Source organism: Chiroxiphia lanceolata, chromosome Z (assembly GCF_009829145.1).
Source record: "Chiroxiphia lanceolata isolate bChiLan1 chromosome Z, bChiLan1.pri, whole genome shotgun sequence".
Classification (NCBI taxonomy): Eukaryota; Metazoa; Chordata; class Aves; order Passeriformes; family Pipridae; genus Chiroxiphia; species Chiroxiphia lanceolata.
Window position 1 is genome coordinate 18,852,699 of NC_045671.1, and position 288,358 is coordinate 19,141,056.

The 288,358-nt window shown below is 38.2% G+C and overlaps 3 protein-coding genes and 1 long non-coding RNA gene across 13 annotated transcripts; 2 read left to right on the plus strand and 2 right to left on the minus strand.

The window, feature by feature from the left end:
- Positions 1 to 24,813: 24,813 nt before the first annotated feature.
- ERBIN (erbb2 interacting protein) lies at positions 24,814 to 132,843 on the plus strand. Of its 6 annotated transcripts, XM_032675483.1 has the most exons (28): positions 24,814 to 24,865; positions 25,249 to 25,334; positions 64,068 to 64,127; positions 74,957 to 75,154; positions 78,010 to 78,127; positions 90,937 to 91,015; positions 91,785 to 91,874; positions 95,598 to 95,654; positions 99,716 to 99,779; positions 101,528 to 101,602; positions 103,206 to 103,350; positions 103,839 to 103,911; positions 104,885 to 105,014; positions 105,369 to 105,484; positions 106,506 to 106,575; positions 107,604 to 107,703; positions 108,942 to 109,063; positions 109,662 to 109,832; positions 110,640 to 110,822; positions 112,842 to 112,959; positions 114,672 to 114,855; positions 115,671 to 117,192; positions 122,522 to 122,665; positions 123,445 to 123,576; positions 125,244 to 125,453; positions 126,528 to 126,620; positions 127,243 to 127,317; positions 129,629 to 132,843. In XM_032675483.1, the coding sequence occupies exons 4-28, from the start codon at positions 74,966 to 74,968 to the stop codon at positions 129,734 to 129,736; spliced, it is 4,368 nt and encodes a 1,455-aa protein (XP_032531374.1). In that variant the 5' UTR covers positions 24,814 to 24,865; positions 25,249 to 25,334; positions 64,068 to 64,127; positions 74,957 to 74,965; the 3' UTR covers positions 129,737 to 132,843. The 6 variants fall into 6 exon arrangements, with proteins under 6 accessions (XP_032531374.1, XP_032531368.1, XP_032531369.1 ...); XM_032675477.1 differs by lacking the exon at positions 24,814 to 24,865 and having other exon boundaries at positions 25,285 to 25,334; positions 112,845 to 112,959; XM_032675478.1 differs by lacking the exons at positions 24,814 to 24,865; positions 122,522 to 122,665 and having other exon boundaries at positions 25,285 to 25,334.
- On the minus strand, positions 127,419 to 141,308 carry LOC116780462. Its single transcript, XR_004354485.1, has 3 exons — positions 140,282 to 141,308; positions 138,988 to 139,103; positions 127,419 to 127,545 (listed from the first exon to the last, which is right to left on the minus strand). It is a non-coding gene; the product is annotated as an uncharacterized LOC116780462 (long non-coding RNA).
- Positions 141,309 to 141,471: 163 nt separating this feature from the next.
- SREK1 (splicing regulatory glutamic acid and lysine rich protein 1) lies at positions 141,472 to 180,303 on the plus strand. 5 transcript variants are annotated; one of them, XM_032675496.1, is made up of 13 exons: positions 141,631 to 141,830; positions 147,354 to 147,487; positions 150,164 to 151,422; positions 154,572 to 154,695; positions 154,986 to 155,101; positions 156,404 to 156,568; positions 157,934 to 158,112; positions 158,714 to 158,844; positions 160,275 to 160,389; positions 164,488 to 164,607; positions 166,810 to 167,343; positions 172,238 to 172,934; positions 174,002 to 180,303. In XM_032675496.1, the coding sequence occupies exons 5-12, from the start codon at positions 155,039 to 155,041 to the stop codon at positions 172,341 to 172,343; spliced, it is 1,413 nt and encodes a 470-aa protein (XP_032531387.1). In that variant the 5' UTR covers positions 141,631 to 141,830; positions 147,354 to 147,487; positions 150,164 to 151,422; positions 154,572 to 154,695; positions 154,986 to 155,038; the 3' UTR covers positions 172,344 to 172,934; positions 174,002 to 180,303. The 5 variants fall into 5 exon arrangements, with proteins under 5 accessions (XP_032531385.1, XP_032531387.1, XP_032531388.1 ...); XM_032675497.1 differs by having other exon boundaries at positions 150,164 to 151,309; XM_032675495.1 differs by having other exon boundaries at positions 150,164 to 154,695.
- Positions 180,304 to 188,688: 8,385 nt separating this feature from the next.
- On the minus strand, positions 188,689 to 217,547 carry LOC116780452 (leukemia inhibitory factor receptor-like). The gene is made up of 15 exons (XM_032675490.1): positions 217,505 to 217,547; positions 217,250 to 217,300; positions 214,414 to 214,525; positions 210,701 to 210,867; positions 209,524 to 209,663; positions 206,243 to 206,384; positions 205,999 to 206,081; positions 204,762 to 204,972; positions 202,939 to 203,097; positions 201,818 to 201,940; positions 201,074 to 201,226; positions 198,053 to 198,196; positions 195,212 to 195,305; positions 192,305 to 192,368; positions 188,689 to 189,613 (listed from the first exon to the last, which is right to left on the minus strand). The coding sequence occupies exons 1-15, from the start codon at positions 217,545 to 217,547 to the stop codon at positions 189,131 to 189,133; spliced, it is 2,169 nt and encodes a 722-aa protein (XP_032531381.1). The 3' UTR covers positions 188,689 to 189,130.
- Between the last annotated feature and the right edge of the window lie 70,811 nt (positions 217,548 to 288,358).

The window sequence follows — 288,358 nt, forward strand, 5'->3', positions numbered from 1 at the left end:
CTCCTCTTTTGCATATTTGTCTGATAGACACATATTTTGAATTTCTGTTGCAGTTCTTCCTATTTCACAGTATAGATAGTTATACTACTAATTAAACCAAAGTAAGGTCTTCATATACTTCACTCAGTGCATGTAATCTTGAATTTTCAAGTATACTCTGTGATTTAGTTGTCTGGTTTTAAATTATAAGGAGAAATATAGTTTAATGGTATCTTTTTAAAAATCAGATTTAGGTTAGCCTGTCATTTGGGACTGTGTTTTAGTACCACCAGTATAGTTGCTATATAGATTATTTATTTCAGACAGGGAGCCTAAAATTATGAATAGTTACACTTCGTATTGCCTTGCATTAGTTATTTCAAAAGTATCACTGAAACTATGATTCTACCATGCTTCAAAAGTATGGGGATGTTAATAAGCAGCAATTACAAAAGATTACTATTAGCTACTCACAGTATAAATATTTCTTTATTATGCTGACATGTGAGTGCCTGTAAAAGATGAGTGCTCCACTCTGCATTTCAGAATGCACACAAAAAGATTTCCCACTTCTTTCTCACTGAAGAGACGACTCACTTTTTCAGTGTAAGCAATAGTAGTAGCCTACCAGTCTGTCATGCCATGTGCACGTATTTGTGCTTTGATTTGAGAAATTGCTCTTGCAGTTTTTCCTGTTGGTTTGGCTGAACTGAACAATGCTCTGTTGGGAGTAATGCATGATAGTGGGTGCCAGAGGCATGATCCTGATCCCATTTTAGTCGGTAAGAATTTTACTACAGAAACTGAGGCTGGATAAGGCCTTTTGTGTGAATAAGTTCAGTCCCAGTAAGTAGTTTCTTATCCTATAGTTAAAAAAGCAGCTCATAAAGATGCTGCTATCACCAGATATTTATAAATACAGGATTTAATAATATGGAAGCCAGACATGCAAATTTGAATTTTTTTGCAAATCTGTATGAGAACATTCTAGATTGTGAGCTCAGACTTCTTATGCCTCAGACATCTCTATTGCGAGCCTAACTTCACAAGAAGGTAGATTGTCCTGAACAGAATGCAATGCAAAGGCACTTCCCAGTGTGCTAAATGGCAATTTGGGCAGTCCTGCTGTGCTGTGCCCTGTAGACTGTCCTGACATAGGCATGGATCCCATAGGGAAAAGAAGAAAAGAGGTGGTCATGTAATTGAAGACTATATCATAAAGCAAAGTAACCAGTGGGTGTAATTATGGTTGAACATAATTATGCATCTCCTAACCTTATATACTTTAATTATAGCACCTCCTAACTCTTTGTGTGCTTGCCTTGGAACTCAGTCTGGTGTAGCTGTGCTGGCCTACAAAACACACCATGGTTGTGTGAGCTGTGACCATCTTACAGCTGAAGACAGTTACTTGGTTAATGCAAGCATCAGCGGGTTGTCTCTAAGCATTTAACTTTTTAAAGCTAGTTAGTAAAGAAATTTGGCAGCAGACTGTGAAGAAAGTAAAGCTCTTACTGAGGGCTTTGGCTGTCTTATTTTTCTGGGGAATGAAAGCTATTCAGGAGGGCTCTGTATACCAGCTGGGGAGCCCAGGAATCTTGGAAGCTTCCTGGAGCGTCTGGAGCAGACAACATCATTTTGGAAATTGTCCAAACTGTGTGTTGGAGCAAAACACAGTGCCTAGCAGCCACAGTACCTCCTGACAGAGTCAGGTGGCATGACAGGTTCCCTCCAGCAGTCTCTACATGGGTGATCTTCACCACTCTTGCTCCTACATATCTGTCCTTGCAGGAAATACTCTTAGTCTTCTCTGAAACAAGCCATGATAAAATGTGTGTCTTTCATGTGCACAAGTGTCTCAGGGGTGCTATCTTGTAAGGAAGCTGTCCAGCCAAGGGGAAAGCAGAGAAGTGTTCCACCCACAGCAGTGTTTTGCCCTTAATGGAAGAATTTGGCCTAACCCTCACACTCATTTGAAAGCATTTAACAGCAGTAGGCAGGGAGACAGACTACGACAAATGCATCTGGATGATATAATCTTCTGTCTCAGTCATATTTTGTTGAATAACAGTATCTTTGGATCTCTGTGTCTTTACAAAAAAAACCTGCACTGAATAAATAGGAGAAAATTGCTTGATATCTTAAAGGGTCCTGAAAATCCAGATGCATGAGAAATAGCTGTACAACAACACATAGCTTAAAGCAACTTCCCCCTTCGCCCCCCCTTATCTAACAAGGTGAAAGATCACTGTGCTACCTCAGATCACTGTTGATGGGGACAGGAGGTACAAAGATGCTTTATTTGCTCTGCTGTGCAATGACTGGACTGTGTGATAATGCTTAAGTAATAAGACACTCCAAAGAGAACAGGTTGGGGGCTATAGATGCACCACAAGCAGGACTGGCACAAAAGACATCCCCAGGGACACAGCTTCATTTCAGATGGTTCTGTCTGGAGCTTGGCTCTGCTGCCCAGCCCTGTCCAAAGGCAGCCTAAGAGAATATTATGAGATGAATAGAGGTAATTGATATCTTTTTTTTTAAATTACAGTATGTGTTTAGAGATTGTAAAGATCCACTAGTAAGCCAAGAAATCTTCTACAAAATTTTACTTACTATCTTGCCCTAACTTTCTTCAGAGCATTCACCAGTTTCTTATGAAAGCGCATCTTTTCCTGCCAGATAATCACAGCCAAAACCTTTCAGGCAGTATCCAGCCAAATGTTAATGTTGTTAGAAACAGTAATAATTATGCAAGCAGTCACTTCACTGGTCACTGAAGGTGAGTTCTGTATTGAACTTGAATACAAGCAGGCTATTGTGGTTTTAGTGAAGAAGGGTGAAATTGTACAAAATTCCAAAATTCCCTTCTGACCTCTGTAGTTAAAAAGGAGATGATGGTGGAAAAACAGAGATCCTTGAAGGCTTTTGCCATGTTGTAGAAACGGGTGCAGATCACAGTGTACTAACTGATGCACTCGCTGCCTGGATGAAAGGTTTGTGCATAGGGGGTGGGTAATGCCACTCTGAGGAGCGTTTCTTTGTCTGACGCACCTCATTCAGACAGTGCCAGTGTAATAAGAAACACTGCTACTTAGATTTCCCCATGAGGTTTCTTCCTCTCTATGATCTCAAACTTTGTTGCTATAATGACTTCTTTCCCCTCCTTCTCTTCTGCAAACTTCATTGAGCCATCATTGGGAGCTTCTCTTCACGTAAGTGCCCTTTCTCTTGACTCTGAATTAATTAAGGATGAAACTGGAACACTGACTCACAGCAAAGGAGCCGAATTCCTTTTTAGTAATAGGCAAAGAAGGCCACAGGAACCCACTGCTTCCCTGCTGCAACAATGCCTTCCTTTTGTGTGTCATTCCCACATTGATCATATTAACTAATGCCTCTTTAGACACTAATTGCTGTATTGATGAGTCTGAATTGGATGGGTTTACTATCTGGGGGCTTTTGGGGAGCCAATCTCCAGAAAGGTGAAAGTGCTAATTATATTTGCAATTACTTTAAAGCTCTTATCCTCCTTTTGCCAGCATCCATTCCCATGGTAACAGGAGCAGGTACAGCAGCATGCAGCCGAGCAGCGCTCAGAGCTCTTGGCTACGTCAGCAGTGGCTGAGGTTGGAAAGATACTGTACAAACTGTGCATACAGATTTTCCAAGATTCCATAGGTTTCTTCACCACAAATCTAAGTTAAAATACCAAAAAATGGTATCCTAAAAATGAGTTTCCTTCTTTATGAGCTGTATTGCCTTTTTTAAGCTTTGATTTTACCCTTAGGTGAGCTGGCAGGTCTTCTAAAGGCTAGTCTGCAGCCAGAGTGTCCAGGGGATATTCTGTCTGACTCAGCAACTGTCTTTTTTCCTGCAGCCCTCTGGGCTGAGAACAATAGCTTTGCCACTACCTGACTCTTGGGCCTAGTCTGCTAGGCAAATTTCAAAAAGGAGATTCCCACCAGCACTTCAAGTGTGTCTGAAATTGAAAACAGACTGTATTTGGAATGGTTTATGTCACTGACTTCCAGTCAGCATTAAACTTACTTAGGCTGCCATCAGTTGCAGGAACTTCCTATATACTGAGGCTTTTAGCATGTAATTATGATATTTCCCTCCACATTGTAAATGCGAATCACTGATGTTTTCTTTATGAAGCAGCACAGATTCCAGGCTATGCTGAGCAAAGGCAAGCATGACATTTCTGTGCCCTGAAGTGAAGGTTCTAAAGTGATCTCAGTGGAGTTGGAGCAAGAGAAAATCTCAAGGTATGCTGCTTTCTGTCTCAGTGAGCTTCACAGCTCAAAACCAGCTCCAACAAGAACACTTCAACAGTGCTTATCAACAACTCACTTCTATAGAGAGTGTTAGGCTTTACATAAAGGTTCCTCTATAGGGTGTTTTTAATTACATCATAATTCAGTAAGGATCATAAGGATTCTGTAGTATAAATTCCTTCTGGAAATATTAACAGCTAGGAATATTTTTTTTCTGTGAGTAGCACAGATACATTTTAAAAGAAAGTTCTTTCTTGGCTCACACCTTTTTTTATTTAATCTAAAGAAAGTTTATTCAATCCTGCAGTTGATACTAAATTTCACTTTTGAGCAAGTCTGCTCTCTACAGCGATATTATACCTATCCTGTTTACTTAAAAGAAATAAGAACAATAGGGAAATCATAAATAATATATGGTGCCTTACAATCTAAGGAGGAACTAGATGATTCTCAGCTTTGAGGATCAGGGCACACACTTTATTTACTGATGTCAAATGTAGTACCTTAAATATTTGCATGGTCTATCAGGCAAGGGAAGTGAAGGGAAGGGAAGGAGAAGGAAAGGGGAAGGGGAAGAAAAGGGAAGCAAAGGAAAGGAAAAGAGTTTTTGATGGCCAGCAAACTTGGGGGTAGGGGAAAGATAAAGAGTTGTTGATAATGACAGTGCTGCTGTTAATTTACTAACAAGTGACATGGTTACTAACCACAAGTAGTTCCTGTATTGGAGTGGTGGACATGGTGGTTGCTGGGTTAACAGTTGGACTTGTTGATCTTAGAGGTCTTTTCAAACCTTAAGGATTCTATGATTTCCTTGGATACTTCCAGTTACAAAACCAAACCATGTTATTGATTATCAGAGTTCAATAGAGTGTTTATGCAAAGACAACAGTGTGAGACTAAGACATCTTGTGCCATCCTCTTTTCCTCATTTGGCTTATTATTATTTTACTGATGTCCTTATACCTTTATACCTGGAGTTAAAGGCCCATCATGTTTCTCCTGTGTTTTTTATTTGTCATGTGGGACATGTCTGTCTGAAAAGTATTCCAGCCCAATAGGGGTTGGAATAAAGCAGAGGCTGGATACTGCCTGAAAGTAGAAAAGATGCCTGAAAGCAGAAAAAGATGCGCTTTCATAAGAAACTGGTGAATGCTCTGAAGAAAGTTAGGGCAAGGTAGTAAGTAAAATTCTCTCTGTCATAATGCTTTAAAGACATCTTCTGGGAAGAGAAACATGGGAAAACCAATTCTTATAAATCTCCTCTGCATCTGAGCAGACCTGCTACTCAGCCTGATGTCCCATCTCCCAAAAAACTCAGAGAGTTCTCTGCAGATGATGCAGGCTAAATGAGAGCATATAACGTTTTACATCCTGGCAGTGAGATGGCTGTCATCCAAATTTTCCTCAGGGAGAAATCTGGCAGAACTTCTTGACCCATCACCTAGGGTAAACCAGGGATAGCATACTCGTAAATGTCTACAAAAAGAAAGAGCACAGTTAAGGATGTTTACTTTAATCAGGTTACACAGAAATAACAATGATCTGAAAAACAGAAAGAAAAGCTGTTCTGAACATACAATAGCATACTCTGCTCATCTTCAATTGCGTTCTGCAGGCTGGGCAAACAACTGGCATCTGGAGATGGGGAATCTAAGAACACAGCAGGCCTGCAGACTGATGGGTCAGAGAAAAGGACTGTCCAGCTGGTCTGTGGGACACTTGAAATTTACACGCAGAATGTCTAATAATTTGACTGACTTCATTCTAAATGTCTGTATTTGAAAGCAGAACTCTTCTGAAGCAGAACTAGAGGAGACAGAAGGAAAAAGGTGGTAAAGCAGGAGGGAGAGCAGAGAGAATTGTGTGAACAGCGAATATGAACGTGCTTTAGTGAATAGGAAAAGCTTATGGGCAGGTTGGGAGAAGCTAGGACTATTCCTAGCACATGATGCAAATGGTTCAGATTGATACTTTGTAGAACCATTTCCATATATTGGCACTCATGTTTAAGTCCACTTTGCAGAAACAAAATTATTAATGCTCTCTCTAATAGCGTGTTCCAATCACACTGCAGCTTATATCTCACTGAAATGCACTTCCCATGTTTGGACTTGCCTTCATTTGTACCTTCAGTAATGAGGCCCTGGAGCTGTGCTCTGCTGACAACAAAACCATTCACCTGGGCTGCTTCTGCCCTTGAGTTTGTCCCCACATACTTCTATTTATACCCTTCATGTGTCCTTGGCTGGATGGCTTTTTGCACTTTTTAGAGGAAGCTGTGCAACCACCTGTTCTTATTGACAGGCTAAATTGGCAAAATGTTTCTCGTAGGCCTGAGGCTGACTTAACAGGGAAGAAAACAGCAAAACACAAGCATATCATGCCCTTCACCACCCCTGAGCAATGAAGCACAGCACCGCAGGCTTTTGTAAGGCAGGTGGCACAGCCAAAGTCCACACAGGGGCTGTGCCGGCCCTGGGAGTTCTGAATGGCTAAAGAAAACATGTATGATCACTTTTGCTGCTCTCCTGGTAAGCTATTACCATAATGTTTAGATGCCATGAGCTTGCAAGTGTAGAAACTTATCCGGTTTATCAAGCTGAACTGTCTTTTAAATTGATTTCTCTCTTCTTGTTTCCCTGCCAGGTATAAGCAGTTCGTGGTTTGCCTGGGGCCTTCAGCAGTGAGGAGAGGGGCAGCATGGCAGCTCTGCTGCTGGCCAGCAGTTCTGAGCGACTCGCTCCTCAGGTCCCAGAAGCTGAATGTATGGCTATTTCAGACCCCCTGCTGCCGGTCACACTCTGCTTGTCACATTACAGGGGCCACCAGACAGCCCTGCTCACTGGAGCGGCAGCTGGACTGGTGCTGCTGCAGCCCAGCCCTGTGCTGGGTAACCGAGCTGCATTTGTCAGGCGCATTTCCTACGGCGGTTCAGCAGATATTGACACACAACCAAGAAGAGTTCAATGACTTTGTTAGGTTCTTCCCACACTGCAGCAGCTATGATTTGTATTACAATGGCATACCAAATACTGCAAATACTAAATAAGGGAGGTTCCCTCTCCTGGGTTGTCTACCATCCAAAACTAGAGGGACTACAGTACCCCTGCTACCTGTGGTCTGTGGCAGACCGGGATACAGAGTTCAGAGCTTCTAAATCCTAGATCAGTGAATTAACAAGATTATCCTTTCACTCTGAAAACAAGATTGAGAGAGACTTTGATAACAACAGGCCACCAAAAACCTAAGTTACATTAAATTGCCTGGAATTGTAAAACATTTAGATTTTATACTTAGTTTAAACAAAACCCCACAACTTTGGTGGCAAAATGTAAAAGTGCCACCTTAATCTTATAGATACATGTGTCAGTTGTGAGGCTGTTTGAAAGTTATACTACTGACATGTCTTTTATTTTGAATAGCTCCCATGACATTATGGATGCTTTCATAATGAAAATAATTTGTTCCGTGAAAGAGCAGATGTCCTAGTACTTAAATACACACTGCCACCGTGCTGTGTGTAAGTGCTGTAAGTCTTCTGCTTAATGGCATTAGAAGCAGCAGTTTGTCCTGATCAACAGCTCTGCTTACATCCTAGATGCCACTGAAGGGCAGAGCAGGTGGGTCTTCCACAAACAAGAGTTTTTATGGGCCAAGTGCTGGGTGCATGCAGTTCTGCAAAGCAACTCCTAGCCTTGGGCTCTCAGGCTCCTCTCTGCCCTTCTATTATAAACTTTTTCCTGACATTTATAATATGTCTGTAGGAAGGATTGCGTTATGCCAAAGTAATATAGCTGATGCCAGGCCAAAATAACGAATTGTCTCAGGGAAAGGAAAAATCATAGACAAATGTTAAATTTAAACTACATCTTTGGCAAAGAAGTCAATAATCCAAAGGTGCCTTCAGCTGATCTCACAAAAATCCAACCACACGCTTTCCCTAGCTTCTCTTGCAGCAGAGGCGGACCCCTGCTATTCTTTCCCCTTCACCATCTTTTCCAACAGACCCATTCCTTTCTTTCTTAGAATATTGCCACCTGCAGCCTCTGTGTTTTTTAGGGACTGATGGTGATGCAACAACAGAGTGGCCCCTCTGTGACCAGGTTCTTGTAGGTGGAACAACATTGCAGCCTGTGCATGTCTTTGAGTAGTGTAAGGATGCCCACAGGCCAAGTCGGTTAGTGCCTTGAGCAACCTGATGCAGTGGGTGGCATCTCTGTCTACAGCAGGGGGTATCAGAACTAGATAATCTTTAAGATCCCTTCCAATCCAGGCCATTCTATGACAGGGCCTGGTCTCCATCTGGCTCCTTCCCACTCATTTTGCTCAAACTATGGCAGCACTTCAGTGTGATGACAGAGCTGTCAGGGCACCCAGACTGCTCCTCTCCTCAGCCCAGCACATGATGGATAGGGCACTGTTAGCATCACACAGCAGTGTGCCTTCCTGGTTGTCTGGTGTGTGTGTGTGGGGGACTCATATATGTCCACCATGTGAGTACTTGTGTAGTAGACAACTTTTGGCTTTTGTGTAGCCAGAAGTAACTGTCCCGTCACATGGCTGGATGTGCACTCAGCATGCGGTGGAGATTATGAAGAGTTTGATCATGTCAGCTTTAAATTCAGTACATGCCATGGAAGGAGCTTTGTCCATGGGTACCTCCAGTGTCCCCTTAAAAGGTTCTGTTGTGCAGACCTGGTCTCAGGACATTTCATCTCTGCTCCAGACAGCAGTTTCTGAGTACAACACAGGCTGTGCCCAGAAGCTGCCAGGACTGCATAGCATGGCCTCGAGGAGAGAGGAGAGAAAAGATCACCTAATTGTAGATGAGTTTGCTTGAAATTTCTGTGTTAAAAATATAAGCAGTGAGAAAACTACCATTAACATATTTGCAGATCTGTGCTCCCATCAGTATTTGTCACATTGAGAAAGCATATCCATGCTATCCAGTAAAATTAAATAATAATAATAACAATCCATTTTAGGCCAGTTCCATGGACTGCATTGCTTTATCATTTAGCTTATTAGTGTGACTTGCATTTTCAGCAAAACTCAGGCAGACCATGATAATGAGGGAAAGCAGAGCCATACTGATGACTAGTGGCCATGTCCCAGTGTTACCATATTTCCAAAGTAAGGAACTCCCACTTTTTCACTGAAATCCATTTTTAGATGTTTAAATTCACATTTTTATTTTATTATTCCATTAATTTTTCCTGATGTTTATGATTTGTCTGTATGAAATCCACTGTATGATGCCTTAAGCCCCTAATGTTTTTTATTTTTCTAATATTGGTAAGCCTTATAAGTTTTATAAGTAGATTCTAAAAGCAGCAACCCTCCCTCCTTTGTCCCTTGTCCCTTATCCCTTTCCCTCTAGCACCCTTGTTTACACATTCCTTAACCCTCTTACCCCATTCTGTGCTCCCCATATCAATCCTACTTCTGAATACAGTAGAAATGTTTAGTCTTTTGTCAAGGCAAGGCCTAGGTTGTTGGCAGAACAGCATGTCAGGGCCTAAACCACAGAATGAAGTCAAGAATTAGGTAACTATGTACCCTTTGTGCTCTGATGATGGTGAAGATGGGATGAATAGCGGGTCCCGAAACACACCCCAGACCCATTTTAAGGGGGTGGACCCGGGGCGGACCAGAGTAAAGGTCACAGGGTGGACACATCTGGGATTGGATGAATGGTATTATAAAATGTAACCTCTCAGGCACGGCCAGCACGCGTCGTATACCATCTACTGCCTTGGCAAATAAACCCTTTCTTATCTCACCCCTAATTAACTGCTCTGGAGATTTTTTTTCAGCACCTAAATCCCACGGCAACAGTAGACTGAAATCAGAAGTACACAACATCTAGACTGCCTTAAGAATGTCCATGCTCCAGGAAGGGATTTTATAGATTTGCAGATCATCCTACTGCCCTCAGCATGTTGCTGCACAGGCCACAGGATCGGGGGAGCCACAGCAGAGCAGCTGCCAAACACTTGGGGCTGTTTCACGCCTCTGCCACTGCCCGTTGGCTCACAACAACAGGAGTAAATCCAACTTGTGTGCTGTGCTGCAGCCCATGTCAGGGACAAAGTGCAAAGCTCCCTGGGAGCAGGCAGAAAATGCCTGTTTTCCTTACCCTGTGAGGCCAGAGGCCCTGACTATGTGGCAGGACCCTTCTGTCTGCTCCATCCCAGGAACACAGTTTACCCAGGGTACCAATGGCAGTGACAGCTGTCTTCCTCCAGGTCCAGGATCGAGATGCTCCTCTTGCCATTACAATGCCCTGCACATTCAGCGTACCTGTACTGGACGATTGGAAAAGTTTCCTTTTTTTCCCCCAGGGTGTTTTGGCTTTCAAAACTGAATTTACAGAGAACGGTATGCAGATTCTGCTACTGTAGCCAAGTCTTTGTGCCAGATTTTGTGATATAGCATATATACCTTTAAAGTCTCACCTCATTTTGCTCATTATAGAATTAGTTACACAGGGAGACTTTGATTCTGCATGACTGGATAAATTTCTTTCCTTCTTTTCCAAACTACTGTTATACATGGTGTTACCCTGAATCTTAAATTACCTTACATAGTCATCTGACAATTATGTATTGTGTTTTGGTCCAAGTATGCCTCAATGTCACTCTTTTTCTTTTTTTTGCTTTCAGTTCAATTGTTAAATTCTTTTGCCTAGAAAATGACACATGAACACTGGAGAGAAGCACCTTAGTGATTTTAAAGATAAAAGTGATTTAAAATGGAAGACTTTTAGAGCTGAGCACATATGCCAGGACCAAAGTTCAGTGGGAATTTCATAAGACACTATTTTTAACTATCAAATTAAAATAAGATACGTTTCTGAAGTTGCTAGCAACATGGATATAGAGTCAAGATTCCCAATAAAGATTACTGAGTAACTAAAGTTAATAAGAAACAAGGTGAAAGTACTAGAAATAGGCAGAGCCTTAAAATATATATTTACCAGATTGACTTTGAAAGATTTTCATCCTCCTGAGTATTTTAGGGAAATAAAACATCAGCGGGCCTAAGAGTTTCATGAATTCAACAAAATTCTTACAGCCCCTTCACTTCTGCCCCGTTTAATTTTATATTTAGACTATTCTCCTTATCTGATTTGCTGTTTGCTTATTGAATGCTCATTTTTAGTGCACGCCTTCCACAAGGTCTTTTATTCCTCAAAAGCAACAAAGTAGTGGCATATGTAATATGGTTAGAACAGAGTTAATAGTCCTGGGTGTTTATCATTGTCTTTTGCTGGATTTCTGTGGCCTCTACAAAAGTCTGCTGGTTTTTTTTGGAGGCTAAGTGCAGTATCATTGGTGGAGGTAATGGTGGAAAACAATACCATCCCACTTAGCAGATAATCAAGCAGAAAAATGGTTTCAAAAAAACCCCCAATTATCAGTGTTCCGAGACAGAGGAGTAATAAAAGTAATGGTGATGTATCTATCTTAGTGCTACAGTCCTTCTTGAACTCAAGGCCAAGAGAAGTAGTAAACAATTGGTATATATTTTTCCAGCAAATAAATATTAGAATTTATTTGTAGGTGAGGTTTCAGTATTCTAATGAAGCTGAATGATCCAGAAAAAGATTATAGTACCTCTTTTAAATCTGCAATAATGCCACAGCATAAGAATGCTATTCCCTAAAGCATTTTCCAAAAGTGATGTGTGGAATGAATACTGTACAGGCATCAGATTTGAAACAGAACTGTGGCTGTTAATTGCCATCATAAAACCTGCTTTCCTGATTCCTAAATAGTTTTTTATAAATCAACCAAGAAATCAGATTACTTATAATTACAAAAAAACCCAAACAAAACCCTCCCCCAAGCCCCCCCAAACCCACAAAAACAAACCACAAAATAAAGCCAAACCCAAAACCAACCAAACGAAAAAATCCCATGCTTGTTCTGCTTTCTTTCTTTTGCTGACCAAAAAATGAATTTTTGTTCTTAACATATTACCTAAGCTGCATTAACATAGATTGGGTAAAACTAGCTTAGCCAATGTGAAAGAATTATGATTTAATTTCTTCCAATAAAACATTGTTTCAATGGTATATACATCCAGAAAAATATTTTACTGGAAAAAATACTATTGGATCTTTGGTAAAAAATACCAACAAATTTAATGGAATGAATTAATTAATTGCCTCTGCTTCTTTTAGTATATCAATTAGCACCCCTAACTTCTGAATGAGCCTGTTTTTTACAGTCAAATGCATGACACAAAAGAACTCTAAGCAAATGTAATTATACTTTCACCGTATTATGCTTAGCATTATTATGTTAAAACCCCACATTCCTTCTCCATCCAGCATAAAGAAAATCAGTGCCTTGCCTTACAATCTAAGCATCCATTTTCAGTGAGAGATCTAAATGAGTTTATCGTTTTCCAGCTGGTAATAGAACTAATTTTGTTCATCTGTAAATACACATATAGGAGAGAAACAGCAAAGTATTTCTGTGAGTTATTACTCCCAAAACAGCATAAGGAATCAATTTTAACTTAGGTTTGTGTTATGTAAATTGCCATCAATGGAAATGGGAAACTTATAAGACAACTGTAGACTGTTCCATGTAATTTTTTAATTCCAGTGTAACTTGTCCACTCTTTTAATATTTCTATCAGCAAAGTTTAACAAGTAGTAGTGAATGTGAAAGCAGAGTATTCATAGAAGATGTATTTTACAATGGTGTTGGCTATGTAGCATTAGCAGCCTTCTTCAAAAAGATAGTGTTCTTTAAAAAAGGCAAAATAGTCTGCTTCAACATATATGAAAATGTTCCTTAAAAACCAAACCAGAAAATGTTCCTTAAAAAACACAAACAAAAAGGAGTATTTACACAGGATTTTTGTTTTGGTTTGATTTTTGATTTTTTTTAAACCTGTGAATGAATATCGGTTTATATATATATATATAAAAATTTATTTGCTCTGTTTAAAATTTATGTAATTTAGACAGCAAAGGTCACATGAACTGAAACTCCATATTTTATTATTCAGTAGTCAAGTAAAGAGAAATAAAAAAATTGTACAAAATATAAAAAAATTACAAGTATATACATATACTTACAAAATGTTTAGTACTTCGGTTATATAAAAGGCTGTAAGTTACATAAAAACACAGTTGTGTGCTTTATGATTCATGATGCCTCAGCAAACAAAAATTATATTTAACACTTGACTAATTAATTTCAAGCATTACAGTGTGAAGGACCAGGAATCAGAATGAAGAAAATCTCAGAAGTGGAAAAAGATGTACAGTGATTGAAAGGACTTTATGATACAGACTTTACAGTTGTTATGTATATACACATTTTGTGCTTCCCCAGAATTTGTATTTCCCGGCCATGTTCAGGCTTGTCCGCTCCCCTGCTTTCCTGCGGACTGGCTGGAGAAGCTGCAGAGAGGGGACAGCCTCCATTCGCCCCTTCTCTCCCCGGTTCCTCCCACGTTCCTCCCTCTTTTGCCCGTGTCCCTATCCTGGTTTGTCCCCCCGCTTGTCTGTCTCATGCTCCACCCTATGTTCTGGCCCTTTCCCCTCCCGAGCTAATAAAGCACCGCTTGCACGCTGGAATAAAGCATTCTACTTGCATCCCACCTTTGTGTCCCGGATCTGTGCAGTGCCACTGTCTCTTCCCCCCCCTCCCTTTTCGGACCGCTGCACTACAGAACAATTAAAATATATCCCAGTTTAATTCTTTAAACTGGGCACTGGATTAACAGTATGTCTGAGTATATCTTACGAAGTACAGCAGAATATCATTAATTTAGATGGGTTGTGTTTGCTGCACTATTGTATGCAACAGTTGATTTTTTCTGCATCTGTGATGAGAACTGTCAAGTGGCATAAATTAGCAGAGTCCTAGGACCTGCATTGTAACTGTCCTTTCTGTGAGTAAGAAATTCAGGTCATATCAGAGGAACCTTACTTCTCCTAAAATAAATGGAATTCAATGCCAAAATACATTTATTGACTCTAGGTTCTAGCCTTTTATTCAAAAGTCTCTAATTCATTTCAGTTTTTAATCCTCAAGTGGCTGTAAACAACCAGAAGAATATGATACAGCAGTGTAAGGCTCAAAATGGAAGGTACTGAAATCCTATTTAAATCTTTTGCCAGAAGTTCCAGAGACTTGATGTTGATTTCATTAAATGGAGTAATTCTGGTAGGGCTGTGGTTTTGGAGTGCTGTGCTGGGCTAAAAGTGGGTATTTTTATTACGTCTCCATTTCTTCTGTCCTCTCCTTACCCTTCCCTTCTCTCTACCCCTCCATTTGCTAATCACCCTCTACTTTGTAGTCATCTTTACGCATAGATTTAATGACTTCTCCCAATCCTTTGTTTCTCTTTACATCATGTTCCATCAGACCATCACTTCTGCTCTTCAATAAAGTCCTAAGAGAAAAAAGCAAATTACCCTGAAGAGAGAGATGGAGCAGTTGATGAAGGAGTGGTGTGACTATTGCCACTGCAGTAAAAAAACACTGACGTGGCAGCTTTCTGCCTAGCATGATGTTTGCCCTGACTGCATTTCCCTGCTTGCTGCTGAATGATTTAGCAGAGTGCCTGTATTTTCTCAGACACGTGACGATGTTATTTTTGAAAATTAGTTTGCTTTCTTTAATTTCATTTTTCATCTACTTCTCTGTTCTTCCAAGGCTTTGAAAAGACCACTGAATATTCTTCTGCTCTATTTGACAATATTTATTTTCAGTTATATCCTTCATTTCTTCACAGTTGTACACTAATTTGAGAGTACTTACTAACTGCTCACATCCATTTCCTCTGTATAATACCAACAGTATTATTCCTCATGGTTTCTGAATGTCAGCAGCTCCTCCCTATACTTCTTAATCAAATCTTTATTTAGCATTTCTTTCCTAATGGATCACTCCTGCAGTTTAAAGAGACCCGATTCTTCCTTTACAAGAAAACTAGCATCTGCTTTTTATTTCTTCATTTCAAGAAGCCTGTATATGCAGGCAGCATGACTGGAATTTGCCCAGACTTTTATCTACATCACACAGAAAAAAATAAAGCAACTGTTGGGATACCTTCATGATATTTGGATATGGTAAAACTGGCCTTTTCTCTACTCACTACACAGTAGTCTGCCTGGACTGACTTACCTCTTCCCAAGGCAGCATTCTTCTTCAACTGGGACCAAAACACCTCTGTTTATCTTTTTTTTTTCACGCTTCAAAGGCCGGTCACTCTCTGAATGTCAGCTGAACTATTTCATTGAGCTCCCCAAAGGTCTTCAGTATTCAGCAGCAGCTAAATATTCACCTTTTTATTGCAGTCCCTTAAATATGAGAAAGAATTCGGCACTGGCTCCAGATGATTTCCCTCTTCATGCAATCACTATAGGAAGAAAGAATTCATAGGATGTTTCCTATATGTAGCAGAACAGAAGCAGTCTAATCTCCTTTGGAAGCATAGTCACTGCTTTCAGTGACTATGGAATAGGGAATAAGGAATAAGTCAGCTATACAATAATAATTTTGGCATCTTAAATTCAGTTTTTATTCCTCTATGAAATGCTTTGTTTCCAGTGAAGATTGGTTATTCGAAATTTCATTAGCTAGCAGTGTCTCGTGCTTCTTCTTTTATTGGTGAGGGGTGATGGCAGAGAACTTTGACACATTTGCTACAACACAGATTTTCAGGACTTCTCCCTTCTAAGCTCAAGTTGAGGGGGAGAGGAGGAAAAAGAAAATGCGTATTGTGGGGAGGAGAGCAAGGGAAAGAGAGGAGTGTTTTCCACTGAACATCTGAGAGGGAGTAAACTATTATATTTACTGAGACATCATTATTTTTAACTAGGTCTCGAAACTGCCTGGAACAAACAAATGAAGGCAACTGAACTGAGCAGTTAGGGAAAGAAGAGACAGTTGGTTTCTTAGGAGCCAAGATATGTTAAATGCCCACAAACAACACTGCAAGTCATACTCCTACCTCTTGTGCAACTTTTCAAATTAATGGCATATTAACCAGGCAAAAGAAGATTACTGGCTGATGTTTCTTTCTCAGGATTGCCAGCATGAGTAGTCCATAAGATGGGCAAATTGAACACCTGTCCTGTTAGCCTGGGATGTATCCAGCAAAGACTCTCTTGGTCAGGCACTCAGGCAAAATGGTCCTGGCTTTTATGGAAGCCTTGTTGACAATAGTGTGTGTCAGCCTCAGAGTCCTCACTAGCATAAACTGCCTACAGCAAAGTGACTTCAATATGTCTTTCCATGACAAAGTCCAGTCAGGCTTTTCCTAACAACTGCAGGTAAAATGAGAATTGCTGGTAATCTACTTTTTGTTCTCCTGCAGTGGATTATGATGCCTTATGGTATGGCAAGAGAGCAGGAGGAGAAGTGTGGTGAGTTGCCTATGGCAGCCAGAGACAGACATCATCCTCATTTCAGCAAGATCTAAGCTGCTTCCACGTTGCACTGTATGAGGGGTGTGTTTGTCACGAGGGTCTGTAAGTACTCTCTCAAGCTCTGTATCTGATTTCTCTAGAACAAGGAGATGAAAAAAGCTTGCTCTGCTGTGTTGTGACCCTGCAACGTTGAAATGAGGAAGCAGAGTTCAGGGGCACATAGAGGCTTTCTTACCTTCCTAATCACTCCAGGATATTCTCAGCTCTGGAAAAGCAGGAAGGCAGTAGCTCAGTAAAACATTATGCATGCCTCATTTAATAAGCTTCAAATGGGTATATGGGCTTTACGTTAACAGTGAGCGCGTACTAAAACTATTACATGGAATTAAGGTGCCTCAGTGTACATAGATTTCGTGTACTTTTCTGATTCAGTGTAAACAAGCCCTTAGGTCACAAGATCTAGAGACAGGTGCAGCACTCCTATTTCTATTTGCAATATCAGTGAAGGCAATAAGTTTACTCATATGAAAAATATCTCTGTTGGAAGTATCCAAGATGAAGAAGAAAAGTTCCTCGAATGGAAACAAGGACTGCAAGACAGCTTAACTGAGGCTTGTTAAGAAGAAAATATGCTGTGAATGGACTCAATACATTATTACCTGAACTGAGATTGTTTTGGCTGAAAGAGTTAGCCAATGTTAATGCATGTTTAAATTTGTTGTACCCCCATGGTTTTATTCAATTCTATAATATTTTTCCCCTCAAGTTTATCTACTATTTTCCTATTGGTTGGATTCTGCTGCAGTGCAGAATCCCCATATTTGGTCATGTCCTTCCCCTTTTCTCCATATACGGGTAAAACTCCTCCCATGCCTCTCCCTTTTAAGGCTTGCATCCGCTTTCTCTTCCTTTATTTGGGAAGTCTCCACCCTCTATTCCAGAACCTTCCTTCTCCCCCCTATAAATAGGGGGAGCCATTTTGAATAAACTCAGACCTACATCCTTCCTCAAACCCTGTAGCTTGTCATGTGTTTCTTTACAAACTGTGACATATCTCTGCATTTGAAAGAGCAGATCTTTATATTTTAAAGCCCTGTGACACCAGCATGCCTGTTAAATTACATGTCTTTCTAGGACATCACTCATTTTTCCCAGACTTGTGTTTGATTCACATAGCTTTTGTGTCCATATATCTTTATTGACATTTGTCTGTCTTAAAGAGTAATCGAATTTATGCCATAGGAATTTATATAATACATAGATATTTTAAAATGTGTTCCTCATACCAGTAATGGCAGCATCTTCATGAACTACTCATGGGAAGGTGTTTTAGAGAACTGTGCCACAAAACCTACTCTGTATTTAAAAGATACACATCTTTATTACCTGAGCTTCTCCACAAATTTCTGCTGTCCAGTTAAGCATTTACTGCCCTTTTGGTACTAGAAGATAAACATCACCTTTCTAGATAACATGGCTGACAAAAAGTGACAATACAAATTATCTTGTAGAGGAATTCATAAATCAACAAACTCTTTAGAAAATTAGCCACCATGCGAAACACTAGAAAAAAAGTCTTCAAAGTGCCTTGCAAGGAGCAGGCTTTGTGTTCAAATTAACCACCCAAATATCATCTATTAATCTAATAATGCAATATGGAAACCCTCACTGACAATATCTTTCTGTCTATCATGTACTGCTCAATGCTGTATATATACAAAAGAATTGTTAGATAACTACAGCACCTGCTAAAACACTTCCTTGAGGAGTTCTTCCTGAAGCCCTTTCCCACGTCTCTTTTCAAAAACAGTTCCAGTATTAAACTCACAATCCAAAGCAGGCTTCCTCTGTACTAACAAACACTCATTAGAACCAAACCTTGCTGGCACAGAAAAAGCAAAATTCACGAATACCTATGTATTTAACATAACTGATATCAGTGCCAAAAAGAACTATTAATTTCCATGTGTTTCTTCATACATTTTTTAAGTTGTGATTATATTACACTGGACATATCACATATCCTCATGAGAATTATGTGCATAAAACTAATCAACCATTATTCATTACCATGAACTGACACAGATGACAGATCACGGACAAAACATAGCAAAAGGTAGGAGAATATATTTTTCATAAAGAAAGTAGTCCATCTCTTGCACAGTCCAGAGGCTAACAGGGAACCTACAAATCATGTTTAAAAAATAATTTGGGGAACTAAATTCTTTAGAGTAGATAAACAAATTCTGGAGACAATAGCTACATTATTTTTAAAGCTTACAGTTTTCTTGCTGATTCATCCCTGTACATTTATGTTAGCAGTTTTCTTACCAGTGGTTTAATTGATTAAAATAATTTTACTATACTGAAAACAATCACATTCCACTTGTATTTAGTTTGGATTTTGCTACTTGTCAGATCTCATTAATGGATGTCAGTCAAGCCTTAAACTTTGTTTTCTCTAGTTCTATCAGTTGATCTAATTAAAGGTATCACCTCTCCTACAAAAACCCTGTCTAATTTATATGACCACTATATAAAGGCTGGAGAGCAGTGCCCTGAAGGCCTCATAACAGCAAGTGTATTCGACACTACATGTTTTTGCGTTGATAGTTTTATGTGTCACCTGCATTAAGATTTAAGTGGATTTATTTTACCAACAGTAAAGAGCAAGGCTCTGGGTTTTTTTCTGAGAAATCTTTTCTATCAAAATTCAGTGGGGTCTTTCTCACCTGGGCTGTATGTCTTTTTAATCTGAATATATAACGTCTAGTCACAGAACTTAGAAATATGTTCATGGAAATGTGTTGAATTGATGCTGTCATGATGCTCAGATGGAAACTCTACTACGTTGCTAATAGCGTGGTTAATCAGAATCCATGCATTTGCACCTTAGTTTAATAAAGTAAAATATTTAAAATATTTTATTTCTAGAAATCATAATAAAGCATAATTACACCTCTAGACTGAAGTGCACTCCTCAAAGTACTTAGCAAAGCCAAGGTTTTTGTTGAGAGTTTTTGCTTGTTTGCAGGCATGGAAATGAGTTTATAGACAACTTTTTCACTTTTGTGTCCTGGAAAGTCACTCTTTCCTTACTGATGTAGCATAATACTCATACTTGCCATGTAAAGCTTGTATAACAATATTCCTCCTACTGGAGGAAACTAGTAGATGAAACCTGTGAATTAAAACATTAAAAATATTACTTTAATTTTATTGTTTGCATCTACCATGGCTTAGAAATTAGGACACATACAACTGAAAAAATATCTACTTTGGATTTTTAAAAGCACTCTTAAAACAGTGTTATCAAAGGAAAAGTTTTCCCCAAACTAAAATAATCTGTGAACCATATTTTGCAGATAGAGAACAATGAAAAGGATTGTTTTTTGAACTCTCCTAAAACAACTCTCCAAGATAGCTCTTCTACAAATCAAAAATTCTTTACTTAAGGTACAGTCTGTCTGTTTAACAGGTCTAGAGACAGGATAAGTCATCTCACTGGATTGTCTGCATCTCCTTGTTTCAAAAGCATTTAACTTGTTGTTCCAAACTTGGTAATCCATAAGAAATTCAGCTTGAAATATAATTGAGCCAACACTGAAGCCAAGAATTCTCATATTGTTAGTATTTTTACATGATTGACATTATTCACAGAAAATGAAAAGGAAAAAGTAAAGAATTTGTTGTGTGCGCATGTACAACAACATCACTAAAAACTAAGAGATTTGTATTGTCAGCATTAGCCCTTTCTAAGAAAAATTAATCATCAGAGTAGAGATAAGCCATAAAATGTAAAGTAAATGCAATTCATCCTACAGTTAGAAAAATCTCAACAGCATTAATCGTTACCCTTTTAGGATCCAAGAACTTACCAAAGGCAGTCCAAAACCATCATTGGTGCATAGGCAAAATACCGAGCATATGTCTTATTTTAGGCAACTTCACAGTTGTCTCTTTCTGCCAACTTCATGTTTAACTCTTTGTCTTAACCTTGTGAGCAAGGATTTGTGGTTTTGATACACAGATGTCAGTATCCTCACATGGCATGGCCGCATTTTGATTCCTTTCTGTTTGTTTTCACCAGCACAAGATTTATGTGCTGGCATCAGCTGTCAAAACAGACTCATTAGGCTAAGAGGCTGCAGCATAGCTTAAAGTCAGTGTTAAGAAGACTGTCCAGAAGCAAAGCAGTCCAAATCAGGCAAGAGTAAAGGTATCTTAACAACACCTTCTCGTCTTCTCTCCTCCATGTGAAACAGTGTGCCAAGCATTCCTCAGAATTCGTCACCTCTCCCATGGTAACCAAGGAAGAGAAATACAAACAAAAAGTCACAATAAAATGTTTAAAAATAACTCTAAAACATTCCTAACCATTTCTAGAACACAACATATACAAAATAGGTTGTGGTGTTACAAAGTTTTTCTATCGGTATTTGCATAATATTCCAAAACTTAGTTACACAATACATTTATGTTTATCGCTTTGTTTGATTTTACTGTTTGAAAAACAATGCAACCAAATACAGAGAAAACTTATTTGTATGGTGTATGTAACCAGTGCAAATTTGGGATTTTATTGATAGTAAACTGAACAGAGATTATTTACTTAGCTTCTCTTTAGATATAGTAGATACGCATTATGCATTTAGAAATTACAGCAACACACTTCTAAGACTTATTATACCAGTCTTCTGTTGATTTCACCAGCATAAATGTGGTATGATCCAATTGTAAATCATATATATTCAGAAAATATTACAGTAAGACATTTTGAATGGACCATGGGCAAATTTAAATCATGGAGTATTTAAAATAAACTTCAATATATACTTGTTAAAAAAAAGGTTACTTATTTCCTCTTTATGTCTTTCAGGTGGTTATTGCTTCCACTAATTATTATTTAATGTTTATATTGCAATGATGTTCAGAAGTCCCAATTCAAATCAATTTGAAATTCACCATTGAACTTACTACCTGGGCACTTAATAAGCAGAAGTGCTTACCCCAGAGGCCTTTCTATCTATTTCCTGGAAAAGTGGAAACACATGATCGTAATGAACAACAGTGGTAAGTAAGAACAGAAAAAAGCAACAATTAAACCCTGTTACTCCAAAAAGCTATGTATGCATTGTTCAGACCATGAACTCTTGAAAGGGACAAACACAGAAGTGGCTGTTTCACCAAATGTTCTTTTGGTTTAGCTACATGTTCCTGTAGTATTTACTAGTGTTCCTGTTCAAATACAGAAATAGAAATTAAAATGAAAGGAGTTTGAACTTGATGTCCAGCATGAAATGGCGATAAAGGATTTGTTTAAACATTCAGTGGGATCAGTTGCATAGTCTCACTTGAAAGACTCATTATGTAACTCTCTAGTTTGTACTTTGTGCACTTAATCTGTAATTATTTGGTAACTGGGATACTAACTCTGGGAATTAATGTTGCTGGGGACTCTGCTGAAGCTGTAATCTAAATACTGTCTTGATATTTATAGCAGTTTTAGATCCCTGGGATAACTTCTGGTATTTTCTTAATTTGTATAGATATATCATGTCTGTATAAAATGTCTTCAGGAGCTGTGCTCTAGCTAGCTAGAGTTTCATCAGACTTTGGCTAGGCTTTTATTTTGGATGGCTAAAACTGTAAGTGAAACAGTATTTTACTTTGAAACTAACATTAACAACTATGGGAGATTCACCATCTGAGCAACAGCTACTATAAATTTCCCACACCCATCTCTTACTGTGCTGCATTAATAAATGCATTGGGCAATTTGCAGTAAACATTGCTAAAGAACATTTTCACATTAAAAATGTTAGGATAATTCACGCATAAAAGAGCCTTGGAGAGTTCATGATGGAGGACATCAGTTATAGAGAGCTATTCACATTAATTATAAGGATACACTATTGGGTATTGGACAGAAATGATCAATCGTTTGCAAGAGATTGAAAAAATCAGTAATTTTATTATAGCACCACTGTAGTGCATTGTAGTGAGATATTCGAAATCTGTTGTGAGTTGGGGTGAAGTTCTCTTGCTTGGCCTTAGTCCAAAGCTGATTAATTTGAAGAAAATAGCTAGCTTATCTGAACAAGAAGAAATGGAAGTGATTTAATGTTTTGGGAAAAAGATACATATACACACACATATACTTCTATTTTTTACAGACCCTGATGTCTGTATTTAATTTAGTTTAATTATTTAAATCTAGGCATAGATGTAGTCTCCAAAGCAGGGCAGTATGCTCTGTGATGATGGAGAGAGGATTTGTAGAAAAGTAAAGGAATAGTGACTATTATTATGACCCTAGTAGAAATACATCCTTATTTTCTGCATCTGGATCCAAATAGGATACTTGAACATAAAATTCTCAAACACAGGTGAGAAGTTTCAAATAAATAACAGTATTGTTAAACACAGTGGACTTCTACAAAAATATGATCAACTGTATGTTTTGTTGCTAAAGATTAACCCTTCTTCATGTAAAGCCCTGGAAGAAACTGGATGAAGCAACCAATGATCTTGAACAGGAAATACCAATTGGAGTTACTTTCAGGGACTGGTGGGGGTGTAAAGGACTTCCCACACCTAGTTGTATGCCAAAATCAGGGGTAGGTTAATACTAACATGACATACGATTTTCTTTGCTGTTCAATGTCTCAACTAAAATGGCATTTTTTTGGCATTTTGTCAATTTCTCAGTAAACAGATTAACATAATAAAACCCTATTCCAGCTCATTTGGTGGCAGTCTCAGTAGAGAAGCCAGGGATTAAATGAGCGTGAAAACAAAACTACCTCTGTCCTTAGATGTGGTCTCTGCAGAGCACAATTAAGGAGCATAAGGTAAGCAGCACGTACAAATCCACCCTGCTGTCAGCTTTGAGTGTTGTGTGGTGGCTGAGCAGAACTCCGGGTTCCAGGACTGTTAAGATGGCATATTGCACACACAGTAGGTTATCAAATACCCATTTCAAACAATCCAGGAAATTAAACAGAAACCCACTTCCATCAATGCACTGTTGTGATCCAAACCACACCAATACCGAACCTGTGTGACCCCGGTGCACACACCGGCTGCTTTTCAAACATATGTGTGCGTAACTCTATCAACATGCGTTTTCAGTACCATTGTGTTGCATTAGTAGTGTTGAAATACTTGGAAAACACGCGGCAGAGTTCCAAAGTTTATGTGAAACAGTGTGCCTATTACACGCGGCATTAATCGTTGTTGTTTGCATCCAAGTTCACTGTGGCATATCCAAACACCCCAGCGTGGGTGGAGGCCGTCAGTTTTTCCCTTGGGTGTGTTCGTTCCCCCAGACCTTGGTGACTCCAAGTCAGGCAGTACGAAGTGTGATGAAGCAGGGGTGGCATGGCCACGACGATGTGCGTGAGCCATTGCCTTAGCGGTTTGCACAGAGGGTGTGCAACCATTACATTCGGAAGATGAGCTGCTTACGAGAAAACTTTTATCATTCAGGATTGAATTTGCAAGCGCCCCTTCTGAAGACAAATTAGGACAGGCCCATGGCGGTGCCCCCGCAGGCCCCAGGCCGGGCAGCGCGGGAGAAGCCATTCCATGCGGCGGGACACGGCCCTTCACGGTGCCGCTCCCGCCCCCCGCCAACCCCGCGCCAGCGCCCCCCGCCCAGCCCCATTGGCCGCGCGGCCTGTCCCTCACGGCCCCCCGGCTCGTGACTGGCTGCGAGGCGGCCCCACGCGCTCGGCCCCGCGGCGGTGCAGGCGGGGTGGGGGAGCGGGAGCGCAGTGGGACCCGGTGTGGCCGCCAGTCCCCTCCTCCCGCCCAGTACAGCTAGTGCGGACGCGCTCGCCGCGCCTGCCCGATCCCGCGCCCGCCTGCGCCGCCGCCAGGTCCCAGCCCGGGCTCCGCTCCCGCCCCTGCCCCCGCCCCGCTCTCGTCCCCCCCCGCCGCCGCTGCAGTGCCTCCCCCGGCCTGGCAGGCGGTGCGCGGCGCCTGCAGCAGCAGGGGCGCGGCGGCTTCGCCCGCGGCCACCTCCCCTTCCCCCCGCCGCGTGTCTGCCCCGGGGCGCTCATTTCCCCTCCCCACAGCTCCGCCGCCTCCCCGCGCCCCCCGCTGCCTCGGCCGGGGAGGGGGGCGGGAGGCTGAAGAGGCGGGAGAAGGGGGCGGTGTGCGAGAGGAGGCGGGGAGCGAGGGTGGCGGCGGCGGGCAGGTGAGGCAGGCGGCCATCCCGTTCCCCTTCCGCCCTCGGCCGCGGCGGCGGGCGCGGGTGTGCGGGGCGGCGGCCGCGCTCGGGCAGCGGAACCGGGTGGAGCGGCAGTGCCCGTCGGGCCGGGGGGGCGGGCGGGGGGCGGTGGAGCCGGGCCGGGCCGCTCTGGGGGCGGGGGGCACTGCGGTGTTGCAGCCGGGCGGTTTCGGGGCCGGGCGGGGCCGGCGCGACGCGGCGCCGCCCGCGGGGCAGACCCCGGCGGGGGCCGGGACGAGCCCGGCTATGCTGCCGCCTTCGCACACGCTCCGCGAACTCCCTCGTCCTCGCCGAAAGCCGTAACATTCCTTCCTCCCCCCCCCCCCGCCCCATTCCTCCTTTATGTGAAGAAAACTCGATTGGATGTAATGCATTTCCGTGGGTTCGGAAGAAAGTCCTGCCTGCTGGATCTGGTTTAGACGCCCCGACAGAAAAGGTAAATTAAATAGGGAAGGCTCGGGGAGCAGCAGCAACAAAAACGACAGAAAAATCCTTCCTCTGCGAAGGGGGTGGGGAAAAAGGAAGGAGTTCACGCCTCATTTTGATATCCTGTTTTTGGCCTTTATTTTTCTCTGTTTTCCGCCTTGCATAGTTTAGCTGCCCTTTGTGTTTCTCCCCCTCTCGTCGAAGCGCTGCCTTTGTGAACGTAGTCGCTGGTTTCATGGAGGCTTAGGAAGGAGTTTGGGGAAACCGAAAGTTTTTAATCTCCTAGGACACAGAAGTTTCTTTGTTTGGTCCGAGAAGGTACTGAGCTGAAACTGCTGGACTCCGTGATTGCTGCTTCAGCTCCTTCCCTTCCAAAACGTTTGGTAACCCTGCAAATGTAATTAAGTTACCGGGAAATGAGAAAGTCCTAAAGCAGGAGGTGATATTTTTTATTTAATCGAATGATCTTCAGCCTTCTCGCTCCCTGTGTCTGCCTTCTTTTCTGGAATATCTCTGAATGTCTGGCCGGACTTCAAGATTGCTGTTAAGTTTCTTTATAAAAATATGCCCCCCTGGTCCTCTATAAATGTCGCAGTTTTCCCCCTCGACTGCTGCCACCACTTCTTCCTCTTTGCCCCCTCTCTGTTCTCAAGGTGAGGAGTTGGACTGCATATTTTTTCAACCTGTCTAGCAGAAGTCTGTACTGCATTTTGATCCTTGAAAAGTGTATCATAAGAACCTTAGTTTAAAACAAAATACAAAACAAAACCAAAACAGCTAGCTAGTTGTCTGACTTCTTAGTACACGCAATTGAACTTGCAAGTTAATGTAGCCTTGTTTGGTTTTGATGACCACTTTCCCCTTCATAATTCTTGAAAGGACTTCATTTTGAAGCTGTTGAAGGGGAAACTAAATATGAAGTTTTGGTGTAGGGTGCTGATGCTTTTTATGCCGACTAACTAGTTGCATTTAGTGAAGGCAGTATTGCCTTCACTAAATGGGTTTATTTCCCATGCCTCAAAGAGGCAATTATCGGTTAGTTTTCATGAAGGCAAAGAATTTCTCGTATTGTGAATGTTCAAAATGAGCTAGTAAGCCATAGCTCTATGTTAGCTTGCTTGAATGTTTGTTCTTGTTTGAAGAAAAAATTTGTAATCCAGCTCCATCTGTTTGATATACTGTGAGGAAAAATATTAATTGCCGAAAGTGGTTTCAATGGCTGATAGCAAATAAATAATTTGACTTCCAATTTATAGACTTACCTTTCCAGCAGTAAGGGTTCCTAGGCTTCAGAAAGGTTTGCACAAAATAAATGGTAGGGAACTTTGATTTCCTTATATGGCTGATGCTTGGCAGAAAAGCAATGCAGTCTAAATAGAGTAATCCTTTTACAAAGAATGATCCCTTTCCAGAGCAGGGTTTCAGTCCCAATAATGACTTGAGATTCTTGAGGGGAGGGTGAGAAATTGTAGCAGTGCATGACAAATTTAGTTGTAAACCACTACGTTAGTAATGAAGGCAATTTTGTATCTTTTCAGACCTTTTGTGTTTCTCATGATGCACTCGATATTTTTCAGTGCCATGGAGAAGAATAGTTCCTTGTAATGGAGGCACAACTTTTTATGCTAGTGTTTTGTCATGATGGTAGCTATGGATAAGGCCCTTTTTAATGTTGAAAATGTAATTCAGTACTGCTTACAGCTAATAGTTATATCATAGAATGCCATCATGTCATTAACATAGTTTAGAAGTTATGAAAGGACGTATTCTTTCTTGAGATCAACGATCTCAACTAAAAATCAGTCTGACATTGATAGTCATCTTACGAACAAAATTATTTAAGTTTACACATGGTAGCTCGTGCTTGAAACAGCACTTTTATGGCTACGTTTCGATGACTTGGGGAGATGTTCTTTTGACATGGTGGTTCTTGCTCGTGAATTAAATTAAGCTCAACCAAACATTGCTAATTTTAAGAAGGTGTGCTTGCAATCATAGAGCTGGAAGTTACTGCATGTGGTATACCATGGAATGTGATTATCATTAGGATGATTATCATATTAGTAAAAATATGAATAGGACTGTCTTATGGATAAGCTGTGCAATAGGTAATGTTGAGTGTAAATGTAGAGCTCTGTGGGGTATCAATTTGCACATCATATTCATATAGAGTTGATGAGGGTGCTCCATGGAGAAAATATTAATGATTGATAGTTGCTTAGTGTATTAAGCGGTGGTCTAAGAAAACACTGTTATGATTCTCGGTGGAGTTTGTTCAGAGGCATAAAGAGCCACACTTGGAAGATCAAAGCTAAGGAAAGGCGTGATCATATGTATATACGTAGCGTTTTAGCAGTAGATTCTGGAAGTAGAAAGGAATGGGAGCAAATTCCTCAGCTTGGCTTTCCTGTAGCGCTGTAATGAATCATTGTCTGTCTGCTTTGCATTCTTGTTTTGTTTTTGTCTTTCCTGCTCCCAAGCAAAAAGGAAAATCTTTTAGGGAGAATGTTATGTAAAGATCAGATGGTGGATATGTCACATCTTCAGCAGATTCTCCCCATGGAGTAACCTGATCTGCTGAAGGTGTACCTGACATTTAGTCCACATGGAGGAATTAGAAATCTAACCTTTTCCGTATGAGTAACTAGTTGAGTTGACGGAAGAGCTACTCTTATGGATATGAAAGTAATAGACTATATTTCTATGTGAGCATGCGGATGTTGATGGTGATAGTTGATACATGAAGATTTATAAACATTGCTGTTTTACCTTGTCAGTTTCTAAGTAAGTAAAACAATGTGTCAGACAGTGTTTTTTTCATATCAGAATGAAAACATTGAGGGTAACATATATCAGTTTGAGTAGTAAATAGTCCATAGATAACCATATATATGGGGGTTTTTTTAAGGATTTTTTTGTTGTAAAAAGATTACTGAAATACAGCTTTCATGTTGAACTAGGAATACAATGTTCAGGTATTGCGAGTAAAATGTTAAGATTAGAAAGTAAGGATACTGATTTAGGGGAGATTTATATATCTCATCTTCCACCTAATTAAAAATGGAAAAAAATTATTATTGCTAAGCTGGAATCAATAGTATTTTTCTTACATGATAATCTCAGGATAACTAGGCTTTTTTGCTGTTCACCATCATTAGTTACCAGTGCTTTTTAAGATACTTGTTTCTCTGATGCTTAAATTTCAGTAGAGGTATTTGAATTATTACTCTCTGCACATTCCCTAGAGGCAATACAGAAGCATGATATTTCAACACTAGGTTGCACCTTCTACCCTTAAAAATACATTGTGACTTTCCATAATTGGGAAAAATAAAGCCCAGCAAATCTCTTAATTTGGTTTAAATGAAACCAAACTGAAGTGTACTTAATGTGGGAGAACATCAGCATTGCAACTGTCTTCCCTAGGGTAGTTTAAATTGAAAAGTAGATTAGTTCTTTCTGTAACTGGAACTAATTTGTAGATACTTGATACTAAACGATCATTATATGTAGAAACAAGCAGTGATGATTAAGTGGAATCTGAGGACAATGTGAACAATTCTGACAGCTATGTCTGTCCTGGTAGTTGTAATGATATCAGAAGGTAACCAAGCCTTTGAAGTCTCAATCTTGTTAGATAAGATGTTTTGTACTCTCCTTCCATCTTTATCCACTTCAGTAGGTAGTGAATGGGATGACCACATTCTTCTCTTGTGTTTTTGGCATGGCCAAGAAAACATAAGGTAACAAGTCTCTTACACAGCTTTGATTAAGGAGGAATGCCTTATGCTGTCCTCTGGTATCTAGTCAATGATTAGGCACAGACTAAAGATTATTTATGACAGTAGGGACAACTGCTGTCCCTAGAAGAGCACAGCTACTGGAAAGATGGTCGTTCCAAAATGTACGACTTTTTTTCATAGTTGCTCAATCTTAAATATCCAATATTAAACAGTGTCGCATCTTTTGTAAATAGACTATGGTTTCTCAAACTTTTATATCATTTTTTTGTATGATTTAAGTCTACAAGCGTAAGGCTATATTATATGTACAAAGTAAAACAACTGCTGAAAGTACATGTTCTTTAATGTTTCCTTACTTAGATGCACATTGTAAGAATAACAACTGGAAGAAACCGTAGATCAGTATTTCCATAGTAGTCAGTTTGGAATTCACTGGATACATAAGCTTCTTTACAAACAAAGTCTTCTAAGCACACTGAAGTCTCCGGATTTGTGTAGTTCAGTATGTACAGTGCTGTGATTCATGTCTTGTAGGCCCTGTCTTGAAGTTGGCCGGGGTGAAATGAACAGATATATATAGACATGGTCCAAGTAGTGAATACGTTGTCTGTTCTGGACTATCACATGCTTTCAGTGGGAGAGACTGCAGCTGTTTTGAGTAGAATTTCCTTTCTAGGAAGAAACAGGTAAGACAGAAATAGTTGTTTTAGGAGTGCTGAGTTCTCTTGAGCTTAAAATTACACTTCTGAAATAGATGGCTGGAGTATAATTGTCTTGCTGGGAGCTCCTAATGCTCAATGGCTGCTTCTTGTGTCAATTGTCTGGGGCTAGCTTTAGGAATAGAAGAAGCTCTGAGGTGGTTTGAAGTGTTCGTCAAAGATACAAACACTTGAAAAGCTTAGAATTTAAGTCTGAATTTGGAATGGATGGTATTTTCCTGTGAAGTGGCCAAGGCCCTATTCTCTTTACTGGGGAAAGCTCCAGTGCTACTAAATAAAGTACTTGAAGTTCTGTTAGTATATTAAAGGTAACTGCAGAAGGATGGTCTTGGTTTTTAAAAGTACTGTGCTTTGAGTTTTACTGCTGCCTTTGAAGCCTTCTCACTAGTTTTTCAACTCTGGTTGGCATGAGAAGTTCCTGTAGCAGCTGCATAAGAGGCTTCATCTTCCCAGACAGTTCTGGAAGAGAAGTTTCATGTTCTTCCTTAGTCTTCTCTCACATGATGTAAGGTCTGTGATTTGTAGAATTTATTTCTTCAGTCTTCTTTGCCCTTCTTAATCTTGGAAATTTTCACCACATATCTTCCAAAACTTCCAAGTTTTAAGGAGGAGAGGGCATAGATGCTTTGAGCTACATCAGTGCTCTAGACAAACATCTGAAATGCAATACCAGATGCCTGTGAATGTCAGTCCCAGGCATCCAATGACTATGGATGTCATTTTAAGTGTTTGAATGGTGGAAAGTGTTTCCAAGCTTGTCTGGAAGACTTCTGGTAGACTGCTAAATTTTGAGAGCTGCTGCTTTTTCCCCAATATGTGATTGTGGTCTTTCTGGCATTACTCTCTCAGAGGGGAGGAATGATAGTTTAGAAGATTAACTGTATTGTCAACAATTTTGTCAAATTACTGCAGGTCTCCTCTACTTACAGGTAACCCGGAAGATAGGATGGATTTTTATATTTGAAACTGGATATTGGAGAACATTTACTAATGCAAATTGCAGTTTTGTTTTGGTTTTCTTTTTTTCCACTGTGGAAACATTATGCTTAATAGTCTGTACGTGCTTATGCACACTCACGGTTAAAACAACAGTAGTATTTACAAGGTTGAGGCCTGTATTTTCAATGAAACTAAACTGAAAAGTGTGTCAGCGTAGCAGCCTAAATGTTTTGTGACTTAAATGCTTTGTAAATGTTCACTTTCCATGCTCATGCTATGGAGTATAATATGTGTTGAATTTACTTAGTTTCCGCTTTGGCCTGTGAGGTAGGTGTACCTGGAAGAGGAGGTCCACGTGCATATAGCAGATAATGTTCACTAATGCCCTGCTGCTGGTATGTTTGCTTGCTGTGGCATGTTAGTCTGTGGTGACCTGGAATGTGAGCTTGGTAGTTAGCTCCTTTTAGGAGAACATACTCATTTTGGGTTTCTTCTGGTTACATAATTCTGAGGTGCTATATATTTGTGGGGGATTGGCAATAAAACTTGACACTGAGGGAGAAAATTGAAAAGTTCACATCTTCCTGTTTCATTGCTATTCAGTCTTTATAAAATTTATTTCTGTTGTGCTTTAGTAAACATACACAAGGTCATTTATTTTAAGTAATTACTTAGTTATTTAGTAGATTTTCTTGGAGTTACAGACAGAGGGAATTGTATGTAGAGTGCTAGAAAATGATGTTTGGAACAAACCTACAGTTTTACTTGTGACTTCTCTCCGGTCACTTTTGTTGGTTCACATATAGGTTTTGGGAAACTATTAAAAACAAGGTAACAAATATTAGGGATTCAACTCTTAAGTAAGAGGAGGTGAGATTAAACATGTCTGTTTCCATCCTTTCTCTTAATGTGACAGGAAGGGAAAATCAAATGGAATTTATAATTTGTCAATCCATCTGGCTGCGATCCGGGTGGATAAGATTAGAAACATTAATATGAAGGAAGGAAAAACGCCCAGAGCTTTATTATTTTACTATACTATTGTTTCACTATAGTGCATCTTAGGAGAGATTTTTTTTCCTGAACAATATTTTGTGAGGGAGTGAGCTTTCTGTGGCTGTTAGACAATCCTGTTCTTCCAGTGTGTTATCCTTAAACTGCATGTTGAGGCCTTGGGTCTGGTACAAGAAATTTCATCCAACTAGATGAAAATATAAACAATACAAGTACTAGAAAAGCAAGATATACTTAAAATGGATTTTAGTGGACTTAGATGAGAATAATTTATTCTTTTACTTGGGTGAGTTTGTCAGTTTTTCAGGGAGCATTTATTTTGTCTTGCTTTACTAAAACAAAGCAAAAGAAATGCTGAGGATCAGGGCATTACTGTGTGCTTTTGCAATGCTGCTCTTACTAGAGAAAGACTGTAGAGCAGACATACATATCTGTGGAATTTTCCTGTGGGAAATCTGTGGGATCTGTGGGAGAGGTGTTGTAAAGATTTCAAATGTCCTGTAACCTTTCGTGACATCAGTGTTACTGAATTGGTTTTGCAGCTGCAGATGGTGACACATTGAGGGAAAGGTTACGGCCTTGTCAATGGAGCAGGTTAGAAGAAAATGTTACGGGATGGGAGAGAAATATGTCTTTAATCAATATTTTTTTTCCTCATCCTCTCTCTTACTTTGCTTCTCCCTTTACATAAACCAACCAATGAAGAACCAACAAATTATTTCTTTAACTTTTAAACACAGTGCTTTCTTTCATCTGTGGAGCGAGTCCCTGCTTATTTCCACAAACTTAAATATATATGTCTCATTTTAGGTCCATAGTTCACCCATCATTCCACTGGTGTTAAGTTTTGACCAAGCTTTAAGTTTCAGCTTCAGAGTATGAAATATCTACAGAGGAGTAACCTTCCCTCAAAATCAGAATGGTCCTCATTTTCCCCAATCTTGTATTAACTTGATTTTGATCTTTGAGAAGTCTGAAGAGAAGTACACGCTGGGCAATTCACATTATTTGAAATAACTGCTGTGAAATTCTCTGAAGTTCCTACATTGTGCTCTTCAGTCACTTTTTCCTGTTCTGAGAAAAAGAGGGTGACATGTTAATAGCAAATCAGCATGGCACTGTCCCACTTTTTACTTCAGTAGTGTCAAAGAGTATTGTACCTCTATTTTTTTCTCTTGCTGGAGAGCACAGGATGTCAGAAGTTAAGTAACACTTTGAGTTATTATTAAATCAACTTTGAATGCAGTTTTGAGGCTGTAATTAGCATTGTGATGAGAAGGAAGACTCTTAGTTCTACTTAAACCTCCTGTCAGGTGAAAAACTTTTTTCTGACTTCAGATAGGTAATTATTATCTTGAACTATGTTGAAAGCAGCACTTTTAGAGAAAATGTATTTAAATATAATTATCTAACTTTCAAGTTATTCTTAAAATTTTTATTGTAAGCAGTAAACTATTGTTCTTCCCTTTCTAAAGATGCAAAAATACTTTGGAAACCATTCAAGAATAGCCTTCTGTTAGTTTGGTTTTATCAGTTGCTTATCTGATCTCCAGAATTCCTGATGTAGTAAAATAAAAATAGCAGCTCTTTTTTCTTTAATCATCATCCATTGACTTAGAGGAACGCAACACCAAGTAAAGAGAAAAATAATTTAGTACAAAAATACTAGCTTAAATGTTTCATCACTGTGTTGGGAGTAAAAAGAGGTTATTAATTGGCCAAAATCAAATGTGCATTGTGAGAGAAAAGCTGAGTAAATAGAGGACAAGAATAACGGTGCTTAGCCACATGGAAATATGAAGAGTGGTGTAGTTCGAACCACAGCCAATGCAGAGAGGAGTAAATCACAGTTATGAGCAACTAATTGGAGTGTATCAGGATCTGTGTATCAGTTGTAAAATTAATGCAGAGAAAAAACAAGAGGCAGAGGTACAGTTCAGGGGTTTCTTTATCTCTCCAGGACAGGAAGTCCTAAAACTGCTGAGAATAATGTGTAAACAAAAACCAAACTGGCTTAAGGTGAATGACACTTAGTAGACAGAGATGTAAGTGTTTAATTATAGATGGAAGACTTATAAAGTAAAATGGAAGTCTGGTTCTATATACTATTTCTCTAAAGTAGTAACTTCCATTAGAGCACTGCATAGTCTTTTAAGTGTCAGGGTGTGTATTTATGTGGTTTTGGTAGGATATATTTTTTTGCAATCTGTCAAATTCAAAACAGGGAATATACATATCTGCATGTACTTCTCTTTTGCACTCTGATCTATGAATGTGTTTCCATGCGTGTTCCTGTTACCACAGAGTCTGTGTAACCAGTCTGGATTTGGTGCAATAGCATTTCTAATTTTGGTCACTAGAGGGTTTTGAGTGTGGTTCCTTCTTCCCCTCCCATGTACTCAACATCTGCTTACTTTGTGTCTTCAGGTATTATATTGTTTGGGGCCTGCTGTGTTCTTCTGACCTCTGTTGTTTGATCCATCCTAGCTTTAGGTAGGAATTCTGGCAATTACTTTTTGGGGGGAAGTGCATGTAAAGCAGGGCATCAGGGGCTGTTTTGTTTTTGTATGTAGACTACACAGTTTAGCAAGCAAAACAGAAAATTAAGTAACGGGAGATTTTATGATAAGAAGTGGTCTCCTTTTTTATTATGATTTTTTTCCCTTTTCTGTTTTCATTTGTGCTGAACAATAGTTCAACAAATAACTTCAGTTTGTCTGAAGTTATCTGCAGGCACTTATGTGGAGGGTTTAGTTAATAGATGAGAACTTTTCTTGTGTATTGAAATAATGCATATGTACAGCAGTGCAGCTTGCTTATCAAAAAGTTTGATGTCTGCTGCAGATGTCTGCATAGTCTTAAGGAGTGGCTTCCTGGCTGCATTGTACATGAAGTGCCAAACACTGAGAGGAGTTTTGTTCTGGAATGCCAAATTACTGAAATCCATTCAGGAAGCAACATATGTCAAAGGAATAAAAATATCATACTCATGTGAAACAGAATATGGTAGTTATGTTTTTCAAACCTATTTTATTTCCTGAATTAAGGAGTTAAAAAGGACTTCTTGTATTGAGGATAGTATTAAATAGTAACTGCTGACTTTCAGCATTTTTGCTGCTGTTTGTTTCCCCATCCCCTATTTTTACTTTTGATTAACATATACTATAGATGGAAACTGAAACAAGCAGTCTATCAGTAGGGTTGCTCTATAGGAAAAAGAGAATTATGTATTCCTCCTTGGATATCTAGGCCTGTGCACAGCATAGAGTTTTGGTGGGTGGTTTGGGGTTTTTTTGGTTGGTTGAAGAGGGTTTGTTTTGGTGTGGGGGTTTTTTTTTCCTTAGGGCACTGTGAGAGATGTATGTAATTGCTTGATACTGCAGGTAGAAACCAGGGTTGATGAAAATAAAAAATGATCAGTAAAGAATTTTTCTTCTCTCCAATACCTAATTCCCACAAGTTCTCAAGACAGGTGGTAAGAACATTTACAACTAATAGCTGCAAATATTGCAGGATTTTATTATTATAAAGAAACAAGCCCAAGGCCAGGCATTTTGTTGCATATTATTCCTTGTTTGCCAAGGAGGTGGCAGTCACATCGATTTCTCCTGTTTGGAAGGCAAAGATATTAAAAATTGCATTGACAGAAAAATACGTGTCTCTCTAGAAGCTGTAATTCATCCGACCAGTTTCTAACTAGTATTTTGTGTACATTTTTCTTATCTGAAGTAATTTTATAGCCTTTATTTTATAGCTGTCTTAAACCCACAGGAACGAAGTACGTATCTTTTTAAAGCAATTTTGCATGTCCTTTCTGAATGTTTTCTCTTGTTTGTTCTTTCTTTTCAATCACTATGATTAGGCATAGAGTTAAAAATTAACTTCAGTGAATTAACTTGCATCATGTCCTTATTCTTGTTCTGTCTTGTGTAAGAAGTGAGAGGTCCCTGAAAGGGAGAGAGTGAGGGCAAGTGTTTTATTTCCATAGCTGTGGAAGGCATGGATTTATTTAAATAAAGCATTTAACAATAAAGTAGCTTCATGTGAAGCAGAGACCATAATTACTATAATTTTTGTACTTTTTCTTGGTGATTTTAAGAGCTCAGTTGTGAACCATGATTGGAAGCTTGATATGCTCCTGTTTCCTAGATTGAAAGGGGAGATGCTGGTGGGGATTTTTTTAATTTTAAATTCTACTCCCTGAGATTTTTGGCTGTCCCATGGTGATGGTAGCACCACTTAGAGACGTGCTCGTCTGCTGAGAGATGAGGCAACTTCTGGATTACCTCTCTGTGTCTAGATCTGAGTCAGCTGGATTATCATAGGCTTTTGTATTTGGTTCTGGGAGTCCACCAGTCCTCCCTCATTATGGTGTGTGTTAGTTTGACTGGTGTCAACCTTCTTTGGGGTAGTTATGAGAAAATCTATAGGAACATGTTCAGGTATACAAGAAATTTCTTCCTCCTCAACCTTCATTCTCCTGCGAAGTGTGGTGTTTATCTTCATTGTAGTCACCAAGTTTTGCGTTTCATGAAGGAGTAGTGGTCCTGCTAACCAAAGAGAGGCCTGACCTGGTCAAGCACAATTAATTCCAGTGTTTCTGCTTGTCTCCCAGGTGTCAATGGCTACAGCAGTGCTCTGTAGCTATTGAATTGTAGGAAGTACCAGGAGTAGTAGCACAAAGAAATGTGCCAGGCCTATGTTTTCCTTCTGTCCTTTTGTGTGTCAGAAATGTACTTCCAGTGTACCATGGCAAGCACTTGTGGGTGTCACCATCCTCCCCACACCTTAGAGCTGTCTGTTATTTCTGTTGTGTCTGGCCTGGTTTACTGACTTTTTCAGTATGAAATATCAAGTCAAAACCTTACTTGCACTCCAGCCCTTGTCATCATTAGTAACTGGAATTAATTTTCAAATGGATTTGGAAATTAGTTCATGCATCTGTGTTCAAGTTGCACTTGATACTATCTTAATGTTAATGCAATTCCACAAAGCCTAATCTTAACACAAATTTGGGTTTTGCTGTTTGGAACCTGTAAATGTCGCAAATTGCTGTATATTTGCAACTGTTATGATATGTTGTCTTTTCTCTCTCTTTGACCAACCTAAACTCTCGTCAAAGCACTTGTCATTTCTAGTTTTAATAGACAAGTATCTAGAGTTTTTTTACTTCCTTGGCACTTGTTCCGATTTCTTTCCCTAAGATCTGCTTTCCCTAAGATCTTACATGTTGATGGCATTGTAAATATCTCTTTTATACCTCTCCATTAAGCAGTTGTGTTGTTTTATTTTATTTTTGATTAGTGTTATTTTAAAGTACTTTTAAATTTAATTTTACTGTGATTTAATTAACCATGACATATAATTGTTGTGACTTTTAAAAGCATATTGACTGTTAGACTTTGTTTCATCCTTTCTTGATTTCTTCCTTCTCTTTAGGCTCTCCAAGACCTTGATAATGTTGACTTGGGAGCAGACTAAAAGACAACATCCTGGAAGAATGATTATTTTTTTTAAAATTAATTTAATTTTTTTAGATTAATTTTTTTAATTAAAAAGATGCTGTTTCTGTATCTTCCTATCAGGATTTACTGTTGAGCACGTTTTTCAGGTGTGTGACTTGTAGTTAATGAATTAGTAGCAGAGGCTGCAGAAGAGGAATTTGGATGAGAAACTTGGCTGCCCTGTAGAGGCTGATTTCATCCATAGCAATTAATAGTCTTGCTTTAAATCCAAACACATAAAGGTTAACAGAAACTGTCTTATTTCATGGATTTCTTATAGGAAAAATCACCTTTACCGTTAAGATTGGAAGTAGGCTGCATTCTGCTGTAGGTAATGGCATCTTCTGCTATAAAGTGGCAGTTTCTGATGCTCTAAGAAGCTTGAGGTGCATTTTGTGCATCTTCACTTAGATTTTAAGAGCAGTGGGACAGATGCATCTAGAGCAGTGGCACTGTTTTGTATATAAATATAATTTTTTTTTTTTATAAATCTATTCAATATATCTATTAATGGTTTGAATTACAGGTTGATATTCATTGAATATTTTTCTAAATGTTTTTTAATCTTAATATTACAATCAGGTCAAAGTGAACAACTGACACTTTTTATCATTATTACTTCTTGACAGGGCACCTTCTTATATTGGTCACTTTGGAATTTAGAAGGTTTTTTTTTTTATTAAAGTAAGGTTTTTTTGGAAAGTAAGTGCATGTAGGCTTTTAACTTACTGTGTTGGGAATGGTGGTCTGTATACTTTTGTGCACTTCAGTCTCATTCTGTCAAGCCTTTTATAAATTCAAAGCATTACTGTGTAGAAAAGTGATTGACTTTTTATTGCAAAAACACGCACAGCACTTTCCGAGCAAGGTTGTCTTGCAGTTTAGACCACATCCTGTAAATATTTTTTTCAGTTCTGTAGAAGACAACCTGTTGATACAGTCGCTGTCTGGACCATAACTGTTTACTGAATTGACTTACCATCTTTGCTTCTTCTTGGTTACCTGTAGATATTTAGCGTGGTTAATCTTGTTTGTTTGTTTGTTTTAATTACTGGTCCTTGTAACCTCCACCAAAACTGTCAAGCTGATCTAAATAGAAGAAGGTTCTCCCCTGATGTCTTGCAAGGTTAGGATTTTTGAATCAGTTACTAGTTGGACCTGTGGTGGGATTGTGCAAACTCTAGATTTAATAAAAGGCAGGTGTGAAGGGAAAGCAGGGAGTACTCTTTCTTCAGCAGGCTCTAGTTTGAATTTAGCAAGATTGACTTGCCTTTTGACTTCCAACAGTTGCTGGTTTGGAATAGTCTTTCACTTAGTCACGGTAAATGTAAATGTTGCTGTTCATCATCAATGATTTGATCCTTGATAATACGTCCATAAAAGTCAAAAGTGCAGTTAAACCTGGGATACTTAGCTGTATCTCTTTTTGGGCAGATTTAAAGTGTACCACATCCCCTCTTTCCTACTTTTTCTTACCATAGGCATGTTGACTTTGAGACTTGAGGCAGTAGGCTGGGAATTTCATGTCTATCTGTAAAATGTTTTTTAGTTGCTACAAGAATGGGAAATAACTAACCATTGTAAGAACTCAAGTTGGATAAGGAGAAGAAACAGTGAATTCATTTTGCCTTAAAAGCTCTTTTGCAGAGCACTTGCTTTTGAGACTTATGTACCGAGTTTCTTTAGTTCCTAGGGATTTCTGGTGGCTTTGTATTTTTAATTGTCTAGAGGGATCTTTTGATTGAAATGTGTAGGTCAGCTGAGTTTGAATGTGGCATGCTCTGGCTTCAGATTAGACCTTAAGGCTGGCATAAATGGTGAACTAGCAGTTGGTATGGTTAGTAAACAAGTTATGTATTATCATAAGTAGAATGATGGACTCACAAATGTCTGTCACAGTGTGGGGTGCCATTGCAGTATTTTACTATTTCATTTCAGATCGACGGTGTAGAATCACCTTCATTCATGGAGGGAATAAAAGTGCATTGTAATTTAGGGGCAAGGAATTAAAAACTAAAAGACATTTAGCTTCGCCATTCTAAAATCTTCTGGGAAATTTGCCATTTGGGCGTGGAGGTGCTCTGTGGCTCTATTGTGGGGCCATGCATGGTAGCCTCACTTGGCTGGACTGCACTCATAAAGTGCAGATGGCAAAACTTCTGATCTTCCCCTCCGCTCTCCAGAAAGGCCAAGCCCATACAGTGCGGACGAGTTGACGCTGATGAGGTAAACAGCAGCAGCTGGTGCCTGTGGTGTTACCCATTTTTTAAGACTCTCTGACACTGTGCTTATCTCTGCTTCTCTGAAGAGACTAGAGTGCAGTGATCTATAAAAGCACTAGTGAGTTTAAAATTTATTTCTTGTTAGCTGAGTTTAATTGCTCCATGCAATGCATTTCTTAGAGCCATTACATGAGAAACCTTTAAATTGAGTTGTGTAGTTTTTTTCCTTCTTCAGGCACACCAGTGTTTTAGCATCAGTTACTTCTGCAGGAGAGCTTAGCTGGACATTGCCTGCTTACTGGAATGGTAAGGTGTCAAATGGATAGTTCTGAACACATTCTTAAGCATTTACACTATTTCTCATGACAGTAGTTGTCTGTTTGTATGTTCTGCTCTTTAATCTGCAAAATAACTGCTTATCATCTTGTTGACTGATAAGTATTTGATGTAGCACATAAGGGGAAACAGTGATTGCTGGAAGATAATTTCTCTTCCTAGGATTCAAAGATGGAAAAAAAGCTCAGCAGAGTATATTATGTCCTAAATTATCTTGAATATTGTATTTGAGAGGATAACTTGTGTATTAGGCTTTTTCTTTCAAATTACGTAGTACAAGGATTAAGCTATGCAGGATTTAGAGATAGTGAATTCTTACCTAAAGGTAGTTTCCAAGTTATGATCTTCTGCATACTTGAGAGGAACTACTGTAATGATATGAAGTTCTATGGGACTGAAATTTTGAAAATGTGCAGAGGATTTGTTTTCCTTCCTCCAACCCCAGACCGAAAATATACTATAATTTTTTCTTGAATGCATTCACAGTCTTGTTAAGAACTAAAAAACTAGAAGTGTCTGTTCACCTTGCAAATGAGCATGAAACAGTTGCACATTTTTTCATATTCCCATCATTTACCTACTTCATTTGGGAGAGTCTATCTGTAATAAGAATCTGGAATGTGGTAATTTGGAATGGACTTTGAACCTGAGAGCAAGTGTATCTTTTGGTACAATTTCATATTTTTACTAATCCCTCCCCCTCCAAATGAATATGTGACTGAAATATTACCAACTGTATTCACTGTTTCTGTTTTTTAAGTTATCTTTCTGCTGGATTTTTCATCTTAAAACACTAAGTTTTTGAAGGGTTTTTTGATGCTGTAGTTTTGGGGTCTTGGGTGAGGAGTCAGAGACTCTGAGGGACTGGAGTCTAGTTTCAGTGCAGCTGCTGTGTCTTAAAATGCTGGGCAGAAAAGGCCTGTGAAAGATAACTGTGTATATATATATATCTATGTTTATTCTGCTGAGTGATTAGAATATAAATTGGACACTGCCTTTTAGGTGTATGTGCATATATTTGTATCATGGTGTCTTGAAATAAGAGGGGAAAATAGGTGTTTTAAGATCCAAAATAAAATTGACTTCCTCTCCTAAGATCATGCATTTTCTGGTATCAGTCCTGATACTTGGATATGAACTATGAATCTTGTATGCTGGAGTAATAGCCAGTAGTGAAGCAGAGCTTAGTGAGATTAACACATACTGCTGAAGAGGGTTCCTTTCCTCTCTTCCCCTTGAGTCATTCATCTGGAGAAGAATTTAGGATCCAATGTCAAATTCATTGTTTAGATTGTGTACAAATTAGTCCAGCTACTCGTCATCAAGTACTTAAACTCACAAAGTACCTGTAAGTTGATGCCATCTCCTGCCAATCACCTAGCTTCCAATAACCACATGATCTGTTAACACTTTGAGCAAGTAGCCAAGTTTGTTTAAGCACTTATTACTGGTTTTTTAACAGCAGAATAAATATCTATTGAAACAACTTCTTGTAATATAGGCTAATTATTTTTGTGTGTTATCTGTAATAATATGCATCTTCTGTCCCACTTAATGGAAAAGAATCAGATGTACAAAATATTTACTTGCTTTTAGAAAGTAATTGTGGAGAGCATTTAATTTTTTTATTGTTCGCACCCTACATTATTCTGCATTAATATAGCTGCTAAATTATTGATTTTGTATGCGCACTCCTAGTAATTATGCTCATTAATTCATAGGTTCTTATGTTTCTCTTATTTGAGACTTTGGATTCAGCTAAACTGTGCTCGAAAAAAGGCTAAATAACGTTTTTTGCTTTGTCCTGGTAGATGAAGAAAATGGAAAGAGAAGAATCCTGTAGTACTAAATGATTTTTTTCATGTTTATTGTGAAAGCAAAATGTTAGATTTTATGCATAGATCTACTGATGCAATAGAACTGGCTAACATATATCTTAAATAGTCTTTTTGACATTATTAGAACTTGGTTAATAAAATTTTTCTAAATTAATTTTACTGCTCTAACTGATCTTTTCCATTGCTCACTGCTAGCAATGTAAGTACAACTACTGATAAGATAGTGGTGTGATGATGCTTCTTGGCTCTGGGTGGAAGTGGGAGTAGCATCCATTGCAATGTTCCATCTGGCACCTTTCTCCAGTAAGCCTAGTCAAAGTGATAGATGGCCTAGGTTTATAATGTGATATTACTGTCATTTAAGCATGGGCTCTGGGACATGTTCTTTCAGAGTCTGAAGTGCTTGATAGCAGTACTAACCAAACCTAATTTTTCACAATACTGAAACTAAATTTCCTGTAGCTAAGCAGACCCTGATCTTTCATATTGTAGAGCTATTGAAAAAAATTCAGTAACACTAACACAGGACTAGAAACAGTACAATGGAAAAAAAATCAGTCTCTCTTTTTAATTCATAACTTTTTCTGAAATGCAGCATGGTTTTCACAAGTGCAGTAATGGAGTAAAATCCAAGCTGATTATTCTCTGTCTTTGCAGCCACAAAAGCTGTAAGACATTGTCTGCATGGGATGATTTTGTATATTCAAGATCAAAAATCCATCTAGTTCTGAAAAGTCCTGGTTGTTCATAACTCTTTTGAAATAAGTTTATAACTCAAATGTACTGTGGGTGCTTTTTTATATAGTGACCTGCCCATCAGGGGTTTGAGTTGGAATGGATTGTTGGTATTAATTAGGCAGTGTGTTTTAATTAAAAATTACGGGTCTGTGATAATGAAAAAACTAGAAGTAGACTGTAGCCTTAGTTCTACTTACTTTCTAAGTTATCAGGTTGTGGGAAAGAAAGTGTCAGAGAAAAAGGTCTGTCTTCTACAGGTGTGTAAAATTCTTACTTTCCTACCACACCTCAGCCCTTAGCTTACGGGATCTAGGTTACCACTGAGCACTTGTATCATGGATGCCAGATAGTCACAAACTTGAACAGGTGATCTGGAAGAGTCATCATGTTTGACAGTCCACTGTGTATGCGATTTATATCTTGCATTGAACTGGAATTTTAACCTTCTGTGGAAGATTGCAAGACGGGACAGGAAAGTTAGTCCAGCTCTCTTTAGTTAAGAGGTAAGAAAGCTGTTCCAGGCTTTACATCATAGACCAGCAGTATGTATATGAAGGGAGACGCTGCCTAGATATAAACTTGAGTTAATAGGATACTTATGTTAGTATTTTCAGTCATCCAAAAATTTGGCTGTAGGTGGAAAAGTACTAGGAAAATTTTAGAAGGTAATTTCCATAGCTATAAGGGACGACCCAATTTTTTTTATTCCTGGGCAAGCTAGGAAAGTAGTAGTACGGTCATCAACTCTGCCATCCTTCATACTTTCTAGCTGTGCTGGCCATGGCACCATGGGGAGCTGATACCAGCAGTGTTTGGAAAAGGTAGCTAAGATGTGTTAAACAGTTCTATTAGTATGGAGGGTTTAGGGCTTGTTAAATCTCAGAGTGTTCTGGAAGTGGCAGAAGCAGTTATTTTAATGACAATTCTGTTGCTCCCGTTTTTCTTAAAAACTTTAAGAATCACAAATTTCCAGGAATCATGAAACTCATTTTTACTGCTGTATATTGAATGCTAATCAGGATCTGATCTCCTGAAGAATAGTTTCTTTCAGCAAAGATTCCATTTATCAACTTGGAAACGTAGATTTATTAGACCTTTTTTCTTTTGGGTGGGATGTATTGGCTGTTTTAAAAACAGATGACAAAACTATTCTGTAATTTATCATCCTCTCTTCTGTATTTTGGAACTTTATTTGAACTGGCTTCAGAACGTCATCAAGATGAGGCTATGGGTGCATTCTGCATGCATCTTAGAATTACTGCATTATTCCGATGTACTAGCCAGGACCACATTTTAAAATGTATCTTCAACATACAGAGTGTATGGCAGTGCTCCACAAAAGCTCACTAGGCAGACTAAGCTTCTCAGAAATAGATCCCACTACTTATAAGCAACCGTCTCCACTCTTGCCAATGGCTGTGGCTCCAAGCTTTCAAGAAAACCTTAGGTTAAACTAAGTGAAAGACAGCTGTCAGGTCCAATTAAAATAATTGCAGCTATTTTTAAAAGCTCATCTGTTGCAAGGAGTTGTATTTCCCTGTGAGGGCTGTGGGAGTATCTATGTCAGTGTGTGTGGTATAGATTTTCTTTCAGAGAATGTGCTTGAGAGTCACCAGAACAGTAGTGCTTTAAGATGAAGTAATTCAGTTGAGGTCCTGAACGTAACTTCTTGCTGGTTTTGGTCACGTTTCGTTAACCTGATAATTCAATTAGAACTCCGTTCATACAAGTGGCAGAAAGGGAGCTGTTTTGACCTCTAGCTTGCTAGCAATGCATATGTTTCAGTTTTGGCTGCCATAGGAGATGATAATAATTTCTACCTTTTCTGTGTTTTGGCACACCGCTTTCTCTGTTTGCATTACCTTCAGATTTGACAAAAGACAAGAATGAATGTTGATAGGATGGTGGTTGTGGTGGTAGGTTACACATTAACACTTCTTTGTTGTCTTGTGTTTAGTTCTGGTGTAGGTAAATACATGGATTTGAAACTGTCTTGGTTTTTATGCAAGGCCCCTTACACCATCATCTTGAAAAAACTTCTTAATTCTCTTTCACAGATCCATGTGGATGGTTTAATAAACTGTTTGAAGTCCTGGTGAATCTGTGGTCGCAGATGAGAAACTGATTCAGGCTCCTATGGTGTAGATTGGCAGTGTTAGAGTGATTTGGGGAGGTGACTGTCCAGATGCGTTGAAGGAGATAAGGGAAAAGAAATGTTTTGGGCACACTGACTGTTTCAGTTACACTGTAAGGGTGCTAATATGATCTTGTCTTGCCTTCTTATGTAAGAATGACAAACTTTTAACTGCTGAATTTGCATTACAGTAGCTTGTAGGGCCAGTGTGAAAGAACTGTGAATTGTGATTGCTTTCTCTCAAGACACACACTGGGGGTATTCACTGCAGTGGCACAGTCTACTGCACTTGGGACACAGAACGTGGTCTGTGTGTCTACATTTTAAAGTTGATGTGGCTCTGTGAGAGCACTTGTGTAGAGGCAACCTGACTTCCATTGCTTCTGGTATATTTTTCTGCATTATTTGTTTACCTTGAATGCAACATAATATATACAAGTTAATAATTCGTTTGGTAATTGAGTAGCTATGTGCAAAAAATAAAAGCAGTTTCAAGCAAATATTTCTGCCCTGGATCAGCTAATTTAGATACTATTGTTCTATCTAGAGTAAGGATTTGGGTTGGTTTTGTTTTGGAGGGAAATCGGCTTTTTTTTTTTTTTTTCCCCAGTTGCATGCATATACTGTTTTGGTTCTGTATACTTGTTACATTGTTAGTAATGTAACAAGGGGATTTTTTTAAAACTTTTTTTTCATCCCATAGTTCGATAGCGGATACATGTAGCTTCTCAGAAAGCGGACATGGGGAACAGGGACAAAACAGCTTGAATAATGTGGCTTTTCTTTTTAGTGTGTATACTTAATTGAAGTGCCACAAAAATCTTCAGTAGATCACAGTATATTCTGATCACGGTATACTGGAGCAGGATAATATACTGTCCTAGTCTGAATAAGTTCCATTGAGCAAACACATTTTTTATTCTGTTCTTGCCATCTCTTGCTCTGATTCAAGAATGTAGTTAGAATACACCCACAAAGCAGCCACAGAAAACGTTTGACTTTTAGAGGGGACATATTTTAATGGCAAAAATACTTTTTAAAATGCTTAGTAGTATTGTAGAAATGGTGTACTTGGAAATGCAAGAGTCTTATGATATTTAAATTGGGAAAAATTATGAAAGGATAGTACAAGTTGGAACTTTTGCTTGAAAAGAGGTTTGTGGGGAAAGAGTGTGTTTTAATAAAAAAGGTTAGAAATAAAGGCAAGAATTTTTATCTTGAGGAGCATATTCTTTTTTGAGAGGAAAATCCTAATTATATCTCTTAAAAGCACTTGATATATTGTGTGAGGGCTTTGGAATTATTGTTTCTGTAGATCCTTGTTTACAGAGAATTGGATAAAGAGCCATCTTTTTCTGTTAAACTTCTGAGGTTTCTTTCACAGTTCACTAGCAAGTGATGCTGTGAAAAAACTGTCACAAAAGAGAAACAATTTTATCAGTTAGATAGGCTGAGGCTTCTAACAAGCTATTACTGTCCAATTTACTGCCTAGCTAACAATAACAAAGTAGAGAGAACAGGCAGCCGTGTACAGCTTGGATTTAGAGGAGGTTCTTTCCTTTGCTATGCTACTAATATTGTTCAATAACATTGAATATGTATAAGATAATATGCAAATATTTAAATGTTACTAATAATTTTATGCTAAATTAGAATATTGTTTTATAATCCAAGTCTCATTATACATCTGCTTGTTTTCACTTTGAAACACTTAAGTCCTATTGGGGTAATTCAAATGGTAGTTAATCTAGAGTTTATTTCTTTTTACTTTGCATAGTTTCCTCTTAAATATAGTCCCTTTTTCACTCCTAACAGAGTTGATTCATTAGCAGACTTGATTAATGAGGCTTTATGAGGGGAAGAAAATGTCTACTGGGTAAAAAGAACAGGATTGGGAAGCAATCCTTTGCAATAGGCTTGTGGCTGCACACATATCTTTAATAGTTGAATTGTGAAGCATGTTGTTATGAAAAATGAAAAATCTGTGGGCATTACAAGAGACCTCGTAAGTGTTCCAGATGTTTTGTGATCATCTTGGATAGAGGCTTCTTAATGCCAGTTGAGTTCGTGTTCTCCAGCTTCTCAAAGTTTTTTATAATGAATAGGTTTCTGGGAAAGTTGCTATAATTTGTTAAGCTGCTAAATTCACAGTGAGCACAATGCTAAATGCTTAGGTCCAATATGAAGGTAATGTATCAATGTGTATTTACAGTACAGACCATAAGTGAGTTTCTATCTGTGTATAGCCGAAGTGCAGGAAAGAAACTTAAGACCAAACATCAAAACCTAAAATCTGTCAGAGTGGTAGTTTTGTTTGTTTGTTTGTTTTTGTTTTGGATTTTTGTTTGTTTCTTTTTTGGTTTTTTACTTTCTGTAATCTGTACCCTGCCTGCTGCCTGATAGGTAAATTTGACAAGACCCTGAAATCTTCCCTTGTACAGACTATATTTGATCTTCTGACAATGCTTTATGTAAGGACGCAGTTTTGAAGCTATAAGGAATTACAGTCAAGAAAAACCTTATTTCATTGTCTCACCATCAAGACTTCCACCTGTATAAAGAAAACAATATTGACTAAAGAAGACCCCCTGTATCCACAGTATTCTTGTGGATTCTTTTTTTCATTAGGTTTTGGACATGCTCCAAGATTCTTATGTAAACTCTGGTTTGCATATTTAATCTATAAACCTTCCTGACTTGCTGATTCATTTTTCCTTGGAGCAATAAATGCTGCCCCAAACTGCCCCCTCTGGTTCTATTTGATGATTTCTGGCATGAATCACCTACTAAAACATATCTCAGGTGGTTCAGCTATGAAGGTTAATCCAGTTAGCATGAGATGTATTTTATCTTGGCAGTGCACTTGGGGAACTCATTGTTCTGTCAGCCTGCTGTTCCCTGTAGTGCAGAAGAGGTATGGACAAGCTGTTTCAATAGGTAAAATAATTCTTGGGCCCATGGCATTTCGACATTAACATATTTTACACTGCTTTGTTGAATGGTATTTTAGTTTAAGGACTCATGAAGCATAGGTAGTTAGTTTGTCCCTTAAAATGTGTGCATTGCTAACAGCGTCTAAACAAGTTTAGGTTATCAGAGAGTTGGCTTGTGTAATAAGCTGTCACATGACCAGAAATGGGTATTCTAAGGAAAACAACCTGTCTCCATCTAGGGAAATTTGTTTAATTGTATGCAAAGCCTAGATGTTGAGAAGTTCATGCTTAGATTACGTAAACAGTTCTTGAATCTTATTTGTCAATTAGCAAATAAAACCTCCATATACAATGCCATAAACGTGTGTGGTGATGTCAGACGAAAAATATGCATAGACTTGTTCTAACGTACTTAAATAGCATGGCACATTCTGTCTTCCTGTTCCCTCTCTCCTTGTATAGCTACATTGTTCTGTGGAGATAGAATCAAGTGCTAGCTAATATATGCAAGTAAACTTCCTTTTGACGGTTGTCTTTGAATGTCAGTGTCTATTTCTTCAGTTAAGATATGGCTGTATGGCTTCTGTGCCATTTACAAACCTTTACTGACAAGTTTCTTCTGACCCTTTGGTTTCTTGCTTCCCCCGGGCTCCTGTTGGTTTTTTTTTCCTTAATGGTGCAATTGTATCTGTGACAATATGAAAGTATATATTCCTGCTAGTGGGAAGAAATGATGGTGAGACAGAAATGCCTCATAAAATACTTTACTTTCAGTGTTCTCTTAAGCAGTTCTGTGGAGCTGTAACGGATGTGCTGTAGTTTGCTTTTCTGACAAAATACTTTCTTTTATATGAAGTACGAATTGAAAGTGTTTACAAATTTATTTGCAGAAGTATACATCCTGTAGCGCTGCTATATCTGGAGGATCATACAACAATGGTGTGGAGAGCTGTACAGATTGATATGCTAAAAGACTCCCCATCAGTATGAGAAATATGGAATTTGGCTGTCACTAAATAAGAACAGAAATGGACCACAGAATTTTGAAGCTACTTAATTTGCATCAAATTCAGTCCGAAGAAGCCTTGTATGTAGAAAGCAAAAAGAATGAGTTGCTTTTGATTTGTAGAGAAGGAAGTAGCATGGGAAGTGCTGTGTATTTTGAAATGCCCTATTACCATGAAGTTGTTTTACTGCAGCTTTCATGTCCTTAAAGATTTTTAGCCATCCAGACTTGGACAAAAGGCAGGTGCATAGTGTTTCTGGAGGTCCAGGTGATCTTCTGACATTTCTCTTGCTGAAGAGCCAAAAAGGACACAGGCAGATGATGATAAAAGTGAGCTAGCTGATAGGTAAGTAGTGCAAAAGGAGCGAGTTTTCCTGTTATGAAGCAGTAGCTTGGTTTTAGGGTAAAGAGAGATGATAGTTTTTCCCCAAAAAGGAATGACTTGAAGTGAACATCAGTTACAGGGAAGAGGAAAATAAAATATCTATTAAAAAATGTGCAGAAAGAAAAAACACAGCTTTATTCTAATACAAAATGAAGATATTGGAAATACTGCTCACTAAGGACTGAAGAATAATTCTAAGAGTCTTTATAAAGAAAGAAGTGTTGGGTACTCAGTGTGGAGGAAAAAGAGAAAGCTTATGGTTGATCTGTGTAATTGGTAGCCCTTGATAGGAAGAGTATGCTTGATGGTTAAACCAGCTACCTGGAAATGACAAAGTAAGGGAAAAGGACTGTGCTGTTTTGATTGTTAGCTTTACCTCTTTTTGACTTTTGAGAACTGAAAAAAGCAATAAACCACTGTGGTAAGCAGAATAGCTTGCTATGGACCATCAAATTGCAGTTATGTACAGGATGACTCCCTAAGAAACTTAATTTTTATGTGCAGGTGGTCTTGTACTACTAATACTAACATGTTGGTAAAAAAGATGATGGATGCAATACTCTTAGAAGTCATTATAGAAGGATTTGTAGTCAGACCTATCATTGAAAGGAGACAGGTAACAATTACGTATTTAAAACCTTGTTTTTGATAAATTATAAATTACTATGAATTGATTTTGATTGTACGTAACAAATACAAAGTTTAATCACCAACATTTATTTGTTCCTTTTCATAAAGAGCGCTTTCAGCCAAATCGTCTGTATATAAACTCCTTTTCTACTCAGTTTTAAAGGGAAATCAGTTAAAGGATGTTTTAGTCATCATCATGGCTAGGCTTCGCGAATGAAGATTCGGGATATTTTAGTAGATGCTTAGAAAACATCAAATCTAAGAAGGGCTAATATCATAGTAGTGAGAAGTGTTCATCTGTTAATTAAATGAAGAGAAAAAAGCTATAGCAATGAATTTTGGATATGAAGCTGAAGACTTCAGAAAGTGAAGGATGAAGGGAGTCCACCTAAAATAAATGGGATGCTAATGTTAGGACCACTAAAGTGAGAATGAGTTAAAATATACCAATGTGTATAAATGTAACAAATATGTTTCATTTGCTTGGCAAACTAGGAGACTTTTGTAATTGAGAAAACTGAGAAGAACTTGATGATCAATCTGATTCCTTGTTAGGCTTGTTCAACAGACAAATGGTTCACTTTTTAAATTTTTTGATCAGTCAGAAAATTATTGTAGTCCTATAATTAATTTTGTTCAATGTGGTTTTAGGTTAGAGGATTCATATTTTCCCCAGTATACCATGTGAAATAATGTTTTACTCTTGTGTTCCGTTTCTCTCCCCCTTGAACTAGTTTGCATAAATGAGAACAGAACACTGCTTACCTTTTGCATGTAAATACTGCTGTTTGAGGATACAAAACTGTATGATTTGCCTGTGACTCTTGGCTAGATGTAGAAGCCTATGTGGTCTTCTTTGAGCTATGTAGAACTCAAGCAAGAGAATGCTCATGCTCAGTTTAGATGCTTATATGGCTGCTGCTGATCCTTCGATCCTTCCTTACCCTTTGCATTAAAAATGCAGACTTCAAGTAAAAAGTATTCCAGACCTACTCTAAATCTCTATTCCCAGTCACACACACTGAAATACCTCCTGTCTAATCCAGAGAAAGAACTTTCTGCAAGTTGGTACCTGTTGTAGTAGGTCCACAGGAGAGCCGTGAAAATGGCTGGAGGACTGGAGCACCTCTTCTGTGAAGAAAAGCTGAGAGTCGGTGGTGTTCAGCCTGGAGAACAGAATGCTCTGGGAAGGGCTTACGGCACCTTCCAGTACCTAAAGGGAGCCTACTAGAAAGACACAGAGGGACTTTTTACAAGGGCATGTAATGAAAGGACAAGAGGGAATGGCTTTAAGCTGAAAGAGGGAAGGTTTAGATTGCATATTATGAAGAAGTTTTTTACTGTGAGGGTTGTGACGCACTGAAAAAGGTTGCCCAGGGAGGCTGGGAATGCTCCATCCGAGAATGGACTGGGCTTTGAGCAACCTTATCTAGTGGAAGGTGCGCCTGCCCACAGCAGCAGCATTAGAGCTGGATGATCTTTAAGGTTGCTTTCAACCTGAACCATTTCATGAGGGTGGTTTCTACAGCTGTAGCTAGCTAACTGGACCACAAGGGGAAAAAAACCCACCTTCTTTCAGATATTAAGGAAATTGCTTGACTGCTGCCTGTCAAGGTAGAATTATGTATTTTTTTCTCTTGAATTATTTTTAAACTTCATTTGTATTTTTGCTTGTTACTATTTGGGACAGTAAAGAAACAGCCCAGGCAGATATGTCAGCTTTTAAGTTTTCTTCTTAGAAAGCCTAAATGCTTATACCAGCGTAGCTGCTCCTTTTGGTTTTTATGCTTATGTTTTTATATGTGTAACATGTGGTGCATTTTCATGCAGAGTGGTTAAAATCCATTCTTTTCCTAAGCATTATGGTCACCCTCTGTGTAACCTATAGGAGTTTTAGTAAGCAAACTGGAGTTGCCTGTCGTAATTCAACACAAATGTAGAATAGACAACAGGTTGTATGTCCTTCAGGACAGGGTAGAGTGACTTAGCTGGATAGAGGAGCACATGATGTGAGGGGTGGTGGTGACAAACACTGGTTAGTGTGATGAGCAGCAGTATTTGCACAACAGTAGCCTGGTAACTGTCAGGATTTTATTTTTAAGTGTTGTGAATGTGAGAGAGAAGGAAAACAAGAAAGAAAACAGGGGGAATTCATTTTGTGTATCTGTGTGCGGATGCTGTCAGATGTTGCTCTGAAGAATCGATCAAGGTGATAGAAGCTCACTTTATTGACTAAGAAGGAGTCTTCCTTTTGATTTTGAATGAGAAAATAGTTTGAAAAAATAAGTGAAAATAAACTGTTTATCTCTTTAATGGAAAAGGGGGAGAATAGAGGTACTTCAACAACCGTTACAGTCAAGCGGTGTCCTAGAAATGATTTTGGTAATAAATAGTGCGAGTTTGTAGGCATAAGATTTTGTTTTGGGTGTTTGGGGCAGGGGACAAGTGTGACTGCAGGGACTCAAGGGATAAAGAAACGAGGATCATTGTGGGTCAGTAATCAAAGGTAATCAAAGCATGTGATAAGAACATTTTTGCTTGTGGTTGAGATTATGTTCTGGTTTTTATGCATTGAATTAAAGTAGGCAATCCCAGACAGGCTCACGATCTGGAGCATTCCTCTGAGATGGGAACGTGTCAGGGACACTGAGTGGCAGGGGAAGGAACTTGGGGTGTGAAAAAAAACTTGGGTGTAAAAAAAAAATGCTGAAAAAGAAGAAACAGTACAGTAGTGGAGAGGAATGGGCTAACCAACAAGAAATCACAATGGCGTAGATGAGGAAGCAAGAGAGATGACTCTTCAGGGACTCTCACATTATTGAGGACTTTGTTGTTGCAAGGATCACCTGTAGATTGTACTAGGTCTATGAGAAACCTTGGACTGATACAAGATGTTAGCAACCAAACCAAGTTTTTCTTGTTTCTATATTTTGATATTTCCCTTTTTCTTGTTTTCCTTTTTATTCCCATACCTTGTAAAGAGTCAAATTTTGACTAAGAGTCTAGACTCCTCTTTTAAATTTCCCTGATTTTGAAGCATGTCAACTGTAGTTTTCTTTACATGTGCATTTAAAGCAAACAATAACTGATAGAAGATAAAAATGTGGTTTCTGTAGGGAGCGATTACCCGGGCATTTTTACCTGTAGCAAGATCTAAGTTTAAGACTCATGAGACTTAAACTAGTGAGTGGGTGTTAGATAAATTGGTTAAGCTCTGTCTCAGTGTTTGCTATTTCGGGTTTGGATACTGGCCTGCCAATCTAATCACAGCTGTTGAGAACGTTTCTTTCATTTTAAATGGGTTGCTAATAGCACTACGGCATGCACTCATTCTGGTCTCTGTTTTTATATGTCATGGTGTTAGCATTTATTCTCAGCCCAGTCTCCTACTGATGTAAACACCAGACAACTGTTAACTTCAAAGGTATTTTTTAGATTTGTGTAGTTTTATGGGAAAGATGGACTATGTGTGTTTCAGAGAGCACATACATTAAAACTGTGTTGAATGATTTTATCCATCATTTTAAATCTGTCTTAGTTCTGAGCCCTTAATGGTATTAAAATGAAAGCTGGTATCTAGAATGGATTTAGTCCATTCATCTCACTAATGATCTTTACTACTGAGATTTTTTCCATACTAGAAAAAATTTCTAGTGCTTTTTCACTGTTTAACAAAGATGACTGGCATGTTAATAATAAACATATTGGAAAAGGTTGATTTTATTTTGGTTTTTAGTTAGTGTCTTAGACAGAATATTGCACAGAGGTGTCATCTAACACAGTTTTTTTCTCTAAGAAAGTAGAATCCAGTAATCTGCAGGTAAACAAGTGACTTGCTTTATTGCTATAAAAGCTTTAAATACAGATTTAATTGTTTTGTCTAGATCTTTTATTAGCTTATTGGAGAAGATATGAAAGATCCAGAAAAAATGATTTTTTTTTTTTTTTTTTTTTAAATTAGATCAAACAGATGTCAGGTTGTTTTTAGAGCTAATGTCTAATTGTGTTTGTCTTTACTCAGGAGTGAGAATGGAGCTGTATCCAGAAACCCCTATAAACCTCTTATTTGGCTTTCAAATCTAATATGCAGTTCAGTTATTACTGGAAGACACTTTGAACTGTAATGGCAACTACAAAAAACCAGGTTGTTAGAAGATGCATGGATATATCTTCAAAATGCGTATTAGAGCATGCAGTTTTGTAGTGCTTCTGTCAGTATGTGAAGGGCACATTCCTCCAGGCCATATCTCTTTCCAAGATGACCCTTCAAAGAGTGAGAAATGGGGAATAAGGAGAAACCTACTGGTGATTTGCAGACCACACAAACAGCCACTACTGTATATTACACTGTGTCGGTTTAGATGAAGTTTAGTAAAAAGCCATTAAGAATTGAGGTAAAACAACCCTCACTGTAACCTCATTGTCAGTGGGAACATAACAAACTCATATCCTGTTCTTTTCTAGATACTGCCATCTACACAGAATTTTAAATAACAACTGTGGTTTTGTTTGGTTTATATTCAGAAGCTATCTCTCCATTGGTTACTGCAAGTTTAATCAGCAGAGGGGTTTTTTTTTTTTAGACAGGAAAAACCCTAAAATTATTTTCCAATAAGTTGAATTTAACATATTAATTTCCTAAAATTTTCTTGTGAGCTGGGGATTAATTACCTTGCAGCTCTGTAATTTCAAATGATGGAAATTCTTTACTACCTTAATAAGCTGTTTGTGTTTTAATTCAGGTGGCTTGTGGTCCTGGGTTGTTATGTGTGTTAGAGGAGGATTGTTATGCTGTTACATAGTAAAAGTCTGGGGGGAATTTATAGCTCCTTTTCATCCACAAAACAAATCACTTCTAGAGTAGTATTTGTAGAATATAAATTAGCTTGCAACACGAGGTTTGGGTGGCTTTAAATTATATGGTAAAAAGTGACAGTTGTGTTCCATCATTGATTCTCAGGCAGGTAATGAGATCTGACAGCAAACCAAGGCTTAGTGTTTAGAAATTGGCTCAAACCATGAGATTAAGCAGCATTAGTCTTTTCAAGAGTAATGTGATAGTGTTACAGAGTAACAGATCATACCTTGGTGACAGATGGTGCATGCCTGTGTGAAGTGTAGTAGGGTAAAAATACTTTTTGGTTAGATGTTTTATATGTTTAGTCACAGCCAGTAGCTGTTGCAGTTAGTTACGAATTTAATATTAATTCAAATAGGAAACATCACCTTCCAGTCAGACACGTGTTCAGTTGTCCACAACTTACAAAAGAAGTTCTAACAGCAGACATATAATTGCCTTGGGGATATACCCTTCTTGAGATCAGTGTGTTTTAAAAAATCCATATCTCTAATTCTGCATTGTTCCAACTCCACCGTCTAATTCCTGTTTTGAACACAGAAGTGTGTCATTCCTTCTGGTGTCTTCCTTTGCTACTGTTTATAGAGAACAGTGATATTCAAGAATTGCTTTTCATAGTGTGTGTGTGTAGGGTGAGTTAATGATACATTGTCATGACAGTGAATTGGTGTGCACAATAATTGACAGTTGAAGCTATAACAAGTATCTGATAGTTCTTTTTTTGTTTAAAACTGAGTTTTTTTGTAAAACTCAGACAAGTAATAACACCCAAGTATTTTTTTATCACTTTGTATGTTAAGATCACAGCTGGGGTTAATTTCTGTTGTGGCTATGAATATTTAACAATTTTGAAAGCAGGTTCTCAGATTGCAAATTGTATTTGTAATCAAACTGGTCAGCAATGTCTCCTAATTCAATTTTGTAAAGCAATAAGGAACAAAATAAATGCAGAAGGAAGTAAATGGTTCATAATAGCAATTGTTAATTGGAAAGTTATGCTTCTACACATATGGGGGGGGAAATGATGTCTAAAAATAGATTTAAGTGTTGCTTGACTAGCGCTGTTCACCTCTGCCCTGGAAGGAAAGAGAACTCAGGAATTTACATACCCTAACAATGACTTGGCTGGTCATTGTTAATAACTGAGATCCGTTCTTAAGTATACAATTATAGCAACTGTTTGCTGATAGTTTCTTCTCTTTTTGAAACAATTTAAATTTGAAATATCCCTTATGCTATAAAATTGTGTTTCTGAAATAAGTGAAATGTAGAAGATTCATCCAGTTCCTATAGATATAGGGATAGTACCTGTTTTATAACATATTTCAGACAACTGGTAGGTGATTATTGGTTCTAACATTTTAGTATTTAATTCATAATTGATAAATTCAAATATAAAGCCTCAGCTGATTAAGAGCCCAAACTATGTTGCAGAATCTTCTGGACTAGCCACTAGCAAGAAAAGGCCACAGGCACAAGATGAATTCATACATTTAGGGCCACAAACATTCACAGAATTGGTAAAATTTGTAAGCCGAATTCTACCACAGCCTTTTGTGTTTTGATGTTCTGAAACAGCTCCAGGGTCCGATTTTGTGTCGTGGTACACAAAGCTGTGGTGTAACTGGCAAAGTATCTGCCTGATCCATCAGGTGTATTGAGAGTATGTCTGCTGGCCTATGTTTTACATGAGAGAAATATACCACCTTTACTAGTCTTCTTATTGATGTGTAAGCAATAGACTGTTCAGCTGGGGTATTGGACACCTGTACTTAAATATTGTCCAAGAGGACTTGAACCTTAGATCACTTGTGGTTTAACGTAGGAATGCACAGTCTGTGACAATCTTGGGGTCATGCAGATGAATGACTCCTCCTGGGATTTGTTTAAGTTTCACATGCTATTGGAGAATTTAGTAGACAGTTAAATATTGTACCTAAAATCATTGCCAAAAGTTCTTATTTCATGTGCTTTCTCTCGTGCTTGGTAGTCATACCAATTTGAGTTTCTAAATTCTCTTTTCCTCATACTGAGTAGTTAACATGTTATCTACTAGTGAATCATCATCTACTTAATGCAATGTTTAGACAAGCACTCCTTGCACAGAGGAGTGTGGGTGTTGGCTGCCACCAGTATTTTATATATGCCCAGTACTTTATATATTGTTATAAGACATGGTGCCATATTTCTGAAGTACTGCACAAATAAAGTATTTAAATATCTGATAAAGGATGTGGTCTTGATGAAGTAGAGTAGGTAAAAGGATTTATCTGATGAATGACAGTAGGCAAAAAGAAATAAGGGTCATGATAATAGGTGGTTAAACTTGTATTATGCTATTTAATTTAGATCAAATGTGTCCTTTCTAGAAACAGTGATGTACATTCTAGTGTTGTTTAGTGTGTGTGTTTGACTCAGTTTCATGTTTTTAGTTATTAATCTTTCTACTGATTCTGTTGGTATATTCTGTCTCTTAAGTATTCTTACTCTCTTTGTTATTGGTTTTCTGAATTTTCCACATTCCTCTGGTTTCTCATCATCAGTCTCTCTTGTGCTACTGTGAAAGAAGGCTGAGGTCTGAGCACATTTTCTACAGCTAACAAGTAGGACTGAAAGAGTCCTGACCTTTTGGTGTAGTCACTGTCTGGGTTCGATGTGCTGATGGGAAACTAGAAAATTGAGGGGGGAAAGGGTGAAGAAGGTCACATAGAAGCAAAGGGTGAGTGCACCAGATCTAAATAGTTTTCTCTTGGATTTGTAGTGTCTCTTGTTATCCTGAGTTCTCATGTCACCTTGTTTGTGGTGCTAATTGGCCTCCTCATGTGACAAAGGTATGTTCAGTTCTCCCAAAAGTTGTTGTCAGTTCTGTAGCAGCAGTGGAAATCTTTGGAATGGCTGATACTTGAATGAAAGTTGTCATAACTTACAAAGGATGGATCGTTTTGGTTTTTGTTTTTTTTTTTTTTTTACTTTTTAATTTGTAGATTGAATCCAGTTGGATTCTCTGTGTAACCACTAACAACAAAGTTTCCTCAGGGTTAACCAGACCTTGGTGTGTATCTTGATGCGGCTGCTCACTTTTAGTTAGTGAGTTAGCACAAGTGTCACTTGGAGAAAAATAGCTTGGCAAAGAGCTGTGATAGCGCAAGGGGTACAGACTGCTGCTGTTCTGAAATGTGTTGGTTTGGTGGTCCCTAAAAATGGTCTGTAAGGCCAAGATAAGTGGTCTAGCAAGCCATGTCTTCTTGACTGAAGACCCTAAATAGTTTTCTCTTGTGCTTGTCTTTTGTTTCTTGTCTTTTATTATGTTCAGGTGTGGCTGTATTGTGTAGTTTAAAGACAAGAATCAAGTTGTTGTGAAAAGAGATCACTAAACCTGCTTATTTTTGTGTTGTAAAAAGTGTATATTAAATGAACACAACATTTAAGGATGCCAGGAATATTAATATTTTAAAGCCTTCCTAAAATTCTTGATTTATAGCATTAATTTGGATTGGAAAATCAGTATTGTGACTCTCTTTTTATTCCTTGCTTAGTTTCTGGTTATTTGAGCTAATGCAATGGCATCAGAGTAACAGAGACAGTAAAGCCTTAAACAGGATGATTAGCAACAGAATACAGCTACAAATTAATCCCCTTCACATCTACCATTCTGGAAAGCAACCCTGGTTTATAGAATTTAATAAATTGCAAGTGTGTGAACTCTGAATCTACTTTGGTGAATATGTGTTATTTTCTGTAAAGTAGACTATATTGAGAAAAGCCATCTTGGTTCTGTAAAGAGATTTTTCTGATACCTTTAATGTGAGATGGAACATTATATGTTATGAATTAATAAATTATTGAATAAATGTGTCTTTATTCTATTGCTTTTTTGTACTTGGAAAATGAGTACCTAAGAATAATTAGATGGACTAGACAATTTTGTTAGAGGGGAGACACATAAACATGTATCTCCATGGTTCACAAAAATCACCGAATCTCAACTTTCTCCTCTGGAAATGTTTCCAAATAAGCCAACTGATCTTCTTCATCTGACAAGCTGACATTGACCTTAAGGGGAAAGTAGAGTTTTACTTTGTTGCATTTAATGTTGAAGTTTGCCCTAATGTGGTAGTGGTGGTGGTGGGTTGGACAGTATGACCTGGAGGGGTCCCTAACAACCTCCGTCATTCTGTTCAGAATACTCGAGGAAACGAAGCAAAATAGTGCTGTATCTTACTGGTTTTACAGAGTATGGGGTTTAAAGGTAATTAAAAGTCACAGTGGGATTCTTATCTGTAACAGCTAGGCCTTCTGATGGTATTGTAGATATAATTGTTTATGCTTAATAGCAACATGGTATTTTGTTCTTACAGAATAATTTTTCAGAGCGTATGTGCTGAAGCTTATGCTTTGGGAAACAGGCATCCTGATTCATAAATGATTCCTTGCAGTTTGAATTCTGAAACTCTTCCAATGTGGTGCATGTGCATTGTAGCAGTGTTTCACTGTGAGATCAAATGCAGACATATTGGTCACTTCTGCACTAGTTCCACTACTGTAAAATGAAGGTTTGAATCTCAAAAAGTTTTTCTCAGTCTAGGTGTGTCTGTTTTGTTGCAAAATCACAATTTGCTCTCCGAATGCTTAGACAGGAAGAGTTTTTGAAGATATATCCACACAGATTAGATAAATAATTTGGAAATACCTTCTAAAAAAAAATTGAGGTCACAGATGCAGTCTTCCTTTATGCCTTGGAAGCCAGACCCTTCTTTGACCAGCTTCCACAAGGGAAAGTAATTAACCATAAAATCCAGCAGATCTCTTTTATCTGTATATGTGCAAATATGAATGTGTTTCCTTAACTGTCTTGTACAAAAGTGTTGTTATGGTATTGTAAATAACAAAGCTTCATTTTGTCACACTCAAGGCATTGCATTCAATTTTAAGATACTTAAAAATATCTGTAATGGAACTGTAGATAATTTGGCAGAACAATGTAACTCTTAATATTAAAATATAATTCATATAGGACAGCTAGTCCAAGAACCTATCAAAGTGCCTTTTCCATTCCATGTCAGTAAGCATACCCTTGGCAGAACACTTCTCAACTGCATGTCCTCTGCAGTATACCAGCAGGTTACTTTGGGGCATGCTGGAAGCAAATGTGGATTTTAATGTGCTTGCTTAGAATGCACCATCAGCTGTCCTATTCCTGCATTAAGGGATTCTGGATGGTCAGCAGCTGTGACAGCATTGGTCCTAGGAGGTAATAAATCCTCAAGTCTCATGCCACTTAAATAATGTTTCATTATTAACATCTTAGATTTGTCCACCCAAGATCAGTAAAAAGATAGTGCTGCTCCTGAAACTTGTCAGATTTTTTTGTCAATGAGACATTGTTTCTTTGCTTCACTCTAAGCGTCTGGCTTTGGTTCAGACACCAGAAACAGTGAGACGTGATGACAGCATCTGCTTCCAGGAAAAGCAAGATTAATTTTTTCTTGAGAATCCTTTGTGACTCCTTGATCCTCCCCTCTTACTCCTCCCTGTTCCACAGTTGGGGAATCCGAGATTAACTAAACCATCTGTGGTCTGTAGACCTTTCTACTTTGTGCAAAATATCTGTTTCATTTCAAAAGGTATAGAGATAAATATTTTCCCAGCTGTGTTTATCTTTTGTTTCCTCAGTCAAAATCATGTTATTTTGTTTGCTCAAATCTAGCTCACTGTAAGGCACACATTTCTCACCAGTGTCGCAGGTTGTGGTTGAATCAGAATCTTGCCAGTAACCACTGACAGTAAAACTTATTTCTTAGCATTGTGTATGAAATGATTATGCACATCTGTGTATACTCCCCTGATACTTAATACAAAATTCTGATTATTGGTATCTTTGTGCAGGCAAATCCTGCTTCATGAGAACAGTGATACTGATTGTGCATGCAGTTGCACTTCCTCAGTTGGCTTCGGAACCCCTCCTCTTCCTGATCCCAGCTCCAAAAGGAAAAATTATAACTGGTTTCCTTGCCCTAAAATTGTTCTTGGTTTAGGGGATAGATTTTAGTAGTGCAGTGTGGGATCCATTTCTGCTTAATGTGAGTCTCTAGTATGGATAATCTTGATTGATCTAAAGTCTTTTTAGCTAAACATACTTTCTTACTGAATATGAATGGATGTTTAAGGACAAGCACAGATAATCTGGATTCTGCAATACTCTTCTGGAATTAGTTAAAGAAGTAATTTACAGTTTTCACTGTTTTCAATATTCAGAATGGAGGATGGTTGTCATGGGCTGAAGGCTGCCTGAAATGTCTCTGAAACAAGGAATGTTTAAGATACTTATTTCCAACCCTTCCTGACATGAAGAGCTCCTTGTGGTTTACCTGCCCTCCTTTTTTTTTTTCCTTGGTTTTTTTTTCCTTAAACAGGTGGGAGAAAGTAAAAACTGCTTGGATGTTACTCACTGTCAGTCAGTATGCTGAAGTGTAACCCTACTTCCTGATCTGTTGTGTAAAAGTTTGCCACTAATGTTCTGGGTGGGGGCCGCACCGCCGCGGCCCGGGTTCGATTCCCGGTCAGAGAAAAAGTCCCCCGGGTAGATGGAGCTCGTTAGCCCTGTAAGGCCATCCATCTAAGAGAAGGTCACTCTATACAAACCTACGTCCTGAGGACCTCACTACCACCGTCCAAGCTTGCTCGGCCCCGGCAGATGAACCTTAGGATTAAAGGGTGGGCTCAGCTCAGCGCACACTGTGTCTCACCTAAAAAATCCACTGCGCAGGCTCGAAGGGTAAAGACCCTTCCCAAATCTTCGTTCGCGAAGACTGGCCATACCATACCAATGTTCTGGGTACAGGAATATGCATTCAGAGTCCTCCAGAAACAATTGGAAGAATGAGGAGGAGGTGAAATGTAACCGCATTGTGGAACTCCACCAAATTTCTCAGGGATGATTTGCACTTAATGAAGCCATGTTGGCTATCGCAAATCATCTCCTTACTTTCTGTGCGTCTTAGCATTGCTTCAAAAGGATCTGCTGCATGCTTTGCTGAGCATTGAGGTGCAACTGATTGACCCATAATTCCTGGGTCTTCATTTCCCTTTTTAGAAATGGTGGTTGTATCCCTTTTCTAATCACTGGGAACTTCCACAGCTTCTCAAGTATGACAGGTGGTGGCTTAGCTATTTCCTTTGCCGCTTCCCTCAGGACCTCATCAGATCCTGTGGACTTTGGCACCTTCAGGTTCCTTGGATGGTCTCTAATATGATTTCTGCCTACAGCTGGTAGTTCTTCATTGTCTCAGCCTTCTCAGTGTCCCAGGTAACCTGGTCTCCCATTTCCTCTGGAGAGGGCCCACATATTCTCTGGTCTTGCTTTTATCACCCACGTACCTATAGAAAGGGGACCCCTGGTGGTCCAGTGGTTAGGATGCAGCACTCTCACTGCCATGGCCCGGGTTTGATTCCCGGTCAGGGAAACTCTCCCGGGCAGACGGAGCTCATCAGCCCTGTAAGGCCATCCATCTAAGAGAAGGTCACTCTAAACAAACCTACGTCCTGAGGACCTCACTGCCACCGTCCAAGCTCGCTCAGCCCTGGCACATGAACCTTAGGATTAAAGGGTGGGCTCAGCTCAGCGCACACTATGTCTCACCTAAAAAATCCACTGCGCAGGCTCGAAGGGTAAAGACCTTTCCCAAATCTTCATTCGTGAAGACTGGCCATACAATATACCTGTAGAAATCATAGAAGTTATAGAAAGACTTGGGCTAGAAGGGACCCTGAAGATCATCAAATTCCGATCCCCTTCCATGGATGGGGATGCCAGGCACTAGTTCAGGTGGCGCAGGGCCGCATCCAGCCAGGCCTTGAACACTTCCAGGGATTGGGCATCCACAGCTTCTCTGGGCAACCTGTTCTAGTGCTTCATCGCCCTCATAGTAAAGAATTTCTTCTTGTTCTGGATGCAGTACTATTGGTGGAGTGGCACAAGGGCAGAGAAGAGAGGCAGACTCACCTCCCTTGACGTGCTGACCATGTTTCTTCAGATATAGCTCAGGATGCCTTTGGCTTTGTGGGCTCTAAGTGCACACTCTTGGCTCATGTCCAGCTTTTATTCACAAGAACCTCCAAGTCCTTCTCGACAAGGCTGCTCTCAATGAGTTCTCCTCCCAGTCTGGGATTACACTAGGTGCAGCACCTTGCACTTGGCCTTTTTGAACTTCATGAAGTTCACATGGACCCACTTCTCAAGTTTGTCCAGCTCCCTACAGGTGGCAAAGAAGCCATCTTATAGAAGCTTTTCTTGTTGCCCTTGATGCCCCAGCCAGATTTCATTTTATCAGTGTTTTAACTTTCCTAACCTGATCCTTGTCTGCTTGGACAATCTCTGTTTCTCCCAGGCTACCTGTCCTTGCTTCCACCCTCCACAGGCTAAAGCCAGTGGTAAGTTGGAACTGAAATACGTAGATGGAACAAGAAATGTTTGTTCATGTAGATGTGAGCAACCCTTGGGGTACAGGGATTGGAACAGCTGTGCTCGGACAATCCAGCAGCCCATCTGGTAAGCATTTTCTAGCAGCAGTTGGGTTATACTTAAAAAATGGTAAAAACAGGAGGAACACGTGATAGTTCCTCCAAGTACTCTCCCCATCCTTTAAGCTGAGTGCTAGGGCTTTTCTGCTGTGCCTTTTTGGTTGGAGAAACCTGACAGATACTGGGACTTGGTCTGATGTGGGTGATAACATGTGCTAGAGCACAGTTCAGTAGGATTTCCTTAGGTGTTGTTACCTTGAGAGTAACTTGTCACTGGTCATCCAAAGTACCTGTACTACTTCTGCAAAACAAGTAGGAAGGTGATGATCTGAACTAGTTGAGGTCCCTCCTACTCTTATGACGATTTCGTGGTGGGCTTATTCTGCTTTTATTGGAAAGGCATGAAATACAGTTCCATTTACAGGTAAATCCTTTGAATGAAGCTACTACCTGTGATCCCCACAATTTAAATTATTTTCTGTGTACTGCAAATTTGAAAAATTATACTCTGCCTGACTTAGCTTCTTAGCTGTTCTACATGACTTTGTGCTCAGTTAGATAATCTGTCTGACCACAATGACATTTAATCCCTCTGAAGATATGTTCTGCTTCTGTCTTTGTTAGAGGCAAAATTTATCCTTTCCATAGGTCCAGCTGCTAATATTGAATGTGTTTGGTCAAATGCACTGGATGTTTTTGTTTGTTTATAGTTGCCCTACTTCAGTGAAGCTAGTGTCGGAGATCTGTTACGCTTTATGTGTTGCAACTTCCTAAAAAATTCCTGAAGTTAATAATACAAAAATGTGCTCTTTTTATGTTTGGTTAATTTTTGATGCATTTTTTCTTAGTTTTCTTCAGAATTGTGTACAAGAAAAATCTGTGTGATATTTAATATTTTAAAACAGTAATTATAAAAGGAGTAAAAATGAAACAACTTTATAGACAGAATGCTTTAAAATAACAGTAGGATAAAAAGCAATGTTTTGTACATAAAAGAATTATTTCCTTCAAAAATATATGTGCAGTTTTACTATCTTGGAAAGTCTTTCAAGTACTCTGAAATATTCAAGTTCTTGTTCACACACATGTACAGCTTTTCTTTTTAACAAAACCAAAACTTTGAAAGCAAAATACATATCCAATACATATCCAATATAACATCACTTTGTTCTTATCTAGTAGTGATAGGGTTGACTAAAATTTTTGTAACTTTCTCTCAAACAGAATGTTGACTTTGAAAGCTCAGGGAAGAAGCAGCAGCAGGGAGAAAAAAGTAACACAGTGGTAAGTACTTTATTTTTATTTTCTCTGGACCAACTACACAATATCTTGAAATAGAAATCCTCTTATTTATTCCTATTTTGTTATAATCACCTTCAGAGCACTTGAATTTTATTCTGCATCATCTCTCATGTTATTTCAAAGATATCTGTTGAAAACCCAAGTGAATTATATCCATTTCCATATGTTTGTGTGTATATATAGAAAGGGGAATATATGGAAAAGGAAAATAATTCCGTTTTAAAACTCATTGGACATTATTAAGTATTTTGGCTTGAGAACTTTAATTTTTTTTTTTTTAGTTCTTAGAAAAGATAAGCAATTTTTCAAAAACTTGGATGAAAGATGCTTGAAAAAATGCTTAAAATGCCTGTTGGACCTCTTACTTTACTTTCTGGTTTGCTGATCTAAAGTCTAGGCATACATCAAATCATGTCAATTCTTTCTTATTGGTGGGTTAACATTTTTTAGCTAGAGAGCATGCATAAGAACATGAAAAGTATTAACAATTATACAAGACAAAGTTCAGTTTGCTGTTCAAAGCTCTATGAAAAAGCAACGCATGTTCAGAATCAGCTTTTTTCTTTATTAAATTATGCCAGTGCAGATGGTACTAAGTTGTTTTTGCCTTATATTGTAAGGATTTGTAGAGGCAAGTATTTTTCATGAATAAAAAGAATGCCCAATAGAATATTTTGTCTTTAGAATCTCTCTATGAATTCCTGTGGAGGAATCATTATTGCCTGGTATTCCTCCTACCCCAGAAGAAAACCACCAACAACATATGAGAGCAGCCTCCATCTGCTCTGATTTTATTAATAGTGCTGCTCAGATTGTAGAAATGCTAATAAATATTGACTCTTCAATGACTGTAATTTTGAGACTATAAAATATCAGTTTAAAGGATACAAAATCTTCTGCATATTTTATTTGGCATTGCTACAAACAGTGTATGCTTCAGTAGATAGAAGCATGTAGCACATGCTTGTGTTTTCCAGCCTTTTGTGTAGCCTACAACGCTGTAGGCTTTGTGTGCTTTGGCATTCTCCCCTGTGCTAATAATCCATGCTGTTGATGGATTGCCTCAGCTGTGGTTACTACTCTGTAAGGTTTGTTGCTTCCTATGGGCAAATGACTAGCAATACCTCTTCACTTCCCCTATGCTGGCTCATCTCTTTTGACTGTGTTAACTGGAGGAGTTAGGACATTCTCTTCCTTTCTGTTTGAATAGGTGTGGACAGTGTGATACACAGTATTTACTTGTACAGTAGATACAGATGTAATGCCTCAAAGGACTAAACCTGAAACATAAGTGGTTTAATATGGTTTTGTAGCTCTTTCAGACGCTTACCATCACTTAGTCTGCTTGCTCTGTGTATTTAGTCTCCATTGTTTTCTTTGTACAGAAAGTCAGGAACTTGTCCTGTTTGTTTCCATGGATCTTTTTTCACAGTAACAGTAACAGAAAATGGATTTATTTTATATAGAAATTAGTGGATTCTGAAAGCAAAGCAGTTCTGAAGTAGCTTGGTTACAGCTAGCTGTACCAAATAGCTGTGATTACTAGCTATACAGTAGCTGTGATTATTTCTACTGCCTATTTAAAAAAAAAAGGGATATGGGGGCTAGCGGGAGTGGAGTGCACTTCAGTATCCTGTTAGGATAAATATTTCGTGTTCCTGGCTATGTATTAAGTTAAAAATGAGAAACATTAAGTCCGAACCTTGTCAGTTCCATAATGTAAAGGAATTCCTTAGCCATTTGAAAACATCAGGGTTGAAATACTGAAATATCAATGTCACAGCTTTTAAAAAAGCTTGGGTTTTTTTTATGTTCCATGAGGGTTTGTGGGACTCCTGCAGTTTCCTTCAAACTTCAGTTTGCCCTAGTAAAAATCCTTGCATTTCTATGGTGTTTGGTTTTTTTTGTTGTTTTTAGTCTGTGGAGAAGTGAATGAGACTCAAGCACAGTGGTTTTAAAAATCAGTTTATTCCTCTTAAAATTTTTGTTAGTAACACAACAAATATACACCCAAAGAATATTCAATCAAGTCAAACATCAAAAATGAAGCTCAGATCTAATGCTAATCACATCATTGTTAATGATATCCAATTAGAAACCATTCTTCAGAGGAAACGTTATAGTGGCACGTACTTGGATAGACTGACTGTCCAGATGGAAGTTAGTTTCTAAAACTGTCTCAGGAAAAGACCAAACGAAAATGTGTGAGAACATACTTGCAACTATCTGGGCTGCAATTGTGTTGTGACAGTGTGCGTGTATTACAGTGCAGTACAGTGTAGTTTTAATATGAAAAGTCAATATAAATATTTTAAAAAGGTTAAAATTACAATTGCTTGGGTATCTCAACATTTTAAAATTTAGTTTTTACTGTAAACTTACTCTGTAGTTTTTCTCATATTTTTTTGATTTTTGCTAAGGATGTTTCTGTAATATGTCTTGCCTTAAAGCCCTGCCATTTTGTCTCTCTAAGAAATATCAGGATGGTTGAATTACAGACCTGTACTCTCATATACCTGTGTCTTATTGATGTGTTGGTCTAGGCTTACAAGGATATTGAATAATTGCTGTATTTCAGTTAAAGGCTGCCCTTGAAATAGAATGTTTTGTTATGTTGGTTTTGTTATGTAGGCCAGAGGATTTTTTTTTTCCTGTTCTCAGTTTAAAAATAATAATTTTGTTCTGTTCGATGGTCATTCTGGTTTTGCCGTTGTTAAGCTTTTGCCATGATAAGGCCAAGTACTGACTTATTGTTGCTTTGTTACAATTGCAGAAAATAAATAGAAATTATTAAAGAGTTCTTTTGATATATTTAGGGTCAAAATTATACTCTTATACTTGTCAAAATTAACTCTTTAGGTTTGTTTTAGCCTAGGCAGTTTAGATAAATTTTTCAGCTGAAAAATAACTGTTGCAACAAATACTTGTTTAGAGATCCTCTAGGTTCAATAAAGCAAGAGAACGCTCTTGTTGAAGCAAGACAATGTTATCAATACAAGTTACACCATTGCAACTAAGTAAAGAGGTTTCGTAAAATAGTTTGATGAAAAAGAAATTCATATTCTCATTGTGTAAAGGATTTCTGAATATTTTAAAGAAAACAAGATAGAAATAATAAATTGAAATCTAGTTAGAATTTACTTTATAGAATACATGAAAGAGATAATTTAAGCAAATATTTCCAGAATTGATGCCTGACGTTGCTTTTCTGGGAGTTACCTGAAATTATCTTACCCTTGGAGGTGGGTGGATGTTTTTGGTTTGTTTGTTTTAATATATAGAGGTATTGAGAACTTGAAAAGCAGTTAGCCCCAAGAAAAGCTTTAAGCTTGGTACTTCAGGAAGCTAAGAGTAGAGTATGGCTGGTTTTGGTTATTTTCTGGTATGCTGAATCAGTAAAAACCCCCTGATTTCTGCCCTCTCTGTTCCCTTAGTGTTCTCAAAAAAGGCAACAAATATCCTTAATATTTTTGCATTTAACAATTGGCTATTATTTACTCTATTTACTAACATGTTCTTCCTCCTGTTGTTACCATTCACTATTGTTGTTTCAAGAGTAATGCCTTCTATTTCTTTTTCTCTGAACACTGTGTGTGAGCAAGCATACTGTGTTTTTTGGTGTTCCTTGTCTGCATGAGGACATGCGGTTGAGCATTTTTTTCATACCAGAAGTGGGGAAGCTTCATATCAAAATGGTGACATGGTTCCAAAATCCATTTTATTTCCAATTGTGTGTTCTCCCACCAGAGTACAGCACTGTGGTTCATTCATTTGTACTGACCTGAGTTTTTGCCTATCTCAGTCAAATGAAAGACATAACCAATCCAGTTTGGGGACTTTTTTTTCCTAGAAGAGACACAAAGAAAGGCTTGAATGAGAAGGGAGAAAGAGATAAAAATACCTTAAACTGACAGTCATCAAATAAGGCTTTGCCACCTCAACCAGAAAATGCCAGTGCTGCTCACAGAGAGAGAGTTTCTTCACAGTACAGGCTATCTTTTCATGTTTCAGGTCCTTATCAGTAGCTACCAGGTTTGAGCCATCCTTTCCTCTCCCAAAGAGAATAAGAAAAAGGATTGCAGAGAAACACATTTTCAAGCAAGGATTTGCAAGATGGTGGTTGCAGTCTGTTAACTTAAGACTTCACCATTCCTGTCCAAGAGGACTGGACTGATTTCAGAGGAAGCCTTGTACCAAATCTTAGCGCCTTCTACTTCCCTCTCCCCTTTTTTTAATTTTGCTGATGAGTGAGAGATGCCAAGTCTTTCCTGAGTTCAAAGAAAGAATAATTGTGTGCTTCATTTACTGTAAAAACTGAGGATGTTTTGTGTTCTTTCTAGAAGTACTAAGATACTTACTTTTTTCCCAAATTCATGAGTATTAGTGTTGTCCTTAGCTGGAATAGGTTCACGGAGATTGTACTGCGACTTTTCACAATATAGCATCTCAGATTAGCAAGATAAATAGCTGTGTCTTAGTGTCTTCTGTGGTGCTTGAAGCTGCTTTAGACAGAGAAAAAACCCTTAATGCCTCTAAAGATAGAATGGTTCTTGTTTTTATGTCCAGTGTTGACTTTTTTTTTGATGTAGAAGAAGTAAGTAGTCAATTCTTTTTTTGGTGTATGATTCATTTTTTAGTGGATTAGGTAAGTTTCTTAATAAATAATTTTTTTTCATAGTTCTTTGTTTTGACAGGAGTATATTTGGGCTTTTGTCAGTTGGCCAATTGAGCTTTCTTACATTTGTCGGTCAGCATGTTAGGTTACATACTCACCAACACAATTTTTCCCTTTCCTTTGTCTACACATAGCTCCATAATTCTGAACTAGTTTGTAGATAGTGGACTGGGCTAAGAACCTGCCTGTGTATTTTTGTGCCTAGTTCGTCTTGCCTTAATGTATAAACATATGATAGCTGGTTTCATTTTCAGCTCTGCTGCTGATGTAACGCCTTTTTAAAAGGCTTGAGAGGGGGGAGCAGGGCTATTACATCAGACAAGAAATTTAAGGGACTAATGGTACAGTGAAAGTGTTGCTTTTAGAACAAATTAACAGAGATTGGGAACAAAATTATTGTGTACTTAAATTCTACTTGTAACAAGCCTGAGTTCAGAATTTTTAGACTGTGATAACCGGAGGCTGTGCGTGGGTTTTTGGTTGGTGGTTTTTTTGTTTGTTTTTGTTGTTTTTGTTTGGGTTTTTGTTTGTTTGTTAGTTTTGTTTTGATGTGCTGTTGGGCTGCTAATTTCTTGGCTGATGGGGTGTACAGGGAATCATCAAAGAGTTCCGGGGAAGAATGATGCTTCACTGAATGATGGTGTCTCCTCTGGATTAAAATTTAGTGTGTATTCAATCTTACTGTGTATCTTTTTTTCTTTCATTAGTCTTCACACCAATGCTTTTCTGCTTCACTGATTTTAGTCTATTCAGTTTCACTGTTTATAGTTTGTATTGGGTGTAGGTGGCAAGGTTTTAGTAGTGGGAGTGTGGCATCCCACCCTTAAGGGGGAGGGAGCACCCAAGATTTGTAGATGCTTGCGGCCAAAAGAAATGACTAAAGTCAGAAGGTCCACAAAAGCTTATGAAGTTTTATTAGCAAATTACACCTGGCGTGGAAAATGGTATGTATGTCCCTGACCTTCTAGTATAAGTACATGGCAGTCAGTTTGGGATGAAGAGGTAGAGTGAAAGGGAAGAGAGAGTTGAATTAAAGATGGAGAGAGAGAGAGAGAGAGGAAGGGAGAGAGATCACCAGTCCTGGTTCCAGCATTGATCCAGCAGATGGGGTGTCCAGGGTCCTGTGGGCGCCCACACACCTGGGCTTGGTGGTGGTACGTTTTTATAGATAAGTTTTCCCTGCCCTGGAGATAAGTGTCACACTTTCTATGCTAATTAGTTATCATGCACAGTGTGTTCTTCTAGACCTTTCTGGGAATGTGTCAGAGGGCTTTGGGGGTCTTTGGTGGTGTTGATTTTCCCCCTACAGTCCATGCCCACTTCTTCACCTCATTTCTTTGCCTGTGCTGTATGGTTTTGTGCTTCCTTCCAGGAACTAGAACAAGGAGATTTGTCCCAGAAAAGCTCTGTCCTGCCTCCAAATGGCGCTCTTCTCCAGCCACATCTTGTTCTTTCTCACAGCGTGTTACTGCCAACAGTCCTTGGCTGTTCTTACCAACAGTCCTTGGTTGGCTCCATGGCTATCCTGCTACTGGTGTTTGAGACAAACACATTAGCCTCTTATCTGCTAGGCTTCTACAAGGCGGCTGCAGGTGTGACTGCACCACATGCAGAAGCTTCCTAAAGCTGCTGCCATGGTGGATGTAACTAATTCCAGCTGGCTCCAAGATGGACGCACTACTGGCCAAAGTGGAGTCAGTCAACTATCTTAGTAGTCCCTCTATGATAACGTATTTAAGGAACCATAAAAGCTGCACAACAGCGAGGATAGAAAAGTGACAATATGCGTGAGATAACCCTGCAGTCACCAAGGTCAGTGAAGGACAGGGAAAAGGTGCTCCAGGCACCAGAGCAGAGATTCCTCTGCAGACGATGGAGAACCCCATGCTGGAGCAGGTAGATGTTCAAAGGAGGCTGTGACTGTGTGGGAAGCTTGTGCTAGAGTAGGCCCCTGGTAGGACCTGTGGCCCCGTGGAGAGAGGAGCCTATGCTGGAACAGGTTTGCTGGCAGGAGTTGTGACTCCATGGGGGACCCCCCCTGGAGCAGCCTGTGCCTGAAGGGCTGCACCCAGTGGGAGGGACCCACACTGGAGCAGTTTGTAAAGAACTGCAGCCTGTGTGAAGGGCTCACTTCAGAGAAGTCCATGATGGACAGTCTAATGTGGGAAAGACCCCACACTGGAGAAGGGGAAGAATGAGAGGAGGAAGGAGCAGCGGAGACAACATGTGATGAACTTCCTGGAACTGCCATTCCCTGCCCCTCTGCACTACTGAAATCAGGAGCTAGAGAGGCTTGGCAGGCACCTGGCAGCCAGTCAAGGTCAACCCACCACAAAGATACAGTCCACTGTTTTTACAGTAGATCTGATAGTATTATAGTATTTGTCTTGCCACATTCTGTTTCAAGGGCAGCCTTTAACTGAAATACAGCAATTATTCAATATCCTTGTAAGCCTAGACCAACACATCAATAAGACACAGGTATATGAGAGTACAGGTCTGTAATTCAACCATCCTGATATTTCTTAGAGAGACAAAATGGCAGGGCTTTAAGGCAAGACATATTACAGAAACATCCTTAGCAAAAATCAAAAAAATATGAGAAAAACTACAGAGTAAGTTTACAGTAAAAACTAAATTTTAAAATGTTGAGATACCCAAGCAATTGTAATTTTAACCTTTTTAAAATATTTATATTGACTTTTCATATTAAAACTACACTGTACTGCACTGTAATACACGCACACTGTCACAACACAATTGCAGCCCAGATAGTTGCAAGTATGTTCTCACACATTTTCGTTTGGTCTTTTCCTGAGACAGTTTTAGAAACTAACTTCCATCTGGACAGTCAATCTATCCAAGTACGTGCCACTATAACGTTTCCTCTGAAGAATGGTTTCTAATTGGAAGAAAAAAATGCTATATTTGTGTTCCCTTCTGTATTTACCCAAACTATCCATGGAGAAGTTAATATTTGGAGCAGTGTAAGTAAAGCACACATTCTGTGTGAAATGACATTTTCCTACCTTCTGTACTTCTACCAGTGGATTCTCTTTTGTAGTTCGTGATCCTTTGCATCTATTACAGTTTTTCTGCTTGAGCAACTGACCATAGGTAGACAGAGACAGATAGGGAGAGGGTATATGTCTGACTGTTGGTTTATAAAATATATATTGCAGAAGAGTGGTGGTCTGGAGTACTTCCTGTGACTATCCTGACATGCCGATTTCATAGTGTTGTCAGCTATCTGCTGTAGAACGTAAATGCTAAACAATTCTTCATGTATGTGAAGTAAAATATGAACAAACATAAATTTGAAGTAAATCAATTACATAGTTTCCTGCATTTACTGAGATACAGCTTTCTTGCTCATTCTGGGTTTTGAAGAGTTATAATTAGATATATCCTCAGGTTGGTCAAATCAGTGCTTTGGGGAGACCGTTGTTTAATTGATACTTAAATATGAGTTTTTTGGCTATTTTAGTTTAAGATGTGAGTTGTGAGTTTAGGTACTTTAACTGATTGGAGATGACCCAACGCTCTGATATTGTACAAAAACTGGAATTTGTTTACAAATTCATGTTTATATTGCTGTGGATGCATGTGATCTTTAAAAAAATCCTTCCTTCCCAACCCTACCAAAAGCTCAAGATTTCTCTTAGAAAAGAAAGGATTAAGTTAGAAAACCTAGGTATGTGTGTTTTGCATTGTTAGGCCGTATGAATTTTGTTGATTCAGAAACTTTTGAGACATGGGCAAGTAGAATTACGTGTGAAGAGAGCAGCCACTGAAGAAGAGAGGGCAAACAGTGTAATGTATGCTCATTTTGAGGGATTTGAATGAAAAATAGTGTCTTATTTTGTTATTTTTATGAACCAGGTAGTAAACTTCCTAATATTCTGTTTCCAAAACATAATTCTTAGAAATCAAAATAACTGGACAAAGTGAACTTGTAGACGGCTGCAGCTGATCTGATACAGGTGTGCCTTCCCCTGCCAGATTCTGGTAATAGATTCATAAATTCACAATTTCTGCTTCCAGTACTTGTTTCCAGTCGTATATTCTCCTGTTTATACTCCTCTTTAAAGAGGCTGCTGTTGATGCTTCTTTCAAAAGTGTTATGTTTTTCCAAAGTGTTGTGTTTTCCAAAGCTTTGCAGATCTCTGAACTAATAGGAAAATGAGAAAATTTCTCTTTTTTGTTCAAGGCTTTTGGGTTTGTAAATGTTGGGCAGGGAATTCAACTTGTGTCTTCATGTATGGCATCAGAGGCTTGGAGAAGGCATGGATATCTTTGACTAAGTGAGCACACAAGCTTCCATAGCATTATTGGCATCTGTCTGTGGGTGGCTGGAGGATGTCATACTTGAGCCTCTGGAAGAAGCAGGAGAAGGTTATGCTCTCTCTTTTGCTGACTTTCCTATTCTGTGGACATCTCTCCTGTGGTATTTGCAGTCTCCAAACTCTTTGTGTAGCAATATGGTTATATATTTTTCCTTTTAGATCACTTTTTATTTAAATAACATGGTGGGAATTATATGGGAAGTGTTGTCTTCTGATGATAATCAACACTTTAATTAAATCCTAGCAACACTGAAGCATTGTTAAAAAAAGAAGTTTTGATATCCCACTATTCTAACGAAGAGTTCTCTTCCATCTTTTTGATGGATGGATGTAGAATCTGACTGTTCACAGCCCGAGTGATAAGTTCTAATGAAAACACTAAAGTATAGCAGTCTGTTGATCTGTTGTCATATGAATTATACATACTGTGAAGTACTTGGCAAGCTAAGCTGCATGTAGAGGAAAATCCAAGTGCATTACTTTTTTGGTGTCTTAGTAAGAAAAGAGGGCTTGCAGCCTTTGACTTTACATAGTGCAGTGGTCATGGTACTTTATTTTCTCACAGTGTTACTAACGTGCCGTCTGAATGTTGAAGTGCAATCTGCTAAATGTGTCTGAAAGACTTTTTTGACACTTGGAGAAGAAAGTTTCCTGTCACCAGTTCAGAAGTTGAAATATAATTTCCAATTCCCTCAAAAAAATGGAGATTAAAAAAGCACATTTTCATTTGGAGTGTTGGCAGTTGATTGAGAAAATAAGTACTCAATGCCATTTTGGAGAAGTATGTATTTTTAGGCCAATTTCCTGAGGAAATGAAGCTTACATGATCATATTGTTGGTCTGCGTATGTTGGTCCTTCCTTAAAAATTGAGCCTGTCGTCTGATTTCAAGACAGACTTGAAGCTTAAGGGGTGACATTCTGAAGATTTTGTGAAAATCCATTGCTAATTGGAGAAAGAGACCTAAACTTGGGATCTTGTTGAGGAGAAAAGAGGCAGGAGCACAGCTGATGTGTGCTGTCAGTCATCAGCTAGTCAGCACCATTTAGGTTTGCCACCTCGCGGGAGTAGAAGGTACTGTTGTAACAACGACTGAGTTTCAAGGAAGAAAGATACATTTCCATAGCAAGGTGAAGTTTCCTTAGTTCCGCTGTGCACGTTTTCAAAAGTGAATGAAATTGCAAAAGAGGTTGCTTTGTTGTCTGTGCACTTGGAAACCTTCCCTTTAAGCTGTAGGTAGAACAATTGGTAGTGGCCGTGCTGGTTCTTTTTATTCTGTTGTGTTGTTAAATGAGAGATTTGAAATTAAGGTACATGAGTTTACATGCAGAAATAAAACCATTAGATTTCCTACAGCTATATTTTAATTATCTGTAGGGGGTGGATTTTATTATACTGAACAAAAATATCCCATTGACCTTTGTAAAGGTAGAGATAAGCTATGTTGCAAAGACAAAACTGAGAGTTCAGAAATGCTGCCTCAAAGTTCTCTGATTCTCTGCAACGGAAGGCTGTATTAGAAGGTGAGAAGTCACAGGCTAAATTTTGACTTCATCTTCTGGTATTAAATGTGTTTAATCCCATTTAACGTCATTACTAATCTGTTGTATTTAAAAGAAAATAACTCTCCTCACTGTCTCTCATGCATATACAAACATATGCATATACACACACACACAAAACTTCCTTTTTTTTAAAGTATTTAGCAGCCAGTTGAAGTCTGAGAAGCTGCATATGTGGGTATTTTTGAGGTTGTCTCGGTTTTTAAATCGACCAATTTCTGTTTTACAGTGCCTGAAAATGACAACGAAGAGGAATTTGTTTTTGCGGCTGGTGCCATGCCGCTGTCTTCGTGGAGAGGAGGAAACTGTGACTACCCTTGATTATTCTCACTGCAGCCTGGAACAGGTGCCTAAGGAGATTTTTACTTTTGAAAAGACCTTGGAAGAACTGTATTTAGATGCTAATCAGATTGAAGAGCTTCCAAAGGTATGTTGGGTGGTTTTCCTTATAGATACACTTACTCTTTACTTCACCAGCATTGTAGAAGCTCATAGTGAGTGTCTGGATTCCCACTTCAGCTTTTAGGCTGTAGGTTGCAGTGAAGCAGCCCTGGTAGACTGAAAGTTTATTTATTCCATCCTGATGGCTTTGCTGCATGAGTTGGAATGAAACTGCTTAAGCAACTGAACTAGCCTAAGAGAGGTGCATGGTAGAAGAGACTGGCTAATAAATTTATTTCTGTGGCAGTGTCAGCTTGTGCATTGAGAATTGGGCAGTTTACTGCTTACCTTTGTCTAGTCTAAGGTTTAATTATCCCCATGATTAGAAAGACTGCTTGAACACTTATGTTTTGTTCCTTTTTGTTCTGTTATCTTAACTGCAGGGACATGTAGTAGCCTACACTTGCTTCAAGTAATGTGTTTGTACATTAGAACAAGCCATACTTACAGGGTTATTTCTGAGAAGCTAAACATTTTTTTTTTCAGTTTTTAAGTAATTTTGGTCATTGTGTTTTGCTACCCTTTCAATTTTCAAAAGAAAACACCCTCACATATAAATTCAAATACTGTAAAGAATACATACAGAGAAATTAAGGGATAATGAAGACATAGTAGAGATGTTTTATTGATTGATTTGAAAGAAATTGTGATATTAAAACTATCCATAGAAGAGCTGTAAGGGAAGGCCTGTAATATTTGAAATGATCCTAGCCAATTTGGAACCAGAGTTTCAAGCTGTGTATTACTTTTCCCTTTTATTTAGTCTTTCAACTCTGAAAAAGGCTTTTAATTAAGCCATTTCAAATATGAAGGGTGCAGTACTTATAAGGCCCTCTCTAGCTTTCTGAAGCCTAGTTAAGACATTCCCACTCCCCTTTTCTCTTTGCCCATGGTGGTGCTTTGTCGTCTTCTGGCCTTTGTATGCCACAACACAGCTGGCTTGGGGCTACTTGTCAGCCTGATCACTGAAATGACCCATCACTGTGGCTTTTGGATTTTTTTAATTGCCCTGAATCTTTTCAGAATTCCAATTTACTTCAAAACTAAGTTCTTACAGTATAGCTCCTTAATTTACCTGACTGCCTGAGGGCACAGCATGAGCATCATGGCAGAGAAGTTGATTTTACATGGAATGCTAGTGTATAGTCTCACTTCCAAAATTGACTGTGCATTTGAAACGTCTGAAAAGGTACCCTGTTTATCCCAAGTGCTATAGTATGCATTTGAGCTAAAGAGGTTAAACTGTAACAGTTTTACTTTTCTCTCTCACTTTTCTGTTTGGAAGAAATTGAAATTCTGCAGTAAAATAGTCTTTAATTATATGACTTCCATGGTTTACTAGCAGTAATTATGAATATGTAAACACTAAAAAAGAACAACAACAAAAGTAACAACTACAAAGTCAACACCATTAAAAGCTCCCTTCCCTCTCATTTTCCTTTAGGGATCTTGCAATTCCTTGTGCAGCATGTACTTTGACCTGATTAATCAGGGAAATTTCTAATGATTCCAAGAGTCTGGATTATTGTTTTCAGGGAAGGGCTTTAATGTGTTCTTGAAATAAAGGAGTGACTCCAAAACACAAGCTCATCGAAGTTGTCCTTCCCATATATATTTGAAGTAACTTGTAACTCTTCAAAGCCTTAATGACATTAACTAGTTCTAACACAGACACATTCATGAGGAATTGGAAACAGCAGTAGACAAGTTAAAGCTCATTCCTTTAACTGTTCATTTTGCTAATTTATGCTTGCTTTTGCTCTGAGGTGGTGTATGCAAATGTTACATAAATGGGGCTTGTTCAACAGTTTCTGGTTGAAATAATGGCCTCGTGGTTGAGAGAGCAATAAAAAACTTTGGTCAAACTAAGCCCATTGCTATGATGGTGATTGGGATAAATTTTAATTAAATTGAACACTTCCTAGTTTTTTATGATCTTTTCTCAGAATTCCAAAAGAGAAGAATACTAAGTCAGGGTATTTACGAATAATCTTATCCAGAAATTGTCAGGAAAGGAATATTCATCATAAATTGTTTAGATGAATCTTTTCAACACCTTTCTCAGAATTATTTATTTTGTACTATCTGTAAGTTTCCTACATATCAGTTGAGGATTTTTCTTCCATTACATTAATCTTACTTGCCCTATTTTGTCAATTTGTAAAGCTTTTGGGTAAGAATCTCTAGGTACCTTGCATATGGGAAGAGATCTGGCTCTGAGCAAGTATTTGATAAAGGTGGTAATGCATGTATACAGAAGAGATTAAACAGTTTTCTATACCCATAGCTCAAACTTCACTAGTTTTCATGATAACTTTGTTGGATTTTTTTGTACTTAAAGTAGAAAGCATGAAGGGAGAAAATATTGTAAGATATAACAAAATGAAATTTGAACTTTTGGAGGAGATCAATGCCTAGTGAAATTCTGTGTTCCAGAACTGTTTGACTTTAAAAGATATGTCTATCAATTTTTTTAATTTCTTTTTTTAATAAATTCTATTTACCTCTGGGGTATTACATGGCATGTCTATTATGGAAAATATTTTGCAATGTTTGCAGGTCTGTGTGTAACTACAGGTCACAGTTTCTAAGATACTGGAAGGAATTTGTAGGAAGTGTTAAGCTGCTGACTTGTGACCATTTGCAGTTTTTTGCTTTCCTGAGCATTGTAAACTTAGTCAATTTTCAATGAAACTAGTTAAATAAAGTTTTTGTAGTAAAAAAACTCTAAATAATCTGGCCTTCAGGCCTTGAGATCAGAAGTTTAAAGGAATTAAAAACAAAATCTATATAGAGGAAACTGAGAGAAAATCATATGCACTTTTTTCTTTGTTTCAATAGCAACTTTTTAACTGTCAGTCTCTACACAAGCTGAGTTTGCCAGACAATGATCTAACCACATTGCCAGCATCCATTGCAAATCTCATTAATCTCAGGGAACTGGATGTCAGCAAGAATGGTAAGTCACTTTGCTTATTATGTTGGGGTGACTAAAAGGCAAAACACCGTTGACTGTACAAAGACAGCAATGAAAGTATAATTTCTCAAAGCTACACAGCTAGTAATTTTTAGATTACTGCTCTAAATCACTGCTTACAATAAAAGATGCTTTTTATGGTCTGGTTGTGATACTTAATTGTATTTCTTAAACTGGTTGGTTTGTCCTTTGAGATTCATTACCGTAAAACAATACTGTCAAAGTGCATAAGCTCAAATGTGTTGGTTTTAGTAACTTTTATCATCTGTCACTATACTGAAGAGTGGTTGCACAAGAGTTTGTAAAATTTTGCTGGATTCTGTTGTTGTATTTTGTTTCATACAGAAATTGATTTGGTTTTTTTAAAAAAAGCTGTCAAAAAATTGGCTGCTTTGCTGTCCTGCTCTGGGGATGGTAACTGTTGCTGTGAGGAAAAGTATTTGTCTCCACAGACATGAGTTGGTTCACTTGTCTGTGAGTTAAAAGTCTATCATTCTGTGTGCGTCAGCCTTTTATAAATTAAATGTTGTCAGCCAAGTATTTTGTACGTGGGGGTTTACTGATTGTGCTACTTTGGCAAGCTGGCAGATGTATGCAATTATGAGGAAATTGAAATAACTTACATTGTCTTCAGATGTAGGTGTGAGACTTATTTGAGAGAAAAGTTAAGTCATGCTAATTGAAGAAGATGAAATAGTTGTCTCTTACTAATTCAAAGTGAAAGAAAAGGACCTCTCATTGAAATAATATTTGAAAGTAATTACGTAAATATTCCAAAGATTTTGTCATATTCAATTCATTGTTTTATTTGGGCTGCTAGCTAATAATGACTCCACAAAGCGAAGTAAATTCTGCTTTACTAAGAAAGCATTCCAGTTGTTGAAGTGTTGGCATTCTACTTGATTGTTGTAGCCCAATGTGTACTTAAACTGTTACTTTATTATTTCTGCCTAAGGAACACAGCATTTAGTGTAATAAATTGACCTGGTTGTCACTGCTCTGTTCCTGGTACAAGTGGATTGATAGATAGTCTTTCTTAAAGAACACTGGCCTTAAACTGTCAGAGTAACACACAACAGAGAAAGAATCATCTTTTTGTCCTAGACTAAACTGTTGAAAGTATTAACTGTTTGCAACACAAGTTCTCAATGCAGAAGACCTAAAAGCAGCAAAGGGGGATTTGAGTGCTAGTGCTGGCAAATTCCATAGCTCATGTACTTAAATAGACAGCTGGAGCTAGGGAGCTACTTGTGTGTCCAGAATGGAATGGCCTTTAGCTAAGCCTTCAGAGAGCCACTGAAAGAGCACTTGTTCTCTGAGACATATGACACAGTATCCCACTAAACTGTGAAGCTCTGTTAACTAGAGGTTGGGGATTTTTTTGACACCCTTCGGAGAAATGACAGGGTACAAGCTTATTTACACTATTATCATGTGCTTGTTCTAAGTCTTATCACAATTTGGATAGCTTCTCTGACCAGTCTTGCAGATAAAAAATAGTCCTGAGGTCACAGGCTTGTTTACTGGGGACATGTTGTCTCCCGGTAGTCCTGAAATCTCTGTAAAACTCAAAACAACCAAATCACGGTCCCTGTTTGTTCCTGTTGGGTAAACGAAGAAATAGTGCTGTTTATTGTAATATATTTAGTATTATTTGAGACTTCAGTTTGTTGGCTTTCCCTTTCTCTGTTTCTGTCCATTGTTGCAACCGTGGAAGATTTTTCTCTTGACAGCTGCAAGCCTATTCTCCTCCCTTGTGTCTGCTTTTCTTTTTGTAAGAATTTACTGCTCAAGTTCCCACTATCCATGATTGTTCTGATGTATGTCTGTAGTAGAACTTTATAGAAGGGATTTTACTAGTTTTCTGAGATTAGCAAAATTTATAAAAGTCTCCAGTTCTTCCTTTTTCTTTGTTGCATATCAAAAGAATAGAGTGTGGCCTTTGTGGGAAGCACAGGGATTGCTTTCCTCTGATTTATAAAAAAACCCAGTTAATGGAGATTAGTCTCCAATAATGCAGGATGATGAGAGATGCTGAATTCAAAAATAATTCAGTGTATTTTTCAGATTCCTGTGGTTGTGGCAAGTGAAAGGTTCCTCTGTTGTTCTTGTAGTATTGATATAGCATTAAATATTTTCTTCTGATGTGGATGGAGCTAAATTTGAATTGCAGATGCCTTTAGATCAAATATGCATTTAGTTTTAAAGGTTATATTTTTAGAAGGGTAGTTATTTAGACTTTGATTTTCAAATACTAGCATACATAAAATATAATAGGATTTTCCTGTAGAATATTTCAACCATTTGTGGCATAGGCCTAATCAAATGTGTTGACCAAAGTATTTAGTTTTCTAAAGAGCTGATTGAAAAATGAAAAACTAAGCTTCAGTTTTAAAATGGTTTCAGATTACCTCATGAATTGCAGTCTGGCTCAGAGTGAAACCTGTTGCACAGGAGAGTATCCACGTCTCCAAGTGGAACTACGTGCATATATATGTGTGTATGCATAATATTTGGTGTTTAGATGAAAGATCAAAATTGCAGAAATTCTTCAAGGTACCACATTTGTTACATAAAAGGTATTAGTCCATGCAAGCAATCCTAATGGTGCTTTAATAGCTCATGAGAAATCTTGCCCTTTTAATTTCTGATTTAAATGTATCTGGTTTCATACACACAATATATAAAACTTTGTAACAGAGACACAGCAGATGTGCACATGTGGATACTTAAGAATATCTAATAATATTTAATCAGACCAAGGATTCATTTAGTCTAGTGTCCTGTCTCCAACAGTGGCCAAATGCAGAAGCCTAGGGAAAATTCGGTAAAATACAGGAAGCCAGGAGACATGCATGTTTCCCTGTATGCTCCCAGAGTCCAGCACCTTCTCTTATTTGGCCTCCTCGAGCCAGACAGATGGAGTTTTCATTTAGTAGTCTTCATTTGACTACTCTGTCAGTTTAGTGGTGAATGTTTTGAAACATGCTGAGTTACGGGGTACAAGTCTCTAATGGTTGTGTCTTGTGGAGCACACAGAAGTCTTTGTACAAGAGTATGGTTTGGAATGTATTTTTCATGGCTGCTGAAGCGGTCATGGCACAAGTATAGCCTAAACATACCAAATTGCTGCTATGTGTGCAGCAAGCATAGACTAGAGTTAGTTTTAACTCTGCCTTTGTAGTTTATTTGGTATTAGTCAATAAATTCTGTAGTTTTTGGTAGAGAGTGCTTCCATTGTCCTTTTATGGCATTTTAACCTAATTCCCAAGGCTATTGTAAACCCTTAATATCAAAGGTATCCCATTGCTTCTTTCGAGGTATACTTCAGCTTTGAAATTTTTGGCTGAAGCTTAATGCTGTTCTAGCTACAAAGATGAAATGGTACTTGAACAAATGGTACAATAAGCAACTGGGTTCCTACACCAGAAATTACATCCAGCCTTGTAGAAAGCATTGAGAGGTACCCTTTTCTCCCAGTACTGTAATCTGATGTGTTACATCCTAAAGAGAAGTTGCAACATACAGAGTGTAAGAGCAGCATAAAAAAATGAGTGTTTTATTTATGAAGCTGAAGTAAATTAGAACATTTCTAATTCTGTATAGCCAACTTATTTATATATTACAGCTGTACAGGAAAAAAATCCCACCACCCACGAAAAAAACCCTGCAACCTACTCCTTACCCATAAATCAATCTCTTTCAAGGTTTGTTAGCCTTCAGGGGACAGTCCTTTCCTTGTGACTCTGGAATGCCAGCCTTAGCATGCATCTAGGGCAATATGGAAGACTGTTGAGGAAATACTTTTGACTGTCTCTGTAGAACGGGAAAGCATTTATATACAGTGTATGATGGTGTATGTAAATGCACAGAAGAGTTAACTTCTGAGAATCAAGTAATTTGAATTTCCTAGAAGCCTGGGAAATGCACTTGAAATTGCTTGTATCTGTGGAGTTAGTCTAGTGGGAACCAGTGAAATTATCTACTTTTCCCTACATGCTGGTGATGAAAGAAAAAGATTGAATTTTTAAGTTTCACATTATTCAGATATTTGGAGGATTAAACAGCAGAATCAGAAAATAACCAGCAAGACCAAAACATGGGGCTCTGGAAAAAGTGGTACCTTCAAAAGTGTCTTAGAGACTAAGGTGTGTTTTCTTCTACAATGATGTTACAGCAAATTTAAACATGTCAATTTGTCAGTCTGTATTGCATGGAATCTTCTTGGAAAAATACACAAACTAAACCCAAGAAAACACTCCCCTCCCCTCACCCCCCTGCCTTCAAGGCAGTAATTTTAAAGAATTTTGTTAACAGATGCAAATTTAGATCAAATATGTTTTCTTCACTGTTCTAAAATAATCTGTTGATTTGGCAAACTATCTTTAGCACACTGTGTGACAGAAGTTGGGGAGCTGGAGAATGAGAATTCAGGAAACTGTCTAGTCTTACATTGGTACACTTAGGAATCTTTTTTTCCAAGGAATTGAGAATTATTCATAGTTAATAGAGGGATACAGGTCCAAGTTTTACTTTCTGCAGGCAAATAAGAGGGGAAGATCCTGAATACAGAAGTAACTTGCTGTAAAATTGCTATTTCTCTTCTTATACTGATGGAAGGTGAGAGGGACAGACAGAAGCAGGGGTTTTATATCATCCATGAAAGTGAAATAAAAGATAATTGATTTGCTGCAGACTTCTGAGTCTGTAGGTCTACTGTAGTGTATCATTGTATAGAGGTTATAAATTTTATCACAAATGCAGGCAGCCATTCTATTTAAAGTTTTTTATTCAAGTCTTTGTAGTATTTTTTTCCTAAATACATTGTCCTATTGAAGGTACTGAAAAAGATCTGTCTGTTCAGAATAAAGAGATCTCTGTGTAAGAGAGGATGCTAATAAAATGGAATTTCAGTGCAGTTAAGGTTTTAAATGTGAAATTTGAGTATACATATGTGAAATTCTGCAAAAAGTTTAATAAAAATCTCTTCCTGCACTCAAAAGAAATTTTTGTAACACAGAAAAGGTATTGTAGAAGTAATTAGGGGCTTTTTAGATGTGGATTTACTTGTAATGACAACATAGAATAGGATCATAGAATAGAATGATTCATGTTGGAAGGGAGCATAAAGATCATCTAATTTCAAGCCCCCACTGTGGACAGGGACACCCTCCACTGGACCAGGCTCAGAGCCCCATCCAGCCTGACCTTGAATGCTTTCAGGGATGGGGCATCCACAACTTCCCTGGGCAGCCAATGTTTCACCACCCTCACAGTAAAGAATTTCTTCCTAACATCTAATCTAAACCTACTTTCTATTTGAAGGCATTCCCCCTCGTCCTGTCACAGGTACTGGAAGGCTTAGGTCACCCTGAAGCTGATTGTACAAACTTAGTAGAATTTTCTTCTTGATCTTGACTACCTATCATGAATTCTTCTCCTTCCAGCTCCAGAGCATTGTATCTCCTTTTTAGGAGCACATTGGTAGCCCAGGGAACACTCTTTCTCCTGCTCTGAGCTGAGACGAGAGTCCAGTCTCCCTTCTCATGTTAATTAGCTGGGCCTGCTGGCTCAGGGTTGAATGCTAACTGACCTTCAGCTTCCCAGGACTTAAGGCAGGGCTATCACCCTGCCTGTGTGAGAGCATGAATCTCCTGCTCAGATTCCCAGATGGTATGTTACCTGGTGAGCTCTTCATGCAATGTGGAACTTCCTGGAAAAGGTTGTCTGTCTGGGCACACTTGGACCCATGGCACTCAGTTCTGTCTTCGGGCTCCAGGAGGACTTGCAGATTCTGGAGTTCCCTGCAGCTCAGGGTTTGGGGAGCTCTCTGAGCTTTCGAGAGGTCTGTTGGGGTGTAGACATCTACCTGGGGAGGCTGTGGTCTCTCTGTCTGGGTTTCATCCCCAGCCTGACAGTTGCAAAGGGTAGACACCTATTTTGTTGCCAAAAAAAGGGTGCTGCTCTGTGCTCTTCCTTGTGAACTGCCATATCCTTCTTCTGCACCCTGGTGTCAGGCTCCCAGTCACTCACACTCACTGAAGCCTCTGGCTATGCCTCTCTCCATGTCAGCCTCGCTTGCAAGAGCTGTTGGGACCTGGCTGGTTCCTGGCAAGTCTCTCAGCTGTTATTCGTTTTCCCCCTGACTCCAGGAACCCTCTGCCCACTTCAAACGAAGGCTTAGCCCACTCAGAACTTAGTGTAGCCAGTGGTGCTGTCACTGCTGTTGCCACTCGCCTTACCAGCTGACCAAAGGAGAAGCTTGTATCTTTGTTTTTGTAACAGGATGTGCTTTGAGTGACACTCCTCGTGTAGCAACTAAAAGCAACTGGACAGATAATGCTGAATTTGCAGCCCAGGGTAGAGACCGGGGGTGTGAAAAACAAAGCAGCTTTAAATGTTTATGTTACACTTCAGTTTTGTGCTACGCTGGGTACTCGACAGCACTCCATCCATGAATTAGACATAGTTGAAAACCACATGAACCTTGATAATTGTCCAAGACAGCATTATGAACACAACTGCTGCCCACAACCCTTCTAGTGTTCCACATTTTGCAATTTTACCCTGCCCTGGCATGTTATTTTTATGTAAATTGGTGTGTTAGGCATGCCTTCAAGAAGCAGAATTATTGGCTATCCTTTTTTTTTTTTCCACAGAAAAGGCATTCAGGAACCTATCTTGCTACTCACACTCCTCCTTTACACTGTGTAAGGGACAGGGCTAGAACAGACCTAGAGATACCTTAATCTGAAAACCAAAGTTCTTCCAAAAGGTTTGAGGACAAATGCTTGGAAGACTCTTACGGGTTTGCTGCACTATCTTAGCTGTGCCAGTATATGTGTATAAAAGCAATAAAAACCCCAAAGCCACAAAAGTCTAAGCAGAAAGGCATTAACTGCTGTCTTACAGATGAGCCTTGTATCTTATGGACCTGAGATGCTGATTGATCTGAAACCAGCTGCTGCAAGGAATCCTTCCTCTTAAGAATTCTGGGAAGAGGAATGAATGTTCAAAAGGAAGGATGTGCATTGAATTGTTTGTGCTCTAATACACTGCTTAGTTCGAATAATGAAAAGTGCTGGTTTCAGTTTAGAAGTTAGGCAGAAATCCCAAATTAAAGTAAATTACATAAATATATAACAATATAGACTGTGGCTAAATATATAACAATATAGACTGTGACTGGTACTTTAAATTTTCATTTTAAAATTTCAGCTCTTGCAAACGGATTTTTCATAATCTTTGGGAGAGTTGTGGCATGTATTCTTGAAAATATTTTGATTGCTATGTTTGATCCATATTGGCTGGAAGGACAGATACAGCAGGGGCCTGAGGGGAAGAAAAACAAAAGCTTCTCTTTTTATGGTGGAGCTGATTGCCCAAAAGTTGGAACCAGGATGAATAGACTAGCTGAGGGAAGAAAGTAGGTAATTAAGTTTACATTTGTATTCATGCAAAATGAGCCGATATGTTTGATTCTGTGTCCTCTATGCTTGTAAGTATATTTCCACTTACAGAGTGGAATGGATGTGCAGCAGGCTGTAGTTTCGTTTATTTTGCTAGAGAGAGCTTTTTAGTGTGCTTGTTGTTTGAAGAGAATTTTTTTTCCTCACATTGCCCACAAACTGAGAGATCAAGCTGTAGACTCTCCTTTGGGGACATCAGCCATATGGCTTCCACAGGTATCTCGTGTGTTAGCGATTTTCTTTGTGCTTTTTTAGGAATTGAACAAATATTTTTTTTCTTTTTCAAGCCTGTTTAAAACATTTCTGTGAAATGTTCTTACACCTCTGTGAAAAGAGGTGTAACTTGATTTGTAGGCACTGCCACTTCTTAATAGCAGTAGTGGTTTCTATAACTGAAGTCTGGGCATACTAGTTTTAGCATTCGTTTCTGAAGAAAAATATGACTACATAAGTACAGTAGGAGCAGCAGAGCAAGCCCCCATCTGCAGTAGGGCTGAAACAGTAGTATATGGGACTGTCAGCTCTGGGATCCATTGCAGTAAAGGGTTCTCCCAACAGTGGATGTGACTTGCACAATTTTCTATAAATAGAGAATTGAGTGAAAAAAAATCTTATCTGATGGAGAGAAAAAATTGTCCCCATTTTCTCTCCAAGAGAAACTCTGCAAATTACACTGACCCTCGTGACAGGAAAGGATTGTGCTATGTAGGGGAGAAGATGAGTGTAACTCCAGGTGGTGGGGGGACCCCAGTTATACTTAGAATTACCTTATTCCAGGCAGAAGGACATTTGTGCACACTTACTCTGACAGGCTGTTCCAAAACAATCGTTGTTCTCTAGGGAATTAGAAATCATGTGAAATTCCATATTTCAGCCGTGTTACATGATCCAGAACTGAGGCTGATTACTTCCAGATTTGTGGCCATTGACCTAAAATCCTTGTGTGACCTTTTGGTATGTCCTTTGGGCATGTGCCACAGCTGGTCTTGGATCATGATTGAATACTACTTTCTAGGTTAGCCTGGTTAGCTGGCGAGTTTTTGCCAAATGGAGTTCTGAATGATGAGTGCTTTCTGCTATTGGCTTTGTCCAGACAAGAATTTTAAATTCTTCTCCCCTACCTTACTGCCAGATTTTCTTTAACAATCTTCTAGTTCTTGCCCCCCTTCTTTTTTTTTTTTTTTTTTTTCTTTTTTTAAAGTGTTGGTTTTGGTAGAAACTGGCCAGTGAGTTTAAAAGTGCCTGAAATTTGCGAAGACAGGGAGAAAGGAACAAACAAGTGTTTAAAACTGTTACATAAATCTAACTTCTATGGGGAAACCACAGTACAAAAAGTACTTTGCTCCCAATTCAGTTTGGATTTGGTGGTTAAAGGTAATCAGCAAATTGTGTTTTCTCCTGTTGTGCTCTGCAAATGGTCGTAGTCCACAATTGTGATGGTTTGGTTTTTTTTTTTGGAAAACATTAAGACTGATCTGTAAATCAGGTGGAGCACTGAAATGTGTTGGGGGCAGTGGTTATCATGTAGAGTAGGAAATAATGGGATGAAGAACCTGTCCATATGCTACTTTCAATGAAAGTGGGATAACAATTCAACAGACTAGCTGATCTGTTTCATTGTCTTCTAAAATTCATGAGTATCAGTGTATAAAGAAAGCAGTAAGAAAAACAGAAGAAAAATGAGATTTAAAAAAGAATGTGGATCTTAATATGCAATACTCATTTAATCAGATGCTCATGGAAGGATTGAGGTGGCTATCAAATAGATTAGTTAGCACAGCATTACAAAAGGAGTGCAGAAAGATACGGTCACAGAGTCCCTTGAAATCTGCTGACGTTCCTTAGTGGGGAAGAATATTCAAAACATTGAGGATAGATGGAAAGCAGAGAAACGAGGAACAGATCCTCTTAAAAGGTGTTTTCTACAACCCTTTTTCCTTCCCTCATATATTTTTCCAGTGTCTCTTTGCCTTCTTACTTACTTACTTTCTTACTTACTCTTCTTTCTTACTTACATTTTCAATTTGCTTTCTTGGTGGGAACAAGAAGAGAATACTGATCCAACAGTAATTGTGTGTTTCTAGCATGCAGGAGTGTAGCTGAGGACAAGTTGTCAGAAGGTTGTCACATAGCCAGTTAGTAAATGCAACTTCTTATCGCATCGTAGAGAGTAGCAGTCTACTATTTTTCTACTATTTTTTTTCCCCTGTCTTCTGAATGTGTATTACAAATATTAGGTGCATTTCACGCTGTTGTTCCTGTTAGGCTGCTCTTTGGAACAATGGCCATTTACCCATACCAAACTATTGAGTGAGGCTGGTTAAGATGGTGTGTACCATAGTAATCCTGGCTCAAAGAGGAAGCAAAATTAAACTTCCAGCCTCCTTCATTGTTAGGTTTCTCTTGTCAGTTGAATTTCTGTTGTTAATTTGTTGTTAAAACTGTTGCTGCCTCTTGCCCAAGGCGTAGTCAAACATGAGACTACTGCAAAGTCCGCCAACTGTGTACAAAAGCATGCTGATTTAACATGTCTGTATTTGGATAGCTAACATTTTATTTGGCTGTTCTTTTGAGAGTAACTTTACATTGACATCCTCCTCTCTACCAGATGTGCTGTGTTTCATTTTCTAGGTAGTTATCACAAATTTAAACCTTCTGTGCTTCTATGAGTTCTTGACACAGGCAGTGGAAACTAATATTAATATTAAAAACATAAGGTTTAACATGTTGGAGTGGAGTAGTCTTTCATCCAAGGACCAAACCGAGGCCAGTAGTGTGACAATCTTTCAGAAAAACTAAGCTTAGAGAATCTCACACCATGATTCAAACAGCAAAACTAAAGGCTCAGAGTGAGTCTGAGACACAACTCTGCCTCCAAGGAAGAGATTAGCAGTGGTTTACTCTGGTTGATCTAGATTCTTATTTTAAGAAGATGAAGTTGTATCATGAGCAATAAAGAGGTCTTGATGTACTTCTTAGACCACTTAGACTTCTAGAAGGCCACTTCATACAAATCATCCATAACTTCATCTTTACAGGCTCAGAATATTGTGTCATGGTAGATGTTTCCATCTGTATGGATATTCTTGTTTGCTGAAAGAGGTTTCTTGCTATAACCAGAATTGAGTTAAGTTTCTTGGAATTGTGTTTCTCTTAGTACAAAGACTATATGACAGCAATGGGTAAGACTATAAGCAAGACAATGTAGTCTTTCTGTGGTAGTTTCCTAATCTTTTTTGGACTTTAAAATACCATTACTGCTTTCCAGAAATGAAACTTTATTACATTATGAATATTACCTTTTTAATTTTGATTTTGTACTGAATGATGAAGTGAGTTGAATCAGTATCCACTGCTGCCATCTTCTGCTTTGACTCCACTTGCAGTCCCAGGAAACTTCACATGGCTGAACTCATGTGTGTATATATAAACACACACATATATACATACATAAAGCTAGATTTTTATTTACACATATGTGCATATGCATGAAGATGTGTGGTTGTAAACCAGAAGTGTCAGGAATCTTGGCCTATATTACCATTGATGGCTCAGTTCTTCCTGGTTCCCTCTGCTTCTGTATTTTATTGTTACTGAGTCCAGAAAGCCATTTCCCAAAAAGATCCATGATACTTAGATGTGTTTAAATACCTGGATTAACTGGATGTTTTAGTGTGCTTTTCATGCCTTTCACTTCTCAGTAACAGAGTACAATACTGCTATGAGTCAAAAATAATAGTTTCAATTAATTAGTATGACAAACAAGTTCCTGTCAAGAAAGACCTAAAAGTCTACTTTAAAAGAAATGGTAATACTGCTTTAGTAGAATTTATGGAAGAGTCAGCATGGTGACTTTGCCACTCAGCATTGCCAATTGACTTATTTGGTAAAAGTATGTGTTTTGTCACTATTTTTCTTGTTGGGGGTATTGCCATCTCTTAAGTCCTAATATACCAGGTCAGTCTTGTTTCTGCACAAACAGAAAGAACCAAACTCTTAGCTATCATCAGATAATTGTGCAGTTTCTTATGTAAGTGAAAATATTACTTAGCAGTTGATGCTTTACCACATGTTCTCAAAACAGATACATGAAGAGACATAACGAAGTCCCACCTCCCAGTCTGAGTGAGAAGTGACACTGCCCTTGTCTTTCTCTCTGCAGCTGGACTATTTTTGTCACTTAAAGCAGCATGAAATTTCATCCTCTCACTAGTTCAAAAGCAAGCATCCACAGAGTATAGTTCCTTCTTAGTGGTCTCATTCCATGGGTTCAGGTTGCCCTTCGCACATACCTGATAAAGCACTCATAGACACAATTACACATATTAATGGAAAGACAAAGAGCTGAGATTTGTTACCTGAAAAAAAGTTGTTTTAAACTTTAGCATATGGGTTTTTCTTGGAAACAACAATGTATTTTTAATCCCAGTGGAAGGATGTCATTATGAATGGTTATTGTATTTATGACAAAGTTATTTAAAATAAAAACACCTGTCCCAGCATATAAGAGCAATGTGGTTATACACTGGAAAAGCAACTGCAGTTGTGACAACAGTGGTTTTATTTGGGTTTTTTATGGTGTAGTAAGATGGAGGTGAAAGTCTGGAATAGTAGAATGATTCAATACTGATTTCCTTCTGACATGGTGGATACTTGTCTTCTGTATTCAAAACCTGCTTTATCAGTTTCTGATAAATATCAGTTTGGCAGATCTGGGGATTGCAGTTCCACTCTGGCATTTCTGGTGATAACCTTGGAAAAAGAGGAGGTTCCCTGTTGTTTTAATTTTCAGACATAAGTGCGTCTGCAGCATTTTTTGTCTTTCGCTGCAAATAATCTAGAAACTGACAGCAAGCATGTCATGTTTTGGGTTATCTGTTCAGAACCATGAAGCTGAACACATCTTTAAAGATTCGAAGCCTTACCATTTCACAGGAAACAAGCCATGCACTTGATAAACAGATCCTGTTGGAAACTTCATTCTACTATGTGTATAAATGCCTTTTCTTTAATAAATAATAGTAGGACTAAGGTTCGGATCTTAAGTACATTCCAGTGAGCAGTGAGAATTATTAGTGTACTGTGTATCTCTAGCCTGCTAAACTGCAATATGAAAAGCTTTAGGAATAGAATAGTAAAAGAACTGATATTGCACAAGAGTATTGAAAAGTGTATTTAAAATGAAACATCAGAGAACCAGTCCACTGGTCGCTAAATGAATCAAAGTTTTTATGGCTAGTGGTTTTATGTACCTCATTTTTATGCATGTGATGGAGTCTAATAATTTCAGACTGTTTTCCTGCCCTTTTCTATGTCTTGCAGGCATACAAGAGTTTCCAGAAAATATAAAAAACTGTAAAGTCTTGACAGTTATTGAGGCAAGCGTAAATCCCATTTCAAAGTAAGTTTGTAAATTTTTTGATGTTTTATATTTTGTGCAAGTACTGCTGAGTCTTGAACTTGTCCCAGCCCTTGGAGGCAAGGGACAGAGTTACCTGAGAAGTATCTTCATTAACCTCTTGCACTGTGATCCAGTATGATTAGCTGTTTCATTAAAGTATTTTGCCCAAGTTAATAGGTATGTGGACAATCCTTCACTGTACCATGTAGCTTTCTCAGGTGATTAAAATCATTCACTTCTTTGTGAATGTAGAGAAATATCTGAAGAATTTTTTTTCCTGGTAACAAAAATCAATTTTGCTGTAAAGCTTGTGCCACTGTTTTTCAAACTTAGCTTGTATGAGTAGTTTCCCTGTCTCTTTCTATAGTGACAAAATTAATGGTCCAGAAGTAGCACTGCCAGAGATACAAACCTTGCCCAACGTAACTGTTCCGGGGAGAAAAGGTGTTTGTGTATGTTTTAATCCGTCCTCTTGTCTCTAATGAATGACTCCTCCACATTAAGTGTCAGGATGTCACAAATACATAGCAAGACTACATTTATTTCTAGTTTTTATTGTCTGTAGATGTTGTTCTCAATACTTAAAATAATTATGAAACTAATCTTACAGAGAACAGGTGTCTAGTGTGATTCTGTAGAAATTCACCCCCTTTATTTTAATGTTATCAATATGTAGGACTTCAGTACTTTACCATTGCTTAAGAAAATATGACTTTATGCCTTGAATGTATTTGAAACTAAGGCACTACATTTTTTTACTTCTATATAGGCTTCCAGATGGATTTTCTCAACTATTAAACCTAACACAGCTGTACCTGAATGATGCTTTTCTTGAGTTTTTGCCAGCCAATTTTGGCAGGTAAGTGGAATATGAAACTTAATATCTGCATATAGTTTTGAATTTTTGCAGAGCAGTTTCTGCTGCTTCTGAAGCAAAGTCCATACTGGAGGAAAGGAAGAAGTGTACATTTTGAATCCATTTATGCCACATTATAGTTACAGAAAAAAATTCCCTGAATCTGTATCAGCAGTTTTTAATTTGACTTCTGAAAGACAGAATTCTTATGAAGAACCAAGAAATAAAATTCCCATAAAGGTCAAACCTTCAGCTTCCAGTTTGGTGCATTAATTTTTTTGTATATGGCCTTATAGCTATTACATTTCATTGGGAACATGTGAAGTAACTGAGTTCTGTTGCCCACTCTTGCTGACAACTATTGACATAATAATGCCTCCTAAACTAAGCCAATACATATGACAGCTAACAAAGTTTCTGTGCTCTGTTTCAGGTTAGAAACCTGGTTTCCACATTGCTTTCTCTCTGGCTGTTCATATTCATTGGTTCCACAGTTTAATTGTTGTCATTTCTTATAACTGTTGTTCCCCATTCTCTTACCTCCTGTTTTTCTAGTGTTCACATATCCCTCAGATAGACAAAATTCTGTTAGCCTCTGGTGTGGTAGGTTTTCCTTTGTTTTTGATTATATTAATATATCTTGGAAAAAGTTTCAGTTTTAATTCATCTTATTTTTGACATAGAATGATGACCTATATAGCTATATTTAAAATTCAAACTGAGATCTCTTCATGGGACACTTGTACAGTGTCAAGATTATCTTCTTGTTTCTCTTGGAAATGTCTGTGGTTATGCTCTAGTGTTCCAGTTATCCTTTTTTGCAGCTGTCTAGTATCATTTCCCACGTGACTGTCTGATGTACTGGACAGTTCAGCTAGAAATGGCTGATGCCTACAAGGAAATCATAAGTACTTGACTTGGCACTATGTCATTTTGTCCTTTTCCTATTTTGTTTTAGTACTTAAGGTTGTACAGGTTTTTCCCTACAGTGTCCTGTTAAATCACTGTATAATCTGTGACATCAGGCAACTTAAACATTTTTCCAATCCTACAAGATTGCTATTAAAAATATTGAAGAGGATTGTCCCACAATGCTTCTTTGAAAACATCTGTTGGTAACATTCAGCCTGATGCCTGGGAAAGAAAACTTCTTATAATGCAGAATATATATCTGTGCAGCATTTTATTACATTTACCTTTATGCATTATTCTCACCTTCAAAATTTGTGCTAAAGCTTTGCATACTTTTAAAGTCAAGATTATTGAATCTTTTTTCCCCTTTTTATGAGTATTGCTGTCCTTCAGTTGTACTGGTTCAGCCTCTTAGAGTTACTAAAAATCATCAGACTTTTGATTAAACGTACCTGTTCCTTTGGAATTCTTATGTAATAAAGTGGGGTTTTTTCCTCCACTCCCAAATTCTGATTTGAATGCACTGATATTGGCACAGATCACAACTGCCTTTTTACCAAGCACAGAAATCTGAGAATGATTATGCTTACCTAAGAAAACCATACCTGTTGTATCAAAATGCATCATGTATATTTACATTTAAGTACACTAATATATAGGCAGAGCATTCTAAACTTGAAACTCACTGCATGCTCATTTTTGAGACAGGCTTTTAGAAGGGAAACATTATTTGCTGATAAGTGTTTAAGATAAGCAAGGATTTTATCTTCAGTGTCATTCTAAACACTCTTGAGAATGTTATCTATAATGGGATATTGCTTCCAGAGGCTTTTTACTGTGATGTTGCAATTAATTTACTTTAAATCTTCTTTCTCAACAATTTGCCAGTAGTATTTGCAGTAGTAGATGTTTTTAGTAGTATCTGCTTTGAGATATCTTTTACATAAATGTACAGTGATAATCAAATTAGGGACTTAATTTAGTTACATATGTGTATGTAGATCTTTTGCTGAAAGTTTTGCACATGCAACCTGCTACAGGATCACTACATTTCAGTAGTAACTTCTGTGTAGTTCTACACATAAGAAATTCACAATTTGTATCTTCAGTTTCTTAGGGTTAGCTGAAGAAAGATCAGCACATGAAACAAGGTGATAAAGCTATGAACCTTTCTGTCACCAAAAGCAGTTTTTCAGTTCACAGAATTAGCTTATTACAGGTGTAGTACAGTCAATTCTGCTATTCTGTCAGTTCTGGATAAAGTCAGCAAAGTGTGGGTGTGCATATTTATAGTTTACATATGAATGGAGGTTTGCTTCCACTGCATTCAAGAGAAATTTGACTGCATACAAATGTTGTGAAGAAAAACTACAAACTCTGTAGCTGTTTTCCCTGTCATCCAAGCAAAACACCAGCTGAAGCCTAATGCAGTGTTTGGTTCAGAAATCAGAGCCCAAAATGACCATTCACATCTGGGGGTTCTTCTGTTTTGTACGAGATTGTTATCTTAGGGTGCACATAAGGTAAGACAGCGAGGAAGTCCTTCCCACTTATGTCCTAGATGAACAGAGATGATATTACCATGAATGGGATTTATATTAGGATATTCTTTCAGCACTGTTAGGATGGTTGTTGGGGGCTCTTTGTAGAAGCTGGAAGGAGGAGGTTGCCCTCCAGCAATTGCTAGCAGATGGCAAGTCCTGCTTGCAATGCTGGGATACACTGACCTCTGCTCTGTTTCAAGGTGGTTCTTACATCTTAGGCTATTTCTGGGCATGGCTACTTTCAAACTAATCCAAAAATGAATGAATGTCTCGAGGAAAAGTAAATACTGTTTTTACCTTTTTATTTCTACTTTAGGTATAGTTCTTACAACTGGGTAAAAATTAAGGGTTTTGTCTCTGTCCTTAAAATGCACTAGTTAAGCACCTTCAGGAAAGACTGGTCTGTTCACTAAGCTCCTTTCTGAGTCAGGGAGCTTAATGCCCTATTTTGTATTGTATGAGGGCTGTCATTGGGTCACATGTGGAACTCATTACAATTGTCATTACAATCCTGTCTGTGTTTAAACCAAACTCAGTTTCTGTGTTTTGCTTAACAAGTATAATCTTGTCCCTGCTGTCCTGATACAAAAAAATTCACTGGGAATGGTACATTGCTTGTATGTCAGGACTGCTTTGAACTTACTTTGTCCAAGCAGTTGAGTTTGGGATCTAGAGATCATTTATCTTGCAACCAAAGATTTACTGAAAGAAAGGTCAAACCACCTTCTAACAGAAATATCAAAATGGATTAAGAAGCTGACTAGAAAGAGAATATGGAAGGAAATCCAAAATAAATGTAAAGGTTGTTTTTAATCCAGTGGAAGACCACAGGTATTCTTTTGATGAGGCTTTTTATATTAAATTGTTTAATACATTTTCAGTATTAGAAATTGAACATCTTAAATTGTGCAAAGTGATCCTGCCTTTCTGATGCTTCCTGTGTACTTCTATATATGATAACATATACCTGTAATTAATCCATTGAAGTGCTTCAAAATCTTTGGGATGAAGGAAAACAAATGTGTTCAAACAGGTTCAGAAAAGCTGGCAAGATCTAGTTTATTTGTTGCTTTACCAAAACCAAACCCCAGCAAATAAATGAATTTCAAATAACATGCAAATTTTTGCACAAAATGTACATGTAATGTTAGAGAAAGAAAAATTTCAAACTTGTAGTTTTTTTAAATTCAGTAGTATGATTAAGTTGAGAGATTGGTTTTGCCATAAAATACAGATTATCATGATAATTTGTTATGTCTTTCTCTTACAGATTAACTAAACTCCAAATACTGGAACTTAGAGAAAACCAGTTAAAAATATTGCCAAAGTAAGTATAGTATAGTTTTAGAAATTCTTACAGCGTTTGCTTTAACAGTAAATCCAATTGTACCTCTCTTGTAAAATCTGGTGCCTTGCAGTTCTTGCAGTTCTCACTTTTTTCATCAAACAAGCCCAGGCTGATGGTGATGCAGTTCCTGCTGTTTCTGTGAACAAGAGCAATGCTCTGAATTTTCCAGCTGTGACTCTGGAGCTCTGTGCAGTTTAACAAAGATATAAAAGGTCAATGAAAAGAGAAACAGATCCCAAAGATGGGATGTGAATAACCAGCTGTAGAATCATGAATCTGTTGTGGTGTACTGGAAGGAGGGTCTTCCTCTGGCAACAGAAATTGCTAGAGAGGTGTTGGTTTTGGTGGATGTAATAAGTTTTGGTGGAGGAGGACTTAACAATTGAATATTCACTCTCTCCAACTTATATGCTATCCAAGGAGAGATTTGCATACAGTAGGCTGAATTGTGAATTTCCAGCCCTTCAAGTACAACAGCCAGTTTTCCTGCACTAATTATATACGTAAACTTCACCAAGGAATATGTCCTCTTAGGATTCCCTTCTTGCGTGCCTAGATACTATATGGCAGAGTCTGCGATATAAAGATGCCAGAATTTGTATCTGAAATGACATGTACAGCATCAGAAAGCGTGAATTTACGTCTTCAAAGACTGAAGCATTCTGCTCATTCGTGCTCTCAATCCTCTTTGGCTCTTCATACTATCACTAATTTTCAGTTGAAAAAAATTAGAGGGCGTGTAGTCTGAGGGCGTGTAGTTTAAGGCCGTAGCTCTGTAAATGAAGTTACTCCCAACTGAGAAACAGTAGCTATAATTAAAGCTTACAGCTAATACAGATTTTGTTTATAAGATCACTATGACCTTAACTGCCATAATTAACACTAACAGCATGAATTACATGCCGAATGTTAAAAGTGTAGTTTACTCTTGTAGTGATAAGAGATTTTTAAACAAATTCTGTTATGTAGTTAAGCCAAACACACTTTCTGTTGAAGCTGCTGGGAATTTTTTTTGTTGACTTCAGTGTTTTCAGAGTTTCGTCCTTGCTGGAAAACTAATCAGCAGCTATCATGAAGATGTCCTCTGCTTCACCTCCATAATGATCAACAGTACATGCTGAGCTGCCACCTTTATTATTCTGTTCTGGTACTCTAGTGGAACATGTTATACAGCTTTATACAGTGTATATATATATAAAATCCAAGGGAGGTTTTTTCGTCTAGTAAGATGGAGCAATACATGCTAATATTTTTGCTATAGAATACCACTGTCTTTTCATGTTTTCCTATGACTTTCACCTTTTTAATATTTTCATTCTTGCAGCAAATTCTTTCCTATTTGTAATGAGAAATGTATTGGGATAAATTTCTACAAAATCGAACTAGTCATCTTGCTGAGTAAAACACGCACATAATTTTTGGCACTAAAACATGAAGCACTTCAAAGAATGTTAATCAAAATGGGTAATTAATGCCAACACACTAAATCAACCTTGCTTTATGCCAAATGCATCATTTTGCTTGGAGCTTATCTACAGCAGAGAATACAAAACTGGCAGCATTAAAATGCTAATGACATAGATGAAAATATTTCTACTGAAAGGAGAGCAAAACCGTTACTATTTTAGAGGCATTTCTTTGGTAGGTAAATTGGGAAAATGGTCCAGTGGAAATATAGTAAGTTTATCTTTTATTTTTTTAAGCTTCTGTGGCCTAATTGTCAATAAAAAGAGTAAGCTTTTTAGAAAGAAGGAAATTATTTGGGAGTGTAATTACAGTGATTAAGAGCCCAATCTTGCTATCGCACACACCTCTTGTATTGTATGCCCCTTGAAGTAAGCTATACTGTTAACCTCAGTGAAGCTGTCTGTATGGGTCATCAAAATTTGAGGCATAATTTAGACTACTAGATCCATTAATGTTGGGTTGTTTTGACAGCAAGTTTAATAATATGAATTATGAAAGAGAGTTCCAGTTCATGGGAGGGCTTACATACCACTGTGTCAAAGAAAGAAATGGGTATAACTCAGTGATGTAGTAAACGTTTGTTTCCACTTCCTTTGGCATGGAATTTTCCTGCTGTCTTAACATTATTTGAAGCCTTGTTTGCCTTTTGTCTGACGGCATAGTTGGTCTATAAAAAATACAGAAAATCAAGGAGATACTAGTCAGAGAATAGCTGAAAGTGCCGTGGATTCTGCAGGCAGTGGGGAAAGGGAGGAATATTACTGAGACCTTCATCTTGCAAACACATTTTTGTGTGTTTTATAGTTGAGTGGATGTGTTTGCCAGATTAGAGACGTTTTGGCAAGGAAAAAAAGGGCCCCAAATCAATAATTTGTTATCCTGTCAGTGTTACATAACATTGGTTTGCATGGCGTGGTTTATAAAGTTTTGAAAGCTACAGAATGCTGTGTTAAATACTTTAAGGAGTCTTCAGTAGTGCTTCTGTAAGACTCAAATTTGTTAGGAACATACTGCACTAAAGTTGATATTGGCATGGTCTCGTAAAGCTTTGAGAGATTCGGCTTATGCAGTATTTCAGAGGGACTTGTATAATTTTTGTTAGAATCGGGAAAAGAATGTTAGCAGTTGACTAACAGCACTCATCCTGTTCATTAGCTTCAGGAAATGGGAAAACTGATTCCCAGATTCTTCTAGGAGCCTTTTCATGTTTTCGTTCTTTCCTTCTCTGAGACAGTAGGAGTGTGAGTTAAAGGCTTTCCTTTGAAGCCTGGGTATGCTATGCAAAAAATGTACAAATAATGGCTTCTACTTTTCTCTTGGTCATGTGTTAACCTACTTATGCTAAATTCCTAGTTTTTCCCCAGTGTAGTTATTATAATGTAATGAAAATCAAATTTATAAGCTAATGTTGAGTCTCCTTCTTGGAGATTATTTCATAAGTAGTATCAATAATCACATTAACTTAGTTTTGATAAATAAGGCATTTTTCTATATAATATTTTTGAACTGTGTACTCAGAGCAGCTGTAGAGCTTACTGTATTTGAAGAGCTGAAGCTTTGCATAGCTGCATAGAGCATCTCGTGCTCATGCAGTTGTTTCTTATAAGTACTAGCGTTGATAGATATATTCTGATAATATAAAAGACTGTACCATTTAGAAGCTCTTTAATTTTTGCAGGATTCTATGGTATTTACCCAGTTGTAGTGTGTATGTAAAAGTTTTAGATATTGTTCTATGGAAATCTGTTATTAAATAAATATGGAACATAATGTCATATGAGGGATTAACAGCTCCTTTGAAAATACTTTTAGGTAGAACTGCTGTTGACTGTGAAATATGCAGTGTAGTCCCCCATGTGCAGTGATCGATAATCTCTGGGGGGTCTCCAAAATAAGCTTAAATGGAGGAAAAACGTTTCATAACACAGCTTGAAATAATGGATTTTACTTTTATTTCAGTAATTGATTTAGCCTCTGCTGTCAGTTAGCTTGAAGAGTATTGATGTGTCACAAAATCCAATTTAATAATTTGATTTAATGTATGACAAGAGAAATAATTAGAGTTCCAGACCATATCACGTGGAAGCAACTCTGTCAGCAACCTCGAGAGGGAGAAGGGTGTTGTTGGTTACTGTGATTCAATAGTGGCCTTTTATGTTTTAACTAATCATTAGGCAGTAGTCTTTCTTTGAGAGGAAAACATATCGTTAACCAGCCTTTGGCTGCTGAAAGGACCTGTTGAGACTGAAGGTGAAAAGCTGAACCACTCAAAAGAGATGCTTCACTGTGTTACTCTTTGTCATAAAAATTACTCTACTGGTCTTCAGTTGTAAACTGATCTGTGGGTGAGTTGCAGTGCGCTCTTTGTGTGACAGTCAACAGTTTCCACAATCATTAGTATGTGTCTGGTTGAATAGTGTGTGAAAAATTTACCTTGTTCACATATCATTCCAGTTAAAAAAAAATCACTATGTAATACTGATTAAAATAATACATTTTTGTGAATACTGGAAGACTTGATGTAACTGATATTTTCTTAGATGTAATTCTTTTTTAATTCCCTTCCTCTGCAGAACCATGTCCAGACTGACTCAGTTGGAGAGACTGGACTTAGGAAGTAATGAATTCACAGAAGTGGTGAGTTTTTCATTAGTAACAGAGCTTTGCCTCTTTTATAAATCTCTTTGTCCTTTGATCTGTTTTTAATAAATATGAAAATGTAAACATCAACTTAAAAGTTCTGCTACTGAGCAAGTATTATGTATACCTTATGCTACTTTATGTAGCCTGTTATGAAATTATAAATATGAATACATATTTCCATTTTAAAATAAGAGTCTGTCATATAGTGTGGTTACTGTACTGATAAATAATTAATAGTAATATGTGAATTATAAACATAATTGTTTACCTTATAATGAGTTCTAGACACTTACTGGTTATCATGTATTTAATGTTACAAGTTCTGTGCATAATCCACTTTTATTGTTGTGCACAGACTATTCAGACCCAAGAGACACTGTATTAGTTTTAAGTTTGAATATTGTTCAAAGCAGGATTTACAGTTGAGGTGGTTAGATTTTTCTTTCAGCATGCATTGACTTTTTTCCTATTCTTGATCTCACAGACAGGTATATCTTGTATTTAGAGTTACTTAATATCTGCTTCTGCTTCCCTGGGTAAAGAAATGAAAATAGAAGCATTGTGAAATATGCTGACCTGTAATGCAATAAAGTCAAGCCTTTGTGGGCCAGTAGTAGAACATGCAAAGCTGGGCACTTGCCTAGTGGTGTGGTCTGGCAGATAGAGCACTGTATTTAAGGAATTGTTCATTAGTATTGTTATACTTCTAGCCATTACCATTACTACCATATTCTCATCACAGGGTAGATATTTGTGTGGGAGCCTTAAACTAATGTGTTCAGGCCCACGTTAAGCCATAACAGCCAGGAACTAAGCATAGGCTGTAAAGTTACCTGTTTGGCTACATTGTTGGCTGTTTGCTTTGTCTCTGCCAACCTTTTAGCTACAAGAGCCAACTACTGGTAACTTACTTCACTAAGATCTTACAGTAAAAGCACAAAAAGGTTGTTGGTTGCTGTGATTCAGTAGTGACCTTTTCTGTTTTAACTAATCATTAGAGTTGTTTTGGATAAACATCTCTCTGAATGGTAGTCTTTAGTGAGGCATTTCTCTTGGAAAATGAGTTATTAGGAGTCAGGATTGCAATTTATGCAGGAATCCTGTATACTTACCATATAAAAAAACGTAGTTAGCATTTAGCTGAACCTGGTGTAGTTCCTATGGTGCAGTTGTAATGGAAACACAATCCTGCACTTCACTTTGTGAATGGAGTGTTTTGCTTGCATCATGGAGATGTACCCTTTTTTGATAGAAAAATCAAAATTGTTTCCATTTTTCCCACATGAAAAAATCACTGGGATTTTTGAAAAACAGGTTTTCTGAGTTAGTGGAACTTAAGGGTTTTTAGACCTCCTCCATGAAGGAAGAAATAATACACATAATATGTACTTATTGTTGTCTCTATTGAAAAACAATACTTTCTGACAAAAAGAGAAAAATAGAGGAAAAAAGAGAAAAAAAAAGAAAAAAAGAAAAAAAAGAGAAAAACCCCACAACATAAACCCTTTCTGTAAAGATTACTTAGTGCTATGATAAAGTTCTTAAGAGGTTTTTTGTATATCTGATATGTATTTGCATTTCAAAAGTGAATTATCTGGGTTTGCTTTGACCCATTGAAAAAAATGTGTATTACAGCAATAGTAAGACATTATTAAACTTTCAAGAGATGAATTATTGGAGTTGTTTTTGCTGTTCACAATTTTTTTTGGTAAGTTTTTTTAAAAAATTACTTTTCTTTACAGCCTGAAGTACTTGAACAACTGAGTGGGTTAAAGGAATTTTGGATGGATGGTAATAGACTAACACTTATTCCAGGGGTAAGTTCTCTTACTATGTTAAATATTTACTATTTCAAATTACAGTGGTATTTGCTTTGTCAGTTGAAGTTGCTATGCAGTTTTAATGTCACTTAAAGCCAAAAGGCAAAATGACACTTAAGTGCTTAACTATCATAGAATCATAGAATCAGATGGGTTGGAAAGGACCTCTGCGATCATCAAGTCCAACCCTTGATCTACTACCACCACAGTTGCTAGACCATGGCACTAAGTGCCATGTCCAGCCTCATCTTAAAAACCTCCAGGGACGGAGAATCCACCTCTTCCCTGGGCAGCCCATTCCAATGTCTGATTACCCTCTCTGTAAAGAATTTCTTTCTAATATCTAACCTAAACCTCCTCTGGCGCAGCTTAAGGCCATGCCCTCTTGTCCTACTGCTGATTGCCTGGGAGAAGAGGCCAACCCCCACCTGCCTACAACCTCTTCTCAGGTCCTTGTAGAGAGTGATGAGGTCTCCCCTGAGCCTTCTGTTCTCAAGGCTAGTCCACTTAGAAATTATAACTGATTATGAGGGCTGGGTTCATGGCTTTTTTTTTAAAATTCATTGAAAGTTACATACTTCTCATATAACATTATGTTCCAATTAAGGAAAAGGGTAAAAATCTTAGATCAAATTTAGGGTTGACTGGTCCTTCCAAAAAACGATTATTTGGTGTTAACAATCAGGAATTTACATGATAAATATGTTGAGTGAATTTTTAATGGTCACGAGTTTAAAGCAAGCAGTGCCAATTTTGGTGCCATGTAAACAGGGAGCATTGCCAGTTCCTGAGAAAATGTTCTGTTGACTTTGTCTGGGTTTGGAATGTCTCTCAGGATTACATGTGGTTCAGGCTGACCTATCATTACAGTACTTGAGAACCTTTGCTTATGTGTAGTCAACTGGGAAATGAGTATTTGAAAAAGGCTTGTTTTCAGCCTTAAAATCACGGGCAGTCTTGAGATGTGCAGCCTTGTTGCCTGATCAGTAGTCTTCTCTGTTGTTTTTCCTTACTTCAGCTAACTCATTCTTAAAGAGTTGAGTGCTTTGATTGTAGAATACAAAGTGAACATTTGTATTTTATGGTAAAATAAAACTGTATTTATGAAAGTTATTTCATCTTCTCCATGAATATTTTAGTAGAGTAGTGTACCCGGATCTTCAAACTTATGCTTGGTTCATATGGAATCTCAAACAAGCTGATATTTTGGCTTGTTTCTTTCAGTTTAGTACAATTAGGGATTCATCATTTTTGGTTTTGAGGTTAAGTAGGATGCAGGTTTACACAAAAGACAAATAAACACTAAGAGTCTTTACTGGAGCATAATGATGTCTTTACATTATCTGTCTCTGAAATCTGTTCTAAAGCTTCAGTTACTTGATTCACCTTATGGACATGCAGTGTTACTGTGATGTGTGTGTAAAAACAGTTGTGTTTATCAGCACAAACTACTTCATCATAAATCTTGGATATTTTGCATAAAAACGTATTTCAGCACTGTAAGTTTTTTCCTCTGACAGTAGAGACAGTTTGTCAGAACTGCTGAATTTTTTGTTTTGAATGTGCGCTTTGTAGAATGCATTATTTTCTTTTGTTTTAGTTCATAGGCACTTTGAAACAATTGACCTACTTGGATGTTTCTAAAAACAACATTGAAGTAGTTGAAGAAGGTATTTCAGGTTGTGAAAGCCTGCAAGACCTGCTGTTATCCAGTAATTCGCTTCAGCAACTGCCAGAGTCTATTGGTTTGTATTTTCAGTTAATTCATGTTCTTAAAAGCCTATAGTTCAGAACAGAACACTTGAGACTACAAAAATGACATTTTAGAACTGTTTCAAATGATGAAAAGTACCAGTTTTTGATCAAGCTGTACTGTGTGGCTGAATAATAGCTTATAATTGTTTTGGAGCATTCTTGACTTTATACAGTAATTTGTAAATGGATGCGAAACTGCTGTCTGTATCAGAAGAAAACCAGTATTTTTTCCTCCTTGCCAGCCTTCATCCCTCCTTCCCCACACACCCCAATGGCCAACACATTGTAAAGTGGCAAACTAGTTCTGTAAGCTCATCTACTTGTTTCCTTAGGAATACAACAGTATAGGCATGCCAGGGAATAGAGAAGATGTGGTTGCTTGGCCATAGTGTGGTTTTTTCCCTCATTAAGTAATAATTAAAACTCAGCTTAATGAACTCAAATGTCCTTTTTCATTTACTTGTTCCTATTATAACAGGTTCCCTGAAGAAGGTGACAACACTTAAAATTGATGAAAACCAGTTGATTTATTTGCCAGACTCCATAGGAGGGTAGGTATTTCACCAAAATAAAAATTTGAATTGCCTTTCTGAACACTTTTCTGTAACAGTGGCTCCTGTTTTTCTACAACTACTTGATTTAATTTCTTCTACCTATTATATCTTAATAAAATTGAAGGCAAGTGCTTTTATGTCTTAGTTCTACTTTGTAACATGTATGTTCTATTATTTAATAGCAAAAGATATATGGTCCTCATGTAATGCAGCCACCAATCTATAAAAGAAAAATTGAATGTGAAAGAATACAAGAGGCAATTGGCTGCCTGAAACTGTTTTTTGACAGTAACATTTGTGGTAGATATTGCAAATGATTAAACTACTGTCAAAAATCTTGTAAAAAGTAAATCTGAGCACCCCTGTTAGTCAGCAGGGGTTTTTTTAATATATATTTTGGTGTTCAGAAATTAAATTAAAAACTTGCAAATAATGACAGAAATAATTGGTTCAGAATTAAGTGCTGTACAAATGTACAATTTGTTCCAATTTCTTTTCATCTATTATAATTAATGTAGGTTTTGTTGCCAGAGTTTACAAAATATTGCATCACTGCCAGATTATTAGGTTCACTGTCTCTAACTCTTGAAATTCTTTACTTGTTCAGAAACTGCCCTCAGCTCCAATTTGACTATGGTCTGTCCCATTCTGAATGTTTCAGTGCCTTAACCAGCATGTTGTCATGCAGAACACAAACATTTGATGTTTTCATTGAATGGTCTCTTTTGAGGACAGTGTAAAGGAGATTTTAAAAAACCCCACAATAAATCAACAAACAAAAAAACTTACCCCAAAATACATTTTAGGCAATCAGTAAAGAATTTTTCTTGGATTTTAACTCCCTCGGGTTTATTTTAACTATGTTTGAGATTAATAATTAATAGTGATGTTCACTTCCTGTAAATTTTAAGTATTCAATTAATATTGGTTTAATTAATCTGTATAGAGGAGTAATTTTTTTTTTTTTTAGGTTAATATCAGTAGAAGAACTGGACTGTAGTTTCAATGAGATTGAAACATTGCCTTCATCTGTTGGGCAGCTCTCTAATATAAGAACTTTTGCTGCAGATCATAACTTTTTAACACAGCTACCATCAGAGGTAAGTATGTAATTACAAAACTGTAAAATGACTATTTTAATGTATTTTACACTATATAGTCTGTATAACTTGTGAAAAACAAGTTAAAATAGGTATTGAGTGGATTTTCTTTGTGCATGTTTTTAAAAGAGGACGTATACAAATGTACAAGTTTTCAAGTAATGAAATTCTGATTCTGTTTTTTAAACAAGTAGAAATTCATTGCTTGAATATTGAAATGAAAAGGTAAAGAATAAATTAATTATACTTCACAGGCCAAATAGCTTTAAAACTAATTGTTTTAAAACAATAAAATTTGCTTATTTGTATTATAAAGAGGAATTAATTCTTTGTTGTTTGGTTTTTTTTTTTCAGATTGGAAACTGGAAGCATGTAACAGTGTTGTTTCTGCATTCTAATAAGCTTGAATTTCTCCCTGAAGAAATGGGTGATATGCAGAAATTAAAAGTCATCAATTTGAGTGATAATAGGTTTGTGAATGCTTTTATTCAAGTAGAATTTGTATAAAATGCAATGTAGAGGGATTGTTACAAATACATTATGCTGTCTTTCCTTAACTCACACACAGCTTAGATATTTAATGTATTATTGTTGTAGTCTGGATCTTGCAGTTCCATGGTATTAAGCTGTCTTTATTTAATGACTTGGCACACACATTGAAGTGCAGGTTCAACACATTCCTGATTATTAGCATATGTTTTTCTGGGGAATTAGTTTGGTTATTTTCATAAAGCTTTTGATTCTTAAAATTCACTAGCTTTCTCTATTGCAAATGGAACACCCAACAGTATCACAGTATAGCATCAGACACTTTACTGTTCTGGGGAAGAGGGAAAAGAGTTGTGTTTTATTAGAGCTGATCATTAAAAATGGACAAAATGTCCATTTTTAGCAGGGAATTGCTAGTTTATAGAATTGAAATATACTAGAAGAGAGAGCTCTCACGGAGCTCCCGCACCTGTTCTGTCAATCCAGCTTCTTTGTATTCCATATGGAACTTGATTATCCATTAATGCCAGAGCTTCCATTATCCAGGGCAGCCCCTTCCCAACACATGTGCCTTGGAAAAAAACTTATTTTCAGGTGTAGTGCTTTTTTCCTTCACTGGCATGCATGAATATTGGCAGATAAAATGCTGAGTATTCAGATATATTAATTCACATTAAATGTCTTCAAAATTGTATTCAAGACACTCAGCTGAGTTAAATTCAGGTTACTATGTCACTTTTCTTTTTTTAAGCTAAAAAAAAGCTGCTTTTTTTGCTAAACTGGATAGAAATAAGTTTTTCTCATTTGCTTGGGATTTTTTTAATTTCAGTTATAGCTTTGAATCTAAACTACATGCTGTAGCCTTTCAACTCTCAATAGTTAATAATTTAACTTTATATGTAAATGTCCTTTTAAAACATTTTGCAAGCTGATGCAGGATTGTTTAGCAGTCTTAACAGTATGGCTAAATGTACTTACATAAATTCTGGTTGTAATTTACAGACTGAAGAATTTACCATTTACCTTTACAAAACTGCAACAGCTCACTGCTATGTGGCTATCAGACAATCAGGTAAAATTTTTTTAAATTAAAAATAGATGATTTTTGACTTCATTCCTAATGGAATTGACAAACACAGAGCCATCTGTTAAATAATGAGACCTAGTACTGTGTATGTGGATCAATACTATCCTGACATAAGTGTGTCGGTTCTCCTGAAGTAAACAACACTGAGCCTACCTGTCTCTGGAGACTCATACTTTTGGCAAAGTCCTGTGCTGTGAGGAAATGCAATTTAGCAGATGCTGGGAGGGGGTGTTGTTCATTTTTGTTTTTCTCAATTCAGGCTTGTTTACACAGAGGAGTTAGTGATGATAAGCTTGTACTTGAACGTGTACATGCTGGTGCTTTCACAACTATACCAGCAGGTAAATTCAGCATGCCTTTATTGAGCTAGGTTTCTTACCAAACCTTTGAACAGCGTGACTGTCCAAGTTTCAGGCTACTGAGCAGTAACTCATGCACTTGTAGCTTGTATTCTTCCTTTGTGTTAAAGCCCTGTGCGCTGTGCTGATTTTCTGAATGGTGTACAGGGTGTACACCAAGGTGTACAGGGCTGTCAGAAATTTGCAAGCCTCAGATGTGCACTTTTACTAACGTAGTAATTTCAGGAATCCTCTGCCCTTTTCTGTAAGGCATGGAGGATGTTCTATCTAGTATTAGTATGAAAAAACAAGTACAAAATTTTTGTTTTTATATGAATTGTCTGCAAGTTTAAATGGCCAAATATATCTGTGCATTCCAGATCAACCTGCTTTGGGATATTAGTAAATCCCAACAAGAAACTAGGTTACTTTTTGAATATCCAGTGTTTACTTTTCACTAAAGCTGAGTTTCAGTCCTCAGTCCAAGCCAGTCATTAGTCAAAGACAGACATGTTAATAGCTTCATTTGGTGAAAATTATTCAGAGGAGAAAAAGTTTAATACAAGGCAGAGTAGTCTTCAAAGTCATGGCACAGGCATGCTCTGTGATATGCAGATCATATTTACTTTTTTGTATATATTCTTGTAATATATCCTTCTTTCCTTTACTTTCTAGTCTAAACCACTTATCCCTCTTCAAAAAGAAGCTGACCCTGACACACAGAAAACAGTGCTTACTAATTACATGTTCCCTCAGCAACCGAGGACTGAGGATGGTAAGGATTTCAGAAATACCCTCTTAGTGCCTTCTAATACATGTGCAATAACTGTAATAGAATGTGAGAATTATAAATTTGGAGATTCAGTGAAGATCAAGATGTTTCCTGAAAGCATTCACTCTGTTTGAACCTTTTTTCCTCAGGTGCCAGTGTTTCTTTCTGTAGACAAGGGCTGCCTGTTTGGCTTAAGCTGACAGAATACCTGCCTCTGAGGTTGTTATTCCAAATGGAAAGTTTAAAGTTCACTAGACAGTTTTTCAAAATTTAAAAATTCAATTTTTGTAAAATTCTCTATCAGGTTTTTTTTTTTTTTGGTCCGGAAGCTTTAGTGATAATGAAGTCTATTAGAATACTTTCAGATGTGTTAAAATTTCAACTTTGCCCTATAAATGAAGAATAGCTAATATTCCATTGCACTTACAGAGCCCTAAAATTAAGTATTTTTCTATTTCAGATATAAAATTATTAATATGAACAGTCTTGGTATTGCTATTGAAGGATATACATGTGCCAGGGTGGTAGTGACAGATTTATTAGACTTTTTGCATGCATTAGTGGAACATGGCTGATGTAACACAGAGACATGCTGGAGTAAGAGGCAGTAGGTACCTAAAAGATTTTTTTAATCTCTTGTAAAATTAAGCATGAAATACTTGTTTGTAAAGCCCCTGGCAGTTGTATAATATAACTTCTGCAAAATCTTGCCTTTACCTTAAGTCTTAGGTTCTTAGATTTTTTTTTTTTTCAGGGTTAGTAATAATGGAGATTTTTGTCACTAAGTCATTCTTACTCTTCATTTTTAAATTTTCATCTAATGAAATGAAGGGAATGAAATCAAGTGAATGTTCTTACATGTGCTTAATGAGACCAATTCACTGGAGTTAGGCTATATAAATCTACGCAAGTATAATTGACATTTTTAGATATATACACATATACGTAATTTCATATTTGTATATAGAATAAAAATACTTCTCAGCAGAGTTCTGAAAGTGTGTTAAGACTGGTATGCAGCTGGGTATATGATTTTTTTTTTTCAGATAGGTATTTCACTACTGTAAAAGTACAGCCCAGTTCATAAAGCAGTGGCAGTGCAGTTAGTCTTCAATTAATGGTGCTGCTGCTCTTTAAAGAATACATACAAAAGCACACCAATCCATCCAAGAGAAAGAAAAGACTATTTTTTTATTTTGCATAGTATATCCTATTCTTATAAGAGCTTTGTTTTTTTTTAGTTATGTTCATGTCTGATAATGAAAGTTTCAATCCATCTCTGTGGGAGGAACAGCGGAAACAGCGTGCTCAGGTGGCATTTGAGTGTGATGAAGACAAAGATGAGAGAGAGGCACCACCCCGGGTTAGTATTAAATTTATTTTTGAGTACTTGTTGCTTCCCTCCCTCTTACTTCCACCTTAATCTCATCCTTTTCCTTACTTTATCTGTGGGTTTCACTCTGCTGAATAAATCAAATCTTTATTTATTAGTTAAGAGTACCTAGCAGGATGAAACATCATAGTCTGGATATTTTTTTTTGTTTGCTTTTAGTTTGAGTGTTTCTTGGACAGATCATTTTAAGCAGGGCACAAAGGAAGAGCTCTCAGCTGATCTCTGCCAATGTATGGCTGAACTGGGAGGCTACTTCATTGAGGTGCTGTGGAGAATGATAGTGGGGAGACAGTGATTAATCCTGATTTTTTTTTTTTAAGTGAATTACAGCTGTCATAATCCTTGCTTGCAATCAATGGACACACTGGGGGGAGGGGTAGTGAAAGTAATTCATAATCTTCCTGGGTTTTATAAGCCTAAGTCTGCATCAATGCAGGTAGACTTGAATAGCGAAGTGGAGATCCTGGATTGTTCGGTGGTTCATCCTAGATAATTATTTGTTTTAAAGTTTATGTTTTTGTTACAGCATTTAATTAAATGTAGAACATTATTGCTTTTTGTTACACAGGAGGGCAATCTGAAGAGATACCCAACTCCATATCCTGATGAACTGAAGAATATGGTCAAAACAGTCCAGACAATTGTACACAGACTAAAGGATGAAGAATCTACTGAAGATATTGCCAAGGAGTCAAAACGAGAAGGCCAGACAGTTTCTGTAAAAGATGTGGGAGTAAAGGTTAGATACAATACTATTTTCTGGTTTTGCAAGAACTTCCAAAGATCTTATTGATTCTTTTTAATCCTCTTCTCCCTCCCCTCTAATGCTTTAGCAAGAAAAATTGTCAGATTACAGAACACAATTTACCTCTTCTCCACCCAAGGAAGTCTGTAATAAAACATCTGGTGTGCAGTAGCAGTTTTCCTCCTACACTAAGAACAAGGAAAGCGACTTGATTCTCAGGCAAATACAAACTATGGGTATGTTAAGGAGCTGACTTCTTCAGTTTCTGGAGGAATGGCATCTTTGTCATTCTCTGATCCTCTTTTATCTGATAGACTTCACAGTGAAATTTGGGATAATCTCTAAGGATCTTGCTGCTGCTCTCATGACTGAAGGTTTTATACGATAAGTTGGGAAGGCAATATGAGCAAGCTGGGAAAGGTGTCAAGAGTCTGTAACAGGCTGATGCAGTGTGATAGGTGATAGGACTACTGTTTGGTGCTGACATAGAATCATTGTAGATATTGGCCATTTGGGTTTTTTTTTGTTTAACTGGAAATTTAGTGGTACAAATGGACAAAAGTAAGGAGAAGAGTCAAACTGATTGACAAAGGGTAGGGTAGTCTGTGGAGACTGCCTTGGTAGTCTGTGGAGATTTCTCAGCATTTCATACCTGGTGCATTCCATACTGTTTAATTACAGAGCTCAGATTTTTTTCATATTTTCCATATTTTCCCAAAATACATGATGTTGACTCTAAATATCATATGTTATTGAAAACCTTTCAGGATGTTTTTTCTGCTAATGTTCTTAATTCTGTAGACTTCAGAAATCGGTTCAATAAAGAACAAAGTAGATGAGAGAAAACAATATTCAGCAGGAAGCTCTGTGCAGAAGCCTAGTGAACCAGAAACTGAGCACAGCACTGCAAATTCACAGATAACTGCACTTGTTAAAACCTTGCAGAATACGAAAATCATTGTCAACCATGAAGACATGCTTCAGGTATGGCATTGCAATGAGCATTATAGCATTCAAAAAAGTTCATAATGAAAGATACATGCATTTAAAGAAAAAGAAAGTAAACTGAATTAAGGGTTGATCTGAACTGTGAAAAGACTCATACTTTGATAGAATTCTTTAGTTATTGCTTGATTGTCAGTACTTCATTAAATAATCAGTTTTAATTGTCACTGAAAAGAGAAAATACCCAATTAGTGGGAGCAATAAAAAACCTTGTATATCCAAGTGACAAGGCACATGCATTTCAAATGAAATGCGGAATGTGGGTTTAAAAATATTTATTCCTCTGTGTTTATTAGTGAGCTGACAAAAATATTACTTGGAATGTATTTACTTCTTATAGTGAGAGATTTTAAACTTAGGAACTCTGTACATCTCTCTCACAACCACAGTGTATTCATTTATTTAGAAAATTTGAGATTGATGACAAATTTTGGAACTTGTCATTTAATCAGTTCCCAGCCTGTAAAATACTTTTTCATAGTTTCACAAGCAGATTAGGTTTTTGCCTGTGTTGTATAAGCATCAGAACACACATGTATCATACTTTTGCTGAAGAGACCTGGTGACAGGCAGTTGTGGCTGTTGCTGGCTACTTCCGCACTAGCACATTCCTGCTTCTGTTTACTTTCTGAAAGTACTGGCTTTGACATTTTTCTTTAATTTAAAAACATAATTTCAGAAGATCAGGGTGTTTGTCTAATGATAGTGACAGCAATTCTTTGTAGATGACTGTATGCCAGTAAGTAAATGAGGCAGGGATAGTGAATTCCTTACTTCCCTGTACGAACCTGCTGGTAACTCTGTTGCAGAATCCAGTTATCTAAACTTTGCATGGGTGTAAGTTTCCCATTTCAACATTGAATACACTTGTATGTCACATCCAAGAGGAAGGGCAATGTGGTAGGTGCAGTGAAGGGTTGGTTGTTCTGACTGCAGATGAAAGCAGATGGATTTTTAGTTTTTATTTTTAATGAAGACTACCGTAGCTTGTTTGCTACCTCTCAGTCAGGTTTGTCCTGCACTCCCAAGAACTGGCCAGGTAATTAGTATCATGGGAAGGTGGTGCTCCAGTAGGTTCCATGTATTAAGTGTTATAAAACAATAAGAAAAAGTGAATATTGGCAGACTGGAATTTGCAACATGGATTTTGTAGCATTTGTAGTAGGAAGCATGTTTACTAAAAAGAAATTTCCACTTTAGGGAAAGAGGATTTGCTGGGGCTTTTCTTCAAAATGTTACTGGAAGCAATTGGTTTTTGAAGATGATCAAATATAGGGCTGACAGTAGGGTACTGAACCAGTTGCATGGCTGCTTTTGTGGCAGCTTTGTCTGTTAATCTCTTTCATAAGTGCACTGAGCTCCATCTTATGGTTCAGAACTAGTGATTTCTAGCTTAAATGTATTCAGCATTGCTTTATTCCTCTGCTGTTGTTCTTGAAGTTAAATAACTTCTTTTCCTTTTGGAGTTTACCCCCAGCGAGCTACCCTTGCTCTTTTTTTTGCAAGACTAGGCAAGTCAAGCTCATTGTCTTTTCTGACAGTATAGCTCTTCATTCCTAAAATTGTTCTGGTCACGCTACTCTGTAGGTGTTTCAGTTTGAGATCTTCTTTGCAAGACCAATACCCAGCTAATCAGTCTGCATTGTTTGCTGGTTCAGTGATCACTCTGTGACTTGGACTTAACTGGAAGTTCTCTCTAATGGTGGAATGAAGGCTACAACTACTTGCTCGAAGTAGTTTTTGCAGCTAAAGTTACCTGTTTGATTGTCATCCCATGGAATTTAGCAGTGACAATGCAAGTCTCCATGTGCTACTTCTTAAAGATAATTCAGTTGACTTGCACTACAGATGCACTACAAAGCTGTAGTAGTCACCTATGCTGTGTGGCTTGTTTATCTTTTTCCTCCTTATTGTTCGTTGAGTGATAGTCTAGGTAGCATTTACTTCACCTTTAAGCTGCTCTTTAAAATACATAGTGTAAAACTCTTTTTCCTTTGGCAGGAGTCAGAAGAACTCTCCTCTGATGAAGAGATGAAAATGGCAGAAATGCGACCACCACTGATAGAAACCTCCATAAACCAACCAAAAGTGGTAGCTCTTAGCAATACCAAGAAAGGTAAAATACCATAAAAAGCACTGGAAGTGTTGTGTGCTTCTGATAATTTCTTGACTCAAAGTGGCTGATTTTTTGAATGAAATTATGTAAAAGTAGGCTTAATTTGTATGTTTTAAAAGAAAGATGATTAATTCTCTATTTAAACAGTGAAGGCAGGAAAAAAATCTGCAATCTTATGCTCAAGTGCACAATAGAGAAAGCTGTTTTGACATCCTAATTTTCTTGCTTCTTGTTACCAGTTTAAAAGCAGAGGGGAAGAGGAGATGTATGTGTTTTGGGAGACTGTGAGCTTGAACACAATCTGGAAGTGCTTAAGAAAAGATTGCAGAAAGTGGTATTTATACTGGAAAAATTCTATACTTCCTGCTCTTCCCAGATTTTGTGAATTGTTGCGGTTATAGGCAGCTCCTATACTGCTGTTATAGGTAGCAATATTTGTTTAAATTTCTTAGAGAAGATGTGCTCTCTTCCTCAGGTTTATTCTTAAAGTTCTCTTTTGGCAACTCTTTCTCCAGAGTTATTTTACTCTTTCATTTTTCTTTGTTCCTCTAATATGAAACTTCAGAATATTTTCTTTTGTTAACTAAGTTTTATATTCTCTGAAATATAATTTTGGTCTGGGTAACCATTTCTTTAAGAAATGACCCAGGATTCAGAGAAAACATGATTTAAAAATTGTATAGCAAATAGTATTTTACTTCGTATAATATCCTAGTCCAGTACTTTCCAGGACAAAAGGCTTTTCTTCCCCTTAGATGTAAAAAGGTGAGATTTAGTGAGGAGAACCACATGGAGAGATAGCAGGACTTCTCTTCTGTGGATCACACACAGAGGAAAAGGTTGATGGTTTTTGATAATGTCTTTGGGGTTTTATGTCTGACTGAAGAACCAGGTCAAAACTTCTTTCTTGTCTCTGAAGATAGACATTAGTTCTGCTAAATTCATGCATTTGGCACCTGTAACTGTTTCTTGAAGCAAAAATTTAAACTTATTTGTTTCTGCACTCATGTCAGAATCACGGCTGGCTTGAATTCCCCCAGAGGAATTATTTTTATATGGATTTAATATGTAAGTATGCATACATTATGCAAGAATCAATGTGCACAGGGGTAAATTAGTCAGAAAATGTTGTCCTAAGTGATCTGCAAAGCATGAGGATGCACTGGATTCCAAATCAGTAAAGAACATTTTCCATTCCTAGTTTTTTACATTTACAAAAGAAATTTAGAGCTTATCTAGTGATCTAGGAGTTCCACAGTCCTTGATCTAATAAATAGCAATTTGACAGTGATACAATGTTCAAAATCAGGAACTGTGTACACTTTCAAAATTCTTCTGTGTATTTCATTTTCTTAGGGGCTCATGTAATTCAGAACTTTGAAATCATTGTAAAAGCAGAAATATGATTTGATATATATTTTGAGGAAGTATTCAATAATGTAGCACCATCTTATGCCAAGGAAACTGGGCATAAAGCAGCAACTTACATTTAATTAACACGTAAGGGCTGTTTACATTGAGCCAAATACTTAAAAAATAGGAACTGTTGCCAACAGTTGAGATTAACTTTGCAAAGGTGTTAGCTTACAATTTAGTTTCTGGTAGTAAGAATTACTGAACAAGAGGCAATTTCTAAATGCCATACATACACAGATGAAATGGCTATTAATAAAATGTATGTGTCTAACTAAATTGGCAAATTTTTATTTCAGATGATTCAAAAGATACTGATTCCTTATCAGATGAAGCTACCCACAATAGCAACCAGAATAACAGCAACTGTTCCTCTCCTTCTCGAATGTCAGATTCTGTTTCCTTAAATACCGACAGTAGCCAAGATATTTCTCTCTGTTCTCCTGACAAAGAAACACATGCATGTTTTTTATCCAAGATCAGGTTTGTAAGACACTGTACACCACTAAGCAAATACGATAGAAAATTGTTACTCAATATTTCATATCATGTGTACATTTCTTTAATTCATTAATTTATAATTCATGAAGGAATTTAAATTTTAATGTTTTGAAATAAGGTTGATAATTTTAAGGTTAATAAGGGTCTCGTAAAAAAAAAAATTCGGAGACTAACTTTAGTATACAATACATGGTTTCCATCTTTTTAATAGTGGTTCCCATCTTTTTAATAATAGGGTGTAATAATTTTATCTATTTAATTTTTTATCCCTGTAAACCACTTCAATATACCATTTTAAAAGCTCTGTGGTTTTACCTGCTCGATTTTGTACATCAAGTTGATTGCTAATAGAGCTATTAAAGGCTTTTAGAAACTAACAAAGAATGTAATTACAGGTTGTCACTCTTCTAGAGGTTTTGGTCAGAAAGTGCCATTTTTTAAAAGATTGCCAGTTTTGTCCAGTATTGTCATGGAAATTAAAAGAAATTGATTAAAAAAAGTGACTTATTGTCACTTTGTACTTCTTGACACTTCTAAACTGTTTTTAGTAACTGCTGTTGAATTTAAACGAACTTTTGAAATCAGATGACACAAACGTTGCTGAAATGAGTCCTCTCTAAAACATATTTCTGCAGTGGTAAGATAGCAAATGGTAAAACTGGTTTTTTGTCCTGTTTTGTATGCACAGTGTGGCTGTGTTGCATGTTAATTATAGTTTTTTCTGAAAGAGTTCTTAGAGAAATATCTTGGTTCCTTTTGGAACTTCTTTCAAGAGCCTTCTTTTTTTTTTTTTCCAGACAAGAAGATGAAAATTTGAATATTTTGCAAAATGGAGGAGAATTGAGCAGCACAGTAAAAGAAAAACTAAATGTGCAAGAGAAGGTTACAAATTTGTCTGAATATGAATTAAGCATTGGAGAAAGATTAGGCCTGATAGGAAAAGATGTTGATCTAAGCACTCCTATGGAGGAGTCTCACAAATTAGACCAAATAAACATGAATATCAATAAACTGGTTAGTGAAGAGGCAGTTCCAGTTCCTGTAGAAAGGTTAGAAACACAGAAAATGGTTTCAGTAATGGGCTTTTTGAATAACAACACAAAAGAAGAAAGTGAGCACTTGGAAAATGGAAATCAATATCCTACAAATAAAGTAAATGGACATCCTGAGGAAACAGTACAGTCTCCAAGTAAAGACAAACTAGTGAAAAGCACTACAGTTGATGGTGATGCCGCTGAGCTGTCTGTTTCAATAAGCACTGAAGATTTGTCTCCACAGAGAAGCGGTCCTGTGATGAAATCTCACAGCATCACCAGTATGGACAGTGGTAGTCTGAAAATCTATGATATTGTAAATGAGAATGGACCTCAACAGTCAAACTCTGTGGTAAAATCACCATCTGATACTGCAGATGGAAAAAACATAGTCCGAAGTAAATCTGCTACTCTTCTGTATGATCAGCCTTTGCAGGTTTTTCCTGGGTCATCGTCATCATCTGATTTAGTATCTTCTACAAAAGCTGTGTTCAAGTTTGACTCAAATCACAATCCTGAAGGTGCTAACGTAGGGAGAGGATCAGTGACAGGTGGTGCACAGATGCTCTGCATTCCTCCCCAGTATAATATTCAATACAGCAGCAGTGCAGCAGCAAAAGATGCCCTGTGGCCCCAGAAACAAAACTCCCAAGGAGAACAAAGCAGCTTACCTCCTTCACGTCTGCTTAGGTCTGACAGTACAGAAACTCCCGGCTACATAAAGCATTCTGCCAACATGAATTTCTCCAATCATAACAATGTCCGAGCCAGCGCTGTGTACAACACTCACCAGAGGATGGCTGGGAGACATATGGATATGTGGGCTGTCCCACCTAATGACAGACTGCTCCCAGGAGCAACCAGACACACTCTCCAAAGGCAGAGCAGTGTATCTTCTACAGCTTCTATAAATGTTGGGGATAGTGGACCTTCCAGGCGGGCCCAGGTTCCTGAAGGGGACTATTTAACATACAGAGATTTGCATTCGATGGGAAGAGGTCCACCAGTAATGTCAGGGCAGCAGAGACCTCTTTCTGCCCGAACATACAGCATTGATGGCCCAAATGTAACCCGGCCACAGAGTGCTCGGCCCTCGGTGAATGAAATACCAGAAAGAACTATGTCAGTCAGTGACTTCAATTACTCACGGACTAGCCCTTCGAAGAGGTCAAACGCAAGGGTTAACTCCGAGCACTCACTGTTAGACCCTGCAGGAAAAAGTAAAGTCCCTCATGACTGGAGGGAACAGGTGCTGCGACATATTGAGGCTAAGAAGTTAGAAAAGGTAAAAATAATAATTTTTTTCCTCTACTTCTCTGTTACCTGAGTGTGGAATAAGATAAATAGTCTATGTTTTGAACTTCTTTTAATTACTAGTGAAAATCTACTTTTGATCCTGCTCTAAAAATGATAAACATGCTTGTGATGAATATCTGAGAAACACTCAGATAGTAGACTATCTGAACTTTTGACTAAAGTCAGTTCATTTAGACTAAATGAACTTTTCTCCCAAATTAAAAAAAGGTGCTGTTGTTTTTACATCATAGTTGCCAGTTTAGCCAAATTACTATTGAATACTTTAAATATGTCACACTGACCTGCTGGACTGCAAGGCTAGCTCTTGAAAGCCAGGTAATTATTGTAGTATTGTAATCACATTATACTAAATATTCCCTTACATTTCTTGATCTTTCTTATCTGTCTTTTTTCCCTTCTTTCTTCTCTTTAAGAAGAAGGAAAAATCAGTAAAATCTCTTTGGAAATATAGGTCTACAGCTTTACTTGCTGAAGAATCCAATAGCCATAATTATCATGTATTTGCGTTCAAGCCAGTTATCTTTTGAAGTTGGGTATCTGACAGATTGTTGAATGAACATTTATTGCTGTAAATGGGAACACTTAAAAATCTTCATTTCAGAAAATTACAGTAGGTTTCGATAGAACTAGAGATGAGGAAGAGGATACTTTATGTACTGTAAATGCCATCAAGAACTTGAGCTGATGTGTAGAGCTGAAAAATTATATATCTTAAGAATTTGAGTAGAACCTGGAAGAGTGTAATCTGTGCTGTCGAGTTAGCCCAGTTGAAAAAATCATCACTAAAAAATGGATAGAATGTCATTTAGCCTGACCCTGTTTCTTTGGAAAAGAAGTAAGTTAAGCAGCCAAAATACATTTTGATTATGCCAGCTACATGGATTTTGTTTTTTAGTTTCTTTTCTACGAACATACTTTGCTTTATTATTATTATGCTAAATACTTGAATATCTGTGATAGCTAGAGAAATTTAACTGGAGATGGTGGGAAAAATTACTTTTAAATATAATTTTTCTTTAGAAATCCCAGTATTTGGAGGGGTAGCTTTGCTTTTGTTGTTTTGGTTTGGATTTTTTTTTTAAGTTGCATAACATCTGGTGACAGAAAGGGATGGGTTTTCTTTTTAAAGAAGCCTGCACAACAGCTGTATCTGTTCTGGTCCAGATTGTCCCCTACAACAGAAAATGTTTTCAGACTTTGACAGTACTGTGCTGTAGTGTGGGGGACCCTTTTTCCCACAAGAGGGTCAAGTGTCACCATGTTCCAACTCTAATAAACATTCCCTCATTTTCAGTTCTTCTGGATAGTTATATCAAATCTTACGTGAAATGACAAGAGAAGCAAAAATCCCAGCACTCCCTGAATACAGAGGGAAACAAAACTTCAGTGCACTGCTAATGCAGTTTGTTTATTGCTTGTTCATCTGCATACTAAGAACACTTTAATACAGAAGTGATACCTGTTCAGGTCTGTAGAAGAGTAATCACCTTTACTGAAAAGACATTTTTAGAAGTGTTAGTTAGATACAACACTGACAAAAAGAGGTATATAAAATTACACATTTTGACAAATATTTAATACTTCTTGACCAGTATGGGTTATTAGTATTACTTTTGCTGTGACTCTTATTGAATTTAATCACGTTTATTATTTCTACTTTGTGCTTATTAGGAAGGGAGGGTGTAGTGGACTTTTGGGTGTTGATGTGGGTTTGTTTTGTTTTGTTTAAATTTTATTTTCCTAAGCTCCTCAAAGACATGTTGATTTTGTTTTTCTAAAATTTAGTAACTGAAGAGAGAGGGAAGAATGAATGCACAGAAAGAATAAAAGAAACAGTGTCTTCTTGTTGGACAAACTAGAGAAGCTAGTTCTTTATCTGTTATCTCTTTTTACCTGATATAGGTAGGAAAAAAAACTTCCAAGAGTTTAATTTGCATGAGGAGAGATACAGAATAGTTTTAAGTCTCCCAAAAATGATTAAAAATGAGTTCCAGCCAAGTAACCAGCATTTGTAATACCTTTAACAGGCTCACTGATCAGTGATCCCATTATGGGCCATTCACTTAGGAGTTGGACTCAATGGTCCTTTTGCGTCCATTCCAACTCAGAATATCCTGTGAAACGCAGAGACTAACTAAAATTATCCATCTGGCTGAATGAAGGTGAAAATGGTTCATGAGACCATTTGTAAATAGAAAATCACGCATATAGTAGAAGAAACAGCTGGCTTACCTGATGCAAAGCATGTTTTGTTGTGGGAGAAAGGAGCTTACTTAAATGTCAAGCTGCTCTCTAGTGTTTATATATATAACCTGTTGGAAAGCAGGCAGTCAATTCTGCCCTGCCCCCAATCTCATAAATGTAGTGCACAGGTGAATTTTAGAAACAGTAATATTTTTCAGCATATTTTTCTTTTTGAGTGTGACATGCCAATTTTACCACCTGGTATGTTGCAGTAGTCTCCTATAGTCATCTTGTTGGGTTTTATTTAGGATTTTAAACTGCCTGTGTAGAAACACTAATATCACACTAGTACATGGAGGAGGAATTTCTTATCCATAAACTGCAATAAAAAAATCTGCAAAGTTATCTGCAAATATCTATTACATTTCCATGCTGAGTGTACAAAAATAATTAGTGACCCTGCCTGTCCTTCCTTTACATATGTATATTACCTTTTCTTGTTGTGGGTCTCTTGGGTGTTCATTAGGTGTGTGTTTGCTTTCAGTTCTAATTTCATCTTCAGTGAAGTCGTCTGTTTTTTTATCTACTTTATGTACTATTTAAAGTGCAGAGCTTTCAGTGGAGCAATCATAAAGTTTAATTCCTCATTTCAAATTTGCAAATCAGAATAGTTGTGGGTTTTTTTTTCTCAGAGTTTTCAGTGTTCAGTGCCTTATTAAAAGAAAAACATCTAAATGTTTTAGTTTTGATACGGAATTGTAGTTTTAATCAAAGTTTTTCTTGAACACATCCCTAACATGCAAAAATATTTTAATTGATATGATCTCAGATTTTCTCCAAGGTAAGCTTGCTTCAGTGTGTCAAGGACAGTAACTTTAGTGGGTCTGTGAATAGATAAAATTAAGTTCTTAAGTGTTTGTAAGATCATAACCTGAAGACACTGATAAATTACAGGAATGTCTATCCATTCAGTAGTTGTTAAGTTTTAAATTTTTATTTTAGTTTTATTTGTATTTTCTCCATTTTGAATGAACTACTGAACCATCAGTGTGATATTTTGTGGAGTTCAGAAGTCAAACCATCACACTTTAAAAGGATTAAAAGGATTATTCTTGTGCGTTTGCTATGTAAACAACAAAAGTTCAGACCCTGCAAACATTTTATGACAGTAGAATTTAAATTACACGTAATTTTCCATGTGTAACTCTTCAGTAGCAATGCTATTATTTGTGGAAGAGACGTAAATTCATGCCTTTTTTTCCTCTTGTGACTGAAGAACAGTTTTATAATGTTCAACCTTTTCTTTGAGATTAACTGGTATCTTGCTAAAATTCTGTCAGATTTTTTTTTTCCCCCCTGCTTGTGGGCTTTTACTCCAAAAGGCTTAGACCAGTAATTTTAGGCATTTTGAGAATACCTTGTGCAAACTTTTTCTGGCGAGTCTTAGATGGTCATGGGGAATGAAAACTGAAGAGACTTCTAGACATTTAATATCATATCAAAGGGTAACTTAATGTCCACCTTTAGCCTGTAGTTGATTCTAAGTATTTTTAAATAAATAAGTAAACAAATAAAAGGAGTAGTACTTAGGCTTAGCAGGTAACTTACCAGTTAAGGCTATTCCACGATAAGTAGAATGTAGAGTCTTGTTCCCTGCAGATACTTCAATTTTACTAGTTTCTCTTCTACACTGAAATTTCATGGATTGTTATGACAGATTCCATCCAGTCTTAAAATTACAAAAATATTATCTAATAGAAATTCTCCTAAATAAATTCCACTGTTTATTGTCTAAATTTACCTAAGTAAATGTATTACATAGCACTTCAATTCCCAAACTGTTCCCAAAAGAATGCTTACTATGCCATTGAAATTATCCAAGAGCCTTGGCCAATAAAAAGTATGGTCAGTAAATACTGTTTTCCAAGGGAGTTTCCAAAGACCCTGCTACAAGAACATCTGGGGAATACAAGTATGCAGAGGCATCTGACTTTGATTATTAAAACAGTTTTATTTATTTTCACAAGATGAAGCTTGTATGAAAGAGCAGATGTCTGCCTGAGGACTAGTGACTATTTTCAAAATCACATTAGTGTACATAGTCAGTAGGCAAATGCCAAAATATATTTATTCATGTAAGAATTGTTGCTGTATCTTAGTCAAATTATACCTGTTCTGAATATTTCTTTCTTTAACTTGGAAAAATTAGACAACTTTGAATTTGCTGAGGTTTGATGCTTTGTGGTGTATCTTTTCCTATGATCATATTTTTTCATGGGGTTTGTCACATTTTCAAGATAGGTTTCTTTCATTCATCAGGTGGAATGTGGAGGATTTTCTATTTCTTGCCTTGTGTAGTCTGTTTTGTTCTTACAGCTACAAAAGTCCATAGTGGCAAGATGGTAATGTCTCCTCCTTTTTTAGTTAGCCTTGACAATATTGCAGGGTTCAGTTTGCAAGATAATGAAGCTCAAAACTAAACCACTCTCACTTCTGTCCTTGAGGTCATGTTACTGGTTTAATTGCCTGCAGTAGCACAGAGGTGGTATCAGTTTCTTTCAAGCTTCTTCTCCTTTAAATGAGCTTGTTCACATTCTTGAATGAAGTGTTACTGGAATTGCTGATGTTGACAGGATGGCTATAGCAAGAAAATCCAGTCAGTCAAATATCTGCATAAATTTTTATTTGTACTTTACCAGTAGCGTATGTGGGGGGATGAGACAAAATAATAACTGGTAATTAGATAGTTTTCCATAGGTGATTTTCTTGACCGCCAACTTCTCTTCTTACAACATATTGGATATGTTGCAAATTTATCAAAAACCTGAAAATATTGATAAACACCTTTGTTGTTTTTTTCAGACATGTGAATATTTGAATGACTTTATTTACATGTAATTCTGCATGTTAACTGCTGATTGCACGCTGATTTACAGTAAATAAGGGTAAATAGGGTCACTAAGTTGTGTTTTATACATCACAGACGTATTGTTCTTGCATGGTTTTTATCTTGCATGACAATGGAATACGTTTGTATTACCTGTATAACATGTCTTTGTGGTTTATGCATGCTGCACTAATCTCTGTGTTAAATCTGTCCCCTTTTTATTCAGAGCATGCTGTCTCGGTCCTTTAATTCCAATTATGCTGCAGTTAGCAGCTTTCACTATGGCAGCTCTAGGGATCTGCATGGCAGCCAGGGTAGTGTTGCCTTGAGTGTTGCAGACGGAAGAGGTTCTGGTGTGCACATTGTTCGAGTGAGTACCTACAGGAGGTTATTGCAATATGTAGAGGGGGAAAGAATAAACACTGAGGTGGTCCTTAAGTTCACAGAGTTATCCTTTTACATATGCACAATGCTGTAATAAAAAGAATATAATTTATGTGCTGGAATTTTTTTTAGGCATTAAATACTTTGCCTTCACTTCATATGCCTTAAACTTACTGCAAGGCTTTTCAATTTAATGTCATGAAGTTGAGTTTTTTAATTGGCTTTTGTAGATGGAACACATTGTTTGGTTTTGTTGTACCTTTGTGAAGAAGAGATTACCATCCTGAATTTAATCGAGGTTGATAAAGGTTTGAACAAAATCTTACAATGCTTTTTCCTCCCCCAAATCAAATTCTGATGATACGAACTGAACTGTAAGTTACTGTGGGCGTTCAAGAAAATTAATAGTAAATTCTAAGAAAATGTGAGGAAATGAGTTTTTAACTCTTAGCATCCTGAGTGATGTTATGGTATCCATAGTGAGCAGGATAAAGTCAACAGAAATTTAAACCTTGAATAAGTTAGTCCCTAACATTTGTTGACTTGTCTCATCAGCTTACTGGTGATTAAAGACACCTCTGCAGTTGAGAGTTTTTGTAAATATTCATCAGTGTTTTATGGGTTTATGGTGGCTTGGCTAGTGAGATTTTCTACTAGTTAATAAAAGAAGATAAAGAATGATAAAGCCCTTAACATATTTTATCGGAATGTTTTAATTTGAATTATATGAAGACAGCTGTCTTTACTGCTCCATTCTGCTTAAAGCATCCTCAGGCGTCTACTCCAGGAGACCAATGCCAGGATGAAGTATTCATTTCAGGACAGCAGAATTACTCATCTGCCACGCTTAGTCTCAAAGATGTTCCTCCAGACAGCATGAAGAAAATAGCTGTGCAGGTAATTATGTGCATGACACCATGGATAGGATATTATTTACTATTATTTGTAAGAGTGTATTTTTTATTAATAGTACAAATTTACGTTGGGATAGCAATTGGATCTAGAGCTTCTTTAAAATGTAATACGCAGGCTTTGAAGCTGGTATAAATGAAATAGCATCCTCTTTTTGGAAGACAAAACTTAGTTAACTATATCAAGAGAGAGAGTTCTTAGTTTTCTTCAGTAGGTGCTTTGAAAGAAAAAATCTGCAACCAAACAGGTACTTGCAAATAGAAATTGGAATATGGGAGATGATTTCAGAAAAGCAATCTGAATCTGATTAAACCTTCTAAAGAATAAACTTGAAAAATGTGATGAAATTGTGATGATAAACCAGAATTTGTAGGGGGCACTGCATTCATCTCTTAAGCACCATCTATAGAGGTGGGACTTACTACAATGAAACTAAATGGATGCTTGTAAATTATTATGATGCAGCAATTGATTTTATTCTTATAACTTTAGTAATTTCAGTTGCATTTCTACAGACACTGGATATTGGGAATTTGCATGTGGATATTTTGCCTATGTAAACTCTACCTCTGGCATTGCAATAAAAAGTAATTTTCCTTCATAGTTCGGGTTTTCAGAAAAGGCAGTGGAAAATTGTGTAAATTAAATACATCTGATCTATAAGTAAGCTAAAAATGTATTAAATACATTATCCTTTCTCAGTATCAGTTTGACATAAACTCAGAACAGATTCTGATATGTGTCCATTCACATAGCATGGTTAAAGGTTGAAATTTGCACACTTCAGTTATTTATAATATTGAGAGAGGGAGTATTTTAATATCCTTGTATCCCATAACTAATGGGATAATGGTGGCAGGCAGAAAAAAAATCTGTAACCCAAGCCTGTAGCATTTTTGGAATCATACAGACAAATGAGTTGACTAATTAGGGTGGATAAGAACATGAGGCATGTGGACAAGGAGGGAAAAGACTGCCCATCTCAACAGAGAGCTGCAGAGCTGAGCAGTAACTCTGAGACTTCGGTAAGAAACATTGTCACCTCCAGCATCATTCCTGGTGACATAGTTTGAATGCATTGTATATCTTGACAGTTGTGTACCTCAGTGACATATGTTAACAGAGGAATAACATCTGTTGGAAATACTGCAATTTTGATAGTAAAATCTTGAGCATGGATGTGAACATGCTCAGAAGGTTTTCTTGTGGTCACCTTAGGATGCTTGGAGAGCATATAGTTTCTGTCTGGTCTGGTAGCTAGGGTGGATTTTTATTTTTGTATGATCTACTGGAAATCATTACAAAAATCTCTGAGTTTTATGCAAGGAAAGTGCAAACTATAATGATACCAACCAAGTGTCAATACTGTTAGTTGCACTGCTAGAAAATAATGTTTGGGAAAACTCAGTGAAACAAGTGCTAAAAGCAAAGGTTGTCTAGTCTGTTCTAGAAGATTAGCATTCAAAGAAAGTTTTTGTTTTTCATATTTGTTCTCAGTATGTCAGAGCTTATAACTTTGAAGAAAATGGAGTATAATTATATGTGATCCAGAAGAGTAGTTTTAGTAATGTTACTAAAAACTAAGAACAGTCAAGGAATTGAAGATTGCTGCTTATTAAATGTGTGACACTGAGAATTCATATGTTATTCAGATGCCTTTGACAAATGGACAAATGTGCCAGCCTCAAAGACTTCAGGCAAACTACAGCCAAGTCCATCATCTCCCTCCTCAATCATCAGTAGCAAGACATCCATCTAGAGAGCAATTAATTGATTATCTGATGTTGAAAGTTGCCCACCAACCTCCCTATACCCAGTCCCAGTGTTCTCCCAGACAAAGCCATGAGTTGGCAAAGCAAGAGGTAAGAATAAAACCTAGTATGATATGACATCTGTCAGTAAATGGCAGTGAATTGTTACATTGTTTTCATATATTACAATTTCTCTGTAAATGGTGACAGAAATCATATAGGCATTTATCTCCAGCAGAAGACAATGTTATCGCAGTGAAATTCTACTCAAATCACATGTTCCTTCCAGTTTTGAGAGAAATGTGGTAGATTTTTAACAGAATGTACCAGAAACTTAAACTTACGTCTTTTTACTGAGCTGGAAATTTATTTCTCAACTATATTTATTGTTCCCTAACTCATTATTTAGCTAGTAACTGGAAAAATACAAAGTAGCTGTACAACTTGGAGCACTTTGCATCTGGAATGGTTCAAAACCCTGCAAATGTAGAAATGTGCATTCACAAACAGAAGTCTTTAAAAAAAAGTGTGAGCAATCTTATGCATGCCTGATAATTATCAGTTTTATTATGATAGACAGATGTAGGACATATAAAAAATTCTTGTACCATTTAGGGGCTCTTTCATTGTGGCAACCTTCTTTCTGTATTGTTTTGGGTCTTCTGAGAAAGTACTGAGAACTACATATAAATTCTGTGGTAGAATGAGAATGTCCACTTACTGTGTAAAGTAAGTTTTCTAGTCAACTCTTCTAGCAAGAGAAAGAAGACAGTGTTGGATACTTAGAACTTAGAGTGAAAGTAGGAATGAGATTTGATTTTTAAAATTCAGCTAAGATAGCAAAGAAATATGAGGAATAGGTTCTTTCATAGGAGCATATATATTTGCTAGGGGCATTAAAATAATTTACATAATATCAAAATATATTTGAATTTAAAGCCCACATGAATTATGATTATAATAATAGTGATATTGGAGTAAAACTTAGGCACATGATGCTGCTGTATTGTAATCTTGTTCTGCAGTAAAATAATGAGATATAATACTCTCTTGAACTGGTGGGTTGTTTTTTTTTTTTGCTTTGTAAAGCTTTTGTTCACCTGAATTCGTAGTAATAATTTCATGATAGTAGCTCTGAATGCATATTTTCAGCCAATTTATCTAACTTTAGTTGTAACTACTTAGATTCGAGTGAGAATTGACAAGGATCCAGAACTTGGATTTAGTATATCAGGAGGAGTTGGTGGTAGAGGGAATCCATTCAGACCAGATGATGATGTAAGTATTTTATACTAATGCTTTTTAAAAGCATTCTGATTTATAATGTTTCTTATGTTTAGCAAAGGGAGAAAAGGAAGTATATGTATTTCCCAAACCACTAACCTCCAGGACTGGAAGGGAGAAAACTGGGGAGAAATGATGTGGAAAGTCAAGGTTGTAAGTGACCACAGAGGTCACATGACAACACAGAGGATTATTCTAGCAGAGTAGTTCTTGCACAGTTCTCGTAATCACTCAACAGATTTGAGATAGTGAATTACAGAGGGTACAATTATGAATCCTATTAAAAAAGAGACCACAGCCTACAGCTTTATTTCTGGTAGTTGGTAATTAATTTTGACATATACATCTGACATATACATTTTAACATATACATCTGCCAAATTAAGCCAAAGCAAATCAGAATTTGCCCCTCAGTACCCCTTTAAAGATAATTTTCCTGGATTTAAAATGAGAAAAGGAAGGCAGTCTCAAAAGACAGTAGACCTGTAGAATAAAATTGCATTCTCTCCTACTTAGGATGAAAAATTGAAAAAATGTTTTTAATTACATCTGTTTGATGCTAGTCCTGCTATTCATAAATAAGTTGCCAAAATGTTTTCCACCTCTATTTTTCAAGGGAATATTTGTAACGAGAGTGCAGCCAGACGGACCGGCATCTAAGTTGCTGCAGCCTGGGGATAAAATAATTCAGGTACTGTAATCACCTAATTAATTAGCCTGTGTAATATACCAGTTCATTTTTAGTTTGCACCTAAGAGCAGAATGTTTAATTTTTAGATAGATTACCAGTATCTTTTCCAGATTTTTTTCTTATATTCTGGATGATGCTTTTAATTTTCTTCCGCCTAGCATCAGGATAGGTGATGTGGACTGAAGCATGGTGGATCATTTTTTCAAATTCTGAACATTTTTCACACTTCTAAAAACAAAACAAAAAAAAGAATGACAAAACGTCATTTAAGGTGGAACATGAGCATTTCAGTAGGCTTTACTGTCATTCAGTTTTTCATTTTATAGTTGTTCACATGCAGTGTTCTGAATAATGTGTTATCAGAACACCAGCAGTTACCCCTCACAGCCCCTCTCCCCAGCTGCATCTTGCTGTTGATCCCTCTCCACCCTGCAGTTCCTGCCAGCCCTTGCTGCTTCTCCTCCACTGGCAGTCTGGACATGCAGAAGCTGCCTCTCAGCTGGCTGGTCCCAGCAGGGACCTCCTGGCTGCCCCATCTGCTGCCAGTGCACCAGGTTCAGGAGTCATGGCTTCTGGGCTGCAAGCTGTGTAGTTCTTTAATCTGTGTTTGTACCTTTCAGACCTCTTCTGTATCAGATTTGTTTGTATTTGTCTAGTGAACTCATTAAGCTATCTGGGGAGGGGTCAGAGAAATTAACAGTTTCTTAAGGAAATGGGCTAAGGGGACATTTGAACATTATTGTAGCCACCCTTAAAGTTGCAAAGCTTGTTAAAAATAATTATTCACCACATTAGTGACTTGAGAATGTTGATGGAGTTGACACTAATGCATTTTAGTTTTCTAAAAACAGAACAAACAAAAAACCCCAAACCAAATACCACCTTCCCCACTAGTATCTCCATGAAACCACAACATCCTGTGAACAGTTTTCTAAAACAAAGCGAAATTGAAAATTTAGTCTAATTCTTCAAATTAAAGATTTTTGTTTAATGAGGAATTCATAGTTTGAAAAAGAGCTAAAGATGAAGCTGCATTTTCATGCTTAGGCAATTAGAGGCTGCTTCCTTTCTCATAACTAAGAATATTTTTTGTGTAACAGCACGTTCCTTATACCTGTGATAATTCCAGTGATAATGTAATGACAGCCCCACTCTGCCTTGTTACCACTCAGACAATTTGTGGGGTTTTTTACTGAATATCATCTCTTCCAAAATGCCTTTGCTTATGCTTGATTTTGCAGCGTTCTCTGTAAAACATGCAATAGGCATGCATATTACAGTGCATGTGTAATCCATATGTCTAATAAAATATTCTACACAACTAGTGACTTGATAATTGCAAGTAAGACTTAAGACTAGGGCTAGGACATTTTGTACAAATGATTATTAGGGACGGTTGTTGCTGCTTTTGCTTTCTGAACAGTGTATTTAAATCTTCCTCTACAACACTAGAAAGATTTGAAAACCACTGGTTTAATAACCAAGGTTGCAGCTGGTAACAACTGCAGGTGTTCGGTGATGGGATAAGGACCTGCAGCTTTCAAAGTGGCATAGATAAGGCACAGAGAGCATGGCAAGTTCACTCTGTCACCACATAAGCAGCTCAGGGAGAAAGGTGGGATGCACAGCTGGAAGCACTAACAGTTAAACTGGATGAATCTGTCCTTCTGCAAGATTTTGCTGCCCGAACTGAATGTGAATTTGCAGTAGTACTCAGAGAAGTTGAACCATAGCCATGTTTTCCCTGGTTTTTAAGGCTGCTTAAGCCTGCCTGTGTTTGCCAAGACAAACTTGTCCAACAGTAACAATGTTGTTTAGAGTCATAGGCACATTCAAGTTGGGGATGACCTCCAGAGGTCTCACACCCTAAAATGGCTCCCTGTGCTATTAATGTTTTTTGTTACGGGCTTCAATAGTTTTAATTTATCACAAATGCCATTTCTAATATTCTGTTACTTAAAATTTGTACAAGGTTTGTACAAGGTGATTTGTACAAGGTTTAGGGATTTTCTGGTGTGTCTGTATTAAGACTGATAAATTAGATGTGTGATGTTAATGGTTCAAAGTTTGGTTTTCCTTTGGTTATTTGCAAAATTCTTCCAAGGCTGACACAGTACTTCAGGTTTTTTTTTATAGCATACAGATACATGTTCAACTAATCTGCAAATCTGCTGGTTTATTCTCTGCATTCATATAGAATTTGGTTATTTTAAACCTTAAAGCTTAAAAAAAACTAACATGAAATATGAGTTGTGTTTCACTAATATGGCATATAAGACTGTCATTTTGAGTTTTAAATGTTTCCTTTTAGGCTAATGGCTACAGCTTCATCAATATTGATCATGGACAAGCTGTATCTTTGCTAAAGACTTTTCAGAATGCTGTGGAACTCATCATTGTACGAGAAGTTTCTTCATAAGTACCTTTGATTGTGGGGATAAGCCAACAGGATTCATTGAAGGACTTAGGAGAAACAATATTTTGCATATTTTTATACATTAAAAGAACTCGAAAAGAATTATGATCAAAATTTGTATAGGAAATACTGAACTTGTGGTTAAAGAGGGCAAAACCACTGTATAGAACGTACAAGAAATAATTTTAGAAATGCGTATGGTGAATAAACTTGTTTTTAAGCATTATAGCAATCTAAGGATCACTCCTCCAAGAACAAACCTGTGTTGTTTTTTTGTACAGATGGTAGGTTTATTTTTTGATAATTCATACACATTACTAAACTTCATGCAAGGCTTTGCGAAGCCTCAGTCGTAGCCAATGGACAGATGGCAGGGCTGTCTATCCTGTAGCTGTTTATTGCCTTTATTTTGATTCACCACATATTAATGTGTTATGCTGAACCACTTCTGTAGATATGAATGGGGATATGAAGTGTTGGCTTTGCTATGTGCACATTGTATAGATGAATGGGTAGATGGAAGGTGGTGCTGATTGGACAGAATAAAGGTCAGGTGGAATAATTATCTGCTATATAAATCTGGAATCAGGAAAGAAGAAAAAGTGTTTAGTTCTGGAGTGTACATCTACCAATAGAAAATGCAATAAAAGCTTATGGTGTTTTTTTAGGAAGACTATAACTACAAATTTGTGATATTATACAGGATTTGTTCTTAATGTAGTCATTCAATATTCATTTGCCACATGTGATTTATGTTTAGTTGGGTTTTCTTGCATACATAATTTTTTCAACAGTACTGTGGAAATGTGCCCAGAGATTTTTCTCTGCGATAGAAATCCTGAACTTTGTGGAAATGGCGATACTTTTATCTTTATAAAAAGAACTCCATTTTAAGCGTACAGATTTTAAAAATGAAACTGAAATGGCCAGTTTTTAAGGTTGTTGCCTGTAATATATATTTAAACAGACACAAAAGCAAATGGTGCAGGAAGGATTATGAACGACATTTTGATTTTGTTTGGCCTTTGCATTGCTTTGTTAATCAAAAAGGAAACCATACGCATGGAGCTAGGCAACCAAAGCAAGTTTTGAAACTTTGAGCAGTGGTGGAGAATTGCTGTGGTGAGATGGAGAGCAAAGGGAGGGTGTACTTACAACCCACCAATTGGTAATGAGGTTTCTTAAAGGGCTGTTCCTACAGGTAACATTAAATGTGAACTAGACACTTCAGAGTCATTAAAGGGTTTCTAACTACATTAATGTAATAGTGATTTACCACAGGCTGCCTTTGTTCCTTATTACTGTATAAAATGTTCAGTTATGCTTCTATTAATTTTGTTTACCAGAAACATTATCTTTCTCCTTTGTAATTGAATAGAGACTGCATAACCTGCAGTGATAATTCATACGGTTGTTATGGACCAGGGAAAAGTGCCACAGAAGACCGAAAACTGTTTTTAAGCAGGGCTAATGATTAGCCTATCATTGGAGCAATATTCAGTTATTGCAGTTCATTTTTAATTACATAAAAGTTGGTAGTTTGTGACAGGTATAAGCGCTTTTTTCAACCCAAAAAGTAAATGCTTTTAATAAAGCTAGCAAAAACACCAGCTTCCTTTACTTTTGGGACAATGAGCTGGAAAAGAGAGAAATTATACATAGCTAGCAGTAATAAACAGGCAGTACTTTTTTAATAAGTTAACGCCAATATTATTGCACTTCTTTCAAAGATGTTAACTATTGCTTATTGTACTGTGTATAGTTTTAATAATTTTAATTGAAACCCTTTAACAACTCTTTGTATATTTTAATTCTTTTTATTTGATTTTCAGTAATATTTACATAGAAAACGATTTTTTGGATATATTAGTAGAAATGTGCTGTATTTTGATAAAATTCACTTATTTTCTGTGTGCTGGTAATCTTCAAAGAAAAGAATGAGAAACATAGCTATATAATGGCAGGCTTCAGTGTTCCGCTTCTAAGATGTGTTTAGTTGTTGGTTAGTTTCTATTTTTTTATTGAAAATGCAAAATGTTTGCATCACATGTTCATTATTTTTAATCATGTTATTTTTATCACACACTGCCTTTTAATGGGGATACATACAGACAAGTCCTAAATTACTTTGGTCTTCTACAAAACCTGTATCTTTGAGAAGGGAAAAGTCCAAAAAGCAGAACTGATTCTTTATTGATCTTGGACTGACTTTGTATACATTTTGCAGTACATTTAAGTATACCACTGAGAAATTATACTGTATTATATTTTGCTTTAATGATAACAGAAGTTTTAAATGTTGTTGTGTCACTTAATTTTCAGGTTTATGTATCACAGGAAAATTCTACCAAAAACTGTTTGGCTGTGGTAGAACTATATAACTAGAGATTTATAGCAAGAGATTTAGTACTTCTTGTGAAAATACTTGGCCAAAGCTTGTCTTCCGTCAGTTAGCAAATTAACCATCTAATAAAATATGGATTTTGCTGATTTTACTCAGTAAATGTTTGATTTTTCAGTGGATTGAAATGTGTTTTTGTCATTGTCGGTGTGTGAAGGTAAACACGTCAGACTAAATGATTTTGCAGAGAGTGGGAGAAAAATGTCTCCTGAACTACTCCAACCAGGATTCAGCAGGAGGAGAGACAATATCGGCACTTTTCATTTTGAATGCATCGTAAACTACATTTTGAATAGAATAAAATCCATCAGCAGCCTAAGTTACTCAGCATGGCAATGAGTTCATGGAAACTCTGTTAATTCTTTCTATTCTTAATAGTTCATTAAAGAATCAGTTCAACTGATGTAATGAAAAAATGAAGTCTCCCATGTATTTATTATGTAAATATTTTTTAGTTTCTTTTTTGGACTGGAGTTAAAAAAATGTGTATATACTTGAAAGCATTCTATGAACACAAACATAGCAATAAGCAACACACAGAATCAAATATTTATGATTATTTTGGTTTTGGTTAGAACTATTCCCTTGTCAACAGCTATGTAATGTTTCTATTGATCAGCATTTATTCAACATTCCAAATTTTTGTATATAATTAGACTGTTTCTGAGGTAACACATGGAGAATAGATAATAAACTAATGCTCTTTAAAGCTGTGTGAAATTGACTTATTTGAGTTCTAGGAAATTCTCCATAACACTGTTTTAGTCTTCTACAGTATCTGTAGATGTAACTCTATCAATATACATTAGTAAAGTCTTATTTGTGTTCCTGGCTCTGTTCATCTCAGTGCCCACGCCTCTGTTCTAGGTGATTTCATTTCAAGACTGGGTTATTCACAACAAAGAAAGACTTTGTAAATAATATCATGTGGTGGATTGACCTTGGCTGGACACCAGGTTCCCACCAAGCTGTTCTATCACTCCCCATTCCCTAGGTGCACAGGAGAGAAAAGAAGATGGAAAATGACTCATAGGTTGAGATTAACGCAGTTTTATTGAAGCAAAAGTGCATGTACAGGCAAAGAGAAAATAAATAATAATTTTATTCTCCCCATCAGCAAGTGATGTCTGGACGCTTCCTGGGAAGCGGGGCTTCAGCACACACAGCGTTTGCTCTGGAAGGCAAACACTGTAAATAACAAATGTCCCCCCTTCCTCCTCCTTTTCTTAGGTCTTATATCTGAGCTGACATCATATGGTCTGGAATACTCCTAAGGTCAGTTTGGGTCAGCTGCCCTCATTGTGTTCCCTCCTAGGACCTTGCCTACCCCCAGTCTACTGATGGGGGAATGTTGGAGAGACAGTGCTGATGCTGTGCCAGTGCTGCTCAGCAGTAGCCAAAACACTGGTATGTTATCAACACCTTTCTAGCTACCAATGCAAAGCACAGCACTGTGAGGCCTGCTATGGGGAAATGAACTCCAGCTCAGCCAGAGCTAATACACCCCAGTCTTACAATGAAATCAGATAGGGCAGCGAGTGGTTTCTGTCACAGAGCGAGGACTTCAGTTGCAAACTAAGTAGTTTTGACAGCAGAGAGGGCTGTCTAGGTCAGTGAGTAGGGTTAAGATTAGGAGTGTCCTGAAGAGGTGTACAAGTGTTACATGGTAAAGAAATTGAAGAGCTAGGCACAATTTCACACGAGAGCTTAATTCAGCTTTACATCCAATTTTCTTGGAAACCACACAACAATGTAGAAATGCAAATTGTTTAGTCTTTTTTTCTGTGTATATGTGGATCTGGCATACTACTACCATACTTGACTTCCTACTTCTCTATGCAGAAAACTGATTTTAACTATAACAGGTTACAGCCCTGATGACCCTGGACTATTAGGCCCTGCTTTATTTAGGTTTTCTATATCTACTCCCTGCTTGGACGTTATTTCATAACTCAACATTTTACTTTTTCATCAAGCACCTAAGAATGCTGGATCCAACTTGTGCTTTTATGACTGAAGGCACTTTTTCAAAGAGAAAGTGTATTTCTGTTGTTGTATTTCTGTTGCCTCAGATTAAATTTATTTTTGGAATGTGTGCAGAAGATTTTATTGCAGCATCTATGAGACTACCTTGGAACTGTGGCTCTGCTATACTAAATGTTACCAGTGCACTATAAGCAGGAGCCTTAGATGTGGTGCTGGAAGCCACCAGTTTCCAGCTGTTGCCTTCCACTGGTATTCCACTTGTGGTTCTGCTAGTGACAGACTGTCCCGGTCTGCATCATGATGGGGGTCCAGGGCTCTAGAAATGTTGGGTCTGAGGAGATCCTGTCTCTCCCTGAGCTGCACAAGTTGCTGACTTCTGTAACTCCTCTGCTTAGCAACACAGCACCTGCAGGTAAGGTCCAGGAGAGGCCTCAGGTACTCTCTCTGATCCAACAAGCTCTGACACAGGCCTTTCCCTAGCACCAGCTAAAGGGTGGGAGCATCACCCTCTCCCCCAAGCCAGGGGCAGCTGCAACAAAGGCTCCGGGTACCCTGCGTCAAGGGCTCCTGACCATGCCCGCTAGGAGCTGCCAGGGCTGCCCCAGGCTCACAGCCCTGGCAGCAGCAGGTACCCTAAAGTTTCTTGGAGGGTTTCCAGCCTCCCTTCTACCATGTTCTAAGGGCCTCATTTAAAGTACAGGCAGCCATCACCCCTCCTGGTAGTTCAGACCTTCTTCACTGTTGCATTCCTGGATTTTCAGCTCTTTGCTTACTTGTATTGGCTTTTCCTGATACTGTCTGTCAAAATGTGATTGTATTTCTATACTGCAATTTGAACTATTGCTTTGTGTTAAGGATAAAGCAATAAGCATGGAAAAAGTAGCAGCTGTTTGGCCTAAAGGAAAACATAAAATGAGCGCTACAACCAGTATTTTAGACTACATCAGAAATACCCCGCCCAGGATTTTGTGCCTGTCAAAAGTAAGTTGCAATTATGGATAAATATTATTGAGTTGTGAAAGATTCAGTTAACATGTAGCTTGTAATGGCTGATTTTTTCAGCCCCTCATATTTATATGAATACCCGATTAAAAGTTTGAGAGAGGCAGTAAGAGCATGCAAGAGAACATGTGACTGTGCTAGCAAGGTTCCTGAGATGGCCAAGAACAATTCTCCTTAAAAGGTCATCTTGCTGAAATGACAAGCTTTTCTACATGTCCTGAACCTCAGAGCACTGGGAATTAAATTTGTGATCACAGGAGCCTGTAACATCTATTTTTGCAGCTGCAGGGAAATATGGCTCTGCACTGCATCCATTTCATGAGGCATGGTTGGACACTGCAAATGGCTGAACTGTTTCTGCTTCAGGATTGTCCAAATTAATGAAAAAAACCTGTGGCAGAATATTCACTCTTGTTTGCCAGATATGAAAATACCACTCTGAACAAACTTTTCAAGGACTGTCTTAATAGAGAAACTGGTACCAGATGAACCAGATGCTCTGCAGAGAAATTTTCATTTAACTGCTAACGTTGATGATTTGTGGAAGAAACTCTGGAGAAAGAAAAAAAATACAACCAACCAACAAAAAGGGGAAAAAGCTTTCTACTGAATTATAAGTATACACTGGCAAAATAGAGGATTTGAAAGTATTGTGCCAAGGCCCTAACATCAACATTTTAGCATATTTGATTAGTTTTTGTCTGGAAAAACTTCCACTCACAGCAGAATAATCAACAACTGGTTTTGAATATGGAAAAGGTATTTTTGCTGAGAATGTTGCTGCCAAAAACTACTTCAGTTGAAAGCCATGGCTTCACTGCAGAAAAACTGAGGTTTACTAATAAATATTGAAATAGATTGTAACAGCTGGTTAGCTGACATAATACTAAGTCCTGAGAAAAATGCAATAATTACGTAAAATTGTCTCATTTGCTAACTGTAATGAGAAGTGACTGATGAGGTTGGAGTTGATGCATGCAAGGGTTAGAAGCCATGCTGAAGAGCCTCCAAACAGATAAAACCTCTGAATAATTTTTTTTTCTGCTGCATTTTAAAACCTATAAAAATACATGGAGTGATTTTCTGGCTCTGCAGTAAGCGATCTGTGGTGTTCTTTTAATTGTAGATTGTAATTAATCTATTACAGAATTAATCATGACGTGCTTATATTTTAAGACATCTTAAGACACCAAAAATTTTTTTCAGCCATAGTACTTACTGAACTCGAATCATGCCTATTTTATGCCACTTTCAAACAGAAATTAGAGCATAGTAAATAAAGCATTAGAGTTTATCTTCACAGAGTTTTATACTCAGGTGTGTTTTCAAATTTCACAAAATACAGGCTCTACTGTATTTTTATGCTACGAAGCAAACTTTTTGTCCTGCTCCTACAAACACTGGCTGGGAAGGAGAGGAGGTTCTTCCAAGTGAATTCTAGAATTTTCTATTCAACTCCTTTTAATAATCTTGTTCAGATAAGGGTTTTTGAGGTTTAAAAACATCTTCCCCTTATGTAGAATGACATGCTGTTTCTCCTAGCAGGATAAGCTCACACCAAAGAAAAAAGATGCTTTCTTCCCTCCAGAAATAGTGGGCACCTATCTGAACAGTTGCAATGGCATGTCCTGCCAGAAAAACATCAAGTATGAGATTTCTCAGCAGACATTCAACTTAATTGAAAAAATAAATAAATTAAAATCTGAATTTTTACATCATCTTTTCCTTTCCCTACACATACATAGTCACAGATTCTAATTTTAAAAATATATCAAAAAAACTTAAAGTTTATTTACTGATACGTAGACTTTCATACAGCTGAAAACAGGATTTTCTGAAAAATGCCTCTATAAGTAGTGTTATCTGGAAAACAGATATTAGATTTTATAAATGACTGAAGAAATGCTGCCCTGAAACAGTAGTTGGATGCAGAATCTGTTCTCAGATTAAGATTCTCAAATTTTACCCACTGTAGTGCATTTTTCCAGTCTCCAAATGGTAGTGATGCTCTTCCTCTGTTAATGTGTTTTTGTAGATTCAGAGATAAAAATACTGTCTCAGGTTGACAGCTGAGTGTCTCATTTTACTTTGAGGTAAGTTTAAAAATAATTGTAAGTTGAGAAAAGCTACTCCATTTTTGAATTAAGCAATTTTATGGGGAGAAGAATTTAATTGTAAAACTCATATATCTGCTAATACAACTCTTCTAACAGATACTGCTATGCTCAACATAACAATACTAATTTTTTTTTCATGTGTTTGCCGTAAAACAGATAAAAAGCAGATGTAGAAATCTCACAGTTTACCAATGCCAGTTTGTACTGTTGACTGCCATCAGAGCCAGGAGGTTTGAAAGGATTTCAGCTACTTACATTGACTATGTATAGTTCATCTGTTAATCTCAATATAAGGAGGATTTTAAGATTTCTAGATCAACTGTCATTTGGGGAAAATAGTTACTCCATGAGAAAAAACTATCTGGGAAAAATATAACTTTTTCTAGGTAGGTATACAAATTTGGTCTTATATTTTGTGAAAAATAGTTCCTTTAAAATGCATTTTATATAATTTTTGAGCTGTGGTGGATTGGGGATTACTTCGCAGCATTAAGAGTTCTTTTTCTGTAAGATATTTTCTCAGTTCTACACGGCAGTCTTCTTGAAAAAAACCCCAAAAATTATACTAAGGTGTATACAAAACAGATAGCAGCTACCTGGTAAATCTGAATGGTATAACAATGGAAAGGGGGTGAAAACAACTTCTAGCATTTGGGAAGCGCTGTAGATCTGTTGGAGTTTAGAATAAAAGCTACTGTCTGTGAAATGCTACGTTAACATTTTTCAATTTGTCTGTATTTGAAAGTTAGTTCAAGTTTAAACTGAGGTGTGAGTCTGAATTGCATTAGATATTTCAAAAATCCTACTTTCACATGCAGTTTTATTGTAGAAAAAATGTGTTGAAATAACTATAGGTAAAACACATACTCTTGATTTCAGATTTCATGTTAACTGTCTGCTCTGGCTACTAATAATTCATACTATCAGAACTGAGAATTTGGCCATGAGCAGAACTTGGCAAGCATCTGTGCATGAAATTACACATGGAGTAAAATTCTTGACTGATTATGAGAGGCAGAAGAATATCCCAACCTGGAACATGTGTTTGGGCAAAACTGAAGAAAATAGAAGTATTATCAGCAGTCAATTTGAACAGTCTACTGTGAGTAGTAGGAGGAGACTGGCATTTGAAGATTATTCTTCTTGATTAATTCACAACAGAAAGAACATTCATGTTGTAAAAGAAATACTCGTTTCCTCTGTTCTGCATCACTAATTATGCAAAATATTGGAATTTTGGTTGTATGATGGAGCAGGTGGTGTAAAGTTACTGTGTATGGAAGTAAAACTTATATAGCACAGGCTATACAAATATATTGGCTTTTAGCGGCATTCTCATACTGCTTCTGACAGAGCAAAGAAAAATGTTTTATGGAATGTCATGGGACAAAGTCACAAAAGCCTTGCTAAAGTGAAGGTAAACAGTACTAGCTGCTCTACCCTCATTTGTGGAGCCAGTCATTTCACTGCAGAAGGCTACCAGCAGGTAGCACAATTTTCTCTTTGTAAATCCATCCTCACAACTTCTGGTCTCCTTCTTGTCCTTTAACATGTTTGAAAATGGCTGGCTGGAGGATTTGCTCCATCACTTTCCCAGGGATTGAAGTGCCTGGCCTATAGTTTTACCAGTGCTCCTTCTTGCCCATCTGGAATCTAGACGTGACGTTCACCTCCCCAAACACTATGACCTTTCAAAGATAATTAGTGGTGGTCTCACAGTAACATTCACTGGATTTCTCAACACTCACAGGAACATCCCATCAGGTCCAGTGGTTTTCCATGTGAACAATTCCTTTAACCTGATTCTCCTTGGCCATGGGGACCTCTTCCTTGCTTCAGACTTTCTCAGTATAAGTGGTAGAGGCTAGAAAAGATTGAAGTTTTGTCAAACCTCTAAAAGGGGGGACTGATGCCTATGGATTTTTAGCTTTTTGTAGATTTTAGAAGTAGCTGTATTATATCCCTCAGCCTTTAGCACAGTAGTTTACACATTTTCGCAATACTTTTACCCCATTCCATATCACTCCCTCAAAATTCCATTAGCTTGTTTAGACTTCCCTCAAGGTAGGCCTTCATTCTGTTTAAGAACATCTGCACACTGGCCTGGACAACAGGATACCACACAGGCACAGCGACCATCAAACCCAGGAGTTTGGAGGGACTCCAAGGACTATATGTGCTGTGATGAAGAGGAGGTTGAGGAAGAGGTGGTCCAGAGCCGCCTGCCTCAATTTCCAGAGGAGCGTGCTGGGGGGAGGACAAATCTGGGATTGCATGGGTTAACACCTTAAATTGTGGAACCCCCTGGACACGAGAGGCGCATCAATATGTATTCCTGTGGGCCTCAGGCCTGGAATTAAAGGACCTGCTCTCTTTATCTTATACACTAAGTTGGCTTGGAGTCTTGTTTTCTGTGGTCTCTTAAGGCAACAAAATCCAAGGACTTTGGATTTCCACAGGCAAATTTTACCCATACTGCAGGATTAGTTAAATCTGAAGTTAAATTTTACTTCTCATAAATTACTTAAACTTAGAACTATTTTATTTTTATCAAATAATTGTTAGCTCTTTTTGAAATCTTTTAAGGTTCCATTTAAAGAAGGCTAAAGAAAGCTTTCTAATGCTTATGTCTTTATTTTACCTCATATGATTTCCATTCTCTACCCATGGAAATGCAGCAAGTTCCACACAGGTGTCTACCTCTATCAGACCACCCACTGTCTGCTCTAAAGGTGACTTCTTGTAAGGAAAAAGACTTTTCTCGTGATCGTCTAAAACAGCTTTTACTGTAACTTCCTTCTAAATTGCCAATATTTTTCTGCTGGTACTTGCAATTAACATTTCCTAGTAAATGCTTTTTAATCCTGTTGGGAAAATCATGAAATACTTAGACAAAAGGTTAGTAGTTGCTCTTATTTAAAGACTTCACCATTTTACATTTGGGGACTGACAAGTACAAAATTTAAACAGTGTTTTGCTTGTTTTGCTTTCAAAAAGCAGACCAGGAGCTCAGAATTTCATATGTCTTATTAAGGGTTTTACCTGCAGGATGGTATCCCAGACAGTTCTGACATCACAGAGCTTTTCTTTGTGAATTTTAGAGCTAATTGTTTTGATACCCTTTACTGAGAGATGCAAAGAGAAAGTATAACAATGTTCAAAGCAGTAGTTACTTCTCTACCTCTGCTAACCATCTTTAAAGAAAACGTAAGGAAACTATACAGAATAATCATACCAGAGTTTGACTTTGCACAATATATAACAAAAGATCTGGAATTCTCCAGTTAAACGTCTCTCAACTTGGGCTAATTAGAAGCTACCAGAATGGCTGAAAGGATTTAACTTAGAATTTAAATCTTTTACTGTTTGAATATGGATTTAATTTAGAAGAAGAATATGAGTGCACCAATTATCATTTTGAAATAAGTCCTACCTTAAATATATTCACAGGCATTTTTACATAAAATAAATCTCTGAATAAAGGAAACAATACCCAGATTTATCTATGGACATTCTGTAACAACAGACCTACTTGCTCAGGGAAGTATCACAAATTTGCAGTATTTTTTCAGCCCAGATAACCTCAAAAGCACTTCAGTCCCTTCTGAGTTCAGGTTTGGGTTTTGGAAAGGCTTACAAACTGTCTGAAACCTTAAACTTTTCAGTGCCAAGATGCACAGCTCCGTACCACGTAGGAAAGATAACAGTTTGATCCTTCATAGTGCTCACAGACACACGAAGCGCTCAGTCTCATTTTCTCCAGCCAATTTAATTTTTCAGGAGAACTTCAACTACAACTCCAGGTAAAGTCAATTTAGGTGGGATAGATTTGCAGTCAAGATATAACAGAAGCATTAGCAATCCATCTATTACAACCCGTTCCTGTTTAGACACAGGGTGTTTCAAGGTTTTACTCCCTAAGGGGATTAAACTGTCTTTCATTGAACTTGGCCACCAAAAGAGCATTTAAATGGGAAACTGGCCCGGGCGGTGCTCATACCGCCCCTAGCCGCTAGCAGGCACTCCCTGCGAGGCCCGCGATACCCACGGGGTCTCCGGCACCGCCCCTGGCCCGGCGCGCAGCGGCCGCCGTGCGCGCGCAGTTGCTCGCGGCAGGGGCGGCCTCTCGCAGCCCGCGCCCCTTCCTGGGCGGGGCCCGCGGCCCGCGCCGGCCCCGCCCTGCCCACCGTGGCCCAGCCGGCTCCGTGGGAAGCGGCTCCTCGGGAAGTGAGGGCTCTTCCCGCCCCGTGCGAGCCGGAGGCCCCGCCGGCAGGGGCCGCCCTCCGCCCGGGGCGCTCCTCCGGAAGCAGCCGAGTGTGCCTCTAGAGGGCCCGTCCGCACGCGGGGCCGCTCCGGCGGACGGCGCGCGCCCCTCTCGGTGGGCGGGTCCCGCCCCCGGGTGCGCGCGGAGCGGCCAGGGAAGCGCCGCCATGATGAACAGCGGCGGGATCGGGGTCCCGCTGGGCTTCCCCCTGGGCCCCACGTCCGTCATCCAGGTCACCAACCTCTCCTCGGCCGTGACCAGCGAGCAGATGCGGACGCTCTTCGGCTTCCTGGGAGATATAGAGGAACTGCGCCTCTATCCCCCGGAGTAAGTGGGGCCCGCGCCGGCCTCCGCGGGGACGGAGACTCGGGAGGAGAAGGAGGCGCGGAGGGGCCAGGGGGCGGCGGGGAGGGCAGAAGCAGAAGACCCGGCCCGCCATCTTGAGTGCGGGCACCGGACGGGTGTCACGTGCCCCCGCCTTTGTATGGCCGGGCCGGCGGGGAAGGAGCTGCGCCCGCACTTAAGATGGCGGCGCCAGGCCTTTTCCCTTTTGGAAACCCACTTTACCTGGCACTCTTCTCCTCGCTCGGGCTGTGTGCAGGGCAGCTGGGCCAGGGAGCCCTCAGCCCGCCCCCGCCCGCCTGCCTTTCCCCTTTTTTTCCCCTTCTGTTAGAAGGGCTCTGCTCCGAGGTGGGGGTGGTCGAACAGAAGCCGGAATAACTGAGGTTCCGCAGATGGACGGAACCTTCCCTGCCTTGGGCCCCGAGTTCCTCCCCATAAGATTTGTGCAGTAAGTTATTCATGGACGTCTCACCTTCCCCTAGATTGTAGCGGTTCGCGAGGGATGCGCTGAGGTGAGAGATGCTGGGGCTCGCAGTATAACAGTGTTGCTTCTTCCGAGTAGGTGGTAGTCAGCAGGAAAAGGGAGGAAAAGAAATGGGTTTTTTTTTAGGTAGCAGTTGTACTGGCAAGTGAATAACAGACATGCCCTTTCAAACTGTGTATTTTCTTACAAAAATTAAATAGCAGAAAGGAGAGGAAGTCATTTGCATCTACATACTTGAATTTTAATAAAAAGAAGATGTAAAGACTGACCAAATTTAGATTTACAAAACTCAATAGCCAAAACGTTGGTGTTTATCAATGCTTATCTAGCTACATTTCATCTGAGTATGTTTGAATGCCAGCCATTAACTATTTAATATGTAAATAGTATGTAATATGCTTAAAGAAGCCTTATTGATTTTTAGACACTATATTAGATATATGGTGGATTTTATCCAGTTTTCTAGGGCTTTGCCTTGGAGATGTTCCACAATTGATTCTTTATACTTTGAGTTTTCTCCTGACTGATTTTTTTTTGTTTTGTTACAGCTGTTGGTCTTATCTTTCACTAGGTTATATAAGAGATTTTAAGGCAAATAGGGTTTTTTTTGACATTCATATATAAATAATATTTGTGCTGATGTGTATGGTTGTGCCAGAGTGCGTATATACACGAAAATAATAAAATCCAGTACCATAGTAGGATTTAGCTTGGGAATGTCAGGGTTATAATGCTATAAAATTTGATTCTTCATTATGAATTCGGTTTTCAGCGACAGGATGTGGGACTGTAATTACATCTTTTACTCTTGGTTTTATTTACAGTTTTTATGCATTACTGTTAGAAATATAGATTTCCTTGCCTAATTGGTAGGGACGTTTGACCTGAATTTCAAATTAGTACCTTGAGAGAAAATTAATTATTTGCTCTAATGCCCTTTTTGTGTTTCAAAAAAAGAGGTGCCTCCTGTTAACTTTCTGAAAATATATTTGAATAATATTGTGATAAATTTAGGAAATAATATTTCATTGACAAGTGGTTGGGGAGCAAAGCTGTCCCAAGCAAAAAGTTTTATTGATCCCTTTCGGTTTGCAGTACAGTTGAAATGTGAAGCTGGTTTGCAGTGTGTGACAGGTCTTTTGCCTTGGGTATGTTCTCCAGTATGCCAGCCACTCCAACAGCCTGGTGGTTTTTTTCAGCCTGCGAGGAGATCAGTGATGCCTGTAATCTGATTCCTAGTCCCACCTGTGCTTTTGTGATACACTTGTCACCCAGCTGAAGTCTGTGTTTCAGACTAGCCTTCAAAATCACATTTATATGGATAAGCCTTCAAGTAAGAGGATTTTTCAGCAGTTAAATGTTGAACAACTTTATTGAACAACAGTTGGGTTTTTGCAGAATGAGTTATTTGAAAGCAGGGAGGTGCAGACTCTCTCCATTAGATGTGCAAAGTCCTGCTGTGAACACCGTTTTCTTCTGCATAATCTGGAGTGGACTTGGAAGCTAGAACACTCAAGTGTTTCAAAACAAACTTTTGTTTTAACCAAAAGTTGGACAACGGGCTAGTTGGTCGTAACCCTTCCCTAGTCAAGCGCAAGACTGGATTGGCCTCTGTGTTCTGCCACCAGGAAGCTCCGCTCTGGTTGCAACCCAGCAGGTGTTGAGAGGTGGAGACGTCGTACCAGGCCTTGGCGATAGGCTTTGGGGCCTCTTCTAGTTCAGAGCCTAATGGTGTTCTCTGTCCATGAATCCTAGTAGCTGGGCAAAGCGTGGTTTAACTTTGAGGGGTGCCACCAGACTGAGTCACTCTCACTTGTGCCTTACAGGTGGATAGGCCATCTTCACTTAATTCAGGAAAGGGACATATATTTGTCACCTGTATGGTCCAATCAGTAGACATTGTTAACTCATGCGGGTAACAATGAAGTTACCTCAAAGATGAGGCCTTTGAGGCAAAACACACACAACCTCTGCATAATTATTCCATAACATTCTGTTTTAATAAGTTATTAATTTCTGTTGTCTCCTCCACACACCATCCACCCTGGAGAAAATTCAGGCAGTTTTATAGCCTTTTCTTTGATTTTTTTTTTTTTTTTTTTTTTACTGTGGCTTTCTGAATAGGTCATTCTTAGAAAATATTTCAGTTGATTGTTGTTGGGAGATGCAATGTTGCTATCTCCCTACAAAGGAAACGAAAAATGTCAGAAATGTCTGAGTGCTATTTAGATATTTATTTCCTTTTTGAGTTTTTTTTGCTTTCCTGAAGAAACTGGATTTTAGTAACCTTCAGTCAGAGATGTAGAAATTGCTTTTTGGCATCAATGCTGCTTAACCCTAGGAAGAAGACTATCACTCTCCTTAAGTTCAGCCTCAGAAAAGGTTAGCAGAAAAAAGGCAACAAAAGGAATTGAAACAGAATAGGACTTTTCTGTTTTAGGAAAGACTTCTTAAGACGTCTGCTGGGGAGATTTCAGAGGCTCACTTCCTAAAAGGGACTCAATCACTGTGAAACCTTCTAGAGTTTTAGTTCTTTTGGATCTTAATAGTTTCCCTTGATGTAGATGCATCATTAATATGTTTTTAGCAGAGATGGTCTCCTTATAGAGAATTTCTCCTTCTTAACCTTCAGAAATGACTGGGTACCAAGACTTCTTTGTAGAGCCTCATTTGCAGTAGTGTTCGCATATTAATATTTTTTAACATAGTTTGCAGATAGCTTTTGTGATTTAAATCCAAGTGAAACAGGAGGGTGAGTGTTACAAAAAACACACTTGTCAGAGCTGGCTCTGTACATGTTGAAATTTATAAAGATTATTATGGGGCCTGAAACTGCCTGGATCAGAATTATGTTCTTGAGTTGGCAATGAAAACAAAAATGTAGAAGAACCTGGGAGACATCAGAAGTCTTAAGCTCTGCCAGGGGAGGTTTAGGTTGGATATTGGGAAGAAATTTTTTACAGAGGGAGTAATCAGACATTGGAATAGGCTGTCCAGGGAGGTGATGTATTCACCATCCCTGGAGGTTTTTAAAATGAGACTGGATGTGGCACTTAGTGCCATGGTCTAGTAACCGTGGCGGTGTTAGATCAGGGGTTGGACTTGATCTTGGGAGGTCTTTTTCCAGCCCAGTTGATTCTATGGTTTTTCAACAGTGTGGACCACAGAACCTTCAGTGAAGGCTTCAGCCATTTGATTTGTAACACTGACATGTGTATTTATGAAGAAACAAACAAACAGCAAACAATGACAACAGAAAAACCCAAAACACCCCCTCCAACACTCCCTCCTCCTGCCCACCTTGGGTTCCCCTCCCCCAGCAAACCAAACCAAATAAAATCTTGTGGCCATTAAAAGTCTTTTTGGTCAACAAAGTTTCTGTTGAGTGCTAAAAAAGTCATAGCTGACTGTGGTTTCTGATGTTGAAAACTGATCTAACAAAGACCCTACAGCTGGCTCAGAAGCCCTTCTATGCAATTTTTTCTTTCCTGAATGTGGAAACTTGAAACTGTGAAAGCATTGACCACTACAGACAAAGTGGGTAGAAGAAATGTGGTCATCTTGTAATGTTTTTCTAAACTGTATGAGGCTTTCATGTTTGTCTCTCCTACGCCCTGTTTAGTTTTTCCTCCTCAGTGTCCATCATAAGTGTTTCTAAATGCAATTCTGAATTTGAACCATCTCTTTAGGTATTTTACCTGGGTGCTACTGTTCTGGTAACCAGAAACATACTGTCTGTGAAACATATAGTGTACCTGCCTCTGAAGTTCCCAGTTTATTTTTTGCAATTAATATGATGAAATAATATGTCTAAAACTTTTAAATTTATATTTAAATATTGAGATCTAATTAATTTCATAGAGTAACTTTGGAAGTACCTGCTTTGGAATTTGAGGGAACTACAAAATGGGTTGAGTTAAACTTGAACTGCAGCAGGTACTTCCAGAAAGTTGACGAGTTTTTCAGTTTGGGTTGAGGCAGGACCAGGGTGAAACAGTTTATGCAGTGCATTTTCCCTAAGTTTCTGCTTTGCTAGAAGGCAAATGGTCTTTTCAAATGGAAATTGCTAATATTTCAGCAATATCCTGTTGCATTCTCTCTTTAAAAATTTCATCTGTACTTCCTTCATGTGAAGAAATAAGCTGCTCATATAAAGGTCACAAACCTTGACTAGGGAATCCATTTTTAAAGCAAACTTCTGTGGTTTTGATCAAGATTTCAGTGTTTACATGTTCTCAGTTGGTATACTGCTTAATGGAAAAGCAAATTACAAATTTTCTTCCTTTTTGTAGCCAAATGATGAGTTGCTCCTCCCTTATCCAGTGTTTCGTCGGGCTACAATATGCCAAACTAAGGGAGATGCTAAAAAGGAATTTTGTTATATTAGTCAACTAAGACCCAGTATTTGAAAGAACTCTCAATAACTGCTTTTATTTTAATAAGAATTAATAAAACAGCTTTTATGAAAACCAAAGAAAAAATATTAGTTATTACAGGCTAGTATCTGAAGGAACCACTGAAAAATGGCAGGGTTTGTTGTTTGGCATTCTTCAACAAGGTTTATTTGGAGAAAAAAAGATAAACTATAAATTATTTACTTGACAAATGCATCAAGTAAATATGCTACTTAAAACAGTAAGTTGGAACTACTATACAAGATTATAGAAGAAAATTAGCCTTTTTGATTAGTGATTTTGGTTTCATAAATTTTCATTAAAAAGAAGGAGGTGCTACACTATGCTTCTTTCAGTGACATAGTAAGTAGGCAAATTAGTAGATTTCTATACTCTTCTCTTATGACTAACTTTTCTAGGAAGTGTAAAACCTTTTTTTTCCTTAAGGAGTAATAGTTAAAAATACATGCAAGCAATTATTTAATATGACTGATTGGTTTTTTTTTTCCTTTTATCTTGCAGCAACTCACCTAGTCTAAAACCTTCTTTTTTATTAAGAAGTAATAGTTAAAAATATGTACATGCAGTTTTTTAATATGAGTAATTGGGTTTTTTTGTTTTATCTTGCAGCAACGCACCTCTTGCTTTTTCCTCCAAAGTATGTTATATTAAGTTTCGCGAAGCATCAAGTGTTGGTGTGGCCCAGCATCTAACTAACACGGTTTTTATTGACAGAGCTTTGATAGTTGTTCCCTGCGCAGAAGGTTGGTATTTTAGACATTCTTTTGTACTATTGGTCTTTGTTGTGTCTGTTCAGTGTTTTAAGCTTTCCATGTAAAAAGGTGGTGCTCTGTTGTTCTTTTGTTTTATTTTATTGCTTTTTGAGAGAAAAGTCTTGAATCAAAATTGAAAATGGAATGAGGAAGCCCAATGATACAGATTTAATTGAAATTCAGCATTAGCAATAATGTAGCTGATTTAAATTATAATTCGCTTTTCCATAATCATCACATATTTTGAGGGGAAAAAAAGTAAAATAATTCACTATGGTTTGTGTTGGCAAGGTTATTCTTACACAGAGTGCTCACTGAAGTCAATGGAGCTCTGAAAAGATCAGACAGTTTCCTGACACAATAACATTGCAGTTTGAATCTTAATGTATCACGTTTGGTGTAGTGGATTTTTTGTTGACTTGTATTTTTTTTTAAGACAATGATTATTTTTGCATTGTTTAAGAGTACATCCCAATTTTCTCTTGTAGACGTGCAATATATGGATTTGGCCATTTTAGAGTCATCTAAACTAAAATATTTAGCATTCATGGTGATAGTTACTTTTGAATATAAATGTTTACCTGTTAGCTTTATTTTTTAACAGGAATTTTTCTTTCATGTTACTGTTGAAAGTGTTACTTTATGTGTCATAAAGTTTTTCTTATCTATAGCAATACTTCTCTTTGGTTTTAGATATCTCCTTAAATAAGGAGTGATCTGTACAGAATGCTTCCATCATAAAATGCTTTTAAAAACTCTTAAAAAACCAAAATGCTTGATGAATACTAAATTGGCAAATGTTCCTTTACCTAGCTGTGAGGCCACACTTTTATTGATATATTGAATACAAGGCAGTTTGTATTGTTAGTATAGTGTCCTAGATCTGAATACAGTTACCTGAAGCGTGGTCCTAAGGTAGGCGTTTTTCTTGGAGTTAGGCAGAGCCCCATTGACTTCATTGGGATCATTGTGTAATCGAGCATCTAACTGTTTAGCTCTGGCCCTTTTGCCTCTTTGGAGTGGAATCATTCCAGCTGATGGAGTGAACCTGACTTCACTTTCAACCTGGTAGCTTTGCCATGAACAATACGTATAGAGGTTGAACCATGAACTGCAGCAAGTCCAGAATTACCCCTTATTAACATCTCTAACTGCAAGAGTTCAAAAAAATACTGTTAACTTCCTAGAGTTTGTTAACGATGGTCCCAGAGTACTGTTTTTTGGCATGTTTGCCACATCATGATCTAGATAGTGTGAGATAAGCGCTGCTGTAATAATCGTCTGGGATTTTCTTAGCAAACTCTGCCAGGTCTTCAAAATTTCAGAAACCCTCTAAGTACTTTTCACTAAAGGCCATATTGACCTACAACTGACCTACCTGTTCTTGTAGCCTTCTTACTAGGGGCATATCGCACATTTGTCTTTGTAAAGCCTAGATTTGTAGTTGCTTCTGTGCCTTGTTTTGGGGCCTTTTTGGTTTCATATTTTGAACTTGTTCTAAAATCACAAAGAGAATATGGCTGTATCCACTTACAACTGTGTATAGGCTAAGGGGATCAGTCCCCAGTTGGAAAATTGCCCCTAAATACATTGACTAAGGTTTATTCAGGATCTTAGTTTTACATTTTGTCAAAAAGACATTAACACTGGTTCAGTACTTCCAGAGAGGGAAGATTGTTGCCTAATGGGTGAACACACCTCCTGGTGTTTTTCTTCTGATGCGATCACTGCCTGACATGATATGGCAACAGGCAGGTAAAGTTACATTTTTCCTGTCTGTTGGTGGTAGACAATGAGTGGAAGGAGAAAAAATCAAAGTTCTGACAAATCTTGTTCCGATTCTTATTTGTAGCTGACTTATTAGGTGTTTCTGAGAAACTGTATTAAAATGTCACTCTTCAAAATCATTCTAGACTCCACAGAAATGTATGTATAATTAGGTGAACAAGTGATTGGGTTTTGAGGTAACTTCTTTTTTTAATGTCAGAATGCTGTTTTCATGTAACTTTTTATTATAAGCATTTATAAAAAGATGTGAATTATACAGATTTAACTTTCTGATTAATTTATTGTGTGGAATAAATATGACTTTGGAGACCACAGCTCAAGGTTTTTGATTCAATATGTGTCATATGATGCATTGTTAATGGAGTCAGTGGAGTGGATCACGGGTTTTAAAAGTAGTGATGGCTTTATTCTGCCAGGAGGTAAAATTATGTAATTGTCCGACAGTGCCAGTGATAAAACATTTCATGCGCCAAGTTGAACATAAGGGAGAGGTGAAATGAACTCTGAAAACCCAGTTTTTTAAAAGAGAATAAAATATGAAATTGGGAATGTATTTAAACAGTGGTAAATCAAGGGTGTATGAGGAGGGAATCACTACAGAATGAAATCAGTCTTAATTATATGACATTTAGTATAACAATTTAACAAAAATGTAATTGTAAGTGAAGTAAAATTACTAAGATGTTAAAATATGACTTTTTTTGTGTGTGTATTGGTAGGTTTCTCTTTGAATATACTTTGAAAACGCAAAGGTTGAAAGCTAAACAAAGATGCCACCCTAATCATTCTAAATTTTATGTCCACATTATCTGGTAGATGGATTTTGACTATTAATTTGGTTTTGTATGTTTTCTCTGTGTGATATTTGTGCATTATTAGATGACTAGACTGGCCAAGGCAGACCTGTTACACTTGCCTGAGTTAGGCATTGTTTGCCATGCCACTAAACCTGCCGCCAAGTGAAATCTTCATGGGGGAAATGAGATCGAAGTCTGGCCTGCTGAAGATGGACGCCCTGTCTCTGTTTTTATTTTATTTTGATTTCTTTCCTTTGTTTCTTTTATTTTTATTTTATTTTGTCCCTTTTTTGTTTTGTTCTGTTAAATCTCTTTCCCTTGTACTTGTGAACTGGTACTTCAGTTCTGTAAAAATGATGTTTGTAAAGGGTTCACAGTGTTTGATCTTGAAGTTGACCTGAAGCTGCTTATGAATGGTGGATGGTATACAGAGAATTTAGAATATGATTCATCTTCAATGCTGTGAATTAAGGATAAATTTGATTTAGAATACATTTAAGCAGCTAAATTCAACAGATGAGCACATCGTGTCAGAAGGCAGGAACAGTTTTGAGATACATTCTTTCATATGTTGTGTTTTATGAGTTCTTCTTGGAAAAGGACAGTTGAGACTCATGCTTCTGGAGAAACCAACTTTAGAAAGTAAAGTCATGATATTTCTCTGCTATTTTCCTCAGCAGAGTGTTTTATTTTAGGTTGCACTGTCTATTTAAAAGAAGGCTGATTATTTATGTCTAATGTTATGAGCTTAAACTAATTATTTCTGAAACAACTTTTATGAATTTTGAATGTCGTGAAATATTTGTTTACTTTTGATGAAACCTTGCTGCAGTGAGGTCAGTGACAGGAAGATTTCATCCTTTTCTTGTAATTTTCAGAAAAGACTGTTTACCACTCATAAGTACAAATGCAGCATGGAATTTTGGTTGGAATGTGTTACGTGAGACACGTTGTCTTTAAACACTGTTATTTGTGAGAAGATTGAATCAGTTCTCTGTGTGTGTGCGTATGTGTGTATATACTTGCATTTTTGACATGCTGCAGTGGTAATTATTTGAAGAAGAGGTTTAAAAAAAGAAAAGTCAGAAAAAAAAAGTGTTTTCTCCATCATCTCACAGTCTCAGAAGCCCTGGCAGTTCATGCTGGGGTGACTGAGATAGTTCTCATCCCTAAATGATGTTTTCACTTCCTGTGAAATGGGAGCCCTGAAACAGAAGTGGTGAACAAGGTGCTGTGTCTGGTCTTCAGGCATTGCTCTTCCCAACCAGCTGCATTGGGATCTGTTGGTTTCACTCTGAAAAGAGCTTTGCTTGATGATGTTTGTTGGATTTGGCAGTTGAGGTAATTGCCAGTAGCTGCATGTCTTTATTCGCTGCTGCTAAATCCACTAAGATTCATGAGTTGGATCACATGAAGTATTTTATTTGTAAGTGTACACGTTCCATTGATTTTAAAATAGAAGGAAAATAAGTACTGTTATGTTCAGAGTAGTTGTGAACTGTATTTTTAAAAAACAAACTTATTGCAGACGCATTTTTGGGGGTGAGGATTAACTGTGTAGTTTCGCTACAAAGGGTAGGAAATTAATTTTTTCTGAGCACTTGAGGAATAAATACTGTGATTAGTACTTGTTTAATGCAGGTACTTCTATTCAGCCTTCGTCAAAATGGGTTCTGGTATGGACTAGGCTTACTACGGCTCTTAAGACTTCGATGATACAAAAAAGTAGCAATCACAACTGTCTATAGGCAGTGGTGAGCTAATCTACATTTGCTTCCAGATTCCTTTGCAGAGTGAAGAATCAATAAATAATTGATCATAGAAATTGTAATTTACTAAGCAGAAGAGCTTCTAAGAAATGGGGTGTAGATGTGACATATTTATATTGTCTGTTTCCCTCATTAGAAAGTAAATATCTTCACCTCATTTCCATTCAGGTTTTAAATACCATGTTTTAAAAATGAAAGTGTTACTTTAAACTAAATTATACTAATCTGTTGTGTCAAACCCCACATGTTTTATTGTATTTTTGTGAGCTTGTATTCCTTTTACAAATAAATTCACAGAGATAAAATTCCAAAATACTCGTGAGGGTATTTGGTCTCGCATATTAATTTGTTTTTTAAAACCATTTAAAAAACAGGGAAGTAGGTTTCTAAGACATTGCAGATTTTTATTTCCCCACGACAGTGTTCCATAGAATTTTGGCCTGGTCTTAAAAACTGGAAAAGATATTTTGAAAAGACACTATTTTTGAATATCCAGGCAAATTTTCTGGGTTATGTCTGTAGAGATAGACCCTTTCTCTTTCTTGAAAACAAAATAAATAATCTTTTTTTGTGGTATTGAACTGATGGACTAGATTTTGTATTTTAAAACTTTACATTGTTAAAGACCAAAGTATTCTGGAAATAATGCTGCAAACTTTATAATTTACATATGCATGCTGTTCATTCTTTGAGCTACTATAATGGTGAATGGAACTGAAATGTTCAGTGGATTCCTTTAAAAACACTTGAGCAAATTAGTAGTTCCAATTATTTCAATGCCATGATGCATATACTTGAAGTTTAGGCTTCTGTTTAAGTCTTGACTCATTGTCCTTCTTAGTTACGTGCCTAACTCAACTCCTGTTTAAAAAGGCTAAGTGCCTAAGCGTATTGTAAGTTTACCTGGTTAAGTGTGTGTTGAATTGGCTGTATGTAAGTGCATGCTTGAATTAGGCATATGCTTATGTACATTACTGACCAAGGATCTCAATTAGCATGCAGACACACCACTTTAGGAGCCATCTGCCATCGGATTTACTTGTGCAATGTCTCTTGATCCGTAGAAAGCTGCACAAATTGCAAGATATTCACTGTTCAGGATAAATTCTGGTTCACTAGTCATTTGAAAGCACTTAAGTATTTAGTTTATCAGAAGAACTGGTACATAATTCTGTGCCTAATTTGCATGCACAGCTGCTGGAACTATATATTCAAAAGCCTTTTAGTTGGCAGCATATTAGGCAGGGTATGCAGCAAAGTACATGATACTTTTGAGCAGTCAGGTACACCTCTCATTGCATACCTGACTTCAAAATGAGATCTGTGAAGGGTGCTGAACATTGTGATGGTGGCTTAGATTCATGCATGTTTTTTAAAAAAAGCCCTGGAATTCATTATTGCACAGTTAATTCTTGTGCTAACAATTTTCCTATTTTTCTCCTTTAGATAGCAAAATCGAGTGGTTTCTTACATGTTAAGGAGGAAGGTGTCTCAAAATTTAACATAAATAAAATAAATGTAAATAGGAAGCATGAAATTAAATGGGTACTGTTACTTTATCTTTTCTGTTCTACCCATGCTACATCAAATTCAATTTCGTTTAGGTATTTTTTGTCCTTTGGTCATATCCAACTGTTACCCAGTCTTTCCTGCAGATCTGTAAAATAGGTTTGCAAAAATTTTTTAATTTCATTTTTTAAAGTAGTATGTTTCCATGGGGTCATTTGGAACTCATATAGCTAAAACTACGTGGTGTTTGGAAACATACCTCATGTTTTGCTTTTTGATAAGAATATTTGTATTTTAATTTTGAATTTAGAGGTCTTGTAAGTTAAAACATATGTAGTTTGCATCAAAGCAGTAAAAGCCACTGGCACAGCTTTTGTATGTTCCTTGACCATTTAAACATTAGAACAATGTTTAAATAAGAGCATTTACTTTGTTATTGTTCATGTGGTAATACCAAAGGGCTTAGCTGGTTAGCAAATGTACAGTTATGCCAGTAATGTTGAACAGATCAAAGATACCTAGTATAATTAGAACTTCTTTTGGTAGGTTTTTTTTTAGTGTTTAATGTTTGTACCAGTTTAAATCCCTTTGCATTTCAAATTTAAAATGTACATTTAATTGTAATCCTAATTGTTTGACTATTAAATCTTTTGATTTTTGGAGATTTTTGGGATTCATTTAATAGTCTAATTGTGACTAACATTGAATGAAACCTGCATTTAATTTGGATTAGTTTATTACTTAAACTTTTAGCATGGCGGTAGGATTATAATCAGGTTGAAATAGCAGGGAATACATATTCTGGGAAAATAGAGCTTGCTTAGCTGATCGGTTATGATTTTCTTCAGTCTCAGTAAATTTAAAGTAAATTTATCAAAGTTTCCCGTAAACTGAGGTGACCTACAATGTGGGACAGTACAAATCTAAATTTTTTCTGCTCTTCCCTCCTCCACCTTCAGGTTCACTTGTAGTATGTATTGTGTGCAGTCACTGTAGTTCAGTAGTTTTTTTATTTTATGTTTTACTTGTTTTTACATTCTAAGTAGGTAGCACCAGAGGAATAAAGAAGAGCGCAAATTTCAGTTAGCACATACTTGTTTTTTTCTTTTTTTGTTTTTCTTTCTTTTACTGATTTGGTTATTTGCCATTTCTGGGGATTAAACTTTAAAAAATGTTCTTCTTTTCTGTATCTGATGTTCTGTGTGCTATTAGTGATGCAGCCAACACGAACGGTTGTCATGTGTAAAACAACTTTCGATCACCGCGAAAACACCGCCCTGGGAAAGCGTCCATGCTTGATATCGTTTGGTTCATGAACGTTAAGTTTCCAGTACAGGTGACCCATAGCTCAAAGTGTTAAATAATTGTATACATTATTCAGTTTTTAAAATAATAATCCATTAATGAGATTGCTAGTCTTTGAAATTTTTCTCACTTTTGTTTTTCCTAGTAGAGCAGGGTAAAAGGAAAAACTTAAGTTCTTATTTGTTTCTTTGTAAGGATCTGGTAGATAGATTCATTGTTATTTATTACATTTTTAAATGCAAGGGTAATTGTAAAATCATAGAAAGAGTAACATCTGTCTAGTGTTCCAACTCTGTGTAATGTTTTCATTTGCTTCTTCAGGTAAAATCCCAGATGAAGCCAAAGCCCTCTCTCTATTGGCGCCTGCTCCTACTATGACAAGTCTGATGCCTGGTGCAGGGTTGCTTCCCATACCTACACCAACCCCTTTGACTACAGTAAGTAAAATTCAGTAGCTGTTTAATTTCTGTTTTCCTCTGTGCTCTAGCCTTTCCTGTGTGCAGAGAACAAGGACTGTCTGATCCATGGATTTTGCAGTGAGTTTTTAACTGTGGTGCTAAAGGCTTGCTGAGGATTCATCAGATGTCCATGCACAATGTTTCTGGGTTTTTCTTTCAGATTATTATTATTTTGCAAAACAGTGGGTAAGTATTGGTTTTGGTGGTTGTCCATTTTAATTGTTGTCCTGCCCTAGAGCCTTTTATTTGGTCAAGTGGAAGTGCTATCCACGTCCTAAAAATTTATTAAAACATAATAGTTACATTGACACCATTCTTCAGAATATTAAACTGCTGCAGTAGAGAGATTTTACTTGATACCTCTACAGAAAGGTTTTTCACTCTTTGTCTAACAATGTTTTCACTACAAAAAGTAGCAGCTTCGTGCTGCTACTTCTGCTTAATTCCCTTTTGCCTCTGTAAGCTTTTCTTGACATCAGCAAGCTGCAGGGAAAATTTCAAGTTAAAATAGAGTAGTTTTTTCCTTTGTTACATAAAAAAAATTACTCATGGCTAGTTAGAAAATTTTTTTATGGGAAAGGCAGTTGCTTTTTGGATAGAGAAGATAAAATTCAAACCAGGAACTCAGTGGGCCAACTTTGTAGTGATTTTTAAGAAACTTTTTCTAACGTTTCCCAGGAGAGAGTTCAATGTCCAGTTCCAAACATGAGAGATATATTTTCCTCCAGGAGTGAGGGAAAGAACTTAGACTGAATATCCTTTGCATTTCAGCTGTAATTAATCTTGACTTACATGGTTTATTTGTCTAAAAGGTACCTTATGTTTCCCTTTGATGGACTGATATCTGTTGGCACCGAGCATTGCAAATTACCTTCTATCCTTGCTGGGCAAGGTCTCGGCTGTTCCTCATCTAGTGCAAATACTTGTTGTGTCAAAAAAATAAGAACATTAGCAGTGTCTGAAGGTCTCTTACTCAATCTAAGCATTAAAAATTGAAACGTATATGTTTTGTGATTGATACAGTACATATACACTGGTCCCTGTCCAGAGCTCTTTGATAAGATGTTAATTGATAACCCACAGCAAATCTTAACTATAGAAGGCTATTTATGGGTATATTTTTGTTCTGTAAAAAAACTTGCTGTACTGTGACCTTAAAGTACTGCCTATTTTTATTAGATCTATTTATATACAAGCGGTCAAGGCAGGCAAGTATTAAGAAGTGAATTGTCTTCCACTAGTGCATGGTTGGAAAGTATATTCTGTTTTTCTGTTTTCCAGCTTGGTGTTTCACTTGGCACTTTAGGGGCTATACCAGCAGCAGCATTGGACCCTAACATTACAGCACTGGGAGAAATACCACAACCACCAATTATGGGAAATGTGGATCCATCCAAAATTGATGAAATCAGGAGAACAGTCTATGTTGGAAACTTAAATTCCCAGGTAGCTTTTTGGGGTTTTTTGTGTTGTAGAAATACTAATGAAAGGTGTGAAATTGTAATTTATGAATTCTAATCTTAACGGTTAAATCAGTAAACGGCAACATAAATTTAAACAAAACCTCCTAAATTTTGTTGCTTATTCATGATATTTTGAATGCTTCTGTGCCAATCAGATCAGACCAGGCTCTGGAACTCATTCTGTCAGAGAAGTCACACTGTAGCTGAATTCAAGAAACACACTTAACAGTTGTGCATGCTGATCAAATGTCCATTTGGGTTGTGTTAGATTAACAATGCCTCAGAAATCATGAGATCATGGTAGCTGTCTCCCACAACACTGTGAAATTGCTTAGTAAGGTGGAGTGATGTGTCTTGGTGGAAGTTGAAAATTAGCATAAATACCTTTCAGTCACCAACTTGGTTTTTCAGCAGTTGATTGAATGAATTGAAAAATACTTACTTTTGACTGATAACAATTTAAGTATTACATTTTGGGTTTTTTTGACTGGTGAAGTAGCTACTGAGCGTAAAAGTACTACTGATCATGATAAACTGAAAAATAATAGAAAGCCACATGAAGCTAAGTCTTTTAATATTCTTTGGATATTTTTTTTTAATTGATCAAAAGTCACAATCAGCTTGCATACAGGTGTATAAGGAAATTACTCATCAGTTATTTCAGATGAGTTGCCTGAAAAGTGCAAAATCCTGTGCAAATGTGGTTTTTTTAACCTAGATGAAGAACTAAGGGCTTCTGGCTGCACTATTTTAAATCACAGAATATTCTTTAGATTCCATCATCATGGCTGGGCTTCGTGAACAAAGATTGGGAAGGGCTCTACCCACATTTGCTACAAGTGCGCTGGTGGCTAATGAGGCCAATGCGAGATAGACAAGTCCGGTTGCAAAAGGCAAGCGGAAAGACTGTTTGGATGGTATCGGCAAGACACGGTTCTTTCTGCATTGCCTTTTCTCCTCAAGGGTGATCCTGCGTGCGTTCTCAAAAACATCAGCAGCGTTATAGATGGTGTGTCTCCAGGCCTCCCGATTGGAGGCCAGAGTAGACCAGTTATGTAGATCAATGTGGCCAAGGCTGAGATGTTGTTTCAGGGAGTCCTTGTATCTCCTCTTTGGGGCTCCTCTCTTGCGGCAACCAGTGGCAAGTTCACCATAAAGCACGAATTCTTTAGATTAATGGAAGAAAAAATACATGGTTTTTTTTTTCTTTTTACGGTGTAACATTACTAAATTCATGCCATCTGTGTAGTAATGGTGAGACATCATTCCAAAATCTGTAGCTCTTAGACTACCGGATATATTCTATAAGTGGGTTTTGTTATATATTCTACTTTTTGACTCATTTTAGACTACAACAGCAGATCAGCTGCTTGAATTCTTCAAGCAAGTTGGAGAAGTAAAATTTGTGCGAATGGCAGGTGATGAGACTCAGCCAACGCGATTTGCTTTTGTGGAATTTGCTGACCAAAATTCTGTACCTCGAGCTCTTGCCTTTAATGGAGTTATGTTTGGAGACAGGCCACTGAAGTAAGAAATTAGTTATCCATATGACTACTGAATGAGAGATTTCTTTGTATCCCTGTATATACGTTTATGACTCTGATGTGTAGGAAAATGCTGTGACTAGTTTTTCAGTATAAGAACTTAATGTTAACAAACTGGAACATTCTTATCAATTCCAATTTCAAGGTTTAGCATAAGTTTCTCTCAGAATAATATGGGTAGCATTGAGTAAAATATATTTCTATTAATCTTGAGGTAGTGGAGGTTATAGTAGTGAAAGAATTTGCAAAGTCCTTAGGACTAAGTTTTCCGTATGATGCGTATGTAATTAGTAGGTCTTAGCATAGAGATTTTATATGAAATAGAGAAATAGCTTCCTAGACTTCTACTAAAAATACTGTAACAGAGAAATATTGTGCTGCCTGTTTCTAAAAGTGGTAATATTTGAAAGTAACAAAAGATATTTCAGATACTTGGAAAAAATGAGTATTAGCACAAATCTGTAGTTTTGCTGAACTTTAAAGTTTTTAGTCGTACATGGAAGATGAGATGTTTTTCTTTCTTACTTGTTTTTCGTTTTTACTTTTCAAGTGTTTAAGAATTAAATGTTTTTATTTTTCCTTAGAATAAATCACTCCAATAATGCAATAGTGAAGCCTCCTGAAATGACACCACAGGCTGCTGCTAAGGAGCTGGAAGAAGTGATGAAGAGAGTAAGGGAAGCCCAGTCTTTCATATCTGCTGCTATTGAGCCAGGTAGGTATATTGTGTTCAATAGCTAACAGATGCAATCTCTGTGTACCTTGGCACACACTTTTAAGAGCATTTTCAGACACAGAAAGAGGATACTTCAAGGTATTCAGTATGTGTTGGTAAAAAATAGGAGAATTTTTATTCATGCAACAAAGTAGTGGAATGAAGCTTTTTATTTCATGCGGTTTTTTCACATACATGTTCAGTTAATGTTTTCAAAAATAAAAATTTTTAGAAATCGATACTTTGATGACACTTTTTAAGTTCAGAGTACGTGGAAACTTTTAAAAGAAAATGCTTTATATTTTTTTTATTCTCCTCTAGCACACATGAGTGCCGTAGTTAAATGATCAGCATAGTTCTGAAAGCAGTAATATTATGCTTTCCTTTTCTGCAGCAGGTTAATTTTGTCTCTTTTTCATGACGGCTCAAGACTGTATACATCCTCATAGCAAATGAGATAAGAGAATAAATCTGGGATAAAACTTAACATATTTTAGAAGACTTGTTTTCATCCAGATTGTTTCCTTATTCCCTGTTGACGCAGATGCAAAGTCAAAGAGGAAGGTGTTTGTGTGTTGAGAGGTTAGACAGACATTCCAATGCTGATTTATGCTGGCTTAAACTATTGCAAAACTGTAGCATAAAAATTCTCAACTTATTAAACTTGCTGTTGAGATCTTAATTCTTTTCACCAGCAACTTTTTGCCATTCTTTGTACCAGCAAACCCAGATGTTGTCTTACGTATATTAGATGGGGTGGAGTCTTGAGGGTTTTTTGGGGAGGAGTGTTTTCTGTTGCATTTTAGGGTTGGATTAAAAATAGCTCTAACGTTTTTTCACTGTTAAGCAACAGAATAAGAGTCTCCTATAGTGTGAACCATTGTGAGATCACTATTAAGGTTTCTGTTGACTTCCTGGTTTTCAGATCAGACTTTTCACCCTGTTCTGTTCATTCCTTCCTCCCATGAAACAGTGTTTGAGGAATAAAATTTTTGTATTTGTACAGTGGTTGAAATATCTGAAAGTGTAGACAGTACTAATTATTATTTCAATGTTATGCTTGTTTTTAAAATTACGCCCTCTAAATTTACTCTGTTCTTCTCAGGTTATTTTAAAAAAATAATTAAATAATAGACCAAGAGGAAGATGTGTTATGATCTTGTGCTTTGTGGCAGCAACATAAATCCCATTCTTAGTAGAGCTAGCTGTTTATAATTATCTGGTTTATGTGTACTGCTGCAGGATGGCTGCACTCAACGAGTATATGCAATGACTTTCTTGGATGTTTCTGAAGGATATTTGCAAAGAAGGAAGATGTGCAGAGAGTAGGCCCCTTGCAGTACATGTGGTACATTCCACTTGTGCCAGATTGTTAACTGGGATCTTTAAATGTTCTGAGCTTACACTGCAAAGTGGTTTTTTCCTCTCAGAGTCTGGAAAGAGCAGTGAAAGAAAAGGCGGTCGATCTCGTTCCCATTCTCGTTCAGAATCCAGGTCTAGCTCAAAATCCCGATCTAGAAGGAAAAGATCACACTCAAAACACAGGTGGGTATGTTTTTTGTTTCAGACTAAGATCATATTGGGAATTTTTTGCTTGATGGTGGTTACTGAGGTTTCTTAGTTATAGGACAAGTATCCCTGAAGAGATTACTAGCTTGCACTCAGCAGACCAGAGTTACCAGGAACTTTGTCTCTGAACAGATACCCTTTCCCTCTAAATCCTAAATGTTTTCAGGATTACTTTCAGTTAAAACACACTAGAAGACACCTTTTGTGCCATGTAACAACAATTTCTGTGGTTTCTTTGTACATTTTATGGTATGTAGCATAATACGATTTTATGACCTGTCTTAAGAAACTTGCATTTTGTGAATTGGGCGTGTAGTTTTGCTGGTAACACCCTGAGCAGATAGGCTGGCGGTTTTTGCTAGTATAAAATTCGTATTGTCTTGAACTTCTAAATACTGAGTTAATAAATACAATGGTTTTATTTACCATCCTGTAAATGTAAAGCTCTGGTTTTTGAAAACATAGGAAAAAGGCTTTATGGGCAATTTTTCGTTCTTCAGATTTTGTTTGCATTGCTGAATTTCTTCAGTTGTGAAGAACTTCAGGCTTTGGAATATGGGATAAGAGAGAATTATTAGATCATCCTTGAAGTATACCAATTAAGATTTTTTCCAAGAATAAAACAGTCTTGCTATGGGAGAGTAATAAACACTTCCTGAAATGATCCATCTCCTTGCAATGTCCGGAATGTCTTCTGAGCATCAATCTAAAGATATTTGGCTTTGTTAAGTATTTAAAAAAAAACTTGGAATGATTCCATTTGATAGCTTACACTTTAAAAAGGTGTTGTCCTTATTGTAGCAATAGCTCTGTTGCATCCTTTCATGCATGTCTTTTAACAAGGCAACTAGGATTCTTTTACATATGGAAAAGCTGGCGAGAAGGAGTTATAATCAATTATACTATCAAATAAATATGGTACAAGTACAGGCTTTAGAAGTGCAAGAATAATCTATCCTTACCACTTCCCTGTTTACTCTTTTATAAAACACATTGTTTTCATCTCTTGTGACTTAAAATTTATTCACGCTTGTGCTTTCATTCAGTTGCCATTAACTGGCCCTGCCTTTGGTTTGTGCTTCTGTGTTGATAAGCAGAACAAAACTGTAGGTAAACAATGGCTTCCCCTTGTCTTTGTGTATATTACATATATGTGATCTTTCTGTCTTTCATAAGTTAAACTTCATGGTACCTTAACCTGTCAGGCAGAGTATCCAGGTATGTGGTATAGAATCATAGAATTGACTGGGTTGAAAAAGACCTCCCAAGATCATCAAGTCCAGCCCTTGATCCAACACCACCTTGGTTGCTAGACCATGGCACTAAGTGCCACATCCAGTCTCATCTTAAAAACCTCCAGGGATGGTGAATCCACCGCTTCCCTGGGCAGCCCATTCCAATGTCTGATTACTTTCTCTGTAAAACATTTCTTCCTAATATCCATCCTAAACCTCCCCTGGCAGAGCTTAAGACCATGCCCTCTTATCTTTCTTCCTGGGAGAAGAGACCGACACCCACATGGCTACAACCTTCTTTCAGGTAGTTGTAGAGAGTGATGAGGTCTCCCCTGAGCCTCCTCCAGGCTAAACAACCCCAGCTCCCTCAGCCTTGTTGCTCTTCTCTGGACCTGCTCCAGCACCTCAATATCCTTCCTGAACTGAGGGGCACAGAACTGGACACAGTACTCAAGGTGTGGCCTCACCAGCGCTGAGTACAGGGGAAGAATCACCTTCCCTGCTTCTGCTGCCGCGCTGGTCCTGATCCAGACCAGGATCCATTGGCCTTCTTGGCCACCTTGGCACACTGCTGGCTCATGTTAAACCTCCTGTCAATCCAAACTCCCAGGTCCTTTTCTGCCTGGCTGCTTTCCAGCCACTCTGTGCCCAGCCTGTAGCACTGCAGGGGGTTGTTGTGGCCAAAGTGCAGGATGTGGCACTTGGCCTTGTTGAACCTCATCCTGTTGGAACCAGCCCATCTCTCCAGCTTGTCCAAGTCCCTCTGCAGAGCCCTCCTGCCTTCCAGCTGATCAACACTCCCCCCCCAACTTGGTGTCATCTGCAGATTTACTAACAGTACACTCAATCCCCTCATCCAGATCATCAATAAAGATATTAAACAGGACTGGGCCCCACACTGATCCCTGGGGGACACCACTAGTGACCAGCAGCCAACTGGATGGAGCCCCATTCACCACCACTCTCTGGGCCCGGCCCTCCAGCCAGTTCCTGACCCAGCACAGAGTGTCCCTGTCCAAGCCGTGGGCTGTCAGATTTTTTAGGAGTATGCTGTGGGAGATGGTGTCAAAGGCTTTGCTGAAGTCCAGACAGACCACATCCACAGCCTTCCCCACATCCACCAGGCGGGTCACCTGCTCATAAAAGGAGATCAGGTTGGTCAGGCAGGATCTGCCCCTCCTAAACCCGTGCTGGCTGGGTCTGATCCCTTGTCCATCCCGTAGGTGCTGTGTGATTGCACTGAGGATGATCTGCACCATAACCTTGCCAGGCACTGAGGTCAGGCTGACAGGCCTGTAGTTTCCTGGGTCCTCCTTGCAGCCCTTTTTGTGGATTGGTGTGACATTTGCCAGCTTCCAATCATCTGAGACCTCCCCAGTGAGCCAGGACTGTTGGTAGATATGGAGAGCAGCTTGGTGCCAGCTCCCTCATCACCCTTGGGTGGATCCCATCTGGTCCCATAGACTTGTGGGGAACCAAGTGGCTCAGCAGGTCACTGTTTCCTCCTGCGTTACAGGGGGGCTGTTCAGCTTCCTGGTTCTGTCTTCCAGCTCCAGAGGCCAGTTGTCCTCAGGACAACCTGTCTTACTGTTGAAAACTGAGGCAAAGAAGGTGTTAAATACCTCAGCCTTTTTGTCATCTTTGGTGACTATGTTCCTCCCCATGTCCAACAAAGAACTGGAGGTTTTCCTTTCCCCTCCTTTTGCTGTTGATGTATTTGTTGAAATACTTCTTGTTATCCCTAACAGCAGTGGCTAGATTGAGTTAAAATTGTGCCTTCTCTAATTTTCTTTCTGCATGACCTAACTATATTCCTAAACTCTTCCTGAGTAGCCAGCCCTTTTTTCTATAATCGGTAGCTGTTTTTTTCCCCCTAATTTCCTTCAAAATCTCCCTATTCAGCCAGGCTGGCTGTCTTCCCTGCCGACTTGCCTTTCGGCACACTGGGACAGCCTGCTCCTGCGTGTTCAGGACTTGCTTCTTGAAGCATGTCCATCGCTCCTGGACTCCTTTGTTTTCAAGGGTTGTTTCCCAAGGTGCCCTCTGAACCAGTCTTCTGAGTAGGTTGAAATCTGCCTAAGTTGTGAAACTTAAAGTGCAGATTCAGCTCTTTATTTTTGCTTTTCTGGGGAAAACGATTTTCCAAAAATAGGGAAATCTAAAAGTGTTGTTTTCTTCGTCAGATCTGCAGAAGACTAATTGCATTTTTTTATCAGATTATCTCTACTTTATTTACATTCCTTATTTATCATGTAGTAAATGCTCTTTCCTTTCCCTGGAAATTCTTATAACTGCAATCCATACTAACAGATCCTCTCAACTAAAAAGGTAACTTGACTAAATGCTGAATCACAGGTTGTTGGGGTTTTTATTAATTTAAATTGTAAGGGTGGAGAACACTGATGCAGCCAAAGCCAGCTTTCTTCACTGACAAAGACTTCAGTAAGTGGCTGGGCCTGGAAAGGAAGTAATCTGTAACTAATTACTTTTACAAGCTGCTAGAAATCGCAAATCACAGCTTTTTATGCAGTGTCATTTCGTAAGGACAGCTGTTGTAAATGATATTAATTTATATTTTCCAGAATGTTCATGGAGATTATTATGAAACATGGGTATAACTTCAATGGTTCGTTGTTTCAAAGAAGAGTATGTGCATCTGGTGAAGCATAAAGCACCCATATTTGCAAAAATGTTTGTAGACAGTATGTTACTAAAGTGTAATTATTTATATAGTAATATGTGGTGAAGCAAGATTTATGTAAACTTTCCTTTGTTGGTTGACCCCATTTTTATGAGGTTCCAATATTAAAATATTTTTGTTCTGGCATCCTTCATATAGAAGTAGATCAGGCAACAGATCTCTCTCAAGACACAAGGACAGACGTAGATCCAGAAGTCCCCTGAAAAAACGGTCTAGATCTTCGGAAAGGCGGAAATCAAGAAGTCGCTCTCGTTCTCGGTGAGTTCTGTTCCATAAAATGATACTATTAGCTCACAGTACAGAGCTTTTGAAAAAAAATTAAACCTTTTAGATGATCCTAAAAGGTGGAATCTTGTCTGTAGGACAAACAACAGAAAGTAAATTTTAATGCTGAGTGTAGTGATCTTGGCTAGGATAATTTTCTTCCTTGTAGCCTCTATGGTACCTGCAGTTAAACGACCACACTGAGGTACCTGAACTTGATAGCCTAGTCTGCATTTATACCAACATCCCAGCTGACTGAAAATAGGTAACTTTAATTCTGGTTATAACCAGTAGATTAGGAATATTCTGTGTAGCTTGTGTAAGCCACAAAAAAGTGGATGAAGCTTTTTCGATATGTGTGTGTTAAGAAGGTTGAATTCAAACTGACCTCACAGGATATTGAGGTCAGTATTCTGAGAAGTAGTAAAAAGTTTTTGTATATGAGCTTTTGTTTTCATCTCTGACTTTATCATATGCCAAACAGCAGGAACAAATGCACGTGTCTGTTATATGCATATTTATATTTCAGGATGTAATACATCTGTACTTTATCTAACCTGTTAGTTTTTATGTCTGATTGTCTAATTATTGAACTGCAAAATTCCAACAAGAAAATAGCATAATTTTCTGAGGGATGAAGTAGTGAATAATCTCAAACCAAAAGTACCTGGGGAAGTAGCTTCATGACTAGAAATCTTGGTGCTTTCTTTCTGTTTCATCTCTGTAATTCCCCTGATACATTGTGGAAGGGAGCTTTGTACTTGAGTTATGCAGTTGCCTATTGTTCTTTGAGGGAAGAAGTTTTGTGGGAATAAGAACTGCAGATCTGTGGACCTCACTGAAAGTAAGCTGGGTTTTATTGGTGAATCTTTTTGATTCTTTTGTTGTCGTCTGGAGCTTCTTGAGACATCTGCTCACTGGAAGGGGCAAGTCCAATGAAATCTCTGTGATAAATAAACTGGAAGGCACTTCTTGGGAGGTTCTTTGGTGTTGCAGGGACTGTATGCTGTTTTGTCTTTATGATGCATTCGTTCTCTGAGACTCCTAAAGAAGTATTTGCCAGAACCTTATGGGAATCAAAGTTGTCAGATCACAGAGCATACAACAGTCTACTGTTTATTAGTAGTTGAGAAGATACAGTCAAACACTTCCTCTGTTTGAGAGAAGGTGAGGACTGCACTTAGGACCTTTCATGCGTGAAGAAGTCTCTTTTAGAATCTATAAGAATCTAGAATAGATACTAATACCAGTAGACAGAGCAACTTCTGTTAGTCTGGTTCTTTTGACCTGTAAAGGCCTGGTAGTCAATTTCTCCTCTTGTACTTTCTCCTGTTTCTCTCTGTGAACAATTGTTCTTTTGTCTCTGTGCTAGAGAGGAAAGATGGAGTCTTGCACTTTCAAATAATCCTAACTTAAATGTAATCTTCTAGCCAAAGCTGCGAGCTAATAAATTTTTGTCTGACTTGATGACTAGAACATGGGTTGGAATTTTCCTCACTATTCTTTTCATGAATGTCTATCGTTCTACCTGTCCTACAGAAGCTATTTTCCTTGCTTCTGGTTTTGCTGTACTAGCAATTTTTCAATAATTTTCAAATTCCTAATGACATTACAGATGATTGAATTGTCTTGATTGAGTTTTGAGAGGATCTGGTGAAATTTTATCCATGTTTTCTTTTTATTTCTGTGTATTTATTGTTGTTGGACTTCGAAACAGTTCAAGGATATCTGTGTACAAGAACACGTAGAATAAAGACTTTGGTCTTATTCATTTGGGAGTGGTTAATCTGAGGCCCATTTTATGTGTGTCCATTTATGTGGACACAGTTCTAGTAAAGAGTGAATTTACAGATTGTGGAGTTTGTCTTACTCCTAAGAAAATATAGAAAATTGATGTATGTATAATTACGTAACTGTGAGATGAAGAGACATACTTTCTCTAAACATAATAACATCACTTGGAAGATAGTGGTTTGATTTGATTTTGGCCTCCCCTTCTCCAATTTGATTCCCAAATTTATCCTAGCTATATAACCTTTCCCTCATGGTAAACAAGGGTGGAAAATTAAAATATTGAAGAGATACTATTTTTCAACAGAGACACAAACTTTGTCTTAATGTATACTAAAAGTTAGTTGTAATTTTAATTGGAAAGTTCAAAGATGAATTAATGGGTTTGTGTTTGGCTTTTCACAGGGACAAGAAAAGAGACAAAGAAAAGATCAAGGAAAAGGAAAAGGTCAAAGAAAAAGAGAGAGACCGAGACAAGGAGAAGGATAGGGACCGAGAAAAAGACAGGGAAAGAGAGCGAGATAAAGAGAGAAACAGAGAGAAGGACAAGGAGAGAGATAAAGAACGAAGCAAAGATAGAGAGAGAGCCCGAGAGAAAGATAGGGACAGGGAAAAGGATAAGGACAAAGACAGACAGAGGGACAAGGATAGGGAAAAGGAAAAAGATAAAGAGAAGGAAAAAGACAAGGAAGAGGTAGACCAAAACAAAGAAAAAGAAGATATTGAGAAAGAAGGAGAGAAGGACAGAGAAAAGATTAAGGACAAAGAAGGAGATAAGGACAAAGAGAAGGACAGGGACAAAGAAAAGGAAAAAGATGGGGATAAGGAGAAAGAGCGAGAAAGAGAAAAGGAGAGAGATGATAAAAAGAAGAAAGATAAGAGATCCAGAACACCCCCAAGAAGCTATAGCTCTTCAAGAAGATCTCGTAGCTCCAGCAGGTTTGTTTAGAATTTTTCATGCTTTTTTTGACTTGTCAGTTCAGTGAGGCACCATCCTAACTTTTATGTATTGATATCACCGTGTCTCTTACTAAATAAATTTATATTATTTCAGGGTTTTTTTTATTTTCTTGTAAAGTAAAATCTATTATAAAAAGCTCTGTATGATGCCTGATGGAACGTGGTTTTGTGTTGGGCTGCTGATGCTTGATTTACACATAACCATACAGTATAGTCCTTGAGGACAGTAAGCTGGTGATTCTTGTGCCATTTCTATGTGTTGCAAACAGGCGAAAGTTCTGACCAGCATCACACATCATCTTTGCCCTGATGAAGTTTTGAGTCACTGTTAACATAGTTCTTTTGTCACTTACATACTGCACGGTGTTGGTCCGTAGATCTTGCGAACAGTTGTTTGATAGTACTTGCCACTTCCTGGCTGGGTGGCTGAACTGCAGGAGGTAAGCATGTCACCTGGCTGGCTAACCTTTCACAAGGTGAATATTCAGTTGGAAGAGATGGATACCTTGTTTAGCTGACTAGATGGCCAGCTGCAAGTTAAAAGAAACATTCCTTAACGCTGCTGGTAGTAACCAGGAAAACAATGAAGTTAATGTAGGTGTTGGAGGGAAGCTGAGGGAAGCTTAACTGGGTGGAATTCTGTTTACATTCAGTACAGCAAAAGGAGGCTGTGATTTTATAATCACTCCCTAAATGGTCAAACTCATGCATATTCTAAAAGCATTGCAGCTGAGTTCAGAATCTTTGGTGGATAAAGTGCTTTCTGATATCTCAGGAGTTAAGGAGTTCAGTACTATTGTTGGATTTAAAGAACAAGTTATATTTGTTACCTTGAGATCCTGAAATGCTAGATGAATTGGGAAAAGTTTTATGAATTATAATAATTTCACTAAACAAAAGCAGAATTCCTGTAGTCCTCAAAATTCATGAGTGCAAGATTCATAGAAGGCAAAAGATGGTGCAATGTTTTCTTAATATTCTGTTTGTGTTATATGAAATGTCCATGTTGTTTTGGAGGTTTATGGGCAAAATACTGTTTATTTAAGCATATGTGGCTTCCTGTTTTAATGGGTTGAAGATCTACATAGAGTAGAGGTGCTTCTGTTACCTTTGAAAACAAATTTTCTCTCTGTAGGCCTCAGGAGTTGAATTAGATTTTCATAATATGTAGCTTATATAAAAACATTGGTGGAAGACCAGCTTCCTAATGTCAAGTGGCAAGTGCAGTTAGCTGGATATTACCAAAAATTCTGCAACAATTAAGAATCTTACTAGTTAAGAAAGTGTTATGGAAGGCTACAATGCCAAGTAATTGAGCAAAGAACTCTAGTAAAAATTAGTGCATCTCTTCTAGTGGAATCAAAGAGCAAAACCCTACTTTGGTATGAAGTTAATATTTTTTATACAGGTTGCTACACAAGGACAGTGTTCTTTTGAAGACTGAGAATGAGAAATACACTTTTTAGTATGAATTTACAATTTTTTTTCAGACATAACATTGTCTTAGAGTATCAATACTGAGACCAATACTATTGAACATCATTATTGGTGACCTAGATAGCGGGACAGATTGAACCCTCAGCAAATTGCAGACAATAGAGAACCAACTGTGGGGAGAGGCTAGTACACCAAAGGAGTGTTCTGCCATTTAGAGAAACCTCAGCAGATGGGAAAAATGGACTGATAGTCATCTCATGGAGTTGAACAAAGAGAAGGGACAAGTCCTGCACCCAGGCAGGAATGACGTCATTGCACCAGTACAGTGTGGGGACTGACTGGCTGGAAGGCTGGCTGGCAGCAAAGGTCTTTGCAGCTGAGAAGGCCAGCAGTGTTGTGAGCAATGTGTATATATACCTTATAAGAATGTGAAGAAGACAGAGCCTGTTATCTCTGTGGAGGCCTGTGACAGGCTAAGAGGCAGTAGGCTCGTATTAATGTATGGGAAATAAAGGCTTTTTTTCTAATGTTTAAATGGTGTTTTTTCTGGGCAAACTGGAACCAGATACCCCAAGGAGTTGCAGAGACTCCTCCATCCATGGAGATAGTAGAAATCCAACTGGATATGGCCGTGAATAACCTACTCGTGATTGACCTTGTTGTAAGGTGGGGGAGGGATAAGTTGGACTAAGTGATCTTCAGAGGCTTCTTCCAACCTTAGCAATGCTGTTGTTCTCTGAAAAGTAATTGTGAATAGGCTGGGTTACAGAGTCACAACTTGCTTTTAGAGGTATCTCTTTAGTGATTGACATTGCGTAGTTGAAATGGTTACAGACCATTCTGGAGAAGATTATCCAGCAAATTGGCATTTCAGATTGGCATTTCAGTACAGCACTGACTGCTGATCATTTACCTGATGAGTGTAAAATATTGGACAGACAAATAGTACTCATCTTTTTGGAGAAGAGTTGAAGGTGGAACAGGACATACAGAACTTTTTAGGAACTACGTGGAAACTGACATTGCTTTGCTGACAGGCAGTGTGTAAGTACTGGAAATAAGATGGTTATCTGTGATTCCTAGATGAAGGAAGAGACACAGACCAGGGGAAGAGAAGGGTCTGTCTGTCTTTCCAACTGACATCTTACAGGCTAGCAGTGCCAGCAGTACCAGAGGAGCTGCTGAATGTTATTTCCATGTATGATTAGGAGACGCAGTATCACTCTCGAAGTATTCAGACTTGCTTTTTCCTGAATTTTGCTATATTAGTATTGTGTAAGAGCACTAATGAAACAGGTGCGCAAAAATCTTTTTAAAGACAAATGTAACAGAAATGAGAACAAATGCGGTGAGACACAATTGTAGTTCTTCGACTTGAAATAAGAAAAGTAGAAAATTAAAATTAGATTTCATGAAGAAACAGTTTCTAATTTGAACACAATTTCTAAAGTACTTGTTACTCACTTGTATACTGGAAAGCAAAATAAAGCAGCGTTGTACTTGATGTAGCCAAAGTTGGAGCACTGTCAGAATAATCAGTTTCTAGTATCCTTAATTGAAAAATGACATGCTTATTAACAAGTGAAGAACTGATCAGTGATTGTGTTATTTGCTCCATAATTCTGATGCAGCTTTATGTTTTTGTTTACTAGAGATGAAATCAAAGTTAAAAGCTTATTGAACAAAATATTTAAGAAACCTGCTCCTCTGCAGCTTCAGAAGGTCCCTGTCTTGGTTTTGGTTGGGAGAGAGTTAATTGCCTTCTTGGCAGCTGGTAGATGCTGGAGTTTTCCTTTTTTTCCTGACAGTTCTCCCCAGCCCCAGCAGGGGAAGGGAGACTGGGAGTGAGCTCATCTGGGGTTAAACCATAACAGTTGGTTTTGGACTTCCTTTGTTCCCACACCAGCCCCTTCCTTGCTCAACCTTCTCACACTCTGCCCAGCTCTGTGTCACAGGGGTTGAGAAAGAACATTTTGGTAACTGAAACAAAATAATAATTATAATAACAATAATAACTGTAGTGGGAAGGAGAGAGAGGGGAATAAAACCCCAGACAAACAAGTGACGTACAACACAATCACTCACCACCCGCCAAGCGATGCCCAGCCTGGCCAACTCCGCCTTATGGTATGGAATATCCCTTTGGCCAGTTTGGGTCAGCTCTCCCTCACAGAGTCTTGTGCACCTGGTTGCTGGCAGAACGTGGGATATTGAAAAGTCCTTGATACAGGGTAGGCAGCAACTAAAACATCAGTGCATTGTCAGCATTATCCAAAAAACAGCACTGTACCAGTTACTAGAAAGAAAATTAACTGTCCTGGCCAAAACCAGGACAGTCATGGTAGATGATACTGTCAGAGTATCAATCCAGGTAGTGATACTAGGCATAACTTAATGTGTCCTTCCATAATTTATCTAATAACTGTTGATTTCCTGCCTTTTCTAAATACTAGAGGTTTAAATATTCACACCTAATGGTGTGAATTGAAAAAGTTGGTATGCATAAGTGTGGCTTTTGTGTCATATCTAGAAGTTAGTTTTTAACTTTCCTGTTTTTCTTTGATGGCTCTTCCAATCTGGTTTTCCTGCTGTATGAAGAGCTGATAGGAGAAAATCATCTTGTTCTGTCAAAGATAGGTTCTGCATTTATGTTGAATGAAGCTTTACTAGATTAGTTTTTGCTTCAACATGTGCCTCTGCATGTTTGCAACCAGTTATTTAAGGTTTTGTTTCATTCAGGATCAAACTCCATAACGACAACTTCAGCAAACTCCAGTTATGTAAAACAGCTGTTCTGTAAAATACAAGCTCTTCTGTGTGCTGTAGAATGATAGCATTCTGTTTGCTGAGCAAGGACCACTAGAAAAACAGTAAATATTTGCTTATTTATTCTGATTTTGACAACAGCTTGGGATTAATTGTTAACGGTTTACTTCTAAACCAACAGGAATTCTAGCTCATGTATTAAATTTCATTCATAAATTAAATTTCAGTCAGGTTAACCTGAAGTTTCGGTTATCTTCAGGTTGTAGTGTTACGTTTTCAATTTCATATTACTCAAGTTATGCCATTGTCTTAATATGGCACTTCATTCAATTGAATTCTTTTCCTGACTGAGGAAACTCTTAGTTAGTACAGGATTAGTGAATTCAGTGTGTTTCCATTGTTATCAAGCATGCGATGATTTAAAAAAATAGTATTTGAAAGGGTACAAACTTTTTTTCTACTTCAAGCCCTTGCCTTTCCCACCAAACTGGCACATAAGAAATATTTTTTTTTCTTTGTACAGTTTCTGTATTGTTGGTGATTTATAATGTTAAATTCAGGGATAATTGCACAGTGGATGTGTTAGATCATTTATGAGCTTTCTCCTTTTATCTGGTTCCTGAGTTTATTATTTTGGGGTTTGATGATCTTGAATTTCTTGGTCCTGTAGAGAAAGGCGTAAAAGGAAGAGTAGAAGTCCTTCCAAGTCTCCTAAAACATCGAAAACGGCAAAAAGAAAGTCTTCACGAACTCCTTCCCCCAGAAGGTCAGTTTGATGTAAACATAAAAGTTAATGATCAGTAAAGAGGGTAGGATTTATAACATTTTCATTTTTTTATTGCCTTTGCACTAATCATCTCAGATGATTACAGTTAGTCAGTATGATTCAGTTTTAATTTAAAACCAACCCAAAACCTTAATGGATTTTAGCTTTGGTATGCTTTCAGTGGGAGAGTTTCAAATCAATCAGCAATGCAAATTTGCTTCAAAATGGTAAAACCCTTTCATCTGATAGAGATCATTTTGCTTTTTTTTTGGCAAATACAGTGCGGACTGATCACTTTTACACTCTTTAGCTCTCTTCAAGTCAAAAAATCCTCTTGCCTTTATGAAAGGTTTTTCTGTTACATTTTAGGGTTTTTTTAAAATGCACAGCAGAGAGTTTAAGTTAGCAGTCAAATAGTTTGAAGTTGGATCAAATCCTAATTTGACTAAAAATTTTTTGAAACAGAAACAAGAAAGAAAAAAAAAGAGAAAGAGATACAAACAATGAAAGAAGAGAAAGAGAACGCTCCACCTCCAAGAAAAAAAGTAGTAAAGAAAAAGAGGGAAAGGAGAAATCTGACAAAAGCACCACTGCTTTGAAGGTAAGCTTGCGTGACCCAAGTGATCAACAGACTAAAGTGGTGGTAGTGAAGCCATTACTGAAATTCCCTCCCTCCTTTTTCTTTCTTTTCATCTGACCGTCTTTTACTTCTTCTGTTTTCCTTGTGAAATTATTACTGTTTGGGTTTAGTTTTTGCTAGTTGGAGACCCGCAGTTGGGATGAGTGGGCCAGTTGGTAAGTCTCCATGTTTGAACTATACTGGACCTGCAGGAGTGTACAGAAACACTTAGTTTTGTTACTCTTTCCTGTTGTGTGCCGTATGTTAGGAATTGGCTGGCTGCCTACCTCTGTGAACAGGCAGACCATGTAACTAAGAAACAGTGTTCAGAGGCATCTTGACTGTCAAGCTGAAAACATTATTTAAATAAACTTTCACTGTGCAGTTCAGCCTCTCCCTCGTTGCCTTGGTCCTGGTCTGTGTATTGGATTCTGCAGGAGTAGAGTTGAACAATTGGGCAAGAGTGATATGGGATTTTTCCCGCAAAAGAGAAGGTGCTGCAATTAAGAAAAGAAACATCTTCAAACTGTTTAATTCTAGAATTTGAATAGCAGCATGCTTTAAAGAGTAGTTTGTTGTGCTCAGAATTATACAACTGTTATAAAACGGCTGATTTATGTCGTTCTACAAAGTTTAAGTATCTTACCTAAGAACTCTGTTAAAATGCATCAGATACCTAAAAAAATAGGAAAGAAAAAATGTAGTCCTGTTTTATTAAAAAAATGTGGTGAAATCTTAATTTCTGGAGCTGTTTCTCATAGGTGCTGCTTGTTCTGTTTTTTAAGAATATAGATAATAAAGACAGATCACTTTATGGCAGTGATTTCTTGGATGATGGGTTGGTATGAGTTTCTAACTTCAGCCAATTGAAAAGAAAGCTTATTTTAAAAAAACAAGGGGCAAAGAAGTTCACACCCTCTGTTCTAAAAATTGCAGAGACAGGATAGACATGTAAAAATTGAGACAATAAAATTACCAAGAGTTGGTTGGAAGTCATATTGTATAATGCTAAGAAATATTTTTTTATAAAATTATTTTATCTTTGGTAGGAGAAAGATAACAATAAAGAGGATCAGAATTCAGAAACTGACAAGGAAGTAGACAATAGAGATGCACAAAGAACAGATGAAGTCAAACTACAACAGAATGGGAACTGTCAACCAAATGAAGAAAGCCTGTCAATTAAAATGGAAGAGGTTTAAAGCAAAGAATGGACTTGTGATTCAACTAAGGAATGAAATCCAAAGCATCTTATTTCCCAGAATGAGGAAGAAAATGTCAAAGCAATCAACCTGACCGTATTGGTAGTACTAGTAGTTCCTACAATTCTTGTGATAGCTTTGTTGTCTTCTTGCTGTAAAGCAAGAGAACACGGACCAGTCGTTATACCATGAAAAGGCAGATGCCATCAGAACTATTCATCTCTGAAAATCCATGCATTTCCATGATGGCTGTACTTGTAAAATTATGTATGTTACGTTTTGCTATAAGCTGTTACGAATAAGTAGAAACTGAAAGATGTAAACCTGTACTTCCCCAAAAAAGCTGAAGGTATGCATTGAAGGTTGTTTAAAATACTGCTTGTTGATGACTTGTGTTGTTTTGCCCTGTGGGTTAAAAAATCCCAGTGTGTAATGTTTGATGTGCTTGAAAATGGTGCATAAATGTACACACCTTCTTTCCTTGTAAATGACAACTGTAGGGAAAGGGGTTTTAAACATAAACACAGTTTTACCTTATGTTAAATACCCAAGAATTAGTATGTTTTTCATTTGCTCAATGCTTGAGATTCTTTGGGTTTATTATTTAAAAAGAATTTTTTACTAATATCCCTAAAATTAATATTTCTTTTAAAGTATTTGAACAATGCATGCTCTTTTTCTTTTCCTGTAAGGAACATTGCCATGTTATAGATATTTGGTTAGCTTACTGGGTTATTTTAGGATTGGTTCGTTTTGTTGTTTTCTTTGTCCTTACAGAAGTGAGCACATCAGTATGGTATTATCAGAACTTACAGCTTTGTTTTGAGATGTACTGCAGTGTGTCTGTTAAGCTGCAAATAGTACAGGTGCCATTAAGGAAATAATTTTTTTTCTTTGGTTAAAAAAATATGGGAGCACAAGCAGAAGCTTTAGTGCCTTCTTAAAATGTGATATTTTCTAGAAATGTATATGTGCTGTTACACATTTTCAGCTAAACCTTACATGATCTCTCTTGCTATTTTGCCACCACCATATTGTGGACAAGGATGCAAGTGATTTGTCAGAACGGTTGTTTGGTTCATTTGTTAAAATACTGAAGCTCCATTTTACTTTTATTTTTTATTCTTAAAGGAGATTTATAAATGAGAGCAAAGATGCAGTGTGGGGACCACCACTGTACAAAAGTAGTAGCTCAACATAAAACGTGTTCTGATCACCTGCATCAAGAAAGCCCTTAAGACATTTAATCTACATTTGGATGGCCTTAATTGTTACCTCTTGATCATCTTCTCTGATACCTGTAGGGTGATGTAGAAGGAATTGTTTGCGGGGATAAATAATTTGGGCAAGAAAGTTTAATTTACACAGGGCTTACATAGTAGAGGTTTTTTTCATTTTTTGGGAAGAAAGCATGTAAGAAGAGAATGACGAAATATTTTTGTCAAGGTAAAACATGGCTTGTGTTCTCTGAACTAATTTAATTGGTTACATGAGATTTCTGAAAAGTCATACTTCTAAGACATAATTATAGCTAAAGTGGAGTAGATTATTTTTACTACAACTTAATGCAATGGAATTAATTGCCTTACCTCATGGGAAGTGTTATTTCTTTCAGTTGAAATAAAAAAATTATAGTGTATTGGCTATTTGCTTTCTATCTGTTATACTTTTCTTTTGCATAGTTAATTCTTTCAGTGGGGGAGGAGACCATGTTACAGGGAACAAAAAATTTGCCCAATTCCCAAGGTAATCAAATCAATTTGATTGTGAAGCTGCTTAATCACTCTTCATTTTGTACAAGATTTAGTGTTCTTACCACTACACATTTAAGAGTACAGAAAATGCTTTACCATGTAAAGTATAGACAACCATAATTCTGATAAAGAATAACAAATCTGTGTGCTTACAGGAAGACTGTGAAGGATTGTGTCTTGCAACAACAGCTGTGTGGTTTATGATGTCTAAGTAGCATAGAGCAAAGAGATTGTTTCTATACTTGTTATCTTTGGTACCACTTCACTAATAAAATTAAGTATTTTAGAGGGAAATTTCTGCTGATGCATACTTATTAAAGGAATATTTTTAGACCACGTGGTCTTACTCAGCTTCTTTGATTCAGAATGTAGGTATCAGTGAAAACATGCATGTATTTTTTTATGGTATCTTTGAAAAGCGAAGTTTCTCCTTTGGGAAGAATTAGAATTCTTGAAGTGTATCATGTTTTAGCTGATATTAGTTTGTTATCTTTAGTTTTCTTATTCTGAAATTGGATAGCCCTATGATATATCAGTTATAGAATATGTAAAGGATTGTGTACACTTAGCTGAGAAACATGCCTTTGGAAATTGATAGTTAAAGGTGGCAGCCTTAATTTACTAGCTAACTTAGCACATATGTGAGGCTATATGCAGCACATTGTTATGTTGTTTGTGAATTATGGCTCCCTTACAGAAAGTTTTTGTTTGTTTGTTTTTTAAAAAAGGAAAAAAACCAAACAACCAAAGCAACCAGCCACCAAACACACACATTTCCTCCCCACCTCAAGTTGTATTTTCTTCCGAATACTTTGTTTTTTGATTTTACTTTGTAAATACTGTGCACATCCTGTGAGGAAGTTCAGTTCTGCCTGTTTGTATAGGATGTTTTATGGTTCCTCTCTTCCTAAAAAGCCACTACTAGAGAACTATTACTCCATAAAATGTGTATCTCAGCAGAGGGTAGTTAATTTTTAAACTGGTAGTGTAGCACAGTAATTAAGTTCCAGCTTGCTCCTACAGGATTGCGCACATTATCCATTGAATGTGTCCATCTTCCATGGGAAGTCCGTTGCCTCATTATTAACAAGCTTGCATGCTGAGCTGCCATGTCAGGTCACCTGGGTTTCTGCTTTATAAATGGGATTAAATTGAGTGGAGGTTTTCAAAACGGTGTAGTTCACAATAGCTCTGTTGCTTTACATGTAATTTCATCTGAATCAGCCTTTACTTGAAATTTTAATTGCTGAGAAAAGTGATGATGCGGTGCCATTTTGCAAAGATCATGTAAAGCACATATGCATAAGCTTCCATTAGTGCCCAGCAGTGTTTCTAGATAACAGACATGGCTTTTGGATGAAGAAGATAGCAGAAGAAAACTGCTGGTGGATGAAACAGGATTTCAAGCTCAAGATAGAGGTGGCTGTGGCTTAGATAAATTCATCAGTCAATGGATTTACACAGGTGTGAGGGATGGAATTTTGTTCGCAAACACTGATAGTATGGTATGTTAAGAATGCTGGTTTTTTCATATTTCAGAACTAGAAGCAGGGATAAAAGCACTGAGATAGAAACTAGAAATATCTGAAGAATACCTGGGAAATTGATGAGATGTGGGTTCTGCCTACTCATTAATCACCTGCTAATTTTTTTTGATGGCACATCAAAATAGATACATCTGAACTAGCCTTATATTTGATGGCTGACAGCAGCAACCTATCCACAGCTTGGATTCTGAAATGAGCTGTGGACACTTGAATATGTTACTCTGCTGCAAGGGAAGAAGATTCTGTACTCTCTAATATGCTTTGCGTTGCTTGCTGGTGTTCTCTGGCCCATTTACATCTAAGGCAGTACCGGAAATTACTTTGAAACCCTGCAGGTCTGTTACAGCGTAGCTTCTCTTTGTTCTGCTTAGCTTGTGCTGATACTTTGTAATAGTAACTAAAGTGGGGATTTTCTTTTGGTCTAAGAAAGAGATAAGTGAAGGCTGCTTTGTATGTTATAAATTATTGTATAGTTCTTACCTGTCCTTACCTGTCCTTATTACTCAATTTTTTCATTCATGTGTATGACCATTGCAAGGAGTAATGTCATAGTGATGTGTATTGTCTACTTTAAAGTCTGAAGCATCTTCGCATCACTGTCTTTTTGTTGGTTTGTAATGAAAGAAGATGGAGTTCATGTACTTTTAGAGGGGGGAGGAAAGAATCCAAAGTGTGATAATTCCATCATAATGGTAAAACGGTCTTTAGGATGTGAATTCTGAATAATGAACTGGGTCATATTATGGGTCCCACCTGCCACTTGTATTTTCCATTTTATAGCAATCAGTTATTGCCTTTGGTGTTAATCATAAGTTTAAACGTGAAAATTTGATTTAGTGGCATAAATGCTGAGATCTGTAAATGGCTAAAATCATGTCAATCAGTAGGCACTTAGTTCAGAGAGATGCAGTTTTCTCACTAGAGATTGGAGTGTGAAGAGTTGAAATATGTAGATATTGTTAAGTGTTAGTGCCTAAAGAGAATCTAAAATTTAATTTTGTTTGCTAATATGTAAACAGAACAGAAGCTTTCAGCTTGTACCTTAGGTTTATTTTTATATGTTGAAAAGTGTAATTAAAATTATATTGAAAACTAAAAGCACAAAAGGGGATTTTTTTATGTATGAGAATCATACTTTCAATTGTTTAATTTTAGTCTTTTAAAAAATGTCATTGCATGCAGTATTTATTTTTATCAAGAATGCCTTGTTTGTAAGTCCTGTTGCAGGATCTGAGCATGTTAGTGTGTGGCTTTCTTCTGTATTCTCTTCAATGGACAACAGCTTAATAAACTTGTCTGACAATATACAGAGACAGCTACTTTCCAGCTAGTTTGAGGAGATGAAGCTGTTTACACATCGACTATGTATTGTTCAAATAAATGCCACAGTTGAGAAGCTATCTACAAACTTCAGTTTCAGTATTTTCTAAACACATGAACTCTTACTATGCAAGAGGGAAAATTTTTTTTTTTTTAAATTGTTGTGACAGTCAATTTTAAGATTATTGAGCTTAATAGAGGAGAACATGGACAGCAAAAGTGAGTTTTTAGCTGTTTACATATTCCATTCTAGAAAGCTTCAGCTTACACTTTTTTAAAATTTTGTTGCATTTTTTGTGTTCATCTAGTGCCAAATCTGAGATTAGAGGGTCTTGGTGTACAAAATGTGTTCTGTACTAATCTTTATAATGAAATTATTCTTCTCACACTGAAAAAGTTACGTGTGTCATCTTTAGCCTAAAAGATGTATCAGCAATGGTAAAAGAGTAATTTCATCTTCCTTTCACTCAGTTCTTCATGTCACTAATGAGGCTGTCAGTTAAGTAGCTTTCTTAGAAGAAGTCGTAGCTCTACTCCTTCCCTAGTGCAAAGATTTAGAACTACTGCTGCACTGAGGAGTAAATCATGGGCAACTTAAAAATTGCTACTTTGAAAAGCCATCATTTGCGTAATATAATTCATTTACATAATATAATTTAAGCAAAGGAATGAGTGATCCACTCCAGAAACACCAGGAGACTGATTTAACGTTCACAATTTATGTAGCCTGTCAGTACATCCTTTCTGGTATTTTCCCCACTGATACGGGAGCTGTGTCTCCTTTGTTACACACAAATCACACTTATCACTGTCTGGGTTCAGATATAGCTGGGGAACCTGAGCACCCCAGCAGCAAAAGTATTATTTCCCTTCTGTAAGTTCGATATTTCTAGTAATAATGTAGGTATTCTAAGTTTAATTAATAGGTAACCAAACTTGTGCTATGTTGGTATAGTATATTTTTGCATTAATGAAGCAACTATGAAATGGTACATACAAAGAAATGTTAAATGCTCTTATGTAGTTGTTATTTTCATAAATAAACAATGTTCCAAAGTTTTAATGGTGTCATAAACTCACTTCCACTACATTTGGATGAGATACAGTGAATTACTCTGAAGCAAGTCTCTCTCTCTCTGTCTTTCCTTTTTTTTTTCTTTTCTTTTTTTCATAGGCTTCATCTGCCCCAGAATCAAGCGTTAGAAACTAAGTCTGTTCTACTGATACTGACAAGAATGTTACAGGAAGTGTGTTAAGGGTTTAAGTAATTGAATGTATCATCACTGTTTAGTTACAGAAGAGGCTTTTGAACCTCCTATGTGAATAGGGGAATTTTTTCTGCAGAGAAAAATACCATAGTTTCACCCGAGAAAGCTTGTCAGTTTCAAACAGTAAATCAATAAGTGTAACTGTATAGAAGACTATGTCAAAGTAGGATCAGGAGTTCAGGCAGAGCTTCTGACATTAACAGTCATACTGATGTATGTAATGGATATTTTCATAATAAAATTCACTTTTCGATGCTTAAGTTTCTCTATTGCTTTGTATAATGTGTAAGAATCCAAATAAACAGGAATGATTAAGGAACAAAAGTTTGGGATTTGCTTGTCAGCAGTGATCTGATCTTTGATTTTTGAGATCAGTTAATGCCTGTAAGGAGACTTATGGCTGGTTTACTTCCCACTGATCAGGGGTTTTAGTCAGCACATCTGTGGTCTGGATAACTGCATTTCACCATGCTGCTGCTCTGAATGTGAAAGCAGGGAAAAACTGATCTGAGAAACACTGAGATGACTGCAACAGTTCAGAACATGTATTAACTTTCTCTGTTATATACTGCCTACTTTATTTACGGAACTAATGAAAAGAAATTCTTCTAGAGAAGAAGAGTGAAAATTGACAAAAATAGTGATAGTCTTTTAAAATCAAGATTTTGTGTGCATGGCTTGTTTTGTCTCCTTTTTTCAAGAAAACAGGCAGACATGAGTGTTAGTACTTGTCTCTTATTGTGTACTTCTTCTACATCGGACCTGGGGAAGATTGTGCTTCTCCTTCTGTTTTTCTCTCTACAAATCTTACATTTCTTCTTAAAGATAAAGCCTAAAGAAAACCCTCCATTTTTATTGAAGTAATATTTTCAACAGTTGCTTTGGATTACTGGATTGAGAAGTTAAAAGTAAATGCATCAGTCCACGAGAAGTAACATTTTCCATAATTGTTCGTCTGCTTTGTTCAATATTAAGGAGATGATACTCTTCTTATTCAGCTAAGAGTCATTTAATAAGTTTTCTGAGCTGTTATGTCTTTCTATTAGCATGGCATTTTCCTTACAAGGATTCAACTCTTACACATCTCAATCCTCATCAAGGCTAGGTATCTAGGAAGGACTAGTCTTGCCTGAACCATGCTGTAAATCATACTAACCCATGTTACAGATCAGTATTTCTGGATGAAATACAAGAGAGGATAAATAGAAGAATGTTATGAGATGGTATATATTATCCAGTAACAAACATGTAATGCTTTTGGTTTGTTTTGGTGTGCCCAATAAAACTGTTGAGCCAGAGGAGATTTTGCATTTCATTTATCCAAGTTTCATTTGTATCACCAAGGAGATCCTTTGATTCACTAAGATCTTCTGACCTTTGATATGTTTGCTCTGTTATGTTTGATTTGCTGCCTAATTTCCAAAGAGGATGGACAGATGGCAGTTGTATGTTTATGGTATAAGCCTGGGAGACCTAGAGGCTGCTTTATAGGGCTATTTCTCAGATAATGTGGGACATGCAGTAAGTCACTCTAATACTCTCTAATTTTATATCAAGACTTAGAATACTTTCTTTGTTCAGTAGAAGTGTGTCAGTGCTGAATTAATTAGCTTGAAGTACACTTCAGAATCTTTAGATGGAAGAAGGTGTTAGACCTGGGTCATTGCATTGCATTGAATGCATTAGAAAGGGGGTTTGACTGTGGTTTTTTGACTGGATGAAAAATGGCAGGTATTGCATAAGTTAATTCATTCTAGTAAATCAAATTCCTTTGCTCATTTTTACCTATGGAAATTTATAGTTGTAAGGAATGTAGTAATTCAGCAGGCGATAATAAAACATATAAATCCTACTACTTTTATTTAATAACTTTCTTCTGTCAGATGTCCAATAGTAGCTCATAACTGCAAGTGAAGCGAGTATTATGTCCCTTTTGAAGTGATCGTGTTTTGTGGCTTCCGTGTCATCTTCTGCCTGTAAGATTAGAAATTTTTGCTTTTATGCTTGTTATCAAGAGGGATGAATAGAGATCTATAAAGACCACAAAAGTAAAAGTTTTTATTTTAGAAGCTATATCAGCCTTCCAGATCGTAGTTCTCAAGAGCTCTGTAAAAGCAATCAAGCATCATTCCTGATCTGTCTCCTGTCATAAAGAAGTGATTAACTGTCCAAGCCTGCTGGTAGCACTGTTCAGTCATCTTCTGACTTAAAGGCGCACACTTGATATATGAAGTGCCTAACATTAGTGATCAAACATCTCTGGGTGTGATGATTATACCATGTAAACTGTTGCTATTACTTGGTGCTTAGATAACGGGAAGCTGTGACAATGTTAGGGTGGAACAGAGGTTTTGAAAAGAATGCTTTCCAGCACAATACAAAATCAATAGGTGGAAAACTTCCTTTTTAAATATGGTTCTGTGTATCACTTACCAAGACTTTCCAAATCACAAACTTGGATTTGCTATAGTGGTACCTTATTTTGAAAATGTTGCCATTATTGCTAAGAACACGATCTGGTTGTATGACTCAAGTGAGAAATCTCCAGGAAAGGTTCAAGCCGCTGAAGGCTTGTTGAGGGAATTACAGTGTGGAGACAGAAATGTTTACGCCAAAATCTGGTGTAGGAAGAGCATCTTCTGGAAGTTAGGCTATGCCACACTGCGGTATAAAATTCAGTACTCGAGCACCCCCTCTTGACCTATCACAAGTTTCAGATAGTGTTTGAAATACTGTGTATTTAGACATAGAGTGTGCTACAGGCTTTGTTACAAGCCTACTGCAAAGTACCACTATTTTTAGTACTCTACAACTGCTATTTTTGTGCCCTAGTGTAGAAGTAATCTGCTAAGAGGCACTGGAATGTGATGTACCTATTTATACGTTAATAGGAGATACTCCATGTATGTTGCAGAGCCTTTTTAGTCATACCTAAAATAGGTTTGTTTTGACTTTGATGTTATGCCCAGTTCATTTTCTGGTGCCTTGGAACAACCCTGGAGGACTGAGTCTGATGTATGTTGGAGCTTTGCATTTGATTACATGCACTTAATTAGCTGATGAAATGTATTTGTTTGAACTGTTTCTTTTGGAGGATGGAAGGTAAATTAGAATGCCTGTGAGTAGGAAGGTGTTTTTATTTAATGAGAGAAAATGAAGTAAATTAGAGCTCTATAGTCCTTACTGCAGTGCAGTTTATGACTGCAATGAGAATTTTGCCAGCAAAGAAAAGAGAGAGGAACTGTAATGTTGGATTCTGTAACATGGCATTAGACAGAGTACCATGATGCCAGTGTGCAAAATTGGGCCACCTGGGCAGCATGGCTGGTTCCAGTTCCAAGACATTTTGGGGCTGCTGGAAGGACAGACAATGCAAGTGGAGGGATGTAAGGAAAAATAGGCACTGTATCTTCCATTTTATTCCTAGGGGTTGGAGGTCTGTCCATCGCCTTTGTTCCCTGCATCCAATCCATCCCTTTTGTTCCTGGAAGCTTTCAAATAACTAACCAGTATTAAAAAACCCAACCAACAAAACCCATATGAAACAACAACAAAACCAACAAAAAACCCCAACAACAACATAAAACATGACTGTCCTTAGAAACTGAAAAAGTAGTATTCTGTTATGCTTGTGACTGGTTCTCCAGTGTTGCAGAGAGGATGCTTGAAAAATGTCGGAGTAAGAAACATTCTTAGTGCAAATGGCATCAAAGCAATTGTATAATGGGCTTATGAGTACACACACAACACCTTTTGGAATTGCAAACTCCTCAAGCATTCCAATGGAGATACAGCCTATATATGGTGAATTCAAGTATGCTGCCATACTTTTGCTTCTCTTGCTTATTTTTGAAAAATCTTAAGCATCTTCTGATGAAGGTTGAACAAACATTGAAAGAGAATGAACAGAATCACATACCACTGGGTTATTTTAACTGGTTTTGGAGCTAGGGATTTTCTCAGCATCTACAAAATCTCTTATGTTATTGGTGAAAATATCTGTATTTTTTTCCTAGTGGGATCTTTTAATAGCAATGTTAATTTTCATTGAGCCAATGCATTTGATGTAAATTTTATCTCAACTTTACCACAAATGCTTTACAGCACTGAAGAACATTTGTATGACCCAATGTAACCAGTTAGAACTTCAGTGTGACTGTGTGCTATTGCTTTTTCAACTATGAGGTACTGGCCCATGTGTTGAGAAGCTACAATAGAGTCTTTGCCTAAATAGCTCATATGTGTATGTTGTATGGACATTCGCAATTACAGCTAGTTGGACACTGCAGAAACACAGGTAGCCTCCTTTCCAAAAGTTTGTATCTTGAATATAACACACAGAAGTCATGATGGCCAAATTAATTTCTGGACGGTGTAACACATCAGACCTCCAGATACCGATCATGCAACCACAGATATCATGCCAAAAGGGCATTACTGAGTCTCATGGATCCTAGTTCTGGTGATATCCAGTAATCACATGAATTAAATCAGTGCCAGAATGGTTATTTAATTACAACTCACAAGAAAGGTGATTATTGCTGATTGCTAAGTACCTTGGCAAAGTTAACAGTAGCAATTACTGTTTGGAAAAGGTCAGAGAATACCCATAAGAGCCTTATTGTTCTGCTATCCATTTCTGTGGTAGCAATCTACTGAAAACTGACTTCGTAATTTTTCAGATAAAGTAGCATGTCCACCACTCTCCAGCCTGCCTAGACTCCAGTGTCTCCAGTAAGGACCTGAGTCAATTCCGTGTCAGCTTCCCTGTCAGGGCTGGCTGTAGCTGTGCCTGTCATTCCTCAGGATTTTCCTTTGTCCTGCCTGTGTCTACCAGTTCAATAAATCCAGATTATTTCCTTGGTTCATTTATTTCTGTAAAAGTTTTAGCCTTCACCCGGGGGAGGCTTTGTGCAAGGAAGTTAGAGCACAGGTCTTACGAGGAGCAGCTGAGGGAGCTGAGGTGGTTTAGCCTGGAGAAAAGGAGGCTCAAGGGAGACTTTATTGCTCTTTACAACTACCTGAAAGGTGGTTTCAGTGAGGTGGGACTTGGTATGTTGTCACAGGCAACAAGTGACAGGATGGGAGGAAATGGCCTCAATTTACACCAGGGGAGGTTTAGATTGAATATTTGGAAAAAATTTCTTCATGGAAAGGATTTCAAGCCTTGGGACAGACTGTCTGGTTAACTGTAAGTGTCACCATTCCTGAAGACACTTCAGGGACATGGTTTAGTGGTGGGCTTGGCAGTGTTAGGTTTGCAGTTGAACTCAATCCTAAAGGTCTTTTCCAACCTCAGTGATTCTGTGATTCTGTGGGATCTCTGAGGATGGGCAATGTGAATGACCATTTCTAGCATAGCAGGTTGTTTTCAATTTTATTAATCAAACTGATGCTTCTGCTGTAGAAGTGAAATAGATACAAAAATAAGATTATTCCCACCTTAGCACCATTGGCATGGAGTGATTAGTCTTAGCAGCACTCTTCTATAAACATTGCTCAGAAGTGAGTGCTGTAAGCTGTCACAAGTTTTATTACCCAGGTTCATACATGTTCCATCAATGCAGTGCCAGGATACAGTTAAACCATTCAAGCAGCAGATACACAGTGCCACCAAGAGAGAGAAACAGGCAAACCAAAAGCCTGTGACACAGAACCAAGAGCTCCAAGACAAGTATCTTCTGTAAGCAGAGGTCTTTCATGAAGTGCTCTATTATTTTGCAATTTTTGTAGCAGTAAGTGGTGTTGACTCGAGGGACAGGATGCCCCTTGCTTTCCACAGGACTCGGCTCAAGTGCAGATACCATTGTGCCATAAAGGTGACTTTCAGGGTTGTCGAAGTACTCCAAAGGCTTAGGGTTTTAGGGGATTTGTAGATACTTGGTAGTTACTATTACTCATTTGGTAACTAATACAGAGTGAAAAATCCTCTTCAGTATTGTGGTTGCTGCAATCTCCTCTTCCAGGTTCAGTATCTATTTATTTTTCTCTGAAACACTAATTATTTTCAGTGCTAATTACTGCACTGTAGTCCAACCTTAAGCATTAACCAAAAAAAAAGCCAAACCAAACAACCCCCCCCCAAAAAAAAAGTAAAAAATACACCTTCATGTCCATGGAAGAAAAAACAACTACTCTGGATACCAGAAAAAAATGAGTGTGTACTACCTTTGCTTTGTGCATGTTTTTAGAGTCTGTATTAGTGACTGAATTTTTCTTTCCTTTCTCTGTAAATATAAAATGCTAACACATTGTAACCTTGCAGTATAATACTCAATGCTATAAATCACTATGCTTATGTGCCTCCAGGCCTGTGGTTAAGTGTCTAAGCTTTTATCGTATCTAAATTCTAATGCTAACAGTGGTCATCTAGAGCTATTTGACTGGGAAAAGAAAGGAAAAAAATAACTATGAAATGCCTTGGGCTTTGTGATCTTGAGTCTTCATACCTGCAATTTCACTCTTAGTATAACATGTATTGAAGCTGAGACTATTGAAGCTAAGAACACAACTGAAACCGCTTGAATAGTACTCTAGCACATGGAATGAGCTATCTGACATGTTTATTAGTAGAGGAAGGGTTCTGTAGTCACTGTACAGTCACATCAGTTATGCACACACCTTTTTAAACTGCCCGAAGAGGTCAGGCAGTACAATTAAAAATCCCCATAAAAGAACCAACCAAAAAAACAAACCACAGAAAACTATTTTACCCTAACCTGTGTCTCCTAATCCCATGTCTCTGAGTAGGTGCATTATTCCAATAAAGCATCCTTTTTGGCTGGATGAAACTATTTAACAAGTGTACTCCTCTATTTCTCTCCACATAAAAAGTTCTTTCTTTGCTCTCAAAAAATACATCATGATGGGATGAGTTCTTAGTTTATATCTAATCTTCACACCAGGGTTTTTCATGTATCTCTCATTCTCCCATATGTACTGGTTATAGCCGTTATATAAAATATTGCTCTAATGAGATCAGTTAAGAATTACATATACTGTGAGCTTTATAACTGAAAGTGCAATACGTCCATCTCTTCTATTTGAGAGCCATGTGTTCTTCTAGGACAATTCTTCTGTCCTGATATATACATTTTCTTTAGCAGGATGTCAGAAAATGGCTAATATCATGGAGTTAATGCTCACTAGGTCAAAAGCCCTGTCTATTGAGTTTCACATATGAAGGCTGCTTCAGGTATTGAAACTGTTTGCAAATCTTAGGTTTAATTCTACTTATTTACTTTATCCATAACAGAATATGTACTGGTTTGGAAGGTGCAGAGTAAGAGAAAAAGATTTCAATAATTACAGGGATGAGTAAGCTATTGAAAGTGCCGACTACACAAGGAAAATAAGTTGCTCTGACCAGAAATGAAAGAAATATTGTAAGTAAGGACTGTGGATAATTCTTATATTTGGGAAATGGACAAATTATGACTACTTGATAGTGATTGTATATTGGTACTTCGTTGTCCTTAACAGTTTTTCATTTCAATCCCACTATTAAATATTACAAGTAAAAATAGCTCCACTAATAGCAGGATCATTTGCATTCTCCTAAATTCAAATCAGGCAAAGTCACCAGACTGAAGTTTTAAAAAAAGAAGAAAGACATTTAAAAGACTGTCCAAACCTTTGCAGTCTCTGTGGAGTGCTCCTGTTACCCACTTTTTAAATTACCAGATTTACCAAACACGAGTGAGAAGGTGTACATTGTTTTGTGGGAGAATAATGAATTCTAAGTGTTAAGAAAAAAACCCAGTGCATAACTCACAGTGAAAGACAGGTAATTCCTGCCAATCCTAACAGATATAGAGATACATAAACAAAGAAAGAGTGAATTTAAATAAGAGAAGTGAATAAAACAGGTTTTGTTATAGGGCCTCACTAAATTGATGAAGTGGGGGATATGGAGTTTTTTTGAGCTTTTTGCAAGTATGGCTATTCTGTAAGCCATACTGCCAAGTATGCATAGAAATACTTGTGTGAATGTGAATTGTCCCTCACTTTTAATAAGAGAATTTTTAAAAATGTCCATTTGTGGACCTTCTGGTGCTAACGGTACAGTTGATCAACTTCTTTCTCCACAAAGCAATTTTAATAAAATGCTCCTTGAGTTAGAGACAACAAAAAACTAGGCTTTCTTCAATAACAGCAAACCATTAATACCTATAGAGTTCATGACTGAGAAGTTCTTGTAAGGTAGAAAAATGGTTCAGACTTCCTTGCATTGTGGAGATACATGATGGAATCATATAGAAAGCATATTAAGAAAGACCCTTTTATCCCCCTTTTGTCTTCTTCCATCCAGTCTTTGGAGGGATCACAAACTGAACTATCTATCCAGCTCTTGAAGTCTATTCAACAGATACTGTCATTGCATGCAGTGTGAAATCATATCTAGAACTACATCTCAGAACCCATCATGAATGAGTTTCTCTGTATGTATAGATAAATGTAGGAAGAAATAGCCTTAATTTAATGCAAGTAAAAACTTCAGTACTATTAATGAAAGCTATCAGCATCTTCATTTACACACTATTTATCTACAATGTAAATCTTAAGATGTAAAACACTCAACAAATTGATAAACATAATTTTCAGTTCTTAATTTCAAAGCTTTACACTGTTTTCTTTGCCCACTTTGACCTGCTGGGGAGCTTCTTTGGAGTGTAGATACTTTTGCTGATTTTTTTTATTTATGATGTAATTTTACTTAAGAAGAACTTATGAGGTCTGAAAATCAGATCTTAAACTGGTCATAGTAGTTAAAGAATTTTGCTGATGGCAACAAAAACGCTGTGCTTAGAGCGGAAGTTTGAATGGCTCCTGAGTGCCCTGGGACTAAGTATCTAGCAAGAGGTATCTTACTGGAAGGTTTTTCCTATAGTCCCCTGTAAGATGGTAGGACTTTCCACAGAATGACTGTGGTGAAATAGCTAATCTAATTGTGTAATCAATCTATCTCACCAAGAAATTTTTCTGAAGTAGAGACAACTATTGCCCCAAGCTCACTGTCCTATACAGTCCTAATGACCCTAGTCAAGTATCAGAAGTTTTGGAAGTTTGGAAAATTATGAAGAGGCTTCAGTTCAAAATGACTTGTCCAATGGAAGTTGGTCCAGATGACAACAGTACTACCTGGCTTTGTTTGAGGTAGTCTTGGGGAGCAAACAATACCTTATGCACAGTTTGTGCAGGCTTACTGCTTAGTTCCATTTCCAGATGAGGATGAGCAGCTCTTTCAGGAAGCTTCACTGTCAGACTCATCAGGGCTTTCTGACTGAAATCCATGCTGGTGTAGTCACTCAAGAGTGGTACTGTAAAGGAAATGATACCTTCTTCACTTGTAACTGCTTCTGCAGGGATTTCTTCATGCCTCTGGCTTATGTCTATGTTATTGCTAGGTTTTTCTGACTGGTAGGTGTCACACGTGCTGTCTTCTCCACCATCTGTAAAGAGGCCAATCTTCAGAGGAGCCTTTGACTTATGCTCTATAACAAAAAGACTGGTGGTGTCATTGTCTGACAGGGCCTGAAGCAGTGAACTTGAAACAGGTTTCCAGTTAGTCTGTGAGACAAAGCAAGGAGAAAGATTAATATGCTAATTAATCTACTTCATCTCATCTTTCTTTTTAGAAACATGAAGGAAAATACTTATTTCCCTAATTTAGAGGACCATCTTCTCCTCTCCAATAGTATTTAAGCAAAGTTTTTCTTGCTTTTATATGTACTTGGGATCAAATGTGTTAGTGATAAAATGTAAGCCTCATGATGTGCTGTTCCGAGACCCACAGCTTTCAAAAAGTTTAACTTTGAAAAGCGACCAGACAAGATTGAACTGTCAACTGCTGCAAGCAGTTTGTTGTTAAACTTCATACCATGTTATGATCTAAGTATACCTGGGGTAACAGGTTTTTTGCAAATTCTGGATGATTAAATGAAAAACAGTAATACCAAGCATCCTTATTTTCCACTTAGATTGTTCTCCTAGGTTTGCCTTCTTTCGCTATAATATTTTTTAAATTATGGGCAGCCTGGTATAGCTATTAGCTTTTATTTATGTATATATTTCCTTTCTCCCCTACTTTTCCACCCCAAATTGCTTGAAACAAGCTACAAATCAAATAAATGTACAAAATATAGCAAGATTTGCTCCTTGCTTTTTTTTCGCAGTGTCCATTTGGGAATACCTTTCTCCACAGTTCATTAAGTGTTCAGAATACCAAATTACATCTAGACAATGTATGTAGTAATCTCTTTATTGTACTGTCTCCTCATATAGTACTTTTTTCTCTTTCCCCAAACTGTTATCTGATATCTGTTATTTCTGCACCTGCCATGTTATCAACATGTTATCAATATTTCTCTACCAGATGTGGCTAATACAGACTTTATTTTCTTTGACAGTTGCCTTGCTGCTGCAGGAACAGTTCAATTCATTTTAAATTAATATATATTTAAAAAAATATTTTATATAAAAGTAGCACTGTGGTTCATAATACCTATTTGTCCTTTCTATAACATGCAGCCTCAATGTATTTCATCTGCAATTCTTCACAATGGCAAATTATTCTTTGAACCTATTAGATTATTTTGGATGGTGGTTCTTACTCCTTTCTTGCTGAATTTCTATGCTGCAATTCAGCTCCACCTAAGCTCGTTATTACATCAAAACAGCTTCTGCTCTTGCATTTTCTTTAGGGCAGGAATTATGCAAATGCTGACTATGGTAGGTTTCTTTTTTTTTCCTTTGAGAAGACTAACTTCAAACAAATATTGAGTTTGCAGATTGCTGACTTTCTAAATGCTTGATAGATAAGATACAAGAGGATTAGGTGGAGTTATTTTTACTGGAGTGGTCAGTAGGCGTATCTGAATGCCAGCACTGAGAAACAGAAGTTGTTGGGTGCTCATAAGAAGAACAATTTCTTCAGCTGAACAAAATGGTGAAACGGCAATTTTTGAACAGCACCACTTTAGAAACTCTTTTATTCTGCATTACCTGGCTTTGGAAAAATACTATTTCATACTAGCTCTGAGCTCTCCACTTTTTAATCTACATTTAAATGAAAGAAAGGAAGGAAACAAGTGAGGAAGTCCTGATCTGGAATATGAAAGCCCATACTTGCTCTGTAGTAGGAAGCAATCCTGATGTTCAGCAAAACCTTTGATTATCAGCAGACTATCAAGGCCTTCTGAAATTTTGTTTGTGATTACTTCATTCTGTGTGCCAGTTTTGGCCAGTGTCTGGCTTGTAGATACCTACTAGCTCATGCCTGAAATTTGACTGGATAGAAGACTGCTTTGTTAAAGCTCACAAGTTGGCTTGTGAAACAAGATTTACAAGTGCCAAATTAAGTTCAGTTCTGTCAGAAAAAGAGATTTAAAAAGGAAAATGGTACAAGTTTCTACTCCAAAAACATAATGGTAGGTGGTCTGAGACTTAAGAGATAAACCTAGTTTTTCTATAAGACTTTTAGTATCAGATGTCAGCAAAACTGGAGGAGAAACTTGTTTAAAAGGGGGAAGGTAAGAAGGGGAAGATGCAAATAAATCCGCTAATAGGCAAACATGAATAATGTTATCTCCAGCAGCTCCTTCTAACAGCTGTAATTTCTTCTAACAGCTGATTTCTGGGCACTTCTTTAGTGCTGAAATTCAGGTATACTTATCAAAACATATGGGAAAGCTGTGGGCAAGATTCGAGCATGCTGCTCAGGCAGCTACCATCCAGAGCCCTTGGATTGCTCTGGAGGCAAGTAGAGATGGGACGAAGAGCAGACTTCAGAAAACACCATGTACATTATCTCTGTCGTGACACTTCTGTGGAAGTAGGCCACAATTCTTTACTTTGTACTTTGAGTAACTTGTACTTTATAATCAGTTCCAGCTCATGAAAACTGACTGAATAAAAAATATTTTCTCTCTTTAGACTCCATCTACCCTACTCAGGTTTGATTTGTTCTTTTGAGAACCATAACTTTAAAAATGCTCTATAATGTACTCAAAGACGTCCTGGACCTTTATTAAATTAAAAATTTAAAAATTAAAAATGTAGGCCTCTGCCTAAACAACCTTCCCTCATCCTATATTTTGAATATTACTCTGTCTTCCCAACTGTTGATATTAGATGTTTTCTAGGGTGAAGTGTGAAAGGACTAATAACTAGCATTACTAGTTATTCAGTAGGAAAGATCAGTAGGATCAGTAGGAAAGACCTCCCATGTGTGTTTTTTCACACCATTAGAAGAGTACTTACCATTTCTTGGAGTGCACTACTGTTTCTTGGGCTTGGTACGCTGGGCCAGCATGATATTTTCAATCTGTAAAGAAATATTCTAGGTTTATTGTCAGATTAAATGACTGGTATTTCCTATGCATTTAAATTAACTACCATTTATATTTGTATTTTTTATAACTACCACATATTCGTATTTTTGTGACCATGAAAACAAGGCATTTACAGAGACTTTTAAGCATAATGCTAATTAAAAGCTGAAGACTAAACTTGGTAGTCTACACTGAAATGCTGAGTTAGTGATTATTAGCATCTTTGTTTAATGACAAAGGAACTGTGACAGGTGCTGGTAATGTTGTCTCTTTCTACACATTTAATAATCGTATAATCTTAATCTGTTATAATTTCCACAAAGCCTCCATCTTCCTTTAGGGCTTTGGAACACATAGAAGGAAGTTTGTTTAAGTATTTGCTCCTGGGCTTTTACTTAGAAGTTTGCTTTGATTCAAATAAAGAGCAAGCTACTGCTGCGCTCAGCTCCTGTGAAATGGCACTAGTGGCCTGCAAGAGACTCTACAGGGGACACCACAGCTCCTTCTCTTTCCTGATTGTTTTGAGTTTAGCTTTTTCTGGAAGCTATTACATACAGTATCTCATCTCCATAAGAAAAAAAAAAGCCTCAACACAGCTGTGAGAGAGGCTGAGAGTTTAAGTAGACCATAACTCTGCCTTAGTGTTGACTTCAGTGTTTTCCTGTTCGGAAATTAAATCTAAACTCCATTAGAGTACTTTTTCTTTGTTTAAGCCATGGTTTGAGGTGAAGACTGAGGCTGTTGAGTTCCTCAATCTTCTTGCTGACTCCCGTGAAGATGGATGTTTGGCTGTCTGTTGAGTCTTTCCTTACTAATAAACAGGCAAATGAGGGAATCTCTGGGACACTTTATCTCAGTTCAAGGTATTCAATACTACTACAGATTTACAAATTTAATTGCTATTTTGTAGTGCTACCTATATGTAGGACTCCTGTGTGCTGCTTGATTGTTATCTGGGGGGTTTTTTCCTGTTCTTTCCTATTGGTCCTAGGCAATGAAGTCTAATCTTATGTTTAACACAACGAAGTTTACTCTAGGTCAAAACTTCTGTGTAGGTCTCAGAAGTTCTTGTCCAAAATGCTGGATCAGATACATAGCAACTTAAAGTACAGCCTGAAAATGTAAGAGCACAAGAGACTTAATGTGGAGTGCAGTGTCTGTTTCCCAGTGGCAAGGACAGGAGTTTAAGCTAAAGCAGGCTACGTCATGCTGTATGGCTTTCAAGCCCCAGGTTGTACCATCTGTCTTTTAGCAGCCGTACTTTCAGTTTCTGAGGCTGCTGCTTTGTAAAAAGGAAACAAAGGGAGGGTAGTGTTCTAGGATATCAAAATAGTAATATGAGTGGTTGCATGCAATTCAGTTTGTCAGAAAGTCAATATTAGAACCCATTACTATGCATGTCATTTTCTTTTAGTTGTAGTGTATACCTACGGTTTTGACCTGTCTGGCATGGGCGACCCTACCGAAGGCATGTACCATCGCCAGCGCAGGATGAGCTCGTTAGCCTTCTGGCAGTCATCCTAGGAGAAGGACAACTCTAACTCCAAACCCAGGTAGATGGTGCTCGCTTAGCCCTGTAAGGCCATCCATCTAAGAGAAGGTCACTCTCATTAAACCTAAGTCCTGAGGACCTCGCTGTCACTGTCCAAGCCCGCTCGGCCCTGGTAGATGAACCTTAGGATTAAAGGGTGGGTTCACTTCCACGCATACTGCATCTCACCTAAAAAATCCATTGTGCAGGCTTGAAGGCTTTACCCACATGCAAAAAGTCCTCTAGTGATGGGTGAGGGTCAAAACGGCAGGTGAAAGGTGCACTGGAAGCCGCAGACCCAACCCTGCATGCAGGCGGTTCAGGATATTGGTCATTAGAGACTGACCGGAGATGACAGTCTCCTGGGGCAGTACCCTGAATGACCAAACCATGTTGATCATCATCACTGGTCTACTCTGACCTCCAATCAGGAGGTCTGGAGACACACCATCTATAACGCTGCTGCTTCCTCTGAGAACACATGCAGGATCACTCTCGAGGAGAAAAGACAACACAGAAAGAATTGTGTTTTGCAGAGTATACCACCTAAGGAGTCTTTCTGCTGTGCCTTTTGCAATCAGATATGTCTATCTCGTATTGGCCTCATTAGCCACCAGCGTGCTTGCAACAAATGTGGATAGAGCCTTCCTAAATCTTCGTTCGCAAAGCCCAGCCATGGAAAAAAAAATGTATGCCCCAGATATTGTACCTCAAATTAATTTCTGGGAGAAAGACTTTATTATTGCAGAAATAATTTATCCTAAAAGAAGTGGACCTTATCCACATCTTAAAGGCCCCCTTGTTATTCTCTCTTCTTCCTAGCCATCCATATATTACTCCTTCTCATTATATGCTTATGTGTATAATTTATACAGTTAATATCCAAATATGTTTGCAAGAAACTTCTTAGATGGTTGCTAGAATTTACTTTTGTATTTCCATAGAATTGACAGGATTATCAGTTGGAAAAGAAAGAGGATAATAATCAAATGCATGTTTTTTCAATATATATAATATATTCTGCATTGTGAGAAATGATCCTGGCTCTTTTTGATGGTGTTTAAGATAGAAAATAATCAGATAACTGTATCAAAAGGAAAAAATTATAGATTTTTTACAAACTATTTTAATCATCTGATGGTGGTTTTTAATTGCTCTGACTGTGAAACGAGTGTGGCAGCTTTTGTGCTATGCGCTTTTTGAGTTGTGTTACTTTTAATGACAAAAAAGACCCAGTGCTATGAAACTCAGAATTAAGCAAAACAAGAGTGCTGCTAAAAACTTCAGTCAATATTCCCTTCTTACCTTTGAAGCACCAAAGAACAAGTGAGAGGTGCAAAAACCAGAACGAATATAGTGCTGAGGAAAAGGCCAATCACAAAACCTTCAAATCCTTTATCTGATGAGAAACAGAAAGCTTGAATCAGACTTGAGTTGTCAAGTACAGAAAGGTCATATTACCTCCATGGGAGAAATATTTCAAATAGAAGTCAGGGCAAACTTTACAGATGTTCTTGAATTCCTGTAAGTAAAATCTTGTAAAAACTAGACCTGGCATTCTGGGGTAGAGTGTGATGCTTTCAGGTTTGTATTTTTAAGATATCTAGGTACCATGGAGTTACAGAATGCTTGGGATTGAAAGGGACCTCTGAATATCATCTAGTCCAACCCTCTGCTACAGCAGGTTCACCTAGAGCAGGTTGCACACAATTACAGCCAGGCAGGTTTTGAATATCTCCTGGGAAGGAGACTCCCCAGCCTCTCTGGGCAGCCCATTCCAGTGCTCTGTCACCCTCATGATAAAGAAGTTCTTCCTCATGATCATGTGGAAATTCAGTTTTTCAGTTTTGGCCTATTACCCCTTGTTTAGTTGCTGAGCGTCACTGAAAATAGTCCAGTCCCATCCTCTTGGCACTTGCTATTAAGATATTTGTATACATTTAAGGTCTTCTTAAATTACACATTAAAGATCCCCTCTCTGTTGTCTCTTCCCCAGAATAAAGAGGCTCAGCTCTTTCCACTTTCCTCATTAGTGAGCTGCTCTAGTCCTCCAGTCACCCTCACAGCCCTCTGCTGGACCCACTCCAGGAGTTCCATGTCTTTCTTGTGCTGAGGAGCCCAGAACTGGACACCACACTCCAGGTGAAGCCTCACCAGGGCTGAGTAGAGGGGCAGGATCAGCTCCCTTGACCTGCTGGAAATGCTCTTCCTAATGCACCCCAGGACACCATTGGCCTTTCTGGCCATAAGACCCCACTGCCACCTCATGGGCAGCTTGTTTTCCACAAGGGCCCCCTTGTCCTCCCCCACAGAGCTGTTTCCCAGCAGGTCAGCCCCAGCCTGTGCTGCTGCAGGGGGATATTCCTCTCCAGGTGCAGGATTGTTGAATTTCAGGCAGTTCTTCTCTGCCCATCTCTCCAACCTCCTAGGCTTTTACTTAGAAGTTTGCTTTGACTCAAATAAAGAGCAAGCTACTACTGTGCTCAGCTCCTGTGAAATGGCACTAGTGGCCTGCAAGAGACTCTACAGGGGACACCACAGCTCCTTCTCTTTCCTGATTGTTTTGAGTTTAGCTTTTTCTGGAAGCTATTACATACAGTATCTCATCTCCATAAGAAAAAAAAGCCTCAACACAGCTGTGAGAGAGGCTGAGAGTTTAAGTAGACCATAACTCTGCCTTAGTGTTGACTTCAGTGTTTTCCTGTTCGGAAATTAAATCTAAACTCCATTAGAGTACTTTTTCTTTGTTTAAGCCATGGTTTGAGGTGAAGACTGAGGCTGTTGAGTTCCTCAATCTTCTTGCTGACTCCCGTGAAGATGGGTGTTTGGCTGTCTGTTGAGTCTTTCCTTACAAATAAACAGGCAAATGAGGTAACCTCTGGGACACTTTATCTCAGTTCAAGGTGTTCAATACTACTACAGCTTTACAAATTTAATTGCTATTTCGTAGTGCTACCTATATGTAGAAATACTAAATGTAATGTTTAAATTTAGTGTAATTACTTGAATTTTTAAAATGCTGCATTAATTTCACTCTGCATTTTTGTTACTTTACTGAACAATTGAATCCTCTCCAAATATATATTTGGTAAGATAAGTGGAATAAAGTCCTGCAGAAAAACTCCAGGGAGATACTGTAATATTTTGCATTCACAGGAGAAAGTATTTCAGTGTGGGGGAGAAGGGGGCACAAATCCTGTTGATTTCAAGGAAGATTTTAAGTTTCTTTCCTTTTTCTTCCTGCATCACACTTTTGACTATTTAGTTGTTTGTATTTATAACTCCTTCACTTAGTACAAAAAAAGCTGTTGTGGGGAGAAACCATTTCATACTTCTGTCTCTGAATTTCACAGGTTACTGATACCATCTTAGCCTGTTCTTTTCTATTTAGAAAGCTTCAATTAAGTGAAGTTGTGGTCAAACAAAGAAAAAAGAGTCTACTGCAGTGTTAGTTTTAGTTTCACTGATGGGGTGTTAAAAATGTTTGAAAAACTATGTTTGGCCAACCTTACATAATGACAGTATTTGAGGCTTTAGAAACCTAACTGTTGATCTTCTTAGCCTATCCAGGCACCCTTTAGAAAAACAAACTTTTGCCAGTGAACTAAAGAATCTGTTACTTAGAATATACTTAAATTATTAGAAAACAAACGATATTTGATTGGCTGTCACCCACAACAGAAGCAATTGAAAGGTACTTAATTTTTTATTTTTACAGTTTAATGGCCAGTTTTATGTGATTGCTCAGGATCTTGCCAAGAGCAAAGACTATTAAATTTTACTAATCGCAGGCAGAAATCTAAACTGCTGAAATCTATGACAGGAATTGTCAATAAATAAAGATATGTGCATGTAGCTAGCATGAAAATGTCAGAAAAGGTTTCAGAGATGAGGAACCCTAGCTAAGTCTTCCCTGTCTGCTAGGTAGTAAAATACAGGTAGAATTGTTCTGTGATGCGTAGTTTACCTTAAATAGAGGAAAAATTTTGTGTGTTTGGTCTCAGTAACCAAGACTGAATAATAACTCTTGTGCATGAGCAGTCTGTGATTACTTGAAAAGCAGGAAGAGATAGAACAAGGGCATATAGAGAGCATAAAGAAAGGATTCATGCTGTGTAATGCAGTTGCACAGAGGTTCCGCAGTACCATATTTTGGAGTGCTGAAAGGTTGTGATAGAGTCAGAGGTCCTTCTCCAGCATCAGTGAATCCTGAAATCTGCACACGATAGATGGTTTTTTCCTTCAGTCCAGTAAGATGGTAACTTGTGGTAGAAGAATTGAGAGTAACAGCTGAAATGCAAGAAGGGTTGGGGGAGGAGACGATTAGATGAACTCTAGTGGCTGAGCGTGTACCAGTGCAGCTGACTGGGGAAAAGGCATAATTTCAGTGCCCTAATCCACATCTGGAGGAATCTACATGGGGCCAATGTTGTTTGGATGGTACAAGATTTCTCAAAAATATTTATACACGTTTTAAATCCAGAGGTAAAAAGCATGAGCTTTTAACACACTAAGGATGTACTGCGTTTAGTAGCAGAGGGACTATAGGGATGGCTTCTGTGACAAGGTGCCAGAAGGTTCCCCAATGTTCTCCAGGATGGCACCACAACTGGCCAAAGCCAAGCCAATCAGAAATGATAATAACACCTCTGTGATAGCATATTTAATAAGGAAAAGAAATTATTATACAGATATAATTGCAGCCAAAGAAGAGGGGAATGAGAATATACGGGAGCAGCAGCTCTGTAAACACCAAAGTCAGTGGAAAAGGAGGGGAGAGGAGGTGCTGCAGTCACTGGGGTTGAGATTCCCCTACAGCCTGTGGTGCCTATCATGGGGACCATGGAGGTCAATGGGGGTGCAGATGTCCACCTGCAACCCACGGAGGACATCCATGCTGGAGCAAGTGGATGCCTGAAAAGGTGCTGCTACCCTGTGGGAAGCCTATGCTGAAACAGGCTCTTGGCAGGGACCTACAGACCTGTGGAGAGAGGAGCCCACACTGGAGCAGGTTTCCTGGTAGAATTTGTGACCCTGTGGGGGACCCACACTGGAGCAGCCTGTTCTTGAAAGATTGTACCCTGTGGAAAGATACCCACACTGGAGCACTTCCTGAAGAACTGTAGTCCATGAGAAGGACTCACACTGGAGAAGTTCATGGAGAACTGTCTCCCAGGGGAGGGACACTGGAGCAAGGGAAGGACACCTCTCCCTGAGCAGTGGCAGAAACAACCTGTGATGAACTGACTGTAACCCCTACTCCCCATCTCTCTGCACCACTGGGGGGGAGGGGGTAGAGCCTTGGAAAGAGAGAGTGATGGGGGAAGGTGTTTTAAAGGTTTGTTTTATTTCTCATTATCCTGCTCTGAATTTAATTGGAAATAAATTCAATTAGTTTCCCCGAGCTGAGTCTGTTTTGCCTGTGACTGTAATCTATTTGAGATCTCTCCCAGTCCTTATCTCAGCTTATGAGCCTTTCATTACATTTTCCTCCCCTGTCCAGTTGTGGAGGGGAGTGACTGAGTGGCTCTGGTGGGCACCGACATCCAACCAGGGTCAAACCACCACAGGTGATGAATGCAGAAGGCTGTGTATACTTCACGAGAGGAAAATACATCCAACATGCTGAACAGTTGTTTTATGTTGACTGTAACAGTGAACATGAGGATTAGGCCCTATCATGTGCTTTACTTTCACTTCAGTATTCAGTAGTTGTTCACCTTGACTTATACTAGTGCTATTACTCATCATTCAGTACAGAAAAGGGGCTGTGCATTCTGCTTCATCTGCTTTGTGGAGTGTTCAGATCAACCTTTCTTTTCTGATGGTCCCCTGTCCAGAATAATGTGCAACCAACTATGCTGTAGTATGCCTTTGGTAGGGCAGAAATTACTTTTCAAGTCTGCTACTGTGGATTTAAGAAGTGGGTGTGGTACTCTAGCCTACAGACTTCCTTCCCCTACATTCTTCAATAAGATTATACTTCCTTCCTGGAAAACATGGCAATTGGGTGTCAGGTCACTGTTGTATTGACTGATTAGCGCAGAGGAAAAAAGAAAGAAACAAGTTCAATCCTGGATGCTCCCATTCTGTTGCCTGTTTTGCTTTCTGATAGGTATTTGGGGTAGAAAAGAACCTTTAGAAGACTTTCTATCATTCTGTAAAGGCATAGGTCAACACGAATTATAGAACCCCTGCTATACTCTTTTGTCAGGTCTTAGATGCTATTTGCCTTCCTTAACATGTCTACAATTTTATTTGAAAGTCAGTACTTGCAAAGTTAATGTATTATTACTTATTGCAAGGAGACTTTCCACTACAGACCAGAAGGAAAATATTTATCAAAAGAAGTATGGGTGCAGCAAGTGATCATAGGAGTTGTAGTTTTCCGGGTTCTCACGCATGCCCAATCAATACTTGATTGTCATTGGTTGAAAGATCATGTGACATGTTTAAGCGCTGTATTTAAACCTCAATTCTGCCACTTGGTTGTGTCACCGGCGGGGTTTGTGCCTTAAACAACACCTCAGATGGGGATCTTTTTTGTTGAAAGCTCAAATAGTTTGAATGCAGAACTATTCATTTATTTCAAGGTGTAGAAGTTTCATAATTTGTAGTTTGCTAAGGTTGGAAAAGACTTTTAGGTCATCAAGTCCAAAATTAAACACAAAAGCTATCAATTTAAGAAAATGTTTCTAAAAGTAAATTAATAATGATGTCTTTAGAAACAGGTAAAAAATACAAGCTGCTAATTAAGTTGAAAAATTAAATATATAATGTCTTAAGTCCTACAAAAAGGCTTATACTCAATCTTGGATGAGTTGCAATGAAATATAAAAGTATTGTGACTAAAATCTTAGTACTTCAGCAACACTGAAAGTGTTGTCTTCCTTTAAATGTTGCTAGAGAATTCTGCAGTAGTCTTAGAAATGTAATTCTTAAGGAAATAGCAATATTTAGTTTGAGATAATATCTAGAAAATTCCAAGTATTCATGGGAGCATCTAGAGCATTAAAGATGTAGCCAGGAGCTGATCTTTGAGAGCACTCAATTTGCACAGAAATCTTAAGTAACTCAGTACGTGCTGTAGCCACAGCTAATGGTCTGAATGAAGCTTTTCTTTCATGGCTCTGACCTGCTGCCTTGTTCTGAGCAATGGTGACTTACCCAGAGACTTTTTCCTTGATGAATCCGTGTAGCTGATTCTGTATCCCCGGAGAAAGCCCAAACGGTCTTCAGCAGCTATTTCATTCCACTTCACAAGTGCAGAATGCTTTGTGATATTCAGAATTGTCACATTAGTGGGACCAGTCCTAGGAACTTAAAAAACCCAGATAATTATTTTAGTTCTGCATCAATACTTTTGCAATAGACATACAATACTGAAACCTAGCTGCTTCCTAGGGAATTCCTTGCCAGATTCTAGATACTATATAAAGAGTACAAGAGAAAGAAGAAATCCCATAGAATAAAAAAAATCCCATAGAATAAAAAAACCTCGTCTTAAAAAATACCAAAGTAGTAGGAATTATGACTGTCTCACAAAGATTTTACTCCAAGAGCCACAGCTGTACTCATTTCGTCTTCTTGCGATATGAGACACTACCAAACTGGAACTGGAAAATCTGACTTCAACCACCGCTAAAAACTGAGCTCCAGGGAGTAGCAAATCTGAGCCCCTCTTTCTGTTATTTTTGGTAGCATCATGTATAATAAAAATATTTCTGTGCATCTTTCAGGGAGGAACAGCATTCAGGTCATTCACTGCCAGGGCATAACTGCTAAGACCAAACGCAATGCTAACTGAAGAATACTGTTCAGTCCCTGGAAAAGAAATTTTGTGTAGCCTATGGCTGCAGATAGGAATGAGAAGAAATACAAAGGATGAGGTTATACAAAGGGGAGGAATACCTCCTTCCACAAAGTAAAAGCGCGTCACTCCAAAAGTCTTTTCATGTCTTATGAAACTTTCACACCGACACACATCAGATGCATGTACCACTATTTTGTACAACTTATAAGGCTGAAAATTATCTGGAAAACAAATAAATGTGCATCAGGGTTTACTGAAAAGTTATAAATTATAGAGGAGAGAAACTACAGCTTTAGAGTTTTTCTGTATAATTCTTACTTTCTGCGACACAGTATACTATAAGTTTATAGTGCTGAGTACAAAATATGTAAATCCGTCTTCAATGTCTCTAGATGCTTAATGCAAATTTTTTCAAAAGCAGGACAACACATAACATGGGTTTTCTTTTAAAGGGTGGCAGATCTGTTTATAGTCTCCCTCTGGAAGGCATTAGCTGCCAAAGGAGAAATTAGGAACTAAAATGGTTATAGACACCTTAGTTCAAGCATAGACACTTTCCACTCAGCTAGCGTATAAAAAACCAAGCAAAATAAGTAGATGTTGCAGAAGGACCAAGGAAAAGGTGCATTTATTTATAGAACTCTGAAGCTAAATGTTCTCTGTTGTACAAGTAAACCTGTCTTGAATGGCCTTTGCAAGAGTCACCTACATGACTTTAATGAAGACATTCAATGTCTGTCCCAAAAAGTGATCCCTGACTGCATCATGCCTAGCTTGGTAAGCAGAATACGGGAGTTGAGAACTTAGGCTTTGATAAATATAGCCATTGGGATAAAAAAAGAAATTAATCTTAGGGAGACTGTAACAGAGCAGTTTACGTTTAAAGATTAGCTTTAAAAGGCACAAGATAGAAGCTTTTTTAAAGCCAGTGATGCATAGGTCTGCCTTGAATGTGGGCAAGGAGAGACATTGTACCAGCAGTAGCAGTTTAGCTGCATTTCCTGCCCAACTGTGACCAGAATAATCCTACTGAAAGCTTTGCTTTTTATCTGAGACATTAAATAATGTCTCAGCACTGGACAAAGATTAAAAATTGCACTTATCTGGATGGATCTTCAGTTTGCCCTTGAAAACAGATTGAAAAATCCTACTGTTCCCAACCAAAAATAATCAATAAATGAAAGGATGCCTCCACAGGAGATGCTCTGGTTGTTGTTACCTAGCGTGAAATTTCCAGTAGCTGTAGTTATTATTTTCATGTGCATATCCTCTTTACCAGTGCCCCAATCAACCACAAAACATTTTGGATTGTATTCTGGAGTCCAGGTGACAATGGCATTAGTTCCCTGGCGTTTGACATGAATTTGACCAGGTAAGTCTGTGAACAAACATACAATTAAAGATCAATAAACAACAAAGCAGATTTCTCCTCTGTTGCTTGCTTTCTCCCATTTGCTCTTTTTTGAAGATTATTCATTAAGTAGTTATCATTGCAAGTGACTTACCTTGCTTATCTTAGTAAGGTTTCTCCCAGTAACTCAACAGAGAAAATTTAGCATTTAGTACTTTGCAAGTGTCTAGTGGCTCCAATGTTGACTGCTGTTCATGACTTTTCCTTGTTTCCAGTTTTCAGAAATTAAATGACTGTTCCAAGCCTCAGGAAGAGGAAGCTTGGTGTTGCTAAATAACCTCCTGTGAGCCTGTAAGCCCTATACATAGAGCAACTATGAGATAGTTCTTGCCTGGGCAGGAGAGGAGGAGAACTGGCTAATGTCAGATATATCATACAAATTTCATACACTTTGCATATTCTGCAAGGATTTTAAACATTTTGACATTTCAAGAGATAGACTATTAAACTAGGAAAGGCCTTCTGACTGACACTAATGAGGGAGAAGAGCAACCTGCCATTTTGGGGTAAGAAGTGGTAGACATAAAAATTCTCCATTTTATCTCCTGTCAGGAAACCAATATAATAAAGGCAAATTAAAGAAAATGGCTGTACTAGCTGAGCAAAAGTTGGGTATGCTGAGAAGGAATTTATCTTGGGAATGCACTTTATGCAAATATCTTCCCATTCAAGACAGATACAGAGAACCTGCATAGAAATGCAGCCAGAGGGAAACAGATGTCTGGAGAGAGCCATGAAGACAGGCTGAGAGATTCAGTAGACAACTGATTGTCAGTCAAAAGGTCGCTTGAGGTGGTAGTACATATTTCATCAGAAAAGAGCTAAGGGACTGAAATGTAAGGGAAAAATCAAGTTGTTATCTCTTTACAGGGAAAAGGAGAACAGAATGAGGGGAGTGTGTTAGAAAATCCTGGAAAAGCAATCAGTTGCAGATATCAGAAGATCAACAAGGGTACTTACACACATCTTCACTTGTGAATGCTATAGCTTAATTAAAAAAAAAGAAAATCTTACTGTGGAAGAAAGAGGTTTTCTAACATTGCAATAACTATAGCTCAAGACTGTAACACATGAAACTAGCTTAATTATAAGCAAAACACTGTTAAATAGTTCTATTGTTTAAATGAAAAAACTGTATATGTAGGCATCATAAAACCTTGCTCTTTGTTAAAATATGGCAAGTACATCCCATCTGCTCCTTGTCCCATGTGCCTGTTACAGTAATACTGAAATAAAAGACAGTAGCAGGTGTCCTAATAGTTAGTTAATTCAAAAAACTTAGATTTACACATAGTTTTGTGAACTTTTTTTAAACCACTGGCACATACTTACTGTTGAGAACAGTTCATAAAGCATTTTGCTGGGCAGATGTAGCACATAGTAATTTCTGTAGCTTGAGAAAACACAAGTGCTAAACTGAATATTAAATTGCTTAGTCTGTTAACTTCTATTGAAATCCTTTCTTAAGAAACAATACTGACTCTCACTATGTAAAAGTATGAGCCTAAAAAATACTCAAGAGAATGCTTTAACCTATCCCAAAGTAGCCTTAAAGATTGCTCAAAAAGTAGCCTTAGAGATTGCTCATTAAACTTCACCACCACTCTAGTGAAAGATTGATAAGTAAGTACCTATTGCAGAGAATTCTGGGACAATGTAGATGGCTTGTGGAGATTCTCCTGCTTCATTATGGGCAGAAATATTAACTCTATAGTAAGCCATGGAGAGATTTAGAAGAATTTTTCTGTCATTGAGAAAGATGCGATTTGGTGAATCACTGCAACTGTTGGGTATTCTTTCCACACTGACAAAATATCCAAGGATGTTCTCACTTTGTGTTACCTAGCAAGAGGAAAAAGATTGTTATTCTATAAATGTTGTTATGTCCCGTGCAGAAAATCAAGAGGAATTTATTGCATATACAAAATATAACTTCTAATGATGAGGATAAAATCATACTGTTTTAATTAAGTCATTAGGAATCAATAAAGCAAACCATTTCCTTAAAATTAAGAGCATGCTTAAATTGAGAGGATTTAAGCACGGGAATAAAAATTTCCCTTAATTGAGATCTTAGTTGTGTGTATCCAATTAGTAATAACAATAGTGAAGCAGCTGTAACGTTCTCTACATTTCACTGGAACATATCCCTCATTATTAGGAACTTAAAAGTTAATGAAAGGTGTTTAATTGAAATTTATGCCTCTGGGAATCTTCATCTACTTGGGCTTGATTAGGTATCTGGTCTCTTTAAAGAGAAATGCTAGTAATTACACTACAAATTTGGAACATGTTAAATATCCAATTTCTGGGTAGTTCTGGTGGTGGTTCACTCATTATTTTACTGTACTGATCTTAATGAGAGATTGGAAAATGAGTGCACAGAAATGGAAATTACTACAATATAGGTAGAAACTTAACTCAATACGTGAAGACCTGTGAATTCTGCAAGGATTATTTCTGATATCAAGTTTGTCTGTTCTTTCTGGCACAAAATTAATAGTGTGTAGATACCACAAAACTGTAAGATTGGGTTATCTTAATGAAATAATTGGGCAATTTTAGAGTAACATAGACAGGAAGACATTTATTAGTTTAAAAGGCACATGTCTTAAGAGGAATTTCTGATAAAGGTGGAAGGTCTTAAAATGAAAATAGATGTTTTTCCCAAGATAGGAATGTCTTGCTATTTTCTAACACCTAAATCATCAGCATACAAATGCAGGGACTTTGGAAGCAAGTGTACAACATCCAATGCCTTTTGCATATGGAGTGTAGTCTCAACAGAATGAGAAATTCTCGTTTTCCCTATAAGGTAATAAATTAATAGCATGTACACAACAGAAGGTACTGAGACTCGAACATTACCTCCCACTTCAGAAGAACACTTCTTCTTCCTGGAGAGATTTGCGTAGTTACATTATATGATATTCTTGGCTTATTCATGAGTTCTAGTAAATGTGGAAAAAGATGGAGACATGCACTCATATGAATCATTCTGATGTTCATATTTTCAACAGTGTCTGAAAATGCTATTTCATATGACACAAGATTTGTAAAGGATTTTACATTCATGCTTATTCCCAGTAGGGTAAAGCTACATTTTACTTACTGTGAGGGACAAAAATCTCTTTGCTCCAAACGCAAACACAGTTCAGACCACCGTTGGCTATGCATCTGAGCTGAACGATGTATGAAGACACAGCATTTAAATTCAAAATGGTGATATTGACAGCATTGCTTTCTACAGGCACCTAAAAAAAATGTTTAATTTATGTGGCACCAATAAAATATAATCTTATATTAATTGTTTTCTCAGCCAAGGACCAGCCTTCTGACTGCAGCTGAAAGTAGGTATTCCTGCCATCAAATAGGAATTACTGTACATTCTAGCCAAGGTGTTTTCATTCTTTCAAAGCAATACCCTCTTTTTCATGAACTTGTTCTGCTCAGTCAGGACAGTAAGCAACCGCATGTTTTTAAAATCAATTAGGCATGATATATAGTGAAAAATAATAATTTATTTAACTCTGAGCCTTGTTGGCATTCTCAAGAACAAGATGTCAAGGGAAAATTAAATATTAAAAAAAATCACCTTATTCTCAGAAATAACAGTATGTCTAAATAGATCCATGTGACTGATGTGGTAAAGATCATGACTGCACTGAATGTGTGCCTGCCTATGCCTTAGCATAGCAGAAGTAATCTGCATCTGCAGCTGATGATAGCACTGGTGCTCCAGTAACTGTACAGGGAATGGAATTTTTCTTGAAACAAAGATGCCACCTGTGTCTAAGGAAATCTCTGAGCTGGAAACTAGGAGAAAATATGATGAAAAATTGTTGTTAAATGCTTATTTTACACTCTTTACCAGATGTTCATTGGTGGCTGCTATCAGAGCACAGTATCCTGCATTAATAGACCTTTTGTCTGATCAGTTCCAGGCATCATGTTTTTTGTAGAAGTATTATTGCAGATTGAAATATCTGTGTTAGCATTTGTTTGCTGTAAACTTTTGTTTTCTTAATTATATATATTCCCTAAAAAACACCCCAAACCCCAACCAATCAAACAAAAAACCCCTAAAACCAACAAAGCCCCAGTATAAGGTGACTAGCTCTTGCATTTAAATTTCTGCAGTGCTTTATTTTTTAATTAAAGTTAATTAATTAATCTCTGTGGCAGTATGCTCACCCCCCACCTCCAGCCTGACCTTTATTTCCCGTAACCCTGCTCAAGTGATAACCACCACCAGCTGTCATAATGGGTGTGTCTGGTCATGATGGCTGCATCTAGCTTGAGGCTGATTCGAGGAAGACAGATAGCAACACAACACCCAAAGCTAATTTGAACAATTCGTCCACCTAACCATAGTGGTGGTTGAGGTTCGACCCAAGTCAAGTTTGGAAGAAACTAATATCTGAAGTGAATATGCAAATAAGTCTAAAAGTGAATCATCTTACCCCTTAAATAGTAGACAGCCAAGGGCCTGTTGAGCTTTCCTGCACAGCAGTGGGGGTGCACACCAGGATCTCTTGAGTAGGGACACCTCTCAAGATTACTCCTCAAGACTGGGAAAATACTTATCCCATCAGATACTTGATAAGTGAATTGGAAATTACTGCACTGAAACTTTGAAATCTCATTTAAGTGATACAAAGAATTGATTGTACATATATAATACTTTAGACTTAAACTGTTGACAAGACCTGGGACTAAGTCTGGATCCTGAAACTACTAAACTCCTGAGGGTCTGAGAATAATTTTAGAATGCAAGGGGAGCCTTTCTGAGCATCATGACCCAGTTAAAATGTCTCCCCGACAGTTCTATCTGACTCTATCCTCTATGCAGTAATCAAATGTTCCTTGCCATTTACTCTTATGAAACTGCTGTCACACTTACAACGAAATTTTGCTAGATTTCTGTTTTATATCAATAAATATATTGCTCCTTCTTTCTTAAGAGTGAAGTGTATTACTCCATCCATGACATCTTCGTATAGTTTTGCTAGTAGAACAAGCTTGGTCATGAAAAAATCCCACTACAAACAGCATTACAGAAAGAATCCAAATCTCCTACAGAAGAAGAGGGAAGCGGAATGGATCCAAGTGTTAAATTACATTATATGTACATTAATCCTACTCTTGATAAACACTATTTCTTCTCTAGCTTTATATATGTTCTGTGTTTTTACATCCACACTCACCCTTTCCCTCCAGCCCTATTTGCAAGTGTAGTCTACATTCACATGATTAGGAGGAAATTACAGCCTAAATTCATAGTATCAGCTGGAACATGGGAGATAATGAATATTTATGACCTGTAGTGTTTAGTCATTCAAATCACCCACTGTGGCCCTATCTACCGGTCCTTCACAGTACGCACATGAATCTCCTAATCTGCCCTGTCTCCAGAACCTGTAGGACATGCATTTGTACTGTTCTTAACCCTCTGTTCTTCCACACATCATGTAGCAGACCATCTGCACATAGTTGTCTATCTATTGCACTCCTGGGTGGGTTATGTTTGGGTAACTGTCTGTCCTAGAATGGTCTAGGACTTGTATGCCAGTGAACAAGGGGACCCTTCCAAGCCCTGCACGTTCTCTGTACCAGGGTGAAACCTTTCTCACATGGGCCTCTCACAGTAATCCTGAAGTGGCCAAACAAACTGGCAGTCAGCTATGAGAGAAATGGGAAGAGTCTTCTGAAATAATAGGAAGAACGAGATTCTCGTAGTAAAGAGGAAGGAAAGAGGCTCCTAGACAAGCAGAGGTGCCCAAGAAGTTGGAACTGTTGCTGTTTAAACATTCTTCTCGCTGGGGTTTTGTTCTAGCTGGTAAACACATATTCTTCATACAAATAAAAATAACAGAACTTGAAAAACAGACAATTTCAGGGACTCAGTGATGCAAATCATGCATATGTGCCTGCCTGCTTGCAAAGCTTTTGCATGATATTCTGGAAGGCAACGAACAGGATAAGCAGTTATTGCTACTACATGCAGATATTATTTAAATGATGACTGTTTTTCCATCTCTTACTTAGTGCCTTCAGTTTTAGGTACTACCTTGTTGCTGCACCATATTGCATGTTCTAAAATGCTGCTGGAACTGATCTTGTATCCCACAACATCCTTCTCCCCAAATTGGAGAAGGATGGATTCAATGGATGTAATGTTAGTTGGATTAAGAATTAGTTGAATGGTCACATCCAGAGAGTAGCAGCCAATGGCTCAGAGTCCCAAGGGGCATCAGCAACAAGTGGTGCTTGCCACACCTCCTTGCTATCCATGTTGTGTGCTCTTCAGTACTTATGGCCTGCTGGATGTGCTGTTGAGCTGATAGTGAGGCACCTCATGTTCTCATGTGGTTGTCATTTGTAAGTACTTACCACGGTCCACTGAGTGGATTCTGTGAGCGTCTCTCTGTATCTCAGCTCATATGGTGTAGGGGTTGTGGGCGGGTCCCACTTTATTATCAACCGGTTTGTGATCTGATGAGCATTTATGTTAGATGGTGTCAAGCACCTCCCTAAAATGGGCAATAAATGCAAGAGGAGCAGGAAAGCTTTGGTAATTATGTCCATCAGGTGTGGTTTATAAAAAATAAGAGACTTGATGCTGAACACTGTAAGACTTCAAAAAGGATGGAAATTGATAATTACTAAATCGTTACGGTATCAACAAAATAGCATTTTTCCTCTTGCTTTTCTTTTGTGAATGCTTCTATTAATTCCAGGAAGACCCTTTTTCTAAGCAGATACTATTCTGAGAGAGGCTGAAAGGCAAAATCGAAATGTCAAGAGCACCTGTATTAGTGAATTGTATAAAAAATTACCAGAACATCTTTCAATTTCAGCAACTGCATTTAGCTATATAATTGTAAGTGCAATTTTTTGTCTTTCTTTCCAATAAACACAAGGTAGCCAAAAGTGTCCAGCAGAGGTCACAGTGATAATTTGGGTTTCACTGGTAGTAACCCTCAGCAGTGAGAAGCACTGTTTTTTCTTGGACCATAATTAGTCCGGGAAGGTGAGGTTTTGGTAAGCTCTTAATATTATCTCAGTAACCAGATACTGTAGAGAATCTTTAATAAACATCTAAAAGATATAGTAAATAGGGCTTCTTTTTTCATATCTTCTCTGCAGCACTGTGTAATGGGTAAGTGGCCTTCAAAAAGAGTTGAACTTCGAAAAAGTTTCTCAAAACTCTAATGCCCTATATCAAGAGTTCCTTAAGTGCACAGTACTAAGTCAGCCTACTCTTTATAAACCAACAAAGAAATTGAGAAAACCATCAAAGACAGCACAGAAAGCTGGTTAAGTACCGTACACTATATATATTTCTCTGGATTTTATATTCCAGCATATTTTTGAAGTAAAACCCCTCTCCTGTAAAGGCTGATAGACTTCTGTTATTAACTTGATTCGAGGAAGCCAAACTGCACGGTAGGTCCCTGAATCAATAAAAATAACAAGTATATATTGGGAGTTGAAATTTTGGAAATAATTTTTAAGAAAATGTGACTACTACTTCAACTGGGCACTGTAGTAACAAAAGATGCTGTACCTGCTTTGCTTAGTAAAACTGAGATGTTCCTTCCTTTTACACAGCTGGCCTGAGCGTAATTCACTGCTATCCAAATGTATGCAAATCGCTCAATGTAGAGATTCTTTCGTTCAATTGTGATGTAAGGGGATGATGTGTTTCGTTGAAAAAGTTTTCGTATTTTGTTCCTTCAGAGAAAAGGAAACAGAATGGAAAACATTTTTTTGGATTATAGTTATTCTTTCCTCCTCTGCCCCCAGAAAGCAACATTATAGCAAATGGTAGTTTTGCAGACACCTATATGCATAATCTTGGTTCGTGAAGCCTAGCCATGATGATGATATGCATAATTCTGTATCCTGAAACCTTGAAGGTAAGGCATGAGCGCTTGAAACAGCAAGTGTAATTCCAGCACCCCAGTAACTGTAGCAAACTTAAACATGCAAATCTTTGTTGTGCGTTAAATTCCTTAAACTTGTAAGGCATAGCATGATACAAGACAAGATCTGTACTTAAAAGATTTATACTTACAGTGGGGTATATAGAGCATTTCAAAGCAATAAAATTATGTTGGAAATTACTTCATAAAGCCTTCCCACCTATCACAGGGGCACCCAAATTCCTTTTGAAAAGCAAAATTTCTGAGTTATATGAATGTAAATTAGCACAAACGTATGAAAAACCTCTCACAAGCCTATCTTCTGTCTTCTGTTCCCACAAAGCACCGGTTTGACGAGATATTTAAATGTCACATGACTCAGCCCTCCAGACTTCTTCTATTGTACCTAAGAGGTCTAATGCCTTACATACAACAGTGCTGCCTATTTTTTTCCTCCATCTCTCTCTCTCTCTCTCTCTCTCTCTCTCTCTCTCTCTCTCTCTCTCTCATTCACTCTCTGCTGCACACAGGACAGATTTTTTTCCAAGGTTAAAGCTGTGCCAGTTCAGTGTTCTTAAGGAAATGGGCCAGCATACTAATTGCCTAGCTACATATTTCAAGTATTAAATGTGCTGATCATGATGCAATATTTAACAACTGAATGAAAGTACTTGAAATTTTGCCTAGCTTCTGCTTTGGACTAGTTGTGAATCAGCCATTAATATTTCAAAGCATGATTTTGAATTCGTGGTTCGAACTTTTCTGTGGGAGTGTTTTTCTTTTATCTTTTTCTTCCTGACAACTAAATCATAAGGAGCAAAGGCAAGGAACAATTACAATGTCAAACTGACATTACATGCAGAAAGAAGTCATGTCCTCTTCTAGGCGAGAAAAAAGCCCTTTCACATGTGGGATTTTTTCTTTTTTTTTTTTTCTTTTTTTTTTTTCTATTTTTTTTTTCCTTTTAACACAATAAAAGAGGACAAAAGAAGTTTTTCTTTAAGACCACTGGCTTGAAGCCTAGGAGACTCAGTTTAAAGTCCTGATTCTGGCTTGGAAAAATCAACATCTTTGCAAGGGAATTGCCTCCCTTTCCCCCCCCCCCCAGCCTCCTCTTTCACTCTTTTTTCTGCCTTCTCTGTTCATAACATCAACTCTGCAGTATAGGAACAGCACAATCTGGTTTTGACTGAGGACTTTAAGAGGGATTAGTTTACGAATACTGCAGCAGATAACATCTCTACAGAAACAGAGTTGATTCACAAGTGCTTCTGCCATTCTAAGAAATGTGAACTCCTTGAAGTCCCGAGAGGCAAGACAGCAAATACAGTGGGATTTGGTGCTTATTGCAAGTTGGCACCTGCAGCTACTTCAGTGGGAAAATACTGAAGGTGACGGAAGGGAGTAACCTCAGCCTTAAGGTGGTTGCTTTGCTACTCTGCAACGTGCAGATCACACTGGGGAATTTCCCAGTGTAGTGACATTTTCTTAGATTTAGGAGATGTTCCTAACCACAGCTCACTTTTAATGATGAGCGGTGGGTTATGTGGCAAAATAATCAGCAATGAATATCAGAATTTGCCAACGGCAGACAGTGTTGTACTCCATGATACGGTCTCATGGCAAAGATCATGTCTTCTGATCTAACTTCTCTATTTCTAAACATACTTCTAATCTCATGGGAGATCCCAAATATGTAGACATAAAATGAGGAAATCTAATTTTGTAATGCAGCTGCAATTGAAGACGCCCATATTTTGAGTAATCAGTTCAAGATTAACCCTGCAAGTTCATTCCATCTATTAAACCAGTACTTGATAGTTCAGAATGGTAAGAAAGTATGCCACATCTGACATCTCCTGGGATACATCCTATAACATAATACATAATACATAATACATAAAATAAAATCTTGGTGTCTGTTTATGTTTGGGCGGCTTTTCGTTTGTTTGGTTTGTTTTTTACTCTAAATGCATCAGTGTTGAATATTCAAAGCAGGTCCATAGGCAAACAAAGGTGATTGAGTAAGCTGATTTTTGTCAATAATGTTTTAAACAGTGTGTTGGAAGCATGTTAAGATGTATAATGACTCTTTGTATTGGGTTTGCATGGTAAGGTATTGGTAGAAGGGAGCTACAGGGGTAGCTTCTGTGAGAAGCTGCAATAAGCTTTCCCCAGAGCCAACTCCAGCTGGGTCCAGAATGGACCTGCCACTGGCAAAGGCTGAGCCCATCAGCAATGTGGTACACCTCTGGGATAACGTATTTAAGAAGGGGTAAAGCAGCTATGAGAGAGGAATGAGAACATGTGAGAGCAGCAGCTCTGCAGACACCAAGGTTAGTGAAGAAGGAGGAGAGAAGGTGCTCCAAGCAACAGAGCAGCAATTCCAGTGCAAGCAGTGGTGAACACCATAGTAAGGCAGCTGTGCCCCTGCAGCTCATGGAGGTCCACAGAAGCACAGAGGTCCACCTGCAGCCCATAGAGGATCCCACACAGGAGAAGGTGGATGTGCCTAAAGGAGGCTGTGACCCTGTGTTGGAGCAGGCTCCTAGCAGGACCTGTGGGCCTGTGGAGAGAGGAGCCCAAGCTGGAGCAGGTTTGCTGTCAGGCCTTGTACTCCATGGGGGTACAGATTGTGCAGCCTGTGCATGAAGTGCTGCACCCCATGGGAGGGCCCACACTGGAGCAGTTCAGGAAGAACTGCAGCCTCATTGGAAGAACTCATGCTGGAGGAGTTCATGGAAGATTGTCTCCTGTGGGAGAATCCCCTTGCTGGACTAGGGGAAGAATGAGAGTAGAAAGAAGTGGTAGACATAACATATGATGAACTGACACCAGCCCCCATTCTCCATCCCCCCACACTGCTTGGTGGATGAGATACACAATTCAGGAGAAAAGTTAAGCCCAGTAAGAAGGAAAGCATGGGGGGGGCAGGTGTTTTAAGTTTTGTCTGTATTTCTCATTACTCTACTCTGATTTGATTGTTAATAAATGAAATTCCTTTTCCCAGGTCAAGTCTGCTTGGCCCATGATGGTAATTGCTGAGTGATCTTTTCCTGTCCTTATCTCAACCCACGAGCCTTTTCTCATATTTTCTCTGCCCTGTCCAGCTGAGCAGGAGAGGGATAGAGCAGCTTTGATGAGCACCTGATGTCTAGCCAGGGTTAATGCACCACACTGTTACCAAGCTCTTACCAAACCAATAGGTATTGAGGAGATGTAAAGAAAGATATTGACCAGTATCGTGCAATAACCTACAATGTGATGAAAAATAGTGGAGTAAAACTCTGGCAAGTGGGAATCATATAACAGCAATAATATTTTTTTGTTTTCTCAAATTACTCTTCAGACTTACCATTTTAAGTATATAGTATAATTAACTGTATTAGGAGCACTAGGTACTGGCAGCCAGGTACAGGTTAGATCCTCACTGAATTCTCTGTAGCACACCAATTCATTGTCCCAGTCTGGAAGATGAAAACACATGCACTGGAAAAGACTCATCACAGGCAATGATAGTAAACAGTTTTTACCATTAACCAGCTCAAAGGGACTATGAGAAACAGACCCAAATACAAACCAGTCCATAACTGGTTGACTAGACCCCATAATGGCTTCAAAAGCATCAGTCATGTCTATCTGGAGTTTAGAACAATGCTGGCTAAAACCAGTATTACTCTCGTACTGCCAGCCTTATAAAGATCACATTATAAAACAGGAGGAGCATAACATAATGTGCAAAATTATTTGTGATTAATTTTTGGAAGCAAAATATGAGGCTTTTTTGCAACTAAACATATGCATTTTTCAGCTGGAGTGAAATTAAACACTGATGACATTATTAAAAGAACTAATTTTTGATCTCTAGCAGTTAAGTTTATTTCAGGTTTTCAAAAGCCTCTTATCAGAGATGGTAATGATAAAATATGATTGTTGTCCTTTTGTTTTGTGTCCTGCTGTCTGAACTACTAGTTCAGAAGAATCAGACATAATGTCTCAAAGTGCTACCCCCACTTTGAAAAAAAGACCCAGAATTTGTTGTTGTTGTTCAGAAAAGTAGATAAGGATTTTAACAGGTACAGGATGCTTATGGTGATAAAAATGAATTTTTCCTGATAAGTAGAGTCAGTTGTTCTTTATGCTTATTAGGCTTAACAAATCGCCAATAGCCTATCACTCTTGAATAAGAAATGCTTTTTAATTTGATAAATAAATATGCCTACTTCCGGAGCTGGTGTTACAGTATGGTTATGGTATCTCACAACCCAAGTCATGAGATAAAACACCAGTCCTCTTTTCCTCATTCAGAGCAATTTCTTCCCACAACTTGAGTTACTGAGTACCCTTGGTATTCCTTTCATCGAGATGGCATACGTATATTTAAGTTAAAAGTTCTTTTGGTTCAAAAAGTGTGTCAGATAAGTACAACTCTGGCTTTAATACCCTCACTCTATGACACTTCTCATACCAAGAGAATAGTGCTTTTCTAGTAAAGTTACACTGTATCAGTTCAGGTATGTACGGCTTCTTTTCAGGAAGGTGGAGATCAGGTCTTCCTTGTTTCTACAGCAGTATGCAAAATTATTGAAACCTTTGCTTTTTCAGTGTGGCTGCCAAAACACGTCTTGTCCTCCTCGCCCATGGACATGGTGTTATAACAACTGGGAAAACCAGCAACAGCTCTCACATTCTTCTCCTGTTTTGCTCTGAATTAAATCCTTCACCTCATTGGTGTTTCTTTGTTCTTGTTTTGAAGAAACACCTGAAAACAAAACCTTTTTGGAACTTCTGCAACCCTTCATGTCAATACATGGATAATATACTGCTCCTGGAACTATTTGAAATAACAGTTCTATTACCTCAGAATCAAGTGGTGACCACAATGTTACAGACCTATCTCTGCTTATAGAGCAACAGGGGATTGTACTGTTCCTCATGCTCTAAGTTTTACAAAATCCCTCTGTTTTTTTCCATAAGATTATAGTATTAGAGTAGACAAAAAAAAAATAGTAGATTTTATGTGTGAAAATAGTGTATTAGCTCAACTAACACCCCAAAGCACCACCCCATCCCAATATACTGAAGTTTTAAGTTACTTTCTCCAGATGAGCATAAGGAATCTTACACAATTTTATTTTCACTTGTCCTGTTTGTGAGTATTAGTGTTCACATGAACATTCAGTTTTACTCTAGTGCTGTCTTTGTTTTACTGTACTGCTTTACCTTAACATGTATATTACTAATTCTTCCTAGCCCTAGCATACTGCTAGTCCTGTATCATTACTGTGCTCCAAGAGCTGTGCAAAGAAAGAAAAAAAGAAAAAAATTCTTTCATCTAAAGAAAACACAAATCAGTTCCTCCATTAGAAAAACAAGCAAAACCCCGAACAAACAAACAGCCCCCCCAAAAACCAACCAAACAACAACAACAAACAAAAATCACAAAACCCCAAACCCCACAAATCAAGCAAAAAACAACACCCTGAATTGTTTTCCCCTCTAGAATGTTCTGTTTTTCTTCCTGCATGTCTTGTGTTCTCAGTAATGCTTTAGTGGAATTTAGTCTGGCTGGCTAATTGCAAGGATTAGAAAATTATCCATAGCTAATTTCAGAAAAAACATGCTCCTCCTGAAGATGTCTTGCCCACTGTCACTGTGTACTCAAAAACCTATCACCTCTGCTGTGAGAGTGTAATTAATAATATTATGCTCTCTCGCTGTTAGCAAGTAGGGTGTTCCTGTCTACTCTATTAAATACAGCACAAATTACATCAGATGAGCACCCACTGCTTTGTAAAAATCTCTATTGAAATGCGTTGGACTGGTCCTTTTCTCCATGATCAGTAATTTATCAGTTAAATGGAAAGCATAAGTATCTGTCACACATAAACATTACAGGTTCCGCGGTCTTTTGAAGCCGCGGTTATTCCCGACGCACCGGGTGGGATTCACTCCCAGCGTGTCGATTACCCCGAACACTCCGCCGTCACGCGGATACACCTGCCTGTGCTCCCCCGGGCTGATTTTCCATTCAGAAAACGCGGGCGGTTGTTTTGGGGTGAAACCTCGGGGCCGTGTGGAGGGGCGGCGGCGGCCTCCAGGCGGCGGCAGGACCCGGGCGGGGCCGTTCGGACCCTGCGGTGCCACCGCCGCTGTCACCGCGCCGGGGCTGCGGGAGCGACATTACCCACCTGGGAGCTGCCAGCAGAACGAAGAGTTCCAGCTCGTGCAGCTGCAGAAATCTGGAGAGCAAAAAAAAAAAAAAAAAAAAAAAAATGTTTATCAAGACAACTGTGAAAGAATTAGGAAAAATTGTTACTGGTGGTTGTTTCTCCTACCTGCAATTTGGTCATGATTTTTTTTTTGTACAACCTCATCTTTGAGTAGCATTAAGCATTTTTACTATTTATAAGAAGTAGTAAGTGGTGCAGCATATGAAAACTCACCTGTTGCAAGTAAAAAGACAGCTGTGAGCAGAGAGTTCTTCATCTTCTCTGTATAGAAGCGTAATGATTACAATCAACATTATGCTGTCTTCAGTCTATTTTTCACACTTCCTCTTCAGACTTCCTATTCATTCTAACACCTATACTCTTACTGGCTGAACACAAATAACAGGTCTATTGATGTTAATGCGAGGGACACATGAGCTCCATATTATTAATTGTACTTAAAAAATCCTAACAACCCCTCTGAAAACCAAGAACTTTCTGCCTTGGTGTTTGTAAGTAGTCACAGTGAGATTTTTGTTGGTGTCTGAGGTAACAGCAGTGCAAACTGATTTAAGCTTATATAGGTACTTCAAACTGCTTTGAAAATCCTAGACTAAATGTCAAAGTAAATTAGAGAGATTATCAATTAAAAGGAAGTCAAGGTGTTTGACTGACTCTACTATGAATGCTTGAGTACTGTAAAAAAATCCAGCAGAAGACCCGGAGTGTCTTCACTTTCTGGCTTCTCTCTTTCAGTGTAATTTCACCACTGCAAAGATACTGTGTCTATGTTGTTGGTACCTATGCTAGGGGCCATAACACAACCAAAAATCACCATAGGTGAAAATCAGGTGTGGCTATAAACACCATTAAGTCAGAGAACATTCTGAGCACAGAAGCCAGCAGAGCCACAATAGCTGTTACTGTTAGAGAGGTAAAGGGAAATTTTCAGAAAATTTCATTACTGTGGGAAATTTCCCTTCTGGGCTTAGATAGTTGCTATCAGAGACTGGATCCAGACCTACCTGAAGATAGGCAAATTATTAACTTATCTTGGCAACCATGGTACATTTCAGGTTGAGTATTGAACAGGGAAAAAAAAAATCAGCTTAAAATTAATCACTTACTTAAAGAGAGAGGGTTGTGAGCATGCTTCTAAACATGTTCTACAGTAGGAGGGGGTGACTAATGCACCAACTATATCTTATCAGATTTTATGAAGGGTATAGTCACGAAACGCAAGTGAACAAGGAATTCTACTGAGTGCTGTAGGGGGTTTCCATTTGATGAATTCATTGGGCTTGGGAGTAAGCTCCAAAATGTTGAAGGGTGATGGATACAGTGTGTTCATGGAGTTTCAAAACACCTACTATTATCTGAGTGACTCAAAAATCAGCCTTGACAATGCTTCCAACAGAGAATAACCAAGAGGACAGTGTCAACTAGCGACCATTAGGAAAAACAGATGAAGAAAAAATGAAAGTCACATGTGACAGATTTTGACAGGGGGAGTTGAAGAGCTAGACACTCAGAATAACATAGAAATCAAGAAATGGAGAAAACTTTAGGAACTCTATGTATTGGTTTGATGTGCTCAGCATAATCATATTCAAAATAACTTATTCCAAATGAAAACCATGTAAGTAACTCAATGAAAGAGCAGGAAACTGGATTTAGTGTGCACAGAACTAGGACAGAGCATACTGGAGAGCAATAAACCCTGTAAGGTAAGTTCACATCATCTTTACTGGAGCTCTTGATCTCAGTATTAACGTCATTTAAAGAAAAACCAGTTAATTCTAACACATACAGAAAATACATCACCAGTCAAAATAACAGAGGAGACATAATCTTGAAAACTGGAATTTTGCATTTGAGTGAGGCCACATTTTTAATTATAGCTCAGCTATCAAGTTGAGTAACCTTTAAATGTATAATAAAAGGTGAATTGTTATTTTTGAGGTAACTTTTGCATAGAACCACTTTTTCAAATGTTTAATATTTCAGCTTTTTCACCACTATGATCTTCTCTCAGAAGTCTAAATGCCTTAAGTTTTCCTGTTATTCAGATGAAGATAAATTATGCCATGTTCTGTGATACGCTCAAAAGTGCAGGACTGGAGGACACTACCAGCTTTGCTTCATTTGTGCCCTAAATGTTTTTTCAGACCTAGGTTTATGTATCCTTATAGATGAGGTTTTCTCTGAATGCTTTTCTTTGTCATTTGCTTATATAAGTCCTACAGGGAAAGACACGTCAAGGTCCTAGTCTCCCCAGAATGCAATCTTGAACTAAATGAACCTTTCAATTTAGACTGGATTACATAATGTAAATCAATAGAAAACCCACAGCATCTTCCTTTGTTCCCTGCTCCAACTTTATGTGTTAACTCTTACCCTTCAAAGGGAAAACAATCTCTGAAGACAGGTGGGCTCAGCAAGGAATATGCCACTGGCCCCCTCATCCTACATTCAGTATTGTAGCAAATGCAAATTCAGTTTTGGCCTTTTAGTAATAACTGTTGAGGTCCTGTGCCTTTCCTTTATGGATCTAAAGTAGCGTCACACTCTTTTTTCACAAGTTATTTCTCATATAACTGCTTCCAATAAGCAGACCTCCAGGTCAGATGTGTCAGATTTTTACAGAAGGTTTTTTTCCCCTTAGACAAATACATGAATATCTGAATTCAAAGCAATTCTCATATGATCTTTCAGGGAAAAAAAATTCCCACTCGGCCCTCAGCTACACCCCCTGGGGGAAATTTGCTGTTATAGGGAGAGTTCCACCACATGATGAAAGAGAGTCTCTTTCATCCTTTCAAGTTCAAGTTACATTGTGAAGCAGCTTATCATTCAAACAATTCTGTTCTATCTTAATGAAAATCACAATTTTTACCCTCACACAATGACTATGCAGAGACCATCAAAAAGTTTCAGTAAGAGATCTGTCCTGGAAGTTAAAAAAATTCCAAGTATAGATAGTGTACCTTAATAAACTAGACAGCCAATGCAGAATGCAGAAGAAGCAGAGACTTATGTAATTGGGTGAAGATTTCTTTGAAGAAAAAAAAAAAAAGGAGAATACTGAATTGATTTCATTAAGATAAATGTAGACTAAATTCTACTTATACTGGAGTAGATCTGGGGTGTCATCATCATTGACAGTGATGTGATGTGGAGTTTTGCCTAGTGTGTCAGCTAGAATATTTATGAGGGTTGAGGTGGTATGATGAGACAGGCAACTTCTCTTCACTGCAGCACCACTGTTAGTGCTACAGGCTTGTCTGTGGGATGATGGGAGGATTGTCTCTGGCGTAGCTCATACCAGTGGTTTGAAAACAGAATTTAACAGACATATGGTGGCTGAGCTGTGTGCAGAACAAGAGTCTTAAGTATGTGATTTGACTTGGAAACAAGATCTTTACCTCTGCTAGATCACATTTGAGCACATCTTACTTATCAGTTTTATTAGTCTATGACTGCTCTGAAAATATAATGTAAGGATGTGCTTACATTTGTGTTCTTTATCTCTTCCTGTGCAACCAAGAGGAGAATCAAGGATCATCCTTAACTTTCTCCATCACATTTAAGATTTTATTAAATGCTTATTAAAGCTTTTAGCACACAAGCAGATGAGAAAGAAAATAAATTTTCTTCCTTACCATCCTGTTTGTCTTACCTAGTGGGCCTGCTTCTGCTACAGAAAGTTATTTTGGGATATGTGATGCGGAAACAAAGAGAAAAAAACTTGTCTGTGCTCTTCCTATACACAGTTTTGGGAGTAAGTTTTTCCTTTTTGAAGTCTACACATAACTATTGTAGAAAACAATTTTGGAGAAGGTCCAGGAAAGCAGTATGAAGAAGCTGGCTTAGTACAAGGCAGAAGGTTAAACTTTTTTAACATATTGTTCTGTGTTCACGGAATTTTATCCTACCAGTTCATTTTTACTAACAGTGCATGTATTTGCGCTGTTAGTGACTGTGAAACAGTCAAATTTTCTCTGAGAGAATTTTTCTGGATGAATTTCATCCAGCATAACTGGGCTGTCATGTCATTAGCTTTTCTTAATTCAAATGTTTTCAAGTGTCTTTCCTGGCTTGGAACAAAGCGATTTAAAAATAGTAATTACGGTTAATTGAGTCATGAAGGTCTTCATGGATACTCACTTGTGGCTTTCTTACTCTCGGTCATTTTATTTTTCCTCTCCCTATTATTACCCAATAGGTAACCTGGAGGAACTTGTTTTGAGAGATCATTCAATTAGCTCTATCAAAAATTGCTTCGGTCATCTTAAAATAATTCACAAATAGCTGTTTGCTATTTATGTGTATCATAGAAAACCAGGGAGGGGATAGATTTGCCAAACTCAAATAATAATGTCATGCTTCTCATTAGCTTCTGTATCTTCCAGAACTCAGTGATTGCAACAGTTGCTCAGAAGGTGGAATCCTTTAAGCTTACTTTGACTACAGGAGAGCTTTGCATATGGGACTAACCACCATGCTTTAAGGCACCCCGGCATGACCCGTTTTGATTCTTCCCTCCAAGATTTTTCTGCTTTACAGCAGTAATAATTGATATACAAAAATCCCTTCAACAAGGATTTGTAACTAACAAGCCATTTAAGGTTTTTAACTATTAAACTAAAGCATCACAATACAGAAAGAGTGACCAAAGAGTGCCCCTACCCAAAAGATGTAGTTACTATCCTAGCAATTAAGGTATAATTTTGACATCTCAGAAATCCAGACTTCTGGTTTGCTCACATAAGAATTCAGATGTGAGCCAAACACGTTAATAACTTCTGGTTTTTATCTGCCTGCCAATAGACTTTTACAACCATGATTATGGCCCCTTTGGAGAAAAAAACCCTGTCTGTCCATAAACTCTGTGAACACATAGGCATTTTTGTAATACAGTGTGAATGCTCCCATTCACTCTTAGCCTCCAGCTTAAGTTTGCTGCTGAGAACGCAGAAGTACCAGGGATTTTGTGGCTGCATGAAGTTTCTCCTCTGCTATCAAAGGTAACAACTTCTTGCAATTTCTGTTATGAACAGAACTTGTTTTATCTTAAGGGTAGTGGGTTTTTCTATCCTCATACCTCATACTGGAGGCTGTTCCTGATTTTAGCAATCCCTGGTGAGACTTCCTTCTTCACTCTAAAATCTTTTCTTTGGTACTCGATAGTGATTATGAACCTCTGTTTTGCTAGATTTAAACAAGTAATTCTTTTTCAGTCTATTATTACATGAAAAACATTCTATTTTCCCTGCTATCTCATTAGTCTTCCTTTGGACAGTCTGATTTTCTGAGATTTCACTGCTAATAAAATGAATAGAAACACCCCCTTCAGCTGTTGTTGCTGTTGTCCCTATTTTATCTCTCTTCAACCAGGGATACTGTCAGGGTGAAGCCTTCCTGCTGACCACAAATGGTTATGCTCTTATTTCTGAGCTGTTGAAGTGTGTTTCAGTGGTTAGTCAAGGAGGGTGAAAGACTGGGTCTGAACTGGCAGGGGTTTTTAACTTTAAAAGTTTTGTGACTTCCCATCACAGAGGCTGAATTGGATGCTGGAGAGGGGAATGGCACTGAGAGGTCCAAGTTTGCAAGTGTGTCATAAGAATTTGGAGAGGAGGAAGAGCTTGCATGGGCATGGGTCATTCTGCAGCATGAGTATCTTCCGCTTCCAGGCTGAGATCATGGAGCAGCACAATGCATCTCTGTGGTGCGCTTGCAGTAGGAACCCTAACAGAGCGACGCAGGCATGTCTCTGCTGTTTAACCAATGTGTATAAAATGCATAGTGAGTAAAATAATAAGAAACATAAAGATCTTAAGGAATGTCCTTGGAAAAAAAAAAAGAAACGTTTCAAGCAAAGCTACTGATGATTCATTATGATACAGTAATGTAAAACTGACCTGTGCAAATTTTCCTCTCCTGTTTTGAAGACTGCAAAACTTCTTAGCTCTCTCTAATTAAAAATGTTTATTTAAAATGTTTTCTTCTGTTTTCTGAGGAAAAAAATGAAATTAGATCTGTCAAATGGTGGCAGGTTTACCTAAGGAGTTCTCAGTATGAACCTTAAAGCAATGTGATAGAGGACATGGAATGAAAGTGGCTATATGAGGCAGTGAAAGCCTGCATAATTACTATGATGCAAGTTCCTTTTTCTTATAAAGACAGAGAAAGGCCTTGGAGGGAGTATGACAGGAAAATGGGAATCACATTAAGAGTGAAATGACATGCTAAAGAGTAAACTTGAACTAAAGAGAGTATAAAGAGCTAAAGAGAGTATAAAGAAACCTGGTATTTGGGAAGTTTGTGTCGAAACATTGTGGTTTTTTCTCATTTACATAACAAATTGCGATCAACAGTTCAGTGCTCGAGTTCCTCCTCAGGCACCAGCTCTTGGCAACAAAACAGTACCTGACCAATATGTAGACTTAGCACTCAGCTGAGAAGGATATGAAAAATACATGAAGGACAGACCTTTTCAGGTTACGGAATGGGTTGCCGCAAGGTGGTATGGAATTGCACTAAAGAGAATATGCTTAATTGTAGTTTTGAACTGCCAAACCTGGGCTATGAGCAAAGCAAGAGCTAGAGTGAGCAGTGAGCTGGGCTGCCCGTGTGTCTCCTACTTGATCTTTCCATTCTTTCTGAATGCTTAGAGGTAGATGGAGATAAAACATGAAGTCTAAGTGCACAGAAGAGAGGTGTCTTTTCCCTGTAAAACAGTGCAAGTATTAAAGGATCCAATTCTCTGTCATGTATGGCCATATATACAGGCAAAGCAAGTGCTGCCACTCTGGGGTCCATACACTTTGCAAGGGTTCAGGGCAAGGGACATTCATACTTGAGGTAGATTTGTTTGAGAAGTTTGCTTTGTCTGTGGGGTTATAAGAGGATGTGAATGCAGTCTGTTTTCTCTATATACCACCCTGTCTTTCAGCGAAGAAGGGTCTGGATGAACAGGGAAGTGTTCCTGATATCTAAAAAAGCAGCAGCTGACAGTCTGGTAGTGTTGGGTCATGTAAACAGCCCTGTGGTGTCATGCCCCACCTACCACAGGAGCTAACTCTGCCGTGGGAAGGAGACACATAAACTCTGAATGGCACAAAGCTAGAGATGGTTTATGAAAGTTATCTTGTTTTGCAGAAGATATGCAAAAGAGAGAAGTTGTGACCTGGCTTGTTTGACCCAACTTTCTGTGAGCATCATGGCAGTAGTAAAAGAAGTCGGAGAACAAATTCCTTTCTTAGCCATAAATTCAGTTTTCTAGAAGTGAAACAAAGTGAAAGAGCTCTCTCATACAGGAAGGAACAATACTGCAATAAACAGAGAACAATTTTATTTCTTTTATCCCTTCTACCTCATTTCTAAGTGAAGGAAGGGAGCTTCTGAGTTGCCAGTTCCAGTCCTATTGAAGGCACTTGCAACCAGCATGTTTGTAAACTGGTCAGGCTCCTATTTAAAACTGGTTGTTTCTAATTGCTACTACTCATTAGGGAAAGCTGTTTCAGAACTGTGCATCTCTGAGAGCTTTGTGAGAAAGTATCTAAGTGTCTAGTTTGTTTTATCTTTTGGAATAATTTGGAGGCAGAATTATAAAGGAATACCTACTAATGACTTTTTGTTCTTCCTTTCTAGGATTTCTTAGAGTGGAATATGAATTTGCAAGACACCACTATGTTTGATCTCTGTCTTTGGAGTGAGTTATTGTGGCAATGACCCTCTATTTCCATGTTTAATGACTCTTCAAAGGTTAGCAATATTCTCTCCAAACACAACAGACTCTTTATATGAAAAAAAGAACTTGAAGCATCCTTTGATGTAATCATTTCATCACACATCTCAGTAAAGAAGGTCTGGGTTTCCTTAATTTGATTAGACAACTTTACTAGTGGCATCACAAATGCATAGCACAAGAAACCTTCACAATTCAATAATTTTTACTGGGTGTAATGGCTTTTAATGCTATCTCTTAGCCATTAAGCATGGGTAGGTAGTGAAATGCAAAATCCAACTTATGTCCAATGTTTCCTAACAGCTCTTGATGGTCCTCTGTCACTGTTTTCCTCAGTCCCTTCCAATCTGTGGTTATTGAAGCACTGAAAATTTTTCACTGAGGAGGAAATCATCAACATTAATACTAAACATGACTTAAGCAATGCCCACGGTCATAGAGTCATAAAGCAGTAGAGTCATAGGATCATAAAATCATAGAATGATTTGTGTTGCAAGGGGCATTAAAGATCATATGTTTCCAACTCTGCCTGTCATGGACTCCTACTAGACCACATTGCTCAAAGCCCCATCCAATCTGGTCTTGAACATTTATAGGGATGGGGCATCCACAGCTTCTCTGGGCAACCTGCTCAAGTGTCTCATTATCCTAACATTGAAGACTTTCTTCTTAATATTTGATCTAAACCTGCTCTCTTTCCATTTAAGGCCTGAGTAAGACATAGTGCAGTGCATGGAAGACATATTGCCAGCTTGGTCTGAAAAGCCATGCTGTGAATAGCACAGCACACAAGCTAGTTGTGGAACTGGAGCTGTTGCTGACAGGTCAAATAGTCCTCTAGCTGTCAGCCCTTCTCCAGTGATTCCCGCTTGGTTGGAAAGTAGATCTTGTCCCTCTATCTTCCCCTTCACTATTTTTTCCATAAAAACATCTGGCTATGAGTTCTGTGAAGACTGTTTAAAGTTGGCAGTGCCTCATGGTGACACAGATCCAGTAATGCCCTTTTTCTTAACTGAGTTTCTAAATCATGAAGAGTAAGAAAAAATAACACACACATCATAGATATGAAACTCTGATAAGTTTCTGAGTAGTGTTGTGTAGGCTTTTTACCTCTTTATACATCAAGTTCTCACTCATGGTACTGGATAAGCTTAGCACAAGAAGAGAAGCAGTTAATAGAGGGAAAAATCCAAGAAAGGTCACATTTCTTTACACTGCTTTCTTACACTTTTTTAAAGGAGAGGGTTTTTTCATTGAAAGTAATTTTAAAAGTAAAGGCCAGAAGCAATTAATGTGCATCCTGTACTAGTTAATCTGCTCACCTCAAGGAAGTTTATCTTCAGAGATCAAAAGACAAAAGTCAGACTCTCTCACACCACCTTCCATGCTTTAAAGGGCAAATCTCAAAGCAGATTCTGGTGTAAAAATATCTCTTTAGGGGCTCTAAGGAGTTTGATGGAGCCATTGTTGTCTTTGTGAAGGCAGAGGTACAAGGTGGAAGAGTTGAAATCTGCTGTAGCTTCAAATATGCAAATCAAACCAACAAAGTCTTCCTCATTGTTATTAACCCATGTCAAAAGGCAAAATCTAGTGAGACATTTCAAGCTACTCTACAAATGCCAGAAATTTCTTGTTTGGGAATACCTTTTCAGAGACCACTGCACTATGAGGCTGTGTAATTTCAACTGCTGGTGGTAAATAAAGGCACTTGGCTAACTTTGTCTATAACAGGCCATAATTCACAGCACTGATTATAGGAACCAGCAGTGTTTTTAATTGTCAAGTTACAGTTTAAACACTTTGTGCTGCTCTGAAATTGTTTATCTGCAGCAGTCTTGTTTACATAACGCTGTGTCCACATATTGTAGGTTGAAGAGCTGCTTGACAGTAGTTCCTTCTTTGATGGAAAAATATTTCATTGAGTTTCTCTTTTATAACATCTACTAGGAAATAATTTCTTGAAATAGTAAAAAAACCTCCCAGACTTTTTCTAACACATATCTCCTTAAATAAAAACATATTTGTTCTTTAAGTAGACGTGAATAAGAGATTATTTATATTCACAGAAATGTTCCTCTTTTTTAAATAACCAGCACAAAAAAAAAAAAAGGTGCATTTGAAAATACTAATGAAAAACTTAAAATTTAATGAAAAACGTCCAGCCCAGAGGAACTTTATGGTCCTGGCACTCTGCAAAGTGACGGCCAGGAGCTGGAGTAAGGAGCAGGTCACACAAAGCCAGCAGGGTGCCCTCCTCTTCAGCTTTCAAATACTCTTGGTTTTTGTGCTCTTGTCCTCCTTCGTCCCCGTCTCAAGGTAGGTTAGGCAAAGCTGGTACGCTTCCGCAAAATGTTATTATGTGTTAAGGTTTTTCAGAGAAAAAGTGCTGTTAGAAATTCCTCATCCATTTCTATATCTGTGGTTTATATTGTATAACAGTAATGTAATAATTTACATAATCAAATTGTTCATAAAGGCTATTATGACTGAATTGCTTTAACAGTAAAAACATAAAATCACTACAGAGATTAATAAAGCTACCTGAACTGGAGCTGGAGTTCTGCAGCCAGCCAAATTTTTTAATTTGGTTGCGACAAAACATGAAATTATGATGACATTTTCAAATCTGGCTTCCTGATCCCAGATTCCTTAGGCAGACAGTTATACAGTCACAACCTTGAGTGACTTATTGCTTTGAAAAATCAGTCCCACAACTGCCAAATTAAGGATTTCATGACACTGCATATACCCAGGATCAAAAACATAGGCTTTTCTACTGAAGTCTGCAAAAATTCAACCTCTGTACAACTCCAGGTATTTCACACCCAGAAGTAGGTGCTCCATTGCTGATGGATTTTGAGTGACCCTCTCCACTCATGATACTCATGGAGCTGCTGGGTGGTTGAGGGCAGGGCCCAGATGAGGCAAACCCTACAAGCCTCCTCCACCAGGCACTGTAAAAGTTCTATTGCTGCATCTTCCCACACACTTTTTTGTCAGGCTGTGGAGTGTGTTCAGATGAGGAAGCAAACGAGGTTCCTGAGTCTAGACCCTTTGCCCAACCAATGTAGGGATGTCCTGTGTCCCACCCAGCTCCCCACATCTCACTAAGGGGCTTGGATTTTGTGTTTATTACCTTACAGTGACACCTGCTGGAAAAAGACCTTCATTTAGTCAAGGAAGATTTATATTTACCATGAATTAAACCTTAACTGGATGCCAGAAACAAGATACTACGTGTGTCAAGAATCATAGAAAAGACTAGCACAAGTGAAAAATACCAGCAGAGTATTAAAAAACCTTCTGAGAACCACACTGCAACCTTGTAGAGCAGCCTGTTGTGATTTCCCAAAAGCAAGTACTGAGTGACTACAGTTTTACACCCAAAGTACAGCACCATTGGAATCCCAGAGGAGACCTCAGATCAATGCACTGTATTTCTCTGCACAGTGATTTCTGAGGATACTGAAGCCCTCTCCCAGATATCTGGTGGAGTCTGATCAGTGTATAGAACAAGTTTTTCTGCCATTCTCACATTTTAGGAAATGGTTCTTTCATTTATGAAAGAGGACTGGCACTCCTTGTGGACTGTCTCAACTTCCCGAGGTATTCAGAAAGCAAAAGGAAGGTAGGGAGGAAATCTGCCACAGGGTATTCAGAAGCGCTATTCTTCTAACATAGATGTGTAATATTTAATAAAAGAAAACTGAATGGGCTTTTCCTATTTAAAAAATACCAGTAGGTGGCACTAAATGCCAGGGATTGTCAGTACTGGTCCCAAGATGTAGATCAAAGGGAAAACACTGCATATGTCATGTATACACTAGTTTATAACTATGGCTTTTTGCAATGACCAAAGTGCGAGGTCATTTTAGCTTTTAGCAGGATTTGCATTTGTTTTGGGAAATACTTCTGACTTCCCAGAGGCACATATAAATACTCAGCTTTCTAATTTTAATGGAAATGCCTTATTTTATTTACGACATGGGTGAAATAATCTTTGCCTATATAAGCTGTTAAATTATGCATGTTTGCATCTGAGAGGAGTTACATTAGTCTCAGGATTAAAATAATGATGGCATTTCCACTGGTTTTCCTGCCATCTGTACTCACTGAGGTTGCACTGAATGGAGATCTGATCAGCATCTCATGTAGACAAAGCAAAAGCTGACCCAACTGTATCTGCATTTAGAATATGTCTGTATGTGCACATACAACACATCATCATCATGGCTGGGCTTCGCGAATGAAGATTTAGGAAGGCTCTATTCACATTTGTTGCAAGCACGCTGGTGGCTTATGAGGCCAATATGAGATAGACATATCCGATTGCAAAAGGCACAGCAGAAAGATTTCTTAGGTGGTATATTCTGCAAGACACGATTCTTTCAGCGTTGTCTTTTCTCCTCAAGAGTGATCCTGCGTGTGTTCTCAAAGGCATCAGCAGCGTTATAGATGGTGTGTCTCCAGACCTCCTGATTGGAGGCCAGAGTAGACCAGTTATGATGATCAATCTGGCCAAGGCTGAGATGTTGTTTCAAGGAGTCCTTGTATCTTTTCTTTGGGGCTCCTCTCTTGCGGCAGCCAGTGGCAAGTTCACCATAAAGCAAGATCTTAGGGAGGAGGTGGTCCTTCATCCTGGAGATGTGCCCTGCCCAACGCAGCTGTGTTCTCATCAACATGGCTTCAATACTTGTGACTGCTGCTTGTTCTAGAACAGGTGTATTTGTCACATAATCTGATCAGTGGATGTTTAGGATTGTACGGAGACAGCGTTGATGGAAGCGTTCTAGAAGAGGCTGGTGGTAGCGGTAGATGACCCATGATTCAGAACCATATAAGAGAGTAGACAGCACAATGGTTCTGTAAACATTGATCTTTGTACTTTTCTTCAAGTGTTTATTACGCCATACTCTTTCATGGAGTTTTCCAAAAGTACTATATGCCTTTGCTAACCTGTTGTCTATCTCTCCTTCAGTCTTACCATCTGAGGAGATGAGGCTACCAAGGTAATTAAACTGCTGGACTGATTTGAGCTCTGATTCACCAGTGGTGATACAAGGATGATGGAAGATTTCCTGAGGTGTGGGTTGATAGAGAACTTCTGTCTTCTTCAAGCTGACTTCCAGCCCGAAGAGCTCAGCAGCATCTGCAAAGCAGGATGTTAAATGCTGCAGAGCTACTTCTGTGTGGGCGTCATCAGCATAAAGCAGCTCCCAGACAAGATGATTTAAGGTCTTGGTGTGGGCCTTCAGTCACCTTAGGTTGAATAGACTTCCATCAGTACAGTATCGAATATAGATACCGTCCTGATCATCAAGGTCTGCCGTGGCCTTTTGGAGCATCATGCTGAAAAAGACTGTGAATAGGGTTGGTGCAAGAACGCAGCCTTGTTTCACACCATTGGTTATTAGAAAGGGCTCAGAAAGTGCATCACCATATCTGACATGGCCGTGCTGATCCTCATGGAGTGAGATGATCATTTTAAGGAACTTGGGGGGACAACCTAAACATTTCTGCTCACAGTATCAAAAGCCTTGGTGAGGTTGACAAAGGTTACATAGAGACCTTTGTTCTGTTCCCTACACTTCTCTTGCAGTTGTCTGAGAACAAATACCATGTCTGTGGTACTCCTGTTGGCTCTGAAACCACACCGACTTTCGGGTAGAATTCCTTCAGCTATAGCGGGTATTGGTCTGTTCAAGAGTATTCTTGCCAGGATTTTGCCAGCAATGGAGAGCAGGGTAATACCACGGTAATTTGAGCAATCTGATTTAATTCCTTTCTTCTTATACAAAGTGATGATGACTGCATCACAAAGGTCTGATGGTAGTTCACCTAGTTCCCAACAGCACACAACAAACTCATGAAATTTAGCATGGAGTGCAAGGCCCTCATGTTACCAGACTTCGGGTGGAATTCCATCAACCCCAGCTGCCTTGCCAATTTTCACCTGCTGTATGGCCTTGAGGGTTTCTCCTAAAGTGGGGGCAGTATCCAATTCGTATTTCACTGGTTGTTGTGTGATGGACTGAATTGCTGAGTCTTGGACTACATGGTTGGTACTGAAAAGAGTCTGAAAGTGTTCAGACCATCAATTCAGAATGGAGGTTTTATCTGTTAGAAGGGTTTGACCATCTGCACTGAGTAGAGGGCTTTGGACCTGGTATGTAGGCCTGTATGCTGTTTTCAAGGCCTCAAAGAACCCTTTGTGATCACCCATATCTGTGCATAATTGAGTTTTTTCAGCTAGATCGATCCACCACTTGTTCTGGATGTCACGGAGTTTCTGTTGGAGCCTGCTGCATGCAAGACGAAAGGCTGATTTTCTTGCGTGACAGGATGGCAGCGCAAGGTGTGCTTGGTGGGTGGTTCTCTTCTTCCTCAACAATTCCTGGATCTCTTGATTGCTTTCATCAAACCAATCGTTGTTCTTCTTGAAGAAGAACCCTAAGGATTCATCAGAGGATTGCAGGACACTGTTTTTAATATGGTGCCAAATTGTTTCAGGAGAGGAATCTGTAGAATCTGTGGAATGGTTTTTGAGCCTTGTTTGAAGGTTTGCCTGGAATTTGTCTCTTACTGTGGCTGATTGGAGATTGTTAACTTGGAGTCTTCTCCTTGGGATACTGCCCCTTTTAGGTTTGAATTTGAGATTGAAGTTGAGTTTGCAGCGCACAAGCCGATGGTCTGTTTGGCATTCTGCACTGGGCATCACACAGGTATGGTAGACATCGCAGACATCTCTCCGTCATCCCAAGACATAATCGATGAGGTGCCAGTGTTTAGATCTGGGATGCATCCAGGTTTTCTTCAGACTATCTTTCTGCTGAAAGATAGTATTGGTGATGGTGAGCTGTTGCTCCGCACAGAATTCTAGCAGAAGTCGACCATTACCGTTGCAGTTTCCAACAATACTCCTTTCCAGGCTTCAAAATTCTTACCAACTCTGGCGTTGAAATCACCAAGGATAATGATCTTATCTGCAGGCATCTTCTGGGTAAGGTGGCGCAGGTCGGTGTAAAATTTATCTTTTTCAGCAGGGTCAGCTTGGAGAGTTGGGGCATATATACTAAATTGTGTTGCTCGTTGTGCAGTGGAAGGCGTAGGGAGATAATGTGGTCAGAGTGACATAGCGGCAGATTTTCAAGTTTAGGAATGATGGAGTTTTTGATCATGAAGCCAACTCCTGAGACACACTTTTCGGTTCTGGGCTTACCTGATAAAAAGAGGGTGTAACCGGCACCATGTTCTCTAAGGCTGCCTACCTCGTGAAGGCAAACTTCACTGAGAGCAGCAATGTCGATGTTGAGATGAGCCAGCTCATGGGCAATTAGGGCAGAACAGCGCTCAGGACATCTGCTATCCGCAGAATCAAGCATGGTTCTGATGTTCCAGCATGCTAGAATTAATTTGGGTACACCTTTGGAGGCAGGTGCATGCCTTTGTCTTTTGCTCTTTGTGCGACTGCATTAGTAGAAGATGCCCATTGGCCGTGGTTAACCAACTGAGTGAAGGTGGAGATGAGCTTTGTTTAAGCCACCTTTTCTAGGCCCCTCTCCGAGTGGAGCAAGCAGTGCTGTCCTTGAAAAGGCTGCTTGGTCGTTCAGGGTGCTGCCCCAGGAGACTGTCATCTCCGATCAGTCTCAAATGACCAATATCCTGAACTGCCTGCATGCAGGGTTGGGTCTGTGGCTCCCAGTTCACCTTTCACCTGCCGTTTCGACCCTTGCCTGTCGTTACAGGGCTTTTTGCATGTGGGTAAAGCCTTCAAGCCTGCGCAAAGGATTTTTTAGGTGAGATGGAGTATGTGCAGAACTGAACCCACCCTTTAATCCTAAAGTTCATCTGCCAGGGCTGAGCAATCTTGGACAGTGGCAGCGAGGTCCTCAGGACTTAGGTTTAATGAGAGTGACCTTCTCTTAGATGGATGGCCTTACAGGGCTAAGCGAGCACCATCTGCCTGGGTTTGGGAATTAGAGTTGTCCTTCTCCTAGGATGCTTGCCAGAAGGCTAGTGAGCCAATCCTGCCCATAGACATATTATATCTAACAGTATGGTTTTGACCTGACTGGCATGGGAGACCCTGCCGACAGCATGTACCATCGCCAGCATAGCTCGCAATCTCATAGGGATACCCAGGCTTCCTCCCCACTGAGACCACACGGCCTGTCAGACCCCTCCCCCACCCCCAAATTGGACTGGCAAACCTCTGTGCACTTCGAAGATTCTCCTCCCTACTCCTCTCCCTACTCCCCTCTTCTGGGACGGCCAGACCCCCCCCAACCTTGCCCCTTCCTTCCCCCCCCCAAACCTCCCCCCAACCTCTTCCCCCCCCCAGCCTCCTCCCCCCCCCTCCCAAAACTGGACCGGCAACCCTCTGTGCGCTCCGAGGATCGTCCTCTCTACTCCCCTCCTCCGAGATGGCCCGCCAGATCCCCCACCCCACCCCCACCACCCCCTTCCCCTTCCACCTCCCCCCACCCCAACCCCCCCCACACCCCCAACCCCCCCACAACTCCACCCCCTACCCCCCCAACCCCCCTAGCCCCCCCAATTTCCCCTCCCCCCCAACCACCCCACTTTCCCCCCCCAAATTGGACTGGCAAACCTCTGTGCACTCTGAAGTTCCTCAGCTCTACTCCCCTCCTCCGGGGCTGCCCGCCAGACCCCCCCACACCCCTTCCTGCCCCCATCTCCCATAACCCCCACCCCTCCCCTCACCCCCCCTTCCCCCCCCTCCCAATCTCCCCCCTCCCATTTCCCCCCCCCAAATTGGACTGGCAAACTTCTGTGCACTCCGAAGTTCCTCCTCTCTACTCCCCTCCTCCAGGGTGCCCCAGCGTGGCATCCACGGGCCGGGGGCACATACAACACATACAGAAGTGTTAAAACTGACTGGCAATGAAGCTTCAAACACAGCTTTGTCCAACCCTGCTACGAATTTTAGAGCAAGTATGACAAGGACCACTTTTTTTATTAAGTGTTTCTTAATTAATTTATTAAGAGTTTCTGTCTCAGACTGAGTTGTTTTTTCTTTTGACAGTGTTGGAGGACACAAAGAGGAAGCAGGTTTTGTGTACAGTGGCTTAGATGATTTTGAAAGGTGTATCAGAGGTTTTACAGCAACCCTCTAAAGCAAACTCTGCTCCCTTCCCTGCCCCAGTCATTGTCTGGTCTTTCTTCAGAAGGAAAGATGTAGAGTCAGGATGTAATCATGAAAAACCAGAAGAGAGGTTGTTCTACCCTGCAGTACAGAATAGGTACCTCTGTTTCTAGCATCTGTGAAGTGTCTCAAGTAACAGGGATCTGTGCTGGACCCACTGATGCTGGGCTCTGACCCGCCTTGGGCAGAGCTTGGTAAGGCACAGCTTCCTTAAACTGGCAGTGCTGAGGACCTCCTGGTATTTGTATTTCTTCAGTCAAATATTTGGCACCAAAGGCAAAATGGAAGCATATGCTGGAGAACAAAAATAACAAAGTGAAAGTCAATAACCATTCCTTCTACTGGACGAAAAAGAGCTATGCAGAAGAAAAAGTAGGGTTTGTATCTGTTGGTAATGACTGCTTCATAACACGTGCAAAGAAATTGTGCTGAGATTACCTGTTCAACTTTTGTTCTTTGCCACATGACAGGAATTTTCCCGAGTTTTCCTTTACCAAATGCACATTTTTTTTTAATAGTTCTTCTAATACATATTCAGTTCCACCTCTCCTCCCCGAGGAGAAAAATCCCCCTCTAGAATCCCACATTTTATAATTACAATTTTCTCTGACAGGGAGTAATAAGAATAACCCTCTTATTGCTCTGATCACTTAGTTTGCCTGTACTTCTCATCCTCACTCAGATAAATTATTTTTAATTTTGATCTTCAATGTAGTCTTCTCATGCATAGAGTAATAAAATTCTTCCTGGTACAGTTTTTTTCCACATAGAAAATGAAGATTACCTTATCTCATGTACCTAATGTTTTAAGGTTTAATACGTGCATGTTTGCAGAGCATATTGAAGATGGAAAACAGTGTATTATAAGCTGTACCTTATACTATGTTGATCATGAAAGGTGCTTTAATGCTTTTCCTCATATCTGAAATAAGAAGCAGTGCTATTCTTTCCTTGACATCCACCAGAAATACATCTACAGAACAGGAAGAAAAATAATTATAAATTAAGGAATTATAAATAAACAAATACAGAAGTAATTTATTTTTAAGATGACAACTGGAATCTCTCTCACTTGTTTCTTTTGATCTCCTTGAGGCTCATTAAGTTGTGGGTGGCAGACTCTGCTTCCGTGTTTGAGAAAGAAGCTACAGTGCTGCTTAAGCTCAAGAAGTTTCAAAGGTAATGAGGCTTGGGACCTATGGACCAGAAAGTATAGGCTGATTTGCATGCATTTTCCACCTCCCCTGCTGCTTATTTGCGTTGTTCTTCATTTTCCAGCCAGCTCAGAAATCCTCAGCTGATTTGTTAATATTTGCACAGTGCTCATAAGCATTACCGATGCTCTTCAGGTAGACAGGGAGGAAAAGCACTAGACCAGTGAACTCCCAATCAAATAACTTCAGCTGTGACACTCTCATTTTCATCTGCTCCTTATCCTGGATGAGCATCAAGGATTTTCCATAGCAACTGTGAATGATAAATTCACAAAAATGGGTTCTAAATTGAAAGCCTATAATTGAAAGGAAGGAGTGAAAATCCACTTCCTTGGTTCTATCTATAAGGGATATAGGCATCCTCTATCTTATTTTTTTTTGTGTGCGTGTATATCCTGGTTTATTCCCCTTTTTTGTTTTGTTTTGTTTTGTTTTGTTTGTTTGTTTTGTTTGTTTGTTTGTTTCTGTTGTGGTTTTTTTTCTTTATATTTCATTGTTGATCAGGGTTGAGGTATGTTACAAATCAAAGATCTGTATAAGGAGCAACGTGGAACTAACTCTGAGCAGCTATGCTAAGAGAAAACAGCTCTTTGGCTCCTGATTGACTGCCTTTGCCCAGCTTGTGTCATATGCTGTGCTAGTTAGCTTTGTAGGCCGATGCTGCACATAGTCACTGAGGGAAGTGAGACCTTCTGCACCTGGAATGGACTCCCATGGCAAGGAAGGCTTGCATACTTAAGCCCTGTATTATGGACAAGAAGTAATATCTTAATGCAGCTTCACAAAAGGGGAAGAAAATTATTTCCACATCTACATATCTATGACATCTTCAAGCACAGAGCAAGAGGACTTGTTGCTGCAGTGAGCAGCTGTGCCCCTGTCAGCCTGCCCTGCCACATGGCACCAGGATGACCCAATGCTCACAGGTACATGGCAAGCACCTGTGCATAGTGCAAACTAAAATTTCTCACCATGCTACATCTTTGGCAGGAGAAAGAGATAAAGAAATGTGCAAAGGAGATTAATTTAATCCTTGTTTTTATTGTGAGTGACCTTTCAAGTGCCGTTGAAAGTCTCTGAAGGAGTTCTAATGGCAGAGGGAATTACAGCAGGCAAGGAACAGGAAAGGGTGAAGAGAGCTGTTCAGCTCTGCACAACAATACTAGTATGGAAGATTTTTGTGTAATCTGCATCATCTCTTTGTATATATGCCCCTGCTGAGACTCAATCCTAACTTGGACAAAAGCACAGCACAAGGAAACTGATACTGCCTAAATCTGCACAAGATTACTTTCTTCCTCTTTCCTGTGTAGTTTAAGGAGTCAACAGTAAGCGTATAGTGTTCCCAGTAAGTAGGACTTTTATATAGCAAACAAAATTTCTTAGACACTACAAAGGAGCTCCTGAGCATATGTTGTTATCAACAAAGTTTTTGACAATAGACAAGAAGAAAAATAGAAAATACATTTTTGAGTAGCGCTCCTACAGGTTTATTGAAGGTTCATCGTGAAAGTACAGTACTTCCTATTAAGCCAAATCACAAAGAAACCATGAAATCAAAGACACAGCTATGAAACACGTAATCAGGTGTTAAAATAGAAAAGAATAAATCATCCTCGGAAAAGAACACTTTGCAGTATAAAGGCAGCAACCAGCAGCTACACGTAGGGAAGCAAAAAGGCATTATATTCTGTTTCCAAAAAATATTTGTGCGCAGGGGCCTGAGATCTGAAAAGATTTACAGTTTCCCTTTCTATGTCAAAACTACTAGGTTTTGATGCAAAGTACAGATTAAAAATAGCATGTGGATAATGGCTGGAAGATTTTAACAGGGAGATGTTATGACCACTTCCTTAGCAGTAGTTGCTGCTGCTGCTGCTGCTGCTAGAGAGGAGCATGTGGTTTGCTGAATGACATTGTGGGACATCAGATCTTTTTGTCTTCAGCATTAGCCCTCTCAGTGATGAGCCAGGGCAATCAGATGCCTGTTTGAAAAGAGGAAAGGGGAATATCAAAAGGCAGCTTGGAATTGGTATTCAAATGAATAGTGTGAAATCTCAAAGTGAGATTACCAGGGTAATGATAACACAGTCATCTCAAAAAGAAGGCTGTTATTTTAAGAAATGGAATTTCACACACAAAAAAAAGAGAATAAAGAGACCAGCACCACCAGAACTCTGACTGTCAGATGAAAGGTAAATCTTTAATATGAGACACTTTTTTATCTACTGTCATGACATTGGCAAATACTTTTATATTACAGATTTTTATCTTTATCTATATATACTAAAATAAACAGAATCACAACTCTATATTTTCCCCAGAACCTGACATAAAGACAAGAAAAAGATTTTTTAAATTAATAATCTTACAATAATTTTAGATTTATACTTGTGAATAAAAAAACCAAGAAGCATGTAATGTAAATAAGTGAGATGATGAGTTTATTATCTTCATTATTTGGTTACAAAAAGCTTTGAGTACTTGCTTGCATTTATTTTGAATGAGATGCTATCTATTTGTCATTGGTTTGCAACAAAGGCTAAGTCACTCTGGAGGGGGAGTAAGAGAACAAATGCAAGTATAATGTAGCATGTCTACAGGTTTTCAGATGCTATGAAAGTAACCAGAACATAAGGACCCGTATGGAACTAATCTCTAATATTCCTTTTCCACTATGTTTGTACCATGCTGTGTTACTGTCAAAAGTGACAAGCCAATAATATAACTGTTATGTTATTGTATAGGTCTGTGAAACTTCACCTTTCTTGCAGACAATGTACTTGTGCTTTTAGTTGACTTCAGTAGTTTTTTTTTCTTGATAAATTATTAACTTTGAAAATACCTTTTTCCATCAATTCTATGTTTTGATGGAAAATTGGAGACTATTTTTGAACATTCAGTGGTGAGCGAACCACAACAAATTCCTTAACTTCTAGGATAAAGCTGGACATTGACTATACCTGCCAGCAGGCATGGTCACATACCTGCTGTATGGGAATATATGTATGTAATTTTAGTTTTTTGCTTTTCATTAAAAAAAGGCCAATCATGTGATACCTTGTAAGGTTATGCCAGTCCATGGACCACAACTTGATTAATACTTCCTTAGAGATTGCTAGGGGTCAGAACAGTGGGATATTGAAAAAAGAATTGTTTTTTGGTTTGTTTGTTTGACTGAAATGATGCATACATCTGTTAGATGATATTCAATAAATGTTTTTACACTTTGAAGTAAAATCAACTGCAGAAAGAGTGAGTTCTGAGTTGTAGTCAGGCTGTGGAGTTTATTTCAGAAGGAATCCCTCTGATATCTCTACCACTACCCGCCCCACTTTGTTCAAACAGCCCAGCCTGTGCTCCTGCTCTCAGAGCCAGATACACAGTCATATTTTGTAAAACCCAGAGAAAGACAGTCTTCCAACAGGATTCTTTGTTTTTCTAAGCATCACTTGGTTGTCACTGTTCTTTCTGCGGTGGAAAACTCTTTTTTTTCTTTTTTAGTCCATTTCTTTTAATGAAAGAACAAAAAAAGACCAACATTTTTGTTCCTTTTGGAGTTGCCCTCTGAGCAAAATGTGACCTTCTGTTTACGAGCAGAACGTCTGACAAGCTTCTCCCACTGATAGCAGTGTGGAAAGCACATCCCAGAGACCAGATGAGTTGTCTCAGATTGACATGTTTCTCCTTCTCCTTGTGATTTATTCAAGGGGATAGTCCATATGAGCATCCACGCCTTCTGTGGCTCACAGGGTACCTGCAACAAAGATGCCTCTGCTTTAGCACTCCATTCCTGACAGGTGACACATCTGTCCAAGGAACCTGACCCATCAAACTGCTGTATACCTGAGCTATACAAATTCCAAGGCTAGACAAGATATGGGTAGGATTCTAATTTATTCTAAAAGAAGCTAATTTTTGTGTTCCTTCTGCTTCAAGTCCCTCTACCTCTTTATGCCCCAGATGTTTTTTGTCCTCTTTCCCTTGCATACACGCTACCCACATACTCGTTCCTGAACAACACGACATATTGCAACACTGACAGGTTGATTTCTGTGCATCAGTGAAAGAGCAGAATGTCTGCCCTTGCCTTGCTCTGCTAGCAGGAGACATTTTCTGTGGAAATCCTCTGGCCTTCATAGACTATCTTGTGTTGCATTTGATAGAAGAGAAAGACAAGTAACTACAAAGAAAGGGAAATGAAATTACATAAGTTGGAAAAGCATAATGATTTTTTTTATTTTAATGTAAACATAATGATTTCATTGTTTTAATTGCAAATCTTGATGAGGTACTGACGGAATTCAGGAATCAGTTCTTCAAAATGTTTACCAGCAGGCAGATGTAAGACAGCTAAATGGAAGGGAATATGTATGTTTTGGGCTTTTTTCCTAAACAAAATTTGAAGCTGTGCATCCCCTGACCTGCTGTAGGAGGGTAGCAGTTCACAGGCCACCAGCTAAGCAGCATAAAGAGCAACACAGCTCAGACTGATGGGATCTCGAGAAAGTGCTAAGCATTTCTCTACTCAGTGACTCTCACTCTTACAAATACATGGAATATTTTACAGATGTAGTCATGTTGCCGCCTGTGGATTATTGCTGGGGGTGTGACCAGTGTCTTTTGTAGCTTTGCATACTTGCATGCCAGCAAGCACCTGAAACCTTAGCAAACACAGATGAAAACAAAGTGTTGCAAACTAGTAAAGGAGCCTTCATATATTATCACTATTGACGTTTTATTCAACATACACAGTTATTGTGCAAAATCCACATTCTGAAAAACACTGTTAGGGAAGTACCCTGACACAACGATTTCAATGGATCACTTCTTCTTGTTCCTGCAACCTGATCCAGCTGACACATGCAGATGGGCTGACAACCCAGCTTTGTAATGCGGCCAGGATATTGACAATTGCTTGAAAAAAACGGGAGAGGTTCTGCAGTGATCAGACTTTCAGCAAGACACAGCTAATTTACATCACAGTTACTGAATATTAGCCTTGCCTTCTTCATGTAGTATGAAATCAACAGCTTGCTCAGAAATTATAGCTGAGACAGGGAGTGAGTCCCTTCTGTGCACCCAGTGCTGGTTACCCAAGTGATGCTTAGGCTAATGCATATGTCATGGTACAGAGTAATTTGCCTTCTTTTGTGGAAGATGAACAGGTGTCTTCATCATAATTATTAAGGGTCATAGTTTTCTTGCCTGACTTTCATCCAGTTAGAGAAATATGGTTAATAGTCAATTTCAATCAGATTAATCAGATTAATCAGATTAATAACTTGTGTCTAACTGCTCTACATTCTGTAAAGATCGCATTGTTTTTGTAGTGCAAATATCCCTGTAGGTTCACTTTACCCTCTGTAACTTTGGTTGTAACTTGAACAAAACTTGCAGTATCATCTAAACAGATAAACAATATTAGATCTCTCTGGGTATAATTGCTTTAAAAAAACTGCATGTCTTTGTGAAACACTACTATACAATAGATTATTCTGTTAGACTGCTACACCTGTTTTGGAAATTTAAAAAGATATCTTTGAACTGCTGCAGCCAATTCACATACATTTCAGAGGGTTCTTGGCAACAGAGCAAATCAATTTGTAAAAAGAAACCACTGTGATACCGGTTCAGAGACACCGATTAGAAAAACATCATAAGGCACGTAACAGGTAGGCTACAGTCACTAATTCTTAATTGCTACTCAGGGAAAAAAAAAATCAACTTTTTGTAAAATTTCAGTAAACCTACAGTCTAGTCTAACATATGAATTTTAATTAAATAAGTTGCATGATCAAATGAGGACATCAGAAATGCTGATGATTTTAAATCCTTCTTCTGTAATGCCTGTATTAGGAAGAGTGAGTGATGAGCATATCACAGCCACCATCTTAGAAGAGATTTATCCCTGCTGACCCACTCTTCCAGGGACACACAGTCCTGTGGCTCAAATCTCGTGGCAGTATCTGACCACTGAGATTCCTCAGACGAACAAGTGTCACCAGCTGGACTTCTTGCCATTGCCATGCCATACTCTTCCTTTGGAGGTTTCCCACTGCTAACAGCTCTGAGCTATGTTCTGTGTGATTGATGTGAACAAAAAGGGAGAGATGGCCTCAGCTCAGGAGACACATAAGCATGTGCTCAGGTCCTTTTGAAGTCAGTAGAGTCTCAGTGTGTGTCAAAGTTTTTTGTAGACAAGGTATGGAATTAGTTACTAAAAGGAGCTTCCTTAAGAACACTATTTATGTAAGTGGAAGCTGAGATAACCTTGACAGCAGAACTTGCATTGCAATGATTCTGCTAATGTTCCATACGGCATCAAAGCTGAGCTCCATGGAATCACAGCTCAGTTGATTTTGGTACCTGAAGCAGCTGTCATCACACCTTTGGCTGCAGAGAAACAGATTCATAACAATAGAATTACAGAATGGTTTGGGTTGGAAGAGTCACCCTGAGCAGGGACATCTTCAACTAGGTCAGGTTGCTCATAGCCCCACCCAACCCGACTGACCTTGAGTGTTTCCAAAAATGGGTCATCCACCATCTTCCTGGACAACCTAATCGTGTTTCATCACCCTCATCATAAAAATGTTCTTCCTTATATCTAATCTACCTCCTTCTAGTTCAAAACCATTACTCCTCGCCCTATCACAATAGGCTCTACAAAAAAGTCAGTTCCCGTCTCTCCTATAAGCCCTCTCCTAAGAAGGCCACAATAAAGGTCTTCCCAGAGTCTTCTCTTCTTCAGAATAAACATCCCCCACTCTCCTAGCCTGTCCTCACTGGAGACGAGCTTCAGCCCTCTGATCATTTTTGTGGCCCTCCTCTGGACCTGCTCCAACAGGTCCGTGTCTTTCCTATGCTGAGTACCCAAGAGCTGGACACAGTATTCCAGGTAGGGTCTCATCAGAGTAGAGTAGAGGGACAGAATCACCTCTGCTGATCACATTTCTTGTGATGCGTTTTGTCATTGATGAAGGTATTAAACACTAGGGGTCCCAAGACCAATAACAAGGTAGATAAAACTGTATTGAATAGTTCCTGGCTACTTCTTCTAAATGAACCAAGGAGATTATTTAATGGATTTAATAGATTTAATAGATTTAATAGATTAATCCTACCTTATCTTTCAAAAGACAAAAATGTCAGTGGGCTCCATATTCTTTTTAGCAAATTCTCAAGTGTAAGTAGTATTTGTCTTATCTCTAATTTAAGTGTATATGGCACTTAAATCTCTTTTTCTTTCTTTCTCTTGAATGGGTTTCCCTAACTGATCCTGTGGAGCAGAGATTACTTCATAGTAAAACTCTCCTTCTCCACCATTGTGATGAATAAATTGAAGGGAATGGCTGTGATACTCTGCTGATTACCAATGAAGAAAAGAAGTTATATTGGTAAGTCTAACTTTGAAACTCATGTCTTCTAAGAGTAAAATATTCAACAGGAAAAATTTTTATGTAAATAATGTGTTGCATTCATTATATATATTCTTTCAGAGAGCCATAGCAAATTTCCCACTTAGAATCACAGTGACAGTCATCAGGTATTAAGAGCGGCACTATGGTAGCATCTCTGTTCGGAAAATCTTGTTTTCCAGGGCCCTACAGTGTGAGCTGGTGCAGATTCTGTATGTATTATTGAGCTTGTTATGTTAGTTAATTTTGAAAGTGAGTTAAAGTAGGAAATCACAAACCAAGAAGATAAAATATTGTGTATATGATTCACAACGTGGAACAAACTGAACCCATTGTAACAAGCAAGTGTCCATATATTTTCAATGATAGATTTTTTTTTAAAGATAGTTTTGATTTGGTTCTTTTTAACAAAGCAATCCACATGCCTCTCTTAAATCTGTTTAAAAAACACCCTATAATTCAAATGTTATTTCTGGGCACAGCATCCCCTTGTTTTCACTGTGATCTTTACTTTTCACAAGGGTGGGAATAAAGTAGTGACTACTTCTGTTCTTAATTGCTACTTCCACAATTTTCCTGATAGTAGGATCCAGTCCTCTACTCGGGGCTCCTCTGTGCTTCTGCCATACTAGTAATTTCCAATGTGACACCAAAGCAGCAACTGTAGTTTTGTAGATCTGTGCTGTTTTTCCAAATCCACTGACTCCAGTTTTACTTTTCCTTTCCGAGCTGTGAAGTTCTGCATTCCTGATAAGACTTGCTGCAGCTGCATTTTCATGACCAGGTAAGAGTAATGAGACACTGGCAATTCTTTGTGTCTGATACAGGTAAATACTCTTTAAAGGAAATCACTCGCCTGGAAGTTGGCTTTCTGACACTCTCCTAAGAAAAAAATGGCCAATAGATCCAGCCTTCCTGTTCAGAAACCTGACTTCTGTCTGAATCAGTATGGAGGGTAAACAGCTGCATAAAGTGCTCATGAACTGTGGTGGGTTTGTGCATCAGAGGTTCTGTGAATAGTGTTTTGCTCAGAGCAGTGTTCAAGTGTCCAAATCTTCATGATCCCAGGAGTATGAATATATACTTCCCCAGACAATGCAAACGGTGACTAAGTAATGATGTGAACTATACCCAGGGTAGAAGTGCAAGGGACATTATCTCCAAGTAAAAATAGATCTTTTATTTGTGAACAGTAGTGTGTTGCTAAATTTTGCTTTAGGTTGTATAGCATAGTCTCTGAACTACATTTTTACTCTGATAATTTGCCAGCATCCTTTACTCACACACAGTCAGTTTCACTAGGTGTTCAAGTGACCTACAAGGCTTGTGAAGGTAATAACCTGCTTTGCATTAAAGAAAGGTGAAAGTATACTCTTGAGAGCATAAGGGAAAGACTGTCAGATGGAGAGGGAAAAGCAGTAGAGGCATGAAGTGAACAAAGGAGTTTAAGCATATGCGTATCTGGGACAGCAAGAACTGCTAATGCTGAACCAAGTTGTGTGGGGAGGATTTAGTACATTTTCTACTAAATATGTCTTCTCTGATATTAATATCATGGTTGGTCTGCAACAAGAACTGGAGGTGACTAAGTGATTGCAAGATTGATAAGTGACTGCACAGTGAATACTTTTAAATCATATTTACTGTATAAAATACCATGACACACTTGAAAATATTGCAATCCCTGGAGGCACCATGTTATCTGGAAATAGAGAATATGGTAGTACCGTAACCTGAGAAAAACCCTTAGGAAGAACTAAGGACCCTGCTAGCCACAGCTACATTTTACAACTCAACCCAAAGAGATATACAGGGAGAAGAAGCTGAATTTCAGAAAGGAAAGGAAGACAAGTGAGTTTTCATAGCTACATTGGGTAAAAGACCTCCATATTCCTAAGGCAGTGGGCCATGGACTGAGGAGTAAGTTGCTACATCCCCACTTTAGCATTGAAAGTGATGAAAAGTCTTTGGGACTGCATTTCCCACAGAATTAGAAACTATTTGAGGGCTTATATTGTCCAGTGCTAGGACAATGGTGAAAACTAATTCAGTGGGTGCCCTGTTGTCAGGTGCTGAGCAGGGCAGAGCCAACTTGGGAATTTTGGAAGCCCTGTTTTGTCCCCAGTAAGTTAAAACTTGGTGCTTAATAAATAATATTGAATTCTGTAGTCTTCAGCAGAGGCATGAACATACACAAAATTGCACAACTGTTTAAGAGAACCATAATTCTGATGTTTGTAACCTAGCAAGGCAGAGATGTAGGATTTAACTCCTACATATCCACACAAGACCAGGACAGTTGTGTCCTTCAGCATACAGCTGATGCAAGGTCTGTGACTGCTTCTGTGGCTAAATTACAACACAGACATAACTAAGACATCTTGAAATTAATGAGCGCGGGAAGTGCTGGTAATACTGCTAATCATCCAAGTACTCTGATTTCATTGATGGATTTTATATAATTATTGAGCTTTCTACTATAAGAATCTGAATTATTTGCTATAAAACCGATTTAATATAACTACAAAATGTGGTAGTTACTGTGGAGTTGTTCAAACCATTGCTGCTTAGAGAAGCTTTTTTAACTGATGCACCTGAGAAATTGTTCCTCCTCTCAGGCTGTGTTTGCACAGCAAGGAAGCATCGATTCATTTATCTGCTCTAAGAACAACTCTTCATCTATCTTGAATTGACATGTACTTCATATCACTCTGTTATGCTAGTTATGGGTAATAATGACATTCATATAGCTTTGCCCCTGTTTGAAAGAACTATTCAGCAGTCTGACGACATACCCCAGCACACAGAGCCAGCAGGGACTGGCAGGACAGGGTGTGCTTGCAGTAGTGTGATAACCTGCAATGGCTGCTGAGCTGTGGGAAGACAGAGACAATTTTTCTAAAAATCTTCACAGATCCACAGCAACAGTCACCAATATAAGAACTCCCCTTCTCTAGCTGCAGCCACTACCTGGGAACATGCAGTAGCATTCAGGTAATCCTCAGTAGTCTGTGGCTGAGGTATCAACTACTGGGGTTATTCATCTGTTAAAGATGTGTTGCATTGCCACATATTCCCTTCTCACATCTAAGGGTGCTCTTTTTCAAACTCACTCTTCCCCTTGAGTCATCCCTAGCACAAGTGTCCTCTAGAAAAGGCTGCATGTTTCAAGATGAAATTACATTTTCTTCTTAGTGTTGGGTGGTCGATGATTTTGGAGAAGTCTGATGTGCTTGTGTTTTACACTATCATTTTATACAACTCAGTGATTAGATACAGGCTGGACTAGGAGTAGATTTAGCAACGGCTGTTAAGGTAACAGAATTAAGACTATGAAACACTAAAGATACATGTGTGATCAGAGTCTGCTTTAAAAGTCAGGATATTAAAAAATGCCATTATAAAATGAAGTTCAGGACAGAGAAACATGGTCTAGTGGGTGACATTCCTGACCACTGTGGGGGCCTTGGAACTAGGTAATGTTTAAGGTTCCTTTCAACCCAAGCCATTCTATGATTGAAGCAACAGTGAGTGCAGAAGTGAACAACACAGAGCAGCTTATAGCTGCTGAAGGCTACTTCAAATACCTGACAATAAGGTAAAGTGCCGTTCAGGTTCACTAGTCAACCCTTGCCTCTCCACAGCTTGATCAGACAAGGAAACCCCTGTTCCCACAGGCTGACTGGCTGCAGGAGCCCCTGCTGACAGTGTTGCCCATGCTGAGAGACCAGCAGAAAGCAGAAGACCGGGAGTGCCTGTACACCTGGACAGGTTGTAAATTAGCACAGATCTGCCAAAGTGACCTGTTCAAAAAGTCAGGGTGAACTAGAGAGACAGGCAGCACTGCTATTCAAGGTCTTTCAAGTGGCATAGGAAGAGAAGGAAATAGCAGCCACTACGGCAGTCCTGAATATATTGTCTTGTTATATAAGTTCAGGTTTAGCACCTAAGGAGTGTCTACCACCTAAGCAGTCTTTACCGCCTAAGGAGTCTTTACCACCTAAGGAGTCTTTCTGCTGTGCCTTTTGCAATCAGATATGTCTGTCTCGTATTGGCCTCATTAGCCACCAGCATGCTTGTAACAAACGTGGATAGAGCCTTCCTAAATCTTCGTTCCCAAAGCCCAGCCATGATGATGATAAATTCAGGCTAGAATTAAAAGCCTCTTTTACTCCAATTCCTTTCATATAATACTTATAGATCAGTACAAAGGTAGCTGCAAAATTAATCACAATCTGTAGCAATTGTTACAGAGGTGAGTACGCAATCATACCTTAAAAGAGCCGTGATTTCTGACATACCTCTGTAGCCTGATTTGAGCCATTTATTTCTTGAAATCTCAACTTCAGGGAAGGTTGAGTGCACTCTCAAAGCTATAAGTTAGGTTATCTTCTCTATTGGTCTTTTTTATTAATCTTTCTGTACCTGAAGGCAAAATGCACAATATGGCTCTGTGTAGAGTTATAAAGATCTTTTTAACCCACTTAGGGCCATAATTTTATAGTTATATGGAGCCTACTGAAGCGAGAAAGAACAGGAAGGAGGTGGTTGACAAGAACAGGCAACGTCTATAGAATTTTAAGTATACAGATATACAGTGAAAAAAGTCCTATGCCAGCTGTGTTGTGTGAAGGGAGGTCAGTGACATTCAGGCAGAGAGAAACTCTTAGGTCTGCCATACTTAGATTAGAACAAACCAGCCCATGCCCTTCCTTCCTTCACTGTTTTATTGTGGAATGCATGATGCTGTCCTCCACAGCAGAGCTCGTATGGCTGTTTTCATAGAAGTTTAGACCAGGATCTAAATCTCTGGAGTGTTAATTTGCTGATTCTTCCAGTAACTCCCCTCCTGGTGAAATCCCATGAAGCACTTGAACTGGGAAATTGAGTTCATGGGGAAAAGGGTTGAGTGCGATGTATTTTCCCACGGCTATTCTCCCACCAAGGCTGAGTATGAAGTACACAATAAAGGCTAGGTCCTCTGTCAGGGAATATGAGGAGCCAAAATAGTCATTACTGAAAGGGACACCATGATAAGGTGTGGGACATACGGTCAGAACTTGACAACCAAGCATCAACGCAATAAAAAATAACATAGATGTGGAAAAGGACACTTTTCAAGTAAATTAGCTACTACTGTAGCCTGGCACCATCCCAGGCAGGAATCACCAGGCTTTGGTGATCCCACTGGCCCTGGCTAGTAAACAGAAGTAGCATTGTTTTCCAATGTCTTAAAAGTATCTTCTTAAAATTGTTGGTCCTAAGTGTTCTGTTGCAAGGCTCCTGTGTTGTTTTTCATAAACAGTGATTCTCCAGTCCCACATCCAGCGAGATTATTTTGGATATTTATTTCTAAATGTAGAACCTGTTGAACAATCTTTCCAAGGTGTTTCATCAGCTGATCTCCAAATATCTCTCAGGTTAGTCATCATAGTTTTGTCCTAGGCCCATAATTTGCCTTGGTTAATCTTGTTTCGTTCAATAGAACTGCTTTTATTCCAGAAACCCCTGCAATAAGAGGAAGCTTCTCTCCAGGCCTGACATGGGATGCAATTGTTTTCATCTAGATGAAAATGTACCTCCAAAATGCTAGGTAGAGTGAGGCTCTAACTCATGCAGATTTAAATTAAGAAATATCCCGTAGAGTCCCATGCTGCCTTTTTCCTTCAGTTCATGAGGTCTCTGTTCCTATTGATTTCAGAAAAAGCAAGGAAACATACACTGTGTAAGAACATTGATTGGTCTGGTGATTTCTTTTTGTATTATGCATAAGGGCTGCTGATATATGCCAAAATATTTTACTAGGTGTGATCAGGAAGTAAATTGTCCCTGCCCTCCAGCATGCTCTAGCAATTACTTCCAATAGCAAAACTGGTTAAGTTAATCATGGTATTTGCAAATTCAGTTTCATTATTCATATACTGATTTTTTTCCGGAAGAGTGTTGCCTATTGAAATTGAGAGTTAACATGTTGTTCATTTGAGGCATGTGTTTCTCACTGGTAAGAATACTCTCTCTAATTATTATTTTCTAATTAAATTAGGCTTTTTAAAAAGGTTAACCGTGGCATTTTAATAGCTTTAGCTTATATTAATATTCTGAGGACACACTTCAGCTCAGCCACTTGTGACTGCAAATTATGTTTTTCCAATTAAGAAATCTCTTTTTAAGGGCTTCTCCTAAATGACATCTATTTTACAGGAGGATGTGGACTGGAATAAAATTTGTTTCCCTGGTTGTCCAATCTCATAGTTCAGCAGATAGCCCTTTTCAATTTTTTTTGTTACAAAATTTTAACCTTGATGCCATAATGAGTTTGCAGTGTCCAACACATAAAAATAAAGACTCGAAAAATGTATTATAAAGAGATATTTGTGGTCAATCTATGCAAATTTCTTTCTAATGCATCAGAGAAAATTCCAAAGAAATCCACAGAAAATTTTTAGACATACTGGGTTCATTAAGCAGTGTATCTGATACTTAAAATACTCCATGCAGTAAGTGAAAGCTTCTGGGATACAGCTATACTTCCCTTTCATTTTGTCTCTACAAATTGTACGTGGGGGCCCCTACACGGATCTGCAGTTTATTTTCTTAGGTATTGCCCAAACAAAGAAAAAAAGACAGGAACTATCCCAGGTGGCCTACAAATAAAAACATGTCGAAACTACATGGATATAGCCAGACGAGGGGGTTAAAATTTGAAAAAGGAATCTGAATGAAAATGACTTTGTATTTCTTCAGTATGTCTAGTGAATTCCTATCAAGTACAAGGGAAGAAAGAAGGGAAGAAATAAAATATTTAAAGACTGAGAGGACAATGTGGGCCATTTGATGACAGAAGCCAGCTCCATGAGGGTCCTTGAAGATGAGGGCAGGTAATTCTTGTTGAAATAGAGAAGTATTGGAGAAATGCAGAGCAAGGAGTGATGTCAATAGATATCAGACCAAACCCAAAAATATCTTGCGGCTTTATTTCATTCTTCCCTTGATAATTGGTGGTAATTATCGGTCCAAATTAAACTGAATAAAATGGATTCCATACAAATTTTGAAAGGTCAAAATCAGAAAAAAGCATTTTGTTTGCACTTAATGTTTGTTTGAAACTATGTTTTTCTAGTTTAATTTTGCAATACACCTTGAAGACAGTTGTCACTATTGAAACTTGGTGGGGTGAATCCCGTGACTAGAGTGCAGCTATCAATGGCCACCAGTTGTTCAAAAGTGACAGGCAAGGAAGGAGGGGCAGAGGCATTGCCCTCTACACCAAGAAATTGATAAATTGTGAAGGGCTCTCTCTGAAAAACAGCCACAAACAGATTGAAAGTTTACGGGAAAGAGTCAGAGACTGAGACAACAAAGGGAACCTTGTGGCTTGGTGTCTAGTAGAAGCTGCCTGATCAAGGGGATTCTATTGACAGCAAAGGCTTCTTACTCCAGCTAGAGGAGGCATCACACTCACCAGCTCTCATCCTGCTGGAGGTCTTCAACAACCCCAACATCTGCTGGACAAAGCAGCATGTCAAGCTGTAGGCAACCCAGGGGACCCCTAAAATGCATGGAGGATAACTTCTTAAGTGAGGTAATAGAGAGCTCTGCCAGAGGGGATCTGTTACTGGACCTGATGGTCACCAATGCAAGTGAGCTGAGGGGTGATGTCAAGACTGGAGGCAGACAGGGCTGCAGGGATCATGCACTGGGGAAGTCTGCACCCCTGAGGGATATGGAACAAAAAAGAACAATAAGGGCTTCTGCAGGTGTGTCAGCCAGAAAAGGAATGTCAAAGAAGTTTTAACCCTCTGATGAACATGACTGGCAAACTTGTAAGAAAGGATTAGGAGAAGGCTGATGTACTCAACAATATCTTTGTCTCAATCTTCATGGGCAATCTCTCTTCCCACACCTCTTGAGTGTATAGACTGCAAGACAGGGACTGGGACAGCAAAGTCCCTCCCACTGTAAGAGAAAGTCAGGTTTGAGACCACCTGAAGGAATTTGAACATTGTCAGGTCTATAGAACCTGAAAAAATGCATCCCAGTGTCCCAAGGGAAATGACTGTTGTAGACACTCTTGAACACATGGCAGTCAGGTGAAGTTCCAGGTGACTAAAAGGAGGGAAACATTGTACTCATCTTTAAAAAGGGTAGAAAGGAGGACTCTGATAACTATTGACGTGTCAACCTCCCCTCTGTGTCTGGGAAGATCATGGAACAGGTCCTCCTGGAAGCTGTGCTAAGGCACTTGGAGAACAGGGAGGTGATTCAAGACAGTCAGCACAGCTTTACCAAAGGAAAATCTTGTCTGACCAACCTAGAGGTCTTCTGTGATGGAATGACTACATCAGGGACTGCAGATGATATCCTGGGTCCCCCCTAACATCTTTAAGTTGGAGATTGATAATGGATTATGAATTGGATGTGGAAAATAAATGAGCTGAATGATTGCATCTAGAGGGTAGTGGTCAACAGCTCAATATCAAGGTGACAAGTGATCTGGGCTCTCACAGACCGGAAAGCCAACCCTATCCTGGACTGGACAAAAGAGGCTTGGGCAGCAGATTGAGGGTGGTGATTCTCGTCTTCCACTATATTCTGGTGAGACCACATCCAGAACACTGCATCCAGCTCTGTGGTCCTCAGAACAGGAAAGATAGGGACCTTATGAAGAAGGTCCAGAGAAAGGCCACAAAAATGATCAGAGGGATGGAGGACCTCTCCTGTGTGGAAATGCTGAGAGACTTGGGGTTGTTCATCCTGGAGAAGAGAAGGCTCCAGAGAGACCTTATAGTGGTCTTTCAGTACATACAGAGGACTTATAAGAAAGATGGGAACAGACTTTTTAGCAGGGCCTGTTATGATAGGACAGTGGTGATGTTTTTAAACTGGGAGAGAATAGATTCAGACTAGGTAAAGGAAGAAGTTTTCATGAGGGTGGTGAAACACTGGAACAGGTTGCCCAGAGAGGTGGTGGATATCCCATCCCTGGAAATGTTCAGGGTCATGTGAACAGGGCTCTGAGCAATCTGATCTAGTTGAAGATGACCCTGCTCACTACAGAGAGTTTGAATTAGATAACCTTCCAACTCAAAACCATTATATGATTCTGCGATTTCTGTCTTAATTCTAGTTCACAGCAAAAATGGATGTCAACTTATTACTTAGATTCCCTGTATAATAGAAATACCAGCTGGGTGTTAAGAGCAAAGCATCATTCTTATATGTAGGTAAGAAAAATCTCTAAGGACAGTATCTTATCCTAGGACTAGGTAAAAGGCTTCCCTGTATAAAATGATACTCCAAAACAGGCTTGTAATGTACAACTAGACATCATGGAGAGCTTGGACGGTGACTACCATGGCTGTATACCAACTGTATTCAAATGGGAAATTTTCATGAACACTGCCTTTGGTGGGAAAAAATAAATTACTCAGATCAATTACATTAAGTACTCTTTGACTGCAAATCACAATATGACTTTTAAGAGCCATTTGCTTGCTTAACCAAGCTTAAGGAGAATGGATGCTGTATTTACATGAGTTTGTCTTAGATTTTAAAAGGTTTTAAATAACAAATTGTTCTATATTGATATATTCTGTGATGCTACTGTACTGTGATTCATATTTTTATATTTTATATTTTTTATATTGAAAGATATTAACTAGTCCCAGGAACAACAAGCCAACTGAGAATTTTATTTCATTATGTCTGTGTGTGATTTATATTGTACCACTGCTCACATTGTGTTTCAGTAGATAGGAAAGAGGATGGAGGAACTCCTTGACAGGACAAAGAAGAAAGAAATGTTGTCCAAAAGTCTCCTTTAACCTAAGAAGCATAAAGTGATCAGACTCTTGAGATACTTGTTAGCTGACTTTGGAATCAGCAGTGCCTGGAGCTGATTATTTCTGGTTCCGTCAGAAGGTCTAGCTCAGTGAACTGAATTACTGTAGTTTAGTCTTCAGATATGTCAAAAACCGCTATGTGGATGCCTTAAAATGATTTGTGACAAGTAATTGAGAAAAGCAACATGTGGTGTGTGGTTTCATTTGGCTAGATCCTGCAGCTGCAATCAGAAATGTCTAAAGGTATTTTTGCAACAAAAAGGTTTAAAACCACTGAGTTAAAGACTGGAAACTGTTTGCTAAGGGTTGGAGCAGGACACCAGAGAATAATGTGCAGTCTCTATCTGGGGACATTGTTAAGGACAGGTTTGATAAACATCTGTTAGGAATGACACAGACACAGATGTAGCTTATCTTTATTTAGGTAGAGGGGTGATTTGGATGGTTTCATGAGGCCTCTTCAAGCCTCCTTTGGGAGATGAAGGCAGAAAAAGAGCTCTGAGACAAGTGCAACTGAGCTTGACATTGCTGAAGAATATATTGCTTTTGGAGGGATTTCTTTCTCACTTTCCTTACACCATTCCGTCTACATCCTCCCTCTTTCCACAAGTCTATTTTCCCTGACGAGTTTATAATTTCCAGCTGTTCCTTCTTTCTTCCCTTTTTCTTTCCTCCCTCAATATATAAGAGCAAATGAGGTTGTCCCTCAGATGAGGATAAATTTAAAATGATGATTTCTCTGCTGCTACGGTGGGTATCGTATTGACCCTCACCTTGACCCTTCTTTAACTACTGCCTCTTCAGGGATGCTTCACCATGCTGCTCAGTGTGTTCTCATCTCAGTGTTTGAGGAGATATGCAAATGCTTTGGCACACACAGCAGGCAAATCAATTGGAGATTGATCATAGATAAACCATTTTGACCTGATGCAGAACTTATCTGAATATGAAATTACAAAATACTGTCACTGTTAATAAACCACTACATACGCTTTAGGAAGACACAGCTTGAAGAACAACTGTGTGCAGCTGCACACATGCAGCTTATTTTGCCCAAGACTGAATTTTGCAGAGAAAAAAATCAGAGTTGAGTTGCACACACAATTGAGAGCAAATGCCCATTAGAGAAATTCAGGGGTTAACACATAGTGTGGAATCATGGCATTTCTTCAAAAGAAACACCTTCCCCTACACTGTTACCCAAGCAGACAACACATCACTTAGCTAGCCCAGGCATCTTGAGTCAATTTGGAGCTTTAACACTTAATTATGTGTGGCCATGGGCAAATTCCTTCTTCACTTCGACCTTTCCAAACTTCTGCTTCTCTTATTTATGCTGCAAACCCTTTGATTTCAACAAAGCCCTGTATTACATGCTTACACTGCATCTACTGTAACAGAATCTCATCAATGTGAGCCCTACTACCCAACTCCGATTTTAGTGATGGGGAAAGAATTTGAGGTTTGATACCTTTTACTAGCTTACTAATTATGGGGAAATATTGTATTTTTCAAAGGCAATAAATATTTGCACAGAACATTTTTCTTAGAACATTTCTCTAGTTGCTGCTTTAGTCTGGTATTTAGGACACAAATTGTAGTGATCTCACTGAACAACGATTCTTTTAGGGATATAAATGATATATAGATTAAATACGGACTCATGGCACATGTGCTTAGTATTATTTATATATGTATTCTTTTTCAAAGAAAAATCCCATTTGACACATGGGATGAATCAATTACGACGATTCAAATCTCTGGTTTTGTTAGCAATACTGCTGCAAGCTGTATTAGCAGTAAATGCCACCTACAGCACCGGGGATTTTAGCCAGAAACAATATACTCCATCTTCATTTTATCTTTCAGCACTGAGTCCTTTTTAAATTATTTAGCTGTGCAAACTGCAGGCAAGGAAAGCAAAACCAACACCTGCCCTCTTGAGAAATAAACACCAGACCCTCTAGGTAGGGATATAGCTGACATTTATACAGATGGTGTGTGGTAGATCAAGATACTTCTTTTATTTATCTGCTTATGAAAAAAACAGAGCAAGGGGATTCGGGGGGGGGGGGGGATATTCAATTAATACACAAAATAATTTAATAGATATTAATTTAGACTAAAGTGTAATTTCAGTACATATAAACACGTAGATGCCTTAAATGCATCTTGCCTGGAATAAGGAGAATAGATAGGAAAAATACCTAGGCAGCAGCCATGGTAGACATACAGAAGTGGGATGCATTATTTAAACATACTAGTCGTATGTGTTGCATAGTGAGCTAATTAGACCTCAGTGTTAAGCAATACTTTGGAGCTCTTTTTCATTAATTACAGTGAAGGAAAACATTGCCAATTCACTGCAGATTAGTCTTAAAATTAGTCCATCTAATAAATAGTCAAAAAATTGCAGATTAATTTATTACTGTGCAGACAATGAGGAAAACCTGTACCTGAGGGGCTGGTAAACCTAGCTGGTCACTCAGAGCACTCTTCTCTCCAACACGTTTATCTGTATAGGACAGATGTTAACTGAGGTTAGTAGAAGTGGTTTTTACTCTGTTGATATGCAGGAATTTCTTGTCAGTATATCTACACTTGAAGTTCAGCCTCAGGTCCTTTTATGCAGTGTCCTTTGTTGCTGGCATAGACATCAACACATTTATACTGCTTTAATAGGTAGAGTGAAAGCATGGCTTGGAAACAGTCTGAAAAAAATCACTGCAAAAATAAACCAAAATTGTGGGAGGAGAGGGGTTATACAGATATTGGAAACACTGCCAAGAGCTTCTTGCTTGCATGTTTAGGGAAGGAGGATATAACTACATTCATGTGTCTTCTGTGCACTTTGCTTTTAAATCTGTCTGTCAACAATAAAATTTTTTTCATGGGGAAGTGCTATTTGCAGGTGTTTGCTGAAATGAACTCTGGTAATGACCTACATATTACAGAGTCCTTTTCCCTGATAGCTGACTCAGGTTATCATCAGTACTGTATCTCAGCTGATGCGTAGTCTTTGATGAAGACAGAACAGTCTAGTCTGCAGTATTATTAGTGCTACTGGTAACACAGATGATAATGCTACAAGTCTTGACATTTACAAGTGAAACAAGGTATTATGTCCCTCATTTATGACTATGAGGACAATGAGACCTAAAATAAAATATGGAATGGAGCCAAAAATGGTTTAGATGTCAGTGCAGAGGGATTAGAGTTGATCTTGTACAGAAAGCTGAAAAATGCATAAATGTTATTCACTTTGACTTGAAACTGCAATCTTTGCAACTTATAGACCTATTTATGCAGGTGTCTAGAGATTCTTGCTGCGGCTAGTAAACAAGTGCTTAAAGCTTTGGGATTCGGGAAAGGTATATGGACACTAGTACACTGACTTAAACTTCAAACATTTAAAATAATTGACTGATATTGTGAGAAAAGTCCTGACAAGCAGATGTAGAAAAGTAATGCATTGCTTATATGCGTTGAGATTGTTAGAGATGGGGAAACACTGATAAAATGAAATCACCTAGGCTATTCCTACTTTATGATAGCACAGGTTTCGGACATTTCTCTCCTCCTTTTAGATATCCAGAATGAAGACACTGACATCTGGTGGACCACCCATTTCTTTATGGTAAAGGGAAGGAAAAAGGGGCTTTAAGACTTGATGCATCAGACCTAGTTTAGATGCTTACTTTAGGACTAGATGAATCATGCCCTAGAAATGCCTCTGGAGTGAGATGAGTTGCAGTCTCAGAATTCTCACCCAATCCTTCCAGGATACATTTTTGTAAAAATACAAGAAGCTAGATGCTTGTGATGTGGGTTTTGAGGGATGAAACAACCACAAGAGACATAATGTATGGATTAAAAAAAAATAAAAATTGATGACAAGGAAAGATATCTGCCACAAACTAAATACACAAAATCTCTCATCTAAAACCTTTGGGCTGAAGAGTCAATAGTTGTCTTTGAGTTCCTGAGTTATTTCTGTTTGTTTCTGAAAGTAATTTGGGTTGGGCTTTGCTTTAATACCTAAGGTCTGTTCTTATTCTATTTCCAGCTGAACTCAAAGGTTAGCAAGCTGAGTGTCTTAGACTATAAATATTGATGACATCTTATACATTTCAGAAATGGTCTCTAGTCTTGGTTTAAGCATTTCAGTGGACTTTCTGAGAACAAGGGCCTTCTCACTGGTCCATCAGCTTTTTTCATGCCAACTGGTTCAGCACTAATATAATCAGGCTTTTCTGACAATAATAGAGAAATTTCAAATTTGCATATCTCTGTACAGGTAGGAGCACAAACCTAATGATAATAGAAAATGATTGCTTATGTTGAGCACATTATCTTGAAGGCGGCTGATAGATGATAATGTTCACAAAAGCATAAACATGAGAATGCAATACATAACCAAACATAAGATATGCAGAAGGATATACATTTTCTCTAATTTACTAAAGTATTGTAACTGCTACCAATTACATACTGACTAATCCTGGTCTACACCTCATGCCATTGATGGAATTGTGACAGGTTGTTTGGTATGAATAATTGTTTACTAAAGAATATGTCAGACAGTTCAATTACTTTTTTGTTTTAACTCATTTTGAGACTCCTTCAAAACTTGAAGCTGGAGTCTGGAAACACTGTGGTGCCCGCCATCTGTTTTAACTGGGCAAAAATTCAGGTTTTTCTATATTTTTAAAGTAATTTTGATAAATCTGTTGCAAATCTGTTACACTGTGAAACTTTGTCTATTAAAACCATATGTTACTTCTCTAGTAGATCTTCCTCTCCTGAATTTATCCTGCCCCCTTGGACTCTTGGCATGACATTATCATTCTTTCAATCTTCTGGAATTTCCTAGGAAGCCCAGGATTTAGTGAGTGTTAAGTGAGACACAGAGTTCCTTTTAGGAATTAGATGCAAGTTTTCCCAGTCTGATAATTTAAAAATTATTCAATGCAGTAGATGTTTAATGTCCTTTCTCACAAATAGACTAGAAAGTACTTCATCATGCAAGAATCATCCTTTTATGATCTCTCTTGTTTTCAAATACAGCACATAAATCTTTCATAAACACTTCTATTCCTGCACGATTGTGAATAAATCTACCATCTCTGTTGAACAAGAAGCTTGTACCACTGTTAGAATATTAACTTCTTTCACTTCTTTCAAAATAGACTTCAGACGCAATTTTTAATGTGACTCAACCCTGCCATCCACAAAGCCTTCTGTCACCTTTAGCTTCTCTTATCAATTTTTTCTATTTTAAACCATCTGCTATATATTGTTTGCTATCTATTTTCCTTTTCTTTCCCAATTAAAACAAAAACAAATTGTGTGGGCAGGCAACTCCTCTGTGGAAAGAGAATCACAGTTTGAGAATCACTGTCCATTGTAAACATTTCACTCAGTCAGGCTTTGCATTTTGTTTTGCACCAATTATATGTGATATTTTCAGTCAGCTATTGGCTGAATTTCCTTCAGTGGCAAGAAAACAGTATGTGGACCAAGGGTAGGCACACATACTTCCCACATCCACTTTGATCTTGGAAAGACCTTTGGTACTTTTCAATGACAATCTTACATGCTAACTAAAGAAACATAGTGAATTGTGTGAATCTAGATCCAGAACTGGTCTGAAAACTATCCTGAAAGAGTGTTTGTCATTGGTCACTGTCAAAATAGAAGGATTCATAGAGTAGCATCTATTTCTAATCCATATGCTGTTCAATTGTTTCATTAATAAATGGGATGATGGAGCACAGAGAATGATTATGAAATTTGCAGATGGAGCCAAGCTGGGGATGAGTATACTGAAAATGGTATAACAATTTAAAGGAATCTTGATGAATTGGAGATATAATCTGAAAATAATCAGATACTACCCTATGGGGGCACATAAATTAGGCAGGATCCGTCTCTTTTGTAGACAGGATGGATAAAAATAATTTAAAGAGAAGTTCTACAGGAAAGAACACAGGGGCTAAAACTGACCATACTGTAGATAAGCTTAACAAGATTCAACAATGTCACATTGATGAAGAAAAAGTTCAGAGCTCTTTGGGGTCAAACAGCATTTATAACCTCAATGTAGCCTGCAAGACATGAAGAAATGATTCCTATTGATTCAGCATTTAAAGGCTTCACTCAGAGCAATTTTCCAATTATGTGTGGACCAGTTGGATAGAATTCAGTAGAGAAAAATGAGAACGTTCAGGAGTCTAAAAATGTGACCTATGAAAAATGATTGAACAAATTGTGTTATTTAACCTGGAAAGGAAAGGACTGCAGGAACAAAACAATCTTCAAATACATAAAGAGTGGTGGCAAGGAGAGGGAATAATCCATTCCTCATGTTCTATGCCTAGAAGTAGCGGGTATAAACCATACTTAATAGGTAGGAGAGTGAAGTATTGGAATAAATTGCCTGGAGAGGTGGTGGAATCTCCATCTTTTAAAGTCCTTAAGAACCAACTAGTGAAATACCTGTCAGAAATGACAATGGTATAATTGTTCTTTCTGGAGCAAAGCAATAATAGACTTAATAACATCTTGAGGTTCTCTCCAGTCCTGTCTCTCCAGGGAGTTATTGAATATCAAATACATCGCAATGGGAGGATGAGAAAAATGCTACAGTTCTGATACAGTAATAGATGTTACCAGAGAAACAAGAACTAGAAAATCAAGTGTACTAACTCTATAGTGAGAGGTGAACTTACACTAAAATTCCCAGTCCTCATTCTTAAATGTTGATTAACTTCTATGGATCATAGTTTATGCATTCATAATATGAAATATAAAAGTGGAGACAATACTCAATACCATAGCAAAACTCCAGTTTTAAAATTACTAAAAGTCAAAACTCTGTCATTTCTTGCCAAATATTTAAACATGCATATTGTGAATTTGATTATATCAAGCAAACGTGAGTAGGACATTTTATGTGATTTAATGATTACAGAGTATTTTTCCCCCAGTAATAACATGCAGTGAAAAAAACAAAAGTAGAACAATCCCTCAGTATGTTTTATCAACTTACCCCAAAGAGGATCCCGCTTTGCATAAGCAGTTGAAACAGTAAAATGAAGAAGAGACATCTTTACTTAGAGGGAACAACCATGGATTCAGCAGAGTTTTCTTAAGTAAAACGATGGTAAAGTTTGAAGAATTCAGTCTCTTGTGTTTCAGTGTTTACAAGAATAAATGGAAATAGAACAGCAAACAATTTGTAAGTAGTATAGATGGCTGTGAAAGAAGTTTGTTCCATACAAACAGTCATGAGATAAAAAAGTCAATCAATCTGACTGGGTGAAGAATAGATAACTCAAAGTGAGCAGAAGCACAAGGATAGGTTTCATTAAAATCAAGGTAGTGGAGCAAAGAAACAAAGCTTGATGGAATGGATACATAGCATGGTTGTCCACAATGTGTTTTCTGATATAAAGAAATGTCAGTTTTCTTAGCTAAGCCTGAGCTACTCTGCAGGAAAAGAAATATTTTGACTCAGGAAAATTGAACAAACAAATCAACAACACCCCCTGTAAATATAAAGCATTTGCAGATCCTATTCTTCAGAAACCATTAAGATTCAGCAGCAGAAATATGGTTACCTATGTGTTATAAGATTTGGAATTTGTATTTTCTACACAGAAAAACCCCCACTCTTTCTCCTCTTTATTGAAACTAAAAATATGTCTGTGTTATAGAAGTTTAGTTATCAAGCTAGAATAGGACAATCTGTGGGTACATAGCTCAAGTTCTATAGCATAGGCTGTATTACTAAATATACAAATTCTTGTTTAACTACAGTGCCTCTCCCAGAAAAACACTGCAGCTTTAATTGAAAGTTGCTAATGATAGATCATATCATAACTCAATCCCTGCAATCATTCCTAAATTGATAATGCCTCATGTAAAGCATAATAACATTTTGTTACTGATTTGAACTGCCTCACTTCAGCTTCCGGCTCTTTTGTCTGATGGGCTGACAAGCTCCCTTTGATCCTATTGCTGTGGTGCATGTGAGTACTTACGTAGTACAATCAAGTTGCCCAAGAGCCTTCTCTGTGTTCTGTTAAAATGGATTGACACATAACAAGGCCAAATTTTTCAATATTTAATGCTTTTCTTTGGAACTTGGAACTCTTGCTCAATTATTGCTACCCAAACTGTATTTCTCTAGATATTGCACCTATGTTCTTTGGGTTTAGATGTACTATTACATGTTTTCCAGAAGAAGCAGGTATATTCTCTACTACTATACTGCCAGTAAAGGCTCAATTAATTGGTGAATGTGACCAGTAGATTTTTCTTCTTTTACAGACCCCTTCTACAATGTGAAAATGCATTTCCTTGCAATGCTAACAATTGAATCACTTCATAATCCAAGCTAGAAACAGAGAAGCCGTGTTTTACGGTATTAGGTACTGTAAAGTATATATCATCACACTCCAAGAAACTGAATGTCTGGGTATCCAGTGAATATTCAGCAGATACCATGGAAATGTCCTTAGCTTCTGTCATGTAAAGCTGATAGAAAATTCAAGCATTCATTTGTGAAATCCCTGGTAAATGATTCAATTACAGGTATCAGAAATAGGACAGCCATACAATCTCTGTTTATTCTAGGGCCAGATTGTTCTCTTCTACTCTGTGTCTGGCAGTGTGACCTGACCACATGACAAGGGTGTCTCTTTTTGTACACTCCCAACATCAACAGGTTAAGGAAACTAAAACTATAGGGTAATTATATACAATCAGCTTTGTTTTGAAAAACTGATTATTTCACATCTTAATTGATTGGTCAGGCACTGATGGGTCCCAGCATGACCTTAATGTGACCTGTATATCTCTCCTTGAACTCCATCTAGCTGAGTAGCCTTGTATTCCATTTCTGCATAAAGCCTTTCCCCTCACTGAATCTATAGGACTTAGAAAACCTGTCCTCTGTCAGTCATAGCTTCTATAAATATTTCAATGCTTATGACTCAGTACTGGCTGTTGTTTGAAAGTCAAAAATAACATCAAGTAATCACATTGGGGTGCTAATGGGCATAGAGGAGATCAGTCATCAATCATCACTTGGACACTGTGTGATTTTACATTTAGCTATATTAAATGTGCTGTCTGTGCCTAGCTTCCGGGCATTAAAATTACACGGGGTTAAGGACCTGTTCTCTTATTTGGCCTTCCATCATTCTTTGTGACTACTGGAAATGTTATCTGTAATGACTTTGTTTTTTTCCAAGTCATTGATTAAAAAAAGTGACCTGTCCTAGGGCCACAGGTTCCCTAGGGAACTGCATTAGTAACTTGTCTATTTGGTGACGGTTCTCCAGCTGCATGCTGAGAGCCAGTCTATCAGTGAATACAGCCTGGATCTGGACATGGATATGGATAGACCAACACAATCGTTAGACCCTTGGTAAGTTTAAATTGTTGTTACAGTCTTCCAAGGACAATGGGCTTTGAAAGCAATGTACCCTAACAACTGCAAACTTCTGGGGAATTGATGCTCAGTCAACAATACCCTCTGCTAATAATTTACCAGGCAACAACAATACCTCAGTTATAGATATTGACACACTGCCATGTCAATCCTCCAGTGACTCACCAGCCATCATGATTTATTTGTGATTGATGAAGCAGTGAAAGAAGATGCTAGAGCACCACTGGCAAAAGATTGCTGAATTTATTAATTTCAGCATGGAATGTGTTTATCTTCTCATGTGATGGCAATGAAAAAAGGTGAAGATGTCGAGCCTAAAACAATATTTCTTCTGATTGAAACCCCTTGAGGTATTTTTGAACCCCAGGATATGGAGATGGGGTAAATACCACTAAATGGTGGAAAAATGAGGTATGTCTCCATGGTTTATAACACAGCTATAGTAGGGGTGGATGAGACATGAAATATTGTGGCTGATCCTGAGAAGGGTGAAAATTAAGTAAGATGAATAACATAATTCAACTGAGGAAGATGCTAGCGTGAGAGGACTACTCTTGTCAATCAAATTAAATATTTTTGGGATTAAGCATCTGATGTATGCATGAGTGCAAAAGCTATTAATATGCTTGGTTTTGTTAGAATTAATATTAAATAATTTTGATAAATTCTATGAAAGCTTGCATTTTTAGATGGTAGATTTCAGTAGAAATAAGCTAAATATTTCAGCTGTCCTTTGAAGGTAAAGACATGTTGACATTTTAGAGCTGTCAGACTGCTACTTATGTGTTCAACCATGTATTTATGCATCTTTTCTGGCATCAAAGCTTAAAAAAGGCTTAAGACATCATTTTGGGTGACCAGATTAAATGATTATTTGCACCAAATGATTTTTTAAATGGAAAGAATGAAGGACCAAGAAAGACTTTTCTCGTGTTTATTCAGTTATTTACACACATGTATGTACATGACATAACCTCAGCAATACTGCAGCTGGAGTTATTTCACTAAGGATGGTGGTAAAAAGAGAGAAGCCAGCTTTATAAACCCTTTGAAGCTCCCCATCCATGCTACTTTAAAGAAAAACAGCCAATACCTTCATTCTTTCATGTTGTGCAGTCTAGTTCTATGTTTTATATATTTATTTCACAAACTTATTAATAGGTTCTTTTCTGTGTTGAAAACCCATATTCAAAAGATACAAAAGCCAGAATTAAGATTGCTACTGGGAAACATGGTGTGTGATTGAATAATTAAAGAGTACATATGCCTCGGAAGACAAAATAATTTAAAAAAACCAGGCATAATTGTAGAATTTCCTTGATTTTCTGATAGATAAACTCTTTGTTAAACAATGCTTACTTGGGTTTTAGTGGTTTTGTCCCCAGTTCCTGAAAAGATACCATTCTATCTTGAAGATGACTGACTGGGCCTAAAACGCTTATTTTAGTGGTAAATGTGCTGTGCAGAACATCTAATTTAGTTCATATATATGACAGATACATCAAGTGCCTTTTGAAATCACGATGAAAAATCTAATAGAAAATATTACTAAGATTGAGCTTTTGAATAAAGTTCAATGTCAGATTTGGCTGAAGGCAGTAGAGAAGAATTAAGAAAGGTCTTACCACCTGTTGCAAGGTTACTGTCCCCCCTCAGCTCACTCAAACCATAGCCTATGTTTCTGTCTTTAAACTTGGCTGCTATCACCAACCAGGGCTTAATTTCTTTTTTTTTTTTTCTGCAAGAGTGATAGAGTTTTCTGATACGAAGTACTTACTCCACAGTAGTCACACTTCATACCACTAAAGGTGTAATTCTGTTCTCCCCATATTTTAAAAATTAGTTTTGCTTTCTGTATCCAGTAACACTGAGCTAAGGTAAGTATTCAGTTTTCATCACCAGATACTAATTATATGGTTTGAGTTTATGGTAATGTTGGTGGCTCTACTAATTGTTGTGTTTAAAGTAGCCCAAGTAAAACCGTATTGCAGAAAAGTTAATTCCACCCCTGCTCCACAGTAACATTAGCTTGAGTAAGGGAACAGAGAAAAAATTTTCAAAGAAGAAAATGTGAAGTCTTAAAAATATGTTTCCAGACAGCCTAACATTTGATTTCTCTCCCCATATCTTACAAAAATACTGTAAGAGTACTACGGTCCTTTTATCTGTCACATTAAGCATAGCACTTTTGATTTATGGTACTTTGGGATTTATTTGATTTTTAATGTTGCATTTATCCAAACGAGTAAACAGTGTACTCTAGATGGGTGTTTGTACACTCGTTTTGCATCTGTACACTTTAAATCCCATCCTAGATAGTCAGGTCTAACTTAAATTGTTTTGAGTACTATTCTACTCTAAACGGCTTTCTGCATGTTTGAGTGTTTTATTAGTCAGGATCTAATGCAAACAGCACAAAACTTTGATCCTAGTGCCAGCAAAAACATACCATTGTTTGTGGCATTTGTAGCAACATATAGAATGATGATTGCTGTACAAATGTAATCAGTGTCCCACTGAGCTTGCAGTTCAAAAAGACAGAATAAGAAGAGTTATAAGGATACAGAATGGTAATGCTATCAAAAATGGCCAAAAAAGCCCTGAACACCAATGTAGCATTAAGAAGTCTGCATTCTTTATTCAGAGCACTGGGTGTACAAGGGATAGCTCCTCTATTGTGCATGCCATGCATAGAAAAGATCCTGTTTATATACCCTATTTTACATACATATTCATTGTTTTTTCCAGAAGAAATACACATATGATAATAATTTTCCAAACATTATTAACATATGTTTCCTCCTCTTTGTGCATGTGTTATTCTGTCCTGGGAGCTCTCTCTGGTGGTCTCTGGTGGTTGTAGACCCCAAAGTTATAGCTGAGCGCTGGATGAACCGGTGTTACCTCCCAAATATGGAGTTGAGCTGGCATACCTGGGCTGGTTACTCTTTCATTCCTCTTCTTGGTTAATGTTTAACATGATCCTAAAAAATAAGCATTGTGTGGTTTCATAGGCTAGTGATTTTTAAAAATAAGCATTGTATTTTCCCACCTGCTGAGCAAATGTTTCTTTGTCTGGTAACAGTAGGATGGATTATAGGGGTGTTTTTGAGTGGAAGAACTTGTTAAATTATCAGAAAGGAGTACAAAAAACAATAGCAATGCATGGCTAAGGAATGAAGAGAATGAAAGGAATGGGGTGTGTTTTGGCAAACGATATGAAAGCTGAGATGGAGAGGGTGTTTCTGGCACCACTATTTTATGTAAACAGCCAATAAAAAAAAAATCACTACATAGAGTTTTAACCAAGCTTTTACAAGAGTATGCAAGTGTTAACTTGAATCAGTAATTTAAGTTTACAATTTCTGAGCTCCTAAGGAAAAAAAAGAGAGCTAATCTGCAAATTAAGAGAACTAAGTTTTTAGCCTATTTTCCTGTTGGAATGGGAACCTCTGCATACTCCAGAACTTGGTCTACAATGAGAGTATGTGAGTTTATGTGTTGGTGCACAAGTAGAGATACTTCAGTACCTGTAGATGTATGCGTGCATACATCACTTCAGTTTGAAATAGCAGTTTGTATCAGTAGCTCCTGCAGACTAAAAACTTTTCTGCTTGTGCAGTCATTTTCAATTCAATTAAGTTAAATTGGTGTTTGAGCAGTTAGGTGACTTTTATCATCAGTTTTGTTTGCAGTCCAGCCTGCAGTCCCATCTTTTGCAAGAATCACAGCAAATGTACAGGTCGAACAAGAGACTGGTTTGCATTTTTGTTGCTCCCAAAATGAGATGACTGAAATTAGGATTACTAGTTCTAAATCTTTGTCAGTTACAAACTTTACTCAGCCAAAAGAATATATTAAGCTTACAAAAGCAGAGCTCTCCTATAGGCTTCTGAAAGTGAAAATCATGGGATCATTGAATCACAGAATCATAGAATGGTTTGGGTTGGACCTTAAAGACCATATAGGTCCAACACCCCTGCCATTGGCAGGGATGCTACCCACTAGATTAGGCTGCTAGAGGCCCCAGCATCTTTATTTCTCTGAGAAAAAAAGAATGCTAAAGTGGTCTTATAGTAGATATTATGCAGAGGTAGAAACATTTGGTTGCTAGTGAAATAACAAAAACTTATCAGCATACAGTGCTGATTCATGTTCATGCCTCTGTAATTTCATCTGATTAGAACTACTGAGAGTGGTTTTAATAAACTTGCCCTTTCTACAGTCCATTACACCTAGGTGAAGTGTATGTAAAATGTTGTTATTCAGGTTCAACAGTATTTTATCCCCATTTTTTTCTACAGTTTAGAAGATTACACGAAGCACAGGACCGTGTTCAGTCCTTGGGTGTTTAGAGGTCTCAGAAGGTTACTTTAAGGTTATCAACACTACCAGCAAAAGAGAGCTTTTGTGCTTTTTCTGGTCTCTCCAACAAAGAATAATATTTAATGTCTTCATGCCAGTCAATTTGTTTGAGAAGTAGCTTATGTGCATCCATATTCTATCTCCATCCACTACAAAACAACACTTTACACTCGCTTTACATTCAGAAAGGCAAAGCACGTACCTTCAACATGATTTTTATTAAAAATTTAAAGATGGCACTGAAGGAGTTGCTGGTTGAAAGAGCACAGTACCTGCATCCTAGCTAAGCTATATTGAAACTGCATTCAAGTACTGCACACTCTGCTTCTCAGCCAGCTCCTTCTGGTTCTTAGGGAATTGAAGGCCTCAGTGAAAAAGAGGGGAAAGTAGTTTCTTTAAAGTGAGATGTTTGATTTTAGATATATACCCCTTAAGTTGCTTGCCACAGTTTGGGGGATAGGGCAGCACTGGTGCACTGCCACAGCCTGCTAGGCTATGCCTTATTTTCCTAACAAGCCTTGCAAGTTTTCGTTAATATTACATGGAGCACTGGAGGGTCTGTCAGAGACTGCAGCTGTGCAGGAAGGAGCTGTGGCTGGACATTCTTGCATGTGTTCTACAACTCTCAACACAAGGAGTCTCTCTAGCCTCTTTTGATGCAGACGAGACCTCAAAAGAATGTGAAGGTGAGGAAAGTGATCTAAGTTTACGAGAATATGTGTTCACATAATAACATCTGTCTGTTTTCTCTGTTTGCTAACCCTGAGCATTCCCTACCACAGCAAGGCTGGGCTCTGCTCTCTTTGGGCCTCTGACTTAATTTCCATACTGTCTGCTTTCAGTCTTGGGCCAGTCATGTTTATACTGTAATATGGCACCACTGCTCTAAGTTACTGTATCTGTCTCTGTGCCAATCTATACAAAGCACTTCTTGCAGATAGGTCTACTCCGGTTCGTTACTCATCATAGACAACCTATGGCTGTCCTAGATGAGCTATTAACAGAAAAGGCTTGCCTTTATCAAGTCAATTGCCATGCAGCACACCGAACTTGCTGGACAGCTGTGTTGCTTGCTTCTTGCTGCTTGTGAGATGCATAGAGACTGAGCAGGAACAAGAAAAGAGATTTAGACCTTTCTGTGCAAATGGTATCAGGTTGGGTATTGTGGAAGATGGAAGGCCAAGGGGTTCTTCTGTCCCCCCTCAACACTTCTGTCGATCCTTGACACCAGAAGCACTGCTGAGGGATAAGACTACAAACATACAACTACAAATTACATATATGACACTGGTTACACCTGATTGTGGTCACAGTTTCATTTTCCAAGGATTTTCAGGACTAAAGAACAGAGATCAGCACCTTGTCATGTGACTTCACCATCCCTGGCATGTGGAGCAACCAGCAGCAGGTTCCCCTGGAAAGGTGAATTTTGCTACTCTGAAGGGTCAGGGGAAACCCCAGGTCCCAGAATTTTCAGTCTCTGTGTCCCAGTTTCACAGCAAGGACCAGGTCTCTCAGAGGGATGAAGCTGAGGAATCTTAGGTCAGGAACAAGATGTCATTCCTGTAGGCATGAGCACACTTGTGGTCATGTGTAGCCAGTGGAAGGGACACCAACAGTGTGACATAACCAGTACAATCTGTCACAGTGCCAGAGAGCCCTTAATCTTCCTTGGGATTACAGTCTGATGCACTGACACCTATATTATATTGTCTGTTGTATAGGTTTGCAAGAACAGTTGCAAAAGAAAAGCATTTAAAGATACGTACAGGTAAGATCTAACGACAAAATCCTTCCTAGCTGCACCAGTGACTTAGTTTAGGAAACTGTCAGCTTAGTCCCTGGTTTTAGGGCTGACCTCTGCTAAATCAGCTTCAGAGTACATATCTCTTCTGTCCCCTTGTTAGCCATGGCTCTCTTTGGGGCTATTGAGGGTTGCCTACTCTCTTTTATCTCTCCTCGTTAAAACTTCCTTACTGTTCTTACTTGGATTTATATCTCTATGGCCTAAATCTCCTTTCTCTTCCCACTTTGCAGAGCTGGATTTAAAAAGTGCCAATGTTTGTAAGCAGCTTGAATTTCTCTCTTCCCTTCCTTCTCATTCCCTTTATTTTCTTTCGTGTCTACTTACACTGCATTTTTCAATTAATTATTCTCTTCATAACAGTGAAATATGATAAAACACTGAGGTACACAGAATTCATTGGCCTGAACTACCCTAACTTGTCATTTTTATGTACAAAGAATCTCTATTACCTATACAAATATGAACTTGGGCTCTGATGTGGTTTCACCCTGGCCAGCAACTAAGTCCTACACAGCTGCTTACTCATTCCCCTTGAGCAGGATGAGGGAGAGAATCAGGCGGGTAAAAGGAAGAAAACGTGGGTTGAGATAAAACTAGTTTAATCCGTATAAAACAAAAGCTGTGCACAAAAGCAAAACTCAACAAGGAATACATTTGCGACTTCCCATGGACAGGCAGATGTTCAACAATTCCCATAACAGGGCCCCATCACACATAATGGTGACTTGTGAAAACAAATGCTACCACTCCAAATGTCCCTCCCCTTTCCTTCTTCTCACCCAGCTTTGTATGTTGAGCATGATGCCATATGTTATGGGATATCCCTTGGGTCTGTGGGGATCAGCTGTTCTGTCTGTGTCCCTCCCAACTTCTTGTGAACGCCCATCCTCTTCATTGGTGGGATGGGGAGCTGGAAGGCCTTGACACAGCTCGGTAATAGCTAAATCATCCCTCTGTTATCAACACTGCTTCCAGTAAAAATCCAAAACATAGTCCACACTAGATACTATGAAGAAAATTAAACCAGCACAGGCTCTAAAGTGCTTTGTCCAGGTCACTTGTCCGTCTATCACATTCTTCCAGTGCTAGAGAACAGGGTGGCACAAGGGATTTCCAACTTTTTTCTTTCCTGCTTGTCCTTGGTCATGGATTTTGCAGCAAGAGAGTGAGAAGCAGGGATATTGCATTGTGAATGTGGGAAATACAGGGCTGCCTGGGACAAAAAAGTATCTTAAAAGCCTGTAATGCTTCTCCTTCTCAATTTGCAGGAATTTGACAAGTTTGCTCTGTGGATGAGTAGAAAAAGAGATTCCTGTCAGAGGGTATAGGCAGTGTATAATTTTGAATAAGAGTCATCCCTGTGTTAAGAGTACCCTGTATGTTCTTTTATGATGAGGTGGCTGGAGCTGAGAGCCCCATGTACTTCCCTCCTTCCTTGCTGTGCCCTAAGGGCATGCTCAGCAGTCTCCAGAACATAGAAGTTACAGCCCTTTTCACACGGCTTATTATTTAAAACCAGGTGTGCAACAGTACTTAGTAAATTGGTTCTGACTTAATCTAAAAAGTCTCTTGCTGTGAGAATTGATCAGCTATTTCGAGCAGTGATGACTTTCCAACTACTGTCAAAGCTAGCAGGATCCCTCAGGGCTGGTAAGGCTTTTTGAGTACTGACTCTTTTTGCTTGGAATAGCTGGTCTTGTAGTATATACATTCAAAGTTTCCTCTGGCTATTTAAGGAGTAAATCAATAGATCTTACAAATGCTTCAGCTTTTTTTACTTTGAAATATAGTTTTAAAAAGTTACCATTAGCTAGATTGTATTTCCTTGCTCCTGCGTAATGGCACTTCAATATTTATTTTGTTCCTGCTTTGGAGTTCTACTAACACAATATTGACAGGAAAACAGAACACAAAAACTCCAACAATAGCAACACAATTTATTTTGGTTTTAAATAAATTGATGGTCAAGTTCCTAAGCATCAGATGTTACTAAGTACTTGGTACTATTAAGAATACTGAAATGAATGCCCCTCATTCAAACACAAAAGCAATGTGTTCTCCTTAATTATGTCCAGTTACTGGAACCTTGCAACATTGCCTATAAAAGCTTTCACAATGCAAAGAGAAAATCAGAATATATTCTTAGTGATGAGTTAGATGAATTAAAATAAAATTAATTTCAGTGCAACAATGTATATGATCCATTTCCCTCTAAAGGCTTATCAAATGGCTTTTAGCCTGAAAAAATCTGGTAAGACCAGGTGCTTGGCTGTGACATACTCTAGTAACTGAATTGCAGCAGGTGCTCAAGATCCTATTTTCAAGAGAGAAAAATGACCTGGCTAAAAGGATAATTCCTATGCTAAATATTACTGTTCTTACTGCTCTTTGCAAACAGAGAGATTGGTGTATAAAATGTGTCTGCATATGAGAAGACAGAACTGAAGAATTGGTGATAGGTAAGTTTTGTGTTCAGAATGTAGTGTGAAAAGACATTAAAATATTGCAAATTGAAATGCTTAGCTAAGACTCTGTGTTTCACATTATGAAGAGCCAAGAGTCCATTATTCAGCTTTGCAGGGAATTATGGACATGATTTAAAAGTTACACCCTTCATCAGTACAAAATAAGGTTTAAAAGACAAAATAAATTCTTTTTTTCTTGCAATTTTACTATGAATTCCCAACTACTTTGGCAGTTTTCCTTCCCAAAATTTCCAGCTGACTTTCTTTAAGGTTAAATATTCTCCTGACATTTATATGTGGGCTAGGAGGAGCCTTCTCTGTGGAGCTTAAAGAATTTCCATCATTGCTATTAGTTTGTTATGGCTCAGCTGAGATGGACGAAAACTGTTGGAATTATGTGTGAAGATCTGTTAAAGCTCGGCCTGAAGAGAAGTTAGTGATCACAGGTAAATCAGGCATACACGGCTGTAAATGGCTAGTTCATCTGCCCAGGATCATTAAGTCTCACAATGTTTGTGGATAGTTAAGAGGTTGTAGTATGATATTTGGAGCACCCGTCCTAGCACAGAAGAGTCTGCATTCAACTGAACTGCCTGGCTGTGACATGCATCTAAGGTGGGCATAACTGCAAGGGGCAATCAGGACCTCCATCCTCAGGAAAAATAACAGGTCTGATCCCTGCAAATGCCTTTAACTTCAAGATTGTCTGGAGTCAAAGATATTCAGCGATCAAGACCCATATGACACATATTTCATTTATTGTAGCAGTATGTTAACATTTTTAGTATTTAGTGAAGCTCATCCGTAACTAGGCATGTCAGCACAATAAAACCTGCCTGCAATATGTTGTTAACAAGCAGAAACAAGCCTTCCAATATATTATAGGAAACCTTTTCCTGTAGTGCCTCATGCTGTTGAAAACAACAGCTGGAACATGGACTAAATCATGGCAAAAATGATCCATACATCTTGCATTTATTCATGAACCACTTACGATACTGGAGTGAAAATGGTTACTGAATGCTATAATTTAGTTTTGGGTAAGTCTCTTCCAGCAGGAGAAACAGACTGTATGGATGTTTAGATTTTACATGTTTATCTGTAACTTTCATGCCTTTCTCTCTGCCGCACTGCTTTAAATACTACTGACCAAATTCTGGCTGCTTATACTCACTAATGAGACAAGACTGCAAGGTAGAGTTGGATTCCTGATGATTGTATTGTCCCAAAACACTTCCAAGAAGCAAAGATTTGGGTAAGAAGAAGGACTCACATTTTAGACTTTTGGTTCCAGGACCAAAAGAGTCTTCTGCTGGTCTTTGCTTTTTTTTGCATGTTTTCTCCAGAGAGATACAGCACAAGAACCACCCCTTCAAGCAGCTGACCAATAATATGATTTTCATGGTTTTGTTGGGGTTGATGACTACTGTTCTCTGGATTTGTTAAACAGAAAAGTGAGGTTACATTTACTAAAAAAAACATCTAAAACTTTCAACACATCAGAAGCGAGTCTCTGCCTTAAATTGCTGCGGGATGAGTAATTTGTCTTTGATGATCTAGAGTTTCTGAGACGGTTTCCTTCCTTCTTTGCCTAATGTTTCATTTAGGCAATATGCTTAATCAATGTTTGCTGATGCTTATGGTCTAATGCATACTGACAGCAGGTGCAGAAAAAGTGAATCCCCATCTGCATAAAAATCTTGCTGACATTCAGAAGCATGCTGTTTCATTGTAAATTTTGTAGACAGGTGATTTTTCATAGTTCCTTCAGAAGGTTCATCCTAACTCCCTGCTGTTATCTCTGTTTTCCTAGCTACTGCTATCACAAGTTATAGCTTTGTTTGTAGCTCTACATGATGTGCTATTTTTAAGTATATCTGTTTGTTTTATTTGATGGACTCTCCTTTCGATTCAGTTCAGGTATATGCTTAGGTTTCATGGCTTGCATCGTGACTTTGAGTGTTCTGGTAGGCAAGTGGTCTTTGAAATACTGTTGCTGGGATAAGGGGGTGTGTCATGACTAAGGCTTTCAAGCAGTATCGGAGATCCTTCATCCTGGGGATCAGACCCTCTGACTGTTTAATCTGGCATGATATGGTGTTTTGGGAGGTTTTTTTAAATTTTTATTTTTATTTTTTCGTTACTATTGTATGGTATATTAATGTGATATGGTTAGGCAAAAACTTCTTTATATTCCTGACAAAAGATTTGTTCAAAGACTTGCATTGTTTCTTCTAATATTAGGGACAAGGAAAAATCATAACAACTTGTTTCTAAAAAGGTGGTATTCTGTGTAGTTAGTTATTTACAGGATTTTAAGGATCAACCTTAGTCTCCTATCCCTTTTAATATACCTGAGGTGTAAGACGGCTTCCTTTCTTTGCTTTGCCCTCCTTATTGTCTGAGGAAACAGATAATCACATGGTTTGAACATGATAACTTATGGTTACCAACTGCCAGAATATGCCTTATTCTTCCTGCTAAATTATTTTGAATAATTTGTGTAAATGTTCTTAGAGGTCACCCAAAATATAAGCCGTGCCATATAAGTAAATAAACTTCCCTCAAAAATTTTAACCTAAAGGTTAAAAAAAAAAAAAGAAACAAAAGACAGTCTTATTGACTATGTTAAACACTACAGGAATCAGAACTAGAGAACTTGATTCCTACCCAGGTACAATACACTTGAACGTAATATCACTTAGTAGATTATTTCTTAAAATTAAATAATCTGGTTTCCTTCAAGAAATAACAGAGATGAGATACAAAAAATGGCTTAATAAGAAAATTACACAGAAACATACCTATAGATTTAGTAAATAAAGTAATGTGATATTGTACCAGATGACATATGAGGAAAAATGTCTATATAGAGCAGGAAAACTTCAAATTCCATATCAAAAACCCAACCAAACAACAAACGTCCCCACTGAAACACAAAACAAAAACAATGATGAAATGGCACATTTCAAACACTAAATAGAATATGAGAAATAACAATTACTGTTTAAGAGGGTTTTTTTTGTTTGATTGTCTGGTTTATTTGGTTTTTGTTTAGTGGTCTGCAGGGCTAGGGGTTTTTTAATGATATAACTGTATAATTCCATACACTGTTTCTAAAATCTTAACTATTTTATCTGATTTTCAGGTAAAAAAACTATGGAAAATTAGATAAGTTGAGTTTCTGGTTCAGATATATAAAATGAAAAATCAGAAAATAATTAAACCAAACCACGTGAGAATAATCTCAAAGCAAGCTGAAGCTAAGCCAATAGTAACTCAGGCTCAGCTGTGCCTATACAACAAAGGCAAAATACAGCAGGGAAAAGCTGTGGGAAGGAATGCATTAGAACATTATCCATTACAGTATGCCAGAGAAAAATGAGACCCTGTGCTACTAGGTTTCTCAGAAAAGCTTTTGGGTAAAAATCAGCAACTAGCAAAAGCAAATGCCTTGCTATCATTATTCTGTAACTATTTCAAAGACATTGGTAACTAGATGTCCACAAGAAATGTGAAGTTGAATGGCAGCTGTAACTGAGGCTTCCCTTGTAAATTAATCTTTCTCAGGACTTCATTAAAGAAAAAGAAAGGTTATATTGCTAAGCAAGCTGCAAAGAAGATATTGAATAGCTAGGTTTCTCTAAATGTTAAGAGCCTTGTCTCAGAGCACTCATAAAATACTGGGTGATGATACATGGAAATTAAAGGAAATGTGAATATAAAGTGTTTTCTGTACTTTTGCAAAAGTAGCCAGAAAATTGTCCACTTAGCAAGAATGCAGGAGCTTACTGAGGGTGAAGACAGCCACAGAGCTGACCAAAATTAAAATTAGATGTATCACTAAAAAATAAATATTAGGAAAAATATAAGGCGAAACAGACTGATAAGACAAAACTACTGTTAATAATTGATCAGTGTCAGTGACTGAAATGATTAATGACTTCTGTGTTGTAGGATTGCCAGGGGACTTTTGCAGGCTCGGAAGAGGCAGCTGGACCCATTTCGCCCCCCACCATTGGAGGCTTGTGGCATGGCCCATGACACTATCCATGAATATAACTCATAACTTCTTGGAGAGTGTGGGTTTCCCTCCCCTACCCCCAGTGGATCAAGGCCACCACTTCAACTGACAGACATGGAAGCTGCAACTACCAAGTTTCATCGCTGGACCTCATGGGCAGTGACTATACACATTTTTGCACTCTCAGCTTTTCTTTCCCTTCCTCTCCCTTACTCTTATCCTGACTTTCCCTTTCTCTCCCTCATGCGTTTTCCCTGAAGGTTATCTTTACACCATGTTGCTATAGATCATAGATACAGATCATCATCATGGCTAGGCTTTGTGAACGAAGATTTGGAAGGACTCTACCCACATTTGCTACAAGCATGCTGGTGGCTAAAAAGGCCAATGTGAGATAGACAAGTCCGGTTGCAATAGATATAGATGGTAACACCCCAAATAGCAACATGTCTGTTTACCTTTGAAACAAAATCGTTGTAAAATAAACCCTACATATATATGTTTTCAAACACAGATTATTGAGTGTCATTTCACTCTAATCCACCCCAAGGAATTTATTAATAAGAATCTGGGTTACACCCTCCCTCCCCCCTTTCTGGGGCAGGTCGCAACAATCACCCTGCTGATTATACCCCAAAATAGAGGACTTTCTGACAGCAAAATAAACAAGATTCATTGTTACACTGCAGATTTTGTAGTCTTAGCCAAGGAGTGAAAGCGAGAATTTGTCCAAAGAATATTCGTCTGAGAATGCTACACAAGGTTTCATTTTTCTCATTTAACTTACAAGGGAGTGAACTAATTTTTTATAATAAAAGCTTATTATTCTAAACACCAGGGTTACAAAATCTCACTAATTAGATGACACAGATTAGAATTTCCTAATTTCATTTGCCACTGTCAAGGTAATTGTATGCATAAAATTCTGAAAAAAATTAGAAAATTAAGGCATTTGGTACAGTTCAGTTCTTTTTACGACAAGTAAATTTTAAAGTAAACAGTCTTGCACAACTGAAGACACTACCTACATTGGATATATCTAAATATCTAACCTAAATATTTCGTAATTGGAATTTCTTTCAACATCTCCTATTTTTACCCTTGTTAGTTTCTGCCTTTGTCTTTGCTGTCAATATTGTTGATGTTAAACTTTTCTTGGTCCCATTCCCATTCTTCTGGAATAATAAAATATTATGGTTGTGACATAATGGACTTTTTTAGAGCAATCAACTGTGTTATAATGCAAAAATGTTATAATTTGGAATAAAGAATAAACGATAAAAAAATGAAAATTCAGGTTCCCTAAATAATGTAAGCTAAGAATAATATTAAAAACATTAATTTTTTTTAAACTATGAGTTTTTCCAAGTAATTTCCATTAGATTAAATGTCAGTACTGGTGGCATATTATTCACGCAGTGATTTTGAGAAAACTGTGGCACAGCAGTATGTGAGCAAATATGAGAAAAATTTTCTATTAAGCTGTTTGTGACTAAAATGACAAAATGCGCCAGTACTCATGAAGAGCTGCTATTTTGTTGTTCGATTCTTATTAAGCAAAACGTCTGACAGAGTCTATGTGTTGCTAGAAGACACACACTGACATTCTCAAAAGACCTGGCTACAATACAGTGGCATGCAAGAAACTCTCTCTAGTGCAGCTCTTGTATTGAGAAGTTTTGAAATTTCTTGCTGACAAAGGCACCCCCTGAATGTGAACTGAAAATGAGTACCCTGCACAAGGCAGCCTACACCTTGACCTTTCTCTGCAATCTCTTTTAATCTTCTGGATTGCTTCAGGTTACAGAACACTGGGGACCAGTCACACATGCTCCAGCAGATCTAACTCATCCAGGTACTTCCATTTCTTCCTTTCAGGGTCGTGTTTCTCCTCACAAGAGATGCATAAGCAACTTCCTCTGTTCAAAATATGACCTAATAAGAAAATAAGCTAACAGGAAATACTTATTGAGTGTGTTGATTTTAGCTCGAGCTAATTTCCTTCACAATGGCTTGTACGGGGCTGTGCTTTGGATTTGTGCCAACACAGAATTGATAATATAAAGATGATTTTGTTATTGTTGAGCAGCACTTACACAGAGCCAAGACCTTTTCTGCTTTTCATATTGCCACATGGGCAAGGAAGTTGGGAGGAGACACAGGACAGGTGACCTAAACTGACCAAAGGGATATTCCATACCATATTACATCATACTCAGTACATACAGTGAGGGGGACGAAGAAGGAAGGAGGGATGTTCAGAGTCATGCTGTTCGTCTTCCTGATGTTCCTCTGTGTGATGGGGCCCTGCTTTCCTGGAGACAGCTGAACATCTGCCTTCCTATGCATTGAATGAATTCCTTGTTTTGCTTTTTTGCATGCACAGCTTTTGCTTTCCCCATTAAACTGTCTGACACTCAACCGATGAGTTTTCTAGGTTTCATTCTTCCAGTTCTCTTCCAAATCCTACTGGTGCAGGGAGTGAGTAGGCAGCTGCACGGTACTTGGTTGCAGGGTGGGGTTAAACCATGACATTGAGTTAATTTAATAATTTTTTCCTTTTATTGCCAGTCAGTATTGATTTTTAGCTATAAACTCGGTGTGTCTTGCATTTGATTTGTTTTCTCTGTGTGCTCAGCTGACCTTTTGGCACCATCTGTTAAAGGTGCTGAAATCTTGTTGGGTTGTGGTTAAACCAGTTTGGGTAGTTCAGCAGAATCAATGTGTTAGAGCAAAGCCTGATCCTGCATGTTTGCTGATAGTCTGGCACTGCTGCAATTGTTTCTCTGTTAATTTTGCTGCTTGCACTTAGTTGCTTCCACAAAAAACAGAATCACAATGAGGAGCTGGAACCAACTCTACAAAGGTGCTGTGTTATTGGTGGGTATCACTGGTTTGTTTGTGTGCATGGAGCAGTGAGAGAGAAGCAGGGAGTAGAGACAGCTGTGCATCTGGGAATTCATCCTTTTGATAATCCCAGCCCTCCTCCAGAGATGCTGGAGGAGGTAGAACTTCTCAGGAGCAACTGTCTCTGACTTTGGCCATTCGTTTTTGACCCCCAGATGTTTTAAAATATGTATCTCTCTAATGACTCTGTAACTGGTAACTTACTCAAGGTTTGTTTAGGGGTTCCTCACCTGTGTAGACGTAATGACTGCAGTCAATCCAACCTGCTTAAATTGTATAGATTACAGTTGTATATAAAAGATGTGCATGACCGGTATTCTGGTTTTGACTATTGATGCAGGTAAATTCAGATCACCTTATACCTGAAAATTGAGTGTAAATAATTTAATAAAATCTTGTTAACAGAAGGATCTTTCTGAAAAGTAGATGTTGCTTGTAATCTGAATAAAGTAACAAACATACATTTCTCCCTTTTGGCTACAAATTTTAAAACTGAATATATGGTATGCTTATGTTTCCTCACTCCAGAAAAACCAAGATTTTCCTCATTCAAGAATCTGGCATCAATTATTTCCTAAACAGCAACTACTTAACTGTTACTAGAACAGTTCTGATATCAGGTAACGGTGACGTATTACCAGTCACACATAATGTTGATGTAGTCACAAAAGAACGTATCCTTTTTGTGGTAAACATGATGTACAAACAAAGCATATTAACTGCATTTTAAATGCAAGGCTGACAATTCACATTAATCTAATCTCATTCTGTTTCCAAAGGGCTGTAAATCCTGTTGAGGTGACTTTCAGAGAAGGCCATGGAGAAAATTTAAACTGTAGCTACCCCCTAACATGCACTAATTGTGTACATGCAAGTGCCATCAAGGATTCCTACCAGTTATTGCCATATAGCTCCTGAACTTTGCTGCCATAAGGGTAGATTGGATTTGCTGGTGGCCCGATCTCAAGGCAACTTAAGTACAGATGGATGCTGGTAGTTAAGCTTGAGGCAGCTTACAGCAGCAATGGGGGGGGGGGGTTGTGTGTATGTGTACAGACAATATGTGTGTGTACAGACAACAATCTGGCAGTTTCAGCCTGTTTCGTCAAGGTACTGTACATATATAACATGATCTAGGAAGCTTTCAATCCAATTTTTTGATGAGAGATGTCAAACAGACCAGGCAGGAGTGTGAGATAACTTCTGAGTGTGCAAGGGGGGTGGCCCATGTGTTCTTCATTTTAGCACACTGAAAACACAACAGAGATGGATTTTAATGCCTATGTGAAACAAAACAGTGTTCTTGTTTAGTTCCTTGTGTCCAAAGCTATCAATCAGAACCAACGCTTTTGTTTGTTATTCCAGAAGTGAAATGGAAACCTAAAAGACACTTTGGGGGATTAGAATCAAATAACATTCGTTCATCACCTTGCACTTAGGCAATGTAGATAAGGGCTATGCACATTCTTAGATAGAGTCGATCTAATGCAGTTAGAAAACATTAAATCAGTGTTTGAACAATGCTGTCAAAGAATAAAGATCACGTATTTACCCTGGGTTAGCGCCAAAGATTTGAGACATTTGAAAGCTAGGTGCTACAGTACCCTGCATATTTGTCTTATTAAACCCTCTACTATATTGCAGTAGTTTGAAAAGGAGAAGATGAAAAGCCACTGGCCAGTCTAGGGGTGAAAGACAAATACACACTGAAATATTGTGCACCGAAGCGCAATCTGTGTTGCACTTATTGCACTAACGTTTGCTGATTTAGATGTACAGCTATCCCATAGGTTGCCTAGAAAAGTACAACACTCCCTATGAACACCTCCAACTTGCAAAGGAAACTCAGTAAAAGTAGTCAATAACTAGCTGACAACCAGGCACGTTTTCAGCCTGTCTCTTCTTCAGATGTTGATGTAGTAAGCAGGAAACTACTGCCATTTTTGACCTACAGTCCAAAACTGCTCTTAAGAATATAAGGTTCATTTTTTTCTGGGGAAAAAAAAAAGGTATACTTCAGGAAAATATATGTTTTTTTCCTTAAACATATCTGTTTCTGTCACTTGGGAGAAGCCTCTTGAAAGTCTGTCTCTATATAATAAAGCTAATGTCTAGGTCACGTCCCATGGAAGAGAAAATATTGTATGTTAACTCTTGATCTGTGCCTGAAGAAAGTTTAAAACAAAATGGCCACTGGAGTGTCCGAAAATTGTGCTTTCCTCATCTCTAGTAGAGTGCTCTAAATACCTGGGTGTGGGGGAAGCTGCTTCTTCACTGTCCTCTTTTGTCTTAGTCACACCATGGGAGCTGGTTAACAGCGCAGCTTCAGCCATGGAGGTGAGAAGTGCCCTGGTGCCAGCAGGCAGACGGAGATGGTGGTGGGATATGTACATTTTTCTCCCATCTGATTGAGGTGGTAATCTTACTTTCTTGATTCCTGAATGAATGTTTTAGCCTTCCGCTATTTTACTGAAGAATCGGAGGAGAGAAATACTGCTGCTGCATTTGGAAAGAAAGCTGCAATAACTGTATTCTATGGGAGCCAGAGTCTACCGACACATTAAGTAAACTGAGAAAACATCTACCAAATTCAGCTTTACAGGACACATAGCCCAAGTTTTAAATTCCCATGAGGTTCACTTGAGAGAGTTGGAGAAACCAGGACTTGGGTAGAAACAGTACATCCAAGAGCAAGATGCTTCATTAACCTAAGTTCTTTACCCACTGCCCTACTCAGCCTGGTGCCAAGCCCCTCCCCTACCTCCCTTCTGAAATATGTGTTTAAAACTTGCTATACAAAAGCTGCCTGCAACTTGCTTAAGCAGCAAATTAATAAAAAACTGTAATTCTGTAATAAAAAACTGGAACATAGATCATTTGTAAGCTTGAACAATAAGTACTACCCAATGCAGGTATAATTCATCCTGCTATGCATAAAGGAAGGAAATTGAGTAATTAATGATCACACAATTTAAGAATTCAAGTAGGCAGTGTAGCAACTATACATCAGTGTTTCGTTTCTACTAAAAACTGTATGTTCTACGAGCATTTCCAGTGCTCTGTGACTGAACAGGAAAACGTTGAGTGCATATTTCAAGATAAACACCACCTCAATGCTTCTAGCCCAATTTGTGATCACAGAAGCAAGCAAGTATTATAGATTTGCATCTGGTGGTTGATGCTTTATTTTGCCTAGTTGGGCTTTGAATTCAGAAGAAATGAAGCACTGTATGAAAAGGTAAGGTACATGGAAAAGACAGGGCCATTTCTTCATCAGGCAGCTGGACTAGGAAAGCGCTTACCTCTGCAGTTCAACACTTACTACACCTCTGCAGTCTCAAATGGAGTAAAATTCAGCACTTTTTAGTGAAGGTATTGAATCAGCTTGCTCTAGTTATGCCTTGGTGTAAGTGTCAAATTATGACAGAAGCCAAAAAGTTTCATATTTGTCACAATTCTTTGGAGTTAACCACGAACAATGAGATATGTCCCAAAAGCCAGGATGTGTCCTAGTGATTGTGGTTTTTACAATTTTTTTTTTGTCATTTTTTTTTAAGAGACTGAGTAACTCAGGATTTAGATTGTTGTTTCATAGTTTTTACAGCTTAAATGGTCCTTATGGAAGAAAAATTTTCTTCCCTGTAGAAGGTACACCAAACACCATGTTTCTGCTGAGCCTGCTGTGTGCACTGCATGGTCTGAACTAGTAACCTTCACTGCTTAATCTTCATATGGGCCTTCAATCTCTTTTGGCACAGAAGTGCAGGACTACAAGTATTTTGCCCCTGATGATATTAAGCATAAACACTTAGTACATGAAATGAATGGATATTAATTCTCTGTCTAGAGAAGCACGTGGGCTTATTGTAACAAATTTTGCAATATATTGCAGAAGAGAGACACTCTGCCCTCTTCCAGTTATTGTGCTTTCTCTCTAGTACTGTCAAAAAACACAAATTACTTATTAGAGCTAAAAATTACTTTCATGGATATGAAAATGAGCTAAAAAAACATGTGCATTACAATGGCCATATTGATAAGCTCAAAACATTTTAGCATTTCACTTGTTCTAGCTCTCTTGTCTGCCTTTTAAGCTTCTGGTACCTGTATTGCATTGTACAGGGTGCCACATAACAGTACAATAAAAGCCCCATTTATGCCAATAAAGCTGGTGAAATAAATTACAGTAATAAACATACAAAAAGGCCATAAAATGTTAAAAAGTATACATTTTTCCACTCATGTTCACAAATCACAAAAATCTGCAAATTCAAAAGTGTTTTCCAAAACATTTTTGGTGGTTACATCTGCTCATGTTGAAGAAAAATAGCATGAAATTCTATGAATCTGAGATAAATGACATCTGTAGCCCTTCCAATGTCCACTCATGTAGTCACTCCATTATAGAAAGCCACTAGATTGACCAGGCAGAACATGCCCTTGATGAAGCTGTGTTTGCTGTCGCAAATCACCTCCCTGTCCTCCATGTGCCTTAGCACAGCTTCCAAGAGGATCTGTTCCATGGTCTTCCCAAGCACAGAGGTGAGGCCAACAGGTTGGTAGTTCCCAGGCTCCCCCTTTCTACCCTTTTCAAAGATGGGTACCATGTTTCCTTTTTTTCAGTCACCTGGGACTTCTCTTGACTGCCATGACTTTTCAAATATAATGGAGTTGACAACATCAAGCAGACTTGGCAACTACATCAGCCAATTCCCTCAGGACTTTGGGATGCATCTCATTGGGTAACATAGGCTTATGTACATGCAGGTTCCTCAGGTGGTCATGAATATAATTTACTTATAGTGGGAAGCACTTTACACTCCCAGTCTCCACCCATCCTGCTGGCCATCCATTCAAGTGACGTGGGAAGAGAGATTGCCAGTGAAGATGGAGGCAAAAAACTTGGTGAGTACTTCAGCCTTCTCCTTGTCCATTGTTACCAGTTTTCCAGAGTTATTTATCAGGGAGTTACACCTTCTCTGACCTTTCTTTTCTGGTTAACATACCTGTAGAACCCCTTGTCCTTATTCTTTGTGTCCCTTGCCAAGTACAGTTTCGGCCTTGCTGTGGCCTTCCTCACTGTAACCGTACAGAACCAAACTTCTCTATACTCTTCCCAGATTACCTGTCCTTGCTTCCATTGCCTGTGCATTTGCTTCTTTCCTCTTAGTTTGACCAGCCATACCAGTCTCTTGCCTTCCTTGCCCAATTTCTTGCTCCTGGGGTTTGCCAGAAATTGTGCTGTATGGAAGACTTCCTTAAAGATCTGCGAGGTCTGTTCCGCTCCCTTATCCCTGAGGGCAGTCTCCTATTGACTGTCTCCTTGAAGAGCTGGAAGTCTGCTATCCTAAAGTTCGGGCACTTTAACCTTTTGTTGTGGGTTAATGTGACTGGGGTTTTTTGTTGGGGGGGGGGTGGTGGCTACAGAGATAAGTTCTGTAGAAGCTGCTAAAAGTTTCCCCCCTGTGGAGCTGAAGATGGTTCCAGGGCTGACCAAGAGGAGAGCCAATTAAAAGTTTTAGTAACGCCTCTGTGATAACATATTTAAGAAAAAACTTGTTGTGCAGAAGAAACTGCAGCCAGGGGAGTTTCCAACCGGGGCTCCAGGCGGTCCAAGTTGCCTCCCCCACCACGGGTGGGGCGGGTGGTGGCTGCGGCCTGGGCCCGCGGCAGCTGCTGGCCCGAAGCAGGCAGCGGCGGCCCCTGCGAAGGGGGGCCAGGGCCAGGGCCAGGGCCAGGGCCAGGGCCAGGGCGTGCGGCCCCGTGAGAAGCCCATGATGGAGCAGATGGATGCATAGGAGAAGACAGCCACCCATGGGAGGCCCAGTATGGGGTGGGGACCTGCAGGAGATTTGCGGCCTGTGGAGAGAGGAGCCCACGCCGGAGCAGGTTACTCCCAGATAAGACTCGACTCGTGGCCCTGTGAGGAACTTGTACAGCTCACCCTCCATCAAGGACTGCATCCTATGAAGGATGGGGAAGCGACTCTTGGGACAGCAGATATGGAAGAACTACTGCCTGAGAGATGGACTCATGTTGGAGACGGCTGTCAAAGATTGTTACTCGTGGGAAGGACCCTACGGGACAGGGGAAAAACTCAGAGCTTTAGCTTCCCTGTAATCCATGGTGAAGATCGTGGTGAGGCAGGTTGTCCCCCCTGCAGCCCATGAAGGACCACTGAGATGCAGAGACCTCCTGCACCCCACTGAAGAGTGACCTACGGGATAGGAGATTTGGAACACCAGTTGCCTGAGGAGTGGAATTCTTTCCCTGCATTGATGCAGGGGGAGGAGACAGAACATGGAATGAAGGAGGGGTGGTTGGAGAGTGTTTTTAAGACTGTTTTATTTCTCACTCTTTAGCTCTTATCCTATTAGTAAATTTTAGTATTATCCCCATGTTGAATCTGTCTTGCCTGTGTGACCTCTTCCAGCTCTTAGCGATTTTTGTGGGTGCCTAAATTTCGGCCAGGGTCAACCCACGACACCTTTCATTTTCAGTTTTGTTTCTTTGTTAAACACTCCTTAGTCAGCTTGGGTTTCGTGGCAGACTTAAGTAATATTTTGTTTGAGAATTGTGTTTTAAGTCATATGACTAATTAATGTGATATGACATTACATACTTAAAATTCCCTGGTCTAATATATACATTTTACAGCACTCAGACCTGAATGGTGTCCGAAAATATATATTAATATTTAAACACACATATTCTCCATAAAACAGAAAAAAAGAAGACAATCTATACGCTTAGCTCACATTTAGATCTCTTGATTCTATTTGTGGGTTTTAAATACGTTTGCTCATTCACACCAAAACAATTTGGGAAATCAAAATGAAGCAATTATTTCAAGTTAGACAAATGGTAATTGCACATCTTTTAGTTTATCTACCCAAGTACACATCCTAAATACTGTGAATATTAAAAGAACACTTGTGGACTATAAAACTGTTTTTCACTCACAGAACTATTGCAAAAAAAAAAATTCATTTACAAAATACTCTCAACATTATTTAACACATAACATCATAACACTTATAAATTCATTCATTAACACACTCAAAGCAATTATTTTGTAGATGAAAACACTGCTTATGCATTGAGAATGTTTTTTTTTCTTTTTTTTTTACAGGCATGCATAAATATTGCTATGAGCCTTCAGTAGCTGATGTTACATCAATGACAAAGTTTGTCAGAGCAGGTACACATATGTATCTCACTTTCTTACACTTGCAGGGAAACTTCTCACAGGCGACAGAGGTGAAGGATCACAACTGGCCAGCCTGAGTTCCTGATGAAATCATGCAGTCACTGAAGGGCAAACACTCTCCACTTCTACTAACCCTCTGGTCCTCAATAAAATTTCTGACCTCTGTGTTCTACATGTTAGAAAATTTAAAGGATTGTTTTACTTCACTTGTCTCACTTAAAATTTTTATTCATTTAGTGAGTTATGCTTTGGTTATACAACACTGTAGTGTGCTTGCATTAACTGTACTGCATAAAATATAATGGGGGTTAATAGCGGAATAATTTCCCCATGGAAAAGAATGATGGCTTTGACACTCCTGGAATTAGAATAAAATGCTGCAGGGACAAGAGCTTATCTTAACTCCCTAAATCCTACCGTAACAGTTGAACTGAAAAATAGCTTATTTGCTTTGGATAAATTCTTCATTCAGCAAATTAACATGATATAGAGTGGAGAGATATGCACATATTATCCTTTCTAAGACTTCTTTAGCTTTTATGTCACTGACAATTTTTATTTTTTTTAACAAGAGCAAGTATTTAATTGTTTGATTTGTCTGGAATTTCATTTTAAAAGTCATTACTAAATCCAGGACCTAGAACTGCATTAGAGTGATTAAATATCCTTATAAAATTTCCCTATATTTGCCATCTGTTCTAATTATCACAGTAAATGCACTGCAATGACAATAAAAAAAACGACCACGTGAAAAAATGGTTGTAAATGGTTTTGAAAACTTGAAGACATTCTTTCTGAATGAAGTGTGGCTGTTGAAAGAGCCTTTAAAACTGCTATTTAAGAAGTTGCTGAATCTCTTTTTCCTCAATTGTTGATTGCATTCTTGGAAATAATTTGTTTTTCACTTTTATGGGATGGCTAAGACAGTTTGCTCACCTTAGAATCTCATGAGTTTCTTCAGAATTTTTTGTGTTGTATATCTACAATATTGAAAGGACCTTAGAATCATTTAATAAGCTAATTAATTTTGAATGAGTCAGAATCAAGGTTTCCTGGGTAACTGTACACAATCAGATGCATTATTGCATTAAAAAACAGACTTATGTAACAGGTTACATGTCAAGTGGTTGTTGAGGGAATATCTTTTTAATATTTTTCTATTTCCTTTGCTTCATGGCTGATCTCAGGCCTGACATACCTCATAAACACCAGTCCTTATGATGAACATAGAATTATTAATTTTTGCCTGTTGGTTTCTGTGACATTTATTACTCTAGGACAAGAGTCTTTTGTAAATGAATTAATTTCTTATTGCAACAGTTCTGTGACTGATTTTATCTTTATTCAGGGAGAACTGGAGTTTCAACTGCTAGAGACACACTGACTGAGTGAGCTTGGCTGAAGATGCAACAGGCCAATTTTCCAAAGGGTGAAGGATTATTCAAAAGTTTCCAGTGGATTTTTCCTATTCAGTTTCTTTTTAACAGTTTTGATTGAAATTTAACTTTGTCTTTGAGAAAGAAATACAAAAGAAAAAGAAAAAATATCTCCATATGTCTCCAGGACATTCTGATTCAGCTTCTGATTTTGAAATCATTATGTTTCTAGGTGTCTTTATAAAGTTATATGTGAATGGTTTTGAAATATATGAACACAAACTCAAAGAGGGAAAGTTTAGGCTAGATATTAGGAAAAAAATTCTTTACTGTGAGGGTAGTGAGGCACTGGAACAGGTTGCCCAGGGAGGTTGTGGATGCCCCGACCCTGGCAGTGGTCAAGGCCATGCTGGATATGGCTTTGAGCAACCTCGTCTAGTAGGAGGTGTCCCAGTCCATGGCAGGGAGGGTGGGTCATAGGTGATCTTTAAGGTCCCTTCTAACCCTTAACATTCTATGATTCTGAGATACCTTCGTGTAGTACAGCATAGTGACAAAGCAAAGTACAGATCTTAATTATTATGTTACACAAAGCAGTAAAGGTACACAAAGCAGAACATGTTTGTATTTTAGCTGCTGCAGGGCGGGGACACTGCTCTGTTTTGCTGCTCTGTTTTGCTTCTCTGTTTTGCCTGTACCACCGTGTCTGTGGTCTGGATTAGCCCCCGCTCCTGTATGCTCTCCAGTGTAGTGTTTCACAGCCCCTTTACCTAGGAACCACTTTCCAGCTTCTCCTACAAATCAAAGAGACACCTGCACAACCGCTCCTTCCCCCCTCAGGCCGATCAGGGTGGAATGTTTACCACATCCTCAAAACATCAATTCAAAGCAGGGACACACTGACTGGGCAGGCTGAGGTTACCAGGGAAACCTCAATGTGAGTATTGCTGAAGTTTGGGGTGCTTTCCTGTGCTCTACCCTGCTGGACTCAGCCCCTGACCTCTCCCTCCTCAATTGCCACCTCTGTGGCCCACACCAAGCCCTACAGCCTCCAGGCTCCCCTTGCTTGGATTCATGCAGTAGTAGCAGTGCCACAACCTTGACAACAAAAAGCACATATAGTTGATCACAACCTAAGTTAAATTTGCATAATAGAAACCTTCAGTTTGAATGAGTGTGATTTTGCAAAATTATAAGCAGCCTAGGACATTGTCTTATGATGATGAAAGGATTGGGCAACACCGCTACTACAGGTGGATCACTCTTTCAATACATGTCTCTAATTTTGATACATTTTGAAACATTGTTTGTGTTGGCAAAGCTTAGGCGGGACAGTGATTCCTACAGGCAGCTTTTCTGTTAATTTGTATGATTAGATTTTTCAATCCGTATATTTTTATCATATCTCTGAAGCCTATGAATCAGTGCTTTCCCTATAATACTCATTAGTGATAACAGGAAAAAGCTTCACTGGAGAAATGTTTATTACCTTGTTGCCATAAACAGATTAGAAAGATGAAATGTCACATATGCAGAAATAATTTAGAGTACAAACCCCAATATTTAGAGAGAGTTTCTTTGAAAAGAGAGAATAACATTGAGAAGGTACAAATTTGATCTGTGTTGTTGACATCAAAACTCTGAATTGTTAAATCAGCTGTAGAAACTGCATTCACACGTAAAAATCTTGGCTTAAAAAGATTTTATCATTACCAAAATATATTTATTACTATTACTGTTATCATTATCATAATTATATTTTTTCAAATTTCGAAGGTCTTAGTCATTTTTGCCTGATAGAAAAACTTGTTTCCTTAGTACATATGACAGTTTGTGTGGGTTTACAGAACCTAGAACAGTCTCGTTGGATAGGAAGCCAAGGCCAGCTGAGCAACAATGTCGATTATTTTCACAGCTAAATACCTCAAATTAGCTTCCTACATAAAATTAACCTGGTTTCAGATTTTCAAGTGGCTTTTAAGGATCCTTTATACATGTTTAGGAATCTGACTTTAGGCATTTACTTTTTTAAGTGTTGACCACTACTTCTAATCTGGAACCTAAGAATGAAATGTTTGAAT

Excerpts from the sequence above, each read along its gene's own strand:
- SREK1 (XM_032675494.1), top strand. The coding sequence starts at position 141,670 with ATGATGAACAGCGGCGGGATCGGGGTCCCGCTGGGCTTCCCCCTGGGC. Across the intron at positions 155,102-156,403 it reads CACCAACCCCTTTGACTACA|CTTGGTGTTTCACTTGGCAC; the intron begins GTAAGTAAAATT and ends TCTGTTTTCCAG. Across the intron at positions 164,608-166,809 it reads AGAAGTCGCTCTCGTTCTCG|GGACAAGAAAAGAGACAAAG; the intron begins GTGAGTTCTGTT and ends GGCTTTTCACAG.
- LOC116780452 (XM_032675490.1), bottom strand. The coding sequence starts at position 217,547 with ATGAAGAACTCTCTGCTCACAGCTGTCTTTTTACTTGCAACAG. Across the intron at positions 210,868-214,413 it reads TATACTATATACTTAAAATG|GAACAAAATACGAAAACTTT; the intron begins GTAAGTCTGAAG and ends TTTTCTCTGAAG. Across the intron at positions 198,197-201,073 it reads ATCAAGGAAAAAGTCTCTGG|CTGTTACTCTCAATTCTTCT; the intron begins GTAAGTCACCAT and ends CTTGCATTTCAG.
- ERBIN (XM_032675483.1), top strand. The coding sequence starts at position 74,966 with ATGACAACGAAGAGGAATTTGTTTTTGCGGCTGGTGCCATGCCGCTGT. Across the intron at positions 103,912-104,884 it reads TTGCCAGACTCCATAGGAGG|GTTAATATCAGTAGAAGAAC; the intron begins GTAGGTATTTCA and ends TTTTTTTTTTAG. Across the intron at positions 114,856-115,670 it reads TGTTTTTTATCCAAGATCAG|ACAAGAAGATGAAAATTTGA; the intron begins GTTTGTAAGACA and ends TTTTTTTTCCAG.